Raw genomic sequence first — 241,693 nt, 5'->3', positions numbered from 1 at the left:
ATGTGTTTACCAATGCTAACATGCTCGTAAAATCTCTAACTATAAAAATTGGACACCCAAAATTTTAAGAAGATCCAACCATAGTATGTGGGACCATGGAATTTTGGATTTTTTTTTATGGAATTAGGATCATGTATTTGCCCCAGGAAGAAAATCAGGACTCTTGATCGCATCCCAACCATGGTATGTGTATTTTATCCTATTCTTCTATTCATTTTATTTTCATATTATTTTATAGCATGAGCCCAAAAATAGGGTAGACCCAAATCTCATATAGACCACACCACAGGAAAATAATGGTGATTGAATACTCACAGTTCACCTAATTAATTGGTTGGATGACAAATAAACATTACAGTTAGCCTTAAAAAAGTTTTTAATGGTGGGCATTCAATCGCCACTATTTCCTTGTGGTGTGGTCCACTCAAGATTTGGATCTTCCTTATTTTCTGTCTCTCACTCTTTATAATGATCTGAAAAAATAGATGGATAGCTTAGATGAATCATATATCATTCAGTGGCGTGGTGAACACTATTGCATTAAATGCAGTGTATGATGATGTGTTCCAATTAGATTGTAACAAGCAGTATTTTCTTCTTTGAGGCAACCATGAGATCTAGATTCTTTTTTATGGTTGTCCATTGTTTTTATACCTTGGCTCACATAATAATTATATAGGTTTAATTTCATAAGCACTCCATAATCCTAATAAGACTTATATAATGGTCGGATGGCATATACACACATGATAGACAAACATTTAAAATCCTTCAAATTTCATAAAAGGGAATCTTTGATGGAAAGGTTGGATACTATTCATACACCCAGCTGGGTTCTTTCTGGAATACTTGCATGATAAGATTAGTCCACGTAGCTACTGACCGCATGAGTAGCGAACTTAGTTACTGAAGTAATGTCACCAAGTTCTATGGGCCTCACCATGATATATTTGTTTTATCCACACTGTCCATCCATTTGGATAGTTAACTTTAGGTTATGAACCAAAGAATGAAGCTGATCCAAAGTTTAAGTGGACCCACCACAGAAAATAGTAGGGATCAAACGCGTACCATTAAAAATTACTTAGGGGCACAGCAGTTTTCGATCAAGCTGATATTTGTTTTTTTCTCAGGTTGGATCTCAAAAAAAAAAAAAAAAATCATAGTGGCCCTACGAAGGTTTTAATGGTGGGCGTCATTGTCCCCACTGTTTTTTATGGTGAAGTTCGCTTGGGCTTTGACTATGCCTCTACTTTGGGCCATGTCCTAAAATGATCTCTACAAATGGATGGACGGTGTGGATACAACAAATACATCATGGTAAGGCCCACAGAAGTGGGTGCATCACTTCAATAGCGAAGTTGGCTACTCAAGCTGTCAGTAGCTAATCCACCCCCGGATTAGTCTACAACGACTAGTAAAAGATCCAAACTTGTAGAAGAATACAATCGGAATAAGTAAAAATATTAACATCCCTTCTCAAGCATGGGTAGATAACATTAATTGGCAAACTTAGGATTGGGCCCGCAAAAAACAGGAAAAGAAGGCAAGAGAGTAGGGAAACAATATCAAGGGGGTGTTTGGTCTTCATCCCTTAGAAATATTTTTAGTGACCCAAATGGGCCATTTTATAGGATTGCCAGGATGGGAGATGCTGAAAATTCTTTCAAATGGAATATTTTAATCTTTTGATTATGAGAAAGTTAGGGTGGCTATTCATATTCAAACCTAAAGAGCCAAATTATCAAAGTGTTGAAATAATTCTCATGTCGAGCTTTTATTTATTGTTATACTCTCTACAAAGTGAGACTCATCGTATAAATTATTGGGATAGTAGGAATATATTCTAAAGGGGATTGCATGGTGTGCCACATACTACTTACTTTTGTGGTGTGTTGATGTTGTTGTCAACGGATGCCTTAAATCTTGTTCACCGCGCTGCTCGACCAGTCGAGGGACTGGCTCGACTAGTCAAAGGTCCCTTCGACTGGTCAAAGCCCGCTCGACTCGAAGTCTAGCGACTATGTATTTTGGATATTCGAGACGCTCAACCAATCGAAGGGTCCTTCGACCATTCGAAGCTCTAGCTCGACTAGTCGAGGGTAACGCAAACTACGCGTGAACTGCGTAAATTTGAGGCGGTTTCCAGACTATTCAAAGGTCAGTGCGTAATTAGAGTTTCTTAAACTATAAATAGGAGACCCTAGGGCTATTTTAAAGTATTCTAAAGCTTTCTAAAGATATTTCAAGGGTATCTAAAAGGGTTCTAGGGTTATCAAATGGTGTAACAAGGGTGAAATTCGAGGTTGTTCGAATCGGGTAAGTCCTCTCTCTTTGTAATTTCTATTTTCATAGTGGATTTCTGTCGCTTTGTGCCGTGATTTTTTCCCGCCAAGGTTTTTTACGTTAAATCTTTGTGTTCTTTTGTGATTGTTTGACGCTATTGAATTGTTATCCTAGATCCATATCTGTGTGATTCCGCAGACCAAATTCCAACAAGTGATACCAGAGAAATCCTTGGGGCACAGATCTGAAACTGCAAGATTAGTAATAATGGGAAACGGCAAGTTTGATATTGAGAAGTACTCAGGCAAAAATAATTTTGAGTTATGGAAGGTTAAGATAATTAGCCTATTAACCAAGCAAGGCAAGATTAAGGCTCTTGATGAGAGGAAATCTACCATGAAAGATGAAGAATGGAAAAACCTTGATAGTAATGCTTTAGCGTCTATCCATTTATGTCTCACGGATGAGGTTCTCTATAATGTTTGAGGGAGAAAACTGCTGCTAGTTTGTAGGTGAAGTTAGATAACATCTATGTCAAAAAGTCCTCTAAAAATCACCTGCACTTGAAGCTACAGTGTTATACCTTCAAGATAATAGAGGGTGGAGATCTGGAGGCCCACATCGACAACTTTAATAAATTGATGTGTAAATTGCTGGATATGGAGAAAGTGGTCAAAGATGAGGAACATTCATGTATATTGTTGAATTCTCTTCCTGCATTGTATGAGTCATTCAGGGACACAATGTGCACCGCAAATAAAACCTTGAGTGTCGACATCGTTATCTCAGCCCTTCAAGGGAAGGCTATGAGAAAGCTAAACGGCGACATGAGAGCATCTTCTGATGCACTGATTACGAGGAGCAGAGATTCTAAGCAAGGTACATGATCTTCAAGACCTAGATCCAAATCTAAGGATAAGGGTAAAGGAAAATTAAAGTGTTGGAACTGTGGGATGTCTGGACACATGAAGAAGGATTGTAGAAATCCTAAAGCGAAGAAAAAAATTCAACGGCTTCTTGCAAGGAGGCCAATGTTGTCACATCTGATGAAGAAACAAATGGTGGTGATGTTCGGTTTGTTTCTATGATTGGTCACTTACACGACAATAAAAAAATGGGTGGATAAACGGGTAGATACTTGACACAAGAACATTTTATCACATAATTCCTCATCGGAGTTGGTTTGCCAGTTACAAGGAATGTAATGGTGGACAGTTTTTATAGGCAATGACAATGTCTGTAATGTTGTGGCTATTGGTGCGGTGAGCATCAAGATGTTTGATGAGATTGAGCGTACCTTGATTGACGTCAGGCATGCTCCTGATATGAACAAAAGTCTGATTTCTCTCGGTGTACTCGAGACTATAGGGTGCAGGTTCACCGGTATTGATGATGTCCTTAAAGTTTCAAAAGGGACACCCGTGGTTATGAGAGCGTAAAGGTACGGAAACCTTTACAGGTTGATTGTGAGCACTTCAGCAGGTAGATCGGCAACAACTATTGCAGATTCCACGTCTCTGCGTATGTGACATGCTCGTCTAGGCCACATGAGCAAGCGGGCCGTGAAGGTATTCTCTTATCGATGTTTGATTCTAGCTTTTAAAAATTATGATTTAGATATATGCGAGTATTATATATATAGTAAACAATCTAAATTATCTTTTAAATCTGAAAAACATGTATGTAAAGGAGTGCTTGATTATGTGCACTTTAACGTATGGGAGTCATTGCCAGAAATTTTCGTTGGAGGGTCATCATGGTTTGTTTCATTCATTAACGACTACACCAGAAAAGTTTGTGTTTACTTCATGAAACGTAAATCCGAAGTTTTCACCATATTCAAACAATGAAAGTCAATGGTGGAAAAACAGTCAGGGTGAAAAATAAAGGTTTTAAAGACTGATGATGGTGAAGAGTTTACTTCCACTGAGTTTAAAGGTTATTACAAGGATGAAGGGATCATTAGACACAACATAGTGCGCCACACACCCGAGCAAAACGGTGTGGCTGAGCTAATGAATCAGACTCTCCTGGAGATGGTCAGATACATGTTAAGTAATGTTACGTTGGGCAAGGATTTATGGACTAAGGCTGTTAACACGGCTTGTTTTTTGGTAAACTGGTCTCATTTAATGACAATTGAATGTAAAATCCTAGAGGAAGTATGGAATGGTCAGAAAATTGACTACTCAAATTTACGCATATTTAATTGTGAGGCTTACTCTCATGTACTGTCAGTTGAGAGAGATAAGCTAAACCATAGAGCCAAAAAGTACATCTTTGTTGGCTATGGCATTGGTCTGAAAGGTTACAGGTTATTCGACAAGGTCACACGCAAGGTCATCACTAGCCGTGACGTCAATTCGATGAAAGCTCTATATTCTGCAAGAACGATCAGGAGGAGCAAAAGGAACCACAAAGGTTAATCATAGACGTCCAAATTGACACAGTTGATACTCGGGCAGAGATAGATGCGCAGACAGAGGTACAAGATCAGGTGGAGCAGCCACCTATGAGAAGGAACTCATCGCGTGATCGCAAGTTACCAGCAAGATACGGGGACGACTCTAATATTGCATATGCCCTCGTTACAGATGAGGGAGACCCGTCTACTATTCAACAGGCTCTCAGTGAGCCTGATGCAGAAAAGTGGAAGGCAGATATAGATGATGAGATGGACTCGTTGCACAAATTTCACACGTGGGAGCTGGTGAATCTTCTAGTGAGCCGAAAAGTGATCGGATGTAAGTGATTATTCAAAAGGAAATAGGATAAATACAAAGCAAGGTTGGTAGCGAAGGGTTATTCTCAGAGAGAAGGAATCAACTTCACAGAGATATCCACACCGGTGGTTAAGTAAGTGTCTATCAAATTCGTGTTGGCACTGGTTGCCCAATACGATCTCGAGCTGGAACAAATGGATGTCAAGACTAGGGTTGTACATCGAGTTGAGTCAAGTCGAGCTGGGCCAAGCTCGGCTTGACTCGTCCGTGCTATACTTGAGCTCGCCCTCAAACTCAACATTGAAGCTTGGCTTGTTTGCCAAAGCTTTCGAGTCAATCTCGAGTCGAGCTTGTTCATATGCCAACCCAACACCCAGCCTGACCCAAACCCACACCCAACTCAACCCGATGCCCAACCCGACCTAACCTAGCCCCCACCCCCACCCCGACCCAAACCCCAACCCGACTCAATCCAACGCGGTCGGGTAGGGTTTTTTAGTAAAAACTTTTAAATTTTAACCTTTTTTTTAAAGTTAAACATATTATATATATATATATATAATATTAAAATATATTACTTGAGTCGAGTTGAAATGCACCATGGTCGAACTCAACTTGAACTTAACTCGAGCTTTAAAAAACAAGCTTGACTCGGCCCGAGTCGGCCTTTCAAGCCAAGTCAATCCAAGCTGACTCGTGTCGAGTCGAGCGAGCTTTTCAAGCTAGCTTGACTCATGTACAACCCTAGTCAAGACTGCATTCTTGCACTGGGAGTTGGAAGAGCAGATTTACATAAAGTAACCAGAGGGCTACGAAGTTAAAGGGGTAGAGAAAAAAGTTTGTAGGTTAATGAGGTCGTTGTACGGCTTGAAACAGTCACGTAGGCAGTAGTATAAAAAATTTGATTATTTTATGTTGAGTCAGAAATTTTCTCGAAGTGAATACGATCACTATGTCTATTACGAGACACTGAGTGATGGTAGATTCATCATCTTGGTATTGTATGTTGATGATATGTTGATCACCAGTCATTATATGTCTGAAATCAACGTACTAAAGACTTAGTTATCAGGGACATTCGAGATAAAAGATCTAGGGGTTGCAAAGAGGGTTCTCGGCATAGATATTCATAGAAACAGGAAGAGGAGCAGGCTTTAGTTATCATAGACAGAATACCTTGAAAAAGTATTGATCAAGGATGGGATGGACTAGGCAAAGCCGGCGAACGTTCCCCATGCAGCTCACTTCAAGTTTTTCTCAGAACAATGTCTTAAATCAAATGAAGAAAAGCAGGTAATGTCTCATGTGCCTTATTTGAATGTGGTTGGCAGTTTAATGTATGCCATGGTTTGTACGAGATCAGATATTTCACAAGCAGTTGGTGTTGTGAGTAGATACATGTCAAACCCCGACAAGCAACATTAGAAAGCGGTGAAATGACTGCTTCGATAAATTCGAGGTACGAAAGACTACGTCTTAACTTTTGAGAAGACAAGGATAAAGTTGGTAGGGTATATAAATTCTAACTACGCAAGCAGTGTGGATTCCAAAAAGTCTACTTCAGGATACTCATTTGTACTATCAGGTGGAGCAATCAGTTGGATGTCGAAACTTCAATCCTTGGTGGCTCTTTCCACAACCGAAGTAGAATATATGGCAGTGACAGTAGTGTTTGAAGAAGATGTTTGGCTTAGATGCATGATAAATCAGTTGGGACTTCAGCAGAAGGCCGTGCCGATTAACTGTGATAGCGAGAGTGCTATCAATTTGGCTAAAAATTCTGTTTGTCACTCACGTACTAAACACATTGATTTTCGTCATTACTTTATCCAACAGGTGCTTAAGGAGGCGTAACACTTGAGAAGATTCACACCAGTATAAATCCAGTAGACATGCTCACTAAGCAACTTCTCTTGGAGTGGCGATGGCATAAAAGGAGGAGTGGGCACGAGAAGCGTTGATTAAAGCTATGATGCGATATAGAGATAAGAGAAGTGGTAAAAAAGCTACACGTTTAAATATTGAAGACATGGTGAAGATTATTGTCAATAGATGCCTTAAATCTTGTTTATCGCGCTGCTCGACCAGTTGAGGGACTGGCTCGACTAGTCGAAGGTCCCATCGACTGGTTGAAGCCCGCTCGACTCGAAGTCCAGCGACTATGTATTTTGGATTTCTGGACGCTCGACCAGTTGAGGGTCAAGCTCGACCAGTCGAAGCCCTGACTTGACTAGTCGAGGGTTACGCAGACTGCGTAAATTTGAGGTGGTTTCCGGACTATTCCAAGGTCGGTGCGTAAGAGTTTCCTAAACTATAAATAAGGGTCTCTAGGGCCATTCTAAAGTATTCTAAGGTTTTCTAAAGGTATTTCAAGGGTTTCTAAAAGGGTTTCAGGGTTATCAAAGGGTGTAGCAAAGGTGAGATTTGAGGTTGTTCGAATCGAGTAAGTCGTCTCTCTTTGTAATTTCTATTTTCATAGTGAATTTTTGTCGCTTCATGCCGTGATTTTTCCCACAAGGGTTTTCTACGTTAAATCTTTGTATTCTCTTATGATTGCTTAGCGCTATTGGATTGCCATCCTATATCCATATCTGTGTGATTCCGTAGACCAAATCCCAACAGATGTCACCAAGTTCTATGGGCCCACCATGATGTATGTGTTATATCCAAACTATCCAAGCTGTATGTTTGTTTGGTGATATTGTTTTATGGTTTGAGCACAAAAATGAGATAGATCCAATGCTCTAGTGGGTCACATTAGAGAAAGGAGTGGATATTGAATGTCAACCATTGAAAACTTCTCGAGGGTCATAGTTTTGGATCAATCTGATATTTGATTTTTCCTTCTCTAGGTCTACTTGTATTCATGAACAGATTCAATAGCAAATAAAAGTCAGAGTGGTCCCTGGGAAGGTTTTAAAGGTGGTAATATTATCCCCACTACTTCCTACTTCCTGTGGTGTGGTCCATTTGAGCTTTGAATCTGCCTCACTTGGTGTGATATAACATTTACATCATGGTGGGGCCCATAAAACTTGGGTGACATCAACACACACCATGGAGGTTGGTGGTATGTGGCACACCATGAAGTCCGCTAACATATTCAAAGGTTAAAGTCCCAGCACCTTACAGTTCCTGGTGATGTATTTGGTACCAAATTTGAAAATTCAGGATGCAACTTACTGGTGGCCCAGGGTTACAGGAATTCCCTGTAACACTAGCACTGTGGGGCCCACCGGGATGTTTTTGTTACATTCGTTCTGTCAATCTGTTTCACTGGCTCATTTTAGAATATTATTCCAAACATGAAAGAAATCCAAAACTAAAGTGAGCCACACCAAAAGAAACAGTCAAGTTGAAAATGTCTGCTGTTGAAACCTTCACGGGTCTACTGTGATTTTATATCCCATCCAGCACCTTCATAAGCTGATTATATCAGACAAAAACACAAATATCAGCCTGATCCAAAATTTCCTCAGCCTCCATAAGGTTTTAATAGCGAGTGTTCAATTTCCACTATTTGTTGTAGCGTGGCTCACTTGAGTTTTGGATTTACTTTATGTTTGGTCTCATGTCATGGGAAAATGGATATAATACAAGCATCATGGTGGGCCCCACAGAAGGCAATAGCCTGCAAGTTAGGCTGCCATATGTCACACATGAAGAAGACAAATGGATGGCTGAGAGAAATTGACCAGGGGTTCATCATATACATAAACATGATGGTGGGCATCCGAAAGGTTTATGGTTGTTGTTTCCATCCCTATGGTTTCCTGAGGTGTGGCCCACTTAAATTTTAGATTGGCCTTAGTTTTTGGCTCATGGTTTAACATGATGGATCAAAATTTATGAGTAGATTGGATGTCATAAGTATATTTCAGTGGTCCCCATAGAGCTTTTGGTTACCTGGCTCACTTCCTCAAAAGGAAGTGGCGAGATGGCATCCAACCTGGCTCATCATATTCCTATTGGGTTTAATTGAGTGGTGTACCACAATCCTGGACTGAGTGGTTTTCACCCAAATTGCATTTTAGATGGTGATGTAGAGAGGGTCACGGACAGTTACATGGCCAAGATGGATCAAAAAAGGCCCTGTCGACGACAGAAGTGATCGAGACCATCGGACCTTAAATCAGGCGTATCTCGCAATCCGAAATGAGTTATCTGACGTAAAATATATGATTTTGGAGTAGAACGAGCTACTTTAGCCAACCAACCCGGCTGTGCTGGGTTGCCCAAGTCAGATTTGCGAAATACTGCCAGATCGACAGTCATTTCCCTTTTTTAATTTTGTTTTTATTGTAAATAGTAAGTTTTAGTTTGATTATAACTCTTCATCCGTTGGGCTTTAGGAGTTGCGTCCAACGTGAAAAGAGCTTAGAAAAATTAGGAGAACGGTTTAGTGAAGCCAAATAGAACATTTACTATTTTTGGCCGAAAACCTTGCATACTAGTAGACATCACGACAGTCTATAAATAGTAAGTTTACTATTTATAGTAAGTCGCGAATTCTAGGAGTTCTAGCTGTATTTTGATTCTAATTTCTTTCCCATTGCTTGGTACCCCTATTTAAAGGGTTGTGAACTCATTTTTATTCATTCATTAATCAATTTCGAATTTATTAGAATTTATTTCTATTTTCTGCTTTCTTTCCTCATGGATTCGAGAAGTCTCTGTGAGGAGTCCAGAGAAGTTCCGTGGATTCGAAATAGTTATCCTCTTGAGGAAGACGGTGCTCAACCTCACGTCCTTCCCTGCGTCAGCTGGTGATCTCAACCGTTCATGTTCTCAATATTGGCTTATATAGAAGTTATGAACCTATAACCATACTCCATTGATGATTCTAATCTTAGTCTCTTGGATTTAAATATAAGTTATTCAAACTTTACTTTTCAATGGATGAAATTTATCTTTACAAAACAATGATCCATTCAACAAACGCTTTTTGAGATGGAATCAATAATATGAACGGTCTAGATCATCATCAAAACTATAATCCATGGTGAAAAAACTGACCCCATATCGTAGCTATGGTACGTTGAAACCAACCTATCAAAACCCATCCCAGTTCATCTCCAAACTTAAAGAGTCAATTTATCAAAAGGTTGAAATAATTTATCTTTTGAACTTTTAGTTATTGTTACTATTTACACCCATTTTTGGCGCCCTCACATATATCAATAGGAAGAGACACGTGGACAAGTGGAGACACTATACATTTGGCATAATCAGAATCATACTCACATCCGAAGAGGATCTAAGTTTGATCTTCCTTCGGCGTTATGCATTCTATCATTTTTGCAACAATACAAATTCTTATCAAGCCCTTTAAGGAAATGAATCGTTACATGTCACGTGGCCATGATTAACATGCCCATTAAATAAGGGACGTGCTTAGCATGACTATAAAAGATTCGCTAGTCAAGCATATCTTACCTCACAACTAGATGTGATCACGCCTGCGATGTCATCTCTCACAGTCTTTCAAAAATGAGTGATTTTTCCAGAGATGTTCGGAGAACCAACAACAATCCAGAAGACCCCGAAGACTGAAAGGTAAAATCAGCATGCGAACCAACTTGTATACGGTCTCAGGATCAGGATCGTAAAAAGACGACTGAACTTATATCAGGTCCTGTTCTACACAATGATCGGAATAAAGAGAATGGAAGATCTAATCTATACAAATGATAGATCAGTATTGGGGGTCAAATCCCTCCAGCACTTAAAGCCATCACCATTCAAGGTGATTAAATGTAGGAAATGGTTTGATCATGATCAACCAAAACCTTGAAGTTGACAAGGTGGGCCATTAGGGGACATTAAATGGCCATGTTTGATAGAGATCGGCCCTTGAGTTTCCCAGACTTTGGTATAATTATCTTTCCCAATTCAATACCAGGTTCGTTTTTTTACATCTTTCCAAGACAAGAGATAGATGGTATAAACATTCATCAAAGGAAGAGCCAAAAATGGAAAAATCATCCATGAAAATCTCAAGGAAATGCTCAACCATGTCTGAAAAAATACTCATCATGCATCGTTGAAAAGTAGCAGGCGCATTACACAACCCAAATGGCATACGCCGATAGGCATATGTACCAAAAGGACATATAAATGTGGTTTTCTCTTGATCCTCGGGAGCAATGGGAATCTGATTATACCTGGAATAACCATCCAGGAAACAATAATAGCTATGCCCTGCCAATCTCTCAAGCATCTGATCTATGAAAGGAAGAGGAAAGTGATCCTTCCTTATGACCAAGTTCAGTTTACGGTAATCAATATAAACTCGACAACCCATAGTCATGCGAGTTGGCACTAATTCATTTTTGTCATTTTTGTTCACCGTAATCCCAGACTTTTTGGGAACAACTTGCACTGGGCTGACTCAAGTGCTATCCGAAATGGGGTAAATGATACCAACATCTAACAATTTAAGCACCTCTGCTCGAACGACCTCTTTCATGTTAGGGTTAAACCTCCTTTGCATTTCACGTGACGTTTTTGCATTTTCTTCAAGATGAATACAATGCATACATACAGTGGGGCTTATTCCCTTTATGTCAGCTATTGTCCACCCAATAGCTGCCTTATGTTCTCTAAGAACATTAAGCAACTTACCCTCCTGTTCCTTATCAAGGTTAGAAGCTATGATGACAGGCAGGGTTTTAGAAGGGCCTAAAAATGCATACTTAAGAGTTTCAGGTAATTGTTTAAGGTCAAGTTCGGGTGGTTTCTCAATAGACGGGACCAGTTTAGACTTAGATGGTGGAAGAAGTTCCACTCTAGCTTTCCATTTTGTAGTATCCACTTCAAGATTAGAGTCAAGTAATGCATTAACTTCTTGGATGGAACTTCCTATGTCAAAATCTATGCCAAAATGTGCTAAACAAGTCTCAAGAGTGTCTTCGGAAGATTTAAGGAAAGAGTCATGCACTAGACTCTCAATCATGTTCACTTCAAATATATCATCCGAGTCTGACAGTTGTTGTCCAACATTGAAAACATTGAGTTTAATCTTCATGTTACCAAAAGATAACTTCATAACTCCATTCCTGCAATTTATGATAGCATTGGATGTGGCTAAGAATGGACGTCCCAGGATAACCGGGATTTGACTAGTAGGATTCTGGACAGGCTGAGCATCTAGAACGATGAAATCCACTGGAAAATAAAAAATTATCAACCTGGATTAGCACATCCTCAATAACACCATGGGGCACCTTGACAGATCTATTAGCTAGTTGGAGTGTTATTTTGGTTGATTTCAGCTCACGAAGTGCTAGCTGCTCATACACAGAATATGGTAACAAATTGATGCTCGCCCCTAAATCAAGCAATGCCTTCTCAATCTTATGATCTCCTATGACGCAAGAAATGTTAGGGGCTCCTGGATCCTGAAATTTAGGAGGGGTGTTGTTTTAAATCATGGAGCTGAGTTGCTCTGCAAGGAAGACCTTCTTATGAACATTCATCTTATGCTTTTGAGTGCATAAATCTTTAAGAAACTTAGCGTAAGCAGGGACTTGCTTGATAGCATCAAGCAACGGAATGTTAATTTGCACTAGCTTAAACATGTCCAATATCTCATTAAAGTTGTTTCCTTTCTTAACTAGTGCCAAACGTTGAGGAAAAGGTGCTTTAGGCACATAAGATGGCACATGAGTGGTTTCTGGAGAGTCAGAGTGCTTTTGGGCTTTCGATGCATTAGTATGTCTCTCCGCTTCATTTTGATCTTCTGATTTGGAATTTGATTCTTCCCTAGGCATCTCTACTTCATTCTCGATCTGTTTACCGGACCTAAGGGTAATGATTGATTTGGCTTGCTCATGATATTGTTCTTAGTTTGAATTAGAGTCAATCTCATACTGTCCTTTTGGATTTACCACAGGTTGACTAGAGAACTTACCCTTCTCTCTCTCACTCAATGTGACAGCAAGTTGACCCAACTATACTTCCAGCTTGGCAATGGATTGCGCATTTGCATGTAAGCTTTGCTGGTTAGCTAGTAAAGTTTGTTGGGTGTCTTTTTGAAATTGAAGCGAACTCTGCATAAAAAGATTGAGTGTATCCTCAAGAGATGGTTTCCTAGATTGTGGAGGTACTTATTAATACTGTAGAAACTGTTGAGGTTGTTGACTGCCAACTTGGGGGTATGGTTGCATTGGAGAATTTTCAGATGGTCCTCCTTATTGTGGTCCTTTTACCTAAGAAAAATTTGGATGTCTAGCCCACCCTGGGTTGTAGGTGTCTGAGTAAGGATCATTCCCAGGTCTCCGGAAGGTGTTTATAGCATGCACTTGTTCAGAGAGAAATTCTGGAAATGCTGCACTAGATGGACAAGACTGCGTAGGATGGGCAGGACTGAAACATATAGCACATGACTCGATTTGAGTTGTTTGTGGAGGTCCATTATTCATTATCAAAGCATCCACTTTCTTTGTCAGGCTATCAATCTTGGCATAAAAATCTGGCGTGACACCTACCTCATATATACCACATTTCTTCTGTGGTTGGGGACTTCTTTCACCTCTATTTGAGTAGTCCCATTGCTGGAAATTTTCACACAAGGTTTCAAAGAAATTTCACGCTTCGACATCACTTTTGGTCATGAATGACCCTCCAATGGTGGCATCAACCATGCGACGGTTTTGGGGTGTCAGACAGTCATAGAAGTATTGAACCTTTTGCCACTTCTCAAAACCATGGTGTGGACATTTAAGAAGTAAGTCCTTCCATCTTTCCCAACATTCATGAAAGTGTTCACCCTCTTTTTGTGTGAAATTAGTAATTTCTCTGCGGAGAGCATTAGCTTTGAGAACCGGGAAGAACTTGTTTAAGAACTTCTTAGACAGTTAGTCCCATGTAGTGATAGACCCAACTTCTAGAGAATTCAACCATGCTTTTGCCTTATCCTTCAAAGAAAAAGGAAAAAGGCGCAAACGGATCGAATCATCTGAAAAATTTTGGAACCTAAAGTTAGAGCAAATGTCTAGGAATTCTTTCACATGATGATATGGATCTTCCTTATCTAAACCATAGAAGGAGGGCAACAATTGTATGACTCCAGGTTTAAGTTCAAAGTGTGCTGCCGTGGTGGCTGGCAACACTATGTATGAAGGCGCATTAAATTGGATAGGAGCTGAATAATCTCTAAAAGCTTTAATTCCATTATCGTCCGCTATTTCAAATAGGATGTTTCTAAATCTTCTACGAAAGATTCTTTCTATTTCAGGATCAAAAGGTGCTAGTTCTATGTTCAGAGATCTACGTCCTAGCATAAACTATGTTATTGCAATGTAAGAAAGAAAACTAAACTAAGATGCAACCTAAGAGAAATAAAACTAAAAATAAAAATTATGAATTCCTAAAAACAAGAGAGAGCCATGTAAACGAGAATTGGAAGGAAGAACCCGGAAAAGGAGATGATGGATGTCTGAAGATTTGGGAGCTCCTCCTTTTGAAGACAGTCTTATTTAGTAGCTTCCTTCCTTAATTCCTGTAAACATAATAAAAACAAAAATAAATTAAATTTCCTAAAATAATGCTAGAAAAATCCTTAGCAACGGTTAATTTCTAAAAAAAGAAAGTTTCTAATCTTAGAAATAAAAGGCTAAGTTAGTTTCTAAAAAGGGAAAAATTTCTAAAACTAGAAAAATAAAAAGTTACTTGAAAGAAGAATCTAAATTTAAAATTAGAAAATAGAAAATTTCTAAAAAAAAGGAAAGCCTAGAATTAGAAAATTTTAAAAAAATAAAACCCTAATTCTAAAAATAGAAATTAGAAAAAGTAAAGAATTTAGAAAGGGATTACCAAATTAGAAGTTCATGTCAAGACCCTACAAAACAGGAAATAAGTTAGTTTCTAAAAAAAAAAACTTTAACCTAAAGTTAGTAAAATCCTAAGACTATGAATTATGATAAAAGAGAATCCTAAATCCAATTGGACTGAAACAGTTCCCCGGCAACGGCGTCAAAAACTTGATGTTTTAATTTAAACCAATCTAATTTAAATGATTTTAAACTCGCAAGTATACGAATTAGATGTAGATACGGTACGTATTACGAGATCGTTCCCACGGGGACTGGTTGTCACAATTCGAAATTTACGACACTTCTTAACTAATCCAATAAATGGTTTAGTAAACTATCACAAATCTATGGAAAATAACCGAGAGCAATAAGGAAAATTCAATCAAAGAGAAGACTAGGACTTTCGAATCCACCCCTAATTATCCTGACCCTTGTTTTACTTGTTGATTCACCCTAATTCAGATTGATATAAAAATAAATAAAGCACACTCTATGTCCTTGGTCGGGCACACAGAATGTATAATCCCTTAAAGCATGAGGATCACATCTTTCCATCCATGATCAGGCATGAAGAGATGTAGACTCCTATTTCTTCCTCTATAGGAAACCTGTTCATGGTCAGACACAAGCACGTAGAATAAGAATCCAAACAACATCCACATCTAGACTTTGGTTAAGCTCATAGAATGGAGAAGTACAGAAATTTCAGTTAAGCATACTAGAGAAAGAAACAAACCAATCAAATTCAGATAAAATCAACACATACAAGAGTTATTCAAATTAGGGGCTTCATCTCAGCCCTAGCTAAGAAATCAAAAATCCATGGAATATAACAGAAATTCAATCGGGAAGAAGAAAATTATAGTTGAGAAGCACATCCCTTTCTAATCTCTCCCTTCTTTCTTTCTCTCTCTCTCCTCTTTCTTCTCTCACGTCCACCACCCGGAGATCCCCTCTCCTTTTTTTTCTCTTTCCTTTATAGCAACAGAGGTCGGCTGGGAGGTGCTGAAACTTCATGCTGAAGTTTTCCTTATGCAGCAGCAGGTAGTTCAGGAAATTTAAATTTTTTGCAGTTTGCGCAGAACCTGTTTCGGCAACTAAGAAAATAGCACCTATACTCCCACTTTCCAATCTTTCTTTTCAAAGAAACAATGTACCTTGGGGAATTTTTGGATGATCTACACGATGGACGGTTTGGATCATCCATCTGATCAAAGATAGTGGCCCATAGGATTCCGGAACTCACGGACGTGCGAAAAAAGCGGCCTACGTAACGTCTCTTATGCTGATCTGATGGTGGGGCCCACTTTTATTTTTCTTTGACAAATCCACTCTGTTCACCGGATTCCTCTCGGAATTTAGGTCAGAAAAGGATGCTTTTGGATTGCTTTTGATGCAGTCCACCTGATTTTCTGCTCTGTCGTCCGTCCTGTATTTGAACGGCTGGGAATCCATCCTCGCTATTTCATGGAATTTTGTCACCTAGGCCTTGGTAATATGGGTCGTGGGACTCTCTTGGACGGTATAGATCAGTCATCTTAACTAAGATGGTGAGTCATCTACACTATCCGCAGATCTCTGTTTCACGCCGAAACGGAGTTTTCATTTTTTTTAAAAGATGAGATGGGTTAAACGTCGGTTTGACTCGTCTTGCAGTGTGGTGCACGTCGTGTACTCTTGTGCATGGTACACACAACATCTCATTTGGGGTCCACCGTGATGGTTTTGAGAAATTAGGTCCGTCCATCCATCTTTTCTCCTCATATAATGCATTGAGTCCAAAGTTAAGGCATATCCAGAGACCAGGTGGGCCCCACTTAAGGAATTAAGGGGTTGATCTGTCATTTGGAACACTTCTACAAGGATCCGATGGCTGATTTTCAGCATGTGCGATTAATTTATGGTCCTCAGGCCATGTATGAAGTTTTGAACCGAATGGATGGTTGAAACCATCTGATCTTGAATCTTGGACAACTTTTGGGCCTCTTCAACGTGAATGGCTTGATTTCCTCGGATCTCTATCATGTAAATCCATCAATCTTGGTCCTCTGGAGTCCATCCCTTGTTTTGGTGACTTCAGAGTGTTAATTCCATGCTTGTAGTATCCTTTTTCAGTCCTAGCTCCTGATTACACCCTACATCACAAACACGATTAAAATACAACGTTAAGCATTATCATGTATGCAAAAGCATGTGATAATTGGGGTCTAATATGCAATATTCGACTTTCATCAAGCTCGGTGTGAGGCGTGGGCATGTGAGGCAGTGTGGCTGTAGAGGCGCTAGTGGCGCACTTCGCATGTGCGCATCCTGTTGCAGAGGGTCGCTCCCTTCGTGAACCGGAGCGAGACGTGTGCGAGTCGCGGTGCGACTAAGTGGTTAAGACGGGTGGCTGGTTGGCAGAGAGACTAGAGGACTAGGAGGGAAATCTCTCAGTATATATAGAGGGACTGAAAAGAGCTGTTGCAGCAAAAACTGTAACAGTTGTGCCATTTGTGAAGAGTCCAGCTGTAACTGCTGCATGGCTAGCCCTACAGCTAGAAAACGGCTAGCTACTGTCTCACAACAGTCACATGCAGCAGTGGTTATGGCTCATGCACAACAGTCAGAAAACGGCCATAAAATGGCTAGTTTTCCAACAGTCAGAAATGACTTAATGGAATTTATGTCTCTGGACCATAACCCCCTAGCCACCATAGCCTATTAAAGGAGGGCCTGGATGGGTTTTCAAACCATCTCTCAACCCATGCCAGCAGACCCATACGAATTGAGACAGTCCACCAATCCTCTCTTATACTCCAGTGATTCCAGCAACAAGACAGCTAGGGTTGAACATTTGCAAGAAGAACAGACCAACGGTGTGGTCTAGAACGGTTCAACTGAACCAGTGGCTGAAGACTTGACCAGTGCAGTGGTCTAAATCACGCTTTTCTTCTTTTTCTTTCTTCTGGGATTTTTCCTTTATTGTATTTCTGCCAGATTGAGTATAATAGAGTTCCAATAGGTGGGCTTTCATGTTTGCTGAACGCAGACCCACACCAGGCTCGTCGTATCCTAGAAGCGATTTGCCTGTAACCTATCAGCATACTCAATTCACTTGAGTAGGGGCAAATAACGCTTTAAGGACAACGTTTCAGACGTGCTTCAGCTTGTCCATATTTCAGATTAATTTATAATTTTCGGTTTCACATTATAAAGAAATTATATTAATCTGTATAACTTCCAACAATCTTAAAGCGTTATTTGATGGAAGCCGACAGTGTTTCATCCATCAAGTTGATGAATCGGGACTTGATACGTCTTGATCGGTTCGATGGAACCAATTTTACAAGATGACAAGACAAACTGAAATTTCTTCTGATGGCGCTGAAGATCTATTACATAAATTCAAATCTACAAGCGCTACCTGAAGCATCTGATATAGATACACCCGACCAGGTGGCTGCCCGCACCAAACGAGGCGAAGACGAACTCTTGTGTCGAGGACATATTCTGAACGCGCTCTCCGACCACCTGTACGATCTGTACCAATAGATGTCATCAACAAAGGAGATCTGGGCTGCTTTGGAGTTCAAATACAAGGTTGAAGAAGAAGGTACCAACAAATTTCTCATCACCAGGTATTTTGACTTCAGCATGGTAGATAATAAACTACTGCTGCCCCAAATCCAAGAACTGCAACTAATAGTAAATAAAATCAAAGCGATAAAGATTGATCTTCCTGAATCATTCCAAGTCGGGGCTATAATCGCTAAATTGTCACCGATGTAGAAAGACTATAGAAAGAAGTTGCTGTATAAAACCAAAGACTACACACTGGAACAGATGTAGAAACACCTCAGGATTGAGGAAGAATTCCGTAACTACGACAGCAAGAATGATAACTGGAATGCCTCGTCCAAGGTACATGCAGTAGAAAATACTAGTAACAATAATCCCGAGAAGGACGATTGCCTAAAACCCAATAAAGGAAAATTCAAGAAAAATGCTCAAAAGAAGAAAGGAAAGTTTAAAGGCCTATACCATGTTTGTGGAAAAACTGGGCACTATGCTCGAGTATGCCGATATCGCAAATCTAAATAAGAGGCAAATGCAGTAGAAGAAGGCGATATTGTGGCTATGATCACTAAGGTGAATATCATCCAAGGCAAAGTTTCAGGTTGGTGATATGATACTGCAGCTACAGTACATGTGTGTTACGACAAATCAGCCTTCAAAACCTATGAGGAATTAACCAATGGTTAAGAAGTCCAAATGGGTAATGAAGTCCGATCAAAGGTCATCGGCAAAGGAACTGTCGAACTAATATTCACTTCTGGAAAGAAAGTGATTCTGACCAATGTATTGCACGTCCCAAACATGAGGTGAAACTTAGTTTATGGGGATCTTCTGGATAAACCAGGTATAAGGGTGGTGTACGAGTCAGGAAAACTGATTCTATCCAAGAATAGAAATTTTGTCGAAAATGGATATACTTATAATGGAATGGTTAAGTTTTCTCTGAATGAAAGTAGCACTTCTACGTATATGGTTGAATCCGCTGGACTGTGGCATGATAGACTAGCCTATATAGGGTATAATACCTTGAAGTTCATGACTAAGAATGATTTAATCTCATACACAGATAATGAAATAGATAAATGTGAAGTGTGCATACGATCTAAAATGACGAAGAAACCTTTTTCAAGTGTTGAAAAATCATCTTAAGTATTGGATCTTGTGCACAGTGATATTTGTGAGTTAAACGGCATTCTTACTCATGGAGGTAAACGTAAACGGTACTTCATGACTTTTATAAATGATTGCTCTAGATTTGTGTATGTTTATCTATTAAAGAGCAAAGATGAAGCATCGGACATGTTTAAAATATATAAAACAAAAATAGAGAATTAACTAAATAAGAAGATAAAAATTTTCCGTAGCGATGGAGGAGAAGAATACTTCTCCGATGAATTCGATAACTTCTGTGAAGAACATGGATTAATACATCAATATACTGCGCCATACATGACTCAACAAAATGGAATAACTGAAAGGAATAATAGAACATTAGTAGAAATGGTTAACTCAATGCTGATAAGAGCAAAGTTTTCACTAAGTCTATGGGGTGAGGCACTGTTTGCAGCGTACCATATAATAAACAGAATTCCGCCTAAGAAATATAAAATATCTCCATATGAAACATGAAGAGGTAGAAAACCTAACAAAGGATATCTAAAAGTGTGGAAGTGTCTTGCATACTACAGAACTCCTGATCCAAAAAGAACTAAGTTAGGACCAAGAGTTATTAAGTACGCATTCGTAAGGTATGCATAAAATAGTAAAGTTTATAGATTTCTAAACATAGAGTCTAATACAATAATAGAATCAAGAGACGTTGGATTCTTTGAGAACTTAACATCCTTGGAGTTAAAGAATAATGAAATTCAAACTCCTAATAGAGAACCAGATAGCACAAGTCCACAGATAGTAAAAGCTCCTATTGAACCTCGTAGGAGTCAAAGAACAAAAATAGAGAAGAGTCTAGGAGATGACTACAGAGACTCACAACGCATTATTTTTCATCTTGTAGAAGCAGATAGAGAAAATTTTATAAAACAAATACCTATAGTAATAACTATAGAAGATGATCCTAAAACATATAAAGAGGCTATATACTCTAGAGACTTAGCTTTCTGGAAAGAAGCTATAAACGATTAAATGGAATCCATAATGTCAAATCAAACATGGGAACTAGTAAACTTACCTCCAGGTTCTAGACTCATAGGTTGTAAGTGGGTATTTAGGAAGAAATATCACACTGATGGGACTATCCAAACCTTTAAAGCTTGACTAGTAGCTAAGAATTTTAGACAAAAAGAAGGGATAGATTACTTTGACACATATTCACCTGTAGCTAGGATAACATCCATTGGGATATTATTTGCGCTAGCTTCCATACATCATCTTCACATCCATCAAATGGATGTAAAGACTACATTCTTTAATGGTGACCTCAATGAGGAGGTATACATAGAACAACCTGAAGGTTTCATTCTACCAGGAAATAAAAATAAAGTATGTAGATTAGTCAAATCTTTGTGTGAATTAAAACAAGCACCAAAACAGTGGCATGAGAGGTTTGATTCCAAAATATTATCTCATGGTTTTATGCATAATGTAGATGACAAATGCATATATTCTAAAATAGATAATAGTTATATCGTTTTTATTTGTCTATATGTTGATGACATGTTAATAATAAGTAATAAAATGGAATGTGTGACTGAAACAAAAAGGTTTCTATTTTCCGTATTTAACATGAAGGATCTTGGACAAGTTAATACCATCCTAGGTATCAAAGTTAAAAAACATTGTGGGGATTATGCTTTGTGTCAATCTCATTATATTGAGAAGATACTACACAAGTTTAACTATCTAAATATAAAGGAAAAAAAAACCCTCATTTGATCCAAGTATTAAGCTAAAAGAAAATACTGGAAGAACAGTTGCACAATTAGAATATGCGAGTGCTATAAGGAGTCTTATGTGTGCTATGCAATGCACTAGACCTGATATCGCATATGCTGTGAGTAAACTTAGTAGGTTTACTACTAACCCCATTACTGAACACTGGAATGTAATCAGTTGAGTCCTTGGTTACTTAAAAGCAATCAAAGACTTAGGATTATTTTATTCAGAATTTCTGGCCATATTGGAAGGATATACCGATGCGAACTGGATATCGAGTGCAGGGGACAACAAGTCTACTACAAGGTGGGTATTCTGTCACACCCCAAACTCGGAAACCGGGCTCACAAATTCTCGATCACCGAATTCGGAGCTGACAGCCTCCGCAGTACCCCATTCTTGGCTCCTTGCGTTCATACGCCAGATTCCGATTCTGGGATGCTACAAGGAGGATTTTTTTTTTGTACATTTAACTCGTAATAAGCATAACCACAAGCATACCCAAATCACAAAGGCAACATCATCATCACATATCCACTAATATAAACATTTGAATACAATACTGAAAGGGAAATACATAAATCGAAAATCAAGCTCCAGAAGACTGCTGCACGCTCCAAGCTCAACACTACTGCAACCTAACATCACATGCACGCATCTATCATGCATAAGCTTATAGAAAGCTTAGAGGGTGGTATAAGTGTGTGCACAAAGTAAGTGCCAAGTATTCAATATAATGCCATAGTCATACAATACCGAAAGTACTGGTAATCCATAAATCGTACAATGTCGAAATAAGAAGGAATACTGACAAGATCATAAATCATAAGATAACAGAATAAGCGGAAATACTGACAAGTCCATAAGTCATACAATATTAGAATACGCAATACGAATTAACTATGCAAATGGAAAGTTATAAAGAGTTAAATATCAGATGTCGTCTCTAAACTATATAAATGCACACACACAGGTAACACAAAATGTCATATGCCGCAGATGTAATACAATATTCGGTGCGAATGGAATGATCATGCTGAAGTGTGAAGTCGGGATGATAGTACGTAGTATCGCAGGCTATGGGGTCTATCACAAGGGACTTCTATCCAAACCAGTCTCATACCTAAATTTGGATAGTCAGACTCAATGTGGTAAACTCTTAATCTCAGGCTAGTCGCGCGCCCCAACCGAAATCCTGGCCATTGCGAAGGCACACGTAACAAATAGTTGCACACCACCAACCCGAGTGGATAGTGAATAAATGAATGCATGAATGAGTATGCAACTCCTCCTCACTAAATCCACATATCAGTACAGTTCATCTCTGGGATCATCACCGGGGTTTAGTATACTCCAAATGGCACTGCCGCTCTCCCAGCCGCACAGTCTCCTGACCAATAGTCTGCCAATACCTATCCGTCACGTTGATAGCGGACCCATTCACGAGCTGGTCAAACTCAGCCTAGTAATGCCCCCTACCCTCGGGCGGGTAAGGCCACACCCCTTCCCAACCAACCACGACACAGTGGGAGACGCGGCCTCCTGGTATTCGGCACTCGGGCGCTCATGTATCCACTCGGTCTCGACGTTGGGGCTTCTCCTGGCCCAGAGGTTTATGAATTTTCACTCAGGGACATCTATGGCACCCGTATGCTAGAACCAAACATTTCTGGTGTCCCGTTTGGCCATCCACGATATGCCTGTGGAGGCTATGGCCCTGATGTCGCTAGGGCGTGCAGTAATCATAATGCAAGATGTATGAGTCATACAATCCAGTCATGCATCAATCCTGCGCATACCGTGCACTCATGTGAGATAACCTCCGCCTATTAGGTAGTCTCATAACAACGTGCTCAATGACATATGTAATGATTAACCACATCTCATAACAAACATGCAGATGATGCATATGGGCATGTATCATGATATTATGCTGTCACATACTCATAATCGGTATCCATAACCGGCATCGACAATCGACCTCGGCAATGTGGACATTTAACCAACATTGCCCCCAAGGAATGACCTACATAAAGCCTAACATATAGTGGACCTATGGCCTCACACAAGGACCAAATGTACAATACCATGGGCCTTACTCAAGAGCTTAATACATATCACGATGGGCCTCTCACATGGGCCTCATTTACATCACAATGGACTTCATCGCCTGACCCTCTAATGCATCACAATGGGCCTCAACTATGGATCGCATATACATCATATATGTCTCGACAATCGGCCTTGACAATCAAAATCGGTAATCGGCCTCGATCGATAATCAGCCTCGATCGATAATCAACAATCGGTCACGACAAATCAGAATCGGTGATCGGCCTCGATCGATATTTAGCAATCGGCCAAGACAAATCAGAATTGGTAATCGGCCTGGATCGATAATGGACAATCGGTCACGATAAATCAGAATCGATAATCGATCTCGATCGATAATTAGCCTCGATCGATATTTGGCAATCGGCCAAGACAAATCAGTGTCGGTAATCGGCCTCGATCGATAATGGACAATCGGCCTCGATTAATAATTAGCCTCGATCGATAATCAACAATCAGTCACGGCAAATCAGAATTAGTGATCGGCCTCGATCGATATTTAGCAATCGGCCAAGACAAATCAGAATTGGTAATTGGCCTCGATCGATAATGGACAATCGGCCACGATAAATCAGAATCGATAATCGGTCTCGATCGATAATTAGCCTTGATCGATATTCGGCAATTAGCCAAGACAAATCAGTATCGATAATTGGCCTCGATCGATAATGGACAATCGGCCACGATAAATCAGTACCGATAATCAACATGTATAACCAAGGCGGGGTCCATAGATCGACAACTAATCAACAATAATGAAAAGATCGGCTCTTGGCTGTGGTTATATCAATCCGATAGCACAGAGTCATTTGTCTATGGCGAATGGGGCCCACTGATTAGGGTTAACCCACAAGTGAATGATGAGAAATGGACTATCAAGGCCTAAGGGAAGGTCACAATGTGGGCATTTAACCATCATTACCCATCAATGTGGTCATTTAACCAACATCGCTCCCAAGCAGTGGACCACATAGAGCCAAATATAAAGTGGGCCCATGGCCTCACACAAAGGCCTAATATACATCGCAATGAGCCTCATACAAGAGCTACATACACATCACTATAGGCTACGTCACATGGTCCTAATACACGTCACGGTGGACCTCAAATACAACAGGTGGGCCGCATTAATGGGCCGCACCAATGGACCTTATATACACAACAGGTGGTCCCTGATCATGGGCCACAAATACATAATATGTGGGCCCTACACATGCAGCAAGTGGGCCTACTCATCATAGCTAGGCCTACCAGCGGTCCAGCCAAAGAACAGCCTGTATAACATACACATCACGGTGGGTCACATCATTGAGCCGCACTAATGGGCCTCATATATAACAAGCGGGCTGCATCAATGGGCCTCATAGATGGGCTATAAACATATCGAGGTAGGCCTCACTGATGGGCCACAAGTATATTAAGGTGGGCCTCTCAAATGGCCACAAAATACATTAAAGTGGGCCTCACAGATGAGAGCTTGGATTACATCTAAAATCATTTCGATAGTTGTAGTTGCAACATGTGTATCATTGTACACATCATTCCATAAGGCACATGGCCCACTAAAGATGATCAGCACTACCCAAACATCGTCCAGGTGAATCAGCACCATCCAAACATTATCCATGCAAATTAGCATCATCTAGGGGTTATCCAGCACCATCCAAACATCGTGGACGGTGTGGATAAGGAACATACATCTAGGTGGGGTCCATGGCACCGTCCAAAACATGGTCCAGCACTGTCCAAATATTCTGGACGGTATGGATATAGTGCAAACATCAGAGTGGTCTCACACAAGTGGCCCACCAGGAATTTGGATATGCTTCGTTGCAATCTCAACCTCAGGACGAGCACACCAAATGAATGAATGGTTGGATGCAATTGGTACATCATCTGCCCCACAAAACTAGCTGACAATAGTGCAGCAGCTGAGCTACTCGTGGGGGGTTACTGCGCCACGTCCAGATGATGGGCGGTAGGATGCAACGCATGTATCATGGCAGGGTCCACAGATGGATGGTCTGGATTCAAGACATACATCATGGCGGTCCACAGCATCGTACAAATCTCTCCAGCACCATCCAGAGGTCTGGACGGTGTGGATAGAAGCACATACATCACGGTCAGGCTCCACAGACTTGCTGACGTCAACGGCAGCTGCTACTGCTGCAGGAGATGGATGAACGGCGTGGATGAAATCCCGTCCTCAGGTGGGTCACGTCCAGATGCGTAGACGGTCTGGATATTAGGGGTGGGTCCCGCCAAATGGACCGATAGTGTGGATATACATCATGCGTGGGACCCACATATCTGGGTGACGTCACTTAACCGCTGCATAGCCGTCCAGGGCTATTGGACACCCTAGACGGTCAGGATATAATATATATCATGGTGGTGGTCCCACAGCTGGACACAAGGCACATCACATGTGCGGTGGGTCCCACAGCTACTACGCAGCAAGAATAAAACACGTACATCACAACTCCCACCGTCCTTGCCCCTGGACGGTGGGATACCACCCATTGGATGGAATGGATATACAATACATATCCTAAGGTGGGTCCCACGGACCAAGTAATATTTGCATTTTCCCTTTTTGTCTAGGGCTGTTGGACGGTGCCAGCAGTTGGCCCGTCCAGGCCTGCTGGATCTCATGGGCCTAGCCCTGAAATGATCTGGAAATGGGACGGACGATGAGGATAATTCCCATACATCACGTGGGGTCCCATGGTTGGACGGCCTGGATGAAATCCATATCCCAGGTGGTTTTCACCGTCTAGACGCTGACGGTGTGGATGAATCACATACGACATGGTGGGCTCACGTGAGTGAGGACGGTTACATACATTGCAGCTGGCCCCACCAGCTGGATAAAGCAGATACATCATGTGGCACCATGGCCTGGACTGTCTAGGTACAACACATACCTCATGTGGGACGCACGGGGTGGTCCGGACGATATGGACGGAGCACATATAACGGGGTGGGTCCCACGTGGTGGGCCACCCCACATAGATCCAGATGATATTTGTGTTTTCCTCTTCATCAGCGCTAGCTGCAAGATAGCAGCTGGTTCGGCTAAAGATGGCGATGGGCAGATGATGGACAGTGTAGATATAAGGCACGTACAACAAGGTGGGGTCCACATCAGTGGCCCACCTGCTAGAATCAATCTGACATTTGTGGTTTCTTGCATCCAGCAGGTCAGCGGATGGACGGTCCTGCTGCTTGCTATGGAGCAGCCCACGAAGGTGCCACACTTGGGCCGTGCAGATACACATACATTAAGTGGGTTTCACCGTCTGGATGGTGTGAATATATCACATCCAGCAAGGTGGGATCCATGGGTAGATGGTCTGGATCAAATATTAGGTAGGCCATAGGCCATCACAAAAGAGGGAGATAGAGAGGGAGAGAGAGAGAGAGAGAGAGAGAGAGAGAGAGAGAGATGGAGATCGGAGTAGTGGAGGGACCCCGCCACTATGGATCCCTCTTGATACAACACATACATCAAGATGGGTCCCACATATGTGGGCCCGTAAATCACAAATTAAGAAAATAAATCACCCACCTGGAGATCTCGTCTTCCTTCTTCCGTCAATGCATGATAGAGCCCCAAAGAGACAACTTCAACGGTGGAGATGATCCTTAGATGGTGGAGATGGGAGATAAGAAGGTAGGCCACACTAGCTCTCTCATGAGAGTCATGGACGTGGGAGTCTCATAGTTGCTTGAAAAAAAATGAAGAAATAAGAGAGAGAGAGAGGATGGGATAGGTGAGTGAGGTGATGGGTGTACTTATGTAAGGGAGAGAGTTGACTTTAAGGGGGTGGTTGTACTTGGGGATGGTTGTGAGTGATGGGAGTGATGTGTACTTGATTGATGTGATTGATGTGATATTTTCTAGGGATTGCAACGCGCGACGTTCATCCTCGAACTGAACGCGGGCCCACATCTCTTGGCCAGGGTACCGCATCGGCGTGCAAGACACGGCATCGGAACCGCGACGACGGCGCGGTCGCACTGGTACAAGTCTCAGGTCGAGCCGACTCAGATATACGGGACACATCTCAGGGTCGCGCGTAAAAATCGATAACTGTTCGTGGGTCCCCGGAATTTGACCGAGATGACCGCGGAAGCCTATGGATCAGTACGGGATAGGATACGGGTCTTACATATTCACCCTATGAGGTGCAGCTGTATCTTGGGAATATAAGAAACAGACTTGCATAACGCACTCGACTATGGAGTCTGAGTTTATAGCCCTAACTCTAACAGACAAAGAGGCTGAGTGGCTAAGGGATCTTCTATTAGAAATTCTTTTTTGTGTAAAGCGTATATCAGCTATGTCACTACATTGTGATAGTGAAACCACATTAGCTAGAGCCTATAATGGCACTTATAATGGTAAGTCTAGACATATCAGTCTTCGACATGATTATGTCAAACAATTGATTCGAGATAGGATCATTGCTATTTCCTATGTGAAATCAAGCAATAACCTAGCAGACCCTTTTACTAAACATCTACCGATAGAGGTAGTAAAGGCTACATCTAGAGGGATGAGAATGAAACTCTTCAACTAAAGTTCCACCAGTGATATTAACCCAACCTAAAGTCAAAAAATTTCTAATTTTGGGTTTAATGGGTAATAACAAGTCACTAATATGTGCAAAGTTTTCAGCACTAAATTATAAAACCTCATCTATAATAGATAAGTGCTGAGCGTTACAAAAAAGGATTGAGTCTTAGAACTCTTAATGAAATCCAGTCTATAAGACAAGTGTCTTATAGTAACGGAGATACTGGAAGGATTTCACCTATATGAACATAGAGATGGTGCCGTTTCTCATGAGAGTTAGAAGTTTTCTCTCAGGATCGTTCACGAATTAGGATAAGCACATGACTATTAATTGTGCTGAGCAAGAATGTGGGAACTCTAACAACACATAGCGAATATGTGTGTGATTTCTTTGACTCTTTTATCTAAGAATATCTGGTTCAATGCTACGGCTATCAGTCATTTTGATAGAGTTTTGAGATACTTACACTAAGGAAAGATTAAAATCGAAAGATATCTTTCTTTATATATATAAGCTGATGATTCTAGTAGAAATGTTTAAACGAGAAAATATATTTTTATAAAAATCAAGTGAAGGATTGTCGAAAAAATATATTGATTTTGTATAAAATATATATTTTAAAATAATATAATATAATATATAAAAGCTTTGAAAAATACTTTTTTGTGGGTTTTTAAGAATAGTCCCATATGAGAAAGGGAAAAGAAGTTTTTGTGGTTTAAATGAGAACAATGGAATACCTTATTATTTGCCCACATATTCCATGGACCATAGGACTTGCGTGTTATAGTGCGTAGCACTGGAACACCTGCGCACGGGCTCGTGCTCGCGCTCGGGCACGGGTACAGGCTCGGTCTCGGTCTCTGTCACGGGCTCGATGTGAGGGCGTGGGCATGTAAGGCAGTGTGGCTATAGAGGCGCTAATGGCAAACTTCGCATGTGCGCATTGTGTCGCAGAGGATCGCTCCCTTCGCGAACCAGAACAAAACATGTGTAAGTCGCAGTGCGACTAAGTGGCTAAGACAGGTGGTTAGTTGGTAGAGAGACTAGAGGACTAGGAGAGACATCCCTCAGTATATATAGAGGAACTGAAAAGAGTTGTTAAAGTAGAAACTGTAACAGTTGTGCCATTAGTGAAGAGTCTAGCTGTAATTGCTGCATGACTAGCCCAACAGCTAGAAAACGGCTAGCTGCTGTCTCACAATAGTCACATGCAGCAGTGGTTATGGCTCATGCACAACAGTCAGAAAACGACCATAAAACGGCTAATTTTTTAACAGTCAGAAATGACTTAATGGAATTTACGTCTCTGGACCATAATCCTCTAGCCACCATAACCTATAAAAGGAGGGCCTGGATGGGTTTTCAAACCATCTCTTAACCCACTCCAGCAGACCCATACGAATTGAGACAGTCCACCAATCCTCTCTTATACTCCAGTAATTCCAGCAACAGGACAGCAAGGATTAAACCTTTGCAAGAAGAACAGACCAACGGTGTGGTCTACAATGATTCAACTTAACCAATGGCTGAAGACTTGACCAGTGCAGTGGTCTAAATCACACTTTTCTTCTTTTTCTTTCTTTTGAGATTTTTTCTTTATTGTATTTCTATCAGACTAAGTGTAATAGAGTTTCAATAGGTGGACTTTCATGTTTGCTGAACGCAGACCCATACCAGGCTCGTCATATCATAGAAGCGATTTGCCTGTAACTTATCGACATACTCAATTCACTTGAGTAGGGGCAAATAACACTTTAAGGACAGCGTTTCGGACATGCTTCAGCCTGTCTATATTTCAGATTAATTTATAATTTTTAATTTTCACATTATACAAAAATTATATTAATTTATATAATTTTTATCATTTTTTTATCGCATGGCTCACCTGAGTTTTGGATTTCCTTCGCTCCTGGGCTCGTGCCGTTAAATTAGCCGGAGAAATGGATGGAAAGTAGCTTCTGAAATTAAGGCCGTTGCCGACAAATGTCACGGATGAGCAAGACAAATGAATGGCTGACAGAAGTTGACCTGTTGTCCAGGTTCATGACATACGTTCAGCCCACCTGACAATCAGATATCACAGTTATTTTAACATAGTCCACCGGCTGATGAACGGCTCCGACTGCGCTCATGCATGCCTCGCGAGTACACGCGCGATGCACTTGCATTTATTGTGATTATACATTTGATGCTCCGGCGGAGTATGATTCATTATACGCATGCAAATGAAAATTGCATACGTGGTGGAATATGTATCAACGGTCTAATTAGCTGTATACAGTATAGATGGATGATAACCCAAACCTTGCACGGAATCTGTGATAATAGCAACTTGATTTATTGGAATTGTATAAAAGTTTAGAAAGGAAAGCATCCAACGGTCCGGATTCAACAAAGAAAAACTAAATAATCTGAAGTAAATTTCACATTATTAATATAATTTTTATGTGTATGCCCCACGTACATTGGGTCCCACTATTTGAACGGTTCAATTTGAAATAAATACATGCTAGACGTAGCATATGTGGGCAACGACTCGGGCCGGACAGTACCATCCGTGTGTTCAGTTTGCACGAGCTGGGTACTTGGTTCCATGATCCAAACCGTTAATATGAAGGTCCTTCCCGTGAACGGCCTAGAAACCAAAAGTCGCCTGGATTGGAAGATCCCATCGGTATGATACAGAACCATGACCCCACTAGTCTCCACAAACTGAACAAAATAGTACAGATCACAAGCTTGCAGCCCGAGCATTGTATAGAAGCGGATTGCGAGGTGACCTTGCCACCACGGATATCCCTGATGGAAGGCTCTATGGGGCCCACCATGATGTATGCGTTTTATCCATGCGGTCCATCTGTTTTTTCAGTTCATTTTAGTGCATGACTTTAAAATGAATCAGATCCAACGCTCAAGTGGACCACATCATAGGAAAGAGTGGAGATTGAACGCCCACCATTAAAAACTTTTTGGGGGCCACATAAGTTTTGGATAAGCTGATATCTGAGTTTCCCCTTCATCCATCCTGGTCTTTGTGACGTGATGAACAGGTTGGATGGAAAATAAACATCATGGTGGGCATTAGGAAAGTTTCAATGGTGGTTTTCATTATCTCCACTGTTTCTTGTGGTGTGATTCACTTGAGATTTGGATCTCCTTTATTTCTTAACTCATGCCCTAAAATGATATGGAAAAACGGATGGATGGAATAGATATAAAACAAATACATCATGGTAGGCCCCACAGCACCTGCCAACAGGGATGTCCTGTGTAATAGTTCATTGACGTTGCATAAGGGATTCGGACACACGTGTCAACTAGTCAAGCGTGCGCGTCTCCTGGTCCAAAAGATCAGGATGTGACTTCCTGACGGTGGCTTAATCGATAGATGGCCCACTATCTGATTTTTGGACCGTTGCATGGTCACGGTGGGGCCCACTTAAAGATTGGCCTAGGTCTCGCACATACGTTCATGCATTGCCCGGAGAAATGCTATATCATGTCACATATGATCTATTGTTCCTCCGGATCAAGCCATTATCAGGTGGGGCCCACCATGTGCATCCCCTAGCCCAAAATTCAGGCTTGTACATTGAACGAGGACCGTTGGATTATCCATTCTTCTTGCGCACCATAAGAGTGGAGCTGCTTGATTTTAGGTAGGGCTGTACATTGAGCCGAGGTGGGCCAACCTCGGCTTGACTCGTCCATGCTATACTCGAGTTTGAGCTCGAGCTCGAGGGTCGAGCTTGCCCTCGAGCTCAATATTGAAGATTGGCTTGTTTGCCAAAGCTTTTGAGTCGAGTTCGAGTCGAACTAATGGTTCAAGTCGAATCGAGTTCACCTTGGTAGAATAAGGGAAAGAAAAAGAGGGAATGAGGACAAGTAGGGTATTTTAGTAAAAACTTTTAAATTTTAACTTTTTATTTTTAAACATATATATATATATATATATATATATATATATATATATATATATTTTATATATATATATATATATATATATATATATATATAATATTATTAAAATATATCACTCGAGCTTCAAGTCGAGTCAAGTTCGAATCGATTCGAGTTGAAATACACCATGGTCGAACTTGGCTTGAACTCAACTCGAGCTTTAGTAAACAAGCTTGACTCGCCTTGAACCGGCCTTTCGAGCCGAGTCAATCCGAGTTGAGTCGAGCGAGCTTTTCGAGCTAGCATGACTCGTGTACAGCCCTAATTTTAGGCCAAGGCATCCCCATGGAGGAAGTTCCTGCGCATGGATACTGGGTGGGGCCCAACGAGATGTTGTGATAAATCCACCCCGTACATCCATTTTGAGAGATCATTTTCGTATGTTATACCAAAAATTAGATGTATCCAACCTTTAAGTGGGCCACACTAGAGGAAACAGTGGGAATTCAATGAGCACCATTGAAGTATTCTTATGGCCATAAAAGTTTTGTATAAGGCTATATTTTTGGTGTTTTCACTTCATCCCATTGGGAATGACATTATAAACGGTTTGGATAGCATATAAACATCAAGGTGGAGCCCAGTAAGATTTCAACGGTACGAATTTCTTTCCCCAATTTTACCACCCGCTTGAGTTTTGTATCCACCTAATTTTTGGTCTAACGTCCTACAATGATCTCTCAAAACGGATGGACGGAATGGATTTCTCACATATATTTCAGTGGGCCCACATAGCATCCTTGCTCAGGAACTTCCTGCGAAATCCCGGAACATCACCGCCCCTTGAAAATGACATCCGGAGATGTAAATGCCTGCAGGCTGCAGGGCAGGAAGTGGGTCCCACTTGTTAGATTTAGAGGGGCCGGTGGATGAAGTGGGGCCCACTTTGAATATCAGTGACGATGATCATGAGCATACTGAGATAAGGAGAGTTACTAACTCCAGAAGAAAGGACACGAAAGTACAGCAATTGGGTGGGAGGAGTTTTTTCCTAGTGTACGACTCACTTATGACCCACGCACATTAGTGAGCCCTCCCATACTTAACTTCCTCTCCCTCCCGTGCTTAACTTCCAAGAATACTCCCTCTAATACGGAGGACTTTTCACATGTCCAAAATGCCACTGCTTTATTAATTTCACTCCATTCTTTCCATTTCACTCAAATACATGTCCAAACTCATCTCTATCATCCCTATTCATTCTTTTCAACCATTTTCTTCATTAAATCTCTATAGAATCTCCATCATACTATCACATTACATCTTCCATGTTCCATTCTACTCAAGGCTTCTTGCATTCTTTTTCTGAGAGGACATGCATTGATAAGCGTGAAATTTTGAAGGCTTTTCTCCGAAGAACGTGTTTCACATCAACGCACTCTTATTCTTCTTATCGAACACAGATTTCACTGATACGACGACTGTGGGAGGTAAGGATGTTTAAAATCTGAAGAATTTACCTACAAGTTCACGGTCTATTTCACGCAGTTATCCAATGAACTTCAAGAAATTCGCAGTAAATTTCACGAAGTTTCCGGTCAATTTACCGAATTTATTGGTCAATTTCATGCACTACTTGGTCAATTTCAAGCATTTTACCGTCAACTTCAAGAAGTGAACGGTCAATTTGACGATGTTTAGCAGTAAATGTAATGAATTTCGCGGTCAATTTCATGCACTTCTCAGTAAATTTCACATATTTATCCTTCATTTTCACTCAAATATGACCGACTCATCGATCATTTCACTCAATTCGCGGTCAACTTCAATTAGTTTGTGCTCAAGTTCACTCACTTTGCGGTCATTTTTAATCAGTTTGCGCTCAAGTTCAATCACTTCGCGGTCATTTTCAATCAGTTTGTGCTCAATTTCACTCACTTCGCGGTTAATTTCAATCACTTCAGGACCGAGAACTGAGTGAAATTCATCACGAAGTGAGTGAACCTGCCTTAAAAGTGAGAGAAAATGAATGCGAAGTGAGTGAAAATCATAGCGAACTGAGCAAAATACATCCCTGTAATTGAGAACTTCAAAATTTTGACCGATAAGTCGGTCATATTTGACCTAGTACAATGGTGGATTTCCTACTAGTCAGTCAAATCCACCTTATACATGTGAATACTAAACGAGTTATATCATTATATTTGTTTTCAGAAAATGGCTTCGATAATCATCCCATGCTCATATGGTGGGGAGTTAGTAAGCGAAAACAATCGATACACATATAAGGGTGGAAACTCAAAAACTACTGACGTGGGCATCGAGACTACATATGATGAGCTTCTATCTAAAATGTACAGGATTGCGAAGAGTACACCTGAGGATTATGATGTTAGGTTGAAAGCATTGTATCCTTACTCAAACGAATCAGTCTCTTCGACTGTAACTGAAGACGACGAGGATGTGAGAATGTTCTTGGCAGTACAATTGAAGCATCTAGATCACTACATCCCTTTATTCATCGAGACAATGCAGCGCATTAATGAGATAATACTTGAAGACCTGGTGGCTTACAGTGGTTTCGAACATGATGCCCATCAATTGGAAGTTTGGGTGAGGATCATGTCTTGAAATATGAATATATGACATCACCTTCACAGGTTCACTTTAGTACCCGAGTCGGCTCAGACATCAAACTTCATGACAAGTCAAGTGAGCGCATCGGTTGACTTCAAGCTCAAAAGTGAATATACGATATCACCTTCATGTACAAGAGTAGATTTACCCTCAACATCTAATGCCAGAAATGTAAGTGGAAGCGACAATCCATTGCCCGAGCAGGCTCGAACATCGGACTTCATCACCGGCTATGCCATTGTGCCATTCGAGGATGCTGGTTTCACAAATGCAGACCTATCACTGTTTTCATATCCACTTGATGACCTGATTGATATAACTGTTGGCCGAACATTTAAGGACAAGAACCGGCGTAAGTATGTTTTGAGTCAATTTACAATTCGCAACAACTTTCAATACAGGATCCTGTATTCCACATCCAAGAAATTCACTATGACGTGTATGGAAGATAAATGTGAATGGAGGTTACACGCATATAGGGTGAATGATGCGGGGATATTCAAGATTAAGACTTACACATCCATACATACATGTAGAATGTCATGGATGAAGAGTGATCATTGGTAAGCAAGCAGTAAGCTAGCCAGTGAACTGGTTGTTAATCGCATTGAGCAACGCCTGATATTAAGGCCGAAAAATATTATATTCGCAATGCAAGAGAAGTATAATATTCTTATTAGCTATAAGAAGGCATGTCGTGCTAAAGAGATTGCAATCAATTGCGTAATGAGGTCTTATGATGACTCTTATAAAGAACTCTTGATGTACTTGTATGAGTTGAGGATGACAAACCCAAGGACAGTGACTGCCCTGCTTGTGAATCCACAGACGATGAGGTTCAAGAGATGTTTTGTTGCGCTCGGACAATACGTCAGAAGTTTTCAAACAACTCTACAAAGGGTCTTGGCTATTGATGAGACGCATATAAAAAGTAAGTATAAGGGTGTTCTGTTCGTTGCTACGGCCTTGGATGACGACAATCATATTTTTCCTGTCACTTTTGGTATCGGAGAATCAGAAAACAGCAGCAGTTGGAACTAACTCCCTTACCTACCTCAACTGTTCGTTAGGGGATCTACCTGTCTTATGATCGTATCAGACCGGCATAAAAGTCTAATGAAGGAAGTTTCTTAGGTCTTCTATGTCATGCCCCAAACCCGGGAACTAACAGCTTCCGTGATGCCCCGAACCCGGCACTCGACTTCCATACACCAAGTCCCGAGTTCGGCACACCACAAGGAAGATTTTTGACTGAAATTTTTTTTATGTATATATATTTATATATAATAATACCTAAGCATAAAGATCTATGATCAAATTACCAAGCAACACTCTCCATCATAAGTCCCGATGGTTATAAGTATAATACTTTACAAAAGGTACGTAACATCAACATTGCCAAATCGAAGAATAGATGCAATGCATCGAGAAAGCTAAGTCTTCCAAGCTACTCCAGCCCTAAAAAGAAAATGGAAAATAGGAGGCTTAGGCAAAAAGCCTAGTGAGTACATACGTGTGTGCAGTGTGTCCTACATGCAGGCAAGATAAATATGCTACAAGGAAATCATACCACAGCCATAACCATATTACATGCATCCGTAATCACATCATCATCATCATATTGTTATGTCATAATTATACAATATTGAAAATATTGACAAGTCCATGAGTCATACAATATCAGAGTACACAATATAAATCAGCATGTAAATGAGGAGTTATAAAGAGTTAAATATCAGATGTCGAGGATGCAATGCAATATACAGTTCCTGATGAGTTCACGAATACCGTTAGCCGTATCTAAATACTGAAACATAGTAACCCGAAATGCTAAATGTTGCTAATGCAATGCAATATGTGGTGCGAATGAAATGACTATGCTGGAGTGAAGTCGGGATGGTAGTACGTAGTATCGCAGACTATGGGGTCTATCACAAAGGACTTCTATCTAAACTAGTCCCATACCTAATTTGGATAGTCAGACTCAATGTGGTAAACTCCTGATCTCAGGTTAGTCGCGCGCCCCAACCGAAATCCTAGCCATTGTGAAGGTACACTCAACAAATAGTTGCGCACCACCAGCCCGAGTGAATAGTGAATGAATGAATGAATGAGTATGCAACTCCTGCTTAATAAGTCCACATATCAGTACAGTTCATCTCTGGGATCATCACCGGGGTTTAGTACACTCCAAATGGCACTGTCTCTCTCCCAACAGCATAGTCCAAGTGAGCGTAAGAAACCTCACTATCCGCCTGGCCAATAGTCTGCCAATACCTATCCGGCACGTCGATAGCAGACCCATTTACGAGCTGGTCAAACTCAGCCTAGTAATGCCCCCTACCCTCGGGCCGGTAAGGCCACACCCCCTCCCAACCGACCATGACATAGTGGGAGACGCGGCCTCCTGGTATATGGGACTCGGGCGCTCATGTATCTACTCGGTCTCGACGTTAGGGCGTCTCCTGGCCTCGGAAGTTTAGAAATTTTCACCCAGGGACATCTATGGCGCCCGTATGCTAGAACCAAATATTTTCGGTGTTCCATCTGGTCATCCACGATATGCCTTTGGAGGCTACGGCTCTGATGTCGCTAGGGCACACAATGCAAGATGCATGAGTCATACAATACAGTCATGCATCAATCCTGCGCATATCGTGCACTCATGTGAGATAACCTCCGCCTATCAGGGAGTCTCATAACAATCTGTCCAACGACATATGCAATGGTCAACCACATCTCATAACAAACATGCAGATGATGCGTATGGGCTTGTATGATAATGCTGGGCTGTCACATACTTATAATCAGTATCAATAACCGGCCTCAACAATCGGCTTCGACAATGTGGACATTTAACCAACATTGTCCCCAAGGAATGGCCCACATAAGTATCAATACATACATCATGGTGAAATCACACCACATCGGTCCTCAGATACATCATTTCGGGTCTCACACAAGGGTCGCACATTCATCGCATTGGGCCTCACTCATGGGCCGCATATACATCACATTGGGCCGTATCATATGTGCACTACACATCGCAATGGGCCTTGGCTCATGGGCCATGAATACACCACATCAGGCTTCACGACCCATGGGCTTCAAATACTTAAGAGGTAAGCCCTACACATGGGCCTCAAATACATCACAATGAGCCACAACCCATGGGCCTAAAATATATCTCAATGAGCCGCGCCCATGAGTCTCAAATACATCACATTGGGCTTCGCCCATGGGCCTCGAATACATTGCAAGTGGCCTCAAACCTATTTCACAGGTAGACCACATACTTGGGCCTAATACACATCACTATGGGCCACATCACATAGGCCGAAAATACATCACAATGAGCTTCATCATATGGACCGAAAATATATCGCAATGGGCCTTGCCCATAGGCCACGAATATATGGCTACACCAATTATGATAAGTTTTATACTACAACCACTTCACACGTCACATAGATAATGACTTATATTCGGTGTCACATGGTTAAGGGCCGAGAGCCACATTTCATCATACCATTTATAGTTTAAAGATCACATTGTATAAAAATTCAGGATCTTGATAGCATTAGCTTGGATAATATAACCCTAAATCATATTCGGTTTAGTGTACAACTTGGTCATATGTGATTCAAGTGGTGGTATCTATGTCGATAAGTACAAACCTACGTTGTTGAATGGTCATCAATGCCACTTGATTTCATACGGTTAGGTGGCCTTGTACGTACTTCACATTCACACAGTTAGATGACTACATATACTACATGTACTCCACCATTGCCTATGATTAGGTGGCTATACATACATCAAATACCCACATGATCAATGGGCCAAACAGATAATATCACACCCTCACACCACTAGAGTTTATATATTTGTTATAATTAAATATGTTTTTAAGAGTTTAAACACAAGTATCATGATCCTATTACTTGGGGCCGCACTCTAACCAAAGTGCCAAGTGATCAAGGGATGTCCACAATCAGCCCATTTAAAGGATTAATCATCATTACTTCAAAAATTACAACACCAGTTCATCATACATTCCACACATGAAAAGTACAAACTCTTATCGAAGAGGCCCAATGGTTGGCCCAAACAAGGCTACCACTGATGGGCCCACATGACATTCACTCAAAATGGGCCTTAACATTCTTGGGCCCACACACCAATGAAATTCACAATGGGTCCTATGCGGTGGAGTCCATGGGAATTTCCCATGAGGTTGAGTTGTGTGTGACCCACCTGAAGTTAGGATCCGCTCCAACAATCCGGTGAAGTCGACGGATGGTATGGATATACATTGCATCATTAACCTCGGCCCTAGGAAAATTTTAGTGATAAGAGTTCGTTCCTTACTGTTTCAAGTGATACGGTCTCAATTTCTACTGTTCGTGTGGTGCAGCCTACCTAAAATTTGGATCAGCTTTATTTTTGGGCTCATGTACTGAAATGGTCTATCAAAGTCAATGTACGGTGCAGATCTGAAGCAGACATCAGGTGGGCCTCTCAACTTGGGGTCTGTATTCCTAAATGCAAGTGGGCACTGTGGACGTGATTGTCCTTGGATTAACACCCACCTTTTAGTTTATATCATTATTATTATTTTCTTTTATTATTATTATTATTTTTTGGGCTGTTTGAGTGAGTCCAGACTGGTTTTAACGGTGGGCAGTTCGATCCCCACTGTCCCTTGGTGCGGCCCACCCAAGATCTAGTTCTGTGCAGTTTTTTCGGGTTGCTGGCCCATAAACTAAATAAGGATAGATGGACAACGTGGATGAAGCACATCCATCATGGTGGGTTCCTGAGATGAATGGCGCTAAGTAAAGCACGGAGTCCAATTAAGTTTCAATAGTGTACATTTCTGTTCGCAAATTAGATGTGGCCCATATGAGACTTGGATCTGCCTTACTACCAGGCCATTTACCTAGCAAGTGGTCTAGACAAAACAGATATACCGTGTGGATATACAAGATATATATTAGAATGGGCCACCAAGATTTGATAAACAGTCTGAATAAAAAATAAAGGGTGGTTAGACATCATGGACATCAGATACACATACCATACCACGGTGTGTCTTTTCTTTGCTTTGTTCTCTTTTGTTATTCTTTTTTTTTTTTTTTTTTGTGGCCCTATATCATTTAACGGTAGACACTCAAACTTGTCATTTACTGCATGTGGTCGACGGATATACTCTGATTTTAACATTATGATCTAGAATAAGCTGGAGAAACAGATGGATGATATGGATGTATTGTACACCATCAAGGTGGGCCATAGAACAATATCAATGGTAAAATTCAACCCTCACTGTTTAAAGTGGTATGTCCCACCTGAACATTGGATTGACCTGATTTTAGAACCATGCCATAAGATGGGCTGGTGATATGGATGGACGGTGTGGATATACTACACATACATCATGTAAGCCTTGAAATGATTCCAGCCTTAAGAGTTCAATCTACATTGTTTTACGTTATATGGCCAGCCTGATCATAGTACCGGCCTAATTGTTAACACCACACTGTAAAATGGGTTGCTGGAATATATGAACGGTGTGGATCTAACATGAACATCATGTTGTGGCCATGGTCAGCCCATGGTCTTTTCAGCAAAAGAGAGGTATGGGATGTCACTCCCTAGACGTACAACATCAAGAGAGGCCTCACCTTGTGAGTGTGTGTGTGTGTATAATTTTATTTTATCCAACGGCAATGGCCAATGAGCATTTCAATGGGTCATTGAGGGTTCAAACGGTAGGTTTTCAATATGACTGTGTGGTCCACTTAAGCCTTGAATCAGCTTCATTCTTCGGGTCTATAGCCTAAAATGATACGGTAAAATTGATGGATGGTTTAGATGAAGCACATACATCATGTAGGGCCAACAGGCCTCACAGACAACTGACCAAAATGCAGCAGCACGCTACTGCTGCTCGTTCGATGGACGATCTATGTTATTGTTATTGTCTTCTTTTTTTCTTTTTTTTTTGGAATGTGTGTTCATGTGAATGACTGTGAAAGGATAAGGGGCTGATCACACAGTCAGGACCATTTGATCACATATAAATGTCACAGTGGGCCATCAGTGAGGCGGCAATACCTAATCATGCTGAGATCTGTACGGTCCCTCCATCCAGGTCTTTGTGACCGTGTAAACAGATTGGATAACTAATGAAAATCATGTGGGGCCCAAGGTCAATGGGTCCCCCAAATCAAACTGATTTTTTTTTTTTTCGTATTTTCCCTTCATCCACATGGTGTAGGGCCTGTTGAATAGTTTGGAAGTCATACAAACATGACAATGTGACCCACCATCAGTGGGGCCTTTCAGTATCTTCATCTATCAACATAACATAAAGAAAACATACAAAAATGCAAGTGAATGGGGGTGTACTCACCTTGATGAATTAGATGGATGGTTGAGATGGATTTGATGGTTGAGATGGATGGAAGGGATGGGATTGATGGAGTTGATGGCCCACCAAGATCACTCCTCTCTCTCTTATGGAAAAATGGTGAAATGCTAAGGGATGGAAGGGTATTTATAAAGAAATGGATAAAATTTTGGTTAAGTTAAGCTAATGTGATTAATATTATCTTAGGCTAGGATTATGGTACTTAATTCATGCTTTGTAATTAATGGTGGATTAAAGGAGCATGGAATGGCATGGGTGTGGTGATGTCATGCATAGTATATGGCATGGAGAAAGGTTGACTTTTATGCACATGAGAGAGAAGAGGTATGGGTATGTGACATCACACACATGGGTATAGATTCTCTCACCCATGTGTGACATGTACATGTGTGCTTGACATGTGTTGTGCACATGTGTGGAATGAAATATATGGTGCCATGCGCACATGATACACTTATTATTCTTCACGGCGTATCTCACTAACGGAGTATCATACCGACGCACGGGTGGTACCTCCACGATCGCGGCGATGGGCCGGTCGATATGAGATAGATTTAGGGGTCTTGGGGTTCCGGTCAGTTGGGTGTGTACTAAGAACGGCCAATCCAGGTCTAGCTAAGGGTGTCGATCATCATGCACATATGCATGAAAAATGGTACGGAATGGACGGGGAGTTACATTCTAAGTAGCAATCCATGGCTACCGCACCTACCATATATACTGAAACTTGGTGGACACGTTCAAAGACAAGTCGTTAGAAATCTACTACTGTCAAGCTGTAAAGACTTGTAGGAGTGCTGAGTTCGAAAAGTTAATGCACGATATTGAACTTACCAACCCCCCGGTACATGCATGGCTGAGAGAAATAGAGTATGAAAAGTGGGCATCTTCGCACTTTACAGGAAAAAGATTCAATTTGGTCACTACATGACATAGCTGAGTGTTTTAATGCTCTATTCAAAAAAGCACGAGAATATCCCGTGACTATGCTAATAGAGATGGTCAGAATTAAAATTCAAGAGATGTTTTATAAGAAAAGAGAATCCACATCATATGTAAACTTGATAGAGATGGTTGCATACAACACTTGATACACAGGCACTGTGAAATTATACACTTTGACATATATAAACTCAAACAAAACTAACTCAATTGTGCAGCCAACTATTGACAAGTTAGAATCCTAAGATCAGATTGGTTGAACAATCCTAACTTATTCAACAGACACTTATTTGTGGAAATAAGGCAGATAGAAATTTTCATTTTTAACTGTCCAATAAATATCCACCACTTTAATAGTTAGGTAATCAAATAAACTTAATTTTTTGTTCATGAGATATCTACACTAGTTACCATAATTTGGACGGTTTTATTTGATTAATTGTATGGAATACGTGCAAGTCACAAATAATTTCTAGGTGCCTGCGCATCATCTATCACACTTTGCCAGAGTATTAAAGTTTTTATCTTTCAAGAGGACCACGGCAAGTAGCGTCTGAATTTCCGTCATCATAGACTAGGTCCTGATGAATGTGACAAATATTGATGAGATTTTAAAATTTTCCTAACAATATACTAAATAATTTTATCATGAGACTTTTAAAAGCTAAGCAGATTTTAAAATATCATGTTTTCATTGTGGTATTATTGGGATATTAATTCTAATAATTATAAAAATATTAGGTTTTTTTGGTAAATGTATTTTTCTTATCAAATATATTTTCTTAAACTTAGAAAATTCCTAAAAATTAGTTGAGATAAAAGAAAATGTGCTATTATTTTAGAAAATTTTCATTTTCAACGCCTGCCTCCACTTTCTTTGCACGCCTCTCCTGTCATGACTTTTAGAGGGAGACGATGTAAGCCAACATTATGTTTATGTGACATCCACTCATCCACTTTGTCCATTAGTTTTCTCAACTCTTTTTAAAATGTCTATTAGATTGTAAATTTATACATATATGTTAATGAATTATAATTAAATTCTAGACTCTATAATTAAAAATTGTACAGCTAAAACCTTACCCAAAATATTTTGTATTTTTTTTAAATATATATAAGAGGATCATTCTTCCTTCAAGTAAAATAAAGGGGAGAATTCTCTGGCTTTACATGGTATCAGGGAAACTTCAATCGAGCCTTTGATATTTTTGTCGAAATCAAACCATCTTTCCATTCTGGTAGCCTCGCCACTGCTCAAATGCTCATTCAATGAACAATAATCTCTAATTGGACAAAAACCAAAATTACACTAATTGGATAATCATGTAGGAGGTGTTTTACCGAGCTTGCATGCATGGATAAATCAATTAATGTACACATCACCAAATACGCTAGCATGCTACATAGGTTAAATATTCAACCTATACATCAAGTGGCCTCATCATATAGATGTTATTTACCAAATATAAAAATAATTCAATTAGTAGGTGTGCCATGATGTTAGAAATTAGTGGACTTGGTAGCTTTTTTACAACCAAACAACTTAGGCTGGTTTGAAAGTTATAATAAAACTAATTTCATATCATTCAAACATCATTTGATACTAAAATAATAATATATTAGTGAAGAAATATTAAGGAAAATTCATTAAACGTGTTATAGACTAACTCTAACATCTAATTAAACAACCTACTTTAAAAACTTGTTGAATAGTTTGATTGATCCAATGAGCCCACAATAGGATATATGTGGCCATTATTTCTGATGTAGATCTTAGATTAAGACAATCCATTGTAACATCCTGGATTTTCACTGTTTTGGATTTTCAAAAAAAATCTTTGAATTTTTTTTATTAATTAACTTATAATACCACTTAAAGACCATTAACACTCAATGTTAGTTTATACAGGGTTGGTACCAGTAAAGAACTACACAAGTCTGATTAATCAGCCGTAGGAGGCCAACGAATCCGTCCGATCACTTGAACATCAGGTGTAGCTCCATGATTTACTCACATATGGCCCAAATCCAATCGGCCCATCGCTAACTAATCAAGATGATTATAACCAAATTAAAGATCTAACCGAATCCGAGTCAGATAAGGCCCGGATCTTGGCTAATAGACCAAATCAACCCCGTTACTCTTTTATCCTAAAACCGACGGTTTAGAGTAATCATGGCCAAATCTCCACTTTCACTAGTTATAAATAGGCCACACTATAAACGTAATTAATCCAAACCCTAATCATTGCCCACGAGAAATCTCACTACCAAATTCACTCCAGAAATGCCTCGATTTTTCGAACAAGCTCTAGACCGCTTGTTAGTGGGCCACTAGTTCCAAATCTATAGAATAATGTTCATCTCACTGGGCTTGATGTCCATCGCGAGACATCCAGTTGAGATCGTGAATCAGATCGCTCAACTTCTTCTTACAAGGTCGGTGCATGAGTTGTGCGAATACTCTTAAAACTAACCAAGAACTTAGGTCACTTATTTGCATTCGGTCATTGCCCAAGTTAAGGATTTCGAACCGTCGGTTTACAACCAAACTTCACATGTAGAATAAGAATATTTCTCTGCTCATATCCGTATAGCCGCGGCCTCGATCAACCATCGGTAACCGTTGAACAGACTTCTAATCATATCCGTCGATCGGTGCATCCAAATGGCGAGCCGATCATGTCCGTATGTAGATCATAATTAGGGCTAACTATCCTATGGTGTATATCGACATGTACGCCCCATAGTGGGCCCTAGAGGCTAGAAAAATCCTCCCAAAGGGCTGGTATAGTAAAAACCCAACACTTGGGGCCATTTGCACCAGATCTGGCATTATAAAAGGAGCTTCTTTTGGGCACTTCTCTCCCCATACGAATTTGCCCTAGAGAAAGGAAAGAGAGAAGAGAGAAAAGGGAGAAAGAAGAAAGGAAGAAGAGAGGAAGGGAGAGTGAAGAAGGGAGAGAAAGTGGGTCATAGTTGAAGTGAGGCCCAATGAAGTTCCCTCTTGCAAACCTCTCCCTCTTCTTCAAGGAAACCCTCCACCATAACCGCAAGAACCGCTTCTGTTGATTATATAGGTAAATCCCTCACCCCTTTTTCTTGAAACCCTTGTGTCTTAGGATGACAGCCGATCCACACCGAGTTTGGCGCTTCTAGGTCATTTTCCAAGACCTCAACAATCCATAGGTGCGGATTATTATTCTTAGGTGGTCTAGTACCAATTTTAGTATGAATCTAATGATTATGATTGCTTGGATGATGAATTTGAAGAATCTAGAGAAAACCTATGCTAGGCCTTATGTTGTAGATCCTCTCAAATAATATGGATTGATTATGGTATGTTTGTTATTCCTCAACATGATTAGGCGTGGATTTGATGAATGCATGTTCGTTATTGCTTGATTCTTGTTGGCGGTCCCTTATAGCTTGTATGTTACTTTAATCCTTGTTGTATGTATGTGCTTGCTTAAGTCCCCAATGTATGTTATGCTAGTATTAGTCCTTATTGCATGTTTATGTTATGAATGATTTATAGATCTTGATCTCCTTGCTAACCCACATGACACACATGCACGTTTATCTCGTAATATTGTCAGTATTTATATTTATAGGAAAACTTGAATATTCATGTTTAGGAAATATGAATGTATGACATCATTTGTGTTGGATGTTAAATTTAGAATTGTTAAAGCATTATGGAATGCCATCAAACCCTTAAGTTGGTCAGGAAACTGAGGTGAGAGAAGGTGGCCCCATTGGTAGGGTTGCCTTAAGGCTAGGCCGGTGGTTTTGGGCGAGTGCAGATAGGCGACAGTAGTTGGACTACATGGGTCGTTTGTATCCAATGTTGTCCGTCTTGTACACACCTGGACTCGCAAAGCTTAGTCCACATACTGACCAATCATGCTTGTTAACCATGGTTGCCCACGCCTGTATGGAACCTGAAACACCCTTCAACCATTGGAGCCCATTGATAACCATTTGAAATCGATCCACTGCCTCGAGAGCTGGGCATGGTGGAATGGGATACTGTGTCCGAGCCGTCGGCCTATGCTAGGGTGACGAGCCTCCCCGTAGTGACCATGAGTGATCCCACATTTCAGCACCCCCATGTGCTTGAAGTCAGGGATGGGGAAACTCGACGGGATCAAGGATCGCGGGGTCTCGGCCTCAGGCATTGGGCGGCCTTGGCCTCGCAACCAGTTGAGGGTAATGATATGTGGAGTGTACCAGTTTCCCCAATCTACTGGATGAACGGAATTAATTAAGAACTCGGCTAACACTATCATATCGCATTGGCGACTCGACAGTTGAGGTCGCAATGAGGGAGTGTTGTCATATGCGATTGTGAGACGGTGTCACTCGAGGGAGTGTTGTGGTGAGGGCATGCATCATGTCATAACCCATGCATATGCATTAATAAGACTAGTAAGAGATCTGTGATTATATGCCTTTCATTAAATTCATAATATAATTGATGTTTGTTATAACTTGAGACTAATAGCACCCACTGAGTTGATCACTCACTCCCACTCTGAGACGGTGTTTTAAAACACTAACTAGACTCTCCCGTAAATGCAGGTGACGTAGAGTACGAGGAGCCTGACCACGTGAGTTTTGAGGAGGAGGATGAATTGTCCTACTTTCAGCTGATGGACGGTCCTCCATCGGCCTAGTAGACGGGTTTTGGATCACTGAGTGGTGGACTCAGCGCACTATTCTTTTGGACTTATTATTCTTTTGTGATTTTGTTGGGCAACGCCTTGGGCGACCCATTTACATTCTTTTGGACTTGTATACATTTAGTGTAAGACCTGTACCCTAGTCCATACCGTTCCGTATACTTCCGCGGTCCTTCCGGTCGAATTTCGACAACCTTCACACCATATCCGACGTTTGCACGCGATCCTAAGCCGGGTCCCGCATACCGAAGTTGGCTTGAACCAAAACTTGTATCATAGCGACCTACCGTCGCCGCTGTTCCAACGCCGCGACTCGCGCACCGAACCAATGTCCATGCCAGGAGATGTGGGCCAGCGTTTGTTCCAAAGAAACGCCGTGCGTTACGAATTTCGAGGGAATCTCTACAACATGTCTCATTAATCAATCAATCAATCAATGTCAAGTACAACCAACCCATCCCTCCTTTTCCCTTAAGTCAACTATCTCTCCCTTCACCATCCCTCTTTTACAACTTTTCAAACAAACCCATCTCCTTTTTACAAAAATTCAAACTCACCCATACCTCTTTATTACAACCACCACTCCATCCATCCCTTTAATCCCATCATTTCTCTTTCTCCCTTATTTCTCAAAACACTCTCCCAAGCAACAAAAAAAACTCCATACGTCCAAGCCTCTCTAAGCCTTCCCAAACAACAAGTGTGACCTACCCTCTTATCTCTCATCCCCACCATGAAAACTCCATCAACCTCCATCAAAGACGAAGGCAAGGATCTTAGGAGCCTAAGGGAGCAAGGAGAAGGCCTAGAGGTGGGTGATCCACCGTTAATTTTCATTAAGGGCCCACTTATGATGGGACCCACTTGATATATATGTATGTGATTAATGAGGGGCCCCTAGTGGCAGGGTCCCTCCACTCCATCTCTCTCTCTCTCTCTCTCTCTCTCTCTCTCTCTCTCTCCTTTCATTGTGATGGTGTGGATCCCACCAATATGTGTTATATCTACCCCGTTCATCAACATCAGACGGTGTGGCCCACCCTATTGCAGGTGATGATCCACACCATCCACTGTTTAGATGGACCCAATACATCCATCTTTCTATATATATTATATTTTATATTATATATATATATATGATATATATAATATAATATATATTGCATATATATAATATAAGATATATATTATATATGTATACATGCAGGTGGGCCACGTGCATATGGAGCCCCACCATGATGCCTGTGTTTGCACCATCCAGCGTCCCTGGACACTGGGCATAAGTTGGCTAACATGGAGTGCATGCACTGACGTGGGTGTGTACTAACAAAGCTAAGAAAAAAAAAGGAGAAGAAAAAGGTGCTTTTCGGATGGGCCACTTATGCAAGCCCCACCTTGATGCATGTACTTAATCCAAGCCGTCCATCCTCTTCCTTATATCATTTTAGGCATTAAGCCGAAAAGTGAGACTGATCTGGTTTCCTGGCGGGCCATAGTATAGAAAACAGTGCTCCTACCATTGAAACACTCCCTGGTGTTTTTGTACACCAAAAATCATCCAATATTGGACTTGATAAGTTTGTATTGAGCCGTAGGGACCAATGGCCGGAGTGGATTTTGTTGATGTGGGCCCCACCTAGGAAAATCTGTAGAAAAATAGATTTTTTTAAAAAAAACAAGCAGCAGCAGCGCTGCTGCTGTCAGAGCGCAGCAAGCGCTGCCTCCGCCTAGCAGACGGATGTGTTGGCCCTCACGGCCCAGCTGTGGGCCCCACCGTGATGCATTTCGAACATCAACACCATGCATTTGATGGCCCGTGAGGGCAGTGGGCCCCACCCCAAAAACCAGCTCTATCCGAAGCTCAGGTGGCCCACACCATAGGAAACAGTGGGATTGAATGTATACCATTGAAACCCCTTTTTTTGGGGTCAGAAGTTTTGGATCAAAATGAAATTTGTTCTTCCTATCCATTCAGGTCCTAGTGACCTTATCAACCATTTGGATGGCATATAATCATTTCGGTGGGCCCCATGTTTATGTGGCCTTGTTCACAGATTGGGTGAAAAATAAACATCACCGTGGGCCCCTGGTCAGTTTGGATGGCAAATAGATATTACAGTGGGTCCCCTGGTCCACGTGACCCTATCAATAAGTTGGATGAAAAACAAATATTATGGTGGGCCCCATGTCCACGTGACCTTATCAGCAGGTTGGGTGGAAAATAAACATTTCAGTGGGCCCCATGTCTATGTGACCTTGTCAACAGGCTGGGTGGAAAATAAACATTATGGTGGGCCCCACATGGGACCCACTGATGTATGTTTTATAACCCACACCTTCCATAGCATGTGCGCCACCATGAGGTATGTACCTCATTTATGCCGTCCATCCTTCCCATATGGAATCCGCCATGATGCATGTGTTGCATCCAAAATGTCCAATCATTTTTAAAGGACCATTTTTAAGGCTTGAGACAAAAATAAGACAGATCTATTTATCATGTGAACCACGAAGCATGGTGAGGATTGAACGACTACCATTAAAATCCCTTGGGACCTTATGATCAGATTGAATGAGAAATAAATGTTATGGCGAGCCTAGGGAGTTTTAATGGTGGGAATCATTATCACCACTTAGATTTGGGCGTGGCCCATTTACCAAGTTTATGGCCAGGTTATGAGGCCCATTGTGATGCATGCGAGGCCCATGGGTTATGGCCATTGCAGTGTATGTAAGGCCCTGTTGGCGCGGCCTATTTGATATACATATATGAGGCCCATTGAGGCCCACCTTGATATAGATATGGGGCTCATGCTATGTGGCCCATTTGATATATTTGAGCCCATGAGTCAAGGCCCAATAGGACGTACATAAGGCCCATTGTAGTGTGATTCCACCATGGTATATGTGTTGATTTTATAGCAGACTATACCTTGGGAGCAATGATGGTTTGATGTCCACATTGTAAGGATGATGTTTGTTAAATGTCTGCATTGTCACTCTCTCCCTAGGGCCCATTAATAAGCCCATACAAGTAGCATATAGGCCGTCTAGGCCCATCTTCGTTTTGATCAGAGTCCATCACCACATAACATGTATAGCATAGATCCATGATTCATGATCATACGCATCATATGTATGCCTGATATGAGAAGTGACTGATCATAGCATATGCCTTCGGGCAGATCGTTTATGGGCTCCCTGACAGGCAGAGTTGCCCCACATGAGCGCTCGGTACGTGCAGGATTGTTGCATGTCTGATAGTATGATTCATGCACTTGCATTAGTGTGATTGTGATTACTGTATGCCCTAGTGACATCAGGGCCATAGCCTCCACAGACACATCGTGGGTGGCTGGATTGGATACCGAAAATATTGTTACTAAGCATCGGGGCACCATAGATGTCCCTAGATGAAAATTCCTAAACCCGATGGTACCAGAGGATGACTCCAACGTCGAGACTAAGTGGATATATGAGCGCACGAGGGCCGAATACCAGGAGGCCGCGTTTCCCACTGTGTCGTGGTCGGTTGGAAAGGGGTGTGGCCTTACTCGCCCGAGGGTAGGGAGCAATACTAGGCTGAGTTTGACCAGCAGTTGAATGGGTCCATTATCAACATGCCGGATAGGTATTGGCAGACTATTGGCTAGGCGGATAGTAAGGTTTCTTATGCGTACTTGGACTGTGCGGCTAGGAGAGTAATAGTGCCATTTGGAGTATATTAAACCCCGGTGATTATCTAAAATGAGAACTATACTGATATATGATGAGGATTGGCATGCTTGAATTGCATCTCGCATCGCATGGCCGTGTTATGGCCGATAGCATTCATATCTTGCACCGCATTGCCTTGGTACGACTGATTGCATTCATGTATTTATCATCATGATTACACATTACTCTGACCTTGTATTCTGAGTACGATTATATTGCGCACACACTTACACCACCCTCTAAGCTTTCTATAAGCTTATACACGATTGATGCGTGCAAGTGACTCCAGGACACAGTCGTAGCATAGTAGCAGCGGGAGTGTGCAGTCTAGCTTTTGGAGTTTTCATTATTTGCATTATCTTGTATTTCCTTTCAGACGCATTGTACTTAAAAGTTTTTTTTATCATAGTGGATTTTGTGATGTTGTTATTGTGGTTATTGTTCATGGGTTATGCTTATGGTTATGCTCATTACAATTAAACTGATGATTTGAAATCCTCCTTATAGCATCCATGGGTTATGCTTATGGTTATGCTCATTATAATTAAACTGATGATTTGAAATCCTCCTTATAGCATCCCTGGATCGGAACCTAGTGTATAGGTGTCGGGAGCCGAGAATGAGATATTACGGAGGCTGTCGGCGCCAGATTCGGCGATCAGGAATTTTGTGAGCGCGGTTTCTGAGTTTAGGGCATAACATTTAGCCTCTTTCATTTCAGTAGATCAATTGTGATTATGTTTCATGTTCCAAGAAATTCCATGCTGCGCATTTAGACCGGATTAAACGCAAAACAGTAAAAAAAAATTGGCTATAAGTGATACCCGAGAACTTGGGAGCCGAGTGTATACACGACCCCCAATTTTCAGGGCATTATAAGATGGTATCAGAGCAACGGTTTGGAATTAATTGGGCCATGGGTAATGAACTCACTAACGTGTCCACTGGCTTGGGAAGAAACGCAATAGCGATACAGAAATGATAAGGAACGCAACGGAGACTTAGAATGCTAGGAACCATTCCAGGCCCTAAACCGGCAATCTTGAATGGAAGATAAGACTTCCAAAGAGTTAGGGTTAAGAAGCAAGGGACATTAGTGGCGCTAGGGAATGGGTCCGAGAGTCTTACAGTACCTCAGCCCGCTAATAAAAACAACCCGAAAACTAAATAATCGAACGATCAAAACCGCCGTCCTGGATCAAATGAGCGAATATCGGGCCAAATTTGATAGTTTGGACCCATTTGGGGATAAATAGTTAGGGGTGAATGAAAATTTATCGAAAATAGTGCAAATAGATAAAAAAAAATAGGTTTTATTCACTAACCAAGAGGAATTTCATGAAATGGATAGGTCCAGTGCGTAGATTGGCTTCTCCTACGCAAAATCATATATGACATGTCAAATAACTCATTTCGGTTTACGAGATATGGCCGTCGCAAGTTGACCCTTCAGGGGCTTGGCGTGACCACGTCGGACCGGCGCAGCCTATGCCCGAGTGGGCGCAGCCCACGCCCGACCATCCAGAGGCTCAGCGTGGCCACGCCCGGGCATCCAGGGGCCCAGCATGAGCATGCTGGAATTTCCTGCAAAATTCTATTGACTTTAAAAATTCATATCTCCTTCTTTACAATCCGATTTAGGTGATTCAAAGGCCAGATTGAAGCTTGATGAGTCTAGTTTTATATAAAAATAAGAAAAAAATAAAATAAAAATTATAATATAGTTGAAATTAATATGTTTTGCCAACTGTCTAGAAATTATTAATTTCGGACAACTGTTACTCCTAGAATTTTAATAATTTATTTACAACTCCAAATGATATGAAATTTTATGGTAGGACTTTATAATTAATGATAAAGTATTATAAAAATTTTAAAAATAATTCAATTACCAAAGGTATAAGAAACCTTATAAGAAATAGAGACATTTTGTAATCATACAAAAAAGAAAACTTGATCCTCCCCCCTTTGCAACCCATACACGTGTGGGGCCCACCTTTCTTGCTATTTAGGGATGCTTAGAACTCATTCCCTCTATTTCTATTACATTCCATTCTTTCTAAACCCTCTCTAAAACCTCAACACACATCTCCCTCCTCTCTCACTCTCCGATTCTAGATCTACTTCAAACCCATCTTCTTCTTCTTCACAACTCCCAAATCCATTTTTCAAATCCCACTTCAACCCTCTCACTCTCTTATCCACAAAACCCACTTCAAACCCATCTTCTTCTCCTTTACAAGACCCATCCCATCTCAACACCCATTTACTCTCAAAACCCAACATCAATCCTCTTCACTCTAACCCATCTCAAATTTCATTTTCTCAAAACCCATTCCAACCTTTCTCAAATCTCATTTCCCCAACTCTCATTTGCTAAACATTTCTCAACTCCCATTTCTCAAATCCATTTTACTTAAACCCATCCACTCTTTCACTCTCACTTCACCATCCTCCATTCTCCCAAATCTTTAGAGAAAAGCCCATGTCCTTCTCTAAACCTCAACACATCATCCTCTTCAAACCCATCTTCTTTCCCTTCACATCTCTTATCTCCCTAACCCATCCCACTCCATCACTTTTACTCTTTCACTCCTAAAACCATCTCAAACCCCATTCACAAATCCAACACTAAACCTATTTCATTTTTCCAAAACATTATCAACAATCCATTTCCTTGCCGAGGGAAATGACATTCCTAGCAACTGTTGCCTCCTTCTTCTCCATTCCGGTGATTCTTTCCCTCATGGGGAAGAAGCACCCCCATCTTCGCCCGACCCAGGAGAGTAGTAGCATAACCTTACTGAAAATTAGTAGTTTGTTCTAAGTCGATTAGACACCTACATGTATTGAAGGATAATTAGAACTTTTGCTTAACTAGGTTGTATTTCCCTTACGTTTGGAATATCTATGCTGTAATCCATACTGTAGGATGTAACTGGCCATACTAATGGCACTTTGAATCCAATATGAATGTATGATTGCCTTGAAATTTTATTGTCGCCTTGTGAATGCTTGTATGTATGATTGCCTTACTGCGTCTTTATTTGACGTTATTAGCACTTCAAACTACCAGAATACCTTAAAACTTTCGGCTATTCCTTCATTCTTGAAATTTATGAAACCGAAGTGTAGTCTGCTCATAACCCACTAGCCTAAGGTTGAAATGGTAATTTATATAAAATTTCGTGCCTTTAGAAACTTTTTAGGATGATCTTTGACTATAGGAATATCGAGAGATTTATTAACCCCCAATTTGGATATAAAAATTAAAACGAGGACTCTCGTAAGCCAAAACCTAAAGAATAACCTTATAAATAGGAGATTTAAACTTTCCAATGATGGCTAAATATTTAGATTGATCGAACTACGGAATTATGGAAGTATACACCTGCGAAGCATTCGCGGCTTGACCCAATTCTCAATCCTGGGTGATTCAATGCTTGACCAAGTAGAAGACCAGGATCTATCAGGATTAGAAAGGGATACAACGAGTTGTTTGCCCTGGTTAGGTGGACAATCTACGTATTGGATTTGAGCCTACCACAACCGTTTTTCCGTATTAGCCCAATTGTAAAAGAGTAGAATATACCACCATTAGGTAAACTTTATTATCAAACACTTAGCACGATAATGATGATTTTGACATTTGTTTTCAAACCTCAAAGGTGAAAACTTTTAAGGGGGGTAGATCACGATGAGCTAGGTTAGCATGTTTATTATGTACCGTAAAATGTATATAAACTCGAAACCAACAAAACTTAAGCAAATGAAATGATAATATCTTTACTCATTACCTTTAGACAATTTTGAGGATGAAATTATTTTTAAGGGGGTAGATTGTAACATCCTGGATTTTCACTGTTTTAGATTTTTTTTAAAAATTCTTGAATTTTTTTATTAATTAACTCACAAACCACTTAATGACCATTAGCACTCAATGTTAATTTATACAAGATTGGTACCAGTAAAGAACCGCACAAGTCCGATTAATCAGCCGTAGGAAGCTAATGAATCCGCCCAATCACTTGAACATCAGGTGTAACCCCATGATTTACTCACATAGGGCCCAAATCTAACTGGCCCATCGTTAACTAATCAAGACGATCATAACCAAATTAAAGATCTAACCGAAGCCGAGTCAGATAAGACCCGGATCTTGGCTAATAGACCAACTCAACCCCGTTACTCTTTTAGCCTAAAACCGACAGTTTAAGGTAATCATGACCAAATCTTCACTTTCACTAGTTATAAATAAGCCACACTATGAACATAGTTAATCCAAATCCTAATAATTACCCATGAGAAATCTCACTACCAAATTCATTCCAGAAATATTCTGATTTTCCAAATAAGCTCTAGACCGCTCGTTAGTGAGCCACTAGTTCCAAATCTATAGAAAATTGTCTGTCTCACTCGGCTTGATGTCCATCGTGAGATGTCCAGTCGAGATCATGAGTTGGATTGCTCAACTTGGACTTACAAGATCAGTGCATGAGTTGTGCGAATACTCTTGAAACTAACGAAGAACTTAAGTCACTTATCTGCGTTCGGTCTTTGCCCAAGTTGAGGATTTCAAACCATTGGATAATGACCAAAATTCACATGTAGAATAAGAATATTTCCTTGCTCATATCCATATAGCCGTAGCCCCGATCGACCATTGAATAGACTTTTAATCATATCCATCAATCGGTGCATCCAAATGGCGGGCCGATCATGTCCATACGTATATCATCATTAGGGCTAACTATCCTATGGTGTATATCAACATGTAAGCCCCATAGTGGGCCCTAGAGGCTAGAAAAACTCTCTCATAAGGATGGTATAGTAAAAACCCAACACTTGGGGCCATTTGCACTAGATCTGACATTATAAAGGGGGCTTCTTTTAGGCACCCCTCTCCCCATACGAATTTACCCTAGAGAAAGGAAAGAGAGAAGAGAGAAAAGGGAGAAAGAAGAAAGGAAGAAGAGAGGAAGGGAGAGTGAAGAAGGGAGAGAAAGTGGGTCATAGTTGAAGTGGGGCCCAAGGAAGTTCCATCTTGCAAACCTCTCCCTCTTCTTCAAGGAAACCCTCCACCACAACCGCAAGAACCGCTTCCGTTGATTGTATAGGTAAATCCCTCACCCCTTTTTGTTGAAACCCTTGTGTGTGTGAGGATTTACATGAGGTTCTAACATGCAAGAGTATTGTCTTAGGATTCCGGCCAATCCACACCGAGTTCGGCGCTTCTAGGACGTTTCCCAAGACCTCAATGATTTATAGGTACGGACTATTATTCTTAGGTGGCCTAGCACCAATTTTAGTATGAATCTAATGATTATGATTGCTTGGATGATGAATTTGAAGAATCTAGAGAAAATCTATGCTAGGCCTTACGTTGTAGATCCTCTCAAATAATATGGATTGATTATGATGTGTTTGTTATTCCTCAACATGATTGGGCATGGGTTTGATGAATGCATGTTCGTTATTGCTTGATTCTTGTTGGTGGTCCCTTATTGCTTGTATGTTACTTTAATCCTTATTGTATGTATGTGCTTGCTTAAGTCCCCAATGTATATTATGCTAGTATTAGTCCTTATTGCATGTTCATGTTATGAATGATTTATAGATCTTGATCTCCTTGCTAACCCACGCGACACATGTGCATGTTTATCTCGTAATATTGTTAGTATTTGCATTTATAGAAAAACTTGAATATTCATGTTTAGGAAATATGAATGCATGACATCATTTGTGTTGGATGTTAAATTTAAAATTGTTGAAGCATTATGGAATGCCATCAAACCCCTAGGTTGGTCAGGAAACTGAGGTGAGAGAAGGTGGCCCCATTGGTAGGGTTGCCTTGAGGCTAAGCCAATGGTTTTGGGCGAGTGTAGATGGGCGATAGTAGTTGGACTACATGGGTCATTTGTATCCGATGTCATCCGTCTTGTACACGCCTAGACTCGCAAGGCCTAATCCACGTACTGACCAATCATGCCTGTTAACCATGGTTGCTCACGCCTGTATAGAACCTGGAACACCTTTCAACCATTGGAGCCCATAGACAACCATTTGAAATCAATCCACTGCCTCGAGAGCCGGGCATGGTGGAATGGGACACTGTGTCCGAGCTATCGGCCTACGCTGGGGTGACGAGCCTCCCCGTAGTGACCGCGACCGATCCCACATTTCTGCACCCCCATGTGCTTGAAGTTAGGGATAGGGAAACCCGATGGGATCAAGGATCGCGGGGTCTCGGCCTCACGCGTTGGGGGGCTTTGGCCTCGCAACTAGTTGAGGACAATGATACGTGGGGTGTACCAGTTTCCCCAATTTGCTAGATAAACGGAATTAATTAAGAACTCGGCTAACACTATCATATCGCATTGGCGACTCGGCAGTTGAGGTCGCAATGAGGGAGTGTTGTCATATGCGATCGTGAGACGATGTCGCTCAAGGGAGTGTTGTGGTGAGGGCATGCATCATGTCATAACCCATGCACATATATTAATAAGACTAGTTAGAGATCTGTAATTATATGTCTTTTATTAAATTCATAATATAATTGATGTTTGTTACAACTTGAAACTAATAACACCCACTGAGTTGATCACTTACTCCTACTCTGGGACGGTGTTTTAAAACATCAACTAGACTCCCGTAGATGCAGGTGGCATAGAGTACGAGGAGCCTGGTGGCGCGAGTTTTGAGGAGGATGAGTTGTCCTACTTTCAGCTGATGGACAGTCCTCCATCGGCCTAGTGGACGGGTTTTGGATCGCTGAGTGGTGGACTCAGCGCACTATTCTTTTGTGATTTTGTTGGGCGACGCCTTAGGTGACCCATTTACATTCTTTTGGACTTGTATACATTTGGCCTCTTTCATTTCAGTAGATCAATTGTGATTATGTTTCATGTTCCAAGAAATTCCATGCTACGCATTTAGACCGGATTAAATGCAAAACAGTAAAAAAAATTCGCTATAAGTGATACCCAGGAACTTAGGAGCCGAGTGTATACACGACCCCCAATTTTCAGGGCGTTACACCCATATAGTTGGATTAGTCAGATATCCATGTGTATGGTCCTGGATGCATCAATTCCTCAACTTGATTAGTTTCAGACTACGACGTGGGCATGTATTTTCAATGGAGTAGCATGATACTCAGGTTGTGTACAACACTTGATACACAGGCACTCTGAAATTATACACTTCACATATATAAACTCAAACAAAGCTAACTCAATTGTCCAGCTAATTGTCAACAAGTTGAAATCCCAAGATCAGATTGGTTGAACAATCCTAGCCTCTTATTCATCGGACACTTATTTGTGGATATAAGGTAGATGAAAATTTTCATTTTTTAAAAATTTCATTTTTAACTGTCTAATAAATGTCCACCAATCTAATGGTTAGGTAATCAAATAAAGCTTTATTTTTCATTCGCCAGATATCTACACTGGCTACCATAATTTGGATGGTTTTATTTGACTAATTTTAGGCCACGGGCCTGGCGCAAGTGCTAAGTAATTTCTAAGTGCTGTGTATTATCTATCACACTTTTTCAGAGTATCAAAGCTTCTCTTTCTAGAGGACTATGGCTAGCATGTTTACACTTACCACGTGGTTTGACTTTCTGTCATCATAGGCTAGGTCATGACGAATGTGACAAATATCGCTGGGATTTTTAAAATTTCTGAACGATATATTAAATAATTTTATCGTGAGATTTTCAAAAGCTGGCGAATATTAAAATACCATGTTTTCATTATGGTATTATTGAGATATTAATTCTAAAACTTATAAAAAGATTATGATTTTTTTTTGGTAAATGTCTTTTTCTCATGAACTATATTTTCTTAAACTTAAAAAGTTTCTAGAAATTAGTTGAGATAAAAGAAAAATTGCTATCATTTTAGAAAATTTTCAATTTCAACACCCGCCTTAACTTTCTTTGGACGCATCTCCCGTCGTGACTTTTAGAATGAGATGGTGTAAACAAACACTCCACGGGGCCAACACTAGCTATGTCCATGTGACATTCACTCATTCACTCTATCCATTAGTTTTATCAACTCCTGTTAAGATGTGTATTAGATTGTAAATTTTAGTTTTATCAACTCCTGTTAAGATGTGTATTAGATTGTAAATTTGTACATATATGTTATTTGATTGTGATTAGATTTTGTTAATGCAGTTTTACGACAGACCCACTACGATATTCCTCCTTGAACCTGCACAGACAGAGGTGAGAGACAATGGAGGCCCTGGTTTACTCAGGGGAAGCTTTGATGCTTTAGTCAGGCTCATGGTCTTGGAAGTAGGATCTCTAGAAAAGATATCGGTCAGGTGTTTAGGGTTTTTTGTGAACCTACCTCTAATGGTATGAGAAACTCATCTATTTATAGGAAAAAGAGGATCCCGTGATGAAGGGGAATCTCTCCTAATATCTAGGAGATTTGGTGTGATATAGGATCTCCCTGAGATTGCGGAATCCCGAGATTGTCGAGATTCGCTCTTATCTCTCAAAGATCTCGAGGGGGAGATCTTTGATCCTTGACGAGGACTCTTTAAGCCCATAGTTCGGCTTTAGGTCGGGTCCTAAAGCGGTCGTAGAGTTGGAGTTAAGCCAAAAGGTACAACCAATCGATTGACAAATCGGCATTTATTTCAGTTCGCTAAGTAAACCAGAAGGACAATGTTTCCTTTGTCCGGGCGCTGAGACTTCTTTACCTTGCCAGGGACGTTGTTAAGTTTACGACGATCTATGACTGGGCTATGGCCGGTCTGTGATCATCATGCAACTGATCTATGATCGATCTATGGCCGATCTATAACCGAGTTATGGCCAGTCTGTGGTCATCCTGTGACTGATCTATAGTCGATCTATAACTGAACTATGGCCAGTCTATAATCGATCTGTGATCGAGCCATGGTCGATCCATAATCGACATGTGGCTGGTTTATAGGCGATCCATAACTGTCTTTTAGCCGACCTATGAATTAGGTCGGTCTCTCAACCACTTGTGTGAGCTTAGAAGCTCTTCGAGTGTCCTTGCATTTGCATTATCCTTCTTGAAGGTCAACCCACTTTTGGACGTAGAAGCCTTATTAGGCTCGGGCTTTCATGGGCTCAGGCTGGTTCAGTTGAGTTAGTCCATTCCATAAGCTGACTTATAGACTTATAGATTTTTCCCGAACTGATTTTATACTCTATAATTAGCAATTGTACAGCTAAAACCTTATCTAAAATACTTTGTATTTTTTTAAATAAGAGGATAGAGAAACCCTAATTGAGCCTCGGATACGCTAGCATGCCACATAGGTACAATATTCAACCTATCTATCATATAGATGTTATTGCTCAAAGATAAAAATAGTTGTATTTTTTTTATAAGAGGACGGAGAAATGCTAATCAAGCCTCGGATACACTAGCATGCCACATAGGTACAATATTCAACCTATTTATCATATAGATGTTATTGCTCAAAGATTAAAATAGTTGTGTGTGTGTGTGTGTGTGTGTATATATATATATATATATATATATATATATATATATATATATATATATATATATATATATATATATAAAAGAGGACAGAGAAACCCTAATCGAGCCTCGGATACGCTAGCATGCCACATAGGTACAATATTCAACCTATCTATCATATAGATGTTATTGCTCAAAGATAAAATAGTTAAATTAGCAAGTGTAATAACCTGAAATTTTGGGTGCGAGTTTACCTATACATAAGGATGTATGATTATACTTGTTCAACTCTACACTTGTAGATCCATTAATATTTATGTAGTTTAACTTGAATCTAACCATAGGGAGCATTTTTCAACGGTTGATTAATAAGACAAACCACTGAATACCTTACAAATCTCACCTGTTCATCAAACCGACCGTTAAATCAACTATTTACTACTAGATGAGGATATCTAACCGACTACTTTAAATTTGGACCACTTGATCAAAGTAAAGTAACTACTAGATCTTCATATCCACTCGTACACACGTCAAATTAACATTCTGATCCATTCATCTTATTTGTCAATTATGAATATGCTTAATTTACCATGAAATCATGATCTACACATTTTACACCTGTGAACCAATAACTTGAATCTAACATTATACATTTCTAACATAGATCGCATCCAAAAACTACTTTATACGTATCCATTTACAAAAATGACCATACAATAACCCATAAATATGATTAACATTTTAACCATCTACTTATTTAAAATTTAGACCATCAATTGATCATTCATCACACTTCGATCCGCTAACTGGACCATCCAATTGTCTAAATAAACATCCATTAGGGAGATCATAGGGTATACATCAAAACTATCGGTTAATTTTTACATAGGATGTCGTTAAACATTGTTTTGAGTTACAAATAGGCCTGAGCCATTAAATAAGCATCTCGGTCATCCTTAAGAGATCAAGTTCCAAATTTAGTCTGTTTATAGATCACACAAAATGAAGGACCATACTAAAATTTCACCTTATTCGAACGGTCAAATTAAAAGATATGCATGACCAAAGTTTTATGAGACAAATGAGGATTTAAGAGGGTCATTCTCTCATGGCTCTCCAAGTGAAACCACCCTCTATGTGCATCCACACCATATTGTATGTGGCCTACTTAAAATTCAAATCTATCTTATATTCGAGCCAATGGCCCAACATAATATAACAAAATTGATGAATGGAGTGGATTTTGGTCCACATCATTGTAGGTCTCAAATCTAAAAATAAAATAAAACACAAAGGAAGATAAACATCTGGTTTTTGTAAAATAACAGAAAAAAAATGGGGAGAACATTAATAGTAGAAAACGGATCTACCGTTTCATCCACACACGTCACCTAATGTTTCCATCCTCCACACATGTGTAAAGTACGATGGTAAAAAATAAATTATAAATAAATATAATATATAAATAAAATAAAAATGAATAATAATAATAATAATAATAATAATAATAATAGTAAGAAGAGAAGTTTCAATGATAGTTCTTCTTGCTTACGGTTTAGAATCAAGCGGGCCACTTGAGTACTAGTTATTCTTCATTTTTGGACCCATATGTTAACATGACAAGGCAAAGAAAATGGACGAAGTGGATTTGTCATAACATGTTAAGGAATGTCATCAATTGAAAGGCACATGTATGTATGAAAGAATTCCTTTAAAACAATTTCATAAAATTTAGTTTTATCCAACAAAAACAAAGTTTGAAACGGAAACTACCTATTTTCCCTCCCTAATAAAGATGGACTCTCCTTTATCTTTGGAAGATACTCCTGTTATTTAATCTAAGCCATTCATTAGTTAATCATAACTATAACACCCGTATTTTTTTAAATAAGAATTTAAATTTTAAATTTTACGTTTTAATGTTTAAGTGAGAAAGAGATCCACTCGTCATCCTTTCTCGTATCTCGTAGTTTCCTAACCAACCTTCCTGCTTAAAAAAAAAAAAAACAAACGTAGGAGTAAAAGAGTTCTATTAAAACTGAAAGAAGCAATGAATAACTCATAGAAAAAGAATACGGAAGGGAAAGTGAGAAGGAGAAATTTCTTTAGAATTGACTTATTGAGGTAAGTAATTTTATATTATTTTTCTTATTTTATTTATGTAATATGTAATTAACATGATCTACACATTGGATGGATTGAATCAATCAAACATCTATTGTATAGGTTTAATTAATTCATGTAAAAAGGTATGCGCATGACTTGTTAAAGTATATAACGTGAGATTTTAAGGTATGGGCAGGGCTTTAAGGGTAATATGTAGAATGTGATTTTTTTTATGATGGACAGAAACCAGTATAATCCGTACCATTCATGTGTATTATGACAATTAATTATATAATATTTTTTTAAAAATCAGATCGATTCAACACCTTAATGGACCGTACTAGTCATATATCTATCAATCTTCTTCCTTAACGAAAAAAAAGAAGATGAAAGAATAATTCTCTACGCAAAATACAATTTGGCACAGAGAATTATATCACATAATATGAACTATGTGATTAAATCATCACCATTCATTAGTTCCTTGATATTAAAATAAATTAAAATCTTAAATTCTAGACAGATCAGACCATTAGATGGGCAATATTGATCTGAATAAATAATAGATCGTACGTTGTATTCATTATGTGTAATCGTAAGATTTAAAGAAAATTCTTATTTATGTGATTTTAGGAAGTCCTAATTCAATTTAAACATTTGGTTCACGAAATCATCTCCACCACATCAAGGTGAGTGATCCCGATGTGTTTTCCATCCATCAAGTTAAAATAGATGGATTGTTTGATGTGTTGTATTATTATCCTGATTTAATTACCATGATTTAATTGATATGATTTAATTGCTATGATTTAATTGCCATGATTTAATTTCCATGTACTCTTAGTTCATTTAAGGGACTATGATTTCTGTATTAATAATGATATGATTTGATTAAGGTATTAGACTATGTTGATTTAAATATGATAATCGAAATAACCTATGCAATACATGATTCATGATTATATGATGCATCTATCAAATTGTATGCACAACACGTGCTGGATTCCTGGAGGACCTCCTTGGATGGTATATCCTGGTAGAATCGTTACCAGAAGCCCACTATACTAGTGGAAGCCTACTCAAGGAGTAGATGCGGGCCTTACCTATGCCTATCATATGGTAGAAGCCTGCCAAAGGGCAAATGCGGGTTGACGAGTTTCCAACTCAAGCAAGTAGACGGATTTCCACTTGACGCATTGATGCATTGCATTTACATTTTTTTAAAATTTTATATTGTGTATGATTATTGGCATTTATTATAATTTGATGTAAAGAACCATGTTGGAAATTCTCACTAGGCCTGGCTAGCTTATCCTTTTTATTGATGGAAAAATCGTACAGATGTGAATGAGGGTGAGCCGGTGGCTCAAGAACAGGAATACGTGGTCGAGCCGGAAAGGACTTAAGGGACACGTGACCCTACTTAACAGAGGAAGAAGTTGCTGCCTTAGACTAATCATGATATTTTTACTTTAATTATATTTGATTTTCTTAGATTGTTAATCAATTCTTTTAAGTTGTTGAACATGTTTATTTCATTTCATAAGACTCCGAATGGGAGGGTCTTAGTTATATTTATGATTGATTATTTAAATAAATGATCATTTCTTATTTTTGAGATGTTACTGAGTATGAATGGAATGTAAATCTACGGTAGAATTACTAGGTAAATGAATAATTATATAATTGAATGAAATTAGTACACTCAGTGTACATGTCATGGGCCGAAACTCGGGTATGAGGGTGCACACTCTGTACTCGAATTTCGGGCATGACAGCAAGTGTGCCATGATGTTAGATTTTTTTACAAATGAATACCTACCGCTCGTTTGAAACTTTTAACAAGACTAATTTAATTTTATATCATTCAAACTATATATATATATATATATATATATATATATATATATATATATATATATATATATATTGCATGTAACAGGGATTGTCCCCTATTACCATGAGATACCATGGGACAAACATAATTCTCATTCGGTCTGTCAATGAATCGGTGTCTCATTCAAACATCATTTAATACTAAACAATAATACACAAAATAAGTGAAGAAATATTAAGGGAAACTTATTAAACAGGCTATAGACTAACTCTAAAACCCACTTTATAAACTTGTTGAATTATTGATCCCATGGGCCCACAATAGGACTTGATCATTAATTTGAGTCTTGAAATTAGACAATGTATGTGACGCAGATCTTAGATTATAACAACCCATGTAATTGAATTAGTCGGATATCCATGTGTAGTGTCCTGGATGTATCAATTCCCTAGTCTGATTAGTTTCAAGGTGGACCACATGGGTGTGTATATATTTTCAACATAAGGAGTAATATGATACTCAGGTTGTGTACAACACTTGATACACAAGCACTCTGAAATTATACACTTGACATGTATAAACTAAAATAAAACCAACTCCCAACCGTCGACAAGTTGGAATCCCAAGATCAGATTGGTTGAACAATCCTAGCCTCTTATTCATCAGACACTTATTTGTAGAAAAAAGGCAAATGGAATTTTTAATTTTTAACCATCTAATAAATGTCCGCCACTCCCAACGGTTAGGTATATCAAATAAGTTTAATTTTTTAGTTCATGATATATTTACAGTGGTTACCATAATTTGGATAGTTTTATTTAATTAATTATATGCCACATGTGCGAGTCCTAAGAAATTTCTAGGTGCATGTTTATCATCTATTACACTTTGCTAGAGTATCAAAGTTTTTCATTTCAGGACCACGGCCAATACGTTTGTGCTTACTCTTTCTTTTGAATTTTTGTTACCACAGCCTTAGTCATAATGAATGTGACAAATAGTACTGAGATTTTAAAATTTTCCCAACAATATATTAAATAATTTTATTGTGCAATTTTCAAAATCTTGGCAGATTTTAACATATTACATTTTTGGTGTGGTATTATAGGGATATTAATTCTAAAAACTTTTTTAAAAAAATTAAGGTTTATTTAGTAAATATCTTTTTATTATCAAATATTTTTCTTGAACTTAAAATTTTTCTAGAAATTAGTTGAGATAAAATTAAATGAAAAGGTGCTATTTTTTTAAAGAAAAAAAAAATCATTTTCAATGCCTGTCTCCACTTTCTTTGGACCCCTCTCGTGTCGCGACTTTTAGAGGGAGACGTACGAGCCATCGCTACATGGGGCCAATACGATGTCACACGGATATCCGCTAAAACAACCATAATAAGAAATTGTTTATATTCAAGAAAATAACTAAATATTCATATATGAGATATTTTTCTTAGTATCCTTACCCATAACGTGGCCCATTATATAAATGGTCTGGATCATTGAAATATGGGGTCCAAATCCAACAGCTAGAGTCCTAATGTAAAAATAGCAATGTATTGTATCAAAACTCAGTAAATACAACCTTTTAAGATCATAGTCACACCTAACTCTCCTAATTGAGGTGAGCAGTCATGACTTCCACACATTAGAGTTGACAAATCAAATGGAGGTATTATTGTCTTAATAGGTGGTATGACACGTGTAGGGCTACAATTTGGGTTCTTGATTGACCCAACCCAAGTTCTGGTGGGGTTGTCAATTCTCCGGGGCTGGATTCAGGTTGAAATTTGTTATATTTAAATTCGGGTTAGGTTAGGATAGGTATATTTTAATTTAGGTTGAGTAAATTCGAGTTGGGTTAGGATAGGTCGGATTCGGGTTTATAAAATCTGGTTGGAGCTGGAGTTGAGTTGGGTTGCAAGTGGGGCTCTCTTAAGGTCAACCCATCCCAAATCAATCCCCTCGAGTTTCTGCACAAAAGTGAGGGAGAGAGAGCTTATATGAAGAGCTTTAGGTGGAAAATTTTAAAATCTATTGCTATTTTTGCGAGTAAAATCTAAATTTTAGGTAAATAAATAATTATATTTTAATTTTTTAAAAGTCCTCTTCTATTAAAATAAATGTCTTCCAACATTTCAGTAGAATTAAAAGTTGAAAAATCATCCAAAGAATAAAAATACACATGATAATTCTTTGGATATACAAGTGTGTCCCAAAATACAGAACAACAGTGCAAGGGCATCTAGTCAGTGTCCCTATAACCCCGGCGATCAGGACACGGCTCACATGAACCCGATCGATAACTGCATGTAGGAGAACGCCTCCTCGTCATCCTCGAAGTCAGGCTCTGCCTCATATGTCGCATCACCATCTGTAATTAAGACAGAGTTTAGTTGATGTTTAAAACACCGTCCCAGAACGTGGGAGTAAGTGATCAACTCAGTGGAACTATAAAGCAAAGGTTAACATGTTATCAATTTAATCAAGCAGTAATGATAAAGCAGTACAGCAACCATGTCCTAGATACTCTTGTTAATGCAAGAATGATATGCGATAATGAGGCATGCTCTCGCCTGCACTCCCTCAGCATCTTTATCTTACGGCACGCATGGCAACCACCCGAAAGTGCTCTTCCTCGCCAAAGCACATGCAATGTGGTGCATGCTCATGTTGGCCAATACTTAATTAGATTTATTCATACAGCAGTTTTGGGAAGGTAAGGTACCTCTCTTGTATCATTTCCCAAACAATGATCTATTCTAGGGTCATCAGTTCTAGCTAGTCTCATACGATGTTGCGGTTTTAGGTCGCTACAAAGGGCTCGTCACCTGATCAGTATAAGCCTAGTTTATACTCTAGCTGTTACGGAAAGGCTTGTCGCCTCAACGTAGTCTCAGAGTATGCTCGATGTTACTATAAAGGGCTTGTCACATGATCAGTGTAGGCCGACAGCTCGAATATAGTATCCCATACCACCGTAATCGGCTCACGAGGCGATGTTGCTCACTGGTCATTACGGGAAGGCTTGTCGCCCCAACGTAGGCCGACAGCTCGACCACGATGTCCCATACCACCATGTCCGGCTCATGGGTCTTAGCGAATCGAGGTACCAAGGTTAACGGGGTTTCCACTAGTGAATTTGGTACTTAGGTTTAAGCAATAGCGTCCATACATGGTGAACATACATCAGGTCAATCGGGTTACTTGACGAGCTAGACTGGTACGAGCATACGTTGAGATGATCGACATGAAGTGCGTAAGCACTCCGGGTGGCCTAACCACTGTCGACAAACTCCGTATGACTCGGATTCCTCGAACACATCTGTTGTGGCGAAGCTAACTCAGCCACTTGTTCGGGAACCGTTATGCATAGCTTGGACTACGTAGTAGTCCCAAACGCATGTAAATATAACAGGATAACACATATGGTAGGCATATCAATGTTAAACAATTAATTTAAATAACGTAACCAATTAAATATTTCACAAAATACGAGGTAAACATACTTTGCACATATGCATTTCATGCTAAATCACACAAATTTAATCTAAGTTTCATGAAGAGATATATACACATAGCTAAGGTATTTGAGAATCTCACCTCAACACCTATATAACATACACTTTACTAAATATTTACTCATCCAGATATTTTCACAAACACTTAGACTACACACATCAACATACATGACGTATGTTGATCACAACATGTATTAGGGCAAATCCTTTCACTAAGGAGTTGTCACGAATACAACACTCATATATCCACGACGGATAATCATGGCAAGCAAGGATTCAAATTCCATACTCATTCAATCATTTCCACAAACACTTAGACTATACACTTCAACCTACACGGTACAACTCAGTTATAAACTATATTAGGGCAAATCCTTTTATAAGGAGTTGTCACGTATTCAATAATCACATGTTCATGGTGAATAATCATGGTAAGCACAAAACCCAATTTCTGACATATCCCGTCATTTCAACCTACACATGGAATATCCTATATTCAACATAGTTCATATATAATCGTAAAGCTAGAAAAACAGCGTATCTAACATGCGAAACGGCAACCCAGTCGCTTATAAATCATTAGCCGATATTGAAAGCCTTGAAAACCATAACCTATACGTTTATAGTCCGCACCTTTCGCCGGTAAACTCGTAACGGATTCAGTTTGACACTCCGCCTTCGTCTACGGCACAACGGTAACCTATAATATGAAATAAGTTAGTTATTTCATCACATACCCTATCTGAATCCCTAAAACAGATTAGGGTTAGGATTTCTTACCCGAAAACGGAATCAGAATTGCCAGAATAGTGATACGGTAGTGGTAACTAAGCACGTGGAACGGCGAAATTGAGTCCCGAGAACAATCTCCCACACACACACACACACATACACTCTCTCTCTCTCTCTCTCTCTCTTTCCTTCTCTTTTCTCTCTCTTCTCTCTCTAGGGTTTGCAAATTCGTATGTGAAGGGAGAGAGAGGGTTGAAGGCCCTTATATAGGCTCAAACGTGAGCTCAATGGCCCCAGGGCCATAGTATACTTATGTTATAGCCAAAACCCATCTGTTTCGGCTCACTGGAGGACTTCTGGAGGCCCTTTTTCTGCATGCGGTCGGACTTAAGCTCTCTGACATTGGATCTAGGTCAGACTAAGTTTTTGGTTCGATCGGATTTACAGATCGACCGCGACGAACCAGTTTCAATTTAACAGTCACCAGTACTCGATCAGGGCCACAAGTGCACTGACATGGGTTGAAAATTTTTCCTGATCTGAGGGTGTAATTGGGTCAGATTCTGACGGTCTGAATCCTTAGATTTGGCCTACAAGTGAGACGACTCAATTTACTTAAGTTTCAGTTCTCTTTCTAAAGGTATTCGCGTTTCTCACACGCTTTGCTCTGAGCTCAAGTTGTGCATTTTTGGATACTATTAGGACTTAATTTCTGAGGTGGTAGTCAAGTCTAGCAATGTAGTCATAACCGTATGGTTTCGTCGTAATCGGACTTTCGACGCGCGGTACAGGTCTGATACGGAGTTTCGGTGTGATCCCGAGAGCAACTGGGATTAGAGATTGATCCTAAGTTTTACGGTAATTTAGCGGTAATGATTCTGCACGTTTTGGATCATGCAAATCATATTTAAAGTGTTTAGAGCTAATTTCACAGGTACTCTAGTTTAGCACTAGCTAATTCTCGCCTAATTTTTAAAGGATTTGGTCCTGAGTGATTTCTGCCTAAGGTGAAACTCGGGTCTTTGTATGGATTTTTTTGAGACGTTACAGAACGTGATGTATGTATTTTATCCATCCATCATTTTTGCCAGCTTATTTTATATCATGAGCTCAAAAATGAGGCAGATCCAAGGGCACGGATTGAGTACTACCCCACTAGGACTTGTCTAGAGACGGACTATGTGGGGCCCACTGTGATGTATGTATTTTATCCATGATGTCCATCCATTTTGACAAATCATTTTATGTGATGAGCTAAAAATGAGGCACCTTGATTTCTCAAGTGAACCACACCACAGAAAATAATGAGGATTGAATGCCTCCTGCTGAAAACCTGTAAGGACCACATGTTTTGAACCACGCTAATATTTATGTTTTCCCTTAATTTGAGTCTACGTGTCCTCATGAATAGGTTGGATGACAAATAAACATCACGGTGTGCCCTAAGAAGACTTTAATAGTGAGGTCATTGTCACCACTATTTATGGTGTGGACCACTCAATTATGGTGTGGTCCACTCAAGCCTTCTATCTTTTTGAGCCCGTGCTCTAAAATGATATGTCAAAAAGGATGGACAACTTGGATAAACACATATATTGCAATAGGCCCAGAGAACCCTTGACAAGATGTCTTTAGCCGGGTCGTGGTGGGGTAGTACCATAGTACTATCCCAAATCCAAAGCTCGAGTGGACCACACCATAGGAAAAAGAAGGGATTGAACACTTGTAATATCTCAATGCAGAATTGCCAAAGGATTTTATTGTGCATTGAATATGGAGATCTGAAGGACTAGATGGCTTACCTTGTTGGGACGCCATTCCTGGAAATATGATGACGAGGTCTTCCTCTCCTTACACCCTTTAGAGAACCCGAGATGAGGCTGTAGCTTTGTTGGTGGTGTTGGATTGGGACCCAGCTTTAATTTATATTCGTGAGGGCGGGGGAGTTTGAAATTCATCAAAACTCCTCTCTCTGAAAGGTGCCACACAAATTGGTAATTCCAATTCTATCAAGATACTTTGTGCGTATAACAATAGTAGCACACCATCCCTTACACGAATTTTGAATGTATCACAATTTAGTGGGGCCTGTTGGTGCACCCGATCACATTATCCAACTTTAGGTAGATCTAAACCGTTGATCAATAGGCCTACTTTATTGGATTCTTACAACACCTACTATTGAAAACTTCTAGGTGGCCACAAAAGTTTTGGATCAAGATGATATTTGTGTTTTCTTTTCATCTAGGTCTTCATCCCCATTAGTGTGACCTTATGAACTGGTTGATGGCAAATAAACATCATGGTGGGCGCTAGAAAGGAGACTCATTATCCCACTATTTCATGTGGTGTGGTCTGCTTGAGCTCTGCATCTAAATCATTTTTCTGCTCATGCCCCAAAATGAGCCAGCAAAAAGGGATTATACACATACATCACAATAGGTCCCACAAAGTCAGGTCACCAGGACCTTGGTGACCTAGTGGGGCCATATGCGTCCATATGCAAATGGTATGATATGTATGTGTGTTGACTTAGCAAAGCTCTTAAAGTAATAGCCCAACCATCTATATGCATGGCCCGCCTAATGACTTTGACGTGGTTTACTTTTGATATGTGCACGTTTATTGTTCTCCAACCCAACGCTCGCAGGCCTATCCCTAGTGTTACACTAAAGGGGTGTTTGATTTTTCAAATCCTAAGATTTAGAGATAAAATACTTAAAAAAGCATGTATGTCAACAGCACATTGTCACATTGGGAAGGCTAATGCAATTACAAAAGTAAATAATCGTTTTCTATTTTGGGTATTAAGGGGAATTTGAGAACTAATGGAAAAGGTATTTTAAATGGGAGTTACTCCGCCTGCATATGGTGTTTGATACTCAGGCACTCAGAAAGTATAAACATGGCATAAATTAAGATGAAATTGTTGATGTAGAAATCCAGTTGGCCCCTTTCTAGACCTGCTTAACTGCACAAGGAACGGACAAGAAAGACCCTGGCTAGAGCAAGAGACCCTCCAATGCTTAAGTCAGGAAAATGATCTAGGTCTAATCGAGTATTGAAGATTTATGGCTAAAGATGGTGTGTACCTTTCACCATTAGAGGTACCTTATTTATAGCTTTAGGAGAGGCGGTGGTGTAGAGGGAATCTCCATATTTAGCATGTGCGTATTGGAGGTGGATTCAGATCCCGAATTAGTAGAAAGATCATGCGAAATCTTTGGTGAAGATCTCGGGGGTTCGAGCGTGTCGCAGATATCATTTGAGATCCTTAGAGAAGACCTCAGACGGATCTCTCTTGGGTGAGATCTAATTATCTTAGACCAATAGAGATTTGCAATGGGAGGCCGAGGTGGCCTTGGCCGACCTAACCTGTGAGTGGTGTGCCGCTTTGAGCTATGCCAACCTGTACCACACCAACTTGGGTTGTACCGACCTAGGTCGTGAAGACCTGGGTCATGCTGACTCAGGTTATACCGACCTGGGCTATGCCGACCTGTCTCCTTAGTCGAGCAGTAGGACAAGATGTTTCGGATGAACTCTGGGGATCTTGAAATTGACAGAGGTAGTACTCTTTCAGGTGTTTGGGCAGGTCAGTAGGTGTTCCGATCTAGTGACGAGATGTCAAGCTCGATCTTACTTCTCGCTCGGGTTCTTAGTATGGGATCGAACCCACTGTCGTGTCTAACCTGGAGAAGTGTGCAAGATTTCAACCTGACCTTTCATCATTGGTCGGCCTATTTTCCCTATAACAGAAATTAAATTGATAAAATTATAGTCGATCCTCACCTTCAATTCATGAACACTTGCCCTATTGCTTATTATGTATCTAAACTAGGACACACATGGTTCACTCTTTAATTTGAAGTACCTGTGGTGCAATTTCTAAGTAATCTCTAAGTGCCATCTAAACTGGGACACACATGGTTCACTCTTTAATTTGAAGTACCTGTGGTGCAATTTCTAAGTAATCTCTAAGTGCCCAAGTGTCTAAACTGGAACACACATGGTTCACTCTTTAATTTGAAGTACCTGTGAAGCAATTTCTAAGTAATCTCTAAGTGCCCAAGTATCATTGTCAGAGAGGGCCAGGTGACACTCACACATCACAGTGGGCCCCACACAACTGTCATACGTTCCTATATGATCATTTCCCCTTGTGGTTTCTTGATCATACAACGATGAGAATTATAGCCACGGTGGACGGTGGTCCATGTACATACGTACATACATTCCTATGAAGTCTCACTGATCCACGTGAGGCCCATCTGCAGATTTCTGATTTCCAAAGCTAATTTCAGAAAAATTCAACTATGTGCAAGAATACTCCAATCCATTGATAGGGTGATCCACACAGCATGGCTTTTGGGTGCAGCCTCAATGTGTGACCATATGAACGGGTTAGATGGGAAATAAATATCATGGTGGACCTTAGGAAGGTTTCAACCGTGGTCATCATTATCCCCGATGTATCCTGTGGTGTGGTCCACTTGGTATTTGGATCTGCCTCATTTTTAGGCTCATGACCTAAAATGATCTCGAAAAATGGATGGTCGGCATGGATAAAACACATACATCACGGTGGGGCCTACAGAGTCTGATAACCAGGGACAGTGGTGACCTGGTCTACAGGCAATCCGCGTGCCTCCTTGCGTAGGGAAGCGTATTGCGTGTGACCCCGGACAGGCTACGTGTGCCGACAGAGATGTCTGTGACAAAACCACTCCGTCCATCTGTTTTCAAAGACCACAATAGACCAGGAGTCTAAAAATCAGGCAGATTCAAGACTCAGGTGGGCCACACCAATGAAACAGTGGGAACGTAAACATCCACCATTGAAACATCTCTGGAGCTGACCATGATGTTTATATGCCATCTAAACCGTTTATAGGGTTATTACCACTCACATAAACTGTAAGAACAAATATCATAACAATATATAAAAAAAAAAAATTCTATCACCCCAGGCGTTCAATCCCCACATGTTTCATGTGTTATGGCCACATGAGTTTTGGACCTGCCTTATTTTTAGAATCTTGTGCTATTGTAGTCTTTCAAAACAGATGGACTGAGTGGATTTGTCAAAGACGTCTCTGCGGGGCCCACACAGCCCCGGTCACAGGTATATCTCTGTGCCCTGTGCCTGGGGTCACAGGCAATCCGCTTTCAAGGGTAGCTGGTGTGACCTGTATGCGCGTGTGAACTTCGCGAAGCTCTAAAATAATATCCAACCGTCTATTTTCAACAAACAAAAAATGCGTGGCCCACCTATTGAATTCACATCCTTCACTTTTGAGGAAGGCACGTTTACTGTTCCCTGACCCCAGCACTCCGGCACCGTACCTCTCTACTGTTACACTTTAGAAAAGGAGAACAAATGGGAAGGGCTTTCGCAATGTGGAGTTATTGATACTCCGGCTGTATATGGTGTTTGATACTCAGGCACTCAGAAAGTGTACACGTGGCATAAATTAATTGAAATTGAACCGATAAAAATGTGGAATCTAACACTAAATCACGATACCAAAATCAGATTAGCTGAATGAACCTCACTTTAATTCATAACCACTTGTCCATGATGTATTTAAATTGGGACGCACATGGCGTACGCTTTAGTTTGAATTACCTGTGGTGCAATTTTTAAATAATCTGTAAGTGCTAGATTATTACTGTTGTGCTGAAGTTTTTTTTAATAAAATATTAAAAATTATTATTTAATAAATATAATAAATATAAGATTTTATATATAAAATAAATAAGTAATCGATTTTAAAATAAAAATGTTTTATTATAATAGTTGCTTTTATATTATAAGATATGTTTTCAATGAACTCATTTTTGTCAGAGCCCTAGACAAACCCTTTTGATGAATGAATTGGACGGCAGATACATGACATGGTGGACCCCACATTTCAATTGATTTTTTTATTATTTATTTTGTAAGCATCATGTCTCCCATTGTTTCCTTTGGTAGGCCTAATATGGGGAAGCCCATCTAATGGACGGCCCAGGCACATCACAGTGGGCCCCACACAACTGCTCTACGTTCAAACAGCTGCGGTGCACGGTGTTGCATGTATGTACGTACGTACGTACATATATTCCTATGAAGTCCCATTGATCACTCTCAGGCCCATCAGCAGATTTTCTGATTTCCAAAGTTAATTTGAGGAAGCGTTTGTAATTAGATCAAATATCCAAGGGAGTCATCAAACACTATATCCTTTCACACGCCCAGCGTGTATATGATCCAGGCCGTTCATCTATAACGGCATAACATGGATGGTGTATGCACCAAAAATTGGACTGGTTGAATGCCCCTGGGGTCAAAAAAATTTCAATCAACGACAAGAGGTGATCCACACTGGATGACTTGTGGGTACAGCCTCAATAGATGAGTGGCCTGCATCTCATATATGTGGGCCACATTTACAGATGTAGGGTCAGAGATGCCTTGCATGTGTTTGGCACTGATCCTTTCCTTCCAGTTTTCTTGTCCATTTGAATGGGATTGTAGCTAGTCTACATCATCAAACGAATATAATATATGGTAATGGTAATAGATACAAAATCAAGGGTCTTGATCAATCGTTGTTAACGTGAACATTCTTACAGGGAGAATCAAAAGAACCCTGTAAGTGGACATACGGCTAGGATCGGTCAGGTTCGAACAAGATCAATCAGATCCGACCGTTAATCGTATTGGGTTCGGACCATTGTCAATTCGAACCGAACTGATCTGAAATTCGATCCGATTCAGACCGGCCGGATGAATTAAACAAATGGGTTTGGATGAAGGTCATCCCTACCGTCTGTAGCATTGAAATACCATGGCTTCCGGCATTCCATCATTTCTGCACCGATAAGCTAAAACCCCTCACTCTCTCTCTAAATGGTGGGCCACACCAGATTGAAGTCCAAAGGTCACATGGATGTATGCTCCACCAAAATGAATAGGTTGGTGGTACAAGTATCACACGAAGATTGTGACGATGTTACAACTCTCTTTTCATGATACGTAAACTTTCCTTGTGATAATGGAAAAAGATTGTGTATATAGATGGCTACAACAAAGAGTATTGGGTGGTAATACCAACGCAATACTCAAAACAGAATTATTAAAGCTTAGCAATTCATATAGCAAAGGTAAAATCTATTGAATTGTGGTAGAATGCATCTTCATGCATTGCGTAGGATAAACCGTGATTGTAGCCGTTGGTGGGTCATGGTCGACGGTGATTCGAAATGTTGATGCAATGACAGGGTCGAGAGTATTTAAAATTGAAATATCTAACTTTCGAATCAATGTCCTAGAAAAATGGCTGGCTTAGGAGACTATCTTTGCACAAAGACAGTTTTGATTACCAAACATGACTAAGATCCAATGGCTAGTCTCGACATATCATATTGCAATGTGTGGCTATCAAAGAGAGATGATCATCTTGTGGGCTGTCCATTAGGCCTCGTGCATATGATCCATGGTTCTCATGGAAAAGACACATTCTCATTGAGCATCCTTATGCACATTGGAAAGGTTTTTGATCTATCCATTTGGTAGGGTTCAAGTGGATTTCTTGTTAGGTTGGCCGTAGAAATCAAGACCAAGTCAAGTATGGATTAGCTCATCCAATCAATGGGGTTTTTGCTTGGTAGACTATGAAATGTGCTATGGACTTATCAACTCTTTAGATTGACCATGGAATATCCAAGTGAATGATGCAACTAGGTATAACACATGGTGCTCTGAGAGAGCATAAAAGCATTTCTCTTTTAGAAAAAATATTAATAAAATGCTTTATCCTTAATTCCCAAGTGTGCATGTGGCCATATGCATGATCATCGGATTATTCATTAGGTGGGCCTATTGTTGAGGGTCTATGTGATATAAGACAATTAACTACTTTCTCTAAAAGCTCGAACAGATAAAGTATGGCGAATTAATTCCTTTATTTCATAACCCAAGCTTCATATCCCATGAGTTAGGACCTCGACAAAATTCCTCATGGGTCCCACATCACATGGGTACTACCCCATATGAGACACCCACCTCACACAGGTGGGGCCTGCTTCACATGGGCCGCCCACCCCGAGTGTGCCCCTGCATCCCACAGTGAATCCACCCCACTTGAGCCTGGTGTAAAAATAGCCCTGCATTACTATAGCTTAAAAATCAGACAATTCTAGCTTTCCAATCAGCAAGGATATTAAAAGGCAAATACGCAATGGCCCACAATTACTGTGTAAGAAGTCCTCTGATTGGATTGTGGGATCATCTAATCAATGTGACTTAGATATAAATATATATGGCATGACCCACCTGATAAGCAATCGAAATCTCATACACATGTCAAGACATGATTTCATGGGTAGAAACATTATTCATTGATGAGATTGGTTCACAACTTAAAATTCACTCTAATTTTACAATCATAACATTCGATTTAGTATGGATGCAAGAGTCGGGTATGTAATGTAATCCCTGGTGAAAATCCTGTGATTGGATGGCTTTGATTATCCTATCCATATGCTTTTGAGCAAGATGAACTATATATGGTACAGTCCACCGGATGATCAAACTAAATATCATACTTTGTTATGCATGACACGTTAGGTTTAAGGGTGTAGAATCACATTATTAAGCATGGCATGAAATAAGCTTAAATACAGAAAGTTAAAATTTTATACTTTGATTTATTTTTATAGGAAAATCAGTACATAATTGATAATGGGACATTGGAGTAAACTAAGCATTGCCTCTATCAATGATGCCTTTATATAGGTAATTCAACTAATCAAATAATTGAAAATGTAACAATAAAAAAATCTTATTACTTATGCACAATATCATTTGTTGCCTTTGCAAATAAATTACATCCAAATCTATCTTTAATTAGTGAGATTAATTTCTTAAAATATGTGAATATGAATTCTGCATAATTTTTTTTTTCAGAGCATCGGGATTTTTTGGATAGTCCTTTAATCCTAGGGATTCACATTAAATGAACAAACTAGTTGGCATGCCCCATATTCAACTAGTAAGCATCCCATTCCAACTCTTCCACATCACACCTGAGTTTTACATTTGCCTGAATTTCAGGTACCAGGGAAATCATGAGGCAGGAGAAGTTTTGGATCAAGCTAATATTATTATTTTTTCACTTCATCCACGTCTAAATGACCTTATGAACAGGTTGGATGATATATATATATATATATATATATATATATATATATATATATATATATATATATATATATATATATATATATATATATATAAAACGTGTGGGGTTTTTTCTATAGATACAATGCAGAACCAGCTGAGTGTAATTTGAAAGAATTTCATAAATTATAAAAAAGAATATGTGAATATATACTCGGATTAACATAGATTAATTTATACACCTCTTCACCCTCTTCTCTAACTCTCTGAAAGATGGCCTTTTCATATAAATTTTTTTCTCCGGGATGCTAGGTGGGTCCCACCAAGATGTTAATGACAAATCCATGCCATCCATACATTTTTAAAAATAATTTAATGGAATGAACCCAAAACTGAGGTAGATCAAAATCTCAAGTGGGCCACACAGTGTTGATTGAACTCTCACCATTAAAAACTTCCTAAGGCTACCAAAATTTTGGATCAAGCTGATATTTGTTTTTTTCCATCATCTAGGTCTGTATGACCTAATCTACAGGTTGGATGTCAAATACATATCACGGTGGGCATCCACTGCAGGAGCCAGAGGGGTGTACCTTTGCAGATAAAACATTGATACTCTGGTGGAACATGACCATCCGCAAGCAGGCACTCAGCGGCTGTATCCAAAGCGTACACTTCCAAAAACACAAACTTTTCAAATAGTAGGACTAAAAGTAGATGTCTAATGGACGTATAAAAGACATTGGCCGATCATTATCAACTTTATATTTGTGGTAAACAAGTAGACGGTTTTGATGAAAAGTTATTAAAATGAAAATACAGAAATAAAAGGTCAGGAACCTATGATCTACCGTCGGTTCGGATCGAATCGGGTCGGATCCACCTGATTGGGTCCAAGATGCCCAGCTCTAACCGAAATCAAGAACAAAAATGAAACGGTTGGGTACCATTAATTTATTGTTGGGGGTACGAGAGCAAATGATATTGAAAGTTTTTTACTGTTCCTTGCTTCCAAGATGGTAGAGCTCACGCCCGGCGGCAACTGCTGCCTGTCCATGTTCCAGGACGACCTCGGACACCGAGGGTATTGCTGATCGAGCATCAGGTCCCCCACCGGTCTTAATGATTGAGCAGCCCGTCCCCCACCAGTCTTGATGATCGATCAGCCCGTCCACCCACACCAGCTCCCCGCACAGCAGCTACACCAGTTAGAAGAGGAGGAGAGGATCGAGCAGCCCGTCATATGGTTGATGATCGACATAATGATCAATATTTTAATATTATGCATAATCAATAACATATGTAAAGTATTAAACAATATTACTCATATTAATAAAAGTATGACATAACTATGTTTTACTAAAAATACTTAAATAATACTATCCACAATCAATAACTTATTTAAACCATTAAGCAAAATTACTCGTATTAATAAAAGCATACCATATAAATATATTTTATACATACCAATTTTTAGTTCACTCCAATATCTTAGTTGGCCTAAATACAACAACTCTTCGAATAGTAGAAATCATGGTATGTGTTGTAATCTCATAATGCTAAAATAAATTGTAAATCATTAAGTGTAAAAAAAGATATATATGAAACAACTACTAAATGAACTACTTGTGTAGTTTATAAGTTGTTATGTCACATAGATTTCATGAATAGATCCTGTTATGCTATGTAGCATGAATGGGCATACAGTCAGTATGATACACTAACAAACATGTTGTCTAGTGAGTAATGTAATATGCGTGGTTAATCAAAAACTGCACAATTGTTATGTGAGTTGGGACGAGATAAGTCAAGGTTTGAAGAACAAAGTATAATACATCCATCTCTGCTGTACATGTGGCAAGGTGTCTTAATGATCAGGACCATTCATTTAATTTCACACACTGTTGAAAGAAAATGGTTCAAAATGGACATTGATAAGATGATCCTATCTAACTAATAAGTGACCTTCAAAATGGTTACTTTTTGGGAGGAATGCAAAGGGAAGTGACTGGGATTGTCTAATATGATTGATTTCTAAAACATAGGCCATCCAAATTCGATATCCCTGCATGGAGGGCTTCGATCTGTACATCACTCTGCCATGTGTACCATCTAAATATGGACTCGGATTCGGTAGTGACCCTCCAGCATGGAGGTCTATATTAGTCATTGTTGTAAAAGCTTTGAAGGCCCTGTTAGGGGCCTTGCACAAAACCTTAGGATCTAGCCTCCCGTAAAAAATAAAAAAATTGCTGGACCGAGACTCTCCGAGCTTACAATTGAAACCTCATAGGATAGACCGTTGTATTTACATGCCATCCAAACCATTCATACGGTGATTCCCACCAGGATAAAGGAAAAACACACATACAAGCGTAATCCAAGATTTATGTGGACCCCAAAGTGCTCAACACCAGCTGTTTCATGGTGTAGCTAGCTCACTTGAGTTTGATTAGTCATGGGAACTCACCTTTACATGAGCTGGATAAACTGATGTAGTGAGTGGATGTAAGCCTCCACAGAGTTTTATGCTGGAATTAATGGGCTCCATTCAATAAGTATATCTATAGTACATCTTAACATGACAGTTAGGGCTGTCAGTGGGTTGGGCTAGCCTATTGAGCTTTTGAGCTGAGCTTGGGTAGAGTAGCAGGCCTGACGTCAAGGCAGGCTCGGGCTTAAAGTTTAGGCCCATTCCTCAATCGTGCTGGGTTTGGACTAGACCGTGTACAACGGCCTATTAGCCTAGCCCGGCCAATTTTTAGAGAAGAGCAATTTTATTATGTACATAATGCATAGAAATCCTCATTAATTTTTTCCTCTTGTCACGTCTCATGGGTTTATAAAATCCTTATTTACTAGTCTTGTGATTACTCCGCCCCATCTCTCTCTCTCTCTCTCTCTCTCTCTCTCTCTCTCTCTCTCTCTCTCTCTCTCAAAACTGCCACACACTACACTTCGTCTTTCCTTCTCTTTTAAGTTGTCTATCCTCCAGCCCAGTCTTCCCAAAATAAATTGTCTGGTGCAGGCTAGACTATCTTGGCTTGTCACGGCTCAGGTCAAGCTTAGGCCTATGTTGCTCTCTCTCTCTCTCTCTCTCTCTCTCTAACTGGACTAACCATTGGGCTCGGGCTCAGTGAAGCATAAAAATTTAGGTATAGGTTCAAGCTCGACTATTTTGGTTTGTCACGGGCTCAAGACAGGCTTAGCTTTTGTTAAACAATGTGGGCCGGAATTGGATAGATTTGGCTGGGCCTAACCCAGCCCCATTGACAGCCCTAATGAAAGCTAAGACCGGCCCATTGACAACTCCACTGTGAATAAGCCAATTAGAGCTGTCAACTCATTTGAAAATCCATTTCATCCTACCCATCGATCACCTTCAAAATCAGGCCTTGGTTTTTAGACTCGAACAAGACTTGCTCAACTTGAACTATTTGGATGGGACTCGGTCGAACTCAATCCAGTTCAAAGTGACTCGGGTGATCAGTCATGACTTGAGTTGTGGAGTCATTTAATCTCTAAAATGAACATTTTCTCACAATATAAGAAAAATGAGTTTCTCAAGTGGGTTAAGTCCAAACGCACCACCATTCACTTTCAATCACCTCACATGTGCCATATGTGCCAATGTGGAATCTAACACTAAATCACAATACCAAAATCAGATTAGCTGAAAGAACCTCACATTTAATTCATAACCACTTGTTCATGATGTATTTAAATTGGGACGCACATGGCGTACGCTTGAGTTTGAATTGCTTGTGGTGCTATTTTTAAATAATCTCTAAGTGCTATAGTATTACTGTTGTGCTGAAGTTTTTTTTAATAAAATATTAAAAATTATTATTTAATAAGTATAAGATTTTTATATATAAAACAAATAAGTAATCTATTTTAAAATAAAAATGTTTTATTATAATATTTGTTTTTTATATTATAAGATATGTTTTCAATGAACTCATTTTTATCAGAGCCCTAGACAAACCCTTTTGATGAATGAATTGGACGGCAGATACATGACATGGTGGACCCCACATTTCAATTGATTTTTTTATTATTTATTTTGTGAGCATCACCCTCCCAATGTCTCCCATTGTTTCTTTTGGTAGGCCTAATATGGGGAGGCCCATCTAATAGACGGCCCAGGCACATCACAGTGGGCCCCACACAACTGCTCTACGTTCAAACAGCTGCGATGTACGTACGTACGTACATACATATATTCCTATGAAGTCCCGTTGATCACTTTCAGGCCCATCAGCAGATTTCTGATTTCCAAAGTTAATTTGAGGAAGTGTTTGTAGTTAGATTAAATATCCAAGGGAGTCATCAAACACTATATCCTTTCACACGCCCAGCATGGATATGATCCAGGCCGTTCATCTATAACGGCATAACATGGATGGTGTATGCACCAAAAATTGGACTGGTTGAATGCCCCTGGGGTCAGAAAAATTCAATCAACGGAAAGAGGTGATCCACACTGCATGACTTTTGGGTACAGCCTCAATAGATGAGTGGCCTGCATCTCATACATGTGGGCCACATTTACAGATGTAGGGTCAGAGATAGCTTTTATATCTGTGTTAAGCACTGATCCTTTCCTTTCAGTTTTCTTACTTAGTCCATTTGGATGGGATCTCAGCTTGTCTACATCATCAAACGAATATAATACACGGCCATGGTAATAGATACAAAATCAAGGGTCTTGATCAATAGTTGTTGACGTGAACATTCCTGCAGGGAGAATCAAAAGAACCCTTAAGTGGACATTTTCGTCGTTTTAAGATCATCGGCATCGGTTACGAGAGGCTGGGGTGGGCCATTGTATTCTGGGTCCCGGCTCAGTACAGGTTAGGCTCGGCCCTCTAATGATGGCCCATAGGTGAGGTCCAAGATTGGATTTTAGGACGCGGTTTGACTGGTGACACCAACACTAGCCAGCTAGCTGATGTTAAAGCTCTGTGGGCCCTACCATGTTGTATGTGTTTTATCTAGGCCATCCATCCATTTTTCCAGCTTATTTTAGATCAAGAGCCCAAAAATGAGTCAGATACAAGTCTCAAGTGGACCACACCATGGAAACAGCGGGGCCAATGATGTCCACCATTGAAACCTTTCTAGGGCCCACAGTGATGTTTATTTGTCATCCAACCGGTTCATAAGGTCACAAAGATATGGATGAAAAAGAAAACACAAATATCAGATTAATCTAAAAGTTCTGTGGTCCTCGAGAAGTTTTCAATGGTAAGAGTTCAATACTCACTGTTTCCTATGGTGTGGTCCAATTGAGCTTTGCATCTGCCTCATTTTTGGACTCACGGCCTAAAATGAGCTGAAAAGAAAAAAGATGGACGGCCTGGATAAAACACATATATCAGTGGGCCCCACAGAGCTTTGACATCAGCTAGCTGGCTGATGTTAGGGTCACCAGCCAAACCGCGTCCCTGCGACCCAGCGAGTCAGATTGGTCTGGTACTGAGCGGGACTCGGACGAGTCACATGAGACTCGTCTCAGCATTAAAACCTTGATTAGGGGCCAACCAGACCCATTCATGATGCCAATAGGTGGGTCATGCCTCAAATCAAAGGCCTATTTACTAAATTGGGTGGGACCATGCCCGAGTTTTGGCCCCATCAGTAATCAGACGGGCTTGGGCTACACTGACCTGGGCCAAGAACCAGCCTCTTACCGTTCCTAATCATCGGTCATGTGTTTGAGTTTTACAAACATTCCTGCAACAACAGCATCTCCAGTTTGTCATGATGAATCCATCTTGCCAATTATGATTCGCAATCATCAGCATGATCATATGGTCAGTGAATCCAGAACGTCCATCTGGTGGGCAAGATTGCTATTCAGGTCAGATTGGGCCAGGTCATCAAGGCCGCAGGGTTGTGTTGGGGTCGGAAAATGCCCACCCAACTTAAAATTGGGTTGGATTTGGGTCGAGCAAATTCAGGTCCAGTAAGATCGGATTCAGAATAATCACATGCATTAAGGTTGGGTTGGGTTGAGTAAAGATGACTTCAGGTTAGGTAACGGTGAGGTCGGTATAGGCTCGATTGACCGTCAACCCTATCCAACCAGCCCAAGTTACATCCCTACATATCATACACTAACGCATGCATCGGTGGGCCATGAAAACCCCAAAATCTCATCATTTGGACCAAAGTCGGTATTGTGCGGTAACTCAACCATTCACAATACTAACTTCTAAAACCTTTAAATTATAAATAATCAGAGATTAACAAGCAACATACATAGCATTACAAACCCATGAACGGCAACGCCCATGTACAACTGCGATGAAAGATGATGTACCGCACCTCTAAAATCCAAATCACATTGTTCGGAGAAGCCACTAATACCTTGGGTACCAGAACATGCCCTTAATGCCTTCTGGGTCAGCTTCAAACCCCAAGTTCTTATAGAAATCCACTACTGGAGATGGCAAAAACAAGAAAATGTCAAGTTTTAGGTGGTTTTGAATTGAAATTAGTTTAGCAAGAGAAGTACGCCTGAGCGGCTGTACAGGGCAGCTCATGGACACACCACAATTGCCAGTGTGGCTGACAGGAGCAATAACTAGGCCATCCATCAGGTGGGCCTGAATGTGCCCATGTTCTCACCCCAAAAATAAGCCATGATGCTAGAAGCAGTTAGATGGGCAATAAAACTACGTAGTTTAGTAGATGTAGAGTTGTACACGAACCGAGTTAGCTCGGTTAACTCGCTCGACTCAACTCAGAAAAGCTCGACTCAGCTTGAAACTGGGTTCGAGCCGAGTAGAGCTGATTTTTTTGAGCTCGAAAAAATTTCAAGCCAAGTCCGAGCTCGACTCCACTCAGCTCAGAATTTGACTCGGTTAATCGATTCAACTCGGATCGGGTTCACTTAATATAAATATTTTGTAAATATTTATATTTTTAAATAAATTATATATTATAATGTTAAAAACCCTAAAACCTAAACTTGAACTCAGCTTATAGGCTTGAACTCGGCTCAAAAGATCGAGCTCAAGCTCGGCTTGAACTCGGCTCGAGCTGGCCTGAGCTACTGACCGAGCCAAGCTGAGTCCAAGCTGGGGTAGCCTGCTGGTCGAACCGAGCCGAGCTGGGCCAAGCTCAACTCAACTCATGTACAGCTCTAAGTAGATGGCCACACTGAAAGGTGGGGAAAAAAGTTCGAAAAAATACCCAAAATAGCCCTTATAGTGTTACAGATCAGTTAATGTACATGCAACCACATATGCCAGCATGGCAGACGGGCAATGTGCAAGCCATCCGTCAAAAGGGTACCACTAAGTAGATTCCCTGTTCCAGGAATCAGTGGGTCCACTTGTCGGGTGGACCAAAATTAACTGAACAAATGAACAGTTGTGAAAAAATATCCTACATACAGACTGAACTGCTTTTATCTTTGGGCAGTAACATCTAGACAGTGAGTTCCACCTGATGGATGGCTTGCATATTTCGCCAGTCTGCCATGCTGGCATATAGGTGGAGTGTGCATTAGTGGAATTCTACATACATTTGAGATTAGCAAAGCTAAATAAAAACTGATCTGGTTTCTCTACAATGCACAAAAACCTTGTTGATTAACTCGAAACTCAGATGAGTTGACTCAATTGTTCTAAACACCAATTGAAAAAAGCTACCTGAAGCCACCCAAATGATTCTAAACTCAGTGAGTCTTTTAGACGAGTTGAACTAGTATATCGAAAGATTGATGTCTGACCCTAGTTTGAGTTTTGAGCACTGCTGTTTAAGTAAAAGACCAATGCGAAAGGAGTATAAGGGATGTCGAGGATGAAGCTATCTATGTTGATTAGAATAAAGAAACTATACGAAGCTATCTATGTTGAAACTATACCTTGATTATCAGCAAACAATGTTATATTGCCAATATCCCTTTGCAGCAGTGCACGTATTAGCTGTTCGACCAGAGCCTTTCCAAGACCCTGACCCTGAAAAATAAAGCACGCATCATTCAAAACAGCATCAAACCTCAAAATCTCTGTTATTTTGTATAAATACTAATAATCCAATGCATCAAGGAACTCCCTTCACGAGCTTTTGGGAAAGGGGAAAAAAACATCTAAGATGTGTCACAAGTGTAAAAATAAGTGTTTGGCAGTCTGCACAATTGAGCCCATAGCTTGGTCAGGGCAAAACTGATCTGATGGACTCTGGCATTGATGGACCACGACCCAAATCCTAGCCATCCAATCTCTGGCCTTTTCCCATTAGTAACTGTATTTTTTCTTAACCATCTATTTGCAGGCCAATGATTGGTGGGTCAGGAATCAGGATTGTCCATCTAGGAGACTTTTTCAGGCATGGTCCACCCACTAAGGGGCCCATCAACAGTCTGGATCATTGTCATGAGCCCCATTGTACTATAGACTATCGGAACAAAGAACTCAGGGGTTGTTTGGATGCTGGGACTTCCCAATCTTGGGAGAGTTATGAATCTTGAGAGTGCTCAATCCTGAATTGGTGACTACTGCATTGGAACATTATTTGTTTGGTTAACATTCTGGATTGGCAGTCACATATCCTCAAATCAATCTGTTGTTTCGTTGACAGATTTAGAAGAAGAGGGATACTCAAGTGCACCTTTCTTAAGAGCAAATGGCTGAGGGGAGGGGGGTTGGATACGCTTTTCCAGGGGAGTCGGTAATCCCTGCTATTGGGACAGGGAGTCGTAGGACTCATAAATAATAACCTCTAGAGGATCCAAACAGGGAAATCAAAGCAAATGCCTCATTCAGCCAATTCAAGATCAACCAATGCAAGGATCCAAACAGGATCTTAAATAACAATTTCTCTCACGTTTCATGCAAGTTCAAGAACGTGCATGGGTGTCGAGTATGTCAAGGTATTAAACATTTCATGTTCATGTGTGATGCTAACACATCCTTCATGTACCCCAAATTGCCCTTATCAAATAAAATAAATCATGGGGTGGTTAGGTAACTGACTTGAGAGATGCTCCAGTGCTCTCAAAGCACTGAGTTATAGTACTAGTTGAATTGGGTCACTTGAACAGTCCAGTCGATTGATCTAGAATATCCATTAGGTCTAGCACGCATTGCATGGGCTACCATGCAAATATCACACCAATCTGATGATCTCAACTATCTGATGAATGGACTCTAATATGGACGGTCTCGATCATTGTACAAAAATAGGTCTCACCAACAAGTTGATCCATTTATTTGATAGCTCCCATCATGGATTACTTCTTATTTCAAATATTCTCCTGTTAGGCAATCCTAACCATCCCATCCATGGTTGGACAAAATGATGGCCACAAAAAAAAAAGGCCATATCTAGGATGGATTTGATCATCCGATAAGTCTTATTTTTGCATGGTAGTCCTTGAATGTGTTCTAGACTTACGGGACAGTTTAGATGGATCTATTGGACTGTCCAAGTTACCATACACAACCACGAGCCCTATAACTCATAGTGCTCTCAGAGAATTGGAGCATTTCTCAAATAACTTTCAACCCAAAAGATGAAATAAGTTAGATTTCCATGGAATTCAATTGTTTTTCTTTTCTTCTCTCTTTGTTTTTTTCCAGTCATACCTGATAGGATGGATCAACAAGAACATCCCAAATCGTGGCATTGAACGCATGATCCGAAGTAGCACGAGCCATGCCAATGAGCTGCTTTTGGTCATTCCGCTCTGTCACATAACTTCTCCAAGTACACTAAGATGTTCATCATTTTTTATTAAAATAGATTTCGGCTGCAAATTGTATTGGAAGTATAAATAAGCATGAAATATCAGCTCAAATCTAACCAAAAGTAGCTGATAATACTGCAGTAATCTTGACTGACATAGGTACCTGTATCTGGAGATTTCCTGATAGAATGTAGGGTAGCAACCATGTAACTATTCTTCAAAGCCGCAGCTAGTTTTGTTAGTGGCCTCCTAGGCCAGCCCACCTATTCAATCCATGAGTTAGTAATGTTAATCAATGATTATGGTTGCATGACATTAACAAATCGTATTAATAATCAAGATATTTAATGATGCTTGTAATTTTTTATTCAACCCATCAATGGTATAGGTGGGACTGTCATCTCTGCAACATGAGCCACTGACATGGCAGGCCCTATCATGGGATGGGCCATACCGCAATAACTACAAGAATAACGATCATACTCGTCTGATGAAAGTTACAGCCAACAATCCCATTTAATGGTGGCCTATAAGATGTTACTATCCACTAATGGCAGAGACTCTCGCGTATCTTACATCCCCCACAGGTCCAACCATATGAATGGCTGGGATGAAAAGGTGGGCTATACATGTGGAGTTTGTTCGGCCAAGCCAATTCTCGATCGAGCATCATGTATCTCCTGGGGCTATAAATATTAAGGGCATGCAAAGAAAATTTTACACATTCCTTAGGGAAGTTATTGAATCAATCATAGTTTGTGAGGACCACTATGATAACATACTCAAGGGAGGGAGAGTACTGGGAATTGTGATATCTCACCTTCCAAAATAAAAAAGAGAAAGCAGTGGTTCTATGCATTTGAGAAGTTATGAGAATCCACGCTTCGTTTCAAATAAATCCTATGGTTTTTATACTTTCTCTATAAGAAGATATGCAAGATCAAGCAGTTAATTGGCTGCAACCAACTAGAGAGGAATATCACAGATCAACAAAACTCTGGCTTACTCTTGCTGTCATAGTGGTTCCAATCGGTTTTACAGAGTGCCGCCAAAAGTGGCGGCGTTTGGTTGGCTTCTGGTAAGGAATAGGGTCCTGACAGTCAACAATCTTAGGAAAAGAGGAATGCAGCTTCCAAATGTCTGCCTCCTATGCCTCAATGTGGAGGAAACTGTGGATCATCTCTTCTTGCATTGTCCCTTCACTTGATATTTGGTGGAGCGTACTTAGGTTGGCAGGGATCTCTTGCATTTTCCGAAATCTATGGACGACATGTTCTGCACGAGGATCCCGGAGCAGCTCTGGGTAAAAAGAAGTGGAGAATTATCATAATGGTTGTTCTTTGGGCTGTAAGAAATAACCATTGCTTTCACAATCGTGGTGTTTCAATGGCGGGGTTGTTCTCGAGGGTTTTGGTCATGTTTAGAGACCCTCCCTGGTTTTGTCTCTTTTTTTGGGGGGTTTTCCCTGTTTCCCTTTTGGCTTTTGGTTTTCTTTTCCTGTTTGGTTAGGTAGTGTTTCTTTTGCTTTTGTTGTTGATCAATAAAATTCTCATCTTTCCAAAAAAAAAGAGCAAGAGGCAGAGATTGCCCCATACAAAGTGTCAATCTAAGAAATCCCTAGCTAGACCATCCACCAACTCATTAGTTTTGCAAGGGATGCGATTATGGACCATCCAAGGGCGTTTTCGGAAGGGGAATGAACCGTACTTTTTCTCATTTCATATCCAGACAGATTTGATTCAACAAAATCAGGCGTTCAGTTTCCCCAAGTGTCCCACGTGGAAGTGGAGAGACATTAAAAGGCATGTTTTTTCAATCTGTTCCCATTCATCTACAACTCAAAATGGAACAGATAAGGCCATCCTATCCAATGCAATCGGGAACAACCCGCATTCGACAGCCTGGAAGTAGCTAAAACATCCAAGATTCATCCATAATTCCCCAAAGGCCTTGAAATACCAGATTTCTTTCTTTATGCCCATGAAAATGTGTTAGAAGAGTCACCCTAACAACACCAGAAATCTTAGAATAGAAAATCTTCAGCCTAACCAGAAGAGCATTAGCCTCAGCTTCATCTGACTTGTTTTTGCTGATGGAAAAGGAAAAGACCACAATAACGAAGGTCTGAATCTTCATCATTTTGAATTATCACCCCCGTTAATTAGTCATTGAACGGTTGAATATTCAACCAAAACACTAGATTCATCAAGGCATAGAGCTATCCTATTTTTTTGTATTGGGGGCTCAGCCTTTTCTTATGGAGGCGCATCAGGTCTAATGTATTCCCCTCTCTGTTCAATAATTTGATTCAAGATGGGTGGAAAATAAAAAATAGCAGCCCCGAATTAATTAATGAAGTATTTCAAGGAATTGATATTTGCACCCTTTATTTTTATTATGCACATTCCTCTTTCGTTGTTCTTGTTTTTTCACACCTCTATTTTTATTATGTATTTTCCCCTTTCCTTCATCTTTTTTAATTTTTTAAAACTTATTTGCATTTTTGCAAAACCAGAAAAGTTGAAAGAAGCAAAGGAAATGGATGTCTCTATCAGAACCATGGGTGTAAATGTAAATATAACTTTTCTTTATCATGCCTATGCATATGGGAATTTCCTGTGTTATGGGAATTGTCTAACTAAAATAATAGATTCTTTTAATTCATTGAGCATAAGTTCTCACCTTATCACATAAAGCTTCGAGATCATACACATCAACATCTCCACCTGAAGAAAAGATTATCTGTTCTATTGTTCCATCTGGATGGGTCTTCTCAACAAGTACGATCTCCTGAGGAAAAGGTTCTTCGTCCTCTGGGAGTGTCTCGGGCGGTTCAATTACTTGTGTCGTGTTGTTGTTCTTCAAAAAGCTGCACCAGCAAGAAAATTAGGCATAGAAGAAAGCTGAAATATGACATGTGAGGCTGCATTTGGAATTTTGGATGCACAAATGAGTCAAATTGCGAATATTCAATTTAATCAAGAGGAAATGACAAATGCATTTGGTGATGTTTCTTGTATTGATAATGACAATGTAGCCCTCAAATTGCAGTTGCATTCTTCATATTGCTTTTATTTTAAAAGTCAAAACACAATTGCAATTTGGAGTCCAGTATGTTAATATGAGTATCAAGGTGTGATTTGGTTATTTGCACTTTATTAGACTAATTGTTGCAGTTCAATTCAAAAATACACATCCTACATGCAGCCACCGCAAAGCATCAACAGGATGGATACATGGATGATGATGATGATAAAAGAAATCAATATTCATCCTAGGAATCTTAGATGTTAAGCATGTGCAACTACCAGATTGGACTTTGATACTAGCTGTAGGAAGCATGAGCAGTTGCAGGAGTGGGAATGGCACAAAAAAGCTAATATTGTGCTATTTATGATTTGCAAAACCTGAACTTTCAAGACCCAAAAGCCTGTGTGGAAGCCTGAGTAGAAGAATCATGCAAACTCGAATTGAGGATCAATTATAAGGTATGGAGCCTTAAACATTCAGTTTTCTAAGGCACAGAATTCAATACATGCGAGGCCCATGATACATTGTCTAGACCACTAATCAGGGATGGTAGATTCCTCAAAAATCTCCAACATTGGGAAATCCATTCCTATTATCAGTGTCCTACAAATCGATGGCTTATCATCATCTAAGTTATCCCAATTAATTGGGGCCAGCTACATGAATCCTGCTCCACCATTTCACTCTATCCAGGCCTCAATTAGACAACAGGTCATCAAGTATTTTCTTACTACTTCCATCCATGTCCTTTTAGGCCTTCCCTTTGCCCTTTTACAGCCTTCAACTAGTACCAACTCACTCCTAACCGGTGCAGTTCTTGGCCTCTGTTGCATATTACCAAACCATCTAAGTCTACTTTCCCTAATCTTATTACCTATTGGTGTTGCTCCTAAGATCCCTTGTATGCATTAGTTTCTGATTCTATCCTTCCTCGTCTTGCCACTCATCTATTTCAACGGCCTCATTTGAGCTACACTCATCATATGAACATATTGCACCTTAACTGCCCAACACTCTGTCCCATAAAGGATGGCTGGTCTTATAGCTATCCTATAAATTTTCCCTACTAGCTCAAATGGTACATGATGATTACATAAAACTCCAGAGGTATATCTCCATTTTTTCCAACCAGCTTGAATTCTGTGGGCAACAGTCTTCTCATTCTCTCCACTCCAATGAATTATTGACCTAAGTTATCGAAAGTGGTCATTTTGGGAAACTCCTTAATCTTAACTAATTCTCCATTTTCACTCCTATTGTTACTAAAATATTGCACTCCATATGCTCTGTTTTAAGTCCGACAAATTTAAACCTTTAGATTCTAAAGCACCCCTCCAAAAATCTAACTGTGTTTACACCCTCCCTTACCTTTTCAATCAAAATTATGTCATTCACAAAAAACATATGCCACGGGATCTCTTCTTGCAAATCTTGGTTAACTCATCCATAAACAATGCAAACAGTACAGGCTCAATGCTGACCGCTAGTGCAAGGCTATAGTAATTGGGAACTCCCTTGTCTCTCCACTAGTGGTCCTCACAAATGGATGGCCAATGCAAATTTCCTACAAATAGATGGCTAAGGCAAAGAGAGAAAAAAAAATTGGCATTGCTTTAATAGAAAATAGGCCGATGGTAGAACAGTTAGGATATTAAAATCTTAGAGACTTTTTGGAGCATAACCCATCCACGATGACACCCATCAGAGACATCTCATGTCCTCAGAGAGTTGAATGATTGCAAATGCTCAATGCACTATAATTCCTCCCAAGACATGCATGACCATCTAGTGCACTATGAACACAACGCATGGTTGCATACAAGGAGGAGCTAATGGCAACTCAGATGGTTTGTAAAGACATGACACGGGCTTTCATGGATTGCTTTTGTGTATGCATGCTTCTGTGATGGAAATGCACATGAATAGCTGGCACAGTTGGAACTTGGAATACAGGCGCAAAGGAGAAAGGTTCAATTAGTTTGTTGGGCCTATGGACAAGCAATTATTAGCATGTAGGAGTGGTCCTAAGAGTACATCATCATGAGTGAATGTCTACTAGCAACAATGATGTTCATCATGCTTCATGAGCAATGAAATGGACGCCTTCTGTAGTTACCCAGTAAAGTTGAGTATGAACTTGGCGAATAGGAATTATAAGCTTAAGTGGGCTCCATGGTTCAGTGTTCAGACTCCATATCATCGATCTTAGGGGCGACACCATGGATAGACCCCATCCCAAGAATCTAATACGCTCAGAGATCCTAGCAAGTCAATTTTGGCCTTTCCCCTTTGATTCTAGAGGTTGCAATTTTTATTTTATTTTATTTTTAAATTTTTGAAAGGAGACGATTTCTTAAAAAAAAGTCGCCGACAAGGCACCAATTAAAAAAAAGGAAAATTGAATCCCTAAAGGGATATTATGCACAAGGCCCATTTCATACCATACAGCTTCACCTTATTGAAAACCTCCATCTCCAAATGACTAATATTACAAAAACATGTCCTGTTCCTTTCCCCCAAATTGCTCCAAGAGTAGCCAACAAGAACAACCTCTAAACACTTCTTTCTTCCAAACCTAACACCATGCCAGGCCCAAAGCAAATCACCCACTAACACCAGCATCACCCACGGCATGTTGAAAATCTTAAAAAGACTGACCCAAACCTTGTCGGTAAACTGACAGTGAATAAACAGATGATCAACCAATTTGCCATTCCCCATGCACATCACAGAAACATTGGTCATCACCATTGACCTTTTCCAGAGGTTGTCAATAGTTAACACTCTTTCTTTCAGCAACCAAGCAATTTTTGCGACTTTCAAAGGGGCGCCATAGTGCCACACGAATGACGTAAGCATCTTCCCTCCTCCCCCTCAAGAGGAGCAAAGCATTGTGTACAAGGAACAAAACAAGACCCGACCCGACTTGTCTTTTAACCATATTATCTTATCACTATCCTCCACAGACGAGAAAAAGCTTTGAAGGCAATTCTGGAGCGGCACAACCCCAGCCCAAAGCGATGGAATTTGTTCTTATCATTCGGCCCTTGCCGGAGAAAATCACGCCTTAACCTATCTATCCTGACCAAAACCGATTTTGGGCACTTGAACAGGGGCATAAAATACAAAGGCGTATTCAATGGCGCTACTTTACTGAGAGTTAGCCAGCCACCCAACACAAGATACTGACTTTTCCAACTTGAAAGCTTTCTTTCAAACCTCTCTTACTACTTTGCTCCACAGATGCTTTACTGGTTTATTGATGCATATTGGGAGACCAAGGTGAGTGAAAGGGAAAGAGCTCGCTCTACACCCAACTAATTCAACCATCCGATTTGCCTCCTCCTTTGACATCCGAACTCTTAGTATCTCGCTCTTGGCTAAGTTTACCGTGAGGAGACCACTTCAAAGCATCTAATGATCGTTCTCAACTTATCCACATTCTTGCGTCGACCTTGCAGAATAAGATAGTATTATTAGCAAACTAAAGTCAGGGTATTAGGGAGCTAGTCCTTTCCACCCTAAACTCGTAATCTTCTACCTTTTTTCTAGCATTTTGCTCAAGGATTTCACCGCCACTACAAATAGAAAGGGAGAAAGCGGATGGCCCTAATAAATGTCTCTCAAACTTATGGGGGGAAAAACACTTCGGATGATCCGTTGATCGTTCTCAGCGGTTCACTTTGGGCGATCCCTAATAAACACTTTAGGAGACCACTTCAAAGCATCTAATGATCGTTCTCAACTTATCCACCATTTATGTGTCCACCTTGCAGAATAAGATAGTATCGTTAGCAAATTGAAGTCAGGATATTAGGGAGTTGGTCCTTTCCACCCTAAACTCATTTCTACCTTTTTTCCAGCATTTTGCTCAAGGCTTTCGCCGCCACTATGAATAGAAAGGGAGAAAGCGGATAGCCTTAATAAATGTCTCTCGAACTTATGGAAAAAAAAAAAATACACTTGGGGTGATCCGTTGACTAGAACCAAGAACCTAGCCAAATGCACTCCTTCATCCATCATCTTCATTTCACGCCTCACTCTAGCCTCCTTAGCATGTAATCAAGAAAGTTCCAATCCACATGGTCATATACATTTTCTAAGTCCAACTTGTCGATAATACTTTTCAAGCCTTCCTTATATCTGGAATTGATACACTCATGCGCAATTAAGGCACTACCAAAATGTGTCTTCCAATTATAAATGCACTTTGACTTTTGGAGATGAATCGAATCTTGCTAGAACTACACTAAACCTAGTTGTTAGGGTTTTGGCCAGAATTTTGTAAAGAACCCCTATCAGACTTTTCGGGCTAAAATCCTTTAAACTCTCCACTCCCACCACCATGGGAATTAATGCAATAAAAGATGCCCCAAGCTCTGCCATTAGCCTTCCCCTCTTGACAAAATCCACCATAAACTTCATCACATCGCCTTTCACACAGCATTTCCGTTTGAAGCCTTAGAATTGACTCGACAAGATGGCATAATCTGTTGTTGCAGGGCCCATCAGATCAACAACCTGGATTACCTAACCATGGGCACAATTCGTACAAATTACAACTTGAGGATATTGTGGATATATTTCCTTTCAATGAATCATTTTACGAAAGCACGATGCAAGAATACTGATGGCAAAGTACTCTTTTTATAGTGAAAATTAATTTACTTAAGAGACGACAAAAGAACTGTGCAAGGACCAATCAATCACTGAAGCTGGGTACAAAATTATAAGATCAAACCTGAATATGGCATGGCTGGCGTTACCGTTGATTTTTATACCCATTAAATAAATAGATAAATCCCAAATGTTCAAGAAGTTTTAGGTCTTAAGCTTCCAATAAAACCTCTAACTAAATACTTAATGCAAACAAGGTTAAATCTTAGAATAAAACTAAAGAGAGAGATTATCGATACCCTTCAGGTAATTCTTGAACCTACAAGAAGTATGAATGATTTGTGCTTGGGGCAGCATGTACAACCTAATCCGAGCTAAGGGGGATTCCACTTTCCTGTTTTTTCTATCCCGAATCAGAAGTGAGACGTGCATAGGAAGATCCCAATCATATCTCACTCTCGCTAGCTTTTTTATGTGCATTAATCATTTTGACCTTGGCACCAGGATTTCAGAATGGACCTCCCTTCACTTGTAAAACAAAGACATTTCAGGACTACTTGTTTTAACATGCCATGATTGGAACTCTTCGAAAACACACAATCGGTCAAATCTCCTTTTCTCAACGAAAACACATTTCATCCCTTTCACTTCCCATACAACCATATGCAGCAGGCCTCCCTATGGTCCCCATAGAATGTAGAATGTCCATCAGAACCTGGACATCTTTCCTCCCCAAAAATTATTCGACTGAGTATGGTTGGAGCTTTTTCCAGTAAGAAATGCAGTCAAAGAAATGCTATGATGCATGCTTCATAGAAGTGTCCTCCACACCTTACATGTGGCAAACATGTATGTTAATCAGTAATCTCAGTTAGGTGGGCCACCACATGGATGGGCTAGGCCAAAAAGATCTTCATGACAGGACAACTCCAATTGTTGTGAGTTTTCTCCTAATTGTGGACAATCATGCAAAATTTTTTTAGTTTAACCATCTTTTCAGGCCACCGATCAGAAGCTACCCAACCAGTCCACCCACGTGGTGACCCACTAAATCAATGGTCTTGATCATCGTACAAAAGTGGAATGGAATTCCATGAAGCGGATGCATCATAATAGGCATTCCTCTTCTCCAATAAGAGATTAGATGAAAGATACATACGTAAAAGTGCATGACCAGATATCCATAAAAATGGCAAGAAAAACCTGAGACTCAAAACTGATTTACATACAGGAAACTGCTACCAGCAACATCTTTCATTCATTTTGGAACATAACAAGGTTGTGAACCACATAGTGCAACAATTTAAGTAAATCTACAATATACATGTTCAATTTCTCTTAGATCAGCATTCATCTAAAATTACCCAGATCTAATGGAATCCCATAAGCTAGCCTTCAGTGGACAAACCTTTGGCTTTCTTCTTGCTGCGAGATAAAATTCAGAATGACATTGTTAACAACACATCTACATGCGTTCTAGCTCAGTACGTCCATGACAAAGTAAGAATTCAAATATCAAAAGCATAGATGCATGTCAGCTTACTCGGAAGCATATCATGATATAATATGGATTGGAGGGAAAGGGTAGGAAGATAACTTGTTGAATATTCTCACAGAAAAGGGAAAGCTTTCAAACTACATTATATCCCGAGACATCATAGAATTCAAAGTGAGAATGAACTACCCTCACAAAAAAGGGAAGCTTTCAAACCACATTCTATCCTGAGACAGATAATAGAATTCAAAAGTGAAAATGTACTACTCCCCCTTCTAACTTCCCCCTCTAACCTACGTCATGCCATTCCGTTTTTATTTTTCTTTATATGATTACCAGTTTTAAGATGGAGTATATACTCACTATTTTGTAAAGTTATTAGAAATTAGAGCATGTAAATTATCAGCCATGGAATCATGGTAGTTCCACTGCCTCATAAATCTTATGAGCTGAATTACTGTAAGTTTTCCACTGTTTATTGAGTGGTGATGACCAATCAATGGCCCCATTGTGGATGGAGCACATTATCGCAATCACACTATTTTAAGGGTAACAACCAAAAACCTTCAAGAAATTATTTTAACCATCTCACATTAGCACATCATTTTCTTTTTAATTTCCATTTGATGGACACCACTTGGATGGTTAGGACTGTCCAATAAGTTTGATTTCGAGATATGATCCATTCGCATGGGCTTTACGATTTGGAAAGTCAAGATTGACGTGTATGAGAGCCACCTGTCAATTTTGTATTGCCGCTAAGTTGTAGGTTCGAAATCCCAAAGCCCCAACTGTAGTTTGCAATTCAAACTCGATAATGATATATAAATAAAAGACAAATGCTTCCACCATCTAGATTCTGGAAGCAAATGAAGATGCATAGTTAATGAAACAGCCCCAAATCAAAACCCAAAAGGGTTGGCCAACAGTACCCAATTTGAGGAGCCATTCACAACACAAACAAAAGCCCAAGAGGATTGTTCTTAGTAGAGTTCTTTGATATGGGATGGAAGGATTGTTTAGTAGAGGAGTACAACTCAAACTTGTCTCACTTAAGCAAGCTTTCGAGATTACCAGAAGAGAATGAGAACTTTATCCAATTGACAAATGAAAGCACTACTTCTTAATGGACCATTCCTCCTACAGGATCCGGAGCCAAGGAGATACTCTATAATGAAGAAACTAACAGCCAACAAGACGATATAGAGACGAAAAAGGGGAGCAGACCATAATTGCGATGAAAGATTCACCCCAAAAGAATGCTGCAAAGCTGGATCGAAAGTATTGGAAGGGTACAAGAACAAGGAACATGAGCAATTGGTTCCATCTAAATACAGTAAATTACATAGGTTGGAAAGATTTCTAGGATTTCCTTTTATTGTTAGAGGCTTATTTCTTTTAAAAGTTGCAATGTATAGAGAGGGGGGGAATGAAAATAATATTTTGTGTCGGGTGGAGGATCTCTCATCTAAAGAGATCAACTCCTTCCTCCTTTTCTTTTATCATTTCGTTTTCCTTTTCTCCCCTCTTAATACCATTGTGTCATGATTTTCCATGGGGGCATCTCTCAAGAAAAAAAATAAATCTATGGGGTTGTATCATTTGAGTTATTTATGCTTTATGCTTGTCGAATTTTCAACCTCTTTTCTCTTGTTGTTCTGTGAGATTGTTTGCAGAGATTATGGAATACAATGAGAGGATTCATTTAATAATTGTTATTCACAAAAGGCAATATGAGAAGGCTAACTGAATTGTTCAGTTGCATTTCCCCAGAAATTGAGAACACAAGAAGAGAGCTAACCTGGCATCAGCATAGAGTACGGATTAGAACAAATCAAGATCCGATCCAACACTTGTAGATGACATGCAAGAAAATGCCGACGGCATCTGCAGTGGATACAATTTTATAAGTCTCGTTGAAATGCTAAATGAAGCTTAGTGAATAATTGCAAATGAAATAGACCCATTTGGTGATCCATGGTGTGGTGGTCCATTTAGTTCATCGAGAAGGTTCCACCTTGAATGGCCTATGTCACAAAAATCTCATTGCTACGGGAGATCCCCAACTTCCATATAAGGGTAAGTCAGAAACAATGGTCTAGTTTGCCACATGTGTATCATCAGTGGGACCCACTGGTTGAACGGTCAAACTCCATAATGCAGAGGCATTTTCACACCAGGCTCGAGTACGATAGCCTGTGAGATGCAAGGGCACGCTCGGGGTGGGCGGCCCGTGTAAGGCGGGTGGCTCATGTGAGGCGGAACCCATGTGATGTGGGGCCCACGAGGGAGGTTCGGACGAGGACTTAACCCATGAGATGTAGGGCCTAGGCTATTAGATAAAGGGATTGATTCACCATGCTCTATCAGTTCGAGCTTTTAGAGCAGGTGGTTAATTATCCTGCTGCATCAAAGTGGCATCAAAGCTGGAGGTCCCATGAGATGTGGGGCCTGGGCTATGAAATAAAGGGATTGATTCACCATGCTCTATCAGTTCGAGCTTTTAGAGCAAGTGGTTAATTGTCCTGCATCACTCCACATTGTTGGGCCATAAGGGGCAAACCTAGCTACCTAGCAAATATCGTTTTCTTCATCAAAACTTAAAAGGCAAAAGCATATTCATCCATACTAGTGTTTTCCTTGAGAAGCCATGTTAGATGGTGGGGTTATCAACCGTAACATGGCACATGTATATGCCAAATCATGGCCTGTTGCGGTAAGCATAGCCCCAAAAACACATGATCAAGTGATCCTAATCATCGAACTGGTGGACATTGAATTGACAGTTAAAAGCACGGCCCACCATGGCTTTATTATGGATGATCATTCATAGCCCAAAAATCACACGATCGAGCCATCCTAAACATCCAATTGGTGGACATCAAATTGGCACTTAGGAAGGAGTTCAGGGGACTGAATCTCATGGCCAAAATCAAATGGTTAAGGTCATATGGGCACAACCCCCAAAAGCACAAAATCAAGCAATCCTAACCATGCAACTGGTAGACATTTAATTGACAATTGAAAAGGTGGCCCATTATGGCCATATTCTGGATGGTCATTCATGGCCCAAAAACCAAAACTGAGTGATCCTAATCATCCAATTGGCGGACATTGAATTGACGGTTAAAGGGTGTCTGTGAGCCAAATCAAAGGTCAGATGTTTAGGGTCATCTGATCAGCCCGATCTTTGACCTACTCCCAATCGGCACTAGGACCAATGATATGAACGGCTTGGATTGGCATAAATCCACAAAACATGTACAGTGGACAAGTCAACTTCATTTAAAACGGTGCAGAAAATCCAATTCAATCATTTAAATAGAAACCATTAGCAAGTGATGGTGGACATTCAAGAACCGACCCAAAGCAATTTTCAAGATCTGTGGGGCATCCTCCATCCACAGTGGGCCCCATCATATCAGCGGTCCGGATCAACATACCATGGGTCCCACATGCACGGAATCCTGCGCCTCACCAAAATATCTATTTGTTGAGGCTCAGGACCCAGCGATTATTCCTCTACAGCAAAATAATAATAATAATAATAATTCAGTTCTCCACTCTGCAACAAAAAGCCCAGCTTTTTAATGAAATTTACAAAAAACCAGATTACAGAAACTGAAAAATGTCAGTAATTACCGCCTAATCTTGTGAAGGGGCTATTTCGAAAAATAAAGTACAAAATTTACAATTTAAGTACTGTATTTTAACATAATTTACGAATTAACCCCGGATTTTGCAACAGTAAACGAGTGTAAGTTCTTACACCGAAGGAGGGATGGAGGCGTAGGTTAGCATTTCTTCGCCTAGAGAGGAGCACCAGCAGCAAAAACCTCAGTCTCCACTCCTGTTTTTTTCGTGCGTTTAGGAATAAACGGGACGGGCAGATAAGACCTTGTCAATGATGCGCACGGTGCGCAGTGTGGATAGAGGGGATGAGGTATTGCGTGGTGTTACACACCACCGACCTCCGTAGTGTGTTGACGTCACCAAGTTGTGTGGATCCCATCATGATATACGTGTCATATCCGCACCGTCTATCCATTTTTTGAGATCATTTTAGGTCGTGGAACAAAAAATGAGTCAGATCCGATCTCAAGTGGACCACACCACATGAAGCAGTGCGACAATATTTACCACTGTTGAAACCTTAATAGGGCCCATCATGATGTTTATTTGCCATCCAACCTGTTCATCAGGTCACAAAGATCTGTATGAAGGGAAAATAGCAAATATCATCCTAATCCAAAACTTCTTCGACCCCACGAAGTTTTCAATGGTAACCATTAAATTTCCCACTTCATGCCCAAAATCATGTCTCAGTATGAATGGACGGTTTGAACATAACACATGTATAGAGGTGAGGCCCACAGCTTGGTCACGTCAACACACCGAGGTCGGTGGTGTGTGGCACACCACGTTGGTGGGAGACGCAAGTATCCGGCAACACCTGTTACTGGGAGTTCCTGCAACACAGAGCCCTCTCAGTCCCACAGAGATGTCCGTATAAAATCAGATCCATCCATCGGTTTCTCCAGGTCATCTTAAAATGAGATCACAAACATGAACTAGATCTAGGACTCAGGTAGACAAAATTTCAAGAAGAAGAGGGACTGAACGCCCATAATTCAAAATTTAGTGAGCTGATTAGGTGAGACCCTGGATCCACCGAGCTGGGTGGGACCCCTGACTGTGGGGCCCACTTTGATGTATGTGACTACATCCATGCCATTCATCCGGATTGAAAGCTCACTTTAGGACGGATTAAAAAATGAAGCAAAAACTGAAATAGATCCAAATCTCATGTGGACCATAATACAGGAAACATTAGTAATCAACCATATGACGGGCTGCTCAATCCTCTCCTCCTCTTCTAACTGGTGTAGCTGCTGTGCGGGGAGCTGGTGTGGGTGGACGGGCTGATCTATCATCAAGACTGGTGAGGGACGGGCTGCTTGATCATTAAGACCGGTGGGGGACCGGATGCTCGATCAGCAATACCCTCAGTGTCCGAGGTCGTTTTGGAACATGGACAGGTAGCCGTTGCCGCCGGGCGTGAGCTCTACCATCTTAGAAGCAAGGAACAGTAAAAAACTTTCAATATCATTTGCTCTCGTTGGAGTTTTACTGTTCGTTCGTGTGTTGGGTTATATCGTAGGAACATGACATGAAGGAAAGCCAGGGCTCCTGCACGACCGCTGCCGCATTTCAATTTTCGGTGACGACCCCGTACACCACGTATCTCGATCCCAGAGCAGCCATAGGTCCTGATCCCACAGCTAGAACAGCCACTTGTTCCGATCCCAAAGCAGCCACGTGTCCCAGTCTAGAGCTAGAGCAGCCACGTGTCACAATCCCATCCCCGGATGACACGGGGCTGACGAAAAGGAGATTATCTATACTTCCACTAGGATGACCTTAATTCTTTTATCACACGAGACTTTTTTAGTTCACTCCAATGTCTTAATTTAGCTAAACAAAATATTTGGATAATACTAATTAAAATTGTATCAGTTAGTAGCATAATATTAACATATAGCTTAAATCATCTAAATTTGACATTTTTTTAAAAATATAAATAACTCCGAAATGAATTACTATGTGAACTCACCTCTCACATATATATAAGTTGTGATATCACACAAATTTCATTAGTTAGGTTGGTTATGATATTGCATGAATGGACATGCAATTAGCATGAAACATGAGCCAACATGTTAGATCAGTATGTGATTTGGGTCATAAATCAATTACAACACATTTGTGATAGAGGAGGGACTGAATTTTGCATTGCCGGAGGAACCAGAATATGGTAGGCTGTGATCCAACCCAAGAGTGAAATGGCTTGATTATTAGGCCATACAATCTAAAACATGTAGCTTGGCTTAAGCTTCCAAACACGTGTGAACTTGTTTGCCGTTATGGTTATTGATGTTATTGTTGTCATGCTTCATCATCATCATCATTTAAGTCTTATTCTAATTAATTGGGGTTGGCTACGTGAATCCTATTCTACCAATTTTCCATTCTATGAAGGGCCGCAACATCAATTAGTCCATTAATATCATGCTTGAGAGAAAAAAATTCACTGTATCACGAAACATAGTTGTTACTGTTATGCTTGTGAGAAATTAAATAATTAACCAAATCATATGAAATGTGCACTTGGAAAATGAAATTTGATAAGAAATGCCCCATAAGGTTGAATGCAAAATCTTAATTTCAAAGGTTTCCTTCATAGCACACATGCCAACTATGCACATGCATGAGATCAGGGTTAGTTAATCCTCGCAACAACACATGTACATTCAATATGGACCATTCATCACTTTTTCAAATATCCACTTTTTTCTGTGATTAGAATGTCATGTCACTGGACCAGGCCATGTTCACAACAAACCACCCCAATTCCCCAATTGTTAAACTTATCTAATCTTACACACATGTGCTACATGGGCATGTGTGCATAGAGTAGTATTTTGACAATATATATATATATATATATATATATATATATAGTGTGTGTGTAAATAACATTTCATTCTCAGAAGAATAGCATGCATGGGCATGTATCATAAATTATATAAATGAGTAGTAACCATATCACATGTCTCTTGCTATTGGGAGCCATTGGATCAACCTGATAGTTGTGTTTTCACTTTTCATCCATGCGGCATGTGATCTCATTAGCATGTTAGAGGGGATGAGGTATTGCGTTATGGGATACGGACCACCGACCTCAGTGGTGTGTTGACATCACCAAGTTAGGTAGATCCCACCGTGATATATGTGTCATATCCACGGCCTGTATCCATTTTTTGAGATCATTTTAGGTCATGAAACAAAAAATGAGGCAGAAAGAAGTCTCAAGTGGACCACACCACAGAAAGTTGTGGGACAATGTTTCCCACCGTTGAAACCTTAGTAGGGCCCACAATGATGTTTATTTGCCGTCCAACCTGTTCATCAGGTCACAAAGATCTGTATGAAGGGAAAAAAGCAAATATCATCCTGATCCAAAACTTCTTTGACCCCACGAAGTTTTCAATGGTAATCATTCAATCTCCCACTTTTTTCTGTGGTGTGGTCCACTTGATCTTTGGATCTGCCTTATTGTTTGCTTCATCCCCTAAAATGATCTCTCCATATGAATAGACGGTTTGAATATAACACGTATATTGAGGTGGGTTCCACAGAGCTTACTCACGCCAACACACCGAGTTCGGTGGTGTGTGGCACACCTTGGTGGGATACGCATCCGGCAACACCAGTTACAGGAGTTCCTGCAACACAGAGCCCTCTGGGTCCTACAGAGATGTCCGTATAAAATCAGATCCATCCATCAGTTTCTCTGGATCATTTTAAACCGAAATCCCAAAAATGAACTAGATCTAGTACTAAGGTAGACAAAATTTCAAGCAAGAAGCAGATGGACCGAAACACCCATAATTCAAAACTTAGTGAGCGGATTTGGTGAGACCCTGGGTGGGACCCTTGACTGTGGAGCGCACTTTGATGTATGTGACTACATCCATGCCGTTCATCAGGATTGAAAGCTCATTTTACGGCATGGTTAAAAATTGAAGCAAAAACCGAAATAGATCCAAATCTCATGTGGACCATAATACAGGAAACATTGGTAATTGACCATTAAAAACATTTTGTAAGCCACAAAAAGTTTGGATCAAACTAATATTTGAGCGGTCTTTTCGTTCGTATCTTTGTGACCTTATCCATGGGCCGGATGGCAAATAAATATTCCAGTGCCCCATGAAGTTTTTAACGATGGAATTCAATCGCTCCAATTTCCTGTGGTATGGTCCACAAGATTTTACGCGGATTGCGTAATACCCCCGCCCGTCCCTAGCACCTAACGGGTAGTCCTATGAGTGGGCCCACCGTGATGTATCTGTACATCCAAGCTGTCAATTCTTTTTCTCGAATTATTTTAAGGCATGAGTACTAAAATGAGGCAGATCAAACTTTCAAGTGGACCATACCAAATAATAAGCTTGGTTGCATTAAATGCACAATGCGTAGCGTTAAATGTCAGTTGCATTAAATGCAAGAGTCATATATGATGTGGTCCCTTTAGCCGTTAGATCTACTTCATTTTTGTTGGGATGCCTTAAAATAATCTGAGAGAAGGGATAGACGGCTTAGATGTACTGATACATCATGGTCGGCACACCGACAAAACTGCCCATTCAGAGCTAGGGACGGGCGAGGGTTGCACGCAATCCGCGTCCCATAAGATTTGTATCTGCTTCATTTTTAAACCGTGTCTTAAAATGAGCTTTCAAAATAGTTGGACAGTATGAATTTAAAGCATATACATTAATGCCAGCCGCACAGTCAGGGTTCACACACCTTGTGGATCCATGGTCTCACCTAATCCCTTTTCAAGTTTAAATCATTTTATCATCCTGGTTACAGCTATACCGTTAACTTATGAACGGTTTGGATGGAATATAAACATCAGGGTGAAGATTTCAATGGTGAGGGTTTCCATGCCTCTTATTTTCGTTGTAATATGACATGGCAAAACCAAAGTATGAGTGGATTTTATACGCGCACTGTTGCAGGAACCCGCTTCCTATGCGTGTCAATGGGCCAGGGTCGGGCTTAAAAAATTAGAATTTTGAGTAGGCCGGGCCGGACGGTGATCTGAGCCGAGACCTACCCTAGGACCAGCCCATTGACAGCCCTATGTCTTTCTTGTCAGATTTGACCTTTTTCTGGTGAAAATCTCGCAGAAAATACACTTTAAAAAATATGTATTTGTAATGACGTATGCTTCAGTACTCTCGGAGCATTTATCCATCGTAACTGTCCAATTGGTGCGGAATGTACTTCATATTAATGGTGCAAAAATCACATTGATCAAGTATGCAATTTATATTTTATTTGGTCTTTTTTATAGTCATCCATATTTCGAGTAACGGATGTCAGATTATCCGGTTGTGCTTGTGTATTGTGTCGGGCATGCAAGCTTTTACAGTTTCATCCGAACTTAAAGCATTTAACCCCGGGCATTAAGATAAACAAAGATTGTGGACGAATGATGGGTTGCCCCACCACTTTTGGTTGCAGAGACGGACCCTAACGAGGAAGAAAGAGTGGATTTCACTAGAAATCTTCCGGTTGCAATCCGTGAGGATGACCTAACTCCAAAAACTTGTCCTCAGTTTAGACCATAGGCTACACTTTCTTAAATAGGTTTTCAATTAGTCGTTGTTCTAAGCTTGAGCACCGGCTCTCTACTTTCACTCCAATTAGAGTCAAGTCAAGTGAGACCGGGCCTTGGAGGGTGCAATGGCTTGGCCTTGTAATTGGAGCACTCATTCGTTGACAGGCAGAAGTGCTTTTTTAGTTTGTTATGGGTTCCAACCAAAGCCAAAGGCCCCCATGGACTTGGTAGCGGACGGTTCAGTTGGCCTTTCAATGCATTTCAGTTTGGATCCAGCCAAAAAACGTGAGTTGATAAATAAGTCCCGCACATCTCACGCGCCTTCTTTAGGCGTGAAGGACTATGAGTTCAGGCTTGTTCCCGACAAAGAAAGAAGAACATTCCCATAGATCCAACGATCTAAAAAGATAGATCACATCTTGCCCAAATGCCAATCTTCCTATAATGGAAGAGAAAATGAGTGGAGTTTCAAGAACAGATAATGTTAATCATAGGTTTCTATATGCTTAAGGAAAATGGGATTTGCAAAGTCAGTTACGAGAGTTTTTTACCTGCTATGCGCCTCCGGTCCTTGCTATCATCCCTTCGGAACCCTTCTTCGCCTTCGGGTTGAAGCGCAACTTTTTCTAATTGGGAGAATGACTTAGGTCATGTCATTGTTTCTCCTTGGTCATTACAGCTTCACCTTCGTGACTTTAGTGACCCCATTTCTTCAATTTTCACTCATTGATTCGCTCATCGTTAAGACGAGATATGACTCACTAACACGGCACCTACCTCAGGCTTATCCTTCTCAGGCTTACTTTCCTTGGGTTCTTCCTTTACAAGAACGGGGGCCCGCATAAGCGGTAGAGTATGTGGTTTAATTCAATGCAAAGCGAAGAACCTTACTAGGGTTTGACATGTCGTGAATCCTCTTAAAAGAGAGGGGTGCCTTTGGAAACGCGAACACAGGTGGTGCATGGTTGTCGCATATGGGCTATTATTATTTCAATCAAGCCATCATGGTGAAATCGGTAGACACGCTACTCTTAGGAAGCAGTGCTAGAGCTCCTCATCGTCAAAGGATATATAGAAAGGAGACTGTTTTTGTTAATTGGGAAACACGACCTGGTGTTGTCCTCACCTCTGGCACAATTGAGTAAGTTGTGAAGGGAATGGTTCAGTCTTTCTAATAAATTATTTTTTACTTTTATTTTAAATGACTTTTTTCTTAACATGATAGTAGAGATAATCTAATTCTCACAATGTGAGAGTATAATGAATTCAATTGCATTAATTGAGATAAAAATAAAAGCTTACAAAAGTATCCATCAGTTATCCAGCATCTATAATATAGATAACGATGCCCTAGATCTAAGTCTTCCTTGGTCCAGTGACTATGGCGTAGACAAATGGAATTACACTGTTGAAAAGAATAGAAAAACATTTTCTTTACAATCCAATGCTCAACACAGATGGAAGGAAATCACTATTCTTAATCTAAGTCGAGCATAGCAGCGTAAAAAAACAAGATTACATTACTCATATGCTAAAGCCGGTCCAACGTAATAGTGTAACACAGGTTATCATATGCTAGGATAAACTAAGATAAAAGATTAAAAAAATAGCAGCATTGCACTATAGATTATATTCAATATGTGTTGGATTGGCGAAGGCCTAGAGCTCTTTGATCTTCCTCCTATTTATAAAATTTTAGGATGGATGTATAAAGATATCTTCGTAGTCACTTATCATGTCTGTTGATATGGAGATAAATGTCTATACTCAAAGATAATCATGGCCTATCAAACGACATTCATGTATGCTGGTTATTCATTATGCGTTGGTCATTAGTTGCGTGTACGTTCCACCCCTATCGCATGGACGAGAAGTTCTTTTACGCCGCACGAGCATGAATAATGCACCATGAAGTTAGGCCAACTAGCATAGTCATTACTCTGTTCCTCAAATATTTTTTCCCATAAATACCATACAAGATGTCATAGTGTATCGACCGAACTCATCTTTTAGTATGATTGTGTTTTGATTGATACACAACTTTAGCCACTGCTATGATTAGTTGGTTCTGCCATGTAAATGGGATGTGGGACACATGTGTCCTTTCTGTAGCCAGTTGGGCTTACTCTTTTTAGGCTACTCATAACTTTATGGATTCTAATATCATTCGGTCGTGCGGGTAGCTGGAGAAATCTTCATTTTATCTCTTATTGAGATCTTGTTGCCACATGACATCATTTGAATCGTTGTATCTGACACGGTCATATCAGGCGTAATACAGTGCCCTTTACATCTATTCGCATTCAACCGATATGCGAAGAGATATATCCATATTTTATGGATAATTATATTAATGTCTCCACGTGGTAGCTCTCAGTTAATTTCTAGTCTACATTTGCAGCATGGTGGAGGATCTCGCGCTCAACAAGACAAACTAGCAGATTCACGTGGCGGTCTTATTAACTCGTCGATTGCCTACATCGTATCTACTTCGAGAGATGTTTTATCGCCATGATGTCACATTTAATGTAGGAGTGATGGTTCTTCTTTTATACAAGGTCATCTTCTTTTTTAAGATCTTACATCTTTCCAGCCTTTTCATGTGTTAATAGAGTTTTATGTTACCAGCATCTCCTCTTGCAATGGTGGTAGACGTTTCTCCTCCTTTTGAGTATCAACAAGCAAGAAACTTACTAATAAAGGTCTTACTTGATATAATCTTCTCGTTTGACCCTTATAACATTCCTATGGTAGTGAGTTACCTTCGAAACATAATTCAACCACTCCAAATACGTCTGACATCTTAGCATATCTTGAAGAGCTCTCGGCAATCATCAATGAGTTAGAGATGTCGGGTGGGAATATTACTAAGAAAGAATACTTCTTTTCGATTATAAGCTCTTTAAGGAAGAAGATGGAAGATTTTTTGAGAAGAATGTCATTTATTGCCAGAGGAGGTTTTGAGTATCAACTATTTGATTCGCTAATTCGCGAGGAGCGACGATGTCAACTACAAATTATGCAGAAGATACGTGAATATCGTCATAGAGAAAATCACGAAAGGGCCAAACACTTAAGTTAATGACCTGTTTTTCTTGATGGACGAATTTGGAAGTCCTCTAATATCGAGGAGCTATGAATGAAGAATTGTTTGAACTATATTTGAAAGAGATCATTATAAGAAGGCAGGTTATCGATATCTTGGTATTCGTAAAGAATGTGTCATAGGAACATCGTGCTTAAAAGTTGAAAAATAATGAGGCTAAGAACATTATGACTGCAACCTCTTTTTGATTCGTCACTCTTCAAGGGAGGCATCTTTAGGCATCTCCCTTGAAGTCATCTGGCTTACTTATTTTTTTTTAAGAAGATAATGGTATCTTCGAATTACTTTAGAAGTTGTCAGCCACACTTTGATGATGTTTTCCCGCTTGCGTTAGCCAACGCTAGCTAACTTTTATACATTTTCAACATTTTGTATTCAAGATTTTAACTTAAGCAGCGAATTTTGTAAGACTCGTGTATCAGCCATTTGTACTTTGAATAAAATATTTTCAATCAAATCCCTAAATTTTGTTATCTATTTTCTTATTGTATTACCACATAATAGGAACGTGTGTTTTTATGTATCGCCATTAATGACTAATTTAAATACTTGTCCATTTAAATTTTGTAAAAATATATGCCCCTCTATAGAGTACTTCATTAATTTTGAATGGGTCATCCCAAGTCAAAGACAATTTCCCGTGCTTGGGTGCTTTTGTCCCAATTGGAATGATGGCTTTTCAGACCAGAGAACCTTCGCTAAATGATTTTCTTATGACCGTTTTATTATAGGTTATGGTCACCTTTAATTTGTGAAGCTGTAAAGAATCCTAAGCTCTAAGCCTGACTTCATCAAGTCCTTTCAACTCAATAAGCATGGCTTCGGTGAATTTGATTGAGGTTGATTGAGATTGAAATGCTATCTCGAGCGAAGTCACATTAACTTCCATAAGTAACATGGCATCATGCCCATACGTCAAAGCAAACGAACTTACACCAATGTTAATTCTTTATAAAACTTGATAGTCCCATAATACTCTCAATAGAGCGTTATGCCATGATCGCATGTTGTCATCAATTATCCTCTTAAGCATGTTCTCGAGGATATTATTAGTAGACTTGGGCTATCCATTGGCCTAAGTGTAGTAAAGGGTCATGTAACGTCACAGATTTTTGCTATTTTGTATTTTCCAAAAACTCTTGAAAACTTTAGCTATAATTATCTTATGTCATCAGTTATTGACCTTTGATGCTCGAGGTGAGTATATACGTGGGTGGTACCAATAAAAAACTGCACAAATCTAATTAATTAATTGTAGGAAGCTAACCAATCCATCCGATCACTTAAACCTTGAGTCTAGCTTCGTAATTTATTTATCTAGGACCTCAAATCTAATCGAATTATCACTGACTAATTAAGACAACCGTAACTAAATAGAGACATACCTAAGGCCGAGACAACTAGGGGTCGGATCTTAATTAACAAATCAAACTGACCCAGTTATTATTTTAGCCTAAGAACAAATAGTTTAGGGTAATTAGGATCAGATTGCCATTTTCGCTAATCGCGAATAGGCCATGTTATGAACTTAGTTAATTCAAACAGTAATCATCACGCATGAGAAATATCGCTACCCAACTCATTCAATAAATGCCCTAATTATTCGAACAAGCTCTACATCGTTCGTTAGTGGGCCATTAAAACCGAGATTATACAAAGACGTTCGTCTTAACGGGTTTGACGTCTATTAGGAGATATTAAGCCAAGATTATATCTCAAATCACTCAACTTAAACTCGCAAGGCCAATGCATGAGATATGTAAATATTCCTGAAATTAATTAAGAACTCAAGTTAATTATTTATATCCGGTCTTTACAAAAGTTGTAGCTTTAAGACTGTTAAATCCTTACCATATAGTTGCTGCCCCGATCGACCATCGGTGATCCATCAAACTGACTTCTAACTATGTCCATCGATTGACGCATCCAAATGGCAGACCGATCGTATCTGTACTTAAATCATCATTAGGGCCAACTATCCTACGATATATATCAACCCTTACACCCCGTATGGATCCCATTGGTTAGAAACACTCTCCCATAGGGCTAGTATAATGAAAATTTAGACATTATAGCCATTTGCACTATTTCTAGCACTGTAAATAGTTTACTATTTCATACCCCCTCTCCCCATACAAATGCATGCCCTAGGTTGGGAAAGAAAGAGAGAGAGAGAGAGAGAGAGAGAGAGAGAGAGAGTGTGAGGGGGATATCGGTGTCTCATTCATCGAATCACTTCAATCAAACCCTAGTCGCTATCGGATCTTTCGTCGACGATCGTATGTAAGAATCTTGTCTAAACCTTCGATTTCACAACCTAGTGTAGATTTTTACCTATTAAAGGTGTTTTCTTGATCTTAATTTATGACTAGTGATTTTTCCTCAAAAACTCTAACCCTAAGCATGAAAATGTCGCATGAAACCCTGTAGGGTGCGGATCATTATTCCTATGTTGCTATTTATCGATCCTTGAGTGTCTCGGTTAATGATTTATTATTTGTAAATAGCTTGGCGTACACTAACATGTTCACAATTTGATTTGATTATAACATATGTTATTAGTTGTTTATCGATGCTTACATGTTTGATAAAATGCGTAAGTGATTAAATGTTTTATTGATGCTCACATGTTTGATGAAATATTCAAGTAGTAGGGTCATTGAATTTATGCTTCATATGAAACCTCATTATGGTTGCGTGACGAATGGTTAGTCTGTGATGACGTCTAGAATTGTTTACAATGTTAGGACAATCGGCTAATCACCCAAAATAAGGGGTGACCCGAGTTAGATCGGCCACCCTGAGCTTATTCGATCGACCTAGGTTGAACACGGATGACTGACAGTAGATGAATTACGTGGGATGCTTGCACCCAATGTCGGTTGCACCGGGGTTCTCCCATATTAATCAAATTAGTCTAACGGCCGACTAACCATGTATGTTCACAATATATGATATGACCAAATGGAATCTAAGATACCTCATTCTCATTGAAAGTGTCCACTTATAACCATTAGTGGTACGATCCACAAGACTCATGAGCTAGGCATAGTAGTATGAGACACCATGTCCAAACTGTCGACCTACACTGGGGTGACGAATTCTCCCATAGTAACCAATGAGCAATCATAAAGGCCACGAGCCTACCATATCATAAATGGAATGGATGTTGCGACCGTACCACAATTACGTTTGGGTGACGACTCTTACATCAATTGTGGTCATCCCCTACCATGTCGATGAGTGTGTCGTCTGAGTCATTTGAGATTGGTCGGGCCAGTGTTAATCCCGCATTAGCTGGAGAGTCATCGTTTGGGTGATGAACTCAAAAATGAATCAATGTACACAAGTGAGGAGCTGCTACTGTCACACCTTGGCTCTGGAAATCTGAGTTCACTTGACTCAGTCACCGAGTCGAATGTGTGACTCAATGAGGAGGGTGTAATATTGTACACATAATTATGATAATTATCACAAATAATAAACTTAATTAATCATCATGCGTCCAGTTAAAAGTATTAACTATTTAATGGTTGATATCCAACTCACGTTCATACATCATTATTTAAAGTAATAAATATAAAATAAAAAATTCTTTATTCTCGTAGTAAATCTCTAAGAGCACGCCTCTCAAAGTCATCACTCCACACATGAAGATTCCAATTCATTTTTCTGTTCTTGATGGTTTTCTAATCAATAGAATAAGATAACAACCCAACAAGTAGTTGTACGCATGAATTCACAACATAAGCTCGATATAAGTGTATATACAAGAATCTTAGTATGTCACATCACCATATAAACAAATTCTTTAGTGAACAACAAAGGCTATAGTTGCGCACAATAGCCGGCTTGCCAACACCCATCCGACCAAGATCCATACAAGGCCAACATGTATAGGAGTTTACTCACATCCTGCGCGAATGCTGACTTGAAATATCTCACGTATCATGTGTAACTGTCTAGTATAACAATGAGTGTCCCACTATTTAAATGCCCAAACCCCTTCCCCAACCTCGATCGTAGTCCAAGGAAGAGGCCCTATTGGTACCAACTCAGGTTCCATTGAGAACTTTGCTAATGAATTTAAGGGATAACTTGATCCCCGAGTTGTTTGGTGTTCTTAGAATGACACATCAAATATAAGGCAATTGCATATGAATCATGTCATAATTTCATACGTACATTTAACAAAAGTATTTAGGAAATGCTTGATTTTTTATTTATCATTACCTGTGCTGATTAATTCGATAACATGTGTAATTTATAACTAATTCAACCACTGAGTTAGCTACTCACTCCCAAACACAAACTAGGTGATATTATTGATGTAGGTACTATCGGGATCTCATACGGATAAGCTTAGATCAGCTTACATCACCGCCGTTATGTTTCGAATGATTGGGTCAAAACCGAAAACTTTACACTTAATCACTTTAGGTATGAATATCTTGGCTTGTATAATCTTTATTTGGGTAGACACCACTTTTGAATTTGTATGTTTTGAATATCAGTCATATATTTTCGGGTTTAGTTACATCCGCTTAAATTTTAATACCGTTGATTTAAAGCTACTCTGATTTTGATCATATGTGATTAGTCGGACTGGGCGGGTACGTGGGAACTCGTCCATGTGCATTTTTGCTAGATTTACACATGAAAACTCGGGATCGGAGTCTCTGTAATCAAGTGGCGATTTTTTGGGGCATGACAAGTTGAATAAAAGAATTTGAGCTTATATTTTTTAATGAATGCTCTAATTTCAACATCGGAGAATATATATCCTTTATCGACTATAATTGCCCCAATACACCAAATATGTAGATGATGTGTTTGGGAGCGTGGATTTGGAACCCTTGGGGGGGTGTTTAACGCATGGAATTAGATGGTATTAAGTGGGATGGAATTGCTTTTTTGCAATAAATGCACTTGTTGGTGGATTATCTCTTAATGCCATGGGAGTGAGCTATTCTCTTTAGTGTTTGGATCATATAGGATGTATGGCTTAAATACAAGTTTTTATTCATGTAGTGTTTGATTGAACATGGAAAACAACTACCAATTTTTAAAATCTTATTTGAAAATTACAGTGAGAAGTAAGGTGGGGCCCACCTTGATGTTTGTAAGTAATCCACCTCGTCCATCTGTTTTGTGAGATCATTTCAGGACATGCTATCAAAAGTCAAGCAGATCCAAAACTCAAGTGGGCTATACGAAAGGAATGAGTGGGGAAAGAATTTCCTACTATTGAAACCTTCCCGAGCTCCACCTCGATGTTTATATGTCATCCCAACCGTTTATAAGTTCATTCCTGTTGCGATGACCTGACAACGTAGAAAACTTTATCATGATACAATACTTTTGTGGCCATACAAATGTTTCAATGATGGTCACTCAATCCCCAATGTTTTCTCCTGTGTGGCCTACTTGAGTTTTAAATCTACCTCATTTTTAGTCGTTTACCCTAAAATGATCTTGTAAAATAGATGGATGAGGTGGATTTCTTGCGAATATCAAGGTGGGCCCCACCTCCCTTTCCATCATAAGAACTTTTTATCTCATGCTTTTAGGAGAGAATCCCATGAATTTCCTAAATCCTGTTTGAATTGCAGAAAACACTCTCTAACTCTCCCTATACCATATACATGATTTAATATTGGAAACCTATGATGAACTAAACATGGATGATTTTTCAAATCAACGGATTTAAAGTTTTTTTTTTTTAACACACACACACCCCCACACACTCACACTGTAGTGGGATTTAAGGTTCCATCCCACTTAATACCAACACCCCATTGGATTCGGAATCTTTGCTACTATTTGACCCCATAGATTTAGAATCACTATTTATAATTTAAAAGTAGATATGCTTAATTTATTCACAGGAGTTTCAATTTAATCACTAAATGAATTTTAATATCTCTAATTAGTGCATAGTTGAATAATCACGTTAATTCACTGATGGGGTATACCACACTTTTAAAATAAAATGAACGTCTCTTAAAAACTTGGCTGAAGTTTTCTACCTGATCAGACAATATGTACTTTTGGGAAAACATGTATGATGAATGGTTTGGATATAGCACATGTGCCATTCTAGCATATGTTTGGCGTGTGCGCTAAGAAAAGCTATCGTGGCAGGCAGTTCTCTCATGCCCAAAATCATTTTCAGGGGATGGATTGCCAAGAATCTCCCAGGGTGGACTATTTAAAGTTGAATGCAGGCATTTACTGAATTTCTTCCTCAACCGTCCATCTCTGGCCCAAAAATCTCATGGTTAAGATTTCATTATCAACTAGCATTTTAAAAAATAGTCGATCCAAGGTGAGACACAACAGAACAACGAGGAAGATTACCAAACCCACTCGATAGAATTGAAAATCCTGCTGCATCGTTCAAAGATGTGGGCCACGTACCTTAAACTCGACGGATGAAATTTCACTTTGCTATCGGGGGAAAGGAACTCATTTTACAAGCTGCGATGACATCTAAAGCGTACTTTCGTCCGAAAATATTCGACGCCTTTTAACATGGGACGATTCCAGTGGTCCCGCGCAATATCCGTCCTCGTGCAACCTGACTCTCTTAGAGGAGTGGACCGTCAATTTCTCAATCTAAACCGTCAATTTTGTCCCAACCACATATGAAATATAAAATTGAAAATTTTTCTCTGATCAGAGCAGATTTTCTTTCTTATAATTTCCATGAAAAACGAACGGTTTGGATCAAAAAGTCCATCGATCATCAATATAAGTGGTCCATTCGGAAGAGTACGCTCCGGATAAGATATGTCTGCAAGTGAGGATCTTTTTCATCACGTGACTGAAAGGAAACCTACGGTTATAAATAGAATCTCTGATTTAGTAAGATATTCTTATGAAGGACTAAAAATTGTAGTTAGAATATGATGGACGGTTCTGATCACTTATAAGACAATACACGAATCAAAAACACCATTGTGCTTCAGGATATTCAGTGTACCGCAGGAGTACCTGATCTCTCTCTCTTTTAATAAATATTTAACAATATTTCGCCGATAGAAACATCTTGACTGCTTTTTTCATGATTGCTTCTTTCTTGAGTTCTGTGTCACAACTGTCGCATCATTTCACGCCATCACATTATTATATGTTAAAGCACGGATAAAGGCTCCATTTCCATGAAAATTACAGATTAACCCGAATTTGAAAATGACCAAAATAGGCTTCCTTTTCAAATCCCCTGCTACACTGTTTCAAATGAGACCAGGGGTTTAATGGTCAAAAGGCCCCATCGCGAATGTAGAGAGGCCTCGCAGAGCCCTATCCCCATCTCCAGCTGGGAACGGGCAGGAGATTTGAGTGGCCACCATGACGTATGGGTCTTATCCACACCGTCCATTCCATTTTTTCGTATCATTTTAGGTTATAAGTTCAAAAATGAGGCAGATTCAAGACAGATCCGAACTACACGGTGGAGATTAAACTCTTACCGTTGAAAACTTCTTGGTGGCCACAGAGGTTCTGGATGGAGCTGATATTTGTGTTTTCTCTTCATCCAGGTATATGTAACTTGGAAGAGGGTGGATGCAAAATAAACATCATGGTGGGCCTTAAAAAATGTTCAACGGTGAGAATCATTATCACCTCTACTTATTATGGTGTGGTCCACTTGAGACTTGGATCTTCCTAAATTTCTTCATTATAACAGAAGATGTTACGAAAAAATGGATGGACGGTGTAGATAAAACCTATACATCACGGTGGCCACTCAAAGCTCCCGCCCGTTACCAGCTGGAGACTTGCAGGGTGGACGCAATCCGCGTTCCTCGCAGAGTGCAAGCGGTTCCTCAATTTTGACTAGTGGGGCCCACTTCTAAGTGAACCGTACCATTGGTATGTGGCGCCCACAATGGGTGGGCCTCAATAAGAAAATATCCTGGATATGAAGATCATAACCTTTAAGGTTGTTGCCTAAAGATATACAAAACGGGTTACCATCACATGCTCGCAGCTGTATGGGACTCAATCCAACCCATCCATTAGATGAAGCAACCTCATGCTATGAGTAGATGAGAAAATCTATTCTGATTCATAACTTGGGTGGGCCGATGGGAACATCGGAGAGGGTGAGGAAAACCATCAACACTTACGGATTGAATGCATGAGGCGGTTTGGCTAGTGGTAGGTGCTCCGTGGGTCCCACTAAGAAGTATATGTTTTATCCACGCCGTCCATCCATTTTTACAGCTCATTCTAGAGCTTGATACCAAAAATGATAGGGATATAAATCTAAGGTGGACTACACTACTGGAAAACAGGAGTTATTATATGTCCACCATTAAACTCCTCTTAAAGCCCACTGTAATGTTTATTTGACATCCAATCTTTTTATTAGATCACACAAACTTAGATGTAGGGAAAAAACAAAGATCGGCTTGATTTAAAACTTTTACGGCCCAAGAAGTTTTTAACGGTGGATGTTCAATTTACACTGTTTCCTATAAGGTGGTCTACTGAGATTTGGATATACCTTATTTTTCAACATTATTTAGTAAAATGATCAAAAAAATAAGATAGACCGCATGTATGATATACATGCATCGTGATGAGGCCTACGTAGAATCGACCACTGGCCGTTGGCAAGTGAAAGGGTCACTGGCCAATCCGCTCTATGGAATGTAGAGTCCACCTGTCGCGTATATTACATCAAAACCGTTCATCAGGTGTGCCCCACCACGACTAAGGGATAGACCAAAAGTCGGTGTCAAACCTATTAATACATTTAGGGCCTGATCGTACATTGCTGCCTGTGGTGTATCTCATGTGATACAGTGATCAGGATTATTCTTTGCATGTACGGTTATCATGTGTAGTGTCACCAGATGCATGGTTTGGATTGAACATGCACATCATGGGTAATTCCAGCGGGGACGTATGATCCTCACCGTTCGCTTGATATAAGGATGGAAAAGGACTGTTAGAAAGAAAAAAAGCCAACGGCCCACCTGATGAGTAGATCATCATGCATCTTCCAACAGCCCATGTTCACGTATAGCCCACGTGGTACATAATCCCGGATCTCACACACGTTTTCCACTTTTGCACGTGCACCGCGATTCACCCCTTGAATCTATCCTCGCGCGAATAGTCGGCATTACTCAAAAAACCTCCGTAGACGCAATGGCATTCCCGTAATTTACTGAAAGGACGGTGGCATTCCTGTAATTTAAATCCACTTCATATTCCCTCCATAACAGCTCCCTTTCACTTCAGACAGTGGGAGCGAGAGAACGCAGGAATGGTGTCTGAAAATCCTTTCCCTTCTTTCAAGCGCTCGGGAACTGCGAATATCTGCAATTCCATCGCGAAAAGGTACGGGAAATCCTAGATTCTCGGAATAAAATATTTATTTAAACTCGATGGAATAATCCTCATCTGTTTAGAGATCGTATTCCCTGTTTCAGATTTTTTGCACAATTTTCTGCATTTTCAGCCATTTTTAAAGTATTTTAAATTTTATTTTTTTTTGAACAAGACCCTTATCTAGGGTTTTGAAGCTTTTGATCTGTTCTTGTGGCATGAGTTTCATTTTTCACGTTGAATTTCTGGATCTTTTCTTGTAGGGTTTATGATGAGAAAGATATGTATTTATTCTATTTCCTGATTTTAATGGGTTTTTTAAAAAAAATATTATTATTATTATTATTAAGGAAGAAATGTGATTTCTAAGGTTTATATTGTACTTTGTTTTTTCAATTATTTCCATGGCAATTATAAATTTCCAGGGGATGGCGATGTATAAACAGTTGTTGGTGGGCCCACAGTGGATGGACCATAATACGAAAACTGTGCTGATCAGGCAATCTTAGCGGTCAGATGGCCTTCCAGCAAATGTTTTGAAGCACCAGTGGTCAGTGGTTGTCATGCAATGGGAAGAAGTTCATTGCAAGGTTTGAGATTGGTGTATCCAGTAACGTATCGTTCACCCCCGATATGGTCTTCTATCACCGTGTAGGTACAGGCCAATGCAATCGTATCATTAATGGATGATACCAGTACATATTGGGTGATGTGTAACGTTTTCAGGCGATACTTCAAACACTGGTCCATTGATTGGATGGAAGGGATTGCTTGATCGGTTTCAGCCAATCTTAGCGGTCAGATGGCCTTCCAACAAATGTTTTGAAGCACCAGTGGTCAGTGGTTGTCATGCAATGGGGAGAAGTTCATTGCAAGGTTTAAGATTGGTGTATCCAGTAACGTATCGTTCACCCCCGATATGTTCTTGTATCACCCTGTGTAGGTACAGGCCAATGCAGTTGTATTGTTAAGGGCGATACTGGTACATATTGGGCGATGCATAACGGTTTCAGGTGATAATTCAAACATTGGTCCATTTATTGAATGAACGGGATTTCTTGATTAGTTTCAGCCAATCTTAGCGGTCGAATGGCCTTCCAACAAATGTTTTGAAGCACCAGTGGTCAGTGGTTGTCATGCGATGGGGAGAAGTTCATTGCAAGGTTTAAGATTAGTGTATCCAGAAACGTATCGTTCACCCCGATATGGTATTGTATCAACCTGTGTAGGTACAGGCCAATGCTGTCGTTTCGTTAAGGGTAATACCGGTACATATTGGGCGATGTGTAACGGTTTCAGGTGATACTTCAAACATTGGTCCATTGATTGGATGGATGGGATTGCTCAATTGGATATTGCTTTTAGAGTGGGGTACCCATGGTAGGACCCACTGTATGGACAGTCTGTATTTGCTGACTGCGCAATCACATTGATGACCTGTTGTGCATCAAGTAATGTCTATGTTTCCTGTCAGGAGCATATTGTGATAAATTCATTTGGCGATGATGTAATCATCCCCAATGGGTCATGAATATGCATCGACACATATCATTTACAGGGAATTGTATTACTGATCTGAGTCATCTGACAGGTCGTTATGGCCTGATTGAATATGTTATGAGCTGAGATATCAGCCGTTACAGAAAATATTTCATTATTTTTTTTAGTGTGTACATTCTTAGAGCTTTGCTAAGCCCACGTGTACAAGTCAGCTAATGCACACATGACCACATGTGCCAGCATGGCAGACAGGTGAAACGTACAAGCCATCAGGTGGACCTCACCATATAAATGTTACTGTTCAAAGATAAAGATGGTCCATTGAGTAAGTGTATCATGTTATTAGAAATAATTTGATGGCAAGGGAGCTTCAGCTGATTTTTTTCACAACCATACTTGGTTGTTAGATAAGTGTGGTCCACCTGACAAGTGGACATACCTGATTCTTCAGATAGGGATTCTGCATGGTGGTGTCCTTCTGATGGGTGGCTTGGATATTGCACCTATCTTTCATGCTGGCACATGTGGTGGCTGTGCATTAGCTGACTTGTATACACACGTGGGCTTGCAAAGCTCTATATTCATAACATGTATCAAGTGTTGGGAGCTGAGATTATTGGATGATATATCGGCTTACCAACCAGTATTTTTGGAAAGAAACTGAATAAATAATTATATAAAATTACTATAAATATATTTATTTTAGTTTTAAATGTAATTATTATGTTATTAGGTACAATTAATTAAACAATTTTAATACTTAGCAAGATATTGGTCATAACAGGCTAAAATAACTATCATTCTTACGAGATACTTTGGTATATTATTGTTCGATCCAAGAAACTTTAGGGCTTACAACTTCTCTGGATGAACATTTGAAGAAAATAAACTTTAATCTGTTTTAAGAAGTGGGTTCTAATTGGCTTGAACAAGCTAATCACTTTAGTCAATTAACAGATCAATTGCGAACTTGCATCTTACTCTCCCAAAACTTAAAACTCCAATCACAAGCGTAACCTTTCAATTCGTGGTCTACAGGAAGATGGTAGCAACAGTTCACATTCAATTGAAAAAAAAATAAAATCCCCAGTTCCATATCCAGTGTATAAATGTGATCTACTGGATGAATGAATGGACTTTCCTGATTTTTGAGCCAGGGCATGTTCATGATAACCTGATGAATGTTGCATATCATAAATGCATGTGCCATATTGAAATGTGCTGCAGAGGCCTCGGTCCTTCTCATGAGCTGGTGTACTTGGTATTCCTCTTTAAGAGCAATGATATGGAACAAGACATGTCTTTGTAGAGCATGTAGGGGTTTTTTAATCATGAGAAGTGGGGCCAGTGATTTGATAATCAAGATCACTGTTCTGTTTCGTCCAATAGTTGATTTTGATGTCCCAAAACCTCCTTGATAAGCAATCACAACCTTTCAACTGTTGGCCTACCAATAAACTATTACAGGGAGAAAGACAGCCATGGTCCACATTCAATGAGAGTGCAAAGATTATAGCATAGAAGTTTGATGCACTTCTTTGCTCATGTGATGGTACGCATGGCAGGCATGTCTAGTGATCAGGATTGTCGTCTTGCTAGGCCACTACATGGATAGGCCAAGTCACAAAAAAACAATATGATTGGGTTGTGGTAGCATATCAGTGGCCTGCAACCACAGCAGTTAAAGCAGTGGGCTGCACTCAACTAACAAAACTCACAACAACTGGATGGTTGGACGTGACTAATCCTTGTAATTTTTTGCTCATAGCCCATACAGACAGTGGCCCATTAGATCAACAGTCCTGATCAACAATGTGTTTTGCCCCTGTACCATGAGGGGAGTGCACAGAATGTTTATGCACAAACATACATTGTGTTATTACCACATACTTCGTATTAATGATATCTAGGGCAGTGTTGTAATTTGACTAATTTTAAGGCTAGACTTAGTCGGAGGGTAGTATAACCGTTTCTGAAATATAACTGCCACCAGATTCCTTCAAGACAAAATTTAAACTTCCATACACCAACATGCATAATGCTATTACCACACTTAAATCCATATTGATGACATCTAGGGCAATTATGTTAATTTTGCTGATTTTAAGGGTAGGCATTTTGGAGGTCACTATCATCATTTCCAAAAATATAGCCACCACTAGATTCCTCCCGGACAGAATTTGAACTCTTTGTTTTTTTGTTTTGTTTTTTTTTGGTGGGGGGTTGTTTGAAAGTTACTTTTAACTAAAGGGCTGGTGACTACCAATACGTTAAAAGCAGGCAGGGGATATGCATATGCAGAAATCCCTTTTTCATGCATTGCTTGTCTATCTATTAAAAGTTGTCTCCATTCATATGCAGGATCTTTTCAGATGTTGCAGGGGATATAACAGTTGATGTTGATGGCCAATCCTTCTTATTACATAAGGTGAAGAAGATATCTCATTCTAAACATTATGAACTGAGCTTTCATTCAATCTGTGCATTATTTTTGTATAATGCTTGGCCTGAGTGTTTCAGAAATTGTCCGTGTCATCAGTTCATGTGAGTGGGTACCCATGGTTTAGAAACTAAGACACGTCGACTGTATCAGCTAACATATGTTATTCCGATGCCCTGGAGGTAAAGAATGCACAGTTCCTTCCTTGGAAAGAGAATGTGTTGATTTCTATTGTAATGCCTCTTGCTCGGATGTTATTGCCTTTGACCCAAGCCAGTTGCTCTCCCATCCCTCCCACCTTTATACCTATGCTTCTATTCCCTCCTCTGGTGTCAACTGGCATATATATATATATGACTTCGACGGTATGCCACTTAAAGGTGCTTACTATAGAGGCTCCATCCCTCCCACCTTTATACCTATGCTTCTGTTCCCTCCACTGGTGTCAACTGGCACACACACACACACACACACACACACACACATATATATATATGACTTAAGACGGTATGCCACTTAAAGGTGCTTACTATAGAGGCTACGAACCTTACAACGGGCTAAACACTTTGTTGGAAAGGATTCTGGTCGAGGTACCGTTTGGCATCCATATCAATCTGTGTATGGAACCACAATCTCTTCTGCTAGTTTTTGCACTCGGAGGATCTGAAAATGGCATTGAATTCCCAGCATTATTTGGTGGAACCCAGCGAAGGGGAGCTGGGATTGTCAATGCTTGCTTCGGTCCAATGCCCCTATGAAAGTCTTAACAGTGGCAGACTATTCCCAATCAAATCATTGAACGTGGGGGCTGCTTGAACAATGAATTCTCCCTTCCCTTCTCCATAGACTTGCACGAACTCCTGCCAGCCATTGGTCATTCGTCTCTACAAATATGATTGGTTTCAAGTTTCAAAAAAAAAAGAAAAAGAAAGAAAGATTGGTTTCACATTGGGCGGCTCATGTCCAAAAAATCCCTGACATGGGAAACCGTAACCATTCCATGTATCCAACAATAGATGATTAAGGAAGAAAATACAACAATTTTTGGCATTCAACCGAAGGACTGAAAATTTAATGACTAGGCTATTCCAATTTGGAAACTTTTGGTACATGGACCATCCATACGTGGTCCATTATATCAAAAACATAGATCACTAAACCAAGAGCGTTGTCACCCTTCGAAACTGAAAACTTGAGCATACCTTAGAGTGTTTGGGCCAAGAATTGTATGATACTTCATTGTTCTAATTATAGATAATATCCTGGTGGCTTGTAATGGTTGCATGGATAGTGACAACTGAATGTCATGATACCTTGTTGCCTTTTTATGAAATTTGAATAACTCTTCATAGATTGAGGTGCATGGGCTTTTGAAGTGAAGACAGGCAAATTTTTTAATTTTTGGGGACAGCCATTCTGCTCCTTCCAAGGCCATGACCAATTACTACTGCATCATAAAATCCATTTCACTTGCAGGATTCAGGATTTTTGTCCCATCATCTGATGCAATTCACTTTACAATTATGAGAAAATTTTGAGGCCTTTTGTGACATTAGGCCACTTTTGGGAAAGACTGTTGGCATTTGGATTCAGAAGGGAAATTTTGGATTATAACTTTGATGGCCTGCGATATGGATGGTGGTCTAGCATTGAAGATTGAATTAGAAGTGATGCATATAGAGGTAGTAAAAAAGATTGATAATGGAAGCAAAAACCTTTGGTCTTCGAAAAGTTCAATGGTAAAGTTGATTCATGGCACATATGCTGATCCGGTACATTTGCGTGAAATTTGGACCATTCATGAAGTGGTAATGAGTCCCATTGTGAACACATTGGCCCAGAATTGGGCTGGTCTGCTCAGTGGGCGAATCACAAATCATCATCATCATCCAAACTTTATTTCAACTAATTGGTGTTGGCTACATGAATCCTATCCTCATGTAACGGATTTTTTATTAGAAAGGCATAGATGGGATATCTACACCAAAATTACAAAAGCAAGACCATGAGGCTGAAGAGGCCTGAGTACAATCTGCTAGGGACTTTATATAAAAGGCACAAGCCATAACATCTAGCTTAGCCCTTCTAACCTCATTCAGTAACCTAAATCGATTCTGAAAACATCCATTGTTCCACTCTGCCAAATTGCACAGTCGCTTAACCAATACCTCCATGCCAAGCCAAAAGGAGAGCGTCAATTGAATCAGGCATCACCCACACCCGGCTACATTGAAAAAGACTGAAGAATTGATCCCACATTGCTTTGGTAAAAGGCACAATGCATAAACAAATGATCAACGAATTCCAAATCCTGCAAGCACATGAGACAAATATGGGGAATAGTCGTGTTTCTTTTCTGAATGTTGATACTCAATATATGCTAAAGTTTTTATCCATCAATATCCATTGATTTTTTATTTTTTATTTTCCTTCTGCTTTGTCTCCTGTACATAAGTTATGTTAACTTTTATTTGCTTCACTGTATCCACTAACTTGATACTCTTATTTTCAAAGTTTCTTATTCTATATGGCAAGACAAATCCTATTTTCTTGAACTAGCTTCTTTGCTTACACTCTCCTCAAAATCTCATATTGGGACTGGCTATGAGAGCTCAGAAACTCACATTGGGAGAGTTTGGGTGAACCACAAATGTATTTTGATGGATGATTAGAAAAAAAAGACGTCCATTGGTAAGACATGTTGCACATGTAGACCAACTTGATTTATCCAAACCCCGAAATGGGAAGCAAATAGATCAAAGAAAAGAATAAAGAGATTGTGGAAAAGGACCCAACAATCCTCTAGCCGAATGCTAGAGACCGCAGAAGCAAGATTGTGAGCAAGCTCAACAGTCCTCTAGTCTTAAACTAGAGATCACTTTCCCCCCGGCAATAACTACCATAGAGAAAATAAGATAATTTTCACAAAAGAGTATATTATTCAACTTGTCTTATTCCACAGGCCATAGGCCTTATTTATAATCACTCCTTACAATATATAATAGAAGCTATGAAATCTAAAAATAGATTTCCTAGCAAGCCAAGATATGAGAAAATAGGAAACTACCTAAATAAGAAACCACTTAAATAAGAGTTACTTAAATAAGAATAATCTAAGATTACTTCTTGCCTAATATAAATATATCAAAGGAAACTATCTAATGTAAAGATTTAAAAGAAATAGAAAGTAAGGATGCTCCCTAATGTAGAAATTTGCTTTAAAATGGAAAGTGGGCTATTTTTCTTGTGCACACGTGTAGAGCAGGCATGCGTGAGATGTGGGCCTTTTCTGCAAATATTGATCAATTGGCTTGCGTGGCCAGTTGGTTGCATCATTGATTTTTGCCTTTTGGATTAGAGTATGTTCACAACAAGATAGATAAGATGAGTGGCCTGGATCTCACACAAGGCTGCAAAATTGGTACATGTTCTGTGAATTGCCTCTTAAGCATCTCCTTGTGTGAATCACTTCAGCATTTCTCTTCACCTTTTTTTCTTGATCACTGTACTTCTCTCTCTAATTGGTTTCTTTGGGAGCTCAAGGTGCTTTCCCCTCGGGTTGCCACTTTGTCCCCAATATCTTCATTATGTCCTGGGAGGCTGGGAGTTGCTTTCTGCAAAAAAGGGATATTCTACTGGATCTTTGAAGAACTATCGACCCAAACCCTCGTGAAAGAAATGGAAGATATGTAGGGAAGCTTAGAACTTGGAATTCATCTTAGGTATTTTCAGCTTGGTTCAGAAAGAAATATTGGAAGATTGAGTCTATTGGCCATTTTACAGTTTGGCTTTAGGATTTAAGATATTAAAAAGAAAAAGAAAAAAGGAAAGTAAGCTACGCCCGGTTTTGTTCCTCTAGAGCAGTGACGACTTGAGGTTCCATGCCTGGTTAGACTTATTATGTAGCGGATGATATGGAAGCAAGAATGTTTTCCTTTGTAGCTGAGGCATTGGAACCTACAATTACTACCACTTTAGGGTATAAAGAATTGATATGGCTGTGAGATCTCATCTTGGGTGCTTTAAGACTGAAGAGTGAAGAATACTTCTTCAAATGCTGCCAGTCAACAGTCCAAAATATAGCACAAATCCTCTACTTAGGTCATTTCGCTTTTGAATCTTGTGATTTCTAGGCTATTGGGCCATAGCTTCTTTTATACCTTTTGTTGCCTCTCCTAGGCTGCCTCAAGCTTACTGGCATTCTAGTTGCTAAGTTCTAGAATCATGACAGTGTGACCTTTCTGTGCTATAACCTTGGCTCATAAACATGAAGGGTGCCATTTTTTGAAAGGATTAGGTCTGGAGTTCTTGGAAGAATTCCTTACAGAGGAAGAATAAGTATTCGGATATTTTCAGGAACTTTACTTGCCTTCTATAGATTCCATAGAGAATGGATTTGGTATTTTGATACCTGTTTCATTGACCTAGTCAATCATTCATGAGTCATGATGAGATCATGTTGACAAAAGTGATCCCCCAGGATCTGTTTGGTATAGGATACAGAATTGATTGCAGTAGTAACATCTATTGCAAAGGTGCAATTTGTTTCGTTTTGTTTTGCCTGTTGTCAATCACACCACAAATAAAGGTCTAGAATTTGTGAGATTTCTTGTCATGAACATTTCCACCTTTTCTTTTTCAGCTATTTGGTTTTGAGGTTGGAATTCAGTGTCAAGTCATTCAAGCATGTTTATATAACACTGATTTTGTTGTCTCTCTTAATACCAAATACAAACCAGGGTTGAGTCAGGCCCGAGCCCAAACCAATTTTTCGGGCTCGGGCTTGGTCCAGGGCCAGGCTCTGGCCTTGGGTCTTAAGTGTCAGGCTGGGCCTGGGCCTAGCCCGACCCGGCATAAACCTGGCTCATTGCCACCCTTAGTCTTAGAGATATACTGCATCCACAATGGGACAAACAAATTGGGTGGTCTGGATGGCTGTACATCAGTGTCACATGAAAGGAGGATCCCTCTCTCTCTCTCTCTCTCTCTCTCTGAGAGGAGGATGAGTCACCACCATCTTTTAAATGGTGCAAAACTAACATGGGAGTCTAGACCTTGAATCGATGGACTTGCGTGCCACATATACAGTGGATGAGTGACCACAGCTTAGAAAATTGCCATGAACTATCAACCTAGTCCAACCCTTCACAGGTATGCGATTTCATAATAATCTTGTATTGATCTTGGAGCTCATCTTGTATCTTTTTCCAATCAGTTTCTGATGTCCACATGTTGAATAATTGATTTTTTTTTTTAGGTCTACTTCAACAATTGTTTTTGCACATCATTTTTAAAATTTTTTTATTTTTTTATTTTATTATTTTTTAAATTTCCAAAACCTTTGCAATTATTTGAATTTTGGCCTTGTTTTCATGAAGTTTCCTCTGGTCTCCCGGAGTGGAAAGATCCGAAAAATGGTGGCGGATTCCCGTGATACAGACCTATCAATGCTGGAGCTTCTCAACGTACCAGGTGGGCCGCAAACCTTTGAACTTGCGGCCAAGTTCTGTTATGGCACAAACTTTGAGATCACTACTGTGAATGTGGCTCCCCTTCGTTGTGCTGCTGAATACCTGGAGATGACCGAAGATTACAGAGAAGAAAACCTCATCGCCAGGACGGAAACCTACTTGAATGAGATAGTCATGCCAAGCCTTGAGAAATCAGTGGAAGTTCTGTCGACCTGCGAGAGTCTGCTTCCTATTGCAGACGAAGTGGGTATCCTCGACAGATGTGTGGATGCAATTGCGATGAATGCTAGCAAGGAGCAGTTGGTCTCTGGCTTGTCTCGACTGGAGTGCAATGGTGGGTCTGGGAAATTGAAGACGGATTTTGGAGAATGGTGGGTTGAGGATCTCTCTGTTCTGAGGATAGATCTTTATCAGCGAGTGATCACGGCCATGAGAAAGACGGGTGTTCGATCAGACAGCATTACAGCGTCTTTGATTCATTTCGCCCAGAGCTCCTTGAAAGGTATTGGAAAACGTCAGGCATGGGAGCCAGCAAGGATGAAAACGAATGCTGGGATGGATGTGGAAAATGAACAGCGAGTGGTTCTGGAGATCCTCGTTAGTCTTTTGCCGATAGAGAAATCTGTCCCGTTGACATTTCTGTTCGGAATGCTGAAGATGGCGATTGTCTTGGATACCTCCGTTGCTTGCAGACTTGAACTGGAGAGGAGAATTGGATTGCAGCTGGAAATGGTGTCGCTTGATGATCTGCTAATCCCTTCATTGCAGTCAGGAGATTCTCTGTTTGATGTGGATACTGTCCATCGCATACTGGTGAATTTTCTGCAACGGATTGAAGAGGAAGAGCCCGAAGAATCGTCACAGTATGGTTACGAATCTGAAGGTCTGGAGTCTCCGAGCCATGCTTCTGTTTTGAAGGTCGGCCGTCTGATTGATGGGTATCTTGCGGAAATTGCGCCTGATCCTTATCTGAAGTTGCAAAAGTTCATGGCTATCATTGAGCTCCTGCCGGATTATGCCCGTGTGGTTGATGATGGCCTCTACAGGGCTGTTGATATATACTTAAAGGTAATTATGCTGAAATTTATATAAAGACTGACAGTGCGACGTACTTGAGGTCTATTGCTCGTTTTTCTGAGATGGGGTCCATGCGACTTCATGGACTGATGATCCAGACCATACATCTGGACAACTATTATGAATATAACATTGATCGGAGAATATTACTGTTGAAGCAGGCTCCCATTGACGGTCAGGCCATCCAAAGGTCTGGGTTGTCTGACCATGAAGCTGTGTGGGTCCCACATGGATGGGCCTTAGGGAAATGGACCTCAAAGTGCCGTGAAGGCAAATCATCCCTACCTAAGAGAAAATTTTGCCAATTTCTCTGTAATTTTGTTTCCTATAGCACATTTCTTAATGAGATTTGCTGTTGTTGCTCACCGTCTAATCCCTTGCCATATGGTGATCTGGGCCACTCTTCTTATGGGATCCACTGTGGATGGGCCACCTAGCAAAAAACAATACGCCCCTAGAAAAAACAATGCACCGTTCAGAGCTCTAGTCTTCACCATCCAAACAGAGGATGGTTAGAAACAGTTTCTACTTTCCAACACCTTTCTGTTAGGATAGTGAGGATTTTGATGAACGATGAATTTTCCTATGGGGACACTGCAGTGCCCACTGGATGAACATTCCAGAATGCGATTGTAACAACACACATGGGCAATGCTAGTAAATTTTCTCTATTGTGAGTATTTTGATAACTGATTCTTAGTTGCTTCTTTTTTTGTTTTTTCCATCAGGCGCATCCGTCTATGACTGAGCTGGAATGCAAGAAGCTCTGCAAGCTCATTGACTGCCAGAAGCTCTCGCAAGAGGCGTCCAGCCATGCAGCCCAGAATGAGCGCCTCCCTGTCCAGATGGCGATCCGTATCCTCTACTTCGAGCAGCTTCGCCTCAAGAATGCCCTCGGCGGGAGCTCTGGCGATGGTTTCCTATCGCAGAGGATGAGCAGCGGGGTCCCCAGCGCAGCCATGTCCCCACGCGACAACTATGCGTCCCTGCGGCGGGAGAACCGCGAGCTGAAGCTCGAGATATCGAGGATGCGGGTCCGGCTCAGTGAGCTGGAGAAGGAGCAAGTGTTCATGAAGCAGGGGATGATGGGGAAGCCTGGGGAGGGGAAAACATTTCTATCATCTCTGTCAAGGGGGTTTGGGATCTTCGGCAGGCCTGTGGCAGGGAAGCGGCCCAAGTGCACGAGGAAGGGTCAGGGTTCTGAGGGGAAGAGTGGCAGGAGGCGGAGGCATTCCACATCGTGAGATTGCCCACTTGAATTTCATTTTCGGGCACGAATGTATTGTTTGTAGTGAGAATTTTAGCCTTTTGATTAAGCAGTGTTTTTTATTTAGTACTAACTAGCTTTGGGAATAGGTTCTCGGAGGTAGCGGCGGCGGCGATGCGGGAGTCGTAGATCTTTCTGTGTATCTCTGTTGTAATTTTAAAAGTGAAATGGTAATCATGTGGATGACAGTTGAGTCCTGTTGGAAGTTGTTGGCTGTGTTTGGATGTACCCGGAAAGCTGGGTGGACAGGATTGATAGATATCTGTTGTTTCAGGTTGGGCCTGAAACGTTCAGGATACTGATTTAGGACAGGGAAAATGGGAACTACAGGAAACTATCTTCCCAGATTTGTGGGCCACCCCAACCCATGGTGGAATGGATGAGCATCCCTTCCACTGAAATGTCCATCCGCCTGCGATTTGGGGTACATCCAAACGCACCTCAAGTTGGAATCCCACCAAAATGGGGTCCAGACCATGAGCCCGACTAGATGGCCATATCATAAATTCAATGAGCACAAGATAGTAACTGGTTGATTGGGGGGGACATCTGGACGGTTAAAGTGGAAAATATGGGCGGTCTGGATTCAATAAATTTCCATCAATTCTAGTTCAGGATTGTCTAATCAGGCCGTCCCCATTATTTAATGGACGGTCTCAACCCTGTAGACTCTTGTGAGGCATGCATAGATCTGTGCCATGCAGGAAGTGGACCATAGAAAGTGTTGTGGTTTTGATGCTCAAAATCATCTGATCTGCCCATTTTTGGACAATTAAGTAAAAGTCTAGAACAGGTGTCCAGGAAGTATTTTGTGGATCAATCTGAAATGGTCTCTTTAGATTCCGTTTACCATCGGCCTATCCATTAGGTGGCTTACCAGTTGGATGGTCCAGATTGATCAATACATAGCCCGACTTTATGCTGTCAATGCATTCTCTGAACGGTACTCTAGCGCAAGCTGGATCCCTCGCAAGAGGAGAAAAACTTTGATGCTCTGGTAGAGTGTGATGGATGATACGCAGTCACTTGGAAATTGCAAACATCAAATAAAAGTGGCCAAAAACCGTATCCAGGTTAAGCTCATTTGATTATCTGATAATCCGATTGGTGAAATTTATTGGACGGTTAAAATGAAAATTTTCCAACTGCCCTATTTCCACAAACAAGTGCATATGAATCATAGGTCAGGGTTGTTTGGCCAATATGATTTTAGGATTTAATGTATTTCATGCGTACCGTTACCAAGTGGTTGCATCAAGTGTCATATGCATCCGGAGTTAATAACTCTCCATGACATGTGGGCCCCAGCCTATAAGCTGTGGCCGGGGCTAAGCTAGCTCTCTAGGAAAATAAATTTGCTGGAGTACTCTTTAAATAAGTTGAGTTGGGGTGGGTCCCACTTCAGCCCATTAGCAGACTCAAGAACAGATTAGAAGGTAGATTGAAGAGGAGACCTCCCAGCACATTTGAACGTGGAAGGCCTGTATGAGATCCCAGCCATTCATCAGCTGGGAGATGTAACCCTACCTTAACCCAAAAATCAGATCACTGGTCTACATTCCACATGTGTGGGCAACTCATGAGTGGACCAGTGTGATTTTTTCTCCAGGGATATGGTGGTACTGAGTAGATGTGGGGCCGGTGATGTGTTCATGGAATCCAACCTGTACATAAAATGCGTCCCCTCAGAAAACCTCCAGAGCCTCAAAATCAGCCCAACCAAAACTCAGATGGGCCACACAGCACAGGGAACATGCTGAGAAGGAACACCCACCGTTGATTAGTGCAGGGACCCACCATGTTATGTACATATAATCAAGGCCGTTCAGGCACTTCATGCAGTCCAGATGAAGGGTCAAGGACAATATTAAGGCTGTTTAGAGACTCAGGTGTGCTCCTGTGAAATTCAAGGGTGGGCATTCCCTCCCAGCTCATTCCTTTTGCTGTGCCCCACCTTAGTTTAGGTTCAGCCTGAGTTTTCAGTGCCCCGGGTTTTCTTAGTTGACACATCTGATAGATGGATTGGATGGTGTGAATACATCATGTGGGCCATACATTTGCCTGGTACTGCTAGAGCATGACCCTTTCACAGTGGGCCTTGCAGAGGCAGGCCGTGATTTTTGAATCTCCACTTTGATCTGCATCCACATGAATCTCCCCACCATTTCTAAAGAATCAACATTGAATTTAGTATCTGTTACATAGTAAACAACATGTACATTTACAAACAAATTTGAAAATGCAGGAAGAGGATGAGGAGAATTACATCTGCACCGTCGATCACAAGATCAATGACCGGCATTGGGTGGGCTAGAGGATATTACCATTCAGGATGGAGAGAGAATCCTTGAGGTCAGAGTACAGGTTGAAGAGAGAGTACTGCTTGAGATTGGCCACCTCATACCATGAGTTGAGAACATCGTAATTCCTATCTGTGCCTGAGAAAGCTAGCTGTATGCTGAGGCTGCAGTCAACTGGACCGCCATGGCTATTGCAGCTTGAAGTTCTGATTGCACAGCCTAACTGTTTAACACAAATGAAAGCCGACTTCCCAGAACATGAAGCGCACCCGTCTTGCTTCCAAAAGAAGTTCTGCAGCGTTCCTTCTTGAAATTCAAGTACCTGGATACATGTTTACAACATAGTTCAAAAACCCAAAAAAATGGGACTCAGTATCCAGCCAGTTCGGGTTGACTCTAGAGCTGGGCACGGGACAACTCGATTCGTCTGACTCATCTAACCCAACTCAACATGAGTTGGAGCCCGAACTAGCCAGGTATGAATCGTTAGTAGGATAGACAACAAACTTACCATAAATAAATTGTACAGTTAGTTGGGAAACAGATCTGTAAATATCTTTCCTGAATTAGGCAATATAGATGTTGTAATTAGGTGATATTATGCTGTAATTAAGGGATATAGATGTTACAATTAGGTGATATTATGCTGTAATTAGGGATATAGATGTTACAATTAGGTGATATTATGCTGTAATTAGGGGATATAGATGCTGCTGTAATTAGGGGATATAGATGCTGCTGTAATTAGGAGATATTATGCTGTAATTAGGGGATATAGATGCTGCTGTAATTAGGAGATATTATGCTGTAATTAGGGGATACTGTAATTAAGAGATATATTGTAATTAGGAAAAATGATTTCTATATAAGAAAAGGACCACTCGATTAAGGGTCATTGAGCAAATCTAACATGGAAGAATATGAGAAAGAAAAGAAGACATAGGAGTAAGATCTGGTTTTCTGGTTTCTTGGGTGCGGGTTTTGGTTTGTAGTTTTTTTAAGTGCATTTCGAGAGATTCTAGTTATGGCTAACAACTCCAACTCAGAAGTCTTTCAAACTCGGTTTACAGGGAAGAATTATGCTGCCTGGGAGTTTCAGTTTCGACTTTTTGTCATGGGAAAGGAGTTGTGGGGTCATGTTGATGGGAGTGATCCAGCACCTACCGATCCTACGACGTTGGTTCAATGGAAGGTGAAAGATGCTCGCGTGATGACTTGGATTCTTGGGTCTATTGATCCACTGCTTATACTCAATTTAAGGCCGCACAAGACGGCTAAATCGATGTGGGAGTACTTGAAAAAGGTCTATCATCACGATCATTCCGCTCGGCGATTTCAGTTGGAAACTGATCTTGCTGCCTATTCCCAAGGTACACTCTGTTCAGGAATATTTCTGTGGTTTTCAGAATCTTTGGGCTGAGTTTTTCGACATTGTGTATGCCGACGTGTCGGCCGAGTCCCTCTCTGCTGTTCAAGCAGTCCATGAAGTTAGCAAAAGAGACCAGTTTTTAATGAAACTAAGGCCAGAATTCGAGTCTATTCGCTCCAACCTGATGCACAGGGATCCTTCACCATCTCTTGACGTGTGTTTTGGAGCACTTCTTCGAGAGGAACAACGTCTTCTTACTCAATCTTTGCTTCCACAAGAGAATGCTGTCGCATACGCTGCTCAAGGCAAAGGGAGGGTTCGAGACATGCGTACAGTTCAGTGCTACAGTTGCAAAGATTATGGGCATATTGCTGCCCATTGTGCTAAAAAGTTCTGCAACTACTGTAAACAGAAGGGGCACATCATCAAAGAATGCCCAACACGTCCTCAAAACCGACTTGTGAATGCTTATCATGCTATTGCTACTGACCACACTTTGGATGGGGTAACCAGCAGTCAAAATCTCGCTCTAGTGTCATCTTCCACTGCTGCTACACCTGCCCTTACACTAGAAATGGTGCAGCAAATGATTGTATCGGCATTTTCCGCTTTAGGGCTGCAAGGTAAGGGTACTATACGTACTATACCCTCTCAATCTTGGCTTGTTGACTCCGCTGCATCCAATCACATGACCAGTTCTCCTGATATGCTTAGCAATGTTCGTAAGTACACTGGTTCTTCTAATATTCAAGTTGCTAATGGCCATCGTTTACCGATTACTGGGGTTGGTGATATCGCACCATCACTTACTAATATTTTTGTATCACCTGGGCTTTCTACGAGTCTTATCTCGGTTGGACAATTAGTGGATGATAATTATAATGTTCAGTTTTCTCGTGATGGTTGTCATGTGCAGGATCCGATGTCGGGGAGGACAATAGTAAAGGGGCCTAAGTTGGGAAACTATTTCCATTGTACTTTTCCATTCCTAGTATCATTTCTTTGGCTTGTACTACTGTCTCCAATAATTGTGAAGTATGGCACAAACGTTTAGGCCATCCAAACAATGTTGTTTTATCTCATTTGCTGAATTCTGGTTCGTTGGGAAAAAAAGATTCTTCTTTGCCTCATGCTTTGTCTTTTGATTGTTCTACGTGTAAAATCGGAAAAAGTAAGATTCTTCCCTTCCCTTCTTCCGGGAGTAGGGCAAAGAATTGCTTTGACCTTGTTCATAGTGATGTATGGGGCATTACTCCTGTCATTTCTCATGCTCATTATAAATATTTTGTGACATTCATAGATGACCATAGTCGGCATACTTGGGTATATTTTCTGCGCTATAAGTCTGAAGTCTTTGCTGTTTTCAAATCGTTTCTAGCATATGTTGAGAATCAATTTACCACTAGCATTAAGACTTTACGATCTGATTCTGGTGGAGAATATATGTCTCATGAATTTCTTGAGTTTCTTCGTCACAAAGGAATTGTTTCTCACCGCTCGTGTCCTTATACGCCTCAACAGAATGGCGTGGCTGAGCGCAAAAATCGACATTTGTTAGATGTTGCTAGGACCTTGTTACTTGCATCTTCTGTTCCTCCTAAATTTTGGGTTGAAGCTTTAGCTACAGCAGTATACTTGATTAATAGGTTGCCTTCTAAAGTGCTAAATTTCGACTCTCCATTCTATCGTCTGCATAAACAACACCCTAGCTTTCTTGACTTACACACTTTTGGCTGTGTCTGTTTTGTGCATCTACCTCCGCATCAACGTCACAAACTCTCTGCGCAATCTGTGAAATGTGTCTTTATGGGATATAACTTATCTCAAAAAGGATTTGTGTGCTATGATGCTTCTTCCAATAAATTTCATATATCTCGTAATGTCGTTTTCTTTGAGCATCAATATTTCTTTCCTAGTTCTATTACATCATCTCCTGCAGTTTCTGTTCTTCCTCACTTTGATGATTTGATGTGCCCTCCTGAACGCTTCAAGCCTGGTTTTGTGTATGAACGCCGTCGACCAACTCTACCCCTTCCTGAGTCTGATCTGCCACCTGATCCCGTTTTGCACCCTCCTCGACGATCTGGCCGTACTTCTCATCAACCGGATAGGTATGGTTTCCCTCATACCTCCTTCACGGCTACCTTATCAACTGTGTCGATTCCTAATTCCTACTCACAAGCTGATAAACATGAGTGTTGGAGAAATGCTATGCAGGAAGAACTTTAAGCTCTTCAAGAAAATCAGACTTGAGGCATGGTCTCTTGTCCTTCTCATGTCAAGCTAATTAGGTGTAAGTGGGTTTTTTCTGTGAAACTTCGGCCTGATGGGTCTGTGGACCGTTATAAGGCTCGTTTGGTTGCTCTTGGTAACCGACAGGAGTATGGGGTTGACTATGAGGAGACCTTTGCTCCTGTCGCTAAAATGACCACTGTGCGTACTATTATTGCCATTGCAGCCTCTCAGGGATGGTTCCTTTGCCAGATGGATGTGAAGAACGCATTTCTTCACGGTGATTTACAGGAAGATGTTTACATGACACCTCCTCTTGGCCTCTGCTTGTTGTCGATGTCGAATGTGTGTAAGTTGAAGCGCTCTCTGTATGGTTTGAAACAGGCTCATTGGGCTTGGTTCGATAAGTTCCGGGCTACCTTACTTCGATTTTCTTTCATCCAAAGCCAGTATGATTCTTCGTTGTTTCTTCGTACGACTTCTGTTGGTATCGTTCTTCTTCTGGTTTATGTCGACGACATTTTCATCACTGGGACTGATTTTGCCCTCATTGATCAACTCAAGTAGTATCTTCATGATTCATTCCATATGAAGGATCTTGGTTCTCTCCGGTATTTCCTCGGTTTGGAAGTTCAGTTCGATTCCTCTGAAATTTTCCTGAATCAGCATAAATACACGGAGGACTTGATTTCCTTGTTTGGTTTGCAGGACTCCTCTTTAGTGTATACCACTTTGGAAGTGAATGTCAAGTATCGACGTGAGGAGGGAGATCTTCTTCTTGATCCCATGGTGTTTCGACAGTTAGTTGGTAGTTTCAATTATCTCACTATTACACGGCCTGACATCTCCTTTGTTGTCCAGCAAGTCAGTCAATTTATGCAGTCTCCTCGCCACCTTCATCTTGCCGCGGACCGCCGAATTATTCGATATCTCCGGGGTTCCTCTCACCGTGGCTTGTTCTTCTTTACTGGTACTCCTCTTCGCCTTGTGGCTTTTAGTGATGCTGATTGGGCAGGATGTCCTGATACTCGCCGGTCTGTCACCGGGTGGTGTATGTTTCTTGGTGATTCACTTATCTCTTGGAAGAGTAAGAAACAGGATCGTGTTTCCAAATCTTCGACCGAGTCCGAGTACCGTGCCATGTCGGCAGCCTGCTCGGAGATTATGTGGCTCCGTGGCTTACTTGCTGAAATAGGTTTTCCTCAGTCTACTCCCACTCCTCTTCATGCTGATAATACGAGTGCTATTCAGATCGCTACCAATCCCGTCTATCACGAGCGTACCAAACATATCGAGGTGGACTGTCATTCTATTCGGGAAGCTGTTGATACTCGGGTTATCTCTCTTCCACATGTCTCAAGCGACCTTCAGATAGCGGACGTCTTCACCAAAACTATGACACGACTACGTCATCAGTTTCTTGTTGGCAAATTGATGCTTCTTGATCGACCAACATCAATTTGAGGGGGGATGTTAGTAGGAAAGACAACATACTTAGGATATAAATGTTGCTGTAATTAGGAGATATAGATGTTGTAATGAGGAGATATTATGCCGTAATTAGGGAATATAGATGTTGCTGTAATTAGGAGATATTATGCTATAATTAGGGGATACCGTAATTAAGGGATATATTGTAATTAGGGAAAATGATTTCTATATAAGAAAAGGACCACTCGATTGAGGGTCATTGAGCAAATCTGACATGGTATCAGATCGCACCTACTTAGGTGTGCATTATATATATATAAATTATATATATATAATAAAATATAAATATATATATATATATATATATATATATATATATATATATATATATATAGACATACACACACACACACATGGTAGGAGATAATTTGCAATCACTTCCCTCAAATTGATGTGGATGATCAACTAACAACAATTTGTGAACTAACAAGGCCAGACCCAGACTCGAATCGGGTCAGGTATGCTGGACTCGGCACCGACCTGGGTCGAGTTCGGGTCAGGTCTATTTCAAAACTGGATTGAGTTGGGTCAGCCCTAACTTGGTCCCCTCGACTTGATGCCCAGCTCTAGGATGACTCTGCTGCGTGTTTACTAAGCCTTGACATGACTATTCGAAGTAGTTAAGTTAGTTAATTGGGGGGAAAACCTAAGCATAGCTTACCCTAACGCCGAGCTCTGTGGGCCCTTGCAGGACTTTTTTTTGGACTTCTGAACCGTGCATCTGGTGAGTCCTGTTAAGGTGATGGGCTGTCCCAAATATCAGCCGTATCCGAAACTCAAGTGCGCCACACCACCTGGAATAGTGTAGAATCATGCCTAAAATATCTAAAATAATTTCATGGGGCCCACCTGAGCTCTAGAATGGCCTGAAATTTGGTGGGACCCCTACAGGGAGACGCAAACAATGGATGAGTTAGATGTCGGAACCACATTGAAGGTTTTAATAGGCGGCCTCCACTCTGTGGCCCCCCTAAGCCATGGATCAGACTGGATTTTGGACTCTAGGCGTAAAATGGGGGGGATGCATCTGATGGATGGGGCGGATGTCAGTGAGCCCCACAGAGTTCAACCTTATATTGACCTTTATAGGAACATTTTCTGTTAATTGGAAGGTAGGTGTAGAAATATCTAATAATAATATTTAAAATAGTTAAATATTATACAAATAGAGTATAAAATGAGCGTCAATTGACAACTTGAAGAGTGTAGCTTGCTAGTTGAAGTTTCTGACTGCTACAGCTGATGTTGTGAGTTAAAATCATACCACCGGCATTTTAATTTTCCCGTAAAACAGCAAACTCAGGCAAGTGACTCGGTCTGAGTCTTTGTAAGTCGCATCGAGTTGACCGAGTTTGAAAGTTGACTCAACGAGTTGTGTCTGAGTCACTCTATACACAGTTTCTCAGTGACTCGGCTTGAGTTCTCACCGATTTGAGTTGACTCAGATGAGTTTCAAGTTGAGTCAGCGATTTTGTACAGGATACCATTCACGTGTTGCAACTCATCCACTTGGTGAGGATTGTCTAATCAGGGTGATTTGTCTATGCTAAGTCCATATAGGGACATTCTATCCAGATAACCATGATTTGCATGCATGATGGATTCCTAGTACATGTACAAATGATGAGTTGCAGCATCCTATAGATGTGCAGCTTGCCAGTTTCAACTTTTCCCATTAGGAAGCTGGTAAAATGAAATAGGAAGCTAAGGGCCTGTTTGGGATCAAGAAATGAGAATTTGAATTTGGTAAATCAATGAACTAGTCAAATTCCACTTTTTTCGGAATCAAACTACAAGTCCACGGATTTGAAGAGTATTTGTTGCAGTGGCCTTTTTTTTTTTTTTGAGTTTCATTTTAAGAATTTGCTGTTGTCTCTTCCAAGGATTTATGGAGGTGTGGATTTGGAAAATCCACAACAAAAAACAAACAGAGGAGACTTTAAATCCGCGGATTTCACAAATCCACAGCCCCAAACCTCTCACCCCAAATAGTCCCTAAGATCACAGGAAGGTTCTGGTGTATAGGCTTACCAGAGTAAAGCTCGTCAAGATGTAGTCCTTGTTTGCAACAAAAACAGGGAGAGACCTTGCAGCATATTTGCGGCCTGCAAATGCTACCATGTACCCACCATAAATATCCTGAAAACCCCACAAAAATTATCTACTCAGAAATAGCCATACAGACACTTAAAAAATTAGAAAAAATAAAAATAAAAATTAAGATGGACTGCCAGAATCCTATGATTGTCCTTCCATTTTGAAAATGGCAGCGACTCAGCCTCTTCTCAAGTGGCCCTCATAAACAGTTATCAACAACATCCAAATCGTGGGGTACGCTGTGGATGGAGAGTATCTTTAAATCCTGTTGATCAAGCAATACTAACCATCCAACTGACGGCTATCAAACGGATGAACAAAACTAAAATAGTTAGTGAGTGGTCCAAAATCCAAGGGAAAAATCACATGGTTACTTTCCCCTTCTCTGGGTAACTTCTAGTTATGCTCTATCTACAATTGGTTCAGGAATTTGAATGGCCTGGATAGTCCTACAATGTGTACAGTTGAAGTAGAAGAGTCACGGCCATTTTTTATAATGGTTGGTGGTGAACTATGATAGGAGTCTAGCCCTAGGAGAGAGAACATTAGCTGGAAAGGAATTAAACCAGCAATATAAACAACCACAGAACTCTCAAAGTCTCATCCTTCTCCTCTGTAGTTAAGGCTTCTTGCCCTTGAGGGCAGATGTACCAACATGGCACATCCGTGTGAGATCAGGGAAATTCGCTGAAATAGGCCATTCGTTAGGTGGGCCAGATTAATGAGAACATGTGAAAAATGATTCACATTTGATACACATGTGTGCCCCATCGAACAAGAAGATCGGCCTGATTTTGTAGCCAGCACACATACCCGCTGGGACCCACCTGCCTGGATCTTATGCATGCCTACAATTAGGATTGAAAATTGTACTTTTTTGAGCAGATACTAGATTTCTCTCCAAAATTGCAAGAGCTATATAAGCAAATATTCCAATCCTTCACAAACCCAAGAAGGGACACTTGCTATCCAAAGAAAAAACAACTAAAAAAAAAAAAACTTTCATGAGTGATATGATTGAACAAAGATAAGATGTTGGTATGCAACTATATGATGCAGCAAAAAATTGAAATCTCTGCCAAGTATCTCTCTGTTTAGGCAGGTCTGGTCTGTTGGGTTTTGTGTTTTCCGCCCGGTATCTCCGTCTTTGTTCATCCTTTATTTTTTTAGGATGTTTCTTGTTTGGCTATTTCTCTTCTTAGAGTTGTTGAAGTTTTGTTCTTTTGCTCTCTGTGTTTCTTAAGTAGCTTGTAATAGGGCTTCAGTCCTCCTTGGTAATAAAGATTGCTTAACATCCAAAAAAAAGAAGAAGAAGAAGCATATGATTGCATCAATCCCACATGTTTGTGTTAGAGATTGCTTTATATCTATGAGATTGCTTAATCATATGAGTTAGAGATTGCTTTAACTCATAGATTGCTTTTTTCAGTTTACACCTTGTTTGACTCCCCTGAGCAATGAATCTAGGTGGTTGCTTCATATAGACCTCTTCTATGAGACCATCATGGAGAAAGGCATTTTTAATGTTCAGTTGGAAGAGGAGCTAATAATGATTAACAACCACGGCAAGGATAACACGAATAGAGTTCAATATGATCAACACCATGGGTCTGAGTATAGCCATTGGCAACTAAGTGAGCCTTCAAGTCTTCAATAGTACATCAAGGTAAAACTTAATGGTGTACACTCACCTGCAACTAACAACACGTTTACTAGTAGGTAGACTGGTGAGCTCGAGTGTTTTTTTTTATTTTTTTATTTTTTATATTTAATAAAAGAGAAACCATTTCCTCTTCCATTGCCAACTTCAACTCCTTATGTAATAGTGCTTCCTAATATGGCTTGGGAATAGAATGAGAAGACAATGATAACACAAATTTGCGAGAAGTTGGAGACAAGCATTGAAAGGAAACATATTTGGAGATGGGATGATCGGTACACATACCTTTTCTGAAGGCAATAGGGACATTTGACCTATCTGAATAAGTCAATGGCTCATTAGGCTTGGAAGAAGATATGGTTGGGCACATCATGATTGGTCGCACTATTTGTCTGTTTTCATCGTGAGTAGACTTTTAGCTGAGAAGCACCAGGAATGGATTTGACAGAGGTAGCAGATTAGATTGTCTTCTTCAATCACAACAAGTATAAACACAACTTTCACATCAAGAGTTTTATTGTCTTGTGAGAAGAACAGAATGGACTAAAAAATGTAACATCCACACATACACATATTGTCGTCGAATTGAAGGATTGTAACAATGATAACCTCTTTATGTCTGTGGTCAAGTATTTCAATTTTTTCCTTTGCTGTTAAAAATACTTGAATGGACTTAAACCATTGGAGATAGTTTATTTCATTTAATTTAATAGAAATTATCTAGACCCCCAAAAAATCAGATGGATTTATTAATCTAGTTCTCGAATCACTTCTCACTTCCATATGAGACAAATGACTAAAATATATACCATAAGCTTATACAAACAAGGGCCGACCTTTTGTGAACACTCAATTTATACGATTCATAGTATGGAACCACACTTAAAGAGAATAACCAATTTACACATCCACATGTTCCAACCAATCACGAGGGTTGATGATCACGAATATTGCATCTGATGAAGGCAATCAACCCACACATTCACATATCCCACAAGGGGCGATGATCACAAACACTTTGTCCCCTTCTCATTATAGACCATTACAAAGGCCCAACACAATAAAAGGAGAAGAAACCATGGGTTTCTTAAAAGATTTTCAGCATAAAAGGGATGAGAGAGCCTAAAAATAAAAGAAAGAAACAATAATAGTGTTAAAGTATTTCTTTAGTAAATTAGATTATGTTATCCCCTGTTGCCAGCCAGGCATCATCAGTATAAGATGCTCCAGCTTGAGGGGGAGTGTTCAAAGAGTTCACAAGGTCTTCTAACATTTAGTTATTGATTTTTATGTCTGTATTGACTTTTCATGGCTAGTATTGTGTTATTTTTTTTTAAACAATTGCTATCGTCAATGAAAGAAGCCTCTTAAAACAAGAAAACTTGGAATACTTACAATTAAGGAGAGAATTCAAAAGTCTATATAAAGAATAAGACTTGGAATTGAAGATATGGATCAAGCTTCTCAACAAGCAAGATGAGGCCCACTTTTCATCGAGCAAGAATGCAAAATCAAGACCTTTCAATTGCAAGTCAAGAAATTGGGTTCAATGTTAATAAGTGCCCACTTGGGACAGTACCCGTTCGTTCCACTAACTAAAATACATCATCTGTTGAGAGAAAAATCTATCTAGTAATCATAGAAAAGTTGTAATTGGTTATCAACACTATGCTACTGAAAACTTCCAATTTAACGCGTTTGCAGCCGAAGCGTATATGAATGTGTAGCAACCAAAACTTACAAAGGATTCTTAATTTAGCCTAGCTCATTTATGGACTGTCAATGGCTCAGACCAAGATTGCAATAGCGCAGAGGTTGGATGGTATGCACTTACTTTGTTTTATGTCGATTACTGGCTACTCATCTATTAGACAACAAATGGATACCAAACAAATGAATATTAGATAGCAAGCTGCTATAATTTTTTGCAAAGGTTTCGTACTAAAGAATGATATATAGTCATTAGCCATGCAATAACACCAATTTCTGTACGCAATGGGGTTTATAAGATGAGAGAGCGTTAGGGTTTCATACCCAACTCCTCCACTCACGTTTTCTCCAAGCTCTCATCCTCCTCTCACTCTTTCTCACATCTCTCTCATCTCTCTAATATTTCTCTCCCTCCTTCCCTACTCTTTGATCTCTTTCTTCTCCTACCTTTGCGGCTACTAATTGGCCTCCACTCAACCTGACCATGCACTGCACATTGGCCATGTAGATGACCCATCATTGATCATCATGTGGATCAATGGTTGGTGTCATTTAACATAGTATGAGAGCCAAGTTATTTATAAATGTTCATGCAATTGAAAACATCACCATACTCAGTCTGAATGCTCTTAACAGCTGGATTGTTGAGAAGCTTGACTTGTCTCCTCAATTCTTAGTATTATTCTTCAGTCAAACTTTTGAATTCTCTCATCCATTGCAAGTATTCCGATGTTTCTTATTTTGAGAGACTTGTTACATCGACAATAGCAATTGCTAGCAAAACTACTAACACAATGCTAGCCATGGAAAGTCAATATAGCCATAAAAGTCAATAATTGAATGTTAGGAAACCTTGTGCACTCGTTCAACACTTCCCCTTAAGTTTTAGCATCCTATACTATGATGCCTAGCTTGCAACAAAGCTAACATATTCTAATATGATAAAGAAATATTTTAACAATATCCTTGTTTCCTTCTTTTAATTTTGGGTTCCCCCATCCCTTTCTGCTGAAAATATTTTAAGAAACCCTAGGTTTCTTTTCTTTTTATTGTGTCGGGCTTTAAAGTTTGCTTGAGGCTCTAAAAGAGGTTTTTAGGAAGGACAAAATCAATTGGAGACAAATATAGCACGTGCAGTGGGTTAGCATAGACACGACTATAGCTTATTTCCATTAAATTACTAGTTTAAGAAGACGAGTCGATCATATTTCAGTAATTGGTGATGGCAACGGTAACCATTCCAAAAAAAGGAAGATGATATTTGCCAGTGCATCATTACTGAAGATTCCCTTACAAAAAAACCCTCAACGGTTTGCATTTCAGTTCTCTATCTCCCGAGGAAGGAGAAAAAACTAAAGGAGAGTTTCAAAAAACTAAAGGACGGCTTCAGTTCGGAAGAAACTAAACAAGTGATCTTCGACATGAAAGCATGTCATGCACCAACACTTAGTGTTGTCAAAATTGTGCGATATGAAATATGGATTGTACGATCAAATCACACACAACACGATGTGAATCATATGTTCAAAATGCAAATCCCAAAAAAATTGTAATCTAATCATATGAATCGTGCAAGAATTGAAGGCTATTGCGGACAACGTAAATTGGGTTCAAATTACATAAAGAATCAACTTTTTCATTTTCTTCTTCTTTCTTTTTACTCTTTTGCTTTTAAAACATGCAAAATACCCTCCCGAGAGAGAGAGAGAGAGAGAGAGAGAGAGAGAGAGAGAGATTTTTTAATATTCAAAAATGCAAAAAAAAAAAAAAAAAGAGACATTGAAATATCTTTTTCTTCGGTCAACAAATCGAATGCTACTTCTTCTAGTGTAATTCTACACTCAAGACAGGTAAAATTATTAAAAGATTCTTGTATGTTTTTAAAGGTAAATCTATTGAAAGACAACAAACTGCAAATACAAGAATCTTTTAACACTATCATGAAATGTGTACCTTATACAAGTGCTTAATTGCCAATACCATGACATGTTTAACTTTTCGCAGTGCATATTGATGGGAAATGGATGAATGATGAGTTTTTTTTTTTTTCCCTGGTTTAGTCATATTTTCAGATTTTTTTCAATATTTTAAGAAAATCATAAAAATGGAGCATTTATGGTACGATTTGCAATTCGATACGATTCTAGTCCTACTAGAGTTTGTGATTTAATAATAATTTTGACAGCCTTGCTAGGCTTGATAATTTCTCGTTGGCATTTGACGAAGCTTGCTTGGAATTTATTTGAGAAAATGTTATGGTAGTCTTTGAGAAACATATCAAAAGAGGAATCATAAGCAGGAGATGAAACCTCCTCCACTGCTCTAATTCCCAAGAAGGTGCTGAGGAGGTCTGTAACTTTTAGCCCATCAACACAGTTGGAATCCTTTATAAAATCATTGCAAAGGACTTTGTTTTGAGAGTATGAAAGATGCTTGGAAGTATTGTTCCTTCACAAAGAGTCCATTTATGGCAAGCAAAACCATCTTGGAGGGGCCCTCCACTAGGCATGAAATAGTCGATGACTATCATAGAACAATAGCTAAAGGCTTTCTTCGCAACGTCGATGTGGAAAAGGCATATGAGTATGTAAATTGGAATTTTCTCAATTAGCTTTAGTGGAAGGTTGAGGAATTGGATTAGAGCTTGCATTTCTTTAATCTGGTTCTTAGTGCTGATCGATGTAACTCCTTGTGGTTTCTTGAAAAGTAGCTATGGGATTCATCAAGGTGAGCCGCTGTCACCTTTCTTGTTCACAATTATTGCTGACTCTTTAGTCAGGCTTCTCGCTAGAGCTTTGCAAAGAGTCTTATTTGGGGAATAGGAACATCTAATGAAAACTTGAGGATCAATCACATTTAGCATGATGACATGATCCTTTTAGTGATGATCATCCTTGGAATCTCAGGCATTCAGACATATTCTTTGATGTTATGAGTAGCATTAGAATCTATAAAATCATTTTGTTTCTTGTTTTCCGGTCTTCTAGTGATTTTAGTATGTCATAAGTTAGTTTTAAAATGGTGAAGGTTTAGATTTGTAAGATCTCTTTGGGTCTTTGTCTTTTGAGGCCTTTATAAAGATCTTCAAGGCCATATTATGGATCATGGAAGATATATCCCTTAGGACAGAGGGCACGTTTATGTAAAACTAGCATTATTGGCTTAATATAGATAACAATGTAGCGAACGGACTTAGCCCAGATGGTTGTGGGGATACGACTCTTCCCTTAAAGCATCAGGGTATTCCTCTTTTTGTGGGTTGACCTCCCAAAGAAGTTTGGTATGGCATTACAAGGAGGTTCGAGTGGCAGTTAGTGTCATGAAAAAGCAAATTTCTTTAGTTTGAAAGTAGGATAACTCTGACCAGGGTAGTTCTTACTAACATACTGGTATAGCTTCTGTCATTGTTCAAATCCCATGTAAAATTATTGATAAATCAGGGAAGGTTTTAGTCAAACCATGATGATTACATGTACCATCTTGTGGCTTGGAAGGATGTTTTGACATATGGTCAATGAGAAAGAAGGAAAGAGAAGGAGAAGAATGGATATTTGGCAATAACCACACAATTCAAAGAGATAGATCGTTAAGGTTTTCTTCCTTTATAAGAGAATATTTTATTCAAAATGTCACCTAGTTTTATTCCAATCAACATTCATCAACTCTCGTCCATGATCCACAATATGGCCTTGAAGGTCTTTATAAAGGCCTCGGAAGACAGAGACCCAAAGAGATCTTGCAAATCTAAACTTTCACCATTTTAAAACTAACTTATGACATACTAAAATCACTAGAAGACAGGCAAACAAGAAACAAAACGATTTTATAGATTCTAAATCCTGTAACTTAAAAAATTCCCTAAAATGCCCAGATACCCTCAGGGGCAGTTTTACATCCAGCTAGCATGATTAAAGCGGGGTCCACTCTTAGGCTCCTCTCAGTCATCCTTAAGTTTGAAGCTGGTGTCAGTCTTTGGACATGACACACCTCCATGGCGAAACTTCTTCAACCTTGGTAGAAGTTAATGGTGAAGGCATACACATTGGGTTGGCACTTCTTGTGCTGCACAATGCAGTAGATAACACCACCTCTTCTTTAGTTTTCATGCTTTCCATGTTTCAGGTGTCGGCATTCACTCCCTAACTATTTGTGCTGTCCATGAAAGTTTCCATCTTGTCCTCCATAATGAAGCAACTTGCAGTAGATGTCGGATTGCTGAAAGTGCCTCCCTTCCTTCGTTGCAACTGATTTCCTGCTTTTCTGCACCATTCTTCTTGTCATGAGTCTTTGACCTGTGTCTGATCTGTGTTACAGTGATGCTGGTCCCTCTTTAACTTGAATAGTTTCCTTAGACTTCACTGATGTGATTGATGAGTTGTTTATCTCCATTAATTCCAATGTAGCCATCGATCGATTTTTTGCTTCAGTTGTCACTCATTCCACTGGTTCATTCATAGTCTTCTCAATTGACCCATTTGTATATTTGCTAATGGATTCAAACATTCTGATGGTGGACCTTATCATTAAGGATGATGATTTCACCAGACAAGTTATCATTTGGATCTTTAGACAGGTGATCTACATAGGCTTCGGTCAATTCACGAATTTCTCTTATGCCTTACTCCCTGAATGCCTCATTCATTGCCATCTCACTCTTCTTTCTACAAGACAATATCAAGTGGATGTTGGTGAACTTTCATAACGATGATAGGGGTAATGATTGGACAGATAATGGTGATAACCAATATAAACCCAGACACGGATTAGAGATTCAGACATGGGTAATGACACATGTAACATGTATGGGAGTCCGGGTAATGGTAGTGATAGAAATAATAAGATTATCTGTTTCTTTCCATCATGACAATGATTAATAGGCTGCGGTCTAAAAGTTAGGGATACATTTTATGTGCCCATTGGGGTTAACATACTTTTAGCAGTGGGGCTGTTTTTTGGACAGGTTGGGCCCAGTTTAGGGCCAAAGGTATGACAAGTTTTTTGGAACAAAGAAAGAAAGAACCAAAAATCTAAGCTGACAAGGGCAAAATTTGCTCTGATAACAATTTGATGTAGGGTAGATGAGATGAAGGAAAGAAGAGAAGAATGTATTTTTTTTTTTTTTTTAAATGGAAAACTCACGCACATAATTCAAAGAGGTTGATTTTAGGGTTTTCTCCAAGGTATTCAACAACGGTAATGTTACGGCCCATATTGTAACGGCCATAAGGCTGGCCATACGTTACGACCCTCTAGTAGTTGTTTTTTTTTTTATAGATAAAAATGTATCAGCTCCATATCAGCCCATTATGGACCTTTTCTTTTCTATTCAAATTGGGCATTACGGACCCGTACTGCGTAATGGGCACCACTGTTATTGTTACGTAACAACCGTTACGGTCTACTAAACAGGAAACTATACAAATATTCAGTTTCTAAATCTCATAAGATTTTCTTAAAAATGCCCAAAATGGTTGTTTTACATCCAACCCCCAGAAACAAAGTGGTTTCGTTCTTGGGTCCCTTTTAGGTATGATTGATCTACGGTCAGAATGCATCCTGCTTGTAAACTTAAAAGCGTGGACGGATAGTAATAAGGCCAATAAGGTAGGTAAATACGGAACATAGAAAGGGATTAGCCATTTGGAAAGCCATACCTTCAGACTTCAGTTTAGAGAAGCTATATTGTAAGCACATTAGATAAAGAGTGGCAGTTTGGGACAGGATCTGGTTTTGGGAAGACTAGTGGGGTGGAGATATGCTTTTTTGCAGCAAATTTGAAGCTCGGCAGTTGATAAAGTTTACATTCTGTAATCGGGTGTGCATATAAGTAGTTGGTATTTGGAAGCAGAAGGGATATTTTCTACTCGGTCATCCTTTCATGCAATTTTGGATGAGTCCAGACTCAACAGGCTTTATCTTCAAACCTTTCACACTCAGCACCTACGTTTAAAGCTAACATCTTCAGTTGGAGAAGTTTGGATAAAACCATCACCTTTATCACCTTAAAGGCAAAAGCCATGGATTGGAGAGAAACAATAGGATATTCGGCAGAAAATCATGCAAGGTGGCTACAATCATACAATCACAGAGAAAATTTTGGGCTAATATCGAGATGAAAGGAATCTCCAAGCAAATTACGAGATCAATCTGGGCAAGGAATAAGTGCAGCTTGGATGCTCATTAAGGTAAAGTTGCTCACCTAAAGGTTGGTATAAGCTACATTCTTTTAGCTTATACCTATGGGAGTTTTGTTCCTATAAACCTATGGGAGTTTTATTCTCTCATAGCTGGTCCCAAGCCTGAATAAAGGAAGGTTTCGTGAGGTTGGCAGCCGGAGCAAAAACCATTGTCACAACTTTTATCATGAACATGATTCGTGTAGATGATCCCGATAAGTTTGGATGAGGGTAAGATGATGATGATAATGAGTTCCTTGTGAACCCATGTAATGCAGGGGCATTTTCACACCAGGCTAAGTGGGGTGACCTGTGGGATGCGGGGGCACACTCGAGGTGGGCGACCCGTGTGAGGCGGGTGGCTCGTGTGAGGCGGAACCCACGTGATTTGGGGTCCACGAGGGGGCGGAACCCATGAATTTGGGGCCTACAAAGGGGGTTTAGCCATAACCCATGGATGTGGGATCTAGGCTATGAGATAAAGGGATTAATTCGTCATGCTCTATCAGTTCGAGCTTTTAGAGCAAGTGGTTAATTGTCCTGCATCAAATTCGTATTAGAGTAGGAGATCTCGTGTTCAAGACTCCTCACCGGGGGTAATTAATACAAGGGCATTTTCACACCGGGCTCGCGAGGGCATAGTTCGAGCTTTTAGAACTAGTGGTTAATTGTCCTGCATCACCATGCAGGACCCTTGTTAAGGGTATTGTTAAGAACCATTGGGGCAATACTCATTGGAGTTTCTTTTGGTCCCATTAATCTAAAACTCTACCGACTTTTCTTCCATGGAATGAGAGAATTCATCTGCTTTCCTCTATGCTTCCTATTGAACTTCAAACAAACCCAATGAGACAGAATGGTTGGATTGAAATGAAAGAGTGGTGCATGTAATATCAAATTCACACATTTTCCAGTAAAACGACCAATTCAATGGCATCATGGGAATAAAAGAGCATGCCAGTAAAAGTGAAATTGCATCATAAAATGCACAGCCTGAATTACTAGTGTTTCCATTTAAGCAATTGTCATGGGCATGGGACTTAGCCATTTCTGGCTCATCTTGTACGTATGAGGTTTGCACATAATGCGCAGAGACATCTATAAGAGCCTAGAGTCTTGTAGCATAGTACAGACAAATATGGAAGATTCCAGAGTAGTCTAGACAATGGTGGAATTGTATAGACATATCTAAAAGGTTATGGAGTTGTCCGGTGAGTTTTGGAGATAGGAGAGTGATGAAGTGTCTAGAGTGCTTCTAGTAGAGTGTTCTTGGCCATTGGATGAATGCCAATGGCACCATCCTAACTATAAATGGAAGTTTCTAGAGAGTTCCTAGGTCCTTAATCCTTATTAGAGGAAGGGTCCTAATTTAGAACTCAACTCCTTGGAGTTTTAATCTTCTCTCATAGTGTAATCCAAGCTTGTCGTCACTCTTGGTTCTCTTGAGGTTGCTTGCATTCCCACTAAGTCCTTGGGTGAAGTACGTGGTAGCAGTGTTCGAATAATCTCCGATATTATCTTTATCTCCAGCTCAGCGATACCGATAATGCTGGTAGTATTAGAAATTCCAGGTATTAGCAATGTATCGCTAAGTATCGCCAACGTATCAATATCATTAATATTTTCAACTGTGTAAATTTTGTGTCGCTTGTATTGTCAATGCATCAATATCACCAATGTATCACCAATATTTTCAACTATGTAAATTCTAGGTAATGCTTGTATCATAAGTGTATCGACGATATTTCAATAATATCGCAAATGAATTGATATCATCAAAATTTTGTTTATTAGAAAAAAAAAATTTCAAAATTTTTTCATGGGCACATGGTTGTATGTAATGTTCAATTTGTCATTAATAATATGTCGATATTATCGATATCGCAACATGTGAGATATTAAGACTACAATCTTTCATTTCCTTCCCAATTGTTGATGATTTTTTGGTGAAATATCATGTGTTGTTGATATTTATATTGATATTGTTTCTGTATCCCTAGCCAACTAAACTTGTAGCGATACCGATACTTCGAATACTGCTTGGTAGTGCAACTAGGATTTAGGCTGACCCAAATAGCATTGAGGAGTTGCAAGTGTGCCGCATGGGCAAGGGAGCTAAGCAGTTAGCAAATCCGTTAATCATTCGCATAGGCGGGTGCATCTTCCAGTAATACAATTTGTGGTATGGTGTTCTCCCACTGTGAAATGGACTAAAATTGTATTCCATCAGGTAATCTTGGCCATCCAATTTTTCATCACCCAGCTAGGATTGCCCATAAGCTCTTTGCAGCAAAACCCATCCACGGTGCGGCCCATCTTTCAGCTACGCAGATCGTTTGCAGGTGTTACATTCCCATGCCCTTATCCAATAATTAGTCTAAATTTAAATTTGAGTTGTTATGGATTCCTTGATATCATCCGAGCCATCCGATCATTGGACCTCTCCCAAATGCATGAAAATGTAGGTTATATACCACCACTAACCTCCATGGTGGCAGGCCTCTGTGGGGCCCACCGTGTGATGTATGTGTTTTATCCACACCGTCCACCCTTTTTGCTAGCTCATTTTAGAGAAACCCAGAATTGAAGCATATCCAAAGCTCAAGTGGACCACACCACATGAAAGAGTGGATATTGAATGCTAACCGTTGCACAAAAGGATGGACGATGTGGATAAAACACATACATCACGGTGGGCCCCACAGAGTCCTGCCACCACAGAGGTCAGTGATGGCAGGATCACCACGCAATCCGCGTCCGGTTATAAAAGACTTGGGGAGTCGGACCGACTCATCCGGTCCTGAATCGGTCAAAATCGCCCGAGTCGGGTGAGTCGTGGTATTGAACCGTAACGGATCCGACCGAGTCGGAGTCTGAAAACCATGAAAGAGGTATGGACGGTTGAGATTGTTGCGTACCGGGGAGAAAACGGAGCCGGTGGAGTTGAGGGTGAGGAGAGAGATCTCGTCGACTCTGGGACGGAAGAGAGCGAACTGGGCATTGCTGGCTAGGCCGAGCCGTCGATCACAGGGAGAGAGCTGAGTCTGGTTGAAGAAGAACGATTCCCGACTCGAAAACGCCAGCCCCAACGTGAATCCGTCCCTTCTCTGGATCTTCGCGTCCGAGCAAGGCCCATACACGCCGTTCGTATCGTAGCCGTCCACAGCCAACACCACCACCATCATCATCATCGCAAGGCCCACAGCCATCATCGTCGTCGTCGTGGAGGACGTCGACACCACCTATCTTCCTCGCAGCAGTTCGTTCTCTCTCTCTAATATAAGAAAACGAAGCATGTATTTTCGGGACTGGGCCGCTGCGTGGCAATCTCTACGTGGACCCCACTGCCTACGGACTCGGATTCCGTAGTTACCCATCCAGTTCTGACGTTGGTGCTGGTAAAGATCTGTGGGCCATGGTGTATTTGTTTTGGAAGCGGATTGGCTGGTGTACGACACACCACCGACCTGGATAGTGTGGGTACGTGTGGTGCGAAGACGATGACACTACTCGACCTCCGAGTTGTACGAACGGTTCAAAGTAGATCAAAGTTACATGGCCCCACGGTGATGTAGTTATTATATCTACCCCGTTCATTCATTTGGCCATATAATTTTAGATCATAAACGCAGAAATGAGTTATATACAAGGCTCAAGTGAATCACACCATAAATAACAGCGGGACAGTGATTCACACTGTTAAAATATTCATAAAACATTCCTAAGGTCCATTATAATGTTTATTTTCCATTTATGTGACCTAAAAGGCTTTCACTTTGGACGTCAATTCCTCGTTAATTTTGAGGCTTGGATTCAACTATTACCTTCTATGATGAGCTCGCCAAATGGATGAACGGTTTGGATATAACACATACTTGGACCCGAGTGATGTCAACACACTAGTCAGAACGGTGGTACGAGGTACACCAGTCAATCCGCTTCCATTTGTTTTATCCACGCCGTCTATCCAATTTTCCACTTCATTCTATCGGGTGAGCTAAAAACTAGGGTTGAAAGTTCGGCGGGCTGAGTTGGGTTGGTGCCCAACCCAAACTCGACCCAAAGTTCCTATACCTCAACCCTAACTCAACCCAACTCAACTTGGGGTTGGGAATTATCAACCCAAGCTCAACCTATGCGAGCTCAGTCAGGTTGTTCAGGTGTATGTATGCTAATATTTTCGTTATTATATTAGTTTCTTATATTTCAATATAAGATTTATTTTTATATCTATGATTTTATTAATTATATATGTGATTATTCATGATAAAGAATTTCATTTTTTCTTTTAAAAAAATAATTTAAAATATGGGACAACTACTCCTTTAAAAGTCATGTAGCATAGCACGCAATCTAGTTGGGAGAGAGAAATCCAGCATATCTTATTAGCTCGAGTCATTGGAAATGACGTAGACAAATGAGACCCAATATCACTAGTGTGCCTTCGACACGAACGATCCACACTCAATTATAATTTATAAGTAGCTTATATATTGATCGGGTTCAGGTTAGGTCGGGCAACCCGAGACCTCAACTCGAGCCCAACCCAAGTTTTATCGGGTTGGTGTTTGTATAGCCCAAGCTTGAGATTGGACCCGATACATTTCGCCCGAGTCCAACCCAATGTCGGGTCGGTCAGGTTGAACCCGCCCAACTTTCATCCTTCTAAAAACTAAGTCGGATTCAAATCTTATATGATAAAGTTGATATTTGTGTTTTCCCATCATTCAGGTGGCCGATCATTTGGATGACAAATAAGCATTATGATGGTCTTTAAAAAGTTTTTAATGATAGGCATTCAATCACCATTCCAATGGTGTGGTCCACCTAAGATTTTGGATCTCATTTTTCGGTTCATATCCTAAAATGAGCTGTAAAAATGGACGGATGGAATGCATGAAACATATACATCACGGTGAGGCCCAGCTCTAAGAGCTTTTCCAGAGGATGTCGGCCTTGGATGGTCTCTGATCGTGGGGGCCTCTATGTGTTTTATATCCACTCTGTCCATCAATTTGCACAGCTCATTTTAAGGCATTAGTCCAAAAATAAAGCAGATCCAAATCTCGAGTGGACCACATAGTAAGAGTTGAATATTCACCATTTAAAACTTCTTGGGAAGCACAAGAGTTTTGGATAAGCTGATGTTTCCATCAGGTCACGTTTTATGTTTTATCCTCGTAACACCCGGTCCGCTCAGGCAATCCGCGCCACCCACGGGCTACACGAGGACGCGGGTATCCTGCAAAGCCTTTCCCCGGAAGTTCCTGTGCTGGAAACTTAAGTGAGGCCCACTATGATTTTTGTGAGAAATCCATCCCGCTCATATGTTTTTTGAGATCATTCTATGATATGGAGTAAAAAATGAGACGGATCCAATATTAAAGTGGGCCCAAAACGTGAGGATTGAACGTCCATAGTTGAAATATTCGTGGGGCCAAAAAAGTTTTGAATCACTCTAATATTTGTGTTTTCAATTCATCCAAGCAGGAGTGTCGTTAAGAACGGTACCGATGGCATGTAAACATAACTGTGGACCTTAGGAAGTTTTCAACGGTAGGAATTTCCCTACCAACCTTTTCCTTTAATGAGACCCACTTGAGTATTGGATCAGGCTCATTTTTAGCCCAACTTATTAAAATGATCTCAAAAAACGAATGGACGGAATGAATTTCTCAAAAACATCACAGTGGGCCCCACCTCGTTTATAGCACAGGAACTTGCGAAAGGCTTTGGCAGGAAATCCGCATCCGTTATATGATACTCAGGCTGCGAGTGACGCTTGATGCGCAGGCACTCAGAGATCGCATGCCTTGCACGTATCAACTCAAAATAAATAAATAAATAATAAACCAAGTAGATTGTAGGGCTGTTAACGGGCCGGGTGTGGGTAGGTTCAGCCCGGAATTTCCACTGTTTCGGGCCGGGCCATCCGCACGGGCATATTCAAACTTATGATCCGGCCCATTAACACCCCCTACTAGATTGTGCACCCCACTGTTTTCAAGTCACATTCTATTGATCGAATAATCCTAACCTGCGATTCAGGGACACTTGTTTTGGGAAATATAACCATTGGATTTTTATTTTATTTTATCTAGCCATCCAATAATGGGTACTAATCTAATGCTTAAATATCAAATCAAACTTTAATCTTTGGTGCATGACAGACTTGATTGCTGGCCAGCCAGCTAGTGTCAAAAGCTATGTGGGCTCCACCACGAAGTATTTATTTTATCCACACCATCCAACCATTTTACCAGCACATAAATGAGCCAAAATTCTTACGGATTCAAATCTAAGATGGACTATATTACCGGAAGACGCTGGGGATTGAATGCTTACCATCAAAAACTTTTTGAAGGCCATGAAAGTTTTGGATCAAGCTGATATTTGTGCATTCAGGTAATCGAGTTTAGCGCTAGTTAACTAACATTTAACTTCTAAAGGATTGAGTCTTAAGAGAATCCTGATTGAGGTAGTACTCGAGTCTTTGTACGAAATTTTTCCGGGATATTACAATATTAGTACGGGGCCCAAAGAGCTTTGGCACCAGGTGATGGGATCACTGGCCAAAACCATGTCCGTACATCACAGACCTACACGGACTACCTTTAAATTTGAATGGTAAGTTGCTTAATATAAGTTATTTACATCACAAGTTTCTTATCTTAGTTTTTTCTTATTAAGAAAATAAGTATTTTTGGTAAACAACTATTTTATTAGCAGTTTCTCATCTCTTTTATCTCTTTTATGCTTCTTTTTAACAAATTATAAAAAGTAAAAGAGCTAAAAAAATTAACTGAAGTAATTAAGTATTTTTAAGTAAACATATAACTTATAATTAATCATAAATTAAATTTACTTATCTAAAATAAGTTACTTATCTAATGTTGTAGGTGGAAAAAGCAACTTATTTGGTGGTATCCAAAAATGAGACCCTTGGAGAGTAATTATAAATTACATATGTTGTATATTTCTACAGATAGTTAAGCAGTCCAAATTACGGTAACCAGTGTAGTTGGATCGAGCCAAAATAAATCTTTTTTTAACATTGACCATTGGTTGATGGAAACTTATTAGACAATTGAGAATGAAAAAAATAAATAAAATCTAACATTTATATATCCACACAAGCATATAACGGTTAGGATTGTTCAGCCAACCGGATCTTGTGATTGTGTCTTGGCATAGTGGGCTTCACAGTCTAGCTGGTTTTGTTTTGAATAAATACATGCCATGTTTTGAATTTCTGAGTACCTGCATATGGGGGATATACTCAACCCGAGTATCATACACCTCAAAAAATGGATTGTGATGCCACCCTCCATATGTTTCACCCTCTCAACTTATATTCAGAGGACTGCACCAAAGAAAAGAGAGGAGCAGCTTAGGTGAGACACCACACTCACCCAAGATGATGTGGCCCTTACTGTAGGGCTCACCTTGATGTATGTATTCAGGGGCGGCTCTAAGGGGTAGGCAGGTGAGCCAATCACCTAAGGCCTCGTAATTATGGAGGCCCTATATTATAACAAAATTAAAATTTCTTAATTATGAAGGTCTTATATTATAGTAAAATTAAAATTAAAAAGAAGAAAAAAAGTATAATTTTTTTGAAATAAAATTTATTGAAAGGCTTATAAAATAGGAACATCTAAAAATTAATTTACAAATTTAAAATTGAAAATAAAAAACAAATTCTAAAAACTAGCATTATCAATAATAACAGTCTAACTCTATCGTCTTTTTTCAAAATAATAGCATCATTATCAATAAATTCTTCTCCTAAAACCTAGGACCACAACTACCTACTTTATTGTTAATTAAGTTATCACAAAATTTAATTCTAATGTTAATTTTCTAGATTAAAATTTAATTTTCTAATGATACAGTGGTACACCAATGTCATTTTTCTAAATTAAAGCCTCATTTTTTTGTCTGGCCAAAGGCCCCCCCGAAATGTTGACCCACCCTGTATGTATTTTGTATCCACACACCTTAAAACAACAATGAGTTGGAAAAATGGATGGATGGCATGGATAAAATACATACATTGTGGTAGGACTCGTAGAGCTTTGACACCAATCAAGTAGCTTGTGTCAGCTTTACATCCTCACCATTATGTATGTGGTTTATACAGTTCATCCATTCATTTTTCTATTTCATTTCAGGCCATGATTTAAAAAAGAGGTGGTTCTAAATCACAGGTGGACTACATCATAACCCCTGCCCATCTCATTATAATTTTTATTTGCCATCCAGCCTGGCAAAGATTAGGAAAACACAAATATCATCTTAATTCAGAATTTTCTTATTACTTAAAAGGTTTTTAACGGTAAGCATTCATTTCATACTGTTTTACATGGTGTATTCTACCTGAGATTTGAATCCGTCTCATTTTTTAGCTCATGATTTAAAATGAGTTAGCAAAATATACGAAGATAAAACACATACCAGTTTGACACGAGGTAGATAGTAACGTTGGGGTCACTAGCCAAACCGAGGAGCCTCACCAGGTGCCAATATTCACTACTTGGATTCCACGTAGACAGCATGGGTGGGCTCCACACAACTACCATACGTGAGAATTCATGTGATCATGTGGCGAGTCGCTTACTCCACCCTACATTTCAACTGTGGCAGCTCATTTATCGCACCACGCGAATTGCCTTTACCCCCTTGTGATTGGAAACCATGTGGACGCAACGGAGATTTTCGTGAGAAATCTACTCCGTCCATCAGTTTCTCGAGCTCAAAATAGGACAGAAATTTAAAAATTAAGCAGATCCGAACCTCATACTGGCCACACGACAGGAAACAGTAGTGATTAAACACTTACTATTAAAAACCACGTGGAAACACAGAAGTTTTGGATTAAGATATTTATACCTCAGCTTATCCCAGTGGCAATAACCTTATGAACGGTTTGGATGCAATATAAACATCATGGTCGGTTCTAAAAAGGTTTAAACGGTCGACATTTTCATTCTCAATCTTTCCTGTTGTGTGTCCCACCTGAGTTTTGGATCCGTTTGATTTTTGAATTTCTGTCCTACCGGGAGCCTGAGAAACTGATGAACGGAGTGGATTTCTCACTGCAATCTCTGTGGGCCGCACATAGCTTTCGACCACAGGAACTTCCAATGGGCCACTGACAATTCACGTCCCGCTGATCCTGACCATTCGAATATTGGGCCCATTGCTAATCGATCATATTCCGCACATCGCACTAGTCAGATGATCTTAAACATCTGATTCCACCGTCTATTTTTTAATCATCCATCCATGCCATATTTTGGACGATCAGGATCGTTCTGCCAGTCATACATTGGGTCCATGACAACGAGGAATTTGGTTGGTTCAGATCAGCAAGCGTGTATGCCAAGTGTACCGTGACGAGTCCTCCCAAGCTCATGTGCCACCGGTACACGTTATCAGTTGTCCGCAATAAAATTCTAACGTGAGCGCTAGGCGCAAAAATCAAAATCGCAGCAGGGTAGAGATGCAAACAGGCCTGCTTTGGCGGTGGTGCACGTTATCAGTAATGAGTCACAAAATTCTAACGTAAGCACTGGGCGCAGAACTGAAACGCCCCGATCCTACCCCAAGGCACGTCCAAAGGCGCCGTCAACAGGCGCTGGAATTTCTTCTTCGGGTCTGCCAAACCGACGTATAACAAAGAACCCAAGAAAGACCAGGTATTTACATTTCTACCATTCTCTGAAATGCAACTTTCCTGCTCTTGAGTTTTCTTGAATCTGCATAAAATGGCAAAATCCTCCAAAACAGTCATCCAAAATCTCTACAGAGCGTATTTCCATGGAATTCCATCAAAACCCACTTCCCAAAATGCCCCTCACCCTCATATTTTCTCCCCAAATTGCCATCATTCTTACCCTCCTTCCTTTGGAATTCCTCTCAGGAATTTCTCTTCTGGGTCTTCAAATTCGAGGCATTTGAGCTCTGAAATCCATCCAAACGTGCCGTCTTTCCACAAACTCACTTCCCAAAATGCCCCTCTACCTAGTTCTATTTTCACTCCAAAACACCATTCATACACTTCACACATTGGAAATCTCCTCAGGAACTTTTGTTCTGAGGTTTCCTCATCTGGGTGTTCAAATTCAAGGCATCTCCATGGAATTTCAGCAAAAACCACTTCCACAAATGCCCCCATTCCTCATATTTCCATCCCAAAACACCCTTCATGTCCTCCTGCTGAAAATCAGCGTAGAAACTGCTCTTCTGGGGTTTTTCCTTCTGGGTTTTCGAATTCAAGACGCTTCAGAATTGGGTCAAGGGAATTCTCTTCTAGAAGCTCCGGGACTAAGTTCTTGCCATTTAAAAGTCCAGATCCTGGTAAATTTGATGGCGGTTTCGTGAAAACGGTCACTGACAAGCCCTTATCTGCCATTAAATCGACCTTCTCGCGGTATCGTGAGGCGGTCGGGCTACAAATTGAGGCATTTTGGAAGAGGAACTCTCTGGTGCTGGTGGGTGCCGCAGGGCTTGGTATTTGTATTGTACTGTGGAGAGTTATGTTTGGGATTGCGAGCACCTTTGTTGGGCTCTCAGAAGGCATGGCGAAGTATGGTTTTCTTGCATTGGCATCTGCCATTGTTGCTTTCGCTGTGAGTGTTGTTGATTTAACTCCCTTCTCTTTTCAATTGTTTGATCTTTTAGGCTTGAAAATGATCTGACTCCATGAACACGGTGATAGTCGGTTTTTTATGATACTTGGGAAACCATAATGAGTAAATATCAAGTATGAGAGCTTTGCTAAGCATACACACTTGATGCAATATCGCAACATCCCAAGCGTGCACGCTCCACACGTATGCACAATTTCTTTTCTTTAGCTTGTTTCTAATTTCATTTCTTTCATATCTTTATGTTAGGAAATAAGTATTATTAGATTTTCATGTTTAAGGGTTTTCTTATTTTACAGACCTTGTCTGGCAAGCAATCTATTTTAGATTCCTTAGATTATGCTAGAGATTTTTCTCAAGGAGGAAACCTTGTAAACATTCATTATAAATAAGACATAGGCTTGATGGAATAAGATGGTTGAATGGCATTTTCTTTGAGCAAGTTCTTTTATTTCTCTATGGTAGTTTGTTGATTGGGGAGTGGTGATCTCTAGTATAAGACTAGAGAGTTGTTGAGCTTTCTCACAATCATTACATTTTTTCTCTTATGCGATTCGAACTTGAACTTCATTGCAATTGTTTCTTTCTTGATCTAGTTGCATTACTTTCATTATTAGATCAAGTTCTGCTCATACGAGATTCTTTTCTCCTCTTCCCCATCTTCATTCCACAAAATTTGTCCCTATATTCAACCCAAACTACCCTCAATTCTATAAACTAGCCAGCCTTTCACTACAGATCGCATACAACCTCCATCTCACCCAAGCCATTACTCTATTTTCTATCCCAAATAGTACTAAAACCTTCCCGTTGTTCAGTTAGTAAACAACCGTAATATATACACCCAACCTTATATATATATATATATAAGTATATATATATGGGAAAAGGTACTATGCGCTCGAGCTCACGATAAGCTCCCATGAGGTCGAGCTGTGTGGGCCCCACCGTGATGCGTGTCGACCATCAACACCGTGCATTTGATGGGTCCCCTTTAAATTATGGGATATCCCAAAAATCAGCCGTATACGGATCAGGTGGGCCATACCATCTAAAATCATGTGAAGACATGCCAAAAACATATAAAAGCACTTGGTGGGGCCCACCTAAGTTTTGAATGCTGCTGAAACTTGGTCTGAACCCTCATCCAAGTGGGACACACATAATGGATGGGCTGGATTTGCAAACCACATCTCGGTGGGCCCAAAAAATGATTATGAATGTTTTAATGGTGCACGGCCCCTCCCCACTTCTGTATGTGGTGTGGCCCACACAAGTCACGGATTGACTTGATTTTTGAGACCTAGGCCCACGATGGAATGGTGCATCTGACTGATGGGGTAGATGTTCGAAACGCATCACTGTGTGGCCCACACAGCTCGACCTCATGGGACGTTCCCATCAGCTCGAGCGCATAGTACCTTTTCCCTATATATATATATATATATATATATATAGCTCAACCCTACCAAAACCTTCCCCATTCAAAAAAAAAAAAAAAAGAAGAAGAAGAAGAAGAAGAAGAAGAAGAAGAAAAGAAAAGAAAAGAAAGAAACCATTAAAACCAAACCATTTCCTTTTCTTCCTTTCCCTTAAAAAGAAAAAAAGAAGAAGAAAAACCACCCAAAGCCATTCTTGTATATTTCGCGTAGAGAACTTTAGGATGGGACTGTTGATATTGCAGCAAATGATTGATTTGATCACGAAAGGTTTTGATGATATGAAGGCTCATTTAACGATCGAAGTATATACTCTGGAAAGATGGGTTACTGTTCTTGAAGAAGCAAGAAAATGATAAATCCTGACTGTCAAACATCTATGGATGACCTTTTGGGAGACTTGAAATCCAGGAATGTTGACCTAAGGCATCTTGGCCAAAATCGTGATTTCCATGAGGAGTTTGACCCGAGCTATAAGATTCAATAATATTTGCCTGTAGTAGGGAGCAAGAGGAACGAACAACCCCAGACAGGATTATCCAAATTATCTTGAAGGTGGGTAGAATGTTCACGCTGTAGATCCCATCAAGCGTGTCAAGATTGAGATTTCGGATTATGATGATAGTCTGGATCCAAGTTTTCAATGACATGTTAAATTCAATAGAGTAGTATTTCCATTGGTATGAAATGGAAGAAACAGGCCAGGTACATTTTGTTGCCTTGAAACTTAAGGGCGCAGTGCAAGATTGGCAGTATGCTGCCGAAAAAGACTTGCAACGGTATGGATTTGGGAGGAAGTTAAGGCGAGATGAAGCAGAGGTTTCTGTTGCTGGATTATGAAATGACTTTCTTCAAGGAGCTTCGCACATTGTGGCAAGACAATCTGACAGTGGAGGTATACACACAACGTTATGTGAATTGGTGATTCGTTGCCGCCTAACAGAGATGTGAAAGCAACAAGTGGTGCATTATTGCAGTGGACTACAATTTGACATTCAAAGAGAACCAGTGGTTGTTCAACAATGTGGGCTAAGTGTACCAGATGGCCTGGAAAGTGGAGTAGAAGTTGGTGACAAGATGTAGTAGCCCTCTAGTAGGGGGGCTATACATCCACTGCGCAACTGCCAGCGGCTCCACAACACATATGCAACCAGTTGCACCCCGCGGTAATTTTTTCGGGATTACAAAATTGGCAAGCACTTCACCTCTAATCCTCTTTCCTAAAATGTTAACACAAAGGGAAAGTTTGTTTAGAACCGTCTTTATCAATTTCTTCTCGAACCTGTTGACCAGAGAGGACTGTGTGAGGCCTACTCTTGATAACTTGGGCTTTAATCCCATCTCCCTGAAGGAGGATAATTCTCTCAAATCGCTCCCTTGGGAAGAGAAAGTCAGGGCTGCTGTAGACAGTCACACCAAGGATTAGGCCTTGGGCCCAAACGGATGCCCTTTTGGCTTTTTTCTAGATTTTCTAGGACTTGGTTAAATTGGATTTGCTAGTTTTTATTTATGATTTCATTGATTCTGGCTGATTTTTGTCTGAGCTTGGTTGCTTCTTTATTGACCTCATCCCGAAGGTTGAAAGTGTTGTCAATCTTAAGGACTTTAGGCCCATCAGTTTAATTGAGATTTGAGAACCCCCATGAAATCTTAGCCAAGCTCGCAAGGAATTTTATGTAAGTTGGACTTAGAAAAAGCATTTAATCACATTAACTTGTGATTTCTGGACTACATGCTAGGCAAAGTTGAATGCGATGGTAGGTGGAGGAGTTGGATAAAGGCTCGTGTCTTCTCTGCCAAGTTCTGTATTCTCATCAATAGATTCCCCTTTTGCTTCTTCAAAGCCTCAAGGGGTCTCAGGCAAGGGGACCCCCTCTCTCCCTTTTTGTTCCCTGTCATTTTCGAAGGTTTGAGTTATATGTTGTCTAAAGGTTAGTCGGTGGGTCTGTTCTAGGGCTTTCTCGTTCCTAATATCCCCCATAGGGTCAACCATCATCAACTTGCGGATGATACCCTTATTTTTTGCAAAGTTGATAGTTCAATGGTTGATTACCTTAGGAATAAGTGCTTCAAGGTTGTTTTGGGTTTGTGTCAATTTGGACAAAAGTGAGTTACTTTGTTTCCATTTGCCCCCGTTGGAGACATCTAGGCTAGCATCTATTTTTGGTTGTTGAGTTGGGTCCCTCCCCTCTACATATCTCAGTCTTCCCTTCTGCATTGGTAAGCCTGCGACACACTTTTGGTATAAAGATGATTGAAAATTTGGAAATGAAGCTCTCGCCTTGGAAGAGTAAGCTTCTTTCTATCGGGGCCAGGTTAACGCTTATCAAGTCTTACCTGTACCACCTTACCCTGTATTGTATGTCTTTATTCCGTTGTCCTAAATCTATGATCGATAGAATTGACAAGCTCAGAAGGGAATTCCTTTGGCAGGGTGGGGCCTCCTCGAGTAAATTTCACCTTCTTACGTGGAAGGAGGTTTGCTAGCCTTTTTTGTTGCTAGTGCTAGTATTAAGCATTTGGATGAGGTTAACTTGGCCTTGTTGGGCAATGGGTTTGAAGATTCAAATTTGAAGAGTCTGTGGAAGTTAATTATCGTCAACAAATACGTTCTTCTACCTTGAGCTGGTGGATCAACACTTCTTCCTTGTACTGTGCTTCCCTCATTTGGAATGCAGTCGCGATTGTTGCCCCTAAAGTTTTCGTTGGAGTGAGTTTTGCTGTGGAGATGGTCTTCGGGTTAGATTCTGGGATGATGTCCGGCGCGGGGAGTCCCCTTCATTCGGAGTTTTCGAGTCTAGCGTCACTTCCCCCCATCTCTGATATCTCTATTGCTAGTTGCTCTGTCTTTGAGGGAAAGGGGTGTGTGGGTCCTCCCTTGTTGGCACAATTTGACTGAAGAGGAGATTGAGGTATGGTCTATCTTCTAGGATGTCTACAGGGTTTCCAACCTTCATTAGGTGTTTCAGACTCAATGGTTTGGAGTCTTGATAAATCCAGAAATTTCTATGTGAATTCTCTCAATCTTCTAATTTTCGGCTTTTCATCTCAGTTGCAGCCTTCAGGTTAGTCACATCGGGCTTGTTTGCTCTTATGGCGCTCCTTCGAAAGTCATTGCCTTCGCGTGGCTCAATGGTAGGAACAAGATTTTGGCAATTGATAATCTTCTCAAAAGGGCTCGTGTTCTTCCTAATGCCTGCCGCCTATGCCCTCGAGATGTGGAATCAATGGACCACTTATTTATTCACTTCCTCTTTGCCTCTGAAGTCAAGAGAAATATTTTGTTCTCTTTCAATATTGCTTGTTTGATGCCCATCTCATTGAAGGCCTATTTTGTTCTTGGCATGGGGGAGATCAAGGGAGAAAGAGAAGTTTGAGATCCAGGAGATTGATGCTTATGGTCCTCTGGTTTATTTGGGCCGAGAGGAATAATCGTTGTTTTGGGAATCTGAGATCCCCTTCTTCTAGGATTGCTAGCAGGGTTAAGCCCAGGAATTGGATGGCAGATTAATCCAATTCCTTCTCTTTTGTTGGGTTGGGTTTCCTTTGTATTCTTATCTGACTGGTTGCTCGTTTAGTCTCAGAGTTTGGGCTTTCCCTTGTATTTGGGGTTGGGTTTGTTCTCCTTTTTTCCTTGTTTTCTTTTGTTGTTGTTTTCTCCTTTTTACCTTTTGTCCTTGATAAATTCTGCATCTTTAAAAAAAGGGAAAGTCTATTATGGCTACTTAGGGGAGGTTGATCAACACTCGTTTCAAGTGTGCTGGTTGTGGGCATTATACAACGGAGCATCCCTCTCGTAACATCCATTTTTGCGAGGGACAAGAGGGCAAATGGTATAAAGAGAACTTTGAAGACCAAGTGGAGAGGGACATGGTAGTGATCTAGAAGGTGACGATCAAGAACCAGAGGAAGACATAGATGGCCTTAAGTAAAATAAGTTATTGTTGGTGTTTAGGAGGATTCAACAACACCAAAAGAGGATGCCCAAGAAGACTGGTTGAGAACTAATATATTCCATACACGAGTTTCGTGTAGTCGAAAGGCTATCAAGGCTATTATTGACGAAGGCAGTAGCATGAACGTGGCCTTGGAAAGCATGGTGGGCAAGTTGAAGCCGAAGACTCGAAAGCATCCCAAGCCATACAAGATTGCATGGTTGGATGACATGTTCATCCTTGTGACCAACCAGTACTTAGTGAACTTATCTTTGGGTCATTACAAAGAATCACTTTGGCATGATATTATTCTAATGAAAAACACATATCATTGGGCCGCCCGTGGATATATGTAAGAAATGTGACTTACAAGGGTTGCAAGAACATGTGCAGTTTTATGTACAAAGGAAAGCACGCCACTCTCAACCCTATGGGAGACAATGAACTCGGAAAGGCCTAGCTGGTTTCCAGTGTTGAGTATGGCTTGATTTGTGAAGGAAAGTCGACAACAGGGATCATGCATGCTCTGGTAGGAAGTGAATCCAAGATCGATCCAACTGGTGAATTTTCTGTCCAACCACCCGAATTTTGTCCAAATTTTAGGATTTGATCCCTAATGAACTACCCTGTGAGCTTTCACCCATGCATGACATTCAACACACGATTGGTACCCGGAGTGCTATCACCAAATCTCCCAACATACCGAGTGAACCCGACATAGCATATAAACCTTTGTCGACAGGTGGAAGAATTGCTAGCTAATGGTTCTATTCATGATAGCTTCAACTCGTGTGCCATGCCAGCATTGTTGACGCCAAAAGAACGATGATAGTTGGCGAATGTGTGTTGAGTTTGTTGACAACCGGGCCATTAACAAGATAACAGTATAGAGTACCATTTTCCAATTTCATGCCTAGATGACATGCTGAACATGATGGTGAATGCTGTAATCATTTCGAAGATCAATTTGCAAAGTAGGTGTCACTAGATAAGAATTCGTCATGTGGGTAAATGGAAAACCTCTTTTGAAACAATTTGAAACAATGGATTATACGAGTGACTGGTCACTCCTCTCGCTTGACAAACACACTTAGTATGTTAATGCGGGTGATGGTACAAATTCTTCAGCCATTTATAGGCAAGTTCTTCATTATGTAGTTGGATGACATCCTCATTTATAGCCGTTCACAAGACAATCATTTGATCCGTCTTTGTTAGGTGATGAGAGTATCACGTCATGAGAAACTATATGTCAATTTGAAGAAGTGTACCTTCATGAGTTCCAATGTGGTATTTTTGGTGTCGTTTTTTCAGTAGAAGGCTTGAGCACTGATCTTGAAAAGATAAGGGCTATTGTCAACTAGTCTACTCCCATAAATATTATCGAGGTTCGCAGCTTTCACAGGCTAGCGATGTTTTATTGAAGGTTTATTCAGAAGTTTACTTCCATCATGACACCTATTACTATGTATGAGGGCTAGTCCATTTGAGTGTAACAAAGCAATAAAAAAGGCATTTTAAGAAATCAAGCAAAAAGTGAAGGAAGGTCTAGTTCTCAAGCTTCCTAATTTTAAGAAGGTATTCATGGTTGCCTGTGATGCATCCCACAGTCAAAGGAGCTGTCCTCGGTCAGGAAGGACATCCGGTAGCCTTCTTTATCGAAAAACTCAATGAGGCGTGAAAGAAGTATTCTACCTGTGACATGGAGTTTTATGTTGCTGTACATGCCTTAAAACATTGGTATTATTGCCTCATTTATTGGGAGTTTGTGTTGTGTATGACCACGATGTGTTGTGTTCTTTGAATTCTTAGAAAAAATTGAATGCGTGGCATGTTAAATGGATTTCATGAGTTCACATTTAACCCGAAGCACTAGGCCGACGTAGAAAATAAGATAGCAGATACCCTCAGCCTAAAATTACGTCTATTGTCTACCTTATCAGGCTCTGTTGTTGGGTTCGAGGAAGTTAAAAGAGAGAATGCAGCAGATTCTGATTTTAGGAAGGTATCTTCAATTCTCTGCCAGCTTAGGCACTTAGTACCCATGATATAGCTAGTGCACTGGGTATTTATTCTATGATAGAAGGTTGTATTTTCCTAAAAGCTCCTTGCAAGAGCTTGTCATACTAGAGTTTCGTTCAGTGGCCTTGGTGGTCACTTTGGAATTGACAAAACAATAGCCTTGGTTGGGGACCTTTTTATTGACCAGTTTGAAGAAAGATGCTGGAATTGGCAGTCAACAGTATCTAGTGTGTCAGCTAGGCAAATGTAACAACTAGAATACTGATCTTTATACTCTACTGCTTGTGCTAGATGCTCCTTGGGAAGACATCGGCATGGAGTTATGTTGTGGTTGACAGGTTTTCTAAGATGCCCATATCATCCATTTTAAGAAGACATCAGATGCTCTACACATCACTAATGTTCTTCAAAGAAGTGATTGGTCTATATGGTGTTCCCAAGACAATTGTATCTGATTGTGATTTTAAGTTTATGAGTAACTTCTGGGAAACTTTATGGTCGAAGATGGGAACTATTTAAAATTCTCTAGTGCCTATCATCTGCAAACGAATGGACGGACTAAGGTCATCAACCACGATCTTGGAAATCTGCTTTGATGTTTACTTGGTGATCATAACCGTTCATAGGACATCGTGTTATCACAAGCTGAGTTTGCCTATAACAGTTCTGTGAACCACACTACGTGACACTTTTTTCGAAATTGCATGTAGTATGCGACCTCAACAATCTATCGATTTAGTCGCACTTCCTATTGCGACTTGATCGAGCCATGATGCCGAAGCTTTTAACCAACATATTAAGGAAGTACATGAGGAAGTCAGACGGAAAATCATCCTTAGTAATGAAAATTACAAGGTGCATTAAGATGTTCAATGGCGTTTTGCACAATTCCAAGAAAGGGGCAGGGTGATGATGTGGGTCAAACTCGAGAGGTTTCCAACAGGCTCTTACACCAACCTCCACTCCAGAAAGGCGGGTCCTTGTGGTATTTTAAAGAAGCTAGGTGATAATGAATACTTGATCGAGCTTCTGCCTGAAATGAAGATCAGCCCCATTTGCAGTGTGGAAGACTTTACAATTTATCTCGGATATCATAAAGACGAGCATGAAAGAGCGACCTATCTAGATACCCAAGGTACCGAACTAGTTCGAATAAATCATTGAAGATTGGGGGGTGGGTGGGCTGGAGGACTATCGAGCTTGCTCAGAGTCATTGCATCTTTTCTCTTGTGCGATTTGAACTTTCAATCTGGTACACTGAACTTCATTGCAATTTAGTTTCTTCCCTAATCTAATTGCATTACACGCTTCTTGACACTCTAAATGTGGCCTCCTGGTAGGTGGTGTGGAAAATGCAAGTTGTGCATCAGCTGGGTGCTACTGCGTAAATGACCTGGTATAAAATCAGGCTGATCAACTCGGCAGGGGCCACGCGTATGAAAACAATAGATGGTTTAGAACAAATTGCTGGCAATCCATGTTCAATCCAATGGGTAGGACACTCGTAGGTAAAAAAATATGGTTTTTAAAAGATGGCCAACAGCCCACATTCAATGTGCACATGACCTACGTTATATGTGGACTTGCTGTTTTTTGCTTCAGGCATCTGCTAGGCAGGCCCTCCTAATCGTGGCTCATATGTTTACCTACTTGTGTGCTTAGTATGTGCCAAGACTGTTGCTACATGACCCATGCATACATAGTCTGGTGTTTATTCATCATCATCATCATCATCAGTCATAGCCTTGCCCTACCATTTGGGGCCGGCTTTATGAATCATGTTTAAATGGAAGCTCTCATGATTGCTTGGTGAAAGTTCCATGGTTGGCTGCCTACTTGAGTGACCCTCTAGCTGGCTAGTGATTTGCTACTGCGAAGAGTTGAAAAAGAAGGGTCATGATCATTGTATTGAGTCCTGTAATTAACATGATGATAGAGCTAATATATGCATCTTTATTTTAGGGTTGAAAGAGAATACGTGTGTGTGTGCGCGCGCGCGTGTGCGTGGGTGTTGCCAACGTCTACACCTTCGTGGGGTTGTTAGCAACCTCCCCGAACCTTTTGAATTACATGTGGGATGTTCAATCATTGATTGGGACGGTTCATTCAATACTACCGTTGAGAGCAAGCCATGGTGCAAAAGCATCTCGATCAGATGATCCTAACCCTTCTAAATCCTAACCCTTCTAATTGGGGCCAATTTGTTACAACCACTTGTTGTTTATAAACCATAAATCATGTGGATAGAATCATAAAACGAAATTTCTCCTTTGGAATCATATACTGTACCAAGTGGGATCTATTTAGTAGATGTTTCAAGATGATAATTGGACGTATTTTGTTTATGTGCTTAATCTTGACTGTTCCTTTTCCATGCTATTGATTTGATGCTTAGGATAATCTGGTTGGTGTGATTTTTGCGCTGTGGGTTGCTCCTAGTTGTATGAGTGAATGAACGGTTTAGTTCGACGATAGTTCAGCCCATGTGCCATTTTAAAGCTTCGGCGACATTGCTAATGTCCCCATGAAGGTGAGGACATTAGCAAAATCCTATCTGTCTGTCTGTCTGTCTATGTATAACTGGGTTGATTTGATAGGAATGGATGTAGCGATATGTGAAATTCAATAGAACTGTAAAATTTCTCTGTTATCTTATGTGCTTTTTTTTAGAGATATATATATAGAAATTGTTATCTTATGTGCTTTTTCACATGTTCATAAATTTTACCGATCATTCGCATAGGTATTTTTGTTCAAAGATGTGTTAGAAGATAGGTGTGAGATGAGTAGGACAGATTCTTGCATGTGTTGAAGAGACTTTCTTCACTGGTTGTCTTGCAAAGCAGACAAACACAGAGCTTTTAATGCATCTTTAAATGGCATTCGAATTTCAATTTAAAATGTGGGAGCAATTGCTCTTTTTATTTTGTGGAGCATTTGGAAGGAGTGATAAAATATTGAGGACAAGTCCACTCCTAGTTTGAAGGTGATAGAGATGTTTTAAAATCCTGGACTGAATCTCAACCTATTTTTGTGGGTGGTTCGGTCTAAATGTCGGTCCAATTGGTCAAACCTACTTTGGCATGTTCCCTTCCTTCAAGGAGCCTCTCAGAAACTGTAGGCTTTTATGACCATCTGCTATTACTTTGCATCTCAAACACACCATGTGGATATGACCATCCTCTAGGGACCCTAGCTTTCTATAAGTCAATAAAGACCATGTGGAGCTCTTCTCCCTATATTTCTCCATCAACTGTCTAAGTAGGAAAATAGTTTCTTGCTTCCACAATTACATAGAATTTTCAATTTTCTTTGTCCTTTTCTACCTTTTGATGTTTTTTTCTTGTGTGCTGGTAGACCACTTTGGCATGAAACCAAAATGAATTTCCGATACGTTCGTCTCATATCTGAGTCCTTGCTCAATTACTCTTTCTCAAAGTTCCATAGTATGGCTTGTAAGTTCAATCCCACGATAGTTCGTTAAATCCGAATATTTTAAGCATTCCAAATATGCATTCATTTATAAATTGGAACATGTTTATGGTGGTGTAATGGTCCACTCTTTGGTGAGAAGTTGTATCGGACTGTCTAATTAATTTTTTAACCAGGTAACTTGAATTTAACTACAAAATTCATATATTTAATTTTTTAAATATGTAATTTATATACTTAACAACTTGATATCATTTCTCCCATAGTTCTTTAAAAAAAATGAAATTAAATTCAGGTAGATGGCGTTGCCAATTTGGGGCTGACTTGGAGGACCAATCTATTCTCCAAATCAGCCTCAAATTCATGTCATTTATTGTCATTATCCCACTTATAAATTGGTGGACATTTATTGGATAGTGAATCATAAAAAATAAAAAATAAATCAAAAGGCCCTATTTTAAAAAATAAAAGTTCACAAATTAACAATTAAAACTATTCAAATAATTTGATTTTGGCATTGTGAGTTAGCAATTGCAGTCCATAATTTAATTGTCAAATTTTAAGTTAATATATATCTCGTGTACAATTTTTTAAGGCTTGAATTAAGAGAGACTCGGATGTAAAGTGCAGCACACGTGTCAAAGTTTTTTGGGCCTCACCCGTGATGAATGTGTTATATCCATACCGTCCATCCATTTTGCCAAATAATTTTAGGGCATGAGCCCAAAAATGAGGCACATCCAAAGCTAAGATGGATTGCACCATAAAAAACAACAATAATTAAACGATCACCGTTAAAAATTTATTGGGGGCTAGAAAAGTTTTAGATCAAGCTGACATGTGTGTTTTCCCTTCATCCACGTCAATGTGACCCAAGTAACAAGTTAGATTGAAAATAAACATTACAGTGGACTTTAAGAAATTTTTAATGGTGAGCATTCTATAACCACTATTTCCTATGGTGTGGTCCACCTGAGATTTGGATATTACTAATTTTTTGAATCCTGACCTAAAATGACGTGGCAAAATGGATGGACGATATGGATAAAATATATACATCATAGTGGGGCCCACTCGAGTCCGATTGGATGGAAAATAAACGTTACCGTGCATGGAAAATAAACGTTACCGTGCGCACTACGAATATTTAACCTGAAAATCATTATCTCTGTTGCTATTTTTGGTGTGGTCCAGATGATCTCTGGATATAATTCATTTTTTAGGTGGTGATCTAAAATGATCTTTGAAAATAGATGAACGGTGTAGATGTAATAAATACATCACTGTGGGGCCATATAACTTTGATCTCCTTTGAACCGTTCGTACAACTCGGAGCTCGAGGAGTGTCAGCGCTTGTCTTTGCGTGACACGTACCTACAGCAGGCAGCAGCTAGCTGCTGCAAACAAAAAAAAAAAAAATTGGAGAGAGAGGGAAACGAAAAGAAAAAAAAGAGGGAAAGAAGAGAGAAAAGAAAAAAAGAGGGAAAGGGGGAAAGAAGAGATTGAGAGAGAGAGAGAGAGAGAGAGAGAGAGAGAGAAGAAGAAGAAGAAGAAGAAGAGGAGGAAGAAGCGGTGCAGGGCGCAGCCGCAGCTGCTCGAGGAGGAGAAGAAGAAGAAGAAGAAGAAGAAGAAGAAAGAGAAGAAGAAGAAAAAAAGAAAGGAAAAAAAGGTAGGTTTTTTTTTTTTTTTGTTTTTTGTTTTTTGTTTTTTTTTTCAGGGCCCGTAACAGCCGTTACGGGTCCGTAACGGCCGTTATGGCCCGTAACGGCCGTTACGGTTCAATTTTCTCTGCCCTTTTCTACCTTTTGATGTTTTTTTCTTGTGTGCTGGTAGACCGCTTTGGCATGAAACCAAAATGAATTTCCGATATGTTCGTCTCATATCTAAGTCCTTGCTCAATTACTCTTTCTCAAAGTTCCATAGTATGGCTTGTAAGTTCAATCCCACGATAGTTCGTCCATCAATTTAGACGATGGAATCTCATCCTCAACTGCTTTTGATTGGAGATTCTATTCCTTGGTTGTAATTTGCTATTTCATCCCTAGTAAAAATTTCATCACTTCTGCGGGAGCAAATTCTCCGTCGTCAATTTGAGGAAAAGCGCAATGAGCAGATGCTCAAATATAAGGGCTCAAATGTCTATGTAAAGAACATAGATGATGACGGTGGTGATGATGAACTGCGAGAACATTTCAGTCAGTGTGGCACAATCGCTTTTGCCAAACTAATTCGCAATGATAAGGGAATAAATTACTGAACAAAGTGAACATGACGCCGACGACGTGGTATTGCATATGGAAGTGGAGCTATGAGAGTGGTATTGCATATGGTGAATACCCTGATTTACTTCCAATTGCAGTGATGAACAAAGTGAACATGACGCCGACATCGCTGTTGCCGCCGACGACAACGAAGTGAACATGACGCGGGTAAACGAGGGGTCCACTCGACGCTGGGGAGATTCATCGTTTGATGAATCCAGGAAAACTAAGGGTAACGGATCAGATGAGCGAAACAGAGACATAGCGTTGGCCGAAGAAGCAGATGCAGATCTGCACGAAAAAGAATGGCATGAGGTTAGGCGTCGGAAGCCAATGTCCATGGCGTCGGAGGCCAGAAAGAGGGCTTCATACCCAACCTTGTTCATGAAAGGTTTTCCGAAAGGCTGGTATCCTCTCAATATTGAAAGAATATTTAGACGTGCTGGCGCGGTAATGGACGTGGTCATGCCAAGAGATCGGGAAACGGGGATATTCAGAGGCTTCGCCCTGGTTCGCATGTCTTCCGAGATCGAATTAGACAATGCTCCATGGCGTCAAATTCGCGGGTTGCCCCCTCCTCGTTCAGAGGGCTCGATTCGGGCCTAACCACACTATCCCTCTGAAACCTCAACCCACTAAGGTTTATCATCCCAAATTGGCCCTACCCGCTATCCTACACCGCCTCCTCCACCTCCCTCTTTTCCAGCCACTCTACAGGGGCCAGCTCCGTCCTTTAAGGAGATCCTAACCCTACATCATCAACCCCTACCTTCTCCTCCTCCGCCTCCACCCCCACAAGACTCGCCTGATGTTCCCTCAGATTTCCATGCCATGACTGATCCCTTCGGCTTGAAGATGGGAGTCCCAATATCTGTCGATTTGGTGCATTTTAGAAGGGCGAAGCAAGATCTAAAGGAGTCGATGGTCATTCAGTGTAAAGAGGGTGCGTCAATATCTCAGGTGAAGGACTAGATCTCAAAAACTACAGGGTTTCGTCCAGGGAATTACATCATTAAGCCGATGGGATATAATGAACTGTGGATTAAGGTTTGTCCAGGGATAAATTCGAAAATGTTGATGATGGTTGGTCATCTTCACTCTGGCGGGCCTATGGCTAGAGTCACACGGTGGGACGATTTTTCCATTTTCGGTATGGAAAATGTATGGATTCAAGTTTGGGGTATTCCCCTTGAGCTCTGGTTCAATGAATTTTTTATCTTCGTTGCTGCTTATCTTGGTTCATACCTTGAGTTGGATGAGAAGACGAAGTTAGGTGAAAAGATTGGTCTGATCAGAGTTAGGGTAAGAAGAAGGAAATGATCTCCTCTGCCTCCGACGATGAAAGTGACCGTTGACGATCTTTGCTTTGATTTTTCGGTCATCATGGAAGCAAATGAAGATCCGCTCCCTCGATGGGGTGATCTATGGTGTATCAGAGAAGATATCTCACTGGAGCAGACGACGATCCGTCTACCAGTCTCGGCCGCAAGTGTACATACTCCAAGCTCTAGCGGAGTACCTATTCGGGAGCTTGTCAACTGCTCTGACAACTCCCTCCAACGACACGTGGAGCAATCCAAACGTTCGGGCAACATCCTCCAGCTCCCTCGCCTCCCGGTCCGTCGCGAGATCTCTCCAATTCCGCTGAAGGAAAGCCGTGTGGCGATCGTGCTGACTCCATGTGTATGAAGGTAATCTCGCCTCCTGATTATTCGGGAGATAAATCAGGGACCCTTTTGATTAACTTGCAGCGCCCGCCTTTTACCCAGTTACTCCACCGCCCTGAGTCAGGTTCTCATAAAGACCTGTCGGCTTCCCATACCGAGACACATAATGTGGGACGTGTGGATCTAAAAGCGAGTGGGACGGCCTTGTGTTCGATAAGTAAAGGGCTGATAGAGGAACACGTGGATGGTCTTGATCGACATTTGAGTCTTGGGGCGGGAAAAATGGCAGAATATCCGGGCTCTTCTCCCACTTTGCGTCTTACGCGTAGTGGATCCCATCCGGACCTGGACCCGATGGAAGGCTTTCTCATTGATCCGCCCTTACCTGCCTCTGGACCCTTAGATTGCACTCCTTCCTTTCTTCCCATCTCTTCGCCTCGCTCCAACCTTTGGTCCAATGACGCTGAATCAATCGGCCATCTCCTGACTGACTGTAGTAAGTCTGATCTCCAATTGCGGTCTTCATTTCATTCTGGCTCTTTGCCTACTGTCGACGCCTTGGAGATGGGCCCGATCACTCTGTTTCAAGAAAACGACCCCTCTCATATCCTTATGGCCGAACCCTTGCAAATGATAGTTGATTCCCAGACCGATCTTCAACCATCTAATACAAACAGAGTATATTTGTTGGCCAAAATTCAAAAGAAACGATGGATCAGAGAAGCTATCGGTAGGGTGGGAAGATCCCTGGGTCTGTCTTTTGGGGATAGGCTGGAGGATTACATTGCCCTATTTCAATGCATAGAAAATCGAGGCAGACCCATTGGGATGAGCCGTCCCTCCTCAAAGCAGTTAGTCAAGATTTCAGGCAGTCGAGAGTTACAATGGATACAAGCAAGTTCGGGTTTCATCTCCGCTTTTATGTCAACTCCAAGACGCCAGGGTAATCGGGGAAGTGTGCTTAGCCAATGAAGATCATTTCTTGGAATGTCAGGGGGGTGGGCTCTAAACACAAGGAGCCTGATTAAAGATTCCATCAGCAGAAAAAAGCCGGATGTTGTTTGCTTTCAGGAAACGAAGGTCTCCCACTTCAAGGACTACCTTCTGACTTCGTTGTGGAAGGAAAGGGATGCAAAGTTCTTAATGCTGGACGCGGTGGGAAGCTCGGGCAGGATCCTCATTGCTTGGAAATCCTCCAAGTGGGATCTCATCTATTCCAACGCTGCCACATTCTCGTTGTCAATTATTCTTAAAGATAAGTCTTCTTCTTTTCAGTGCTTGCTGACTGTGGTTTACGGGCCTAACAATGACTCCCACAGGACTGCTTTTTGGGAAGAACTTATGCTGGCTAGAGCATCCTACTCGGGGCCTTCGTGCGTGGTGGGCGACTTCAATATTACCCGTTTTGCGGAGGATCATTCAAGAAAAAGAAGGCCCGCCACCGCAATGTTGCGTTTCTCTGATTGGATCCAAAAGGAGCAGCTTATTGATTTGCCTCTCCTGGGTGCTAGATTTACTTGGTCCAACGGGCGGGCAAATCCTACCCTCTCACGCCTAGACAGATTTCTTGTCTCTACGGAGTGGATCGATTCCTTCCCTTCTGCCCAACAATTCGCCATGCCTCTCACTACTTCGGATCATTGTCCTCTCCTCTTAAGTGAGGAAGATCTTAACTGGGGCCCGAAACCTTTTAGGTTCAACTCTGCTTGGCTCCAGACTGAGGGTCTTCGGCAGAAGATCATCGACTGGTGGCAGTCCTTCCAGGTGGAAGGGTACGCTGGCCATCGATTACTTTGCAAACTCAGACTTCTCAAGTCTAATCTTAAGGAATGAAGGCGGGAAGTGTTTCAGAAGAGGGAGGCTGAAATTGAATTGCTCCAAGCAGATCTTCAGCGGTTGGATGTAGAAGCCGAATCAGGCCCGTTGTCGAAAGAAATGATGCAAAGGCGCATATCCATTATTCATGATCTTTCAATTATAGCCCAGGAAGAGGAAGCCTCGTGGAGGATAAAATCCAGAGCTAAATGGATTGCTGAGGGGGACAAAAACACCAAGTTCTTCCATACCATGACCAATATGCATTCTCGATTGAAGGCCATTCTTAGTATATTCGATAAGGGAAGTAGAGTAGAGGATAGAAAAGAGATAGCTGCTCTTGCGACAACTCATTTCAAAAATCTCCTGTCCACTGATAAATGGGTTAGACCGAAATTAGAAAATATTTCTTTCAGTTGCTTGCAGGCAGCTGATGCTGATCAATTGGAATCTCCTTTTTCGAAAGAGGAGGTTAAGGCGGCAGTAGAGTCTGATTGGGAGTCCTTATAAATTCCTAGCGAAAGTTCTATCTGCTCGCCTCTCTAAGGTTATTGGGGTTCTCATATCTAGCAATCAGAATGCTTTTATCAAAGTTAGACAGATTATGGATGGAGCTCTAATTGCTAACGAAGTTCTTCACTACTGTCATAAGTCCAAATCTGAAGCTGTTTTTTGTAAACTGGACATTGCTAAGGCTTATGATCATGTTGAATGAGATTTTCTCCTCTACATTCTAACTCGGATGGGTTTTGGCCTCAAGTGGAGAAGGTGGATCGCTGAGTGTATTGGTTCAGCTCAATTTTCTGTCATCCTCAACGACTCTCCCTTAGGTTTCTTCAAAAGTTCGAGGGGGTCTCCGGCAAGGAGATCCTCTTTCCCCTTACCTTTTCCTTATCGTGGCAGAGACGTTATCCCAAATGCTGACAAAAGGGCAAGATCAAGGTATTCTTTGAGGCATATCATTACCAGGTTTGGTGGCCCCTCTCACGCATATCCAATTCGCTGATGACACCCTCATCTTCTCAGAGGCCACAGAAGAAAAAATTGAACATCTTCTCATTGCTATCCGATGTTTCGAAGCAGTATCGGGTCTAACGATCAACTTCAGCAAGTCCAAATTACTTGGAGTTAACGTTCCTCAACACATTTTAAAGAGCTATGCGGACACCCTTGGTTGCAGCGTAGAGTCCTTTCCAACATACTTTGTTGGCTTGCCCCTTTGCACCGGCCCCCCGCTGAAATATATGTGGGACAGGGTCATTACTAAATTCCACAAGTATCTTGCCTCTTGGAAAAGTCGGTATTTGTCTCTTGGTGGGAGGCTCACCCTGATTAAAGCCGCTCTTTCTAGTCTTCCCTTATACTTCATGTCGCTGTTCGCCTGTCCGGGATCGGTTCTTAAGTGCATTGACAAAATCAGAAGGGATTTCTTATGGTGTGGTAAGGAGAATCAGAGGAAGTTCCACCTGCTCGAATGGAAAGAGGTGTGTAAAGTGTTCAGAGAGGGAGGTGCAAATGTGAAGAATCTGAAGCTTATGAATCAAGCGCCGTTGGGGAAATGGTCCTGGAGATTTGCTTCCGAAAAAGATGCCTTGTGGTGTTCAATTGTTAGGGGCAAATGCGGTGTGTCCCAGGGAGGCTGGTGGCCTAAATATTCTTCCTATTACAAGGTGTCCTATATATGGAGGGGTATCCTAAAAGCAAAAAACCATGTCTGTTCCAATACCCATTATGTGTTGGGAGATGGTGCTTCAATTAGATTCTGGGAAGACATTTGGCATGGGGAAAAAGCTCTCAAAGTCCTATTCCCTCAAATATACAGGTTGGCCCCGGATAGGAATATTTCCATCAATAGGTGTTGCTACTTCACGTCCGATCATCCTGTTTGGGACATCCGATGCATGAGAAATCTAAATCAAAGAGAAGTGGACGAATATATAGAGCTTCAGAATTGTCTCTCCGAGTTAACGCCTATCAGATCTCAGCTGGATGGTATCGCTTGGCCTTTGGAGAAAACAACTTTCTTTTCTGTTAAAACTCTCTACGCTGCAATTGATTCAGGGACGCAAACCAGAAGTGATGTCTCTCCTTTGCTTTGGAAAACTCAGGCTCCTCCTAAGTATCTCTGTTTCGGATGGCTGGCGAGTCGAAAAAGAATTTTAACCATAGACAATTTGATGAAGAGAGGCATGCAGCTCGTCAATATTTGTTTATGTTGTATGCGCCAAGCCGAATCAGTTAATCATTTACTTGTTCACTGCCCCTTCACCACCTCTATTCTCAATGATTTCTGTCAATAGTTTTCGATCAGTTGGTGTGCTCCTGAATCAGTTGCGAAGATGTTGTCTGACTGGCATGGTTTTAAACTTGGAAAATCCAATACAATAATCTGGCGTATGGCTATCCTTGCCATCTGGTGGGCTATCTGGGAGGAAAGGAATGAAAGGTGTTTTAATGATCGATCGTCACCAGTTAGGGTTGTAGGGGCTAAAGCTAAAAAATGGGTGATCTAATGGGCTATTAATGTAAATGCTTTAAAAGGGGTTGATCTGTCGTTTCTAGGTGGTTAGGTGCTCGCTGCTATCTCAATAGTCTGTTCCTGTGTTTGTTTCTTTCTTTTTTCTTGTATCGCTTTCCTTTTCTTCAATATATTTGCAGTTATCTTTAAAAATAAAAATAAAAATTCATCACATCCTTAAACAAAGTTGTCTGTTCTAAGTGACTATGTTGTGACTATACTAAAAAGGCATCACGCTTTCATATTCAAAGCATTCCTTTTCCAGAAAAGGGTCTCCTTCAGTTTTTTTTGTTTGTTTGTTTGTTTAAACCGTAGCATTGACTGTGAATTTCCTCAACTTGTTTCACATTCTTGGTGTCTTGTATTTTTCCAGGTGGGCTACATCCATTTAATTGTTTTTGGGCCCCCCTTAACGCGCCTTTCATTTCTTCCTAGCTTGGAAATTTTGCTACAATGAAAATCTAACGCCATGTAGATTTGCCAATATAAATGTTTATATTTAGGAATGCATCCAGCGATGGGGATGAGTTGGAAATGAAGTCTATTAACACATTAACAGATAAGCTGCAGTGTCAAAAGCACCCTTCTAAATCTTTGGATTTGGACAAAATCATGTCACGACAGGCAGTCGGAGTTACACGTCCATCATTTGTCAACCCGTTTGTGCATGGGAAACAATGCACTTTCGGACAAGTAGTCATGGGTATATGACTGTTAGACCATGGTTTTGGCGTCTTTGGTGGAGAGGTGTAACTACTTGTCAATGACAATTTAAGATTTCGGTGCACATGAGGATCACCCTTATCCATTCGTGTGCATGACATATTCCAATGAGTCACATGTGAGTCCGTCGAAGTTCAAGCATCCCACATATGCGTACATGCTACCATCAATCTTCAAGCACTAAAAAATGTCACATATGTCAAACGTGCACATGCACATGTGTAAATGTGCCACCAACCAATCTTTAAGTTCCCCATATGTGCCACAATCCATCCTGTCAATGTTTTGGGGTGTTTGACAAACAGGAGACAATTAGTCAGCAGTAGCATGTCCATGACCAGCTAGCCCCGACAACATGCCATGGATTATTAGTCATGGCACAACTTTTCCTGAATCCAAACAGGCCCGAAATGATCCCCCAATTCCTTGAGTATGGTGAAGGAAATGCATCTACAGAATAATTGGTAGCCAAGTCTTACACTTCAGCATTCTTTGTTGTTGGCTTCTACTTCTCCTATCTTCTACATCCTTGCATTGACTCATATGCCCATAGCTTATATGATAGATTCAAATTAAAAACTTTAGGTGGTTGAGCACATGGATTGTGGTGCACATGGGGATCACACTTATCCGTGCATGTGCATGACGCATTCCAATGAGTCACATGTGAGTCCGTCGAAGTTCAAGCATCCCACATATGCGTACGTGCTACCATCAATCTTCAAGCACTAAAAAAATGTCACACATGTCAAATGTGCACATGCACATGTGTAAATGTGCCACCAACTAATCTTTAAGTTCCCTATATGTGCCACAATTCATCTTGTCAATGTTCTGGGGTGTTTGACAAACAGGAGACAATTAGTCAGCAATAGCACGTCCATGACCAGCTAGCCCTGACAACATGCCATGGATTACTAGTCACGGCACAACTTTTCCTGAATCCAAACAAGCCCGAAATGATCCCACAATTCCTTGAGTATGGTGAAGGAAACACATCTACAGAATAATTAGTAGCCAAGTCTTACGTTTTAGCATTCTTTGTTGTTGGCTTCTACTTCTCCTATCTTCTACATCCTTGCATTGACTCATATGCCCATAGCTTATATGATAGATTCAAATTAAAACCTTTAGGTGGTTGAGCTAATGGATTGTACAAATGCTTGCGTTTACCAACTCTCCAAGATGTTTGAAGTATCCCCGATATTATCGAAATATCCTCGATATTATCTGTATCTCCAGCTTGGCAAATACCGATAACACTGGTAGCGATACTGATAACACTTGTAGTATCATAAATTTCAGGTATCAATGATGTATTTCTAACTATCGCCAATGTATTGCCAATATTTTCGACTGTGTAAATTCCAAGTGTCACTTGTATTGCCCATGTGTTGCTAATATTTTTGACTGTGTAAATTCCAGGTGTCGCTTGTATCACTAGTGTATCGGTTATATTTCAATAATCTCACTAATGTATCTGTCTCGCCAAACATCTATTTAATTTCCATTTCAATTTGTCAACGATAATATTATGATATTATTGTTATTGCAACATGGGTGATATTGAGACCACAATCTTTTGTTTCCTTTCCAGTTGTTGACGATTTTTTGGCGAAATATCGTGTGTTGCCAATATTCTAAAATATCGATGGATGTTTTGATGGGAATTTGGATGGATAGATGGGATGATTGGATGGATAGATGGGTGGTTGGACTGATTTCTTATGACAACACTTACTTTTAAGCCCCCATTAAATGGAAACTTGTTGTGTATGCATTCTTTTGCAATTATTATTATTATTATTTTTTTAAAATTTTAAATATTCTTTAATATGCAAAATATGTATATTTTAGCATCTCCTGAAGGTTCACTGAAAAATTCCACCGTTTTCCCCATGTTGCTATTTCCGGTCATCGACAATATTATTGGCGATATCAATATTATTTCCATATCCCCAGCCAGCGAAACTTGTAGCGATACTGATACTTCAAACACGAGATGCCACTGGGTAGGCTACCAAATGCCAAGCACTGGTCATTTGATGCTACAACTCTTTTTAGTTGTGAATCACTCAAGAGTAAAAAAGAGAACCCTTTTCCCAAGTCTATTAAATCCCCTGCAGTTTTGCTAATGCAAGAGTGATGTAGGCCAGTTGGAATGGGTGTCATGTATCTCATGATCTAGGCCAGTTCCTGTGTTTGTCAACCATTCATTCAATTTTTATATATTTTTGTTATTGCGGTTAATATGCTTATCTCAATCTGTTCATTTCTATGCTCTCTGTAATAATGCAATGAATTTGGATTATTTCAAGAAGAAGAAGAAAAAGAGGAAGAAAAATTCATTTCTTGTAAATTCTTCCTCAGTCAAACTCAATTACGCCAAAGTGTGTAAACATGGGCAAAACCCCTAATTGCAATTCCGTGTATTTCAAGTTGTACTTGGAAGTTGAAACACGAAAAGATAGTAATTGCAATTTAGGAAAGCTGAGATTGTAGCAATTGCAATTTGGGGGCTAGTCCCTCATTATCAGTGAAGTAGTTGCAGGATCCTTCTAACCAGGTGCTGCTCCCACTCCTAATCATGCTTCGGACTCACAGTCCTGCTCCCGTTTCCTAGCTGCTTATACTTGCTGACATTTTGAAACTGCCGCTTCCTTGCTCCTGCACCCGAATCTATTGCCGCTTCGCTTCACGCCTCGTGCAACTATAGGCTAGCCTCATTCTAATCAATTACTCCTTATTATAGTTGCACGAAGTGTGAAGCGAAGCAATAACATATTCAGATGCGGGAGTGGGGAAGCGTCTGTTTCAAAATGTTAGCAAGTGCAAATGGCTAGGAAGGGGGAAAAGAAGTGTGATTCCAAAGCAAGAGTGGCCCCCGATTAGAAGGATCGTGCAACTAAGCTCTTTTTTGAAGTGAACTATTTTAATTTGTTTCTATGTACCATCCAAATGCAACATTATTCTTTTGCAACTTCTTAAAGATACCTGTGAACCCTTTGAATGTAACCTTCATTGTGATGTAACCTTGACAAGATCTAATGCAACGTTATTTTCTGCTTTTTAGTTGTGGCTATGACACTGTTTGGTGCTCAAGCTATTGTGACCGAACTTTATGTCCTGATTTATGTTTAGTAGATTAAAGCTTTTTTCCCTTTATTTTTAGGGTTTGTACATCCGTTCGAGGTTCACCATCAACCCTGACAGGATTTATCGAATAGCTATGAGGAAGTTAAACACATCAGCTGGAATTCTTGAGGTCATGGGTGCCCCTCTAACTGGGACAGATTTGAGAGCATACGTGATGTCGGGAGGTGGGCTTAGGCTGAAGAACTTTAAGCCGAGGCTAAGTGGCAAGCGGTGTTTTCTCATTTTTCCTATCCGAGGATCAGAAAGAAAAGGCCTTGTGAGTGTCGAGGTTAAGAATAAAAAGGGCCAGGTTTGTCTCATACGCAACCCATTACTAGTTTATAGATGATGGAATTGTCTGACATACCACATTTATACATAGCTGCTTCTATCTGGGCTGTCAACAGGCTGGGCTGGGACAGTTTAGATCTGCATTTCAGCTGGTAGGGCTCTGCCTTTTGGGCCATGCCTGTTCAAAATTTTTATTGTTCTTGGCCTGGTTCACAGCCAATTTTGGCTCCACTTGTACACATAGAGAGGCTTGTACATGGTGGAAGAGTAGAGAATTCTTGAGAGGGCTAATGTATGTAGACCCATATGGAGTTCTTTGAATATTCTTGAGTTCTCTGGTGGCTTCTTGTAGCTATAGTATAAGATAGTCTAAGAAGATTACTAGACTCTTCGTGGTTGTTGGATGATTCATGGCATCATCCTAGCCATACATGTAAAAGTAGCTAGAATGTTCTTTGCCCTATGCGAGGAGTGCTCCTCATCTGTATTTTTTTTTTTTTTGAAAAGTAGTGGTCCTCATCTGTAACCATCATAAACCTCTGAAAGTTGTAAGCTCTTGAGTTCTTAGCAATGCAAGTCTCTTTGCCCACATGCACTCGTCTGCTCTCCTAGGTTAGTTTGGTTAACATTTGGGTGGTAGGTTGACTCATCCACAAAGGGGTTGTGAGTCGAGTGCCTCATAATCTACGCTTGGGTAAGCATTCAAGACCCGACACTTGGCTTCTAGTCTCTCAGGTAGTTAGTATGGGAACATTTCCTGATTAGGGTCTTGTTGATTCTCTTGATGTCTTATTCAAGTCACGCCAAAGAGTCGGTTAAAAACTATGTTTAGAAACAGTTTTGAGGCCTACAAAAATCACTGAGGCAGAAATGAATGGATGGTACTCAACATACAGCGGTGCAGGTGGGGCTCATCAAATGAGTCGATTGGCCTCATTTTTTAGATGATCTTCATGATGGGGCCCAAGTTTTGTATGGGTGCAATGTCTTACACGTGTGCAACTAGGGTATTAAAAACAGGGCTGCATGCTAAGCATACAGATGGTTGCAGGTGGTTGCAGGTGATCAGTTCTCTTTACAACATGCTTAGATTATTAGATCCTTCTCTACATCAGACCCTTTCAATCGGTGACATTTCTGTCTTTTCTCTTCAACACACTGATGGGCATTAATTATAGCAAAATTTGGCAGTTTTCAGCTGATTCACGTATGATTTATGATTCATTCCCTTTTTTAAGGCATGTAAGTTATAACAGAACAGTAGCATTTCGATCAATTTTAAATTGTTTGATGGCATTTATAGAACATTTGGTTGCCATTTCAATCTTGTAAAGGAGCATTCTGGGGCTGTGTAAATTTTTTATGACCCTTGAAAAATCTCCCTCTGCAGAATGACATGAAGCTGCTCGCAGTCGACATTCCAATGGCTACAGGGCCTGATCAGCGGTTATTCCTGATCGGGGATGAGGAAGAATACCGAATCGGAGGCGGGCTAATATCCGAACTAAGGGATCCGATAGTGAAAGCAATGGCTGCAGAGAAAGAGTTTGATGATCTTGACCAAAAGGAGGAAGAAGAGGACGCTGCAAGAGAACTTGCAGAGGCGGAGAGGAAGCGGCAAGAAGAGATCGAGAAGCTAGAAAAAGGTAGCCCATAGGACTCATTTTTATTGTTGTTCTTGTTCTATTTTGCTTTCTCGCCTTTCAGTTTGTGATCAAATGCTTGGGGAAAAATAGAAAACAAAAGAAAAATAAAAAAAATCTCGCGGTTGAGATGGATGGCAACCAAGATCGGATAATAACAACACAAAAATACCATTTGAGTTTCAATTGATTTTTCCCCCCTTCTTTTCCTTGTAAAACTAATGATCCCTTCTTTTGTGAGGCACAAGGGATTTTTTTTTTTTTTTTGTCAAATAAATTTGACACTTGTATTTCAAATGGATTCTGATCACATGGAATCTTTTCTATGTTTGCAACTGTTTGTGATTGATGGCTTCCGTGTTTGATTGGACTGTTGAAATATAGAGACATCTTACAATGAGGAATGTGATTTGCAGTTGTGCCGAGGGAACTGCAAACTGTTGAGGACATTGATTGTTCCAACAAAGCAAGGGACCCACTTGGGAGTATTTGGGTCAAAACCCAAATGAACCCTTGGCTCGACCACTTAGTCTCTGCTCGGGTTACTTTTCCTCAAGTGAGCAGCGCTACTGACTCCTCTGTAACAACATTATGCTCTGGTTTTGTAAGCAGCTGAATTCCATCTCAGTAGGGAATTGAATTGCGATACTTAAATGAAGTGGAAATGATCAAATCATAGTTATCAATAGTTTGGAAATTCTCAAGATTGGGTGTTGACTCGTCTTGATATTTAATACATATAAACATATAAAGAATAGGAAGACGTATTTAACGTATTAAAATAAGTGAAATAAAATACAAAAATTGAAATGAAACTATCGAATGATGCTGGTTAGGTTCATCTTTCACACCGTGAGGCTGTATTGGATTCCCAGAGGGGCAGGCCCAAGTCAGAACTTAAATAAAGTGGTTGTGCCTTAAAATACAAAAATTGAAATGAAACTATCGAATGATGCTGGTTAGGTTCATCTTTCACACCGTGAGGCTGTATTGGATTCCCAGAGGGGCAGGCCCAAGTCTAAATAAGCCCAGCCCAAATGGAAAATTGATAAAATCTATTTACCACTTGAATAAAGAAATAGGCATTTTAGAGGAATGAAAACCATGGATGGATTGCCTAACCAAGGATCAGAATAGCATGTCTGTGAGATATGACCCATAAAATCGGTAGGGCAGGACTGGGCCAGGTTGGGACAGGCTTTCTCGACTTGAGTCCAGGTCCCACTGGAAAATTGATTCGACCTATGAGGACCAAGCACAGTCCATGGCCCAAGCTAGCAGGCCCAAGCTTGGCCTGAACCTGGTTGGGCAGGCTATCTGGTTCATTACCACCCTTATTCACACATGACTCACCATGTGACTCAGTTTGAGTCGGCCAAGTGGTCGAGTCAACTTGACCACTTGTCCCGGGGTCATGGTTGAGTCAGGTCCAAGACATGACTCACCATGTGACTCAATTCGAGTTGATCAAGTGGTCAAGTCAACTCGACGGCTTGTCCGGAGTCATGGTCGAGTCAGGCCCAAGACAACTCTGGCTCGAAATCTTGCTGAATCAAGTTGGCCTGGCCAAGTTTCAAGTCGACCTAGTATGTTTTACAACCATGTGGTTAGAGTTGTACATGAGTTGAACTAAGTCAAGCTTGGCACAACTCGGCTCGGCTCGGTCCTCAAGCCTAAATAGCTAGCTTGGCTTGGTTCGGTCAGCAGCTTGGGCAAGCTCAAGCCGAGTTCAAGCTTGTGTGACATTTTTTCAAACGCAAATTGCATCTTCAATCTCCCACACTTCCAATGTAAATAAGTAAGAGCACTTTGTAGGCATTTCACCAAATACTCGATGAATGGCATCAAGATAAAAATACGAGGACAATCCTCCGATGCAAAGTTTGTTTGTTTGTTTTTTTATTTTTTATTTTAATAAATTTATTTTATATTTAGGAATTTGTTTCTTTAATCTTCATTCAAATACCTATTTCAAGAATACCTGATATGAGAACAATCCAAGAAACAACATTTCATTGAGGCATTTCATCAAATGCTTGGCGAGCAGCATCAAAATCAAGATGACCAAATCACCAAACCACCAAACCGATTCGAGTCAGGGTTCGAGCAAAGTCAAGTCATGCTTGGGCAAGCTCGAACTCGGCAAGAAATATTTTTCGAGCTCCAAAAACCTGCTTGACTCGGTCCATATCCAGTTTCGAGTCGAGCTTTTCTGAGTTGAGTCTAGGAAGCTAACCCAGCAAAACCGATTCGTGTACAACTCTACATATAGTTGCTTACCTTAGCATTTATATCAGGGGATTATATTCCAAAGTGTTAGACTGATTATTGCAATTCAGTGGCGTACCCAGATATAGACTATTTGTTGATCGAATGCCCGAACATGCTTGCCATCGAAACTGAAACCATGGCCCAGTCAATTTGGATATTTTCAATCTCAACTTCTTCCAAATCCAACCTTGGAAGTATTGGAAGTATTAATGGATTCAACGTAGCCAATCATCAAAGACAGAGACCTAGCCCAATCACATTGGGACAATATGGGTTGGGCAAGAATCATCCAAAGGGTTCCTACTCGCAGTGCACATGCCATCACAGCATGTGTGCACCTCCCCACCGTGCATTTACATGGCCCCCAAAAGGCTAATTTTCTAAGCAGGTGGGCCACACTTGTACATTGAATTCGGACTATCTGCCAATACATTCTGATTACTGATTCCTTTGACACACGTTGCCTGCAGACAGTTCAGCCTGACCACAAAGGACATGGCACAGAATCCGACTGGCATATAACTGGGGGTTCCGGGAATCCCCTGTAATCCCTAGCTCTGTGGGGCCCACCACACCTGCCATTCATCTATTTTACCAGCTCATTTTTGGATATAAGCTCAAACATGAGGGAGACCCAAACCTCAAGTGGGCCACACAACAAGAACATGCTTGACACGTTGCCAGCTCATTTTAAGACTCAAGTAGGCCACACCACATGAAATAGTGGAGGCAGGAACGACCACCATTGAAACCTTCCTGAGCCCGATGCGATACTTACACAAACATTGTAGTGGGGCCCACAAAGCTAACTCCTGATTACAGGAAAGTCGCATCCCATGCCACATACCAGATGAATGCGCTAGATCACTCACATGCCATGCTCGCAAGTAGACCACAAGTAAGATTACGAAAGCCACAAAAGCTCGTAGCCTGCTGGTAGATGCTGTTCTCTGAAGCACTGAGGTTGTTGTGAATTCAAATCCCGCCTCCCTCGATTTCCTTTTTATTTAAAAACCAACTTAACATGGCAAGTTAACTCAGCTGAGCTTTGTGTCGACTCAATGAGTTTTTGAACTATGGTCTTGTGCTCTTTCGTGCTCTCCACAATAGATAAGTTGTTATTAGAAAAAAACTGTAATCTCTAACACTTGGTCATCTCTCAGTTATTAGAAGCTCTTTGAGAGGTTTCAAAGCAACATAAACATTGTAGACCGGCAAGAAGAAAAACCTGGTATCTTATTGTGAATTGAGAGGACAATGATCTGATCATGCGGCCGTATTTTCATAAAGACGTTTTCGGATCTGCACCAAAGAACAATAAGATCAATATGGGAACAATCAGATAACTCCAACGGCTACCAAAAAAACAAGGGTCAGTAGCAGACATTTTGCATCGACCGTAAGATAAGTTGTTGTTAGGGGTCGAATATTGGTTATTACTGCATTTCCTTAACTTGTATTTATTTGCCACTTAAAAAGAAGAGTTAGGATATTTTCAACGGGGAGATTTCGGTGCATAGGCTATCCAAAGTGGGGCCTAAAATACCAAAGTTTTGATCCCAAACCATGGGTCCCACTTGTTCAAGCTTGAAGTCTGAAGTCAGTGTAAACCATCTGCCCATGCATTAGATAACAGCTCTTAAAAAATGGATTTTTCCAAGGAAAATAACAGAGGCAGTAGTCAGGTTGTTTTTAAAAAAAAAAAAAAAAAAATCATCAACAACCGGTCCCTTGATTGGTTTTTGATGATGATTCAGTTCAATTGGTCTGATCCCAGATTTATCATGACATAATAAATGAATAAAATGATCAAAACAATTGTTTGACTGGTTGACCAGGATGGCTGGACCATCTGACCTGGACGGTTGGAACAGGGTTTTTGCCAAAAAAAAAAATAGAAAGAAAAGAAAAGAAAAGAAAAGAAAAACTAGTTTTTTACTGACCCTACCCATTTTGGTAGCTGGCGCTGATCCAACCATTAGGTCTTGGGTTTCAAAACATTGGTATTAGATAATGGTAGATTTATGACCATTGCTGTAGTAGCAACCAATGTTTTAAATATCGATGATATTGGCCGATATATCCCATGATATATCTTGTATCCCAACCGTGCGATACGAAACTCGCAAGTAGTGCGATATATCTCACATGTTCGATTCGGTGAGCATTTTCAATTTTCGATCGTTCTTTTTTTTTTTTTTCCCTTCAGTAAATCATGTTAAATTATCGTCAAATTGTTACAAATACATGGATTGGGAGCTTCAATTTTGAGATTTGGAGGAGATAGGCCGAGTTGCGGAAAGTTGAAAAAATCAAAATTTCCCACTTGGTCGCAAATCGGTTGCAATCCTTATGTTCAAACATAAAATCAAACATGTATGTAAACTAATCTAGTGATTCTTCTTTTGCTTTTGAATGTATTGGTTGTGTTTCCACACGTCTTCTTATATTTATAAATTATATGAATGAACTTTGAATAAACTTGCATCAATTCAGTTAGACAACGAATAGATTAGGACCCCATACAAAGAAAACCTATTATGTGCACATATATTTTGTAATGTTTTGATTTATAAGTGTGTTGATGTGTTTTTTAACAATCACTGAAGTTTCATTGAAAAAATCGACCAATTTCCCCAGGTTTCCAACAACAATGATACATTACGCGAGAGAACCGATATATCCCATGGGATAACCAATACATATCTGTATCCCAAAGGTGCGATACAACGCGATACCGATATTTCGAACATTGGTAGCAACTATTACAACAGTTATCATAGGAGAGTGATTGAACATTCAAACACATTGTGAGTTCCCATGTGGTTGAAATTCTGTGGGGTTCACCCTTATGCGTGCAAGATCTGAACCATAACATCAGGTCTTATGTCTCATGTTCACCATACAGCCCAAAAATCAGGCTGATCTAAAACCTGGGCGGTTAATCAGAGGGAGCAATGTAAGATCATGCACAAAACCTTTAAATTCATGTGTGTGGCCCACTTGAGGCATGGCATTGCCTGAATTTTGGTGTCCCTTCATCCTGGTGGGGCACTATGATGACTGGGTTGGATGGCATGCAGACAACAAGTTGGGCCCCACAAAACCTGGAGGTTTCTTTGGTGGGTGTATACCCCTCCCCATTGATCGCGTTGTGGTGGCCCACCTCATTTCTAAATTAGGCAACTTTTTGGGATCTTGGCCTAACATGGGTGGACACATCTGATGGACAGGTTGGATGGCACAAACACATTATGGTGGGTCCCACACAGCTCAACCATATGGGAACTCACATACGTTCGAACGTATGCGATCGTTCCCCATTCTCCTAATCCGCAAATGACGTTGAAAGACATAAATAACAGTGTGGTGGTATGAAGAATTATTGAAAACAGGAGTGCTATTAGGGTGAGTTTGGGTTTTGAACCAATAGCCCTAAACCTTGGAAAACCTGATTTACTAGCATTTCCATAATGTTCATATAATGTCATTGAAAGGGAAGGCTTGCTAGGCTCAGCCACACCTCTGTCTTGGCCACATGTCAGCAGATGTCCAAGCATTTTCATCGGCCAGGACCCTTGTCTAGATGCGCTGACAAAAATCACTTTGGCCAACTTGTTTGATGGGCCACACGTTGAACACTGGACAGTGAAAATATTTCCAATGGCCTACATTGAACGCATATGTGTGGCCCACCGGATAATTGGACCAGCCTTGTTTATGGACCAAGTTCATCCGCACAGGGCACCCATCAGATGCATGATCTGGATTTCTGCTGCACAGGCCATGTCAGACAATGAATAGAAATGTATGTGGGCTTAGCAGGCTCTTGAAATATATATATATCAACATCTAATCTTTGCTAAGTGAACGTATGTGTAATAAAGCTCACGTACATGTCATACATGTGCTAGCATGGCATGATAGGTCCAAGATAGCCCTAACCCAAGAATCAAGTTGATGCACTGAAGGTGGGCCACAGCGTGCAAAGCAATGTATGGCTCTGAAAAACTTGGCTGTTTCTAACACATCCACCAGTTTCCAATGTTGTTGCACATATGCTGATTGGACCAGATTTATTTTTGGGAAAACATTAAAGGTCGGACCAACCTCGTGGATAGATTAGATCTTGTACGTATGTGCCATGCCGGCACATGAGCTTTAATGCACATGCATGTGCGCTTAGCAGAACTCCATTATATAAATACAAGTTCACATGAGTACAGAAGATGATAACAGGGAGAGCATAACCTTTATGAGTGAACCACTATGAAGAAAGGAAAATGTTACTAAAATTTTGTGAGACTGGGTTATAAGATTGATGCATGATACAATGTGAGGTGGAAAGTTTGTACAGCAATTTTCAGGTTTTCAGTTTGTACAGTGGACTCTGATCCAAACAGCTGATATGATAGTGGATGGTATGTAACCAAAATATCCTTACCTGGCCTTCTTCCAGTTGAATGTGTTCTTTTGCTGAATTTTCTTCACCAATGGTCTATTTGTTTGGCACCTATTGAAGGGTTAGGATTCTTCCAAACTGGTGATTTTTGGTGGATGGGCCATACATAGTGGGGTCCAAAATATCAACGGTTTGGATCAGTAGACCATGGGGCTTACTTGTAGAAAATGAAATCCTCAATGGTGCTCTGCAAACTTTTGGCCTGAGTGTTGCACAAAACCTCTCTAAGATTAACAATCCTAGTGCGTTTGGACATACCTCGGGCAGTTTCTGTCGGAAAATGACCTCCAATCTAGCATCCAGTGTATTCTCGAAGACAATCTTCCCATCTTGAGAAGCTAACACGACCCCTCCTGAGCTGTTGAATATTTGGAAAAATATGAAAAGGCAATGTTACTGTCCATGAAACATGAAAGCACATGCCATGAAATCATGAAATAAGCGACCATAGCAAGCAGGGAAAAAGTAAAAAAAATAAAATCCGTTGGGGTTAAACATTTTTGCTTCATGCTACAAGTTCTAGAGCTCTGACAAGTAAACTCACCAAAGTACACTTTCCAAGGGACTCATGGGTCACAGGTGCAAATGTGGCACTAGTGTGTGATATCTAAGCTGAAAGCCCTACCATGTAGATGCCGTGGCCCAAAATAGGCCTGTCCACTCATCAGGTAGGCCAAGAAATGACGAGCCTTATGTTTGGGCTTGCACAGGTATGACCTTGAATGCCCTCCTGCTGAGCAGCTTGGATCTTGCATGCTTGTGAGCCATAGGTACTTTGGAAAGTGCAAATGCACAATTTCACTTCCATCTCAAAGTTCTAAGCTGGTTGGGGGTTTTGGATATCCTGAAGAGTGACCTTTTAACCCTGGGAGATCAAAGGGAAGTCCAAACATATGCCTTTTGTATTACCATAAGCAAACATCCTTGTAGAAGCCAGCTTAGCAACAACAGTATTGGTTGTCAATGGGCTGGCTTTGGTTTGAACTAGTCAGGCTGGGCCAACTCAAAACAATTCTCGGCCCAGGCCCCACCCATCGACAGCTTCAAGCAAAAGTAGAAGCTATTTTGGGACTCAAAATGTTACAGCCACAGGTCTACAAGGTTCCTCAGCGAGAGCGGTGGCGTAAGTAGGAGACGATGCAACCATGGTTCTGGGGAGGCACTTCTTGTTCAGCCTCTTATGGAATCAGGGTCTAATGATCCCTTGGGCTCTTTAGCTGTTCTTGGGACTTCTCGCCCTTTCTTGCTGTTTGGAAATCTGTTTCCCTTTTCCAATTAAATGAAATTTTCTTCTCTCTCTCTCTCTCAAAAAAAAAAAAAAAAAGGTTCATAGAATGATGACGTATAAGAATTAAGAAACCTGTTCAGGGTATGGCAGTAAAAAAGGACAGGACGGTTTGAGGGCTTGAATCCAGATCCAACTCACTAGGATAAATGACTTGGACAGTAGGCAAAGCAGTACTACCCCATGTACTTCCTCATTTAAAAAAATAATAATAATCTGGGGAGACTTGAGTCACCTACCAACTCAACATTCTTCCAACTTGACTTGGGTTGGCTGCTGGACCAATGTTTTAAATATCGACGATATCAGCCGATATATCCCACAATATATCTTGTATTCCACCTGTGTGATATGAAATACATAGGTAGTGCCGATAAATCCCACCTATTTGATCCAGTGAGCATTTTAATTTTCAATCTATGTTTTTGTTGTAAATCACTTTAAACCAGTGTCAAATGATTACAAATTTATGATTATTTATGTTTTCCATGAAAAATCATGGATTTGGAATTTCGATTTCAAGATTTGGGGGAGATGGGTCAAGTTGCGGAAATTTGAGAAAATTCAAAACTTTTCAATTTCTCACAAATCTAGCAATCTTTGTATTCAAACAAAAAATTAAACATGTATGTAACCTGATATAGTGATTCTTCTTTTGCTTTTCAATGTATTGCTTGTGTTTCCATACATGTCTTCTTACGTTTATAAATTATATGAATAAACTTTGAATATACTTGCATCAGTTTAGTTGAAAAGCATATATACTAGGACCCCATACAAAGATAACTCCTATTATGTGTACTTTTTTTTTTTGTTTGTAATGTTTTGATTTCTTAGTGTGTATTGATGTCTTTTTCAACAATCCCTGAAGTTTCATTGAAAAATTCGATCAATTTCCAACAATAGCGATACATTACGCGATACAACCGATACATCCCATGCGATAACCGATATTTATCTGTATCCCAATGGTGCAATACATTACGCAATAACGAAATTTAAAACATTGTGCTGGACTATATCTTGAGTCCAGATAAGTCTATCGTTCTCAAGCCAAGAGTAGGCACAGTGCACTGTCATTTTCGGTTCAGAAAAACATGAAGCATGGTTGAGAAATAGACCATTGGTCTCTATCTTCAAACAAAGGATATGCAATACCCCAAAAATCTCCCCAATTGGTGTATTGCTCTTCATAGCTGTCTATTTGTAGGCAACAAAATGTAAAGATAGGATTGCCCCATCGAGGAGATTTTTGGGGCATGGTCTGGGTCAGTGAACCATAGGTTCTACTTGTAAAAACTGAGAACCCAAGTACACTGGATTTCCTTGGGTAAAGGATTCTATGTTCTCATCGTGTCCACACTCCAAATGACTTGATAAAACATCAGATGAAGCTGGTGATCTGCTACGAGTTCTTTTATAGAGTTGGCTTACTTTTCCATAAACTCGGGCAAGCTGAACTTTGAAGTTTTAGAGTATAAACGGTAGAATATAACAAGATAAGAATTGTATGCTGTTGTGCGCATGCCAGGAATGAATGAAAGGAACCAAGTTTATTTTGCCAATTTCAAGGAGCTTGTTCAGATTCTAGGAATTTATGGCTATTCAGGAAATCTGATGTTTTTCATTGAAAATCTCTATTTATTTTTTAGCAGGGTGTAAAACTTTTGAAGTTGATCTGCTAACTTCCATAGGTTTAAAAAAATTACCAGAAACGACCATGGGTATCATGATGGCTTGGAGGAGGAGGAAGGTATACAGAGTGGTCAACGGTAACTTTAGGTGAATGAACTTTTGCTTTCTCCGCATACTCTTTCTTTGCTGCTTCCAAAACAGACTCCACGAGTCCCCTGTCAGCCTCTCTGCAGCGCAACAATACTGATGGCTCTTTCAGCCGTAGCAGACCCTGGAAAGTTGCAAGAAATGGATGTCAGCCATTAAATTGCCATGTTTGGAAATTTGTGCTAGTTAACAGGGGGGGCGGGGGGGTGGGGGTGATGAAGAAAAGAAAAACACTGCAGAGAGTCACGATCTGTTCGTAAGATGGCTGAAACCACCTTGACTAATAAAGTAACATAGGCTCAGAAGAGAATATATTTTCAAACATGCAAACATCAATGGAGTGGTAGTAAGTCACTCTTTAGAAAAAAAGAAAAAAAAGAAAAAGAAAAAGAAGAAACCGCAGGGTGGGTTCTGATCTAACTCTTGTAAGGGCGTCTACAAATGCAGTTCAGAAAGAGAATTTAAAAGGGACATTTTGCTGAGGTGGAGCAGTGTGGTATATCTGGCCAAATGTGGATGGCGGGATGCATTAAGCACTCCTATCTGCAAAAAAAGATCCCAATATGAGAATGTAATGATAATGGAACAACCCATCATTATCACCACATTCTCATTCTGCTCGAACTGGCTCAAAATCTTGGAAATCTCAATCAAGATCTCAAATAACTTGAAAGAATCTGGTTAGATAGCCAGAAACTTTCTTCATGCGTGTCAAATACTCAATTGAGTTGACTCAAGAGGAAACTAGTCTGAGTTTGCCTAAAGTTTCGAAGCATTGAATCACATAACTATAAACTACCTGAACAATCAAACCCTTGAGAAGCTTCCCATAAGCATTGTTGTCTTGAGAAACCTTCAGAAGCTCCTTGCCTGCAGAATCCTTCATCATGTTCACGAGATCATCTTGGGCTTGCAAAACTTTAAGGCGGGATGCATTTAGCTGCATCGAATACTCGCTGCAAAGCAAGTTAGTCAGATGATGGTAGTAGAAATGCACACCGAAAATTAAACAAAACTAGAAGAACACTATAAGGAAGACAATAACATGCCTAAACCAAAGGAATCCAACCATTGGCAGTCCTCATAAAACCATAAATCCTTTTAACATAAGGGCCAGTTAGGATAAAAGAATTCCATGGCAAAAGAAACCAATTCTCTAATGATTAAAGAATCCTTTTCTGCCATGTTGGAAATGTCTTGGAATCCCTTTTGCCAAGATTCCCTTGATAAGACAGCAATAGTGGTTGGGATAGATGGATTCCACAACATAATCATGACTCTTTTGTGCAAGAAACAAGATGACAGCTGTTTAATTAGTTGGGGATTTCCACTTGCTATCCAAACAAGACCCCTAAATTTGGAATCCTATTTCCAATAGTAAAATAGAAATAATCATGCATTATCATTACAATTTCTACATCTACGCATTGGATTCCTTGCAATCCAAACATAGCAGAATTCTAATACTTTCAGACACTGCAATGATTACTGATTCCAGGGTTTGTCTCCTGCCATAGAGGAAATTTGATCAACAAGGTCAGTGTTTGTATGACAATTGTTGATAGTGGTAAATCAGTGTACTTAGGCTAATGTGCTGTTTGGATTAAAATTGTATTCAGGCTCAAATACATTGTAAATAGATATGGTGCTCCAAATTCATATTCCACTGTCCAATTTTGTAACGCATGCATGGCCCACCTAATGACCATATCGGCCTGAGTTCTGATCTATACCATCCACACCGTGAGGCCAACCTTATGATTTGATGTCCAAAACTTGGCCAGATGTGCTCATTTAACCACATATTCATTTGCAAGTACTAGAGAGGAACTAGCAAGAATGGAGAAAATGGTGTACTTCTCCTCATCTTGAGAAAACATCTACTAGATGTGTACCTTTCCTTCCACCAGTTCTCAGTGTTAGCTATAGGAAATGATTAAGAACTAAACGGATCTATGGTGTGCCGTAATGGCTGTTACAGGGCCATAAAGGATGTTGTGTAAAGGTAATGGTGGCAATTGTTACATGTTATGGGGAAATAACGGCTGTTACAGCCCTTGTAAAGGCCGTAACGGTCCATTATGGGGCTGATACAGGTTTTTTTAAAGTTTTTTTTAGTTTTTTTTTCCCGAGAGACTGTAACAGCCGTTCAACCTGTATCATAAAGGTAATGGTGGTGGCCGTTATGGTCACCATTACTGTTACTGAATACCTCGAATGGATCTTCAAATCCAACCGTCCGATTTCAATTTCAAAAGGAGAAAAAGGACAAAACACTGGGGGAGCAGCTAAAACCATCAAAACAGATACTGAAATGGCATGGTATGAAACAGGGAACCAAGAGATTTGGGTTTCTAGTTGAGAAAGATTGAAAGAAAATGGGAAAAAATGAAAGATCAAATCAATAGAAACATTTCCAATCAGCTATAGCATCAGCTCAGAGACTTCAAACGGGAGTCAGATTTCAGAGAATTTCAGCAACAGATGAAGCGATTGAAATCAAGAAAGATATGAAAATGCATGAATTCAGATTTCGGAGAATTTCAGCACCAAATGAAGCGATTGAAATCAAGAAATATATGAAAATGCATAGATTTTTTAAACAGAGAGAGAAAGAGAGGAGGGCGGGGGGGGGGGGGGGAGGGGATGGGTGCTGTTGGGTTTCAAAATTTTCGGTCATAGTACCTCTTAAAACTACGGCTATCCAAATGCGATTTCAAAAATAATGATGATAAACATTCCATACAATGCTAAAAGCGATTAAAAAAATAATGATGATAAACATTCCATACAATGTTGTAAACTACCACAATCCAAACACACCCCGAGAATCTACCTGAGCTAATGCACTCCTTAATCTATCCCCTCCGTTTACTTTCACACCCAAACCGATCGATCACATAGTTCAAGAACTTCTAATCAACGTGATTATAAGCCTTTTCAATATCCAGCTTATACACTATACCTTTTGCCCCCTCATGTCTGGAATCAATACATTTGTGAGCTAGCAAAGCACGATCCAAAATCTGGTAACCTTGAACAAAAGCTCCTTAATTTTTGAAATGATCCCTGCAAGAACCAGTCAGAATCTCAAAGCTAAGACCTTAGCAAGAATCTTGTATGGATTGCAATCAAGCTAATGGGGAGAAAATCTTTTACATTCTCGGCACCTAACACCTTTCAAATTATGACAAAAAAAGAAGCCCTCATTTCCTTTGAAATCTGCCCCATTTCATGGAACTCTTAAAAAAAAAAAACAATATATCCTTGTTTATGACCTCCCAAAAACCCTGAAAGAACGCCAATGGGAACCCATCCGGGCCCGGGGCTTTATCCCTCCCCAAAGACTCCATTGTCGCCTTGATTTCCGACTCCAAAAATGGCTTCTCAAGTGCCCATAGAACCATCAATGGGAATGCTTGGAAAATTCTGATCATCTAACTTTAGTCTTAACCATCCCTCATCTAACAACAAATTTTTGTATTACTCAACCACTTTCCTGCATACCTTTTCTTTCTCTACTCGCACACGTTTTCTTTCTCCTGTACCCAAACCCCATCCATCCCTCATCTTACCAACGTTTAAGAAATTGAAATTCAAGCTCGACTCCTCAAAGGTCAAAATCCCTGTTGCATAAAAAAAGAACTGTAAATTAATCTTTTTATGGCAACAAAAAACTTTCTAAAAAGAGGGGGGGAAAGGCCAAGAGGGTGAAACATGCAACCTAGATGATGACGAATCATCTTACAAAACATTGCCCAGGCTACCCCCAAAAACTCCTCCCCACTTTGACCCTGATAGATTTTGAGCCCCATTAACCATCTGATGAATCTACACTGAGCCTTTTGCAAGGTAACCTCTTTTCAAATTTAAAACACTGCAAAAAGTTCTACTGTTACATTCCTTCCATATCAACCATGATCCCGCCAAAAAGGCGAGATGCCCAAGCGTCCTCTTTCCTTTTTCCCCATCAGAACATTATGCCACCCCTTAAAGATATCTTGAATCCAACCTGGCACCACCAACAGTCCTAAAAGAAAGATCCAAAGAATATTTTCCATACATCTTTGAAAAATCAGTGTGTAAAAGATGTTGAACCAACTCCTTGTTTTCAAGCAAAGAATACACACATTAGGGATTACCATGTTCCCACCTTTTGGATGATTAATTGGACAAATAGTCAATTTTGATGCATTGAATTTAAAAAGCATATGTTGTATTATGATTTTTTAAAAGTTATTTCATGTTTGGGAACTCCAGTTAGATTCTTTATTGCTTGGTAAAGCAATTTAAGTACTGAATTGAGTTTTTGTTTTTTGAGATAGCCGAATTGTTAGTACCTTGTTTTGTCAATGACGTAAGCTAGGCAGTCTTGAGTCGGTTGAGTTTCCATAAGAAGACCTTAAAGACTTGAAGCATCAATGCTTGAAGACACAAGTAAAAGTGACGAGCCTTGGTAATCTTAGCCTTAAACCCCTTAAGTTCCAAAATAACCTACCTCTAAATGTTTCATTCCATAGGTAAACATTTGATTCATCTATCCCAAGCCTTAAACCCTAAATGAACATGTTAAGATAGGTTTAAAAGAGGTTCAAAGTTGTTGTAAATTAAATACCCTAAATAGCAGAAATATGTGCACTGTCGATTGAATCGATAGGTTCATCGATCGGACTTGACTAATTAAAGGTTTGATTGGTCGATCAATTGAAAATGGCTAAAAGCGTCCAGCGAGCTTTACTGGTAAATCATGAGTTCGATCAATCAATTGATGGACTAGCCGTTATAGATCCATTGGAGCTATTTCTCCATATAATTTGCAACTGGATCTTTGTATAGATGATGAAATTTAGTGCTTTAGAGACCCTAGTGTACCCCAAGCATTCTCACACATCCTAGGCCCGCTCTATCCCAAAGAGAATCACGCCTCTTTCATTGTGATTAATCATTCTAATGAGCATTCTAAGCTTCATTTGATGAAGAACATTGTATCTTGCATTCTCTAGAGATTATACGCCACACCCATAAGTAAATCCTTTTGTCTAAATACTCTTTAGAATGCCCATCTAGGTGAATCCCCAATTGGAATCAACCATCCCATAGTTGTAGGAGATTCAACCTTTCTCCCATTACCTTGGCATTTCGATAGGTGAATCGTTGCCGGTAGCCGATTCAAAGAAGCGGAAGAAGATAGACTTCAAAGATTGGGGGAGCACAAGAAAAGCATATTCACAGTTGAGGAAGCATCTCTATGAAGGCGCAACAACGGGACTCAATCCAACCAAGGGCTTTTGTTAGCGCCCAAGTATATTATTTCCTCATGTAGGATTGAGTATAGTGTTTGAAAACTAAACTTGATTAAGTCCTTATGTATGCCCCCGACAGGAGTGTATGTGTGTAAAGTCCATGTGGAGGTCTCTGCAGGAGTGTACGTTTGTAAGACCTTGTGTATGCCTCCGAGGGGAGTGTACGTGTATAAAGTCCATGTGTAGGCCTCTTCGGGAGTGTACGTTTGTAAGACCTTGTGTAGGCCTCCAGTGGGAGTATACATGTGTAAATGTTAGAGGTGACCTTATTGGAAACCTTCGAGATAGTGAAATCCGGTACACTCGAGAAGAGTGCGTCCACCGGGAGTGGAGTAACAATTAGCCGAATCACTATATGTCCTTGTGTTTGCCATTGTGATTTGTGCACATTTCTATTTATGCTTGTAAGTTGAATTGTTGTATATGAATGCATGAATAGATTGTATGCTTATTGTTTAATTCAATTGCACATACTTGATATATCTATCTTACATAGATTAGTTGCTCATATAATTGTATTATTTGTAATCTATGTACTTGGACCCACTTGGCTTAAAAGCCTAAGTGTTAATTGCTTTTAATTGGCGCATATTTTTAAGTGGTCCTTTAACCATAACTCTAAGCTCCGCCAAGCTTCTGCACATAGCGTGTGGTGTCATTTTAGACTATCCATGCAATTTCACGAGTTACTGATGTAACAGTTGCTATTTTGGTACTAAAGAGAGACACTGTATAGCTTACATCTTCTTGCGAACTTCAACTTGTTTTTCCTTGCGTTCGTACTCTTGTCGAATCTTTCGCTTTTCGGCTTCAACCAGTTGCAATTTCTCAATGTTGAACTCCTGCGAAGAGACAAAGATTAGCAACAAAATCTGCACATATTATCTGGTTTACTCAATCAGCATTTGCACGAAATAGAAGGCCACTAAAATGTTTTACTTCCAAAAGAAAATATATTTTCGCATATATAATCATGTAGGACGATTCTGTAGATTTTTTTAAAGGGATGATTTTGTAGGATTTTTTTTTGAAGGGTCAATTCATAGGAATTCCATCATATGTTCTAATGCCTACACTACAATTGAAGTGAATTTACACCCTTCAAAAAGTATGATGCCCTTTATGCAATCATAGATTGCGAATACTTCATAAACAGCTCATCATCTATGCCATATATAACATGAGCAGCTTTTGGATATTTTTGCCCTTGCAATTAGTCATGGGGAGGGAAGAAAGCTTGGGTGATGAAAAGCTTGGATATTTTGAGTACATGGTTGTATGATGAGATGCATGTATGCGTGTATATGTATGCATGCATGGATGGATGGATGTATGGATGGATGGATGGACGGATGAATGTATGCATGCATGCATGGATGGATGGATGGATCGATCGATGGGATGCATGCATGCATGGATGGATGGATGGATGGGATGGATGCATGCATGCATGGATGGAATGTATGCATGTGTGTATATATGTATGTGTCATAGTATGCATGCATGCATGGAATGTATGCATGTGTGTATATATGCATGTGTATGTGTGTATATATGTATGTGTCGTTGTATGTATGTATGCATGCATGCATGGATGGTTGGATGGTTGTATGGATCAAGCATGTGTGTTTGGATGTATGTATGTGAATGCATGCATGGATGGATCCAATGTTTTCTTGAGTCAGCAATACATGCTTTTAGGCATCCATTAAAGCAAAACTTATATACACACACACACACACACACACACACACACACACACACACACACATCTTTTTTGCTATTATTTGGTTCCTAAATATGCAGTTATGTGTATTTAGTATTTGTTGAAGTATCATTGAGAAATTCTACCATTTTCCCCACGTTTCCCTGAGTCAGCTTTGCATGCTTTTAGGCCCTGATTAAAGGAAAACCTATTATGTATGTCTTTTTGACAATGATTTGATTCCTAATTATGCAAATATGTATATTTTAGCATTTCTTGAAGTTTTATTGAGAAATTTCACCACTTTACCCATGTTTCCCAAATGTTTCCCTCAGTCGGTGATGCATTTTCCGAGTATTGGCGATATCGATACATATTTCCCTATCCCCAACCAGCAATACATGTAACAATACCGATAATACACACACTGCTATCTGTTTCTCCCTCCCCTACTCTCTCTCTCTGTGCTGCACATGCCGCAAGCCTAGTTTACAAAGTCCTCATTGATCACAACATGTCTAGTGGCGATCCTAAAAAATCTCCTGGACTGCAACATTCTAACCATTCAATCAATGTCCTACCAATAGAGTGATAGACAGCCCAGAAAAAATTACAACAAATATCCGGACAACAGGCCAATGTGATGGAGAAACAAATCTGGAATTAGTAGTCCAGATATGCCTCATCCTTAGAAGTTTTTGAAGAATGTGTCTGGAGTTTTATGTGATCAATGCATAATGAAGGGAAGATTTTATGGATAGCTATAGGACCAGCCATGCTTTATTGGGCAGAATGTTGGGCAGTCAAGGAACAACATTGTTCATACAATGAGTGTAGATGAAATGCAGATGTTGAGATGCATGAGTGGCCAGGCAAGGATAGAATTGGAAATGAATGCGTATGAAGGAACTTAAGAGTAGCACCAATTAGTAATAAGATAAGGGAAAGTAGACTTAGTTGGTTTGGCCAACCAAGAACTGCAGTAGTTAGGAGAGAGTGGGTAGAAGTTGAAGCTCAAAAAGGGCAAGGGGAAGGCCGAAAAGGACATGGGTAAAAGTAGCAAGAAAAGATTTGAGACCCATGATTTAACCCAGAATATGGCCCTAGATATAGTGGAACAGTGGAACAGGATTTGTGTAGTCAACCACAATTAGTTGGGATAAGATTTAGATGATGATGATCTATCTTAGCCTTAGAAAAGTTCAACTACACAAATGTATCCACTGAATCAATTTTCCAACTCTTCAGCTGATTAAACAGTCACTTAGAACACCTTAATCTCTTCAATAATACCAGTATTCTATAAGAAAAGGCAAAAAAAAAAAAAAACATATTTGGAATGTATACCATTGTGGAACCAAGGAAATAGAAGAAACAAGGAATACAGATATGGAAAGGCTAGCTACTTGTGGAGTCTCACCACAAGAAGGTGGGCATCTAGAGGAGTCCCACCCCTAGATAGTTAGAAGCATCTCACTCCAAAAATTACTCCCCAACCCTATAGCTGGAACTAGGAAAAGAAAAAAAAAAAAAAAAAGCTTTTTTTTTTAAAAAAAACTTTAATAAGTTAAAAAAGAAAAAAGAAAAAAAAAAAGAAAAAAGAAGAGGCTTTTCTTTGTTAGTATAACCTCACATCTATCTCTTTGGTTCATGTCTGGACTCTAAATAGGCACTTTACAACCATATAATAAAGAAAGAAAATCCCATTAGCTGATGTTTAAAATAAAGCTTATATTAAAGAGAAAAACAAAAAGGCTTGATTCACGTGTGAGATCGCATGCGGGTCCACCATGTGATCTTAATGATGTTTGGGCCATTGGATTGCAGTTATGAGACACACAAGGTACTCAAAACCATTGATCAAAACTCCAGACAGATCTGATGGCATGATCTGTTCATTATGCAGACAGTGGATCCACTTTAGCCCTATTTCAATGGTTGGATGTGGTTATGCATCACAAAGATTTAATGGAATGGATCTCCTAATTTGGGAGATTTGGGGTGCATGAACCATCCACAGAGAGGCACATCAGATCAATGGTCTAGAGTGTTGGATCATGGGTTTCACTAGTATGTTGTTGGTGCATCAGGACGCTATAATGCATCTAAAACAATAGCGCTACTTTCTTCTTCTTCTTCTTTATTTATTTATTTATTTATTTATTTATTTTACAAATTTGCCTATGTTCAACATGCCATGCCATGGTATGGATAGACTGCATCAGAGTATTATTCATGCCTTGATGCATCAGAGCATTATTCATCTCAGTTTAATGTCAACAGCCACAATGGCCAAGAAAATACACTATGGGCATGCAGGAAGGCCCAACGTACTGTTAGACCCGGAGTTCATGGTCTCCACATCTTCCTAGGTAATGCATATTTGTAGAAAATGACCCAAGACTCCTATAGAAGAGGAACTATATGATCCTCCACCTAGTGTACTTGGGTTTCCAATTTCACCCCAGTGGGTCCCATGTCTTAGTGATCCAGTTCAGTCCTGTATTAGGCCCCACCATGGATGTACCATGCTCAGAAAGTCTACCAGATTGAAACATTCTGTCGTTCTAGCCACCAACCTTAGGCCCCTTTTTCAGTTGAACATGGACCTTATCTGTATTTCTCTTCTTGACCATTTACTTTGAGGCCACAAATTGAAAGGTTTGGATTATCCCATTGAAGACATTTTTACGGCATGGTCCATCCGTAGTGGGGTGTAACAAACAAATGATGAAGATAACTGAACAGTGGGCATTAAAATCTTATTGAGAGTGCCCCTTAATTGTAAGAACCTTCTGTCAGAGGTGCATAGTTCCAAGACTCGGTAATTTGACTCGAAACTTGGCGGAGTCAACTCTAGTCAATGAGATTACGAGTCGAGTCACTAGTAAATTTGCTCGTCAGCGTGACTCAGCCACAAAGTGAAAAGGCTCATTCAGTTGACCAAGTTAACTCGTTGCCTCTATATGAATTGAGCTAAGTTACTCTGTTTAATAGGTTAATAGAAGTTAAAAAATTACTGGTGATCTTTGAACTCAAAACTGATGCAGGACAACTAACCACTTTCTCTAAAAGCTTGAACTGATAGAGCGTGGCGAATCAATCCCTTTGTCTCATTGCCCAGATCCCACTTCACATGGGTCAGGCCCTTAGCCGAACACCTCTCGTGGGCCCCACTTCACATGGGTCTCGCCTCACACGAGCCACCCGCTTCACACGGGCTGCCTACCACAAGTGTGTCCCTGCCTCACACAGGACACCACACTCAAGCCCGGTGTGAAAATGCCCCTGCATTAAAAACCTACACCATTGAAGCAAACCCTTGAAAGTTGAAACCCATACCCGTGGCTACACGCCTGCACATTTGATTAGTTTTGCTATTTTATATTCTTTTAATCAATAACTATTCTACATATTCATAATTATTTTAAATGGGCTTTGCCAACATCCCCATCTTCGTGGGGATTTTGGCAGTGTTCCTGAAGCTTTTAAATGGCACATGGGGTGACCCGTCATCAATCTGAACCATTCATTCATTCAACAACTAGAAGCAAACCATGGTATAAAAATCACGCCAATTGGATGATCCTAAGTGTCAAATAAATATTCCCGAAGCTTTTAAATGGCACATGGGGTAACCCAACATCGATCTGAATCATTCATTCATTCAACAACTAGAAGCAAGCCATGGTGTAAAAATCACGCCAATGGGATGATCCTAAGTATCAGATAAATATCATGGAAATGGACAGCCAAGATTGAGCATATGAATAAAATAGCTCCAATCATCATCTTGAAACATCTACTAGAAATAGATCCCACTTTGTATTACTTATGGCTCGTAAACAATAGACAGTTGTAACAAATTGGCCCCATTCAGAGGGTTAGAATTATCCATCGGGATGGTTTTTGTACCATGGCTTGCTCCATTGGTACTATTGAATGAGCCGTCCCGATCAATGATTGGACATCTCACATGCCATTCAAAAGGTTTCCCCATAAAGGTGGGGACATTAGTGATGCAGGACAATTAACCACTTGTTCTAAAAGTTCAAATTGTTTAGAGCATGGTGAATTAATCCCTTTATCTCATAGCCCAGGCTCCAAATCCATGAGTTAGGTCCTCTGCAAAAACCTCCCCGTATGCCCCAAATCCATTGGTTCCGCCCTCTCGTGGGCCCCGAATCCATGGGCTCTGCCTCACACGAGTCACCCGCTTCCACGGGCCCCAAATCCATGGGTTAAGCAGGCCACCCACCCCGAGTGTGCCCCTGCATCCCACAGGCCACCCCACTCGAGCCCGGTGTGAAAATGCCCCCGCATTAATCACCCCCGGTGAGGAGTCTCGAACATGAGACCTCCCGCTCTGATACCAATTTGATGCAGGACAATTAACCACTTGCTCTAAAAGCTCGAACTGTTTAGAGCATGACGAATTAATCCCTTTATCTCAAAGCCCAGGGCCCAAATCCATGGGTTAGGTCCTCTACTGAAACCTCTCCGTGGGCCCCAAATCCATGGGTTCCGCCCTCTCGTCGGCCCTAAATCCATAGGCTCTGCCTCACACGAGTCACCCGCTTCCACGGGCCCCAAATCCATGGGTTATGCGGGCCATCTACCCCGAGTGTGCCCCTGCATCCCACGGGCCACCCCACTCGAGCCCGTTGTGAAAATGCTCCTGCATTAATTAGCAAAACCCATTTTAAATAAATCTAATTAAGTCATGAGATATCAAATTGAGTCAAGTGAACTAAAGACCCATTTGAGTCTTTGGGTCAATCCAGCACAATTGTAGATGAGTTGAGTCAAGTTCGTGGGTTTGGAGATGAGTTGAGTCGAGTCGACCAAGTTGGGTTTCAAGTCGAGCTCCCACCTTTAAATCTAGGTGACCACAATTCAAAAGCGTTTTGAGAACAGCCACTTCTTGAATAATATCTCGGGCCTTTAACAAGTGGGGCCCATGGTTTGATGGTCCAAACTATTGATTTAATGTATTATGATCCCAAGTTTTCCGTGCCTACCTCTGGAGTTTAATATTTATTTAGTTGAAGAGAGAAGCCATGGGATTAATATCTTGCTGATTAGGAAGAGAATAATGCTTATTAGATTCAGACAAATAATTTCATTTTTATTTTGACTTCTTATAATAACAGGTCCCACAATGAATATACCATACCCCAAAAATCTCCCAGAAAGACATCCCAGCCACCCATTTGTCTCTTTTACCAGTGAATGTGGGCTAATGCCATAACTTTTTCCCTTAACAGTTTAATTTCTAGGCCATCAACTGAATGATTAGATGGTCCCAACTCTAAGCTTCTATTAAGTGATGGTCTATCCATGGTGGGGCCATTGAACCAACGATCTGGATGACTGAACCATGCACCCCACTTGCATCATGAGGGAATGCTTCTATGGTGTCAAGGACAACAAAAAACAAAACAAACATAAAATAAAAACGATTAAAAATGAAAACATTATCAATAAAAAATGAAATATTATTAAAAAAACCCCAAAAACAAAATCAACTCATTACATAAAGTAGGAGATGGGTTTGATTAAAAACAAATAAATAAAATAAAATAAGAGTGGGCACACACACACACACACAAACAAAAAATAATCTATGTGAAAAAAAAAAAACTAGTGGGTTTGATAGAGGCGGCTGGATCAACTAAACCTACAACGAGATGTGGGGGGCCCACCGTGATTTGTGCACGACATCCAACCCGCCCATCACGTGCACTCATGTGTTCTCCTCAGTTCCCCAAAATCAGGCAGATCCAAAACTCAGGTGGGCCACACAAACTCTAAGATCAAGAGGTGTGGCCCACCTTAGTGTTCGAATGGCTTTATTTTTGGAGCATCCATTCATCCTAGTGGGGCGCAACTTCTGAATAGATTGGATGGAAGATAAAATACACGGTGGGCCCCACTCAAAATCTGGGACTTTTTATGGTGGGCGTACCCAACGCAGATGTTCCTTGTGGTGTCTCCCACTTGAGTTTGGATCGATCTAACGGTTGGATGCCCAGAAAATCTGAGGCGGCGCACATGATGGACGGATTAGATTTCATGCAAATACCACGGTGGGCCCGCATATCGCGTTGTAGGTTAAGCTTAACCTACAAAGATTTGTAGTGGATCCAGCCTCCAGATACAGTAATTAAAATCCCGAATTTTATTTATATAAATAAATAAAATGAAAAAAGAAGAAATGAAGATTAAAAAATTATATATTAAAAAAGACAAAAATCGAATTAAAGAGATATTCGGAAAATTGGAAATAAATATAGAAAATAAAATCATAACAGCATGTCATTTAAAAATATGTATAAAAATTTAAAAAAGATATTTATATTTATTGAAATAAAAAGAAAAAGAAACAGGGTGTTTTAAGTACCTCTTCGGAAGAGACTAGGATCTCGTTGGCTTTCTCCTCTGCTTCCTGTCGGATAAATCTGACCATCTGTTGGATCTGCTTAGATACATCTGCGTCGTTCATTTTGACTCCTCTTTCTCTCTGTCTCTCTCTCTCCCTCTCTCAGAAAAACGAAATTTCAGCTTTTTCTGTTCTGCTTTTTTTTTTCTTCCCTGTATCTGTTATACGTTTTTTGTATTTTTATCCCCTTTAATGGCTGATTGGCTACCGACGAGGAAGAATTTTGTAAGAGCCGCGCTAGCTTACCTCTTCGTGCCCCGAAAGCCACGTGGATCAAACTTTCATGAGATCCACACCGTCCATCCATCAAGCACGCTGCCTCATGTTCACGGGCGCGGATTGGGGAAGGCCAACCAGGACTTAGTTAGAGACGGACAGTACTGTCTGCGGAACTGTGGGGTCCACTGTGATATAAATGTTTTATCCACACCATTCATCCACTTTGACAGATCATTTTATGGCATGAGTACAAAGAGGACTTATACCGAAGAATCAAGTGGACCACATCACAAGAAGCAGAGGGAATTGAATTCCTACCTTTGAAAATTTTCCAAAATTAAGGTGATGTTTATTTGCCATCATCTAACCTGTTGGTAAGATCACATGGAGTTGTACAAAGGGAAAACATGAATATCATCGTCAAAGAAAATTTCAAAATATTGTGGTGTAAGCTTTTAATAGCGACCGCTTCCTGGGGTGTCTTTGACTATGCTTCCTTTTACGCTGATGATTAAAATAGATGGGCGGCTTGAATAAAACATATACATCACAATAAACTCCACGGATTCACTTATGAGACTGTATATCTCTAACAAGGTGATGGTGGAGGTACTACTCCCTTTAGAACCTATGCTAACTTAGCAATCCAATAATCATGACCATTCAAAACTCATGTGGTATAGGGCCTGTTTGGGGGAAGCGGATTGGCTGGTGTACCACGCACCAGCTATATAGCTGCCGTAGGATGAGCACTGACGCTCGTCGAGCTCTAAGTTGTATGAATGGTTCATAGGAGACCAAAGTTACATGGACCCCACAGTGATGTATTTATTATATCTACACTATTTATTAATTTTTAGAGATCATTTTAAAGAATTATTCAAAAAAATGAATCACATCCATAGATCATCTGGACACACCACAAATAGCAGCGAAGATAATGATTTTCGCCGTTAAACAATTCGTAGGGCCCACCGTTATGTTTATTTTACATCCGATCTGTTCATTAAGTCATAAAGACCTGAATGAAGAAGGAAAACAAATTTCATATTGATCCAAAACTTCTGTGACCCCAAAAAGGGTTTCAATGGTAGATGTTTAATCCCATATTGCTTTTTTTAGTGTGGTCCACTTGATAGTTAGATCAATTTTATTTTTCGTTTCAAGCCTTATGACGAGCTTGTCAAACGGATGGACAATTTGGATATAACACATACCTCATGAACAGACCCACAGAACTTGTTGACATCAGCACAATATATAGCTGGTGTGAGGTACACCAACCAATCTGCTTCCCTATTTGGGAGCATGGATTTGGAACCCCTTGGATTCAGATCCTCCAAGATTTAAAACCCCCTAAATTTGCAATCCTTCGAGTTCGTTTGGCATCCTAGAGTATGAATCAACTTTAATCCAAAAGTACCCGTGGATGGTATGTTTATGGACTTAAAGTGGTTTGAATTTAATTACTAAATCAACTTTAATATCTCTAATTGGTAAGATATAATTTTTCACACAATGGTTGTGATAAGCGCGCTGAAATATATGCTTTGGCTGAAAATGATGAAATTCCAAGTCTCAGATGGGCCGCAAGCACAAGATCATGTATGAGTGACTAACCAATGATTAAATTTTAATCATTGATTAATATGGACAATGTTTGGACGGTACTGAACAATGATTGGATGGTGCTGGACAATGTTTGGACGGTGTTGATCATCATTAGTGGGCCATGTGCCCAATAAAATGATAGTATAGTGACACATGTTACACGGTGGATCGCAAACCCCCTCAAAGGTTGAAAACCCCAGTTACTTTATGCTGCCAAACAACGGCGGAAATCCCCTTTAATCTATGGTGCCAAACGACCCCTTAGAAAGCTACAAACGCTGTTTGGCCGGTGACATTGCTGGTAATCAGGTGGCTATTAGTTAGTGATGTACTGATGTTTCACTACCATATCACGTGTTTTATCCACCACATCCATTTATTTTTTCATATTGTTTTAGAGGTGGATCCTAAAATAAAGCCGATCTAGATCTCAAGGGGACTAGGATTACAAAAGGACAATAGTAACTGAATGTCCAACATTAAAATCTTCCAACAATCCACTGCTATATTTATTTGACAGCCAGCTGGTCCTGTATTGACCCCCCTGCTACTGCACTTAAAGTTGAGCTAAATAACATCGTCCATCCCACATAGGATCAGGGCCCAAGGTGGTTGGAACCAAAACTGCAAAGTTTCAGTTAGGGAGATAATAACTAATAATGTGGTGATCATCATTGTATAATATGAAACCATTCATAAATATCAAAGATTATAATTTCTCTTTCAATATTAGGCTCTCTGTTTAAAACTTTTGTAGGCTAAAGAAGGTTTTAACAGTGGGTGTTCCATTAACAATATTTCCTGTGATGTGGTCTACTTAACATTTAGATCTGCTTTAATTTTGGGCCCGAATAATTGAAAAAACGGATGAAGTGAATGACGTGTTGTGGTCGAGCATGGTCTTCCGGAAGGGATAGTTACTCTGAATCTACAAAGTTTCTTTGTATTCCTCACATGGATGACTCGAATCTGTTAGGAGAAATAGAAAATAATCCTAATAAAATTTTAAATAAATTAATCGATTATAAAAAAAAAAAAGAGCTTACAACCCCTTAAACAGTGACATAAACCTTAGGATTAAGTTTCGGAATCAAACTACAACAAAAACTTTCAGAAATCATGGCCAGTAGACAATCATGATTTCTACTAGATAACATGGTTTTTTGCCAAAAATAATAACTGTCCTATTTAGTTTAACTATGCTATTCTCCTAATTTTTCTAAGTATTTTTCGTGTTGGACACAACTCCTAAAGCCAGCAAATAAAGAATTACAATCAAATCAGCGTAAGCAACCTGGCATAGTGGGGTTGGGTGGCTCTACTGATTTGGCATGTTGGTTAGCTAATGCCGATTTGCGAGATACGCCTATTTTAAGGTTCCGGCTGTCTGGATCACATTCGCCTTTGATCAGGCCCTTTCTGGTACATCTTGGCTATGAAATTGTACAGACCCGTACATCAGGACGCCGATAGTTAGTTTTGTGGAGGGTGCACCGATGTGTTTATACACCATCCAATCTATTCAGTTACGCTCCCCATCGGGATATGAAAGAATTACTCAAAAACTACAGTATAACAAAACTCAGGTGGGCCATACTACGTAAATTTAGAGATTTTGATGTATAAATTTGTAGGGTGGCCCACTCGAGTGTTGAATCATCCTCATTTTGGATATCAAAGCTTGAAAAGGGGTGATGCACCTGATGTACGAGGTGGATTTGATGCCTCCAAAATTCTTGGAGATATAAAAATACTGGCCTTCCCATCGATTGCCTGAATATAGGCCAAGAATAAAAGAGCAACGGTTAGCATTCATTTGAAAAATGCCTAAGATTGGTGGATGAGATCATCTAACGATTTTTATTTTATTTTCTCTGTCCATCCGCAGTGGGTCCAATAGACCTAAGCTCTGGATCACTGATCCATTGGTCGCATTTGTGCAAAAAGGAAAACCCGTGTATACTTTGCATGTTTCGTGATGAGAATCATACAGTTAGATTCCTCCCCTCGTGGAAGCGGATTACCTGTGACCCTTGTGGGGCCATAGAGATGTCCGTGACAAATCCATTCCATCCATCTGTTTGGAAAGACCACACAATATGAGAAGATTCTAAAATTTAGGCATATTCAAAACTCATGTGTGCCACACCACAAGAAATAGTGAGGATTGAACGTCGGGATGACAAAAGTTGTCTCAAGGTGATATTTTTGTTCCTACACTTTATCTGACTTGTAATATGATGCATAGCGGGTTACGGACAGTTTTATGGCCAAGATGGACCAGAAAAGGTCCGATCGCGGACAGTTTCATGGCCAAGATGGAAATGGCCAAGATGGACTAGAAAAGATCCGATCGCAGACACTTTCATGGCCAAGATGGACCAGAAACGGTCTGATCGGAGATGGAGATGATCCGGACCGTCAAAACTTATAATGGACATATCTCACGAACCGAAATAAGCTATTGGACAGGCTATATATGATTTTGGAGTATGACGAGCTAATCTACGCAGGGTTGCCCACGCCAAATTTGCGAAATACCATCAAATCGACGGTTGAAATCTTGCTTTAATTTTGTTTTGAGTATAACTTTTCATCAGTTGAGCTTTAGGAGTTATAACCAACATGAAAAGTGCTTAGAATAATTAGTTATGGCAACGTCATGGTTCAGCTAAATAGGACACTTATTATTTTTGGCCAAAAACCATGCACTAGTTAGGAATCACAACTATCTAGTAATTTTACTATTTATAGTAAGTCACAATTTATATAGGAGTTTTAGTTGTACTCTAATTATGAAAATTCTCTCGAGGGTTCATAGCCTTATTTAAATAGTTGTAATGTCGTTTTTCATGAACAATAAAATTATTTGAATTTTTTAGAAATGATTTTCCTATATCCTTCTTTTCCTAGTAGATTCGTGGTGTCTCTGCGAGGAGTTCAGGGAAGTTAGGTGATTCAGAATAGTTATCTTTGAAGAATACATTGCTCGACCTCATCACCGTCGTCCCTATGTCATAATAACCCAATGTTTCTATTCAACGGTTTCATTGGTATTGCCCGCCTGAGTTTTGGATCCGCCTGATTTTTAAATCCTATCTTACTGTGGTCGTAGTGAATTTGAATCTCTGTGGGCCCCGTACAGTTCCGGAAAAGGAATATCTCTGTCCCGGGGTCAGCAGCAAAACCCTACCCAATTTCTCCAGTGGGCCCTGCCGTGGATGGCCCAGAGTAAAGTACAAACCAATCCCATTCCATTTGGTGGTCCCTGGTGCAGTGAGTTGGGCGAAGTTTAGTGGACCTGATCGTGTACGGCTACAAGACTACTAGGATCGGCCGGACCACCCAGTAGAACTTAATCAGCCTCAAGATCAAGGTTGTGCCCAGTCAGATGTGCCCGTACAACGGACCTATACATGAAGTAAAGCGGTCAGATCCATCAACGCCCAATTTTTACTTTGTGTGTTGATATATGGCCCAGCAGGCCCACTTTCACACTCTTGGAACGGCTAGATGAGATGCAATGGGCCACAAATCTCACTCATCGATCAGCATTTATTTTACTGTTCCACATCTTCCCCAATGCAGATGTGACAACATACTTTTTTAACACTTTAATGAAGAAATTTTAAGCATCAACGTTGGGCCTAGTGTGATGTATGTTATTTATCCACACCGTTCATTTGTTATGTTAGCCGAATTTTTGGCGTGAGCAAAAAAAAGAGGTAGATCCAAAGGTCAAGTGGATCAGCCATAGGAAACAATTTTCCTATGGGAATCGAATGCCTACCATTAAAATCTTCTTGGGGCCTTTAGAAGTTTTGGATCAATTTGATATTTGTGTTTTCTCCTCATCCACACTTGTGCAACCCTATGAACGAGTTAGATGATGAAAAAACCTTAATGTGGGCCCAGTGAAAAAAATAACTTTCAATGGTGGATGAATTAAGGCCATTGTTTCCTTTAGTGTTGGCCATTTGAGTGTTGGATCTGCCTCATTTTTAGGTTCCTGTTCCAAAATGTTCAAATAAAATAGATGGATGGTGTGGATATATCATATACATTACTGTAGGGTCCACTTATTTAAGTCAACACTTTTGTTCCAATTTTCGAGGTGAAATTACTTTCATAATCTCAAACAGGGTGAAAAAGTAATAATTACTCGTTTAGCGGTGATTTACATGTATGAAAACCAAACCGGTAAGGCAATTATGGCATCCTCAAAGGTGGGCCCACCAGGGTTTTGATAGTCTTTGCAGGGCTACAATTTTGCGTGGTCACAAAGACTACTTAGAGTAGAGAGATCACGGATACTGAGACCGATGTATACCAACCAACAGAAATATCATAAATGATGTGTGACTGCGTGAGAGAGAAGGTTGTTTACGAAAAACACAAAGGGCTGAGTTTCAATGGTAGATGTTCAATCCCCCACTGCTTTTTGCAGTTTGATCCACTCGATCGTTAGATATGTCTTATTTTTCGTCTCAAGGCTTAACATGGGCTCGGAAAATGGATGGATGGTTTGGATATAACACATACCTCGTGATGGGATCCACAAAATTTGCTGACATCATCACATCAGCTATGTAGCTGGTGTGCGGTACACCAGCCAATCCGCTTCCGGTGATTGAATGGATAGGATCATTCAAACTATACAATTTTATGAAAATCTCCCATCCTGCGAGTAGATGCAACTACATGGACAGTTGATACAATCCCATACTGTATTAAGGTGGACAGATTGCTCTGCCCTATACGGTCTCTACTGCCTTAGCAAATCATCAGTCAGGTTTCGCAATGGGAAGGGCCTGCCCACTTTGGGATCTGATCTAGCTTGCCCTTTGAATTGAAATTAAGCTAATAGTCAGATAGGCCACCAAAGTTCGTTTGTTTTGATTTTTGAGCTTGGAGGTCTTCTGAGGAGCGCGAATTTGATATGCATTGCAATTATTATGAATCCATTTAAATTGAAATCATCAATTGTATTTGATAGCACCGATAATTAAAATTCATGAGAATCTTGCAATCTGGTTGTCACAATAATCAAATTGTGTTTAGTAACCTGTATTTTGAAAAGGGAGAGAAAGTGAAAGAGATGACTTTGACTTGTGAATTCCATCAATGTCAAATGAAATCCGTGTCAAATGAAATTATCTGATTTTGCGGTGATTTACAAAAATGTGTTTTGACATAGTTGGATTGTAATTCACCTCGAATACACTTTTCCCAAGGATAACAATTATTACAGCTTCACACCAATTATGTTGTCAACCAACCCTTACTTCATGGCACATCAATTTGACTGTGATGATTTGTTTACATGTGCCATGCAGACAAAGAGATCGGAGGATTAACTTTGTATTTTGCTAATGTATATGCCACACGTGTTGATCATGTGCCTTTAATCATAATGTCAAAAGTAGAGTTTTCGATTCAATCAATAGGATTGTTGATTTGATCGAAATATCTCTGAAAATTTTAGTTTGCTTGTCGAACGGCTTTTTTTATTTTTTTTGATTGATGGTTTTTTGAGTCTTGGCAATTCAATCGATAGTAAGATTGATGGTGCACATAAGTTTTGTATGAGTATGGGTTTTGTTTCTAATTGCATATGAAGTGTAAAAATACTCTTATTAATTACATGATTATGGTTAAGACCAATAGAGCAGAACATAGAATTAAATGTTTTGAATGGAGCTAGGGTTTTTCCATCTGTAAGTTGTTCTATCTATTGTAATTCTTTTGATTATAATGAATTGATCGTTACTTTGTGTCATATTTTTTCTTGCAAGGATTTTTCACGTAAAAATCTTTGTATCTTTGTGTTTACTTGTTCTTTTTTGGTTTCTATTGCCTGTTTGAATCGTTTTGAGGTTGTTTTTGCACCCACTAAGGGGTTTCAGCGCCTAACAAGTGGTATCGGAGCATACGTTGGGTTATCAAATTGAATTTGAAAACATGACATTGATGGGATCAAATATAAAGTTCGAGACCGAAAGGTTTACATATGAAATTAATTTTGAATTATTGAGGTTGAAGATGAAAGCCCTCCTATTTTAGCAAGGGTTGTAGCATGCATTCTTTGGAAAAAGCGAAACGTCTATAATCTATGAAGAAAGAAGATTGGGATGAATTTGATCAGATGGCGATTAGCATAATCCAATTATGTTTGGCCAATGAAGTTATGAACAATGTCATTGATGAGATGACTACCGCGCAGGATTATGAGAGAAGTTGGAGAGCATTTATATGGCAAAGTCATTCACCAATCGTTTATATATAAAGAGACAATTCTATACTTTGAGGATGGTAGAAGGGTTAGATATCGTTAAGTACATTAACATTTTCAACAAATTAATTTGCAAGTCGACAAGTGTGGAGGTGAAGATTGATAAAGAAGACAAAGTCTTAATTTTGTTGACGTCTTTCCCGAAGTCTTACAAATATTTAGTTGATACTCTGCAATAGTGTTACTATTGAAGCGAGAAGCGATAATGATGTTGTTACTATTGAAGATTAGAGATGGTAATAATAGCTTACAGTAGTAGAGATGAATGATTAAAGTCACAGTGGACATTGTTGATCGTGTGCCTTCAATCATAGTGCCAAAAGTAGAGTTTTCAATTCGATCAAAATATTCCTTGAAGTTCCAATTTGCTTGTTGGACGTTTTTGGACGTTGTCGATTTAATTGACAGAGGTATTGATTCGATTGATGGTTTGTCGAGTCCTGTTAATTCGATTAACAGTCAAATCGATGATGTGCGCAAGTTTTATGTAAGTGCATAATTTGTTTCTAATTGTATTTGAAAGTATATAAATACATTGTTAATTACATGATTAGGGTTAAGATGAATAGAGCATAACGCAGAATAAAGGGTTTTGAAGGGAGTTAGGGTCACGACCCAGATTTTGGGTACCTGGCATATACTTCGGACCCGAGATTCATATCATGACTTGTATACTAAGTGTATTTAAACTGTTAAATTGTTTACAAAAAAATTTCATATACCTAGTAGATATACATTCCATTCATACTCAACACCATCTCATAAATAAGAAACTACCATTTATTTTAATAATCAATCATAAACATATTTAAAGACCCTCCCAGGGTCTTATGAAATGAAATAAGTATGTCCAACAACTTGAAATAATTAATTAACAATATAAGAAAATCAAATGTAATTAAAGTAAAAAAAATCATGGCTACTCGAGGGCAGCAACTTCTTCCTCTGCTAAGTAGGGTCACGTGTCCCTTAAATCCTCTTCCGGCTCGGCCATATATTCCTATTCTTGAGCCACCATCTCACCTTCATTAATATTTGTATGGTTTTATATCAAAAAAATGATAAGTTGGCCAATCCTAATGAGCATTCCGGACATGGTTCTTCACATCAAATTATAATAGAATTCTAATAATCATATACAATATAATTTATTTATTTTTTTAAAATGTAAATGTAATGCATCAATGCATCAAGTGGGAATCCGTTCACTTGCTTGAGTTAGAAACCCGTCAACCCGCATCTGCTCATTGGTAGGCTTCTACCATTTGGTAAGCATAGGCAAGACCCGCATCTACTCCTTAAGTAGGCTTCCACTACTACAGTGGGCTTCTGGTAATGATTCTACCAGGATATACCATTCAGGGAGGTCCCCCAGGAATTCAGCACGTGTTGTGCATTGAATTGATAGATGTACCAAGTAATCATGAATCATGTATTGCATAGATTATTTCGATTATCACATTTGAATCAATATAGTCCAATACATTAATCAAATTATATTGTTATTAATACAGAAATCACACAGTCATTTAAATCAACTAATAGTACATGACAATTAAATCAGGGTAATAATGCAACACATCAAACAATCCATATATTTTAACTTGATAAATGGAAAACACATCGGGATCACTCACCTTGATGTGGTGGATATGATTCCGTGAACCAACGGTTTGAATTGAATTAGGACTTTTTAAAATCACATAAAAAATTTTCTTTAATCTTACGATTACACATGATGAATAAAACATATGGTTTATTATTTATAATTTATTCAAATCAATATTGCCCATCCAATGGTCTGATTGGGTTAGAATTTAAGATTTTAATTTATTTTAATATTAAGAAACTAATGAATGGTGATGATTTCATTGCACATTTCAAATTATGCTTTATGCTAAATTGTATCTTGCGTAGAGAATTATTTTTTCATTTTTTATTCAATTTCGTTAGATTAATGAAGAAAATTGGTAGATATATGATCAGTACGGTCCATTAAGGCGTTGAATTGGTCTGATTCTTAAAAATATTACATAATTAAGTCCTATGACACCTATGAACAATATAAATCATACTGATCGCTGTCTATCGTGAAAAAAATCTCATATTTTATACATTAGCCTTAAAGTCATGTGTATATCTTAAAATCTTACATTCCATGCTTTAGCCTTAAAGTCATGCGCATGCCTTTTTACATGAATGAATTAAATATACACAATGGATGTTTGATTGATCCAATTCATCTAATGTGTAGATCATGCCAAATTAACTACTGCATAAAAAAAAAAAAAAACTACTAACCTAAATAAACAAATTCCAAAAATCATCCTTCCCACTTTCCCTTTCGTGTTTTTTTTTTTACGAGTTTTTTTTAGTTTAAATAGAACTCTTGCTCTTTTATGTTTCCTTTTTAAGAAAGAAGGTTCATTGAGAAACTACGAGATACGAGAAAAATTTTGTATAACGAGAGATAAGAGGAATGATAATGAGATCGGTGGATCTCTTTTCCACTCAAAGTTTAAAACTTAAAATTTAAAATTTAAAATTTAAAAAAATATGGGCATTACATTCTACCCCCCCTTAAAGAAAAATTTCGTCCTTAAAATTTACTTGAAGTCATTCCTCAAAGAGATAAGGATACTTCTTGTGAATTTCAACTTTTAATTCTTAAGACGCTTCATCTGCTCCATGATGTAACCATAAGATTTTGACTAATGTTATAGTTTTTGTACGTAAGACATGCTCCTTATAGTCTAAAATTCGACCCGGTTTTTCTATATAAGAAGTGTTTTCTTGTAGCTCAAGGTCTTGTCAATCAATAACATGGGAAACATCTCGTTCATATTTCCGCAACAACGATACATGAAAAATATTATGAATACTTGCCAATCGAGGAGGTAAAGTGAGTCGGTATGCTACTGCTCCAACACGTTCAGGAATCTCAAAAGGTCCAATAAATTGCGGTGCAAGTTTTCCTTTTGTACCAAACCGCATAAGCCCCTTCATCAGAGAGACCTTCAGAAATACATGATCTCCCACTGCGAACTCCAGATCATGTCTTCTATTATCGGCATAACTCTTCTGACGACTTTACGCAGTTTGCAAACGCTTACGAATGATCTCGACCTTTTCAGTAGCTTCTTGAACAATATCTGGTCTGACCAAACTCTTCTCACCTACTTCGGTCTAATAATTAGGTGCACGACAAGGCCGCCCTATAAAGCTTCATATGGGGCTATTCCTATGCCTGTCTAATAAATATTGTTGTAGGCAAACTCAGTAAAATGTAAATTTTCATCCCAACTTCTTTTAAAATCGAGGGTACAAGCACGCAACAAATCTTCCAATATCTAGTTCACACGTTCGGTCCGCCCATTGGATTACGAATGATATGCTGTATTGTAATCTGTAGTAGTTCTCATAGCTTCCTATAGGCTGATCTAGAATCGCGAAGTGAAACGAGAATCCAGATCTAATTAACATGATAGAACTAAGGATGCCATGGAGTCTTACAACTTTCTTGATATACAACTTAGTGTACTCATCCATTGAATAGTTGATACAGATGGGAAGGAGAAGTGCTAACTTTGTCAGACCCAAATCGCATCGTGCTTTTTCTAAGTCTTGGGGAGACCAGTTATAAAATTCATAGAAATACAATCCCACTTCTACTCAGGTATTTTCAATGGCTACAACAAACCTGATGAATTCTGATGGTTTGACTTCACCTGTTGGCAAATAAAACATCGATAAATATAATCTATGATCTCCCTCTTTATGTTCGGCCACCAAAATAATTTCTTCACATCCTGATACATCTTCATGCTTCTAGGGTGAATAGTAAACTTGGTTCGATGTGTTTTTTTTCAAATTCTCGTCCTTCTCAACTCCCTTGATCTTCTGGATCACCATTGAACGTATGCTCTGTGATTTGTCAACTATTCAAATCCTGTTACATCAGAAACTCATGGTAGCCTAGTCCTTAAAAAAACCATATTAGCATCATGCCATTAGCATCATCACATCCGCTTTTCTAGACATTCCTTAGACGAATGCTCTGTGGCTTGCTGGAATTTCGAATCTTGCTATATCAGAAATCTGGGTTTGCCTAGTCCTATCTCGATCATATCATCCCTTAAGATTGTTTACCAAACGGAGTAGAGCCAGTACATTTACACGGGCAGAGAGGGTGCCTAACACATTCTCTCTTTGTAACCAAGGTCCCTTACTCGGAATCCCGGATCACAGACCAGGAGTCAACTTAAAGCGAGAGAGTCTTTAGATTCTCTAGCTTTACACATTTTGCAGGTTCTAGCCGATTGCGGAATTTAGAAATTAAGTGACTAGTGACAACTCCAAACCCCACTCCCCATATGCTGAGTGAACCAATTTTATTTGTAGCAAATCATGTGCAAGGTCGGACCAACCATAATGCAATGTTAAAGGGATAAATCTGCCATATTCGGGCTCTTCCACCTGGCTTGTTGTGTCATGCCAAGTATATGTCCATTCATGCAAGTAAGCATAACCAATACGATTCATGAAATTTGTGTAATATAACAACTTATGTGTAAGAGGTGAGTTCACATCTTTCATTTAGGAGTTATTTAAGATGTTTTTAATTATGAAAGTTAGATGCTTTGTAATTTTCTTTAATATTATTTTGCCCATGATAATTTTAGTTACTCTTTCTCAATTTATTGTGTTTAGGCAAACTAAGATATTAGAGTGAATTGAAAAGTCGTATGTGTTGTGCTTGGTGTACCACCTAAAGGAATTGATTATTAATGGTGTTGGGCCCTGGGATGGCCGTGTCATCCATTGATGGGATCGTCGGCACGTGTCATCCGTGGATGCGATCGTTGGCCCTGTGTCATCCATGGATGGAATCATGACACGTGGCTGCTCTGGGATGCAAGTGGCTACTCTAGCTGTGGGATCGGGACACGTGGTGTACGGGGTCGTCGCATAACGTTGAAATGCAGCAACGGCTGTGCAGGAGCCCCAGCTCTCCTTCGCGTCAGCTTCCTACGCTAGAACCCAACACACGGACGAACAATAAAACTCCTACGAGAGCCAACGATATTTAAAGTACCTTGATAACAGTCTTGATCTTGGTAACTACCTTGAAAACTACCTTGATAACTGTTCATCATTCTTAAAAAAACAAACAGTTTTGAAAATAGATGGACGGCATGGATGAAACACATACAACGTGGATAGACGGCGTGGATATGACACATGTATCATGGTGGGATCTACATAACTTGGTGATGTCAACACACCACGGAGGTCGGTGGTGTGTGTCACACCACGCAATACTACTTCCCCTCCATGCACACTGCGCACCGTTAGCATCATTGACAAGGTCTTATCTGCACGTCCCGTTTATTCCCAAACACACGAAAAAAAGGAGCGGGGACTGCAGTTTTTGCTGCGGTTGCTCCTCTCTCTCTACGTCTCAAAGGTGAATAAACGCTAACCTACTACACCTCCATCCCTCCTTCGGTGTAAGAACTTACACTCGTTTCCTGTTGCAAAATCTGGGCTTAATTCGTAAATTATGTTAAAATACAGTACTTAAATTGTAATTTTTATATTTTATTTTTGGAAATAACCCCTTTACAAGATTAGGTGGTAATTACTGTCATTTTTCTGTTTCTATAATCTGGTCTTTTTGTAAATTTCATTAAAAAACTAGGCTTTTTGTTGCAGAGTGGAGGGCTGAATAATTTTTTTTTTTGGCCGTAGAGGAATAATCGTTGGGTCCTGAGCCTCAACAAATAGATATTTTGCTGAGGCGCAGGATTCCGTGCATGTGGGACCCATGGTATGTTGATCTGGACCGCTGACATGATGGGGCCCACTGTGGATGGAGGATGCCCCAAAGATCTTGGAAATTGATTTGGTTCGGTTCTTGAATGTCCACCATCAATTGCTAATGATTTCTGTTTAAATGATTGAATTGGATTTTCTGAACCGTTTTAAATGAAGTTGACTTGTCCATTGTACATGTTATGTGGATTTATACCAATCCAAGCCGTCCATATCATTGGTCCTAGGGCCGATCCGGTGTAGATCAAAGATTGAGCTGATCAGATGACCCTAAACATCTGGCCTTTGATTTGGCTCATAGTCACCCTTTAACCGTCAATTCGATGATTAGGATCACTCAGTTTTGGTTTTTGGGCCATAAATGACCACCCAGAATAAGGCCATAATGGGCCACCTTTTCAATTGTCAATTAAATGTCTACCAGTTGCATGGTTAGGATTGCTTGATTTTGTGCTTTTGGGGGTTGTGCCCATATGACCTCAACCATTTGATTTTGGCCATGAGATTCAGTCCCCTAAACTCCTTCCTAAGTGTCAATTTGATGTCCACCAATTGGATGGTTAGGATGGCTCGATCGTGTGATTTTTGGGCTATGAATGGTCATCCATAATAAAGCCACGGTGGGCCATGCTTTTAACTGTCAATTCAATGTCCACCAGTTCGATGATTAGGATCACTTAATCATGTGTTTTTGGGGCTATGCTTACCACAACAGGCCATGATTTAGCATATACATGTGCCGTGTTTGAGATTTGCTAGGTAGCTTGGTTTGCCCATTATGCCCAACAATGTGGAGTTTGACCATTCAAGCAGTGGGTCCCACTGATGATACACATGTGGCAAACTGGACTGTTGTTTCTGACTTACCCTTGTAGGGAACTTGGGGATCTCTCGTAGCAATGAGATTTTTGTGACATAGGCCATTCAAGGTCGAACCATCTTATAAATTGTACAGACCATCACACCATGGATAACCAAATGGGTCTATTTCATTTGCAATTATTCACTAAGCTGATGCAGGACAGATAACTGCTTGCTCTAAAAGCTCAAACTGATAAGAGTCAATTCCTTTATCTCACAACCCAGGCCCCACATCGCATGGGCTAGGACCTTAGCTGAATCCCCTCGTGGGCCCCAATTCACATGGGTTCCGCTTCACACGAGCCACCCGCCTCACACGTGTGGGGCCTGCCTCATATGAGCCACCTGCCTCACATGGGCCGCCCACCTCGAGTGTGCTCTTGTATACCACAGGCCACCCTACTCGAGCCCGGTTTGAAAATACCCCTACATTAGAAGCTTCATTTAACATTTCAATGAGACTTATAAAATTGTATCTGTTGCAGATGCCGTCGGCATTTTCTTGCTTGTCATCTACAAGTGTTGGATCAGATTTTGATTTGTTATAATCGGTACTCTAGGCTCTGCCAGGTTAGCTCTCTTCTTGTCTTCTCAATTTCTGGGGAAATGCAACTGAACAATTCAGTTAGCCTTCTCATATTGCTTTTTGTGAATAACAATTATTATACTTTGAAGAGAAAGTAAGAAATGAATCATCTCACAGTATTCCCTAATCTCCGCAAACAATCTCACATTACAACAAGAGAGAAGAGGTTGAAAATTTGACAAGCATAAAGCATAAATAACTCAAATGATATAACCACATAGATTTTATTTTTTTTCCTTGAGAGATGCCCCCATGGCAGAACTAAGGGTTGATCCGTACCATACATATACCAAAGCTTATTTAATGATGATTTGCTGTTGAAAATTACTCCTCATGTCGGTCCCACCATCATTTTTCTGCACCTTCCCTCAATGAATTCTGACCAACAGCAAATTTTGTTCTTGATTGTCTGTTTCCTGTACAGTGATTGAATGGATAGGATCATTCAATCTATACAATTCTCCCATCCTGCAAGTAGATGGAACTACATGGACAGTTGATACAGTTCCCTACTGTATTAAGGTGGATAGATTGCTCTGCTCATCTATTCCGTCTCTACTGCCCTAGTAAATCATTGGTCAGGTTTGGCAATGGGAAGGGCCTGCCCACTTTGGGCTCTGATCTAGCTTGGCCCACTAGTTTATTAATTTAAATTGAAATTAAGCTAATAATCAGATGGGCCACCAAAGTTTGATTGTCTTGATTTTTAAGCTATGAGGTCTTCTGGTGAGCATGAATTTAATATGCATTGCAATTATCATGAATTCATTTGAATTGGAATCATCAATTGTGTTTGACAGCACTGATAATTAAAATTCATGAGAATCCTACAATATGGTTATCACAATCATCAAATTGTGTTTAGTAGCCTATATTTTGAAGAGGGGGAGAAAGTGAAAGAGATGACATTGACTTGTGAATTCCATCAATGTCAAACGAAATCCATGTCAAATGAAATTATCTGATTTTGCTGTGATTTACAAAAATGTGTTTTGACATGGTTGAATTGTAATTCACCTCAAACACACTTTTCCCAAGCATACCAATCATTACAGCTTCACATCAATTATGTTGTCAAACAACCCTTCATTGCCTATCAAATTGATTGTGATGATCTGTTTACATGTGCCATACAGACAAAGAGACAGAAGAATAGCTTTGTATTTTGCTAATGTACATGCCACACATGTGTCAATCATGTGCCTTTAATCATAATGTCAAAAGTAGAGTTTTCGATTCGACTGATAGGATTGTCGATTTGATCGAAATGTCTTCAAAAATTTCAGTTTGCTCATTGGATGTTTTTTTTTATGTTGCTAATTTGATTGATGGTTTTTCGAGTCTTGTCAATTTGATCAACCGTAAGATTGATGGTGCAAGGTTTGTGTAAGCATGGGTTTTGTTTCTAATTACATATGAAGTGTAAAAATATTCTTATTAATTATATGATTATGGTTAAGACAAATACAGCTGAACATAGAATCAAATGTTTTGAAGGGAGCTAGGGTTTTCCATCTGTAAGTTGTTCTATCTATTGTACTTCTTTTGATTATAATGAATTGATAGTCATTTTGTGATATATTTTTTCTTGCAAGAATTTTCCACATAAAAATCTTTATATCTTTGTGTTTGCTTGCTCTTTTTCAGTCCTATTGCTTGTTTGATTCGTTTTGAGGTTGCTTTTGCACCCATTAAGGGGTTTCAACGCCTAACAAGTGGTATCGGAGCGTATGTTGGGTTATCATATTGAATCTGAAAACATGACATTGATGAGATCAAATATGAAGTTCGAGACAAAAAAGTTCACATGTGAAATTAATTTTGAATCATGGAAGTTGAAGATGAAAGCCTTTCTATTTTAGTAAGGGTTGTAACATGCATTCTTTGGAAACAGTGAAACATCCAAAATCCTTGAAGGAAGAGGATTGTGATGAACTTGATCAGAAGGCGATTAATATAATCCAATTATGCTTCGCCGATGAAGTCATAAGCAATGTCATTGATGAGATGATTACCGTAGGATTATGGGAGAAGCTGGAGAGCATATAAATGACGAAGTCGTTCACTAATCATCTATATCTAAAGAGACAATTCTATACTTTGAGGATAGTGGAAGGGTCAGATATCTCTGAGCACATTAACGTCTTCAACAAATTAATTTGTAAGTTGACAAGCATGGAGGTGAAAATCGATGAAGAAGACAAAGCCCTAATTTTGTTGACATCTTTCTTGGAGTCTTATGAATATCTGGTTGATACACTACAATAGCGTTACTATTAAAGCAAGAAGTGATAATGATAGTGTTACTATTGAAGATTAGAGATGGTGATAATAGCTTAGAGCAATGGATATGGAGGATTAAAGCCACATTGGAGATTATTGATCATGTGCCCTCAATCAAAGTGCCAAAAGCGGAGTTTTTGATTCGATTGAAATATTTCATGAAATTCCAATTTGCTCATTGGATGTTTTTGGATGTTGTCGATTTGATCGATAGAGGTATCGATTCAATTGATGGTTTGTCGAGTCCTGTCAATTTGATCGACAATCAGATCAGCGGTGTGCGCAAGTTTTATATAAGCGCAGAATTTGTTTCTAATTGTGTTCGAAAGTATATAAAAACATTGTTAATTACATGATTAGAGCTAAGTCGAATAGAGTAGAACGTAGAATAAATGGTTTTGAAGGGAGTTAGGGTTTTCTATTTGTAAGTTGTTCTATCTCTTATAAATCTTTTGATTATGGTGGATTGTTCGTCACTTTGTGCTGTAGTTTTTCTTGCAGGGGCTTTCCACGTAAAAATATCTAAATCTTTGTGTTCTTTATGTTTGCTTGTTTTTTTTTTTTTTCCATTCTTTATTGTTATTTATTGTGTGTTTAATTCGTTCAGGGGTTGCTTATGCATCTATCAAGAGGTTTTAGTGCCCAACAACATATGCCACCAGCCATATCTGCCTGGAATGATGGTTCCAATATTCGACATATGTTAAAAGAGCATGACCTGTATTCCATGGAATGATGGGCCACAGTTTGCCAAACAAATGTACAGCTCCGAATAACCTGAAGTTTTCTAATCCATCTACCTATTTCCAATATTGGGACTACATGTTGAGTGGACTAGTTTTATTTGTAGGAAATCATGTGCCAGGTCGGACCGGCCATAATGCAATGTTAAAGGGATAAATCTGCCATATTCGGGCTCTTCCACCTACCACAATGCAACATGATTGACGAATAACCCTCATCAGGTGTTGATCTCTTGGCTTGTTGTGTCATGCCAAGTATATGTCCATTCATGCAAGTAAGCATAACCAACACAATTCATGAAATTTGTGTAATATAACAACTTGTGTGAGAGGTGAGTTCACATGTTTCATTTAGGAGTTATTTAAGATGTTTTTAATTATGAAAGTTATATGCTTTGTAGTTTTCTTTAATATTATTGTGTCCATGGATAATTTTAGTTACTCTTTCTCAATGTGTTGTGTTTAGGCAAACTAAGATATTGGAGTGAATTGAAAAGTCAGTATGTGTAAAACGTAACTATTTATGTAGTACTTCTAATGATGAGTTTTGTGTAACAATAGGGATATAGTTAGAGCTTTACACAAACCAAGTTTTGCAATGCATTAGGTGTTTGCCAATCGACCAGTTAAGAACATAGCTTAAGTGTAGATTTTGGGTGATAATCCATCTACAATGGGTCCCGCATTGGGGAGGCTGGGATTTGAGCTACAAGTCATGTTTATACAGGAGGGGAACTTCACCTGTATCCTCACTATAACTTAGTTGACTCTGCTGTATCAAAACCTTTAGTTTTGATAAAGAAAAAGAATTGAGTATACTGAATTTCATATTGTTATTTTTTTATTTTTATTTTTTCTGTTAGGTAGAGAGGAACGGTAGATCCTTCTACGTTTCCTCCTTGCACAGAAGAGAGAGAAAGAGAGAGAAACTAATGTAATTTGTTTTGATGTTTAGAGGAAGGATGTAGCCCCACATCTTAGAGCCAATAGACTTGTGACACGTTAACCTCAATACACAACTTAGTACACCTTAGCGTATTGAGTTGCTCAGTACACAATCCGATTCCCGTGGTGTGTGCTTCACCAAACAATACACTTCGCACGCACATACCCATTGTTGGACGGAAGCTGATTGAGTAGTGAGTAACTCATTATGCTAAGCGTACTGAGTAAACTCAAATGGACCACACCACGGGAAAAAGCGTGAATTGAACGTCTACAGTTGAAAATTTTTTGAGGGCCACTAAAGTTTTGAATCAAGCTTATATTTATGTTTTCCTTTCGTCCAATTTTTTTATTTTTATTTTTTGATCTTATGAATAGTTTGGATGACAAGTAAACTTCAACGTGGGGCCTAGTAAGGTTTCAACGTGGAAATCATTATTCCCTCTTTTTCCCGTGGTATGGTTCAGCTGAGCTTTTTATATGCTTCAATTTTGGTTTTAACCCCTTAAAATGAGCTGGAAAAGCGTATGGACGGTATGGATTAACCACATACATTCACGGTGGGCCCTGGGTAACTCAGTACGCAATCCAATTCCTTGTTGGAGGGGGATTACTTTCTGCGATTGGAAGCTAGGTGGGGCCCACTGTGATGTTGATGGAAAATCCACTACTTTCATCAGTTTTTAAAAGTCGATGAGCCAAAGAATGATCTAAATCCAAAACTTAAGCGTGCTTTACATTTGGAAAACTTGTGTAGTCAAATTCTTACCCTTGAAACTTTCCTGGGGTCCACCATATTGTTTATATAACATCCATACCGTTCATAAGGTCATTCTTACTAGGATGAACTGAAATAATAAAAATTGGCCTAATTCAAAATTTCTGTGGCCCCACGCATCTTACAACGGTACATGTTTAATATTTTGCCGTGTGGCTCACTTGAATTTTGGATTTGATTCAGTTTTGAGACTGTATCCGAACATGATAAAAAAAAACATAAAATTGGATGGAAGGAGTGGATTTCTCACAAACAACACGATAGGCCCCACTATTCTTACCATTACAGGAAGTTCCTGCAAAAGCCTTTCCATGAAATCCGGTCCCCCGATATATACGGTTATTCATGGAATCTCCATGATCTCCGGACTTGATGACCGTGAGAAATCTCCATCGTTAACGCATGGAGAAAGGAATGGACCCGTAGAAGCCTTTGCATGAAAAAGGGGTATCCAGAATCATGAAGAGCAAATGATCCTCACCGTCCAATTTGTGGCTGATAAATGGATGGTTTAAACAATAAATACTTAATGGTTTAAATTCGATGGACGTTTGTTAACCAATTGGAGTATAGTGCACCCAATCAATTTAAATTTGGCTTATGCCCCATCTATATGGAGAGCGACCAATGAGTTGAATGATTTGATTGAGGTGCAAAGCCATTGTTTCCCACCTGTTAAGGCAAAATGCTGTACTTTCAGCCTTGGTTTGCTGCAAACTGAGGTAAAAATATAAGCTTTTAGTCTTAAATTTTTAACAACTGAGGTTAAAAAGAGAACTTTTAACCTTAATTTATAGTTGACGTTTACTCTAATTTTTTACCAAGCGAGGTAAAATGATAAACTTTTAGCCTTAGTTTATTACCAACTGAAACAAAAAAGTTGACTTTTAGTTTTGATAGAAAAAATGGTAGACTGGGTAAAAAAAGTGAACTTTTAACCTCAGTTTCTTATCAATCGAAGCAAAAAAGTAAACTTTTAGCCTCAATTTCTTACCAATCGAGATTAAAAAGTGAACTTTTAACCTCAATTTCTTACTGAAGAAAAATGACAGACTTTTAACATCAATTTCTCATCAATTGAGACAAAATGGTAGACTTTTAGCCTTGGTTTTTCACCAACCAAGGTTAAAAAGTGAACTTTTAACCTTAATTTCATAACAATTGAGGTTAAAAAGTGAACTTTTAACCTTAATTTCTTACTAAGTAAGGCAAAATGATAAACTTTTAGCATTAATTTCTTACCAAGGCAAAATGGTAGACTTTTAGCCTCGGTTTTTCATCAACCGAGGCAAAAAAATTAAACTTTTAGCTTCGGTTTCTTGCTAACTGAGGTAAAAAAGTGAACTTATAACCTCAATTTCTTATTAACTAAGGTAAAATGGTAGACTTTTAGCCTAAATTTATCACCAACCTAGGCAAAAAAGTTAACTTTTAACGGGCTTTTAGCCTCGGTTTTTTACCGAGGCAAAATGTTAGACTTTTAATTTCGGCTTCTTACTAACTGAAGTGAAATAGTAGACTTCTAGCATCGATTTTTTACAACCAAGACAAAATAACGAACTTTTAGCTTCGATTTCTTAGTAACCGAGGTGAAAAACAAGCTTTAAGCCTTAGTTCCTTAGTAAGTGAGGTTAAAAAGTACATTTAGCCTCCATTTTTTCAATCAAGGCTAAAATAATAGACAGTTAGCCTCCATTTGTAGTGTTAGCACATGTGGGGTGCAAGAAGAGGGATATGGCAGTGTCACATATGGGACATTAGCATATGTGGGATGCTTTATATACGGAACAAGAGAAGATGGATGGTCACACATATGACACATTGGCACATGTGACATACTAACATGTGTGGTGCATGACTGAAGATGAATAATGACTCATTTGACACATTGGCACATGTGGCACATTTGAGATGATCGAAAGTGAATAGTGTGGCACGTTTCGACTTAACCCTCTTTAGAAACTCATTTTCGTTTTATTGTGAGAAAATATTTTTTTCAGATGTTAAATGTAAAAACATAGTTAAATGAGTCCACAACTCAAATTGACTCACTTAATCTCAAGTCATGACTCACCTTTGTCAAGGCTGACTTTGAGCGGGATTGAGTCCGACCGGGTCCCATCCAAATAGCCCAAGTTGAGCCCTAAATGACTTATTCACAGTGGAGTTGTCAATGGGTTGGTCCTAGTTGTCATTAGGTCTAGGTTGGGTTAGTCCTAGCCAAGATTTATCCAGCCCACACTGTTCAACATAGGCCCAAGCCTAACTTGAACCCGTGACAAACCAAAATAGGCTTGAGCCTGGCCCTAAATTTTTATGCTGGACTGAGTCCGAGCCCAATGGTTAGTCCAGTCGGAGAGAGAGAGAAAGAGAGAGAGAGAGAGAGGGCCTGAGTAATCACAAGAGTAGTAAATGAGGATTTTATAAACCCATGAGACGTGACAAGAGGAATAAATGAGGATTTCTATGCATTATCTATATTATAAAATCGCTCTTTCAAACCTTAATTGGCCGGGACGCGGATTAGCTACTGATAGGTTGAGTAGCGAGACTCGCTACCAAAGTGATGTCACCAAGTTCTGTGGGTCCTATCATGATCTTTGTGTTGTATCCACACCGTCCATCCATTTGAATAGATCATTTTACAGTATCATCCAAAGAATGATTCAGATCCAAAGCTATAATGGACCCCACCACAGAAAACAGTGGAGAGAGTGATGCCCACCATTGAAATCTTTCTAAGGTCCACCATGATGTTTATTTGAGATCCAATCTGTTAATAAGTTAACACAGACATTAAAGAAGGTAAAAAAACAAATATCAGCTTCATCGAAAACTTTTGTGGCCTTAGAAGTTTTTAATGGTGGGCGTCACTCTCTCCACTTCTTTCTGTGGTGGAGTCCACTCCAGCTTTGGATCTTAATCATTAAAGATCATGCCCAAAAATGGTCTCTAAAAATTGGCCGGGCTAGGCTAATAGGCCGTTGTACACGGTCTAGTCCAAACCCAGCACGATTGAGGAATGGGCCTAAACTTTAAGCCCGAGCCTGCCTTGACGTCAGGCCTGCTACTCTACCCAAGCTCAGCTCAAAAGCTCAATAGGCTAGCCCAACCCACTGACAGCCCTAACTGTCATGTTAAGATGTACTATAGATATACTTATTGAATGGAGCCCATTAATTCCAGCATAAAACTCTGTGGAGGCTTACATCCACTCACTACATCAGTTTATCCAGCTCATGTAAAGGTGAGTTCCCATGACTAATCAAACTCAAGTGAGCTAGCTACACCATGAAACAGCTGGTGTTGAGCACTTTGGGGTCCACATAAATCTTGGATTACGCTTGTATGTGTGTTTTTCCTTTATCCTGGTGGGAATCACCGTATGAATGGTTTGGATGGCATGTAAATACAACGGTCTATCCTATGAGGTTTCAATTGTAAGCTCGGAGAGTCTCGGTCCAGCAATTTTTTTATTTTTTATTTTTTATTTCTCGGTCCAGCAAGTTGTTGGACGCAATTTACATAGAAAGAACTCAATTGAAGGACTTGGATTGGAAACGGATTGGCTACTCCCCCTGCCACCAGCCAATGGCTGGTGGTCGGTGCTATGTGGGCCCCACCATGATGTATGAAACAGTTTCGTCCATCTATTTTTCTAGATCATTTTACGGTATGCAACAAAAAATGAGGTATATCCCAATCTCAAGTGGACCACATTACAGGAAACAGTGTTGAATGAGTGTCAACCATTAAAAACTTTTTGGGGCCATAAAAGTTTTGTATCAAGCTCATCTTTGTCTTTTGCCCTTCATCTAGGTATGACCTAATCAACAGATTGGATGTCAAATAAACAACACAGTGGACCTTAGGAGGATTTGAATAGTAGATATCCAATCACTATTGTTTTCCTGTGGTGTGTTCCACCTGAGATTTATATCCCTCTAATTTTTGGGATCAAGCCATAAAATAATCTGTAAAAATGGATGAACGGCATGGATGAAGCATATACATCATTGTGGGGCCCACAGAGCACCGACCACCAGCCACGAGGCTAGTGGTAGGGGGAGTAGCCAATCCGTTAGTGGATAAAATATATACATCATGGTGGGGCCTGATGGGGATTTTCTCCTCATTGCTGGATTCGATGAAATCGAACCTGTCACGCCCCAAACTCGGAAAACGGGCTCACAAAATTTCCGATCGCCGAATCCGGCGCCGACTACCTCCGTAGTGCCCCATTCTCGGATCTCAGCACTCACATGCCAGATTCCGATCCTGGGATCCTATAAGGAGGATTTTCAGTATGATTTTTTTTTTTTTTTTTTGTAATGGAGCATAACTACAAGCATAACCAAGTCACTATAATAACATCACCATATATCCACTAAATCAAAAACTTTAAGTACAATGCGGAAAAGGAAATACAGGGTGATCAAAAAGCTCTAAAATGATCAGACGTGCGCTCCTACCTTAACGCTGCTGCTGTCCAACGACACCCGCACGCAACGGTCATGCATAAGCTTACAAAAGCTTAGAGGGTGGTGTAAGTGTGTGCGTAAGGCAAGTGCCAAGTGTACAATATCGGAGTAATGCGGAAATATGCGGTAAGTCCATGAATGCTATCAGCTGTACTAAAGCTATATGATGCAAGGCATGAATGCTATCGGCCATACCAAGGCCATGCGATGCGAGACCTATGTAGCCGAATGTCATATGCAAGATACAAAAGAAGCATGCCAGTCCTCATCAAGTACACATATCAGTACAGTTCCTCTCTGGATATCACCGGGGTCTAATACACCTCACACTGACTGCCTCCTCCCTAGCTGCACAGTCAAGCAAGTGGAAGAGACCACACTATCCGCCTGACCAGTAGTCTGCCAATACTTACCCGGCTCGTCGATAACGGACTCATTTGCGAGCTGGTCAAACTCAGCCTACCTTATAGCTACCTCACTCGGGCGGATAAGGCCACACCCCCTTCCAACCGATCACGACACAGTGGGAGACGCGGCCTATTGGTATTCGGTACTCGGGCCCTCGTGTATCCACTCGGTCTAGACGTTGGAGCATCTCCTGGTACCAAAAAGGTTTTGAAATTTTCACCCAAGGACATCTTAAGTGCCCACAATGCTAGATCCAATATTTTCGGTATCCGATACGACCATCCACGATGAGCCTGTGGAGGCCACGGCTCTGATGTCGCTAGGGCGTGTAGTGATCAAGTCACACATATGCGGAATGCATGAGTCATATCGTCAAATCATGCAGTAATCTTGTGCGCACCACGCATTCATGTGGGGACACTCCATCTCATAAGGAGTCCCGTAAATGCCTCAGCCCAACGACTTATGCTATGATCAAAGATTCCTCATATCAAGCATATATATAATGCGTATTGGCATGTATCATGGAGCTATACTAAGCATGTTATAAAGTGATGAATTATCCTTACAATGTAGATGGGCCTAGACGGCCTATACACAACAAGTACGGCCTATCAATGGGCCCTAGGGAGAGTCGTAATGCGGACATTTAACCAACATTATACTTGTAATGTGAACGTCAAACCAACATTGCTCCCAAGGCACAGCCTGCCACAAACCATGGAGAAATCACGCATTGCAATGGACCCTAAGGACAACCTATTGGGCCTCGACCCATGGGCCTTAGGTACATCAAATGGGCCGTATTACATGGGCCTTACATTCATCAAATGGGCCGCATTAATGGGCCTCACCAACGGGCCTTATGTACATTGTAATGGGCCATAACCCATGGGCCTTAGAATACATCAAAATGGGCCTAATCACATGGGCTTTATATATCTCAAATGGACCACACCAATTGGGCCCCATGCATACCAAATGGGCCACACCCAAATATAAGTGGAGATAGTGATTTTTTTCCACCATTAAGGTTCCCAAAGCCCACACTAACATTTATTTTCTATCTAATCCGGTCATAAGGTCACACAAACCTGGATTAAGAGGAAAACACATTTCCTATTAATCCAAACTTTTGTGACAACAAAGGATTTCAATGGCAGGGACTCAATCCCTACTACTATTTGCAATGTGGTCCACTTGATCCTAAATCTGCCTCATTCTTCAGCTCATGCCCAAAAATGAGCTTCCCAAATGGTTGGGAGGCTTGGATGCAACACATGCATCATGATGGATCCCATAGGTGGATGGATCTGACTCATTCTTTAGCTCATGCCCAAAAATGAGCTTGCAAAATGGATTGACGGTTTGGATGCAACACATGCATCATGGTGGACCCCATATAGATGGACAGCTTGAATAAAGCACACACGTGCTGGGGGGTTTTCCACCGTCTGCCTGGACGGTATAAAGAAAACGCATACATTATAGTGGGCTCCACTGTTCGCCTGACGGTGGGAGACAAACACATACATCACTGTGGGTCCCATGTGGGGCCCACCATAATGGTTATTTGCAATCCAATCTGTCCATGAGGTCATGCAGACCTGGACGCCGAAGAAAAACAAATTTCATCTTGATCCAAAACTTATGTGGACCCAAAAATGGGTTTCAATGGCAAACAATTTAACCCCATTGTTTCCTCTGATGTGGGCCACCTGAGTCTTAGATGTAGCTGAAATTTGGAGGGGGCCCACTGATGGAGGTGACCCACCATATGAACGGGTTGGATGGCAAATATACATCAGGGTGGGGCCCACGACTAGGGCCGTGGGTTTGTTGTCGTCCGCCCGCCCACCAGCAGCAGGCGCTACCTGCGTCTCTGACAGCAGCAGCGTCTGCTGCATGCATATATATATATATATTTGAAATCTGTTTCTTTGAGGTTTTTCACGTGTGGGGCCGGCATCGGAAGCATCCGCCCCACCTAATGGGTTCTATACTCAATAAGCAATCCATCAAGCCCAATATTGGGCATCCTTAGGAGTGTAGAAAAATTTAAGTGTATTTAAACGGTGAAAATCATTGTTTTCAAAAGTATAGCCCGCCAGAAAATTGGATTGGCCCTATTTTTCAGCTCAACGCCTAAAATGAGCTAGGGAACGGTATGGATGGCTTGGATTAAAAACATACACCAAGGTAGGGCTTTCCCAAGTGGTCCACCCAAAAGCTTGTAAATCCAAGCTAATATTTGTGTTTTCTTTCCACGTCTAGCGTCCTTGGACGCTGGACGGTCTTGGTATAACACATGCATAAGGTGGCCTTGCTCCGGTGGACCACCAAATGGATACATGGTATGGATAAAACATACATTAAGGTGGGGTCCATCCAAGCGGGCCACACACATGCATCATCACAAAAAGGGAGAGAGAGAGAGAGAGAGAGAGAGAGAGAGAGAGAGAGAGAGTGGGACACGCATGATGGAGGGACCCCAACACTATGGGCCCTCCCTTGAAATCGATATACATCAAGTGGGTCCCATTGCATGCGGGCCCATCAAATTAAAAATCAACGGTGGAGATCCTTTCTCCACCAAAATGAAAGGTCTAAGTGACCCTATTTATGCAAGAAAATAAACATCATGATGGGGTCCATGGAAAATGGCCCCATCATGGAATGATCATGAGGATCAAGGTGGGCCATCGGCCACACCTAGGGTCCAAAGTGAGATCCATACCATCAATTAGTAGGCCTCACTTGGCCCTTCATCAAAAAAAGAAAATCTAAGCCTAATAGAGCACCCACCGTTCGATCTTCTCGGTCCGTTGGAACGTCAATCTCCTTGTGCTTCACTTTGATGGAGGGAGATGAGGTTTGAATGGCTAGGATGAATGTTAAAGGGATGGGAAAGTGGGCCACCAAAAATCACTTTTCTCTCATATGGAATTATGGAATAGCTTGGACGTGAGCACTTCTTTTGCTTGGGATTTGTTGCTTGGGAAATGAGGGAGAGAGAGAGAGTTGTAAGGAGAGAGTGATGGATGTGAGTGATGGGTGAGGTGATGGTGTACTTGACATGTATGGGTGTGTAAGAGAGAGGGTGAGAGAGAGTTGACTTGGTGGTTGCTTAACTTGTGGAGAAAGAAAGCATGGGTGCTCTTGTACTTGACATGAGGTGATGGATGGGATTGATTTGACATGTTGTAGAGATTCTCTTGGGATTGCAAATGCGCGGCGTTTTCTTCGAAATAAACGCTGGCTCACATCTCTTAGCCAGGGTATCAGATCAGTGTGCGAGTCGCGGCGTTAGAACCGCGACGACGGTGCGGTCGCAATGGTACAAGTCTCGAATTAAGCCGACTTAAATCTACGGGATTCGACTTACGGTCACGAGCAAACGTCGATTATACATCGCAGGTTGCCGAAATTCGACGGGAAGGATCGCGGCAGTCGACGGAACAGTACGGACTAGGATACGGGTCTTAAAGAATCAGTTTCGATATCATCGATAATTGTTGAATTTTTCACCGCTGGTCGCTGGACAGTTTTTTGGTCCGGTTGATATCATCAATGAACTTTAGATGATATCGATGCTGTCTTTGAGAGTGGTTCGATGACATCGATAATTGTTGAAAATTTTCACCCTGGTTGCTGGACAGTTTTGGTCCTGTTTCGATATTATCGAAGGACCGTGGATGATATCGAAACTGTTATCAAGAGCCCGTCGATATCATCGAAGAGTTTCGTAGATGCGTTTGCAGAAACGCAGATTTTGTGGATTTTGTTTCCTATTTTGATTTTACCTCTTTTTATTCTTATATAAAGGGGTGTATGCAGGATTGAGGTGTATTCTAGGGTATTCTAGGGTTTCCTAAAGCTTTACAAGGGTTTGCTAAAGGGCTTAGGGTTATTAAAGGAGTGTGTGAGAGAGAGAGAGAGAGAGAGAGAGAGAGAGAGAAAGAGAGAGAGGAAGCTTGTGGAAGGGAGGCTATGCTTGTAAAGGTGATCTACCATATCTTAGCGCTACCACGTCCTCGTAATCGGTGAGATCTCTCCATCTTCTTTGTTTCTCTTATTGTTTATCCACTCCTACGTGAGTGAAGAAGGTTTGATCCAAGCGGTGTGTGCTTGTGATCAATTGTAACGTTCTGCTTTATAGTGGATTGTTGATCTGGACAAGGTCCCATGGTTTTTCCCTCTTTGAGAATCCACGTAAAAATCTCTGGTGTGGTATGGTTTATGTTTTGATTTAGTTCATTGCATTATTATTTCATAATCTAAGGATATGTCTGATGATGATTGGAAGAAGATGGACCGGAAGGCGGTGGAGTTTATTAGACAATGACTGAATGATTCTGTGTTCCACCATGTGTTTACAGAGACCTCAGCCACTAGCCTATGATTGAAATTGAAAGAGCTGTACGAGAGGAAGACAGCCGGTAATAAAATCTTTCTGATAAGACGACTTATGAATCTTAAGTTCAAAGATGGTGGTTCTGTGGCCGAGCACATGAATGAAGTCAGCAATATAGTGAACCAACTCTCCTCTATGAAGATGGTTCTGAATGATGAATTGTAGGCTTTGTTATTGCTTAGTTCATTGCCTGACAGTTGGGAGACATTGGTGGTGTCTCTAAGTAACTCTGCGCCAGACAGAAAGATATCTATGGAACAGGTAACCAGTTGTCTCTTCAATGAGGAGATAAGGAGGAAGTCTCAGGGGTCTACTCAGCAAGAGGCCCTTGTGACACAGGAACGGGGGAGAGGAAAGAACAGGAAGGGGGGAAAGGCCCGAGATAAATCAAGAGGCAAGTCGAGTACCAGGAAGAATATTGAATGCTGGAATTGTGGCAAGAAGGGCCACTACAAATATAAATGTCGTGGTAAGAAGAATGACAAGAAAGGAAAGGGAAAGGAGAAGGAAGATGAATCAGATTCAACTGCGGTCGCTACAGATGACGACATTGTTATTATTCTTTCAGTAGATCATGATGTATATCTCATGGCTACGAGTCAGGACACCGACTGGGTGATAGACTCAGGAGCCTCTTTTCATGCGACTCCACGTAGGGATTTCTTCACAAGCTACCAATCAGGTGACTTTGGGACCATGAAGATGGGAAATTCTGGCGTATTGAAGATCATAAGGGTCGGTGATATTTGTGTGAAGACCGATGTGGGCTGCACATTGGTTCTCAGGGATGTGAGGCATATCCCAGATCTTCGCCTCAACTTGATGTCGACGTGAAGGTTGGATGATGATGGCTATGAAAGCCGGTTTGTTGGTGGGCGCTAGAAGCTCATCAAGGATTTGTTGATTACAGCTAGAGGAAAGAAGTGCTGCACCCTTTACAAGGCAAGTGTCATTATGTGCAAGGGTCTGTTGAACGCAGCGGAAGATTCAGCGATTGATATGTGGCACAAGTGTCTAGACCATATGAGTGAAAAAGGGCTTTAGCTACTAACGAGGAAGCGGCTCCTTCCAGACGTGACAGGTACACTTCTCAAAACCTATCTTGATTGTTTATCAGGGAAACAATATAGAGTTTCATTTGTTAAAACTGCTTCTCATGTTAATAAAGTGCATGTATTAGATTTGGTTTATTCTGATGTTTGTGGTCCTATGATGACAAAAACCTTGGGTGGGGCATTGTATTTTGTCACTTTTATAGATGATACATCTAGGAGGGTTTGAGTTTATGCTTAGAAATCCAATATGAGGTCTTTGGTGTGTTTAAATTGTTTCATGCTATGGTTGAAAGAGAGACAGATAGATCATTGAAGTACATCCACACTAACAATAGTGGTGAATACATTGGCGACTTTTATAAGTACTGCAAGTCCCTGGGTATACGGCATGAACAGACGGTTCCCAAGACCCCCCAGCATAATGGTGTAGCTGAGCGAATGAATCGCACTATTGTAGAGAGAATCAGATGCATGTTATCACATGCGAAGTTGCCCAAGACGTTCTGAGGAGAAGCAATGCACACGGCGGTGTATTTGATAAATAGGTCTCCATCAGCCCCGTTGAATGGATAAGTACCTGAGAAGGTGTGGACTGGACAGGATCCATTATACAGTCATCTCAGGGTGTTTGGATGCAGGGCATCCGTTCACGTACTAAAGGACGAGAGGTCTAAGCTCGATATGAAGATCAGGCAGTGTGTGTTCTTGGGGTACGGTGATGAAAAGTTCGGTTACAAATTGTGGAATTCGACCAAGAACAAGCTCGTCAAGAGCAGAGATGTGGTTTTCTTTGAAGATCAGTGTATAGAAGACATAATAAGCCAAAGAAGAACTAACCTAGTTCAGGTGAGCTAGAGGACATGGATCCGGTTATTCATCCCGTGGTTCCTGATAACGAGGGAGTATAGCAAGGTGCAGAGGACGAGGGAATTCCTACAGAAGATGGACCGGGAGAGCAGCCCCCACTTGATCCAGCTGTTGAGCCACAAGTGAGGAGGTCATATAGGGACAGACAGTCGCTCAAGATGTACTTGCCGCATGAGTACATTATGCTCACTGGTGGGGGAGAGCCAGAAGATTATTTTTGAGGCCCTAGCCAACGAGCATAAGGGGGAGTGGTTGAGAGCTATGCAAGAGGAGACGAGATCTTTGCATAAGAACCACACCTATGATATGGTGAAGTGGATACTGCGGTATCTAAGAGGCTCATCCAGGTTGAACCTATGCTATGGTGACGAAAAACTTGTGTTAGAGGGCTACACAGATGCAGATATGACAGTTGATATAGACTCCAGGAAGTCTACATCGGGGTCCATGTTCACGTTTGCAGGGGGAGCGGTTTCTTGGCAGAGCGAGCTACAGAAGGTCGTAGCATTGTCGACGATAGAGGCCGAGTACATTGCAGTCACAGAGGCATGTAAAGAAATGCTTTGGATGAAGAGGTTCCTAAAGGAACTTAGCCTGAAGAAGGAGTAACACGTGGTCTATTGCAATAGTCAAAGTGCTATACACTTGAGCAAGAATCCAAGTCAGTCTCCAAGTCGAAGCACATAAAGATTCGGTATCACTGGATCAGGGATACTTTGGAACAGAAGGTGTTACAGCTTGACAAGGTCCACACAGATGATAATGGGTCAGACATGATGACTAAGGCTTTGCTCAAGGGCAAGTTTGAAGTTTGTAGAAACTGGGCTGGCTTAAAGAAGGTGGATTCCTCCTGAGTAAAAAAGGGAGAGATTTGATGGCGATTTTCTCCTCATTACTGGGTTCGATGAAATCGAACCAGTTTCGATATCATCGATAATTGCTGAATTTTTCACCGCTGGTTGCTGAACAGTTTTTTGGTTATGTCGATATTATTGATGGACTTTAGATGATATCGATGCTGTCATCGAGAGTGGTTCAATGACATCGATAATTGTTGGAATTTTTCACCCAGGTCGCTGGACAATTTTGGTCCTGTTTTGATATCATCGAAGGATCGTCGATGATATCGAAGCTGTTATCGAGAGCTCGTCGGTATCATCGAAGAGTTCTACAGATGCGTTTGCGGAAACACAGATTTTGCAGATTTTGTTTCCTATTTTGATTTTACCTCTTTCTATTCTTATAAAGGGGTGTATGCAGGATTGGGGTGTATTCCAGGGTATTTTAGAGTTTCCTAAAACTTTGCAAGGGTTTGTTAAAGGGCTTAGGGTTATCAAAGGTGTGAGAGAGAGAGAGAAAGAGAGAGAGGAAGCTTGTGGAATGGAGGCTATGCTTGTAGAGGTGATCTACCATATCCCAGCACTTCCACGTCCTAGTAATCGATGAAATCTCTCCGTCTTCTTTGTTTCTCTTATTGTTTATCCACTCCTGCGTGAGTGAAGAAGGCTTGATCCAAGCGGTGTGTGCTTGTGATCGGTTGTAATGTTCTATTTATAATGGATTGTTGATCTGGACAAGGTCCTGTGGTTTTTTACTTCCTTGAGGGTTTTCTACGTAAAAATCCCTGGTGTGGTATGGTTTATGTTTTGATTTAGTTCATTGTATTATTATTCCATAATTCTGGTTCGTTTCGGGAGGCTAGATCCTAAGGTTTTGTGCAAGGCCCCTAACAGGGCCTTCAAAGCTTTTACAACAATGACTAATATAGACCTCCATGCTGGAGGGTCACTACCGAATCCGAGTCCATATTTAGATGGTACACATGGCAGAGTGATGTACAGATCGAAGCCCTCCATGCAGGGATATCGAATTTGGATGGCCTATGTTTTAGAAATCAATCATATTAGACAATCCCATCCCTTACTTCCCTTTGCATTCCTCCCAAAAAGTATCCATTTTGAAGGTCACTTATTAGTTAGATAAGATCATCTTATCAATGTCCATTTTAAACCATTTTCTTTCAACAATGTGTGAAATTAAATGAATGGTCCTAATCATTAAGACACCTTGCCATATGTACTGCAGAGATTGTATTATTTTTCGATCTTCAAACCCTGACTTATCTCGTCCCAACTCACATAACAACTGCGCAGTTTTTTATTAACCACCCATATTACATTACTTGCTAGACAACGTGTTTGTTAGTTTATCATGCTCACTGTATGCCCATTCATGCTACATAACGTAACAGGCTCTATTCATAAAATTTATATGACATAACAACTTATAAACTACACAAGTAGTTCATTTAGTAGTTGTTTCATATATCTTTTTTCAGGCTTAGATGATTTACAATTTATTTAAGCAATATGATCATAATACAACACATACCATGATTTCTATTATTCAAGAGTTGTTGTATTTAGGCTAACTAAGATATTGGAGTGAACTAAAAATTGGTATGTATAAAATATACTTATATGGTATGCTTTTATTAATACGTGTAATTTTGTTTAATGGTTTAAATAAGTTGTTGAATGTGGATAGTATTAGTTAAGTATTTTTAGTAAAACATAGTTATGTCATACTTTTATTAATATGAGTAATATTGTTTAATACTTTACATATGTGATTGATTATGCATGATATTAAAAGTTTACCACAAAATTCCTTAGAAAAATATATTTTACCAAATAATGCCATTAATTTTTTAGATGTATAACATCCAACCCATTAAGCATATGGACCACACCACGGTGATAGCATGAACAAAACAGTTGATCAATTAGATCATCAGATGTGCTATACTTATAATTGAGATATTTTGAATGGTGTACATTATATTTTATGGATTCGCTCACCATATGATTGGAATTGCCATAATTTTTATCTTACTAATAATAATGTTGGTGTGCACATGTTGAATGGGTTAGATGTGAGACACATAACATGTAGCCTCTGCAACTTTTTTCACACTTTGTCAAGAAAAACTGGAGGAGAGCCGTGTAATTTCTCCTCTTAAATAACATTGCTGGGAATAACATTTGCCTTGAAAGACTTTATTAGTTAATTTTGTTTTATGGTTTTGAGATTTTTATACAAAAATTCCTATTGA

General features: G+C 40.2%; 5 protein-coding genes and 1 non-coding gene across 10 annotated transcripts; 3 read left to right on the top strand and 3 right to left on the bottom strand.

Annotated features, from left to right (window-relative positions):
* The first annotated feature begins 13,712 nt into the window (after positions 1–13,712).
* On the top strand, positions 13,713–13,819 carry LOC131254649 (small nucleolar RNA R71). Its single transcript, XR_009175772.1, has one exon. It is a non-coding gene; the product is annotated as a small nucleolar RNA R71 (small nucleolar RNA).
* Positions 13,820–83,305: 69,486 nt separating this feature from the next.
* On the bottom strand, positions 83,306–100,225 carry LOC131253666 (histone acetyltransferase TAP1). The gene is made up of 8 exons (XM_058254767.1): positions 99,753–100,225; positions 97,785–97,870; positions 95,853–95,913; positions 89,524–89,710; positions 87,005–87,104; positions 86,741–86,841; positions 85,018–85,111; positions 83,306–83,586 (listed from the first exon to the last, which is right to left on the bottom strand). The coding sequence occupies exons 1-8, from the start codon at positions 99,782–99,784 to the stop codon at positions 83,507–83,509; spliced, it is 741 nt and encodes a 246-aa protein (XP_058110750.1). The 5' UTR covers positions 99,785–100,225; the 3' UTR covers positions 83,306–83,506.
* Positions 100,226–117,530: 17,305 nt separating this feature from the next.
* LOC131253665 (BTB/POZ domain-containing protein At3g08570) lies at positions 117,531–129,579 on the top strand. Of its 2 annotated transcripts, XM_058254764.1 has the most exons (4): positions 117,531–117,639; positions 121,489–121,555; positions 126,946–128,106; positions 128,844–129,579. In XM_058254764.1, exons 1-4 carry the CDS (start codon positions 117,566–117,568, stop codon positions 129,357–129,359), a joined length of 1,818 nt encoding a protein of 605 aa, XP_058110747.1. In that variant the 5' UTR covers positions 117,531–117,565; the 3' UTR covers positions 129,360–129,579. The 2 variants fall into 2 exon arrangements, with proteins under 2 accessions (XP_058110747.1, XP_058110748.1); XM_058254765.1 differs by lacking the exon at positions 121,489–121,555 and having other exon boundaries at positions 117,548–117,639.
* A 1,969-nt stretch (positions 129,580–131,548) lies between these two features.
* Positions 131,549–151,799, bottom strand: LOC131253663 (uncharacterized). 3 transcript variants are annotated; one of them, XM_058254763.1, is made up of 3 exons: positions 140,817–143,870; positions 138,806–138,913; positions 131,549–132,004 (listed from the first exon to the last, which is right to left on the bottom strand). In XM_058254763.1, exons 1-3 carry the CDS (start codon positions 140,838–140,840, stop codon positions 131,693–131,695), a joined length of 444 nt encoding a protein of 147 aa, XP_058110746.1. In that variant the 5' UTR covers positions 140,841–143,870; the 3' UTR covers positions 131,549–131,692. The 3 variants fall into 3 exon arrangements, with proteins under 3 accessions (XP_058110746.1, XP_058110745.1, XP_058110744.1); XM_058254761.1 differs by lacking the exon at positions 140,817–143,870 and adding an exon at positions 151,336–151,797 and having other exon boundaries at positions 131,556–132,004; XM_058254762.1 differs by lacking the exons at positions 138,806–138,913; positions 140,817–143,870 and adding an exon at positions 151,336–151,799 and having other exon boundaries at positions 131,551–132,004.
* A 6,127-nt stretch (positions 151,800–157,926) lies between these two features.
* LOC131253662 (uncharacterized) lies at positions 157,927–184,276 on the top strand. 2 transcript variants are annotated; one of them, XM_058254759.1, is made up of 3 exons: positions 157,934–159,051; positions 182,054–182,326; positions 183,698–184,276. In XM_058254759.1, the coding sequence occupies exons 1-3, from the start codon at positions 158,188–158,190 to the stop codon at positions 183,962–183,964; spliced, it is 1,404 nt and encodes a 467-aa protein (XP_058110742.1). In that variant the 5' UTR covers positions 157,934–158,187; the 3' UTR covers positions 183,965–184,276. The 2 variants fall into 2 exon arrangements, with proteins under 2 accessions (XP_058110743.1, XP_058110742.1); XM_058254760.1 differs by lacking the exon at positions 182,054–182,326 and having other exon boundaries at positions 157,927–159,051.
* A 3,043-nt stretch (positions 184,277–187,319) lies between these two features.
* LOC131253661 (V-type proton ATPase subunit E-like) lies at positions 187,320–207,375 on the bottom strand. Its single transcript, XM_058254758.1, has 6 exons — positions 207,162–207,375; positions 199,795–199,895; positions 194,550–194,706; positions 193,678–193,874; positions 190,942–191,041; positions 187,320–187,523 (listed from the first exon to the last, which is right to left on the bottom strand). The coding sequence occupies exons 1-6, from the start codon at positions 207,261–207,263 to the stop codon at positions 187,488–187,490; spliced, it is 693 nt and encodes a 230-aa protein (XP_058110741.1). The 5' UTR covers positions 207,264–207,375; the 3' UTR covers positions 187,320–187,487.
* Between the last annotated feature and the right edge of the window lie 34,318 nt (positions 207,376–241,693).

This window comes from Magnolia sinica, chromosome 8 (genome assembly GCF_029962835.1).
Source record: "Magnolia sinica isolate HGM2019 chromosome 8, MsV1, whole genome shotgun sequence".
Taxonomy (NCBI): Eukaryota; Viridiplantae; Streptophyta; class Magnoliopsida; order Magnoliales; family Magnoliaceae; genus Magnolia; species Magnolia sinica.
This window is presented reverse-complemented; position numbering and strand designations above follow the sequence as displayed.

Bases quoted from the DNA above. Each gene is read 5' to 3' on its own strand.
- LOC131253663 (XM_058254761.1), bottom strand. From the start codon at position 151,629: ATGATGGCTGTGGGCCTTGCGATGATGATGATGGTGGTGGTGTTGGCT. The intron at 138,914-151,335 runs GTACGCAACAAT...TGGGGTTTTCAG, and splicing joins CCGGCTCCGTTTTCTCCCCG to GATATTTATGGTGGGTACAT. The intron at 132,005-138,805 runs GTAAGCCTATAC...ACATGTATCCAG, and splicing joins TCTTGACGAGCTTTACTCTG to GTACTTGAATTTCAAGAAGG.
- LOC131253661 (XM_058254758.1), bottom strand. From the start codon at position 207,263: ATGAACGACGCAGATGTATCTAAGCAGATCCAACAGATGGTCAGATTT. The intron at 199,896-207,161 runs GTACTTAAAACA...GTCTCTTCGCAG, and splicing joins TCCTAGTCTCTTCCGAAGAG to GAGTTCAACATTGAGAAATT. The intron at 193,875-194,549 runs GTAGTTTATAGT...GCAACTTTCCAG, and splicing joins TCAAGGGTTTGATTGTTCAG to GGTCTGCTACGGCTGAAAGA.
- LOC131253662 (XM_058254759.1), top strand. From the start codon at position 158,188: ATGGCAAAATCCTCCAAAACAGTCATCCAAAATCTCTACAGAGCGTAT. The intron at 159,052-182,053 runs GTGAGTGTTGTT...CTTTATTTTTAG, and splicing joins CTGCCATTGTTGCTTTCGCT to GGTTTGTACATCCGTTCGAG. The intron at 182,327-183,697 runs GTTTGTCTCATA...CTCCCTCTGCAG, and splicing joins TTAAGAATAAAAAGGGCCAG to AATGACATGAAGCTGCTCGC.
- LOC131253666 (XM_058254767.1), bottom strand. From the start codon at position 99,784: ATGCTAACCTACGCCTCCATCCCTCCTTCGGT. The intron at 97,871-99,752 runs GTAAGAACTTAC...TATCCACTGCAG, and splicing joins GCCTCCATCCCTCCTTCGGT to ATGCCGTCGGCATTTTCTTG. The intron at 86,842-87,004 runs GTACCTATGTCA...GTTATGTGACAG, and splicing joins CAGGAAATCTCCAGATACAG to AGCGGAATGACCAAAAGCAG.
- LOC131253665 (XM_058254764.1), top strand. From the start codon at position 117,566: ATGGTGTCTGAAAATCCTTTCCCTTCTTTCAAGCGCTCGGGAACTGCG. The intron at 121,556-126,945 runs GTGAAGAAGATA...GTTTTCATGAAG, and splicing joins AATCCTTCTTATTACATAAG to TTTCCTCTGGTCTCCCGGAG. The intron at 128,107-128,843 runs GTAATTATGCTG...TTTTTCCATCAG, and splicing joins CTGTTGATATATACTTAAAG to GCGCATCCGTCTATGACTGA.